Source organism: Moschus berezovskii, chromosome 12 (assembly GCF_049115385.1).
Source record: "Moschus berezovskii isolate FMDL1 chromosome 12, NW_MosBer_1.0, whole genome shotgun sequence".
In the NCBI taxonomy this organism is placed as follows: domain Eukaryota; kingdom Metazoa; phylum Chordata; class Mammalia; order Artiodactyla; family Moschidae; genus Moschus; species Moschus berezovskii.
Genome location: NC_142471.1, coordinates 60,046,090 through 60,334,447, shown reverse-complemented (window position 1 = coordinate 60,334,447; position 288,358 = coordinate 60,046,090). Strand labels below are relative to the sequence as shown.

General features: G+C 40.8%; 3 protein-coding genes across 7 annotated transcripts; all 3 read right to left on the bottom strand.

Annotated features, from left to right (window-relative positions):
• Window positions 1–72,625: 72,625 nt before the first annotated feature.
• Window positions 72,626–76,055, bottom strand: CYP26A1 (cytochrome P450 family 26 subfamily A member 1). The gene is made up of 7 exons (XM_055425939.2): window positions 75,778–76,055; window positions 75,377–75,601; window positions 74,840–75,130; window positions 74,593–74,751; window positions 73,978–74,112; window positions 73,219–73,371; window positions 72,626–72,967 (listed from the first exon to the last, which is right to left on the bottom strand). Exons 1-7 carry the CDS (start codon window positions 75,964–75,966, stop codon window positions 72,626–72,628), a joined length of 1,494 nt encoding a protein of 497 aa, XP_055281914.2. The 5' UTR covers window positions 75,967–76,055.
• Window positions 76,056–80,658: 4,603 nt separating this feature from the next.
• Window positions 80,659–88,738, bottom strand: CYP26C1 (cytochrome P450 family 26 subfamily C member 1). Its single transcript, XM_055424309.2, has 6 exons — window positions 88,535–88,738; window positions 87,786–88,010; window positions 87,023–87,298; window positions 85,500–85,658; window positions 83,356–83,685; window positions 80,659–81,036 (listed from the first exon to the last, which is right to left on the bottom strand). Exons 1-6 carry the CDS (start codon window positions 88,736–88,738, stop codon window positions 80,659–80,661), a joined length of 1,572 nt encoding a protein of 523 aa, XP_055280284.1.
• A 1,669-nt stretch (window positions 88,739–90,407) lies between these two features.
• EXOC6 (exocyst complex component 6) lies at window positions 90,408–284,259 on the bottom strand. 5 transcript variants are annotated; one of them, XM_055425069.2, is made up of 23 exons: window positions 284,103–284,256; window positions 231,509–231,680; window positions 230,203–230,250; window positions 230,024–230,114; window positions 227,346–227,391; window positions 219,351–219,555; window positions 216,186–216,338; window positions 214,098–214,166; window positions 212,464–212,547; window positions 207,245–207,291; window positions 207,004–207,124; window positions 205,463–205,534; window positions 200,263–200,360; window positions 197,629–197,734; window positions 192,355–192,464; window positions 183,565–183,676; window positions 182,904–183,038; window positions 170,124–170,303; window positions 155,212–155,241; window positions 143,728–143,869; window positions 125,995–126,068; window positions 92,687–92,799; window positions 90,408–91,668 (listed from the first exon to the last, which is right to left on the bottom strand). In XM_055425069.2, the coding sequence occupies exons 1-23, from the start codon at window positions 284,201–284,203 to the stop codon at window positions 91,536–91,538; spliced, it is 2,442 nt and encodes an 813-aa protein (XP_055281044.1). In that variant the 5' UTR covers window positions 284,204–284,256; the 3' UTR covers window positions 90,408–91,535. The 5 variants fall into 5 exon arrangements, 4 of the variants coding, with proteins under 4 accessions (XP_055281044.1, XP_055281045.1, XP_055281047.1 ...); XR_008685777.2 differs by having other exon boundaries at window positions 91,530–91,668; window positions 125,988–126,068; window positions 284,103–284,259; XM_055425070.2 differs by lacking the exon at window positions 155,212–155,241 and having other exon boundaries at window positions 284,103–284,253.
• Between the last annotated feature and the right edge of the window lie 4,099 nt (window positions 284,260–288,358).

Genomic DNA, 288,358 nt, shown 5'->3' with positions numbered 1-288,358 from the left:
AGTTTTTTCTTCCTTGTAACCCTGGCATAAATCTTATTTGATCATGACATATTATGCGTTTGATGTACTGCTAGATGGAGGAAGGAAAAGACAGAGAAGTAGATCAGAGAAACAGGAATCAAAATCACAGGCTCCATGACTGATAGGATGGGTGGAGTTAAAAATAAACAAGGATGATGCCTATATTTCTAGTTTGAATAACCATGTTGATAGCAGTACCACTTACTCATATGAGAGGGGATATATCTGAGAAGATAAGTTTTGTTGAGCACACACCGAGTTTGGATGTCTTTGGAACAACCAAGTGCACTGGAAGTATAAATGCCAGGGAGTTTAGAACACTGACCCAAGACTGAAATAATGGGAAATGAATTCTCACTTGGAAAACAAAGTGAAAATGGGTGTGGGTATAACACTGATAGTTGCTTATCCTGTCTCCATTATCCCCTTCTTTCTAATGCTGATTTCACTGGGGACACCAAGCTTAAAAAACAATCAAAACACCAACTTTATTTTTGCTGCTAGGGTTGGGCAGTCAGTCTATCCAAAGAGACAAAAGCAGCAGCAGCTGGGTGGAGCTCCCAGGAAAGCTCTTTTTAAAAGAGCTGGTATGGAGGGTCTAAGCCCCTCTTCCAGAAAAGTACAACTGAAATAAAGCTGGCTTGCATAGTGACTCACTTTAGGGTGATGGAGCCTGCTTTGGTGGCCAACACATCTGAAAGGGATTTGGAAGAGCCTATTTTCTATTTAATTCTTGGGTAGGGAATCTAATAAATGGGGTGACTAAGCACCACTGGAATTAAAAGTTCTGAAGAAACACTCTCATTTGCCAGACCTATCCACTCCTTTTCAAAGTTCTGAACTTTGAGAAGACTCCTTTCCCACCACGAAGTAAGGGGCAATATAGGGTGATAATTTTGAGCTTATGGACTCAGATAGACCTGCATTCAAGTTTCTGCTCTGCAAGCTCTGTGGCATTACTTAACCTCTCTGAGCCTCAACTTCCCACCAGTAAAATGATGATAATGACAGTTCCCACCTAGTAGGATTGTTGGTGCAGGGTTGGTAAAGAATGAAATGAAATGATGCATGTAAAGTATTACATGGCACAATATTCAAACATTAGCTGTTGTTATAATAACTATCATTACATATATATCAGTTTATGCTCAAGTAGCTAGTGCATTTTTAAAAACAATAATGTGATTTGTCAAAGTCCTCCATTCCGGTTACCTAAGTGGATAGCATCCTTTGTCAATACCCAAGGCACCTAAGCACTGTAGAGCCTTTGGGAAAAGAAGGTTGCAACTTTGGGCAAAACTGTCTACCTTGAATGCAGAACTGACCTCTGCTGTGTGGAAGGGAAGTCTAGACCAAGAGAGTAGGGTTGGGACTTCCCTGGTGGTCCAGGAGCTAAGACTCTGTGCTCCTAAGCTCAGGTTCAGTCTCTGGCTGAGGAACTAGAGCCCACGTGCTGCCCACATGCGGTGACAAAGACCTGATGCAGCCAAATAAATAAATGTTAAGAGAGAGAGCAGGGTCAAGAGGAACGTCACTCCAAGGACAGAGAAGGGAGGGAGAACCTCAAAGGAGACAAGGTGACCAGACAGGGACAGAGCAACCTCCTCCACTCTGGGTGCTCAGGAGACTAGCCAACAGTGACAGACACAAGGGAGAGCCTCCACAGCCCTTGGAGACAGTTATATCCACCATCCTCATTTTGGGGGGGGGTTGTTGGTTTTGGGGTGGTTTGTTTTTTTTTTTTCGGTAGAAATGGGCTTTTCCTGAGGTGACTAGAAAGTCAGCACAGGAAACTTTAGGGTTCTAAAAGTTAATAGGCATCTTCCTTTAAGATTCAAGGGGCTTCCCTGGTGGCTCAGATGGTAAAGAATCTGCCCGCAATGCAGGAGACCTGGGTTCAATCCCAGGGTCAGGAAGATTCCCCTGGAGAAAGGAATGGCTACCCACTCCAGTATTCTTGCCTGGAGAATTCCATGGACAGAAGAACCTGGTGGGTTACAGACCATGGGGTCGCAAAGAGTCGAAACCAACTGAGGAACCAACACTTCTAAGATTCCGAGCCCTGAACAAGCTAAGTAGAAGCATGGCGTGACCTGAAGCCTATTCAGGGCATCTGAGCTTGGAAAGGTCAGCTTTCTGCATGGGCAGCCCTGGAGTAAGCCCTGACTGGGAGTGGGGCTAAGAGTCACAGATTGGGAGTAGGGAAATGAAGCCACAAAGAAGAGGAAATTCTAGGACAGGGTCTCCCTGGGGTAGCAGAGGATGTCAGTGCTCCGCCCAGACCTGCTCAGATCTTGAACCACCTCTGAACAGACCGGTTCGCACTGGCCTTTCATTGTACCTCTGCTGACGGAGGGCCCCCCTCAGGGATCAGAACTGCCTTCCCTGGGTGCCCTGGCAGCCCTTAACCAGTGCCAACTGCCCCCAGTCAGGACAACCCAGGAGTGATCTCTGTGTCCAAGTGGCCCTGGAGGACTGATCCAAAATTACACTTGACAGGACTTTGCTGAGAGAGCAGCCTTGGTTGGCTTCTTCCCCTCCCTGTCCCATTCCTCTCCTCCTTCCGGTTTTCACTGGGAACTCTTGTGAACAAATCACTTTGACAAGGATCTTCTACTTCTCAGGGGCACTGTATGCCTCTGAGCAACGGTGCCCAGCACCACGCTGCTCACAGGTATACAACAAATACTTAAGAAAAAGACAGAGACAGAGGGACCTCCTGACCTGAGCTGAACAACTTCTGTCCATAGACCAGAACCCAGGCCTGGCCGGGACGGCATGTGGTCAGAAAAGAAGGCTCACTCTAGAAAAACCGCCATAACCTGGGGGCACATAAAGCCGTACTGTGTCCTGTGGGTAGACTTTCCTCTTCGTTTCCTTTAGTGAACGCCTCCACAAACCACGATGGGTTGGGTATAAAATCTCTTTGACTCAGACCTAAAGGAAGTTCAGCGTCAGGTCAAAAAACAGGAAAAGTAAAGTGAGAGAACAAGTCCAGGGAGCAGGTCCAGGAGAGGCGCGACCACAGCGCACCGCCATCAGGTTTCCCTGGACAGACCACGCCCTGGGGCTGCAAACACCCTGCCTCCTTCCAGTCTCTTTTTGTTTCTGCCCCAGTGGCCTTTCTGAAATGGAGTTAGGGAAGACCTTGCAGCAAAGGTGGCACATGTGCTGGGTCTCTGTAGTAGAAAAATAACGCCCCCCACCCACCCACCAAAGTGTCCATGTCCTAATACTCAGAACCTGTGCGTAGGTTATCTAACAAAGAGGCTTTGCAAACATGGTTCGGTTAAGGATCTGGAGAGGGGATCCTGCATTATCTGAGTGGACCCAATGCCCTCGTAAAGGTCCTTTTAGGAAGTAGGCGGGCAAGGGGCAGAATGGAGGGGGCAGGTTCAAGAGGGAGGGGATATATATAAAATAACAACTGATTCATGTTGATGTATGGCAGAGACCGCCTCAACACTATAAAGTAATCATCCTCCATTTTTTTTTAAAAAAAAAAGACAGGCAGATCAGAAAGAAAGATGTAATAGCAGAAGCAGAGGTGACAATGATGCAGATAGGAGCTAAGGAATTCTGGCAATCTCTAGGAAGACTATGGCTCTGTCAGCACCTCAATTTTAGCCCCGTAAGATCCATTTCAGACTGATGACCTCCATAACTATCAAGTAAGAAATCTGCAATGCTTGAAGCCACAAATCCTGTGATCATTTGTTACAGTGGCATTAAGAAACTAATGCAGTCACAAAGGATGAAGATGAGTTTTCCAGGGAAAAAAAAGTGGGAAAGCAAGACATATATATTTCTATTTGAGAAAAATACAAAGGCCATGATAGGTGTGGAGAACACAGTAGGCTGGGGACACAATAAACTCCTCGCTGTGTGCTAGAAACTGGTGGTGGAAACAGCATCTTGCCTACCCAGCATCGGTTTCCCTGATTCTTTCTTAACCAAATCTGTTTTGTTCAGGCCTCACCTCTTACCCCCATGAAGCCATGTGCCTCACTGGAAGGTGGTGGCGGCGGGAGCAGCAGCACTACCACCCCGCCCCCCATGTGGGGACTGGTTGGGAGGGGACTGGTTGGCCTGAGAGTGACATCAGCCCCTCACCAGTGGCTGACTGAGGACTGGGTATGAGACCAGTTTTGGCCAGTGAGAGATGAAAGGAGGTGTGTGGGAGGGGCTCCACTCCTTATCTGTACCCCATGAGGTCTGACTCTGAGGCTGGAACCTCTCCTGTATCACACTTGAGGGTGAAGACAAACACACAGAGAAGAGCAGAGCCGGGAGGTAGAAAGAACCTGGTGCTTTGCCAATAGCAAGTCCTTGCAGCAAATCGCCTGAAGTGGGTGGTACAAGCGGACCTCCTATATTGTAAGCGGATACATGTTCCCATCATTCAAGTCAGTTTCTGTTACTTGCAGCTAAAATGATCCTAACTGGGACTTCCCTGGTGGTTCAGTGGCTAAGACACCATGCTTCCAACACAGGGGGCTCAGGTTTGATCCATGGTCAGGGAATTAGATCCCACATGCTGCAGATAAAAGATCCTGCATGCTGCAACCAAGATCAAAGATCCTGCGTGATACAGCTAAGACCCGATGCATATAAATATTTTTAAGGTTATATACACTTTTTAAATAAACAAAAGCATCCTAAGACAGCTGACCTAAAAGGTTGAGACCAGATTACAAAAAGCCTTGAATCAGGACATGATAAGGAATGAGGAATGTAGCCACTTATCATCAAGGGATTAGACATTTGTAACAGAGGATGGTGATCTTCAAACTAGTGTTTGGGGAAAATGACTGTTGGTACCCAAAAGATAAACTGGGATTGGGAAGAGCCTAGATTGGAGAAGGATGGAGGGCTACCACCCCAGACCAGGATGGGGATTATGGAGGGCTGGGCTTCCCTCATAGCTCAGATGGTAAAGAATCCACATGTAATGCAGGAGACCCAGGATCAGTCCCTGGGTTGGGAAGATCCCCTGGAGAAGGGCATGGCAACCACTCCAGTATTCTTGCCTGGAGAATTCCATGGAGAGAGGAGCCTGGAGGGCTAGTCTCTGGAGTTGCAAGGAGCTGAACAAGACTGAGCAACTAACACTTTCACTATGGAGGGCTGAACAAGAGCAAAAGGCTGGGTTGGGGCATGGAGAAAAAGGAAAAAGGAGGAACCAGGCTCAGAGGCCATCAGGAAGCTGAGTGCATGTGAGGATGAGAAGTTGGAAGTGACTACAGGAGTTTTTAAATATTAGCACTCATGGCTGAAATCCTAAGAATTACACATCTTAAATGCCTCTCAATGTCTGTACCTGCATTAAAGGGATGCCTCAAGTCTCCTTCCCCTCTCCAGTTAGGCTGGAGCCTGTTATTGAGAGTACATGCAAAGAAAGTGATGGAAGTCAACACAGACATGATGAATAAGATTAACGCCCAGAAAAGCTACAGAGTCTGTAACCTTCCCTCAGAGAGGGAACGCTGCCCCCCGTTTTCCATTTTTCTCCTTTTCTCTTGGAAAATGTACAAAAACGTGTCCCAGCTTAAACCTCTGGAGGTACCCCAGGCCCTTTCCTCTTCTTTTGGTTTCCCTGTTGTCCATCAAGTGACGACCAGGCAGCATCCTTGGCGATGACATTCGCACTTCCAGAGCAGCCACACCAATGTCACTTGTCAATTAAAAACAACTCTTCAGATTTTTGCCCCAGGTCAGAGATTCCTTTCCCAGGTAAAAATATCATCATAGCCTCGGAAATGGAGCTATGAAAAGGAGACCCGGTGCCCACAGATTCCAAATGGCACCTGGCTCTCCATGGGTAAGAAGAAGCAGAAGCTGTTGAGAAACGACAAAAGTGGGCAAGTGAAGAGTGATCGACACCACCATGATGTGAAGTGTGAAGGCTGTCTGTGGCCAGTCTACACGTGCAGCACCATGAAAGATGTGCGGAGAAAGACTTCTACCCTTGAAGCAGCGAAGGGCTGGTCTTCTTCAGTATGACTCCCATTCAGCCCCTGACTTTCTATATTACAGTTTGATATTTTTGGGTTATATTTCACGGATGACATTTTTAATCTGCCTCAAAAATGTAAACATAGCAAGGGTGTTCTGCAGACATACTGCCTGGAGCAACTGTCAAGTGGAAAATTCAGTGGAAAGTTTAGCCTGTCTCCAGTTTAACCAAGTTGAAGAATGCTGCAAAAACAGGTGTTGTCTGACACAAGTAATAATTATCTTTCACCTTGATGGATGTTAGTTTAATCTGTTCCTTACATGGTAGCTTGGTCTCAGCTGACTGAACGCAGATGGAAAGGTGAGGGTGGCTGGTCTGTGACACTATTGACAAGACAAGGCTTTGAGGGGGTTTGAGGGGGGTGGAGGCAGTTTTGACTGATTTTTCATAAGGGGATTTCTTCATTTCTTCTGTTTGCCCAATAAATATTTAAATCTAGATGGATGTTGTGGTACAAACACACTAACATTTTCATTAATGGTTTTTTAAAAGAGTTTCATTGGGAGGATGATTCAGTGCAATGACTTTACCAGAAAAGAGAAAATGAGTTACTAGAACATTTTTCTAAGACATGAATAGACCCTACATATTAATGTTGCAGGATAAATTACTCAGCTAGAGGAACTGCAATGTTATCTGGGGGAAGAAAACAGAAGAAACACCTTGTAACGCTGATCATAAGGGGGCTTACTCAAAATCTTTCAGACTGGAGGGCTTATAATTTGCGATATGACTCGTTATCCACAGTGCCAGAGACAACTGTTTGTACCAAGGATGAAGCAGCATTGTCACTACATCTACATGACATTTTCTTTTCAATCTTCTGACAGCATTTTAAAAATCTAATTTTAGGGTTTTTCTGTTTTGCTTTGTTTTGGCAGTGACAGGCAACTGAAGATACAGAACATCTTCATAAGAAGTCCCATGAAGCTTCCCTGGTGGCTCAGTGGTAAAGAATCTGCCTGTCATGCAGGAGACACAGGTTCAATCCCTGATCAGGAAGGATCCCACATGCCACGGAGCATCTAAGCCCCTGACCATGCACCACAACTATTGAGCCTGTGCTCTGGAGCCCAGGAGTCGCAACTACTGAAGCCGCTGCACCTAGAGCCTGGCTCCACAACAAGAGAAGCCACTGCAATGGGAAGCTCGAGCACTGCAACTAGAGTAGACCCTGCCAGTCACAATGAGAGAAAAGCCTGCGCAGCAGTGAAGACCCAATGCAGCTAAAAATGAATAAAAATTCTCTTAAAAAAAAAAGTGGCCCAGGAAGCTGAACATATTTAATCCATGGACCATTTAAGTTACTCCCATAGAAGTCAGGAGAGTACAGTGAGTAAAGCTGGAATCCTGGCTTGCCTGGATTTTGACTCCTTCGCTCACTAGGTGGGTGGCCTTGAGCAAGGCACTTACCTTCTCTAAGCCTCAGTTTCTTTATCTGCAAAATCAGGATATTGCTTACTTCACAGGACTTCCTATTAGTTTTGGCAAATATTTCATGACCCCATGGGGGATAAAATGATGACCATGGCAGAAAGTGAAGAGGAACTAAAAAGCCTCTTGATGAAAGTGAAAGAGGAGAGTGAAAAGGTTGGCTTGAAGCTCAACATTCAGAAAACAAAGATCATGGCATTTGGTCCCATCACTTCATGGGAAACAGATGGGAAAACAGTGGAAACAGTGTCAGACTTTATTTTTTTGGGCTCCAAAATCACTGTGGATGCTGATTGCAGCCATGAAATTAAAAGACACTTACTCCTTGGAAGGAAAGTTATGACCAACCTAGATAGTATTTTAAAAAGCAGAGACATTCCTTTGCCAACAAAGGTCCATCTAGTCAAGGCTATGGTTTATCCAGTGGTCATGTATGGATGTGAGAGTTGGACTGTGAAGAAAGCTGATCAACAAAGAATTGATGCTTTTGAACTGTGGTGCTGGAGATGACTCTTGAGAGTCCCTTGGACTGCAAGGAGATCCAACCAGTCCATTCTAGAGGAGATCAATCCTGGGTGTTCATTGGAAGGACTGATGCTAAAGCTGAAACTTCAATACTTTGGCCACCTCATGCAACGAGTTGACTCACTGGAAAATACTCTGATGCTGGGAAGGGTTGGGGGCGGGAGGAGAAGGGGACGAGAGAATGAGATGGCTGGATGGCATCACCGACTCGATGGACATGAGTTTGAGTGAACTCCGGAAGTTGGTGATGGACAGGGAGGCCTGGCGTGCTGTGATTCATGAGGTCGCAGAGTCGGACACGACTGAGCGACTGAACTGAACTGAACTGAACTGAACTGAAGAGACACACACCTGCGCATGCATCCGCTCTTGAACTTACAACCTGATAAGGTAAGCAAAAGTCTGTGCATTATTTGCAGAACGTATGAACATGTAAATAAACAACTCTGGGAGCAAGGAATGATTTACCCAGACCTAAGCAGGGTCTTGAAAAATGAGTGGGATCTCAGCAGGAAAGGGGTTTCAGAAGTAGGGAGAGATGAGCCACCGTGATGGAGAAGTGATGAGAGTAATCTCCCTGCTGATATAACAACGTGAAGAAAACCCAGCAAGGTTGGTCCTGACATACACCCCTGTCCCAAAAGCCAGGCAGGGGGAATAGAGTGTTTTTGAACTACTGTTCCCATCACCCCAGATCAACAAGGGAACAGAGCCATCAGTCTGACATAGACAGATCAACCACGACGAGCTTTATACAAACTTGTGCCTCCTCAGGGCCCAGGAAACCTCAGAGCCAGTCCCCTACACACTGACCCCAGGGCCATCGTAACCCTTCAGTGAGCACAATGATCTCATTTAAAGCCATTCTCCAAATTGCCCCATCTTTTCCCAGGATTTCACTCCCAACTATTCCCTCCATAAGTTCACCTGGGAGACAATAAGACTCTCCAACAATAAGGCTAACACTTCCTGAGGCCCGACTGCTGCCTGGCGCTGTTACCAGACTACCACAGTCAAGGAGGCAGGTGCTTCAGAGGGAGCTAGAGATACATTACACAAGTCCAGTGATAATAAGTGTAGCCCGGCAGCCTTTCAGTCAAGGCTGCTCCACCCTGCAATGCTTTGGCTGCTGTTGTTCTGACCTCCATGGGCTGCTGCCTGGGTTGCAAGCAGGCCCCTCCTAACTGCCTACCTGCCAAGATCTTACCTTCCCTGGAGTTCCCTCAATGGAGGTGTTGGGCTGGGAGAGACAGTTCTTACCTTAGCACCCAGCCCTCTTCTAGAGCATCCTTTGGGGCAAGGGTCGGGGAGGGAGTGGGCACGGGAATAAGGTCAGTGCATCCCTGGAGCCCCCGATCTCTCTGAGCCCTGCTGCTTAATCTGTCTTTGCCAAACTTCTTCAGTTCAAGAGACTTTCTCTCCTGGGACTCTGTGATCCTTCCTCAAGCCTGTTCCCCTTAAGAGACGCCCCTCCCAGGCTGTCAGAACTCAACAGATCTGTTGAGGGAAATTGTGAGCCCAGTTCAAGTCTCCTGTCCAAGTCCCAAGTCTAGGATGAGGTTAGGCCTCTGGTTCAGTGTTCCTAAATGGTCCATGAAAGAGTAGTTTCCATAACACTCTATGATTAGAGACCATTGTGCCCAGAGCATATAGGCACCCTCTGACCCCAGTCCCAAACATCCTGTGGAAATAGCCACAGGCCTGTAATTCTGAAGTCTCCCTAGAGGCCTGGGTCTGTCCTGATGGCTCTGACAGCAGACAAAGGAAGCTCAGCTCGCTCCAGAGCCCCGCATATGCCTCCCTCCCTCACCTACCCAGGCACTCACAGGTTGCGACTCTTGCTTTCAAGCCAGGGGGAAATGGCCTGGGATGATCAGGAATGTTACGAACACACAGCAAGTAAGTCAGCCATGTCTGCTGATAAATGCAAATGACGACATCGGAACTTTACAACATCTACCATTTTGGGGGCAATTCTCATGCCAACAGTTTCTAGAGTCTTACCCACTAGTCTTCCCCCTAACAGTAAGTGAGTATTATTATTATGGATTTTCTCAACAGAAAATCAGGGCTGAGAGGAAAAAAATTCATTTATTCAAAGCTGCACAACCAAGGGGCAGAGCCGGTTGTGCAGTTAAACACACGTAGCCTAACCCAGAGCTGAGCTCTTGTTCTGCAAGTTCCAGATTCTTTCCTTTACAGGCATGAAATTTAATGACACGGGTTTGATAATGAGCTTCAGACCTTATTTGTAAATTCAGGGGCATGTATCCTAGCATAGGAACTACAGTTTTCGTTTGTGTTTTCCTGGGAAAAGCCTCCTTACCCACTCACCCCACATGAGTGATAACATGTGCTTTTCCTCCCTGTTCCACACCCTCCAACTCCCACGGTCTCTAGTCACCTCACACAGTACCTCTCGCAGTCATCCTTCCTTCCGGGCCACTTGGCACTGGCGGGCAATCTAGAAGACTCTCACTCTTGGCCATGAACAGCGAAGGGCCCCTAATTCCTTTTTACTATTTCATAAATTTTATAAATTTGATTTCTCTTGATTGATTCAGTCCCATTTGCTGTTTCCTCTTCCTCTTCCACCCTCAACTGGGTGGATGCCTCTTGCCTGCTCCATTCTCAGGCTCGGTCCTGAGATATCTATCCTTCCCTAAGCCAAAGGTTCCCAGCCATAAAGCCAAGAGTTGGCAAAACCTGAAGAAGAGCCCAGGGCTATCTACCTGTAAAGATAGATACCTGTAACCAAACAAAGTGACTTCTTCACCAGAAATGCCCCAGGAAAGATGGTGCTGCTCTCCCTTGATGGCTTCAGGAGGGAGAAGCCACAGGTCTGTGGCAGTCCCCTCAGACTCTCTGAAAGCAGGAAGCAGTCAATAGGGTCAGGAACACCGAGGGGCTGCATTTCAGGAACCGTCCGCTCAGGTCAGCAGCCCATTTGCAGACCCAAAATCCAGACGAGGAAGCTTAAAGAGTTTCACGGCCCTAACCCACATCAGCTCAACCAAAGCCATAGAACCAGCTGGAGTAAAGGGTTACTTCAGGGGAATCAAAGACTCTGGGAGTAACAATGTGATCAGACCTTAGCAAGGTGCTGTCCAAAGTCAGACAGTAGGAGTATATCCCATTCCTCTACTCTTTTGTCCCCCCACCCTCATGAACTCCTGGATCTTTTCTACCACCCTTGCCCTCCTTCTGGGTCTTGGTTCCATTTGAAGGGGTAAAGCAGATCCTTTAGGGCCTCCAGACCCCTAGGGGCACCAAAACTTTTGTGCTCTGTGCAATAAACATCTACAATACAATACAGACAAATGCATGTCTTGGTAATCATGGCCATAATCCCTATGCATTGTCCTCCTTACAAGTCTCCTCTTCTATACTGGAAAGAGTGGAAGGGAAAGGAAACAAGGAGATGCGAGGGGAAGAAAAACCTTAGCTACCATTCACTCATTACTCTAGTAACTACTTAAACGTTCCATTTTAACCCTTCCAGAAAAGGTGCTTGACACATTGTGAACACATATATTAAATTTCTACCTTTAAGCTCCCAGAACCTAAACAGTAACAACAAAGCAAGCATTCTGTATACCCATCTAGACACTACACTGGGAACTCATGTAGTGCATGAACCACACCGTGACAAGTCCAGTGGAATGGCCCAGAAATAAAGGTAGTAGATCTTCAAGAAAATGGCAGAGCTCATCAGTAATCTGCAGACTTAACGCATCTGCAGAGTGACCTCTTCCAGCTCACTCTGAAAACTGGATTACTGAAGATTTAACTCCAGGGCCCAATTCAGGTAGGTCTGATGCATATAGCTCTCCTTTCAGTAAGGTTCTTTTGGGCCTGGTTACAATCTAAGATTATATAGACCTATAACCCAAAAGTCTATGGTCAGACCCAAATCCAAAATGTCTAGGATAGGAAAAGAGGAAGAGGAGTACACCCGACGAAGACAGACTAGAAAAACAGTGAGAATTTAAATGTATGTGTGTATATTCACACATATAAACACTTTTTTTTTAAGAACAGGAAATGAGTGAATCCCAGCATTCTGAAAGTTCACTTTGACAATCATAAGGAACAGACAGGAATGAAGACTGACCACAGGTAATCACAATCAATTTTTTGGAACTCAACACTAAGGTGACTTAAACATATTTTTTGAATGCTAACTACACCCCTTTGCTAAGGCTGGGGATATAAAAATGAAAGTAATATCATCGTTGCCCTTGAAAAGTGTACAACCCAATAAGCTATCACTTCCATTTCTCTGGCTTCCATTTGCAATCTTTTGACCATCTTAAATGTTATACAGCCCTAGAGCAAATCTGGAATCACAGTCAGTCTTCCTCACTAATGGACAAGCTATAAAATGTTAAATAAAGCAAGAAGTGAAAGATAATTGCAATCATTTAGCAAACACTTTCTGGGTACCAGCCACTGTGCCAAGAGCTTTACCATGCATCATCGCCTTAGACTGCAGCAATCATGTGAAGGAGGTATGACTGTTACTCAGCTTTGTAGATAAGAGAACAGAGGGTAGGAGAGGCTAAAGAATTAGCCCAAACATGCGACTAGCAAATAGTAGAGCTGGGACTTAGACCAAGATTCATCTGACACCAGAGCTGCTGCTGCTGCTAAGTCACTTCAGTCGTGTCCGACTCTGTGCGACCCCATCGACTGCAGTCCACCAGGCTCCCCCGTCCCTGGGATTCTCCAGGGAAGAACACTGGAATGGGTTGCCATTTCCTTCTCCAATACATGACAGTGAAAAGTGAAAGTGAAGTTGCTCAGTCGTGTCCGACTCTTAGCAACCCCATGGACTGCAGCCCACCAGGCTCCTCCGCCCATGGGATTTTCCAGGCAAGAGTACTGGAGTGGGTTGCCATTGCCTTCTCCAGAGCAGCAGATTCTTAAAAACTAAACTGCATTATCTCCCAGGGTGTCACAGAGCCTACTGGGGCATCTCACAAGTCATGTCTGATTTGACTCTGGGATGGTAGGCCCGATGAAGAAATGCACATTGAAGGAAGTATTCAAATGTCAGAAAGGATTGTGGTTCCAACCAATTGATTAAGAAAGAGTCTAGGAGGACTCTTAGGCTGGTGGGTACTAAGAAGGAAGTGGGTAGGTGAGTAGATGAAAGAGCTTGGCTGGAGAAAGGAATGACAGGTTCAGGAAGTGGGTATATATGGCCAGAGCAGAGAAAGTGAGAGACCAAGTCAGAAATGGAAGGTGGGCACACTGAACTAAGGAATCTTTCTTGTAGATCACATGGAGTCTTTGAAGAATCATGAGCAGGAAAATGGTATAACAGAAAGCTGAGGAGGCAACTGATCTGGGGGGAAGGGGTAGACAACAGGGTAGATAGGAGAGTTTAATGCCAGCATCAGAGAAGACTCCAAATGTACAATCTGGGATGGGGTTCAGTTCAGTTGCTCAGTCGTGACCGCCTCTTTGCGACCCCATGAATCACAACACGCCAGGCCTCCCTGTCCATCACCAATTCCCAGAGTTCACTCAAACTCATGTCCACAGAGTCGGTGATGCCATCCAGCCATCTCATTCTCTGTCATCCCCTTCTCCTCCTGCCCCCAATCCCTCCCAGCATCAGACTCTTTTCCTAAATAGCCTCTGTGGTCACTTTCTATTGTACCTGAGCTGCTGGCTCTGAGACTGGCTTGAATAGAAAGAAGGGAGGATGGAAGAAGAGGGAAGAAGGAAGGTGGCTTCAGGTGGATCTGGAGGCTGATTGGATGGGATGAAAGTAAAAGAGAAGAGAGATAACTGATTCTAAGTTGAAGTCTGGGCATCCTGAACAATGGTGCTATCATTAACAGAAAAAGAAAAAGAAATACGAAAGGAAAACCAGGTTTGCTGGTTGGGGTTTCTGGGTGTTTGTCATGGGTCAGGTAACAGAAGCAGAGAAGAATTTTATTTTTGGATACTTTAACATGATAGAACTACCATTTGTAAACTTTCCACCCCAGCCTGAAGCCTGGAAGAGATATCAGGGCTGGAATGTAAATTTGGGAGCCATCTACTTCGTGAGGATCAAAGAGATCTCTGCCCCCAAAGGTAAAAGAACCTTCAGTCTTCTGAAACTGCAGCCCTTTTATTTTTTCAAAATGGGGTTGATTTCAAAGGGTAGAGATAGTGGGGACACTATCAGACAATGACTGTCCACTGGACAAGCTTTGAATGTGGTGCTTTACATAAATCATCTCATTTTATTCTCCTTCCCACAGCCTTGTAAGGACAGGGTTATTTCTCCATTTTACAAGTCTCAGAGAAGTTGATTCGATTCCACAAGATCATACAGCTTATACACAGCAGAGCTAGAAGTCAAATGGGATTCCCAAATCCAGAGTTGCTTGTTGTTGCAGTCATGGTGCTAGGTCTGTGGCCTTAGCTCAGTGGTTTACTTAAAGGCCAAGGTCAGAACAGTTCTTTAAACCATTAGTCTTCAAGCACAGACCCATTCTGAGACCCAGGAATGGGGCTGCCAATTTTCCAGCTTCTAATATCCCCAAAACGCCTGGAAAATTCTTCTGTCACAGGTATTTGGCCCTGGTAAGATGCTCATAACCCATTCAACCTCTCAGATCTGATTACAACAATGTTAGCAGAAACAGCTACCTTTGATAGCAATATTAAGAATTTTTTAATCCTAAGGAAGTTGAATACAAGTATCAAATACAAATTAGAAAAATCCATTTATGAAACCAACTGTCTGCAATTGGGTCATTGTCCAAGAAGATTCAGAGCAGCAAAGCAGCTCTGAAGTCATTTCCTGAGAAGTGTGTGAAGAATTCTTTTTCTGACACATGGACATGGCAGGTGAAAACTAAGATTCTTTTCTTAATTAAAAATGCCAAGTTTGATTCCACAACACATACTTCACTCAAAGACAGTCATTCTGCAAAGTAGAGCCACCAATAATTGGACCCTTCCACAGTCTGGCACTTTTCTTTCCCCTTGGGAAGGAGCCGGCTCCTAGAAATGCAGACAGCGCGTCCCCAGACACAGGGAGTCGTCACTAGGCTCTAATAACTGCTTGTCTTGCCAGGAAGGCTGGCAGGTCAGGGCAAGTCCATGGCCCGTAGCATCTGTGCCTGATTCATTCTCCTCAGTAAATGAACTTTCTTCTTACCCTCAGAGTAAGGCAGAGACCAGGCAGAACCATTTCATAGGCTTGGACCTAAAAAATGTCCATCTGGGATGCCACCCTCCTTATATGGGGCATAAGGGGTTTTCATTGCAAGAGAATCCTTTACCCAGCTCACTCACATTTCCCACAGCCCTTAGGTATGCAAACCCACTCCCCGACACATCCCTCCCAGGCAACCAACCCCGCCACCCAGCATCAGCCACTCAGCTCAGGCACAGACTGTTTTCAAGTAGACCTGTCCAGGAATTCCACTGTCATGGTGGGAACTGGAAGTGAGTTTAAAACCTAACTTTGAAGTCATGAAGAATTGCCCTTGATAGTTTTTGAATGAGCAGAGGTGTCTTTGGGAACAGAGTTAGCACCATTGGTTCAAACAATGAGCTTTTTCCTGGGGTGTCAAGATGTTTGTTCTGCTTATTGTTCTTGCTTATTTTTGTTGGCTTCTATACTCAAATTGGATTTAGTTCCAAAAAGCACACTCCCCAACTTCAAGATATTTTAAGATTTTTATGATTTCATTTTTAAATGCAGCCTTTTATGAATGACTCTGGCCCCCTAGTGGCTGGGTAATAGTAGCCCATGTGACAGTAGCTGTCATTTGAGGAATGAGAACTAAAGACAAAGCTTGGCAGGTGCCGTCCCTAAGGAAGAAGAGTGGTAGGCTCAAAGGAATGACTGCCCATTTTTGCCAGTGTAATTCAGGCTGTAGAAACATCCATCTGGCTAAATAGATACACAGAGACTTCTTGGCATTATGGACTAAGGGCGATTTTTTTTTTCTTGTTACTTAGGACATTGTGGAAATCCCTTTTCTCACCCATTTTTTAAAAGAAAAAGCTCTTAAAGGCAAGGACAGTGTCTCTTGATTGCTTAACACTCAGTAGTCGGAACTCCCACACTACAGAAGAGGAAACTGAAGCTCAGAGTCTAACAGGTAGTGTGTGGCAGTGTCAGACTCACATACATGCCGGTGGCCAGTTCTCACTGATTTCCCTCTGGAGGTCATGGTCCCAAGAGTAAAGGCTCTCAGCTCAGCCAATCCTACCCAAGTCCCATGGGCTCCATAACAGCACTTCCTGCTTGATCATTCTTCTCCTCACCAGATACAAACCTTCTCACCTATATGTGGAGTATGTAGCTCAGGGTTAGAGTGGGAGATATGGAGAGATTGAATAAAGAGACTTAGAAGCAACAGAGTGTCTATTCTGTATACAGACAGATATGTGTGCATATTACCCATTTACTGAGTACTTACTAGCTAAAGGGCATCCTGGGACTTGACAGAGAGAAGACAATTAATGTTCAGTGAACAAAAGTCTACCTGAATTCACAAGCAAACTTTAAAAAATAATAATGGGTTTCTGCATTCATATCTTTGAGAGAAGTCCCAACTCTGTGGCCCTGAACAGAACACTTCTCTGGCTACCAAGCCACTGATCTGCAAATGATAAACTAGTCTAATGGAGTTTTTTGGCCCTTCTCAACCAAACATTATGGGGATAATGCTGGTTTGCGAATCTTCTCCACAGGAGGAGCTGTCCTCTGTCTGTTAGATAGCTCCCCTATTCCTTAGCAGCCCTGGGAGCTCAGTAAATGTGTGTTGACTATAAGCTTTGTGAGCTGGCTAGACTGCAGAGTTAGCCAAGAGTCAAGTTTCCTAGAAAGTGAGTTTCCATTAAGTGATTTTCATTTTTCTTCTCGTTTCCATTGTCAGAAATTAATTTTGCTTGGGCTAGCAAGAAATAACAGCTGAAAGGTATAATAAAAGCACATTCAGAATGTCAGCAGTAAGAGAAAAGCACACAGATTTCCATTTCCTCAACACAATGGACTAGGTATACGGAAATATCATGGGTACAAAGAAAGTTTAAAAGTCTAGACAAAATAGAGAAAGCCCTCTTTAAATAGATTAGCTTCCAAGAAAATAACAGTTCTTTACATCCCTGAGGCCAAGATTGAATCAGGAGACTAGAGCTAAGTGACTGTTGCCACCACTGCCTATGCTGGGAGCATCTATGGATATTCAACTATCTCAACTAGGGTGAAGAGCCAGAGCCACCCTACAAAAAGCCACAACTCAAGTAGGCTATACCCTGGGGAAAAGGTGACCCAGAAGAAAACCCACTCAGCAGTGGCAGACAACAAACAAAATGGTCTGTGTTAGGCCTGGCTTGGGTGGAGCTAACAATAACAAAAATAACAATAAAATTTCTATGAGATTTTGTAACCACAAACTTGGCCACACACAGAGGTTTGGGAACACAAATGGTAGTACCTACAATGCTCACAAAAAGAGCAAGGGAATTTTTATTGCAAAATAATATTTTCAGCAAATGAGTTCACAATCAAAAATACATAAAACAAAGGAAACAAGCCACCACGAATGAAAGTCAGCAGAAACAACTAATAACAGAGGATGATTCATAAAGACTTTAGGTATTAGAATTACTGCATGCGAAATGTAATAAGAATATTTAAGATGTTTTTCCAAAATTTAAAAAAACAAATCTGAAAATGAACCTACTATCACTTCTAGAAATTAAAATAGAAAAAATTTTATTTAAAATTCAGTGGGTTAAACTACAGGGAAAACAATCACAACTAAAGAAATCAAATAGATCTGAGGAAAGTAAACAGAAAATAACACAAAGAAGACCAAAAAATATGAAACAGAGGGTAAGTAAGCATAAGGATAGTAAGAAGATCCCACATACACCTAATTGATATTCTGGAAGGAAGTAAAGATAACGCTGAGAATTTTCCCACACTAATATGACTTCAATCCTTTTATTCAGGAATTTCAATAAATTTGAAGCAGGATACATCCTAGACAAAGAAAAAAAGAAATAGCCAGAAAGCAAAGACGAAATTCTCCAAAACAATAAAAATTAAACTGACAGAAGAATTCTCAGCAACAAAGATAGAAGTCAGTAGACAGTGGAACAAAATCTTCAAAGTGAACTTTCAATCTAAAAGTTTGTACTTAGAGAAACTTTTTCAAGAATGCAAGTAAAATAGTTTTAGGTAAACAAAAAATGAGAAAATTTACTGACAGACTCCCACTAAAAATGTTCCTTAAAGGACAGACCTCAAAAAAGAAAACTACCCCAGAAGAATATCTGAGATGCAAGCAGGGGGATGAAGCACACAGTAAAGGTATAAGTAACTCTATATGATTCTGACTGTGCAAATCACCATGTCCAAAACATCAACAAGAAACACTTCAGTTTCTAAAAATACAGCAAAGCTCTGCTTTAAAATTTCTTTGAATTATCTTCATTCTTTCCTTTCCTTTCAGTTTTATTAAGATATAACTGACATACAGCACTGGATATGTTCAAGATGTATAGAATGATGATCTGACATATATATCATGAAATTATTATCACAATAAGTTTAGTGAATATCCATCATCTCACACAGATACAACATTGAAAAAACAGGGGAGAAAAAGGTGTTTCTTGTGATGAGAACTCTTAGAAAATTATATTCACTGAAGAGAAACACAGCTTTCACAGATATTCTTATTTCTCCTAGCTTCTTTCCTCAAGCCTCCTTGCATTTACTTTCTCCACCTTTGGGTACAGTTAAAAGCTAAATTGGCCAGACCTTACTTAAAGACAGAAGGAGTCATCAGAATATCAAATGCCATAAAAAGTTCAGCCAGAACACCTCTGGTGCCCTAAGTAAGAACACTTTTCATGGACTGTGGTTGGTTGGAAGTGAAACTGGGGTAAGGAGCAAGGGAGAGGTCAGTAGTGAGTGAGCTCTGACATGTGGTCAGTTCAGCAGGGGATGAGGGGCACAAAAGCAAACACAGAGGTCAAAGGGGACCTTGGGTGTCTGCAGAGACCTCAGATAAGCCTCCATTCTAAGCCCAGAGTAAACGAAACTCATTTAACAGAAATTCAAACTTCAGAAATACATGAATTGCTTGTAATTCCAAAGAATTAGTATCTTTCTCTTTTAAGATTTATTTCTTCAAGGTTTGTTTCAAGCTCATGTGTATTGAATGCTGACTCCACACCAGTCATAGAGTGCTTCACATACATTATTGTGTAATCTTCAAATCACCCTTATGAGGGGATTACCATTTTTATTCGCACAAGGAAACTAGAACTTGAAACAGTTGAGTAATCTGCCAAAGGTCATGGAGCTAGCAGGGAATCAGTCAGTACTTGAACCCAAGTTAGTCTGACCTCAAAGCTCATGCTTTTTTTTTGTTGTTAATTTTTTTGGCTCTACTGGGTCTTAGTTGCAGCATGTGGGATCTACCTGCCTGACCAGGGATCGAACACAGGCACCCTGCATTGACAGCACTGAGTCTTAACCGCTAGACCACCAGGGAAGTCCCAAAGCTCATGCTCTTAATCACTACACTTTTTTGTCTCCCTCAATTCTACTATAGAACCCTATTTACAGTTTTTAATGTGTAGACCACCACATGATAGTGAAGCAATTGTGTGTGTATACACTTTATTTATATTCCTGGTGGCTCAGACAGTAAAGAATCTGCCTGCAAGGCAGCAGCTGCTACTGCTGCTAAGTCACTTCAGTCATGTCCGACTCTGTGTGACCCCATAGACGGACGCCTACCAGGCTCCCCCTTCCCTGGGATTCTCCAGGCAAGAACACTGGAGTAGGTTGCCATTTCCTTTTCCAGTGTGTGAAAGTGAAAAGTGAAAGTGAAGTCGCTCAGTAGTGTCCGACCCTTAGTGACCCCATGGACTGCAGCCTACCAGGCTCCTCCATCCATGGGATTTTCTAGGCAAGAGTACTGGAGTGGCTTGCCATTGCCTTCTCCAAGACCCCAGTCCAATTCTTGGGTTGGGAAGATCTGCTGGAGAAGGAACAGGCTACCCACTCCAATATTCTTGCCTGGGGAATTCCATGGACAGAGAAGCCTATCTGTGGGGTCACAAACAGTCAGACACAACTGAGCAACTTTCACTTTACTTCATACTAAGTTGCTTCAGTCGTGTCCAACTCTTTGTGACCCTGTGGATCGTAGCCTGCCAGGCTCCTCGGTCCATGGGATTCTTTACGAAAGAATACTGGAGTGGGTTGCCATTTCCTCCTCCAGAGGATCTTCCCAACCCAGGGACTGAACCTGAGTCTCTTTCATCTCCTGGCATTGGCAGGTAGGTTCTTTACCACTAGCGCCACCTAGGAAGTCCAGCATGTACTCAATAAATGTCTGTTGAACATATAGTTCTATGACTTTTTCAATAGCCTGTATATAAACACTTTCATGCTTTGGGGTAAAGGTTGTTTAGAGACACTAGAGTAGGCCAATAAGGTAAGGACTGAGAAAACAACTTTTCAAAACATGATTCAGAAGCACTGATGGAGTCAGGAGAAATGGATTCCACTTACAGTTCTGACATTAGCAACTTCGCTATTTCACTTCTCTATTTCACTTCTCTAAACACACTACGGATGCTGATTGCAGCCATGAAATTAAAAGATGCTTACTCCTTGGAAGGAAGGTTATGACCAACCTGGATAGTGTATTAAAAAGCAGAGACATTACTTTGCCAACAAAGGTCTGTCTAGTCAAGGCTATGGTTTTTTCCGTGGTCATGTATGGATGTGAGAGTTGGACTATGAAGAAAGCTGATCGCCGAAGAATTGACGCTTTTGAACTGTGGTGCTGGAGAAGACTCTTGAGAGTCCCTTGGACTGCAAGGAGATCCAACCAGTCCATTCTAAAGGAGATCAATCCTGGGTGTTCATTGGAAGTACTGATGCTAAAGCTGAAGCTCCAGTCCTTTGGCCACCTCATGCGAAGAGTTGACTCACTGGAAAAGACTCTGATGCTGGGAAGGATTGGGGGCGAGAGGAAAAGGGGACGACAGAGAATGAGATAGCTGGATGGCATCACTGACTCTGTGGACATGAGTTTGAGTGAACTCCAGGAGTTGGTGATGGACAGAGAGGCCTGGCGTGCTGTGATGCATGGGGTCGCAGAGAGTCAGACACGACTGAACGACTGAACTGAACTGAAAACAAACAACAAGAGTAAAACATGGCCGTAATTTGTATCATTTGCCAATTTCCATGATGTAAACACTCCCACCATGGCTGATTTCTAGGAGGCATGCAGTAGCCCATCATTTTCCAGTATTTCCACCACATACAAACAATAGAAACAAATTACCTCAAAAGTTTCAGTAATGGTGAAGTGAAGTCGCTGAGCCGTGTCCAACTCTTTGTGACCCCATGGACTGTAGCCTACCAGGCTCCTCTGTCCATGGAATTTTCCAGGCAAGAATACTGGAGTTGGTTGCCATTTGCTTCTCCAGGGATGGTAAAACATAGTAAAATAATTAGGGAATGATTAAGTTTTGAGTGTTTATAACTTTTGTTTTGGAAGTTGGTAATGGACAGGCAAACCTGGCTTACTGCAGTCCACGGGGTCGCAAAGAGTCAGACCTGACTGAACTGAACTTTTGTTTACTTAATATATATTAGTTAAGGAAAGTTTGGGGTTCCCTGGTGGCTCAGAGGTAAAAAATCACCTGCCAATGCAGGAGATGCAGGTGCCATGGGTTCAATCCCTGGATTGGGAAGATCCCCTGGAGAAGGGCATGGCAACCACTCCAGTATTCTTGCCTGGAGAATCCCCATAGACAGAGGAGCCTGGCAGGCTACAGTCCATGGGATTGCAGACACAACTGAGCAACTTAACACACACAGCATCTCTAGGACAAGGCTGGGCCTCTTCCAGCCTGCAGTGAGGGGCTCCCTAAAAGGTGGCCTGAGCAGCTGACCCAGTGGGAGCCAGAGGTCCCTACCAAGTTCATGATGCTCTCGGATGCATGGGGACAGTGAAAAGGCTGGGGAGGCCTGGAAGACAGCCCTCATTGACAGTGTTTCCTAGGACTAGCCTAGGGCTTAACTAGGGCTGAGCAGTCAACCAAAACTGTCCGCGGAACTCCCTCCTGCTCCCCTGAGCCATGTCTCTTTATTGAGCAGTTCACCTCATACTTCCAAACCCGTTCCACATCCCCATTCCTGGACCGAACAATCCGTCTTCAGCTGCAAACGCAGTCATGTATATCCTTCAAATGAGTCCGAATTCCAGTTACAGGAAAAGGCTTCACCAGTCAATTCCACCCTGGAATGAGAGGTGAAACATTGTCTGAAGGCGCTAGAGCATTGCACAGAACACATGCGTGTGAACTCTCCCCTAGTCTTAGGCACCATCTATTTGGATGATGTATTTTGACCCTGCCCATGAAAGGTGGGGCTGCTGCTGCAGTGAGGAAATTGCCTACGGTTAAAGGGAGACAGGAAAGAATGGGAATGCCTCTTTGGAGCACCTCACCCACAGTAACAGCTATCATGAAAATGACCCCAAATTTGCCTCTTCTCACTTGGGAAGGAAGAATTTTCCTTCTCAAGCTTTTGAAAGGGTATCCTTGGAGCCAGTTTTAGATGTAGGGTATTTCTAACTTTCAGAAAAACTGAAGTTTATGAAAGGACACGAAGGCCCCAAACTGGAAACCACATCACAGGTTTGGGTGACTTGGGAGTTTAACAAGGGTGCTATTTGATAGTGGAAAAATTAGGAAGGGTCTGAAAGTCCATAAAAGGACTGCTAAAATAAATGAGGCACCTCATGGATAAAATTCTCTGTTGCCATTAAACATGATGTTGAAGACTATTAATGATGTGAAAGACAACTGATATACAATTAGGTGAAAATTTGCAAATCATGTGCAATAATAGTCTACCCAAATAGGAACAGTGGTAATCTCTGAATGGTAGAATTATCAATTATTCTCTTCTTCACGATACTCATTCACTTTTAAAAAATAAATCATTCACTTCTTAAAAATCAGTGAGTATGATTGATTTTGTAAAAAAAAAAAAAAAGTGCATCCATACATATTAAAAAATCTTTAAGCATACCAGAACATAGAATTGTGCTTTTAATTCAGGTAAAAAAACCAAGGAACCAAAGATCCATTTAAAACCAAACCAAGACTAGTCAGCAACACTTCAAACTATTCTCTACACGATAGAAACGGAAACTTACAGATTTATAGACTCTCCATGAAGCCAATGAAGTACGCATGAGCTACAAAGATCTCAGTGATGACACAGTGAACTGTTAGTTATCATTTCCAGAACTCTTCCTTACTCTGTGCCAGGAATCAGGCTAAGCACTGCATCATTTCATTCAATCTTTCAACAACCCTATGAAGTAGTAGATACTATCAATCATGATTCCCAGTTTTTAGCTGAGAAAACTGAAACTTGAAGATGTAAAGGGATTTGCCTAAGGACACACAGCTAACAAACAGATGACCCTGACCTCTGGCTCTGCACAGATGCAAATCCTTTCATTTGATTTTTTTCAGGTACCACACCCTATGGATGTTGCCAACAATGTCTGTTTGGCCCTATTAGGCCAGGGTCCTCACTTAACTATCAAAATCGAGATCCTTTTTTTTCTGTTTTAATTATCAGAAGATAAAAATTTTAAAAGCACAAAGAATCTGTGTACTTTCTTCAAACAGTTACTGGAGGAAAAAAGCTAGCCAGGTCCATAGTCCTGTGCAACAGAACCAATGCCAACAAGCATCAAAAGAAAAGATTGAGTTTCACCAACCAGCTGGTTATCTGTAGACAAGCCGCTGACTTAACAGGATTTGTTTTGTTATATTGCTCAACTTAAGTTCCCCTCTTCTACTCTGTTCCTGTCCCCGCCCTCCCAATCAAGGAGGAAGAAATATAACCCATATACTCTGCACAACAGGGCAGGGAATCTAGGCTAACAACCTGTATTTCCCTACATTTGAAACAATCTTTTAATGTTGGCTTTGTTTTTTGTAAGTTTTTCCCCCCTGAACTGATGATACTCTGTCGCACTGAATTAAGTGAAGCCTGTTTGAATATTTTGAAAAACACAGCAAATACACTGGCCTTTATATCTGAATCACCTTATTGTACAGTAGAAACCAACACAACATTGCAAAGCAGTTATCCTCCAATTAAAAAATAATAATAATAATAATGGCAACAAATTTTTTTTAAAAAAGGAAAGAAAGAAATACACTGGCCTGGCTACACCTGGGGTCTCCGAACTCCCCTCCCCAATACCTGGACAGAAGTACTGCAATTCTGACCTCTAAATCTGAATTTATTAACCAGCAAGACTCACACACGCTATATATGAGGCAACTCCTGAAACCACCCTAGCACAGACTGCCGGAGCAACATGGCAGGGAGGTCTATTTAGAAACAGCGTAAACAAGCCAAAGGTATGAGGAAACTGGTACCTTCCCCATGTAGGCCTCCTTCACATTAATCGTAAGGGTGTGTTTCAGAAGTCCAGCTTAAAGGGAGTGAGAAAATCCGAGGCTTCTTTCCATAATTCTCATTCGCTGCTAAAGCCGTGGGGCCAGGATGTGTGTTTAAAGCCTCCTTAATTCAAAGACCTGTTATCTTTACTTGACCTTATTTCCTGTCATTGGCGAGAATCAAGCTGCTCCCATTCCCCCTAATAGCCATATAGTATAACTCTTGCTGGGAACAACTGCTGTGTATACTTTCCTTTGTGGCAGGCCGCAATCTTGGGAAGTAATATGTCTGTTTTGAAAAGAGTCATTTACAGCCTGCTGTTTGTCCTAAGGGATCCAGGAGCCCACCCTCTTCTGGCCTCACACACTGTATTTCCTTCCTGGGTTTTTCGCAGGTTTTAATGCAGCACAGGTGGTGATGTGTTTCCAAACCAGGTGTCAGAAGCTAAAGACATTTGCTAAAAATATTTGGCTCAGAATTTCCTTTTTGGTTCAGAATTTAACACTGTGAACTGCGGGGACTTGGTGATGGCTCAACTTGATTTTTTAAATACATTTTTGACTGTCCTTTATGCAGTTTTTCCTCCCTGCAGTTTAACAATCCCCAGAGATGCTATAAAATCCTTGGAGTTTCCTTATCGACACTTCTCAGCGTAGTGTCCATGCTGCACACACAAACTGACAGCTCCCCCATTGACTGGATGAGGACTGGGGGTGCAAATACCTGATCAGGTCACAGAAGGGCTGACCACGGAGAAGGAACACCTGGGCAGGTGTGTGACTAGAGATGGAGCAGGTCACCATGCCTGCCATTGTCCAGTGGTCTTCCTACACCTATCACCAGGGAGCATCCAGAGTTCAGACTTTAACAGTGGCTGATAGGAGGCCAAGCCAGGGACCGCACAGGTTTCTATAGGCCTGCTCATAATAGAATTTAGAAAAATAGTCACATTTCTGGAGCCTGCACCTGTTCCATCGCTGCACTTGATAATGTCTTGATTTATCCTCACAATAAATTTCTGCAGTAAGTGCTATTGTTAGTTCCTGTTAAAAGATAAGGAAACAGACTCAGACTCAGGTTAATTTATCCAGTCACACAGCCAATGAGTGGTAGAGATGAGTTTAAACCCAGTTGATTCCAACGTCACAGTCTTTCACCACTGACTATGTCATACCAGAGGACATGGCAGCCCACTCCAGTATTCATGCCTGGAGAATCCCATGGTCAGAGGAGCCTGGCAGGCTACAGTCCATTGGATCACACAGAGTCAGATATGACTGAACAACTTAGCACATGCCATACCATCCCAGGGTGTTTTATGTCTATGCACCCAAATATTCAATGCAGGATATCTGAACATGTTAAAGATGGAAAGTTGTTGCCGCTGGTCACTGACAAGACACCATGAATGACTCAGCCTAATTTCCTCAGAGGTCCTATTTGTTTGAAAGTGAAAGTGTTAGTCGTTCAGTCTTGTCCAACTCTTTGGAATCCCATGGACTGTAACTCGCTAGGCTCTTCTGTCCATGAGATTCTCCAGGCAAGGATACTGGAGTAGGTAGCCATTCCTTTCTCCAGGGTATCTTCCCGACCCAGGGATCGAACCCAGGTCTCCCGCATCACAGGCAGATTCTTTATCATATGAGCCACCAGTAGAATACTAAGCCCTATTCCATTGAGACAATCGTACTCTAGACAAGTTCCTGGTGGCTGATAATGACGTTTTGGTGGAAAATACTGGAATGGGTTCTACAGCCAGTTCTCTCACTTCACCACCTTGGTGAAGTCATTTAGCTTCTCCAAGGGGTATAGTTAGTGTGACTATTTGTTTGAGTTGCCTAGAACAGTACTGTCTACATCTATGGCTCCACTGTAACTATGAATGGGGTCACCTTTTACTCTCTAAAGTATTTCAGTCGGGATCATAAGTTATACAGTCACTTCAGTGTTCCTCTCTTAGGGATATTTCTCTGTTGTTTTAGTAACAGCACCTTGATGTTTGAGGAATTCAAACTGTGAGTTAAATTCATTTCACCTGCCTTCATAATCAAAGTTGTTTCAAGACTTGCATGCCAAGCAGTAGATAGTCTTGGGGGTTCTGCCCTAGCTGTTTTCCAGGAACTTGGGGTCAGACTGGCTAGTTTGAGTTAAGCTGCTTAGGACTGGATGGGACCACAAACCCCCTCCCCGCACCTGGGTATGCATGAGAGTCCAACCCACCTTTCAACATCAAAGAACGGAAAACTCCACCCTCAGAAGGCATCGAAGCCTGCAGCCTAGTTATGTCTGCCAAGAAGGCCAATTACCACATCTTTTCTCCACACTCCCCGTGCTTTAGACCACCCTGCTTCTTTATTCTTTACCTTAAAGATACTCCAGCTCTTTGCCTTCAGGGAGCAGTATATGAGATTTGGTCTCCCGCCTTCTTGCTTGGCTGCCTTGCAAAGAACTGCTCTATCTGCTGCAAATATCGGCATTTCTGCTTGACTTGCAGTGTCTGTTCAGTTCAGTTCAGTCGCTCAGTCGCGTCCGACTCTCCGCGACCCCATGAATCATAGCACGCCAGGCCTCCCTGTCCATCACCAACTCCCGGAGTTCACTCAAACTCATGTCCAGCGAGTCGGTGACGCCATCCAGCCATCTCATTCTCTGTCGTCCCCTTCTCCTCCTGCCCCCAATCCCTCCCAGCATCAGAGTCTTTTCCAGCGAGTCAACTTGTCGCATGAGGTGGCCAAAGGACTGGAGCTTCAGCTTTAGCATCAGTCCTTCCAATGAACACCCAGGACTGATCTCCTTTAGAATGGACTGGTTGGATCTCCTTGCAGTCCAAGGGACTCTCAAGAGTCTTCTCCAACACCACAGTTCAAAAGCATCAATTCTTCGGTGATCAAAGGATAGTAAAATCTACCTGCCCTGTGTGGTTTCGATAACCCGAGCTGGCCAGTTAGCAATCTGCATCCCCCGGCCAAGGCGATTGGGTCAATGCTGAGCACGTGGCCCAAACCTGGCCAATGAGGGTGGGCATGAAGGATTTCCATAGAAACTAACAAGGGGGCGGTGCTCTTTTTCAGGGAGGTTGTTGGGTTGCTAGACTGTCAACCGAGAGGCGTTGGCAGCCTCATCATGAGGAACACCTGCCACAGAAGGAAACCGTGCAGTCTATAGAAGAGCTAAGAGGTGGAAGAGCTAAGAAGCCCGTATCCTGATGATACAGGCTTAAACCCCGGCCCTGAAGCCAGATCCATGTGAGGACTTTATATCTAGTTAAATGTCACAATGATTTCCCTGTTATGCACAAGCTAGTTTGACTTGGGTTCTGTCACTTGCAACTGAAGATGGGCTCCCTGAGAAGGAGAGGTTGGATTTAGAGCATTTCGGCTCTGGCATGTCATGTTCACCCACATACACATGCGTGCTCACACACACACACTAAGTAAGGGTGCACAGAGATCCAAGCCCACTGAGGAAACAGGCATTACTCATCCGGGCCTTTCCGGATTTGGTATTTACTTTACTTAATATTTTAAGTATTACCGGTTTGGTAATACTTAGAAGAACATCTAACCTTACCTAACCCAGTGGTTTTCTGACTTCTCCATGGAGACCTAAGTTCTAAGGACATGTCAGTGACCATCCTAGGGGATGGAGGGGAATAAGATTAAAAAAGATAGAGTGAGATGGAGCCAGGCTCAGCAGCCGCCCCTTGTTTCATTCAGTTCAGCTCCACTGTTACCTCTTTTATCAGGAATTGACTTGAAAGCTCTTGTAGGGGAGAAAAAGAATTCCTTTGCTCTAGGGAATTCTGAAAGCAAAGGAAACACTCTCTCGATCCAAACCCATCATTTTTAATGACGAAGACTCTAGAATCCAGACCTAGTACACCTCCTCACCAACTCCTCCTCCCCCCTCCCACCGACACCCCCATCACCACCACTTGGTCAGAGTTGATATAATAGAGACGACTTGAACTCTGGTTCTCTGAGGTCTCAGTGGCTTCTTTAGTATAATACAAAACCTTTTATTTCACACTATTATGTAAACCAAATAGAGTTATAGCATAAGCAATATATATTTATATATTATATAATAGAAATAAAATATCAGGCTAGTTTGCTTGCTTAGTGTCTGTATCCCTGGCTAGACCCTAAGCCCCATGTGAGAGGGGCTAGGTGGATGGAAACCCAGCACTTAAAATACAGTAGGAGTTCAAGAAAATTTTGTAGAAAAAGAAAAGAAAAACTACCAGTTTACAGATGCTAAACAGCACCATAGGGATGAAATCATGAAAATGCAAGTTGCAGAGAGTTCTGTAGGACATGCATCAGTTTCTTCAACAAATAAATCTCAAGGGGAAAAAATGGAGAAGAAATCTACAGATGAAGAGAGCTCTGAGGAATATATGGAACAGATGTGATGTGCAGATCTGATTCAACTAGCCAAATGTTAAATTTATGGGCTAATCAGGAAAATTTCACAGACCATGTGAATGTTGGTTAATATTACTACTTTTATTTAGGTGCAACAATGATATTGAGGTTGTGTTTGGCTAAGAGTCCCTATCTTTTAGAACTATACATGAAGTATTTACAGTGAAGATGATACAATGGCTGGAATTTTGTGCAAATAATCTGAGGGTAGGGGTGGAGGTTGGGGTACAGATAAGGGAATATTGGCCTCAAGTTGGTTATTGCAAAAACTGGGAAAAGCCTATGTGAGGGATGGGGGTGGGTTCTTGGTACTGTGTTGCTATTTTTGTGTATATCTAACGTTTTCTATAATAAAAATTTAGAAGAAGAGATGAGAGGGAGAGAAAGAAAGGAAAAGAAGGAAGATCCAAGTCTTTTCAGTCAAATTTGGATTCAAATCTTGGCTCTTCCACTTACCAGTCTGAGACTTAAGATACTGCTTGTCATCACTTTCCTTAACAGTGATGGAACTAAAAGTAGTGCCTGTCTCCTAGCATGGGTTGTAAGAATCAAATAAAATCATATATGTAAAGTGTGTCTAATGAATTGATTATAATAAACAGTAACAGCTACTAAGACCAACTATAAAGCATGCTGCCCTTGTTATCCAAGTGTAATTAGTGTTTTTAAAAATGACACTTTGAGAATTCCCTGGTGGTCCAATGCTCAGGATTCTGCACTCTCACTGCTGAGAGCTGGGGTTCTTAAGTCACATGGTGTTGCCACAAAATTAATAAAAATTACACCTTAATAACAATAATAACTGAAGTTATAGAATATTTACTTACTATGTATTTGTGGCTCAACCGGTAAAGAATCCATTATGCGGGAGACCGGGGTTTGAGCCCTGGGTTGGAAAGATCCCCTGGAGAAGGGAAAGGCTCCCCACTCCAGTATTCTGGCCTGGAGAATTCCATGGACTCTCCATGGGGTCACAAAGAGTTGGACACGACTGAGTGACTTTCACTTTCTCTCTTTCACTTTTTAGATGTCTTACATGTAAAAATTCACTTAATCCTCACTTAAAGTGAATCCTCTTTAAACAAGATTAGAAGGTTTGCAGTGAATAGTGACATAATAGTGATGAAAATGGATGGAAATTTGTTTGAAAAATGAAACTAAGCAAAATTAAGTTTATCTTATGTTAAACCACATATGGAAAATAATAATAAATGCACTCTAATACTTAGAACAAACAACAATGAATGTTCTTAGGGTTTCTTTGGTGAAGTTTTTCTGATATTACATGATGGCACAACAGTATTATTCTTCTCGTTTTATTTTTAGCATGATCATAAAAACAGTAATTCTCACCAAAATATTAGAGGACTTCATCCTTTTTATGAAGGCTTTCTTAATATTTCATATTCAAATGATTCTCTTTTGAAGCATCCTGTTGATTTTCTCTTCTTCCGTTGTTAAGTGGACTAGTTCTGCCAAATCCACATTTTTTAACAGCTTTGTCTGAAACCATAGGAATCCTCCAACATCACCCATCAGAATGCTTCATGAAATCCTGCATCTTTTTAAGATATTTTATAAATGCTGTTAGCTTGGATAGATGCTGACACTAGGTAGGGTGAAGGTATTCAAAAGTGCATTGATTTATTAGGGAATTCTTCTCTGTGCTACCTGCCAATTGTTAAGACTAGAATACTGGATCTCAGATGATCCTGTGTAAAGTAAAAGTTTCCTGTAAGTCATATTTAACCTCAGACTCCCGAAAAGCATTATTAGAATTGACATTTGGGTATATTAGCCTAAAAATGGTTTGGGGCCTAATTATGGATAATTCCCCGAAATCTCTATTTCTCTTTAATTTTATCAATGTAGATTAAACTGCTGCTGCTGCTGCTGCTGCTAAGTCGCTTCAGTCATGTCCGACTCTGTGAGACCCCATAGACGGCAGCCCACCAGGCTCCGCCATCCCTGGGATTCTCCAGGCAAGAACACTGGAGTGGGTTGCCATTTCCTGCTCCAAGTAGATTAAACTGCTGCTGCTAAGTCACTTCAGTTGTGTCCGACTCTGTGTGACCCCATAGATGGCAGCCCACCAGGCTCCGCCGTCCCTGGGATTCTCCAGGCAAGAACACTGGAGTGGGTTGCCATTTCCTTCTCCAATGTGTGAAAGTGAAGTCGCTCAGTCGTGTTTGACTAGTAGTGACCCCACAGACTGTAGCCTACCAGGCTCCTCTGTCCATGCGATTTTCTAGGCAAGAGTACTGGAGTGGCTTGCCATTGCCTTCTCCGGTAGATTAAACTACCTCCTCTTAAATCCATTCAGATGGACAAAGTTAGGAAGAGCAGCAAGTTTCACCAAAAGCAAGATTAAAAAGTTAAAGATGAGGGGATTCCCTGGTGACTCGGTGGTAAAGAATCCCCCTGCCAATGCAGGAAACTTGGGTTCGATCTCCGATCAGAGAAGATCCCACATGCCTCAGAGCAACTAAGCTCATGCACCACAACTATTTAGCCTGTGCTCTAAAGCCTGGGAACCACAATTAATGAGCCTGTGCACCACAGCTGCTGAAGCCCTCACACCCTGTGTATGCTCCTCAACAAGGGAAGCAACCACAGTGAGAAGCCTGTGAACTGCAGCAAAAGTCTGCTCAGCAATGAAGACCCAGCACAATCAAAAATAAGCAAATAAAATTATTAAAAGAAAAAAATTTTAAGTTAACGATGAACCTTGACCTTTCATGACTCAGTGTTAAACAGAATTCAAACTCCTGCTGCGTAACCAGAGAATGCCTTTCAATTCAATTCAGGCAGATAAATATTTCAGCTCTAATACACAAAGTAAAATGGGAAATGACATCACAGGGAGTGAAGCATTGCTATATTTCAGCCTTGCCACCAAAAGTAAACATCATCTTCATTGATCATTTCAGTGTCACAATGTAAAAAATCTCAGTGATCAGAGGAAAGCACATAAATATAACATGAGAGATTTTACTTCCTGAACCATATAAAGGCTTGCAAAGAGACACCATTTACAGCCAACTGAATTTATATTCATAGATGTGACAATCTGCCTCTACCAGTGTTGACCAAGCTGGCCGAGTACGTGGGAATCACATTTGGAGCATGTCAAAAATAGATTTTCGGGCTCCTCTCACAGACATTCTAATCAGTAGTTCTAGGAGTACAGCCCAGGAATTGATATATTTTAACAAATATCTCAGGAATCCTTAAGTTCACATAAGATCAAAAAAGAGGGACATTAAGAGTGAGGATGGTTAAACAGTAAACACAGTGCCTCCAGCTGGTCTTGGAAATCAACATGGAAAGTAAATCGAAACAGGCTTTGACAGCAGGCAGATAGAGTTGGATCTTGGCTTTGCATCCTCCTAGTGCTAAGCCCTCAGAGAAGGTAATGTCAACCCACTCCAGTACTCTTGCTTGGAAAATCCCATGGATGGAGGAACCTGGTGGGCTGCCGTCCATGGGGTCGCTAAGAGTCGGACATGACTGAGCGACTTCATTTTCACTTTTCACTTTCATTCATTGGAAAAGGAAATGGCAACCCACTCCAGTGTTCTTGCCTGGAGAATCCCAGGGATGGGGGAGCCTGGTGGGCTGCCGTCTATGGGGTCGCACAGAATCGGACACGACTGAAGCGACTTAGCTGCAGCAGCAACAGCAGTGCTAAGCCCTTGAAGAGTTAACTAACGTTTGGTTAGCTTCTTTTTCCTTGTGTGTGAAATGGGTATAGCAACAACCCACAGGAGAACAAAATAAGGCAAGTACACGAGAGAACTCAGCATGCTATTTGCAGCGTGCCATAACCATCATTGTGTGTGTGTGTGTGGTATTGGGGTATAGTTGCTTTACAATGCTAAGTTAGTTTCTGCTGTACAATGAAGTGAATCAGCTGTACGTATATATGTATATCCCGTCCCTCATATATGAGCCTCCCTCCCACCTCCCCCATCTGACCCATCCAGGTCATCAGAGTACCATGCTGAGCTCCCTGTGCTATACAGCAGCTTCCCACTAGCTATCTGATTTACACATAGCAGTGCACTTACACCAGTCCCAATCTCCCAGTTCACTCCACACATACCCTCTGTGTCCACACATCCATTTCCTATATCTGTGTCTCTATTGCTGCCCTGAAAATGGGTTCATCTGCACCTTTGTTCTAGGTTCCCCATACATGCATTAATATATGGTATTTGTTTTCTTCTTTATTCACGCTGTGTGACACTCTCTAGGTCAATCCACATCTCTACAAATGACCCAATTTCTATTAAATCACTTCACCTTGTGTATTGTTGGAAAATGGGCCCAGTGATGATGAATACAAGCCAAATACAAGCTATGAGTGCTATTCTTTATATCAGCCAGACCCACGCTGCCATTAGCCTTCTCTGCCAGCCCCCAAACTGCCATTTCCCATCACTCCCCACCCCACAGTCACAGAGACTTCTTCAAATAAAATTAGATAAAACCAAGCTGTATTGCGTCAGTGCTGCCACCTGTCGACAGGTATGAAGAATTGGTTCTCTCTTTCTTCCCTCAAGGGGCTCATACTCACACTGCACTTTCCCTTTTTTTCTGTCACCGTTTCTCCTTCTATCACTAGCCACTGGCATTGTCTCTCACATGAAGCTTCTAACTCTCTTCTTTCCCTTCATTTGTTCAGAAACCTCTGAAAACACTTCCTCCTACCTGCCCCCAACACTCTCCATCTGTGTTCAATTTGGGTGCCAAAAACCAACCTCAAAAGGAGCTGATGAGCATAAGGGGAGCTGTAGGGGCAATTCTATCTGGAGCACAGAACAAAAAAGCCATCTGTTCAAAAGTGAAATTGGAATAAAAAGCATTGCTGTCAACCTAGGAAGTCCTTGAAGGTGCCCAGAAGTTCTCTTCGGAATCAATCCAGAAACGTGTGCCTCTTTCTTAACCCTTAAGAAAAACTTCTCAAATACCAGACTCATGATTGGTCAAAAGCAATTTCTCTTTTAATCTTTCTATTGCTGCTCCTGAAGGAAAGAAACCCTGGTCCAGGTCACAGGGGTGGCCCTTGTGAGAGGTAGTGCTGGAATCATCGAGGTCCACATACGCGAAGGTAGCAATCTTTCTTCTACTCCAAACTGCTCTTGGCATCCCAATCTGGTGTTGCTTTCCAAAGTGGAGAGGACCCTGCAGTTACTGGCCTCCTGCTCATACCCAAGCTAGATTTCTCCTCTCTTTTGTCTTCTTCCTTTCCTCTCTAATTCGTTGTTTTTCCCACTCCTCAACTTTGTTATTTAGTCGCTAAGTTGTGTCTGACTCTTTGTGACCCTATGGACTACAGCATACCAGGCTTCCCTGTCCTTCACTATCTTCTGAAGTTTGCTCAAATTCTTGTCCATTAACTCAGTGATGCCATCCAACCATCTTATCCTCTTAAACCATCTTTTCCTCCTGCCTTTAATCTTTCCTAGCATAAGTGAGTTGGCCCTTCATATCAGGTGATCAAAGTATTGGAGCTTCAGCATCAGTCCTTCTAATGAATACTCAGGACTGATTCCCTTTTGGATTGACTGATTTGATCTCTTTGCCGTCCATGGGACTCTCAAGAGTCTTCTCCAGAACCACAGTTCAAAATTCTTCGGCGCTCAGCTTTCTTTATGGTCCAACTCTCACATCCATACATGACTACTAGAAAGACCATAGCTCTGACTAGACGGACCTTTGTTGGCAAAGTGATGTCTCTGCTGTTTAAAATTCTGTCTAGGTTTGTCATAGCTTCTCTTCCAAGGAGCAAGCATCTTTTAATTTCATGGCTTCAGTCACCATCCACAGTGATTTTGGAGCCCAAGAAAATAAAGTCTGTCACTATTTCCATTTTTCCCCCACCTTAGCACCATCAGATCTGGATTCAAATTCTGGCAGTACCAATTACTAGATGTGTGACATGGAGGACACTGTCCTTCTGGGCCTCAGCGTTCCTATCTTCAAAATGGGAGTAGTGGTAATACCAAAGTAACAAGGTCACCCTGAGGGCAATGCCTTCATAAGTTCAGAAGACAGTAGCGTTTGTGTCACACTAAACAGCTGATGCAGAGCAAGCACTAGACAACTGTTAGTTCTTGCTTTTAGCTCCTCTTTAACCTGTGCTAGCACAGGCTTGCCCGAAAACCAGAGGGAATACTACTTGGTGCCTCGTGTACCAGACTCACTCTCACTGCTGCCAGAGAATGCATTAAAGTGGCGGCAGAGAAGGGATTTGTGGGGTTAAAGAGCCTGCAGGACTTTTCCTGAGGGAGATTCACTTTCTCTTGTTTCTTTTCCAACCCTCAATAGCTCCTTCAGGTCAGAAACTAGCAGAAGCATTTTAACTTTTGAATACATGTTTATTTTTCACCTAATGTAAAGGAATAACAGACTGGTTCCAAATTGGGAAAGGAGTACGTCAAGGCTATATGTTGTCACCCTGCTTATTTAACTTATGTGCAGAGTACATCATGAGAAATGCTGGACTGGATGAAGCACAACCTGGAATCAAGAATGCTGGGAGAAATACCAATAACCTCAGATATGCAGATGACACCACAGTTATGGCAGAAAGTGAAGAGGAACTACAGAACCTCTTGATGAAAGTGAAAGAGGAGAGTGAAAAAGCTGGCTTAAAATTCAACATTCAGAAAACTAAGATCATGGCATCCATCCCATCACTTCATGGCAAATAGATGGGGAAACAATGGAAACAGTGAGAGACATTTTTGGACTCCAAAATCACTGGAGATGGTGACTGCAGCCATGAAATTAAAAGATGCTTACTCCTTGGGAAAAGTTATGACCAATCCAGACAGCATATTAAAAAGCAGAGACATTATTTTGCCAACAAAGTCCGTCTAGTCAAAGCTTTGGTTTGTCCAGTAGTCATGTATGGATGTGAGAGTTAGACTATAAAGAAAGCTGAGCTCTGAAGAATTAATGCTTTTGAACTGTGGTGTTGGAGAAGACTCTTGAAAGTCCCTTTGACTGCAAGGAGATCTAACCAGTCCATCCTAAAGGAAATCAGTCCTGAATATTCATTGGAAGGACTGATGCTGAAGCTCCAATCCTTTGGCCACATGATGTGAAGAACTGACTCACTTGAAAAGACCTGAGGCTGGGAAAGATTCAAGGCAGGAGGAGAAGGGGACAACAGACAATGAGATGGTTGGATGGCATCACTGACTCAACGGACATGAGTTTGAGTAAGCTCCAGGAGTTGGTGATGGACAGGGAAGCCTGGAGTGCTGCAGTCCATGGGGTCACAAAGAGTTGGACACAAATGAGTGACTGAACTGAACTGAATGTAAAGGTACATTTTTAAATGTCCTTCTCCTGATTATCAATGAGACATGGTTATTGAGGATTACTTGGAAAAACACAGAAAATTTCAAAGAAAATCAAATCCCCCCCAACCAGATCCCCTCCAGCCAGAGATAACCACTAATATCATCTTCCATCTTTTCCTTGTGCATACATCTCGATGTTTGTTAAACATAGAATCTTACCATTGTTGAATGTTTTTGTCATATTTTTATGTTTTGTTTTCATCACTTATACAGCGAACATCTCTCAGGATTAAATATTCATCAAAAATGACTGCCATAATTTCATGAAAATATACAATTATTTACATATTTTTCATAGTTTCCAATTTTACATAATTTCGACTACCCTGAAAAATACATAGTTATCAATCTCTTGTCCTCAATTCTGAATATATCTGTGGGATGAATTTCTGGATGGGAATGTAGTGCCCTTCTTAAGACTCTTGGTAGATATTGCAAAATCTCTGCAGAAAGGTTGAACTGCTTTACAATTCCAGCAGCAAAGTCAAGAGGGACCTAAAAGGTCCACTTTTAGCCTTGGGGTTCTGACAAAATAGCCCCTTTGATATCTGAGTAAGAGTTGTAAGGACTGCTCAACAAGCATTCAAGAGGGCGCCATCTTGCTTCCTCCTGCTTACTTTCTTCAAGAGAACCTTGAGTGTATTAAAGAGGTACCATGCTTCAAACAACTCCTATGGCCTGAAATCACCCTTAATTTTTCCACCATCCTTCTAGTAAGACCCCAAAGGTGTCTGAACTAAAATTGGCTTGTATGCCTCACATGCAACCCACCACAGCCACGTTCATGTTTGACTTCATAACACTAATTGCAAGTAGTAACTTTTTGTTCACTTGTTTCCCTTGTGTCTCTCTCACTATAATGTAAGCTCCATGAGGGGCCATCTGGATTCTCCATCCCTGTAAGCCCAGCCCCTGCCTTTGTCCAGCACAAAGCAAGTACTCAGTAAATATTATGGAATGAATGATTCATCTTTGTCCTTCCCATGCCATACCTCTCAAGCTTACAATAGATGGTTTGAGGTCCATAAAATGGATGTGAATTTTTAATATTGATATACAAATATAGCCAGTTTTTATATCACCAAGAAGCATGGAGTTTCTTGACTGGCAGTGTATTTTGTCAACAAAATCCACTGTTACCCACAAGCTGCTCAGTTTAGAAAGTAAGTTCATTTGTATCCTTTCCTTTCAGATTCCACATGTAAGGGATGTCATACAATATTTCTCCTCTGTCTGACATACTTCACTCAGTATAACACTCTCTGGGTTCATCCATGTTGCTGCCAATGGCATTATTTCATTCTTTTTAATGACTGAGTAATATTCTACTGTACATATGTACTACACAGAAAGAGACTCACAGACTTAGAAAACGAACTTATGGTTGCCAGGGGAAGGGATAGTTAGGGAGTTTGGGATGGTCATGTACACACTGCTATATTCAAAATGGATAGCCAATAAGGACCCACTGTATAGCACAGGAAACTCTGTTCAATGTTATGTGGCAACCTGGATAGGACAGGGCTTGGGGGAGAATGGATACATGTATATGCATGGCTGAGTCCCTTTGCTGTCCACCTGAAACTATCACAACTTTGTTAATCAGCTATACCCCAATACAAAATAAAAAGTTGAAGAAAAAAAAAAAAGGAAAGTCCCTTAAAGTAGTACCACCAGCACCAGACAAGAGCTTGACTACTGCTCCACTGGACCCTATCACTGGGTTGGAGTTCAGTGCTAGTTTAGAACTCTCCTATCATCCTAGGGGGCACCTAGAGAACTAGATAGGTACTTTAGCCTTTCCAGTTTGGACTGGCTGAGCTCTTCCCAACTCTATGAAGCTGGTGCAAACTCTTGAGAGAATGTACTGTCACTCAAAGCCTGAAATGCCCAAATTAAATGTGTCCTTGTAGTGTACAGAAAGTGTAGGGACTGAACTCCTTTGTTTGAACCCCAGCCCTCTCACTTACTAGTTGAATGACTCTGGATAAGTTACCTAACCTTTCTGTGCCTCAGTTTTCTCATCTGTAAAAGAGGAACACTAATGGTATCCCCCTCATATTGTTTTCAGGAGGATTAATGAGCATAAAGCACCCAGAATGGTACCTCGCACACAGTAAGGACCAGGGGATATTTAGCATCACTACTGCTGTTGTCCCATGGCCACCAGCCATTCCTGATGACGTCACCTCCAACTCTTCCTTCTCCAGCTCGACTCTCAGCCCCTACCCATTCTTCCTTCTCACATCTCAGATTTCCGTCCTTCAACTCTAAATCTATTAAGTACCAGCTACCTGCCAGGCACTATGCTAAGGGCTAAGGATACAAGTTTGCCCTCCTCTTGGAATTGAGTCCAGCACGCAGACAACAAACAAGGCAGTCACAGCTCAGCACAATAAGAGCTAGGATGGGGGTAGGCACACTGTCGCAGGGTCACCTGATCCAGTCTTGGTGAGACAGAAAGTCTTTCCTGAAAAGACCCAGAAGATGAATAGAAATGAGACCATTTAGGGCTCATGGGAGACACAACTTGAAGTGGAGAATTACAGAAAGAGGGAAGAGCCCACATAAAGGCCTGGAGACAAGCGAGAACAGAGCAGTTTCAAGGCAGCAAAAATAGCCTCTAGGACAGGAAAAAATGGGGGAGGTAAGAGGTGGCCAAGGAGCGCCGAGAGGTGATGATATTGAACCCAGCAACTATGCTAAAGCCTTTGACTGTGTGGATCACAATAAACTGTGGAAAATTCTTAAAGAGATGGGAATACCAGATCACCTTACTTGTCTCCTGAGAAACATGTATGCAGGCCAAGAAGCAACAGTTAGAACCAGACACAGAACAATGGACTGGTTCAAAATTGGGGAAAAAGTACATCAAGGTTACATATTGTCACCCTGCTTATTTAACTTATATGCCGAGTACATTATGCAAAATGCTGGGCTGGATGAAGCTCAAGCTGGAATCAAGATTGTGGGAGAATATCAACAACCTCAGATATGCACATGACACAATCCTAATGGCAGAAAATGAAGAGGAACTGAAGAGCCTCTTGATCAAGGTGAAAGAGGAGAGTGAAAGAGCTGGCTTGAAACTCAACATTCAAAAAACTAAGATCATGGCATCCTGTCCCATCACTTCATGGCAAATAGCTGGGGAAAAAATGGAAACAGTGACAGACTTTATTTTCTTGGGCTCCAAAATCACTGCAGATGGTGACTAAAATCACTGCAGATGGTGACCATAAACTAAAAGACACTTGCTCCTTAGAAGCAAAACTATGACAAACCTAGACAGTGTTATTAAAAAACAGAGACATCACTTTGCCAACAAAGGTACATATAGTCCAAGCTATGGTTTTTCCAGTAGTTATGTATGGATGTGAGAGTTGGACCATAAAGAAGGCTGAGTGCTGAAGAACTGGTGCTTTTGAACTGTTGTGCTTGAGAAAACTCTTGAGAGACCTTGGACAGCGAGGAGATTCAACCAGTGAATCCTAAAGAAACCAACCCTGAATATTCATTAAAAGGACTGATGATGAAGCTGAAGCTCCAATACTTTGTCTACCTGATTCAAAGAGGCAACTCATTGGAAAAGACCCTGATGCTGGAAAAGACTGAAGGTAGGAGGAGAAGGGACTGACAGAGGATGAGATGGTTGGATGGCATCACATGAGTTTGAGCAAGCTCCAGGAGATAGTGAAGGACAGGGAAGCCTGGCATGCTGCAGTCCATGGGGTCACAAAGAGTCAACTATGACCGAGCAACTGAACAACAACAAAGGCCAGGTCATCTTAAGGAGCTTGAAGGCGACAGGGAGGGAACATCTGAAGGGTTTTGAGCAGGGTGGTGATGTGATCATATTTCCATTTGAAAACATCACCCTGGCTGCTGAGTGCAAACTGGGTTGTATGAAGTTAAAATGGAGCTGTGGAGACCAATGAAGTACACCAGATCCAGATGGGATGGTGCCTGATCCAGGATGTCAGTGGGACTTGGCGATAGAAAGGGATGGATGGACTTGTGAGACCAAGGAGGAGCAGTGAGCTGGATGGGATGATGGACTGGCTAGTGGTGGAGCGGGAGAGGGGAGGCGGTGGTAGTTACCCTCCCCTCCCCCAGGACCTGACCACTTGCCTCGGTGTCTTCGAGCACCTCCACTCCTAATGCACACTCTCACTTGGCAGCCAAATTCTGCTTCTCCAAGTCCCATCTTAAACTGGTTCCCTCCAGTCCCTACAAAATTACTGGGATTCCAAACTGTTGGCTTGGTCATTTCTGCTCACCTGGGAACATTGTAGCTCCCATCTCCACTCCTCATTCACACAGCTGACCCGCCCACTGTCCCGCTCCTTGGACATGTCTTCCAGATTTTTCCCATCCTTCAGGTCTCAGCTTCAATATCACCTCCTCAGAGAGGGCTCCCCAAGCACCCCATCATTCTCCTCACAACACGGGTGATGAGCATGCATTTGCTGTTTGTTGTCCATCCACTCTCCCCTCACGCACACACCTCGAGTGTCAATCCATGAGGAAGAGGACCCTGACACCTGTCTTTCATCACTGCCCAGACATCTGGCCCTCTGTCTGGCACACGCTGGTGCCCAATATTTGTGGAATGAGTAACAAGTGAAGGAAGCACACTTTGCTCCTAACCATCAGTCAAGGCAATTCCCTTCCTGACCCAGACCTTGCATGCCTCTCAAACTCCATCTCTAACCTCACCCCTGCACACACACACACACACCTCCATGTACTTCTCTGTGTGCATGCTCATGCACACCACACACATGTGCACACATACACATTTTGGGCTCCACAATGTCAGCCTGGTTGCAATTCCCCAAACACCAAACTTTTGACACATGGCTTCCCCTGTAGCCTTCTAGCTGCCCAGTCAACTTCTATTGATCCTTCAAAGCCCAGCTCAGACATTACTGCTTTCAGGAAGCCTTTCTTCACCATTTCATCCCAACCAGGTTACTCTCCCCTTTCCTCTTTGTTCCCTCTGCACTGTCTTTATTGCACCTGAATGTCACCATTGCACTGCATTTGAATTCTTTGCACATCTCCCCTGCTAGACTTGATTGAGGATAAGTGCTACCTTTCAACTCTGGAACCCCAGACCCCTCAGGTTTTCTGAAAGAACAATGCACTGGTACACTGTTTCCCTCTTCTCTCTTTTCCCTCCTGAAAGACCTGCCTTAGTCTCCCAAGGCCTTGGCACAAAAGTAGCTCTTCTGCTTTGAGACTTGGCCTTCTTTGAGACTTGAGACTTCTGCTTTGTGGACTTGGTCAGCCTTGCCCTTGCCCTTCAGCAGCCAAGGGCCAGCAGCGAATCACGGTTCCTCCCTCCCCTTCCTCCCCGACATTTTCATATATAAGTAAAAGTAAGTACAAAAATGGACATTCCAAACCAGGCACCAGTAGTGATGGCTTCCTCTGGGGTGAGCAGAGGGAACCTGGGGTCTAGGAGCGAAGGAGGCTTCTTTTCACTAAATGCTCTTTGGTGAGTTCTTTACTGTGGGAACGTATGTGTTTTTCAGTTGTAATGTAATAATAAAGTACTTACGAATCAGCACTTGCATCAAGAGCAGGAAGCCTTAAGAAGGAAAAGTCACCCCAGGTAAGACCCTCAGAGAATGTGTGAGGGGACGGGGCCACCTAGATGGTAAGAGGTGCTGGGGCCCTTTTCAGCACCACCTGCTTCACCATCTTCTCTCCCTCTGCAGCCTTTATCACTGGATGGACAAGCAGAGGCATCACCGCGTCTGACGCCAGCAAGAAAAGGAAAAGCTTTGACAATAGTATATACCTGTTAACCAGCCCTGCTACCAAGGGGTAGATCTCCTCCATCATCCCTGAGAAGCTCCTCACACATCCTCCTGTCAGGCTAACTCTCACCCAGTGAGCAAACAGGCAAACAGTGTTCTGATTTTTATCGCTATAGATTCACTCTGCCTATTCTAGAACTGAATAGAGACGAACACAGACAGCGTATGACTTCTTTCAGTTAGCATACTCTCTGGGGGTATATCCATGTCGTTGGGTGCTTGAAGCGTTTATTCCTTTTTTATCACTGAGCGTGATTCTGTTGTATGAAAAGTTGTTTTGGTCCATTCTGAATATTTGGGTTCTTTCCTATTTGGGACTCTTATGAATTAAGTTATTAAGAATTTTTTTAACACGCTTTTCTTTTTTTACTGTATTTTTTTTCATTGATGGATAATTGCTTTACAATATTGCATTGGTTTCTGCCATACACCAACGTGAATCAGCCATAGGTATACATAGGTCCCCTCCCTCTTGAACCTCCCTCCAAAGAATATTTTTTAAAAAAAGAAAGGGGAATTGGACCATCACTGATCCTATCTGCCCTAAGGGGGACAGGTATCATCCTAAGCAGCAGAAGAGAAATTTCCCACACTCGTGCATCTCGGGGCCTGGTTGTTCCCGAGGCTGGGTCCCTGGGCTCTGTCCTTTAAGAGGGCAGCATGCTTTCCAAGGCCCTCTGGGGCTGCAGATGTATAAACAGCTGCCCCCATGCAATGCAACAACTCATCATAAATATGAGCACTCAGTACAAATGTGAGTGGAGAAGAGATTGAGGATCTTTATTCCAACAACAACTTCAATTGGCAAGTGTCTCTGGGACCCGTCACCTCCTCCCCATCACCCCCTCTGCACACGAAGGACCCAGAGCCAGGCAGGCCCAGCTCCCAGCCACCTGAGGGGCCTGGAACACACACTCTTTTCATCAGCATCGAGTCTGGTGACCACTTGGTGACCTGCACCACCTCTTTTCCCAGGAAAATGTGACATTTTTGTCCACAGTGTTAGAAAAAGGAGACCCCTTCACGGGCCAGAAAACAGTTGCCGTGTTTTCTCCCTCTCCTTCATGAACCTAGCTTTTGAAAGTCCTGCGTTGAACCCACCTTGGATACTTCTATCTCTTCATAATTATGCACAAGGCGACAGTTTTTTGTAACCGTAACTCGACACTTGGCAAAGCAGTTTGGCTCCCTAAATAACTGCCAGTATGGGTATAAAACCTCGCGCAACAATGCCGGCCCGGTGGCTATTAGGGTGATTTACTCTGGACCACATCAAGTTCAGCGGCCGGGAAAGAGGGCAGAGCCTGAAATGGTCTTTCACGCTCATGTCGTAAATTCAGATCATGGCTTCAAAGGTGGTGCCAAAGTGTGGTAACCCAAAGTCGAGGGGCCCTGGTTTTGTTTTCTGGGGCAAAGGGACACCATCAATGATGGGAGAGTTCTGTGGAGTGACCCAGGCGTGGGTTCCCGGCCACCTCTCCCCTCACCAAGTTCCTTTGGCCTCAAGTAGGGAGCATAAAAGGTGTCAGTGGCCCCCATGCTCGGTAAATCACTGGGTGTGAACCCAGCCAGGCTGGGTGATGGCCTTCAGGGGCCCCTTATCCTGGAGGCTAAGCCCAGCAGGCCCTGTACTCAGTGACCTCACAGATGGGTCACCAGGAGTGTGAGACCAGTCAGCTTGCTCAGTCCCCAGAAAGGACCTTTAACAGGATTAGGAAGAGGTGGCGGGAGAAGCGTCCTCAATTCCCCCAAAGACATGGCCTTGGCTGTCTCTCTGGGTAGGAATTTTGCTTCACAGAGCTCTTAGGAAAACACCACATGCTGATACTGACAACTTAATCATCTCCAGCATTTACTGAGATTAGGCTGATGCCAAGAATAGTGCTACTGGAAGAAAAAAAAAGTTTGTTTCAGAACCAAAAAGACCAATAGGAAAAAGAAGGGGATAAATTGCATTAGAAGCAAGTATCAGAGTCATTCATCAACAACAGGTCCCACCTATTAAAGGAATGCTTTGCCCCAGTATTGACCTTGAGAGGTAAATATGATTAGAACTGCCATTTTACAGGAAACAGCAGTCAAGGAATTCTCCCATAGTCTCACCACTAGCTGCATGATGTAGGTGGGGGCAAGCTTTCACATTACTTTGCCACATTTAAAAATATAGCATTAGGGTGGTGCCTTTATGCTTAGTGAACAGGTTATTTTTTTTTAATGCATAAAGAACAAGTATTTTATAATGCCATTTGCAGCAATATGGATGCAACTAGAGGTTAGCATACTAAGTGAATTAAATCAGAAAGACAAACACCATATGATATCACTTATATGTGGAATCTAAAATATGACACAAATAAACCTATCTATGAAACAGAAACAAAATCAGGGACATAGAGAATAGACTGGTAGTTGCCAAAGGGAAGAGGGGTGGGAGAAGGTAGGATATGAAAAAGAATGTACAGATAAGTATAACTGAGTCACTTTGCTGTACTGCAGTAAATAATACAACATTGTAACACAATTACACATCAATAAAAAATAAATTTTGTAAAAAAGAAAAAATATTTTAATCATTTGTATTCAATTTTAGGGAAAAAATGTTTATTTTTATTCAACATAGTAGAGAAACAAGTTGGTAGAATCTCTACCTTAAGCCTAGATATTTACGGAGTGGGGAGAGTTACGACCCAGTTGATGATCCAAGGAAGTTCAGTGCCTCAGGAGACCTGGGATCTAATCACACCTTATCATTCACCTCCTGTGTGACCTTAGTCAACTCCCTTCCCATTTTATTGTCTCGGGTTTATCTTGTAAGATATTGTTGTTCAGTCGCTAAATTGTGTCTGACTCTTCAGTTCAGTTCAGTTCAGTTCATTTCAGTCGCTCAGTCGTGTCCGACTCTCCGCGACCCCATGAATCACAGCACGCCAGGCCTCCCTGTCCATCACCAACTCCCAGAGTACACTCAAACTCATGTCCACAGAGTCGGTGATGCCATCCAGCCATCTCATTCTCCGTCGTCCCCTTCTCCTCCCGCCCCCAACCTTTCCCAGCATCAGAGTCTTTTCCAGTGAGTCAACTCATCGCATGAGGTGGCCAAAGTATTGCAGTTTCAGCTTTAGCATCAGTCCCTCCAATGAACATCCAGGATTGATCTCCTTTAGAATGGACTGGTTGGATCTCCTTGCAGTATAAGGGACTCTCAAGAGTCTTCTCCAACACCACAGTTCAAAAGCGTCGATTCTTCAGCGATCAGCCTTCTTCACAGTCCAACTCTCACATCCATACATGACCACGGGAAAAACCATTGCCTTGACTAGACGGACCTTGGTTGGCAAAGTAATGTCTCTGCTTTTTAATATACTATCAAGGTTGGTCATAACTTTCCTTCCAAGGAGCAAGCGTCTTTTAATTTCATGGCTGCAAACAGCATCTGCAGTGATTTTGGAGCCCAAAAAAACAAAGTCTGACACTGTTTCCACTGTTTTTCCATCTATTTCCCATGAAGTGATGGGACCAGATGCCATGATCTTTGTTTTCTGAATGTTGAGCTTCAAGCCAACCTTTTCACTCTCTTCTTTCACGTTCATCAAGAGGCTTTTGAGTTCCTCTTCACTTTCTGCCATAAGGGTAGTGTCATCTGCATATCTGAGGTTATTGATATTTCTCCCAGCAATCTTGATTCCAGCTTGTGCTTCTTCCAGCCCAGCGTTCCTCATGATGTACTCTGCATATAAGTTAAATAAGCAAGGTGACAATATACAACCTTGACGTCTGACTCTTAGCAACCCCATGAACTGCAGCATGCCAGACTTCCCTGTCCTTCACTATCTCCTGGAGTTTCCTCAGATTCATGTCCATTGAGTCAGTGATGCCATACAACCATCTCATCCTCCTTCACTCCCTTCTCCTTTTGCCTTCAATCTTCCCCAGCATCAGGATCTTTTCCAATGAGTTGGCTCTTCGCATCAGGTGGCCAAAGTATTGGCGCTTTAGCTTCAGCATCAGTCCTTCTAATGAATATTCAGAGGTGATTTCCTTTAGGATTGACTGTTGGATCTCCTTGCTTCTAAAACAAGGAGGTGTATTTCTCAGGTTCCCTCACACCGACTCAGCTCTAAAGTTGGAATTTTAGTATATGCACTGGGAGGAGAGCCTGCCACCCGGACATCTAGCCCAATAGAATAAAGGCATTAAGGGCCCTTTCTACTTTACCATGCCTCATTGTGCTTGTTGAGTTAGGTTTGCACTATATTGGAACCATAGAAAAGCCTCAAGTTTTACGAAGCAGAAGCTTCTACCATTAATACCACCATAGTGGGCTAGTATATTGTCACCCTGCTTACTTAACTTATATGCAGAGTACATCATGAGGAACGCTGGGCTGAAGGAAGCACAAGCTGGAATCAAGATTCCCAGGAGAAATATCAGTAACCTCAGATATGCAGATCACACCACCCTTATGGCAGAAAGTGAAGAAGAACTGAAGAGCCTCTTGATGAAAGTGAAAGAGGAGAGTGAAAAAGTTGGCTTAAAGCTCAACATTCAGAAAACTAAGATCGTGGCATCTGGTCCCATCACTTCATGGCAAATAGATGGGGAAACAGTGGAAACAGTGGCTGAATTTATTTTGGGGGGCTCCAAAATCACTGGAGATGGTGACTGCAGCCATGAAATTAAAAGACGCTTACTCCTTGGGAGGAAAGTTATGACCAACCTAGACAGCATACTAAAAAGCAGAGACATTACTTTGCCAACAAAGGTCGGTCTAGTCAAGGGTATGGTTTTTCCAGTAGTCATGTATGGATGTGAGAGTTGGACTGTAAAGAAAGCTGAGCACCAAAGAATTGATGCTTTTGAACTGTGGTGTTGGAGAAGACTCTTGAGAGTCCCTTGGACTGCAAGGAGATCCAACCACTCCATCCTAAAGGAGATCAGTTCTGGGTATTCATTGGAAGGACTGATGTTGAAGCTGAAACTCTAATACTTTGGCCACCTCATGCGAAGAACTGACTCATTGGAAAAGACCCTGATGCTGGGAAAGATTGAGGGCAGGAGGAGAAGGGGACAGCAGAGGATGAGATGGTTGGATGGTATCACTGACTCAATGAACATGAGTTTGGGTAAACTTAGGGAGTTGGTGATGGACAGGGAGGCCTGGTATGCTGCAGTTCATGGGGTCGCAAAGAGTCGAACACAACTAAGTGACTGAACTGAACTGAGAGGCCTAGATCAGGGGTAGCAAATCGGTTTTATTTCATTTGCATTGTATCGATCAGGGTCCAATCAGTGGACAGAAATCACACCAGGTATTTTAATAGGCAGAATTTAATATAAAGAATTGCTAACTATGTATGCAAAAGGTTAAGAGAGAACTTCAGGGTATCACAGAGGTTGCAACTGCAGAAGCAGCTACACTCTTATAACCAGGACTCGTAGGAAATTATTAAAACATTGGAGATTGCAGGAGAGGGCCTCAGAGACAAGACTCAGACCCCCAATGAAGCCGTGGACAGGCTGGTGCCCAAGTCTCTGAAGGAGCACAAGGAGGCTGCTCTGACAGGTGTGTTGGAAAAACTACAAAATGTGTTCCGAATTACTACAAAGAGAAACTACCCCTGCCGGAGAAGAGTGTTGCCCAGGAGATATGCAGGGGAACACAGGAAGACCACAAGGAGTCAGTCCCTTCCAGGCAGCTTCCCTCTGGCTCCCCCTGGTGGGCAGAGTCCCAGCCCCAGCATCCCAAAGCAGGTATGGAAGGGTGAGATTGGAGTTGAGACAGGCATTTGGGTCTGCAGAGTACATCATGAGGAACGCTGGGCTGGAAGAAGCACAGGCTGGAATCAAGATTGCCGGGAGAAATAACAATAACCTCAGATATGCAGATGACACCACCCTTATGGCAGAAAGGGAAGAGGAACTCAAAAGCCTCTTGATGAAAGTGAAAGAGGAGAGTGAAAAAGTTGGCTTAAAGCTCAACATTCAGAAAACTAAGATCATGGCATCTGGTCCCATCACTTCATAGGAAATAGATAGGGAAACAGTGGAAACAGTGTCAGACTTTATTTTTTTGGGCTCCAAAATCACTGCAGATGCTGATTGCAGCCATGAAATTAAAAGACGCTTGCTCCTCGGAAGGAAAGTTATGACCAACCTAGATAGCATATTAAAAAGCAGAGACATTCCTTTGCCAACAAAGGTCCATCTAGTCAAGGCTATGGTTTTTCCAGTGGTCATGTATGGATGTGAGAGGACTGTGAAGAAAGCTGATTGCCGAAGAATTGATGCTTTTGAACTGTGGTGCTGGAGAAGACTCTTGAGAGTCCCTTGGACTTCAAGGAGATCCAACCAGTCCATTCTAAAGGAGATCAATCTTGGGTGTTCATTGGAAGGACTGATGCTAAAGCTGAAGCTCCAATACTTTGGCCACCTCATGCGAAGAGTTGACTCACTGGAAAAGACTCTGATGCTGGGAGGGATTGGGGGCAGGAGGAGAAGGGGACGACAGAGAATGAGATGGCTGGATGGCATCACCAACTTGATGAGGGTGAGTTTGAGTGAACTCCGGGAGTTGGTGATGGACAGGGAGGCCTGGCGTGCTGTGATTCATGGGGTCGCAAAGAGTCGGACGTGACTGAGCGACTGAACTGAACTGAAGTGAAAATCACCATGGATGGTGACTGCAGTCATGAAATTAAAAGACGCTTGCTCCATGGAAGAAAATCTATAACAAATCTAGACAGCATATTAAAAAGCAGAGACATTACTTTGCCAACAAATGTCCAAACAGTCAAAGCTATGGTTTCTCCAGTAGTCATGTATGCATGTGAGAGCTGGACCATAAAGAAAGTTGAGCACCAAAGAATTGACACTTTTGAACTGTGGTGCTGGAAACACTCTTGAGAGTCCCTTGGACAGCAAGGAGATTAAACCAGTCAATCCTAAAGGAAATCAACCCTGAATATTCATTAGAAGGTCTGATGTTGAAGCTGAAGCTCCAATACTTTGGCTACCTGATGGGAAGAGCAGACTCATTGGAAAAGACCCTATGCTGGGAAAGATTGAAGGCAGGAGGGGAAGGAGGCAACAGGAGGGGAAGGAGGTGGTTGGATGACATCACCAATTCAGTGGACATGAATTTGAGTAAACTCTGGGTGACAGTGAAGGACAGGGAAGCCCAGCATGCTGCAGTCCATGAGGTCACAGTCAGACATGACTGAGTGACTGAAAAACAACCTGGCTCAGCTACCTGGTAATTGCTTCCTGGAATGCAGTATTGAGGCTTATGAAGTCTAGGCTCAGAAGAAAAAAACAACAACTTTGTGATAAATTGGTGATGTGGACCATAAGCCTAGAAAAGAGAAATGGTGGCTTGAAACCTGCATATTTGACCTTCCTCTGGTGACCAAATGACCTACCACAGTGAGCATGAGAAGTGAGTGCAACCTCCCAACTTCTAAGAGCATAGATAGCTGGACAGGCAAAGTGAGCCACAGAGCCACATGATGACCTATAGGACCCCTTCGTGTCCCTGCCGTAGCCAGCAGACATGATTAGGTTGTTGTGTCCAGGATCTGAAAGTAAAGTTTAGACCTGCTGCTCAGTGCTTTCCAGGGAACTGTGGGTTACAGCAGGAGAGGGATGGTTTAAAGGATACCCCTGACCACTTCTCATAGGACCGTGGAAGGGCAAGAGTGGAGGATGATGGCAGAATCTAAGACAGTACCACAGGTCAAACACCCCCACAGGGCCTCGGCCTAGAGAACAGAGTCCATCACAAGGTTGGCAAGTCCTTGGAGTCACGTAGCCCTGGTTCATATCCCAGGTTGGCCACTTCCTCAGTGTTTAGATAAAGCAACAGATACAATCTCTGTTCAGAAATCAGGTAGACAGGAAAGATCAATTTGTATGTTTTGAAAGCACAGCTTCCTTTCTATTTTGCTGATAAGAAATGATGATTCTAGACTGGGGGAGGCAGCTTGCACCAGCTCAGGAGAGTAGACTGCACATGGTTTTCTCCAACTCTGCATACAGTGCCTCGTGTTGGAAGCTTGAAATCAGCCATGGTGCAGCAGTTACACCACACAATCCGCAAGCGCTACAACTCAGGGCTTCTTTCTTTTCTTTGAATGCTGCCCTCTTCCGCATTCTGTACCACCTCTGCAGAAGGGACCCTCTGGAGGCTGTCCCTTATTCCCTCACTTGAGACTTACCTTCCCTGCAGTCCTGGTGGAGAAGAGGGTTCTTCACCCTCCTTACGCCCTGCTCCCAACCCCAGGAAGCTTTGTGTGTGTGCATGTGTGAATAAAATCCTCCCCTTCTCAAATATTATCCTTAAAATTTTTAAGCTTTAAAAAACAAAAAAACCAAGAAGTTCTGTCTCAAATCTCCCTTGAGCTCAGGAGTATAGGTGGACTTTCCATTTGAATGCAGAGAAACAGGAAGACAGAAACACTAGAAAGGCAAAAAAGGTTAACATGGCAAAGAATTCAAGCCACTAGTACATTCCAGAATTCTGAGCCTTTGGGGCTTTTTCTACCAATAGGATGAACTAATCACTTTCTCACACTCCTCTGTTGGGGTTGGAAGGACAAATAGTAAATGGCCTCTACAGTGCTTCGCATATAAGGTCCTCATTAAAGGGTGCCTTGTTTTATCTCCATCAAGGTTGTGCCCAACAAGACAAAACAGTGGGGAGAGAGAGCTGGCATGGGCATTTCATCCTTCCCTACCTTGCCCAGCAGTAGAGGTTGGGATCCATTGAAAATGTCATATGACCCACCCTCCTGGGCTTTGAGAAGCAGGTACTGCTACATTAATACAGAATAAAACCATGCATGCTCAGTTAATGTGCAGTGTTCTCTTAGGTTAAGCAAAAAGGCAAATGGATTATTTAACAAGTTAATAAAGCCAGTAATTCTCCTCCAGAGCATAGAATCTTGGCCAAGTACTCTCTTCTTGGATGGTTTCCCTTCATTCCTTTTCCAAGCCTCCTTTCTTGCCTGTTATACTGACTCTACATGTTTCATCTGGTCAGTTTCATCCATAACCACAGCTGCCACGCTCCCCACCCACCCACTGCCATCCATTGATGAATCCCGATTCCATTCTTCTCTTCCCTGAACACCAGACCACATTTGCAGCTGTCTCATGGCCATCTCCAAACACTCCCACATTTAACACGTCCCATCCTGAACTCTTTCTCTTCCCCTGTCTCCTGTCATTGACCACGGTCTGCCGTCTCTACCCTAGTGAATGTTACTTCCACCTCTGGTCATCCCAGACACCTCCTTCACTGGCATTCCTCGCATCCAGTTGATTATAGGGCCTGTGGTTCAACTCCCTGTAATGCCTACCTCTGTAGCCTTTCTTTCCAGGTGCCTTGAAGCAGCCATTGTTTCTCACAGGGACAACCAAATTCTCCTCCTGCAAACTCCTTTCTCTGCTCTCCTGCCTTTTTTTTTTTTTTTTGGTGGCTTTAGTGCATTTTATTGGTTTTCTTTCAGAATCCTTCCACAAAAGACCAAAGTTAGAAATCAAGTTCCGGGCTTCTCTGGTGTCTCAGTGGTAAAGAATTCACCTGCCAATGCAGGAGACACAGGTTCCATCCCTGATCCAGGAAGATCCCACATACTGCAGAGCAACTAAGCCCATGCACCCCAACTATCGAGCTTGTGCTCCAGAGCCTGGGAGCCACAACTATTAAACCCACGTGCCACAACTACTGAAACCCACATGCCCTAGACCCCATGGTCTGCAACAAGAGAAGCCACCCCAATGAGAAGCCCACACACTGCAAATAGAGAGCAGTCCCCAGTCACCACAACTAAAGAAAAGCCCATGTTGCAATGAAGAACCAACACTGCCAACTATAAAGAAAGAAACCAAGTCCCTGGCAAGAGGTGAGAACTCTTCCTCTGTCCCAAGAGCCCTCCTGCCTCCCCATGTTTCCCATTGTGTCACTGCTGTAGCTTATATGGGTGGAGAGCTTGCTACTTTCATCCCTTACCAAGCCCTAAAAGGGAAAACACCTACCACCTGATACCATGCTTCCCGTTTACCACATCCCCCACACTTTGATCCTGATTACAGGAAGCTGTGGTAAGAAATGTTGAGATCCAGGAGAAGTTCAGAACCCCAGAAGGCCAGGGCCAGGGCACAGTCCAGTCTTTGCTGCCTGAAACAGTGGCTCCGTTTCTGGAACTGGAATTGCACTGCAATTGGAACTTTCACTCTCCATGAAGCAGATATAATGCCCTAGACATCAGCCTCATCTGTTCACTATCTCCACTGTTGCCTACTGCCTGCTCCAGACACACTAAATTACTTGTACTTTCTAGTTCCTTCTGCCCATGGAACCATATTTCTCTTTTTACTCCTGGTAAGTCATACCTATTTTTACAACTCCATTTTTAGCACCTCCTCTGTGAGATCTTCCTGGATTCCCAATCTCTTTGGTTAAATTGGATAAGTTTCTCTTTGAGGCCACATATGCCTCTTTTTAAGGCTTCCTTCTCTTTTTACCTCCCCACAATGCAATTCTTCCTTTACACATTCATCTTCTCCCCTGTACTGGGCTCATTGAGGGAAGGCAACTTGGCTTAATCATTTAACCTGTTCTGTGAAATAAGAGGTCTCTTGTAAATGGGAGTGGGCAAACAGAATCATACTGTTAAAAGGTTTTGCATTTGTGAAGTAGGAAGTCTAAGTATGAAGTGTGATATGTAAAGTCTGAAGTGGTAAAATCGACTCTAAACAGACTTTAGTAAGTTAATAACGCATATTCTTAGTCGTAGAGAAACTACTTAAAAATATTCTTCAGATGTATAACTAAGAAACAGAGAAAGTAAAATGAAATATCAAAAAATATTTTATTAGTCCAAAAGAAGGCAGACAAGTGGAATGGAGAATCAAAAACTGAATGGGAAGCAAGTAGCAAAATAACAGATTTAAACACAGCCGTATCTGTCATTACTGTAAGGGTAAAAACCCCAATCAAAACTCAGAGGTGATTCAACTGGACGAAAAATAAGACTCAAATACATGCTATCTATATGAGATACATGTTAATTATGAAGACACAAATACACTGAAAATAAAAGGATCATTAAAGATATCATGGTACCAGGGCAATTCTTCAAGAAGGTAAAACAAATCTAAATTTGTCGGCATCTAAGAACAGAGTTTCAAAACTCATGAAGAAAAAATAAAATAAATCAAGGAGGAAATAGACAAATCTCTAATTGTGGTTAGATATTTTAATACTCCTCTCGCAAAATTTGACACAAGGAAGCAAAAACTGTCATTAAGGAGCCACATCAACCAACTTGATAATCACTTCGAAAACATTTTGACAGTTTCTTTAAAAATTAAACCCACCTCTACTCTTTGATCCAGCATGTCCACTCTGAGGTATTTACTCAAGGGAAACAAAAACATATGATCACAAAAAGACTTGTTTACAAATGCTTATAGTGATTAACACTTTTTTCAGCCCCACATTGGAAACAACCCAAAAGTACATCAACAGATGAATGAATGAAAGAATTGGGGTATATCAATAAACTAGATTTTTACTCAGCAATAAAGAAGGACAAGGGCATTCCTGGTGGCCCCACAGTAAAGAATTCACCTGCAATGCAAGAGACAGGTGTCCAGTCCCTGGGTCAGGAAGATTCCCCTGGAGAAGGAAATGCCAACCCACTCCAGTATTCTTGCCTGGGAAATCCCATGGACAGAAGAGCCTGGTGGGCTACAATCCGTGGGGTTGCAAAGAGCTGGACCCAACTGAGCAGCTAAAACAACAACACAGAGGGACAAACTATGACAAACACATCCACATGGATGAGTCTTGAAACACTTTATACTGAGCAAAAGAAGTCAGGTCCAGAAGAGTACATGCTGCCTGATTCCATTTGTATGAAGTTCTAAAATAAACAACACTAATTTACAGGGACAGAAAATATATTAGTGGTTGACTGGAGGACATGTTGACGCCATAGACATGAGAAAGCTTTCGAAGGTGATGGATATGCTTTATTTCTTGACTGTGATGGTAATTATGCAAATGTATCCATTTGACAAACTAGTTGAGCTGTACACTTTAAAATGTGTGCAATTCAAGATATGTAAATTATGCCACCAAAAGATTGACTATTTAAAAAAAGAGTCTGAGAATGTAAAATGGTCCAGCTACTGTGGAAAACAGTTTGACAGCTCCTCAGAAAGTTAAGCATAAAGTTACATTATGACCTAGCAATTCCACTCCTAGGTATATACCCAAAAGAACTGGAAAGAGATACTGAAACCAACACATGTTCAGAAGGTGGAACCAGCCCAAATGTCCATCAATGGATGAATAGATAGACAAAACACGGCATACACACACACACACACACACACACACACACACACACACACACAATGGGATATTATTGGCCATTAAAAGAAATGAAGTATTAATACATACTACAAGGTGATGAGCCTCAAAAACATTATGCTAAGTGGAAGAAGTCAGACACAAAAAGTCACACACTGTAGGATCTCATTTATATGAAATATTCAGAATAGGTAAATCTGTAGAGATATAATGCAGATAGTGGTTGTCAGGGGCTGAAGGAAGTGGGGAAATGGGGAAAAACTGCTTAATAGTTTTTCCTATTGGGGTGATGGAAATACTTTGGAATAAAGTAGAGGTGGTGGTTGTACAACACTGTGAATATGCTAAATGTCTCTGAATTGTTCACTTAAAAGTGGTTAATTTTGTGTTATTTGAATTTTACGTCCATAGAAAACAGGAGTTCCTTCCATTTCCAATTAAAAAAGAAACAGAAACCAAATTTGCCTCCATGCCCAAAACAACCAAAAAGAATGGACAAAATACATGAAACAACGATTTTCAGGACACTTAAATCCTTCAGAATCCTGAAGCCGCTGTTTTCCTGGTCACTTCCCCTCCTTGCTACACAGAGACTGGGACAGAGGCTGGAGTGGCTGTGGTCAGCTGGACACCAGGTTCCGCTCCATCCGCATGTCTCCCCGCCTCCATGTCCCCTCACCCTCTATGTCTTTCCCAATCCCCCATGCCCAATACCAGCTCCAGAGCTTTTTCAACTCCCTCAAAGCCTGCCAAAGCTTCACTGGAAAGGAAGATCGGCCCCAATTCCTACTTGTGCCCCGCACTTCTGCTTTCCATGGACAGAGGAACCTGGTAGGCTACGGTCCAAAGGGTCTCAAAGAGTCAGACATGACCAAGCACACACAGGCACGCACTGTACCCTTCTCCGTGTGCGGCTCCAAACACCGTCCCCAGCTCATCAGTTGTCCCCAGCCAACAGCTGAGTGTCTCCTGCTCCAGGCTCTTCTCTCCCCTTCCTACACTGAGGACAGCAATTCCAGGACTCTCCCTGACCCCTCAAAGGCACAACCCAGCCCCCACTGTCAGGCACTTCTGGGGAAATCCCCTGCTGTCACTCCAAGGAAATTGAAACAGTTTGGTTCTGCTTAAAGCTTCTGTTGAAGGAGTTTGTCACATATGCTAATGAACAGCTAGGCTGACAACAGACACAGGGGCCGAAGGGGTGGGAGTGGATTCTAATGAATTCTTCCCGGCTGCTGGGCTTGATATGATACAGAGATGACTGGGGCCTCTCCAATATCCTGGACCTCCTCAGGGAGGTCACTTCACCTCCCTGAGCAGCTAAGCTCTCAGGCTGTGCTCCTGGGGCCCTCCTGGGTTGGGCGAGGCAGGAAGGATGCGTGGGCAGAGCAAGTGTGGTCAGTGGGCAGGTGTGGAGGGCTGGAGGACCCAAGTTCTGTCCATTCTCCCCACTGTGCCCAACCTCAGTGGCTTCTAAGCCAAGACAGAGGAGTCACTGAGCAACTTATCTGAGGGTTTCAACAAATCAAGACAGCACTCTTCTCCCCACTTTGTTCTTAATGACCCTTTTTCTTTGTACATGAGGGGCTCTTATGGATCATACAGCATTCTGAAAATACAGAAGAAAATTAAACTACATGTGATCACATCACCTAGAAACAACCATTTTCATTCTGTTTTCATTTCTTCCTTATTTTCCTTCTGTTCTTAATGTATTTATGATTTTGAAAGCAAAAGTAGGTTCATGAAAATAATAGTGATGATTATTGAGCAAGTACTTACCTGGCCTAGGTAGTTTATGCTAAGCACTTCACCTGGATTGTCTCAATTTTTGCAATAACTTTGAGTGATGATATAATTATTATTCTACTTATGGAGTAACTGAAGCTTAAAGAAGTTAAGTAGTTTGTCTAATGTCATCCAGCAATGAAATAGTGGGGCTCAGATTTCAACCCAGGAGATCTGATTCCAGAACTGGCCCTCTCATTCCTAAGTGTTTCAAAACCAACTAAATATCCTTAAATGTCTCCGAGTCCTTAGCCTCCAGGGTCATTTTTAATGACTACACAATAGTCTATTGTTAGAGGTACCATAATTTCCCCAAACCCCTATCAGAGGACATCACGTTGTTTTGAATAACACATTCTCCAGTGAGCATCCTTATAGTTAAATATTTGCTCAAAAACTAAAATCAGACTCCTTGGGTCAAAGAACATGTATAATTTGAAGGGTTTTGATACACACTGCCAAGACTGTCCTCCAAAAATAATGGACCAAATTATGCTTCCTACATCCCCATCCACACCAGACTACAAAGCATTCTTCATTCAAGTGATTAGAGGCAGCTCAAATTCTGCTGCATGAATAATAAAATTTAGATTAATTAGGGGCTCAGGGTAGACCAACCTTTTCCAGGGGGAATTCCATCCCCTTAGAGCAGGAGAAGTAGAGCCAGACATAGGACAGCAAGGAGCCTGGAGCAGAGAGCAAGATCCAGTTTCTGCTTGATTGAATCAGCTCAGTAATTCTAAATTTCTCAGAAATGCCTTGTTTCAACCATTGTCACAGAACAGTCACTGTCAGTGATCACAAGGGAGAACAGTGTGTCAAATGTCATAAGTCCCTTGGCTGCTGAGTCCAGCTGGCGGCAGCCTGGAGCAGGGCAAGGACAGAGACCTGGGGCCCAGAACTCGTGGGCTCTCATCCCAGCCCTGGCCCTGCTTACAAGCCCGAGCAAGACGAGCCTTGTTTCCTGCATGGGCCAATGCTGAGGGCCTGTGGTTCCTGCCTGCTCCAATCATCTATGTCCCAGAAGGAGACACTAACAAATACCAACAATTATTATGCTCCTACGAAATATCAGACACACACCGAGCCCTTGGCTTATGTCACCACATTGAATCTCCCCAAATCTAGGTTGTCTGCTTTGCGGTACTACTTTGGTCTCGTTTGACAGATGAGAAGCCCAAGGCACAGGAATCTTGAGCAATCTGCTTGAGGTTTGACTGATGGCAAATGGCAGAACCAGACACTGAACCCTGGATGACCTGACTCACTTCTGGAGGGACGGCACTTGTCAACACAGGGCCACGGCCACGCTCCTGTGATTCCGAAATAAGCTCCCTGAGGGAAGAACCATGTCTGAAGAAAGGTAAGGACCTCAGCCCCAATTACCCCATCTCCTCTGTCTAGTCCATAAAATAACCCTAATCCATGACTACATTCCTCCCGAGTATCAGAACAGGCCCATAGATTTGGACAGGAGCTAAGCCACCATCAAGAATATTCCCCAGAGGGAGAAACTAAGACAGCCTCCCATAATCAGTTGCCTTTCAGCCTGAAATGATGACCCCTTAGTCCTCCATGAGCGTGGTGGTGACCATCTCAGATTCTTGGGTGTAACTTAGGAGACTTTACTGTCTGAGGGAGAAGGGGAATAATCATCCCGGCCTGTATCTGAGGAAAACGCCCCCTCACTCAACCTTGAGCAACTGATCACCTTCAGACATATGGGTTCCCCCCACCCCCGTGCCCTATGGGATATCCTGACTGAAATGTGTCCTCATCCCTTCAACAGTGATTTTGGAAGACCTGTAACGGGTCAGGAACTTTGTTCTAGGTGCTGGGGGTACAATGATGTCAAAATAAAAACTCTTGCCTTCAAGGACTTTTGATGTAGTAAGGAATACAGACTGTAAACAAGACAAGGAAATTATGTGACATGTGAGATGGGGCTTTCCTGATAGCTCAGTTGGGAAAAGAATTTTCCAGCAATGCAGAAGACCCTGGTTCGATCCCTGGGTCAGGAAGATCCGCTGGAGAAGGGATAGGCTACCCACTCCAGTATTGTTGGTCTTCCCTTGTGGCTCAGCTGGTAAAGAATCTGCCTGCAATACGGGAGACCTGGGTTCGATCCCTGGGTTGGGAAGATCCCCTGAAGATGGGAAAGGCTAACCACTCCAGTATTCTGGCCTGGAGAATTCCACAATATAGTCCTTGGGGTCACAAAGAGTCAGACACAACTGAGTGACTTTCACTTTACTTGTGAAATGGTGACTTGTAGGCTCTGGAGAAACACAGAGCCAGGAAAGGGGAGAGGGAAGGTGCAGGGAGGAAGAAAGCAATGTTAAATAGGGTGGGAGGGAAGGATGTCTGAGAAGGCGATGTGTAAACCTAGTTAGGACTTAGAGGAGATTAAGGGGCCGGTGAGCTGGGAATGTAAGTCGTTGCAAGTGCAAAAGCCCCGAGACAGTAGTGTGGCTTTCACACATGTATGAAACACCAAGGAAGCCAGACACAGATGAAGCAGGAGGGAAAGAAACAGAAGACAAGCCAGACAGGCGAGGAGGGCAGGGGCTCCAGAGCACACAGGACCTCCTTGGCACCGTCACAGCTTTCTTTTGCTTTTACTCAGAACACAGGGAGCCCTTGCAGGGTTTTGAGGAGAGGGCTATCGTGACCCTGCTTGTATTTCTAAGGGGTCATTCTGGCCCATGCGTGGAGATATATAGGGGTAGGGCTGCCTCACTGGGCCAGGAACACCAGGTCAGGATCTGAAATATTGACCCTCAGTAAGCATTTCTTAAAAGATGTGAGTTGAATGCCTGGGTGTAAGGCCAGTTGAGAGTCCGTGAAAAGAGTAAGACAGAAGGGGGACCAGGGGACATGGTTACCAGGGGATCAGGAAGCTGGGACCATGGCTAATAGACCTGCTAGGTGGAAGGAAGAAGCTAGTGAGACTGTTAACTAGCTGGCCAGCAAGTGGCAAAGCCCATGGTAGCAGCTGGTCCTGCAGGCAGATGGAGTTTGTCCTCTCCCAAGCATTTGGTTTTTTCCACTCACCTAATACTTCCTAAACTCCCGCTATGTAGCTGGTGCCTTAAACAGAGAGCTCTAAACAAGACAATCAAGAACCTGCTGATTTCATGGGGAAGATGGCTAAGTGATCATATAAATAAGAAATAAAATAATTACAGGTTGTAGCAAGTGCTCTGAAGGATACAGCATTAATATGAAATTAACTGGGATCTAAGCAAAGATCCAACTAACCAACCAGTGAAGGGGAAAGAGTATTCCAGACATAGAATACAGCATGTGCAAAGGGCCTGAGGAGGGAAAATCCAGTCACTCTAGGAAATAAAAGGAAAACTCCATGGGTTAGAAAGTTAAGCAGGGGGCCTTTATACTCCCCACTTAGGTGGTCCAGGACTGTGAAGGGCTCTGCAGGAGGAATGGGACTGGGAGAACAGATGCTAGGAATACCAGCTGCAGCTAAGACCTGGGCTCCAGGGATGCTCACTCCAAGAGACCCCAGGAAAAAGCCGTCAGCACCAGCAGTTCCAGGACTCACTCAGAACTTCAAAGGGCACCAATAACTGTTGCTATTAATAAGTGATCCAAGCATTTTAATAGGTTTACACCTATCCCATGAGAATCATATTTCTGCTTAAAAACAGAAAGGAAGACATAAAAACACAGTCATCCCTTAGCAACCGCAGGGAGTTGTTCCAGGTATCTGGTATTCGTGTACATCAAAATCCATGGATGCTCAAGTCCCTGATATCCACAAATTTCACATTCACAGTTAAATCTGCAGATGCAAAACCCATAGATAGGAAGGTCCTGACTGTACTGTACTCCTTCTGGATGGCACCCCAAAACAAAGGAACTCTATACTAACATTTTTAGCTCAATTTTTTGGTTAAAATGGAAAAAGGAAAACAAAATCCATGGGAATGCTAATTAAAATTTGCCTTCACCATACATTTTTAAAAATCACAAAATATGCCATTTCTATTCCAGCTAATATGAAAATGTATATTAAATTTATGATATCCCACTAAAGGAAAGATCCTACTCCTCAAGAGCGAGAAAGAGCGAGCGAGCTTGTATCCCTTCCTCTTCTCATAAGGATGCCAGTCCCATAGGGTTAAGGCCTCACCCCTAGTATCTCCTTTAACCTATCACCTCCTCACAGGCCTTATCTCCAAATACAGTCATTTTGGAGGTGTGACTCTCTCACAATGAGAAGGCAGCCACCTGCAAGTCAGGAAGAGAGCTCTTACAAGGAATTGAATCGGCTGGCACCTTGATCTTGGACTTCCCAACCTCCCAAACTGTGAGAAAATAAATTTCCTTTGTTTATGCCACGTAGTCTGTGGTATTTTGTTATGACAGTCTGGGCTGACTAAGAAGTCACCTCTTCTCAAAACTGGGCATAGGAGGCTCTCCTGTGGTGACAGTTGCCCAGCAGCACCGCCTGAAAGCCCTCTTGAATGCACACCGCCTGCTGCAGACAGCAGGCACCAGCTTCCCAAGAGGCATGAGTAGGAAGGTTCCTTGGCAAGCCCCCAAATCTGCCCTGGCCTTGGCCCCTGGCCACCCCACTACCAGGATCCAGGAGCAGACACAATTCTGCCAGCTCCCCTGGGTGTCCATCCTCTGGTCCATTCCAGCGGATTCCTCATGGGCAGAGGCAGCCCCACTGGGTAAATGAGCAGCCTTGAATACAGGAGGCACAGCCCAGGACTGGCTGGCCAAGGAGAGCTGGTCCCTCCTGACACGTTTCCCAGGCTTTCCTGCTGGGACAAGTGGAAAGTGTCAGACGGGCAGGGGCGGGGTTGAGGGGGGGCCATGGAGCACTGGGGACTGCATGGCCCTGAGCCCTTCCTGCAATGAGGCTGCAGTCACCCCAGATGTATAGAGAAGCTCCCCATCCCTCCCCTTCCATCATCTCAGTTGACCCAGGGTCTCCCCTAAAGTTCACAAAATGCCATTTTCATTCCACTGTGTTTTCACTCATGTACGAAGACCTTAACATTCATTAAGATGGAAGACAGGGAGGCTTCCCAGGTAGCTCTAGTGGTGGTCTCCGTCCGCCAATGCAGGAGACTCAAGAGACATGGGTTCGATCCTTGGATCAGGAAGATTCCCTGGAGTAGGAAAGGCAACCTGTTCCAGTATTCTTGTCTGGAAAATTCCATGGACAGAAAAGATCCAAAGATGGAAGAGAGGGATGACAAAGCAGATCTTTGTCCTATTTAATAGTGAAAGCTTGGCTCCTCAAAATTCAATTTTTATGTCTTTTTAAAAAATGTTTCATCCTCCCTTTACAGTTTTCTCTCTCTCTTAGGCTTACATCTTGCTCTGTGCCCTTTGCTATTACCTCCTGAAGAGACCTGAAAAAACAGAACCATAAAAGCCTCTCTCCGTCCTCCCTTGGCTTACCTCCCATCCCCCTTTCTACACACCATGCCTGCTGACGTCATTCTCTCCCTCCAAACCTGTGTCCACAAGCCAAGCTCTCCTGAGAAGCAGACCTGCTTGGGACACGTCCACCAGCGTTCTGTGGGTCTCCAGTCCACAGATTCACCGATCTCTTCCCAAACCAGCTTCTGCTCCTCTCAACCCTCTCAGGGTCTCCAACCCTCTCAGGGACCTCACCTGTGCCAAAGCACCTTGGCTCTCAAGCTTGGGCTCTCTGGCTCCTCATTCCCTGATCTAGAGCATCACAGGGCCCCCACTGCCTACTTGTCTCTGGCTTCTGTCTCCTCCTTAACACACCCAAATGTGCCCTTGCTTGCTCTCCTCTGAACTTCTCCGATAAACTCAAACTGATTACCAGCTGGGGAACTTGGGAAAAGCCAGTTTACTTCCCCGAGCTTCAGTTATCCTCTCTGCAAAATGGGTATAATGACCTCACTGCAAGGCTGTGGTGAGGATAACTCTGGTACCGTATGTAAACTTTGGTACCTAGCACCATGCTCAGTAAGTGCCAAACAAATGTTAATGTATCTCTCCTTCCCCCCACTTCTCTATGATGTGGTTTATCCTCTAGGGGCAAATACGATTTTGAGAGCCACAGTTTGCCAAAGACATCCTGCAATTTTCTGCTTCCAGTCACCAGCTGCAAGGGTATTGAGTGTCATTTCTTTCCCATCTTAAACCAAGTTAAAATTGTATAAAATAATCCGGTTATTTTGATTATTTACCTAAAATTTAAGATCAGCTATTTAAAAAAATACCTGAATTTTAAAAAATAATTATGATATTTTAAAGCTTGTCTCAGGAAGTTTTTATAAAACAAAGTAGAAAGAACTCATTCCCGTTAGGCACTATTCTTCCTTTCCACTCTGCTTTTGAAAGGATTTGCAATTCAAATTGAGGATAAACTATATTTTCACTTAGAAAAGCACATTCCCTCTAGCAATAAAAATCTCTTTTGAATAAATTCCCCACAAAAAGCCATATCTTTATATGTGTAACAATTTAACAAGAAAACGCTATTGATCTCTTTTCTCTTATTTTTTCCCATCATCTCTTTAATGATGAAATTTTAGAACTGTACAATCATACACATTCACACACACCTCCTTTGTCTTTTTATATTTCTCCCAACAAATCCTCACAAATGAAAGTGATCAGATTTACTTTAAATTATTTTCACTGACATCAGCTTAGGGTCAGATTCTCAGTATCAAAACGAAATGGAAAATTGAAATAAAATCCAAAGCTCCCATTGAATTATTCTGACAATTGCCCAAACTTCAATATCGCTCAAGAGAACTGCTTTCAGATCAACGGAGAAGAAAAGGTGGGTTGATGTATTGAGAAGTAAAGGACAGATGGCTCTGGAGGGTGCAGCTCTGCACTTGAGCTCTGGGGACAGACCCTCTGGGTTGGGCCCCTGACTGTGCCACTTAAAAGCTAAGGGGCCCCGTTTGAGCTGCTAACATCTCCGAGTTTCAGTTTTCTCATTTGGGTTGTTGTGAGGATTAAATTAATTCATGTATAACAGGACAGTGCCCAGCATACACTAAGCATTCAGTGACAATAGGAATTACTATTATTCCAACTGAAAATCAGTGCCCATTCCAACTATAAATGTATAATGTAACGATCAGAACCTTTTCCTCAGACAGCCTGGGTTCAAATCTTGTCTCTACTACTTACTAGCTGTGTGACTCCGGGCAAGTTACATAACCATTCTGTGCCTCAGCGGCTCCATTTGTAAAAGGGGTATTAAAAATTGCACCTGCATCACGGAAATGTTGTGAGAATGTGAGATAATGTGAAATACTTAACACATACAGCAAATGCTCAATGAAGCCTGTTATTTTTACTTGCACTCTCTGAAAATATGGTTAATTAACTCAAAACTGCTTCCCCAATCACAGCGAGATTTTCAAAAGGCTAATGCTCTAAGGCTTTCCACTTCAGTTTCTGCTTAGGAGTCAGGCTGTATCACTACACACCTCCTGTTTGCAGGTAACACCTAGATAGCTGGGCAGGGAAGATAGCTGGATCAGTTCAGTTCAGTCGCTCAGTCGCGTCCCACTCTTTGAGACCCTATGGACTGCAGCACGCCAGGCTGGATCAAACGAAGTCAAATAACCCCTTCCTCCACAATTAGCAGCTAGAGCGAAGGCACGTGACTTGGGCTCAGCCAATCAGATGCTCCCACCTGGGATGCAGTTTCTGAAAGCAAAGAGCTGGGGGAGGTTGGAAATGGGCAGGGGAGACTGAGGGCAGATCTGTAGAATATCTGTTCACTTCAACCACAGCACCTTCGCTTTTCCTCTCTCCTAAAATTCTTAATTACAAAGTCAACACATATTCTTTACAACCATAAGGAGCATCCATAAATGTACTCAGAAAGTGTAATTAATCCCTTTGTATAATATCCCCCTCAATTTTTCCTGCCAATTGCCTGAGTCCCTCTGCAACTTTTCCTCCCTATTTAACAGTACTTGGTAATTATCCCTCAAGGTCCGTGGACATCTATCATGTATGACCCTTATTATGGCTCTATAATTTTCCATGACATAAATGCACCACTATTTTTTCATCTTCTTTGGACACACACCTTTTTGTCTATTCATTATGATTTTAAAAGCATATTCTCATTCACCCAGCAGGACTTTTAGGACTCAATCCTATAGAAATAAAGCAACTGATTGTACATAAGCCCACACATACAAGGTTACTTATTGATTGCCAGTTGCTTGGAGTATCAGAAACTGGAAATAACCTAAATTCCCTGACATCTCCCCTAAATTATGTTTTAATGGCATTTTGTTTGGGGAGGGGAGAAAATTTCAAATGTGAAAAGTGATTCATGAAAATCACTACACAAACCCAGGTGAGAATTGGGAACTTTTAGTTCCTTCCAACAATGAAACTTTAGCTGCCTTTTATTTGGGGGAATCTGGGAGGCAGGAAGTAAAAGATGCTCATGTCAAGGTCAGATTACCGTAGCACAAGTAGGTCATTGTTAGATCTAGTTCACCCACATGGACTGCAAATCTGAATCCTCAGAGAGCCCAAACTAAGGTTTTGCTCCTATTCAGAAAGTCCTAGACCACCATGTGCATAAGAATCACCTGTGAAAATCACTCAGTCGTGTCCGACTCTGCGACCGCATGGACTATACAGTCCATGGAATTCTCCAGGCCAGAATACTGGAGTGGGTAGCCTTTCCTTTCTCCAAGGGATCTTCCCAACCCAGGGATCAAACCCAGATCTCCCACATTGTAGGCAGATTCTTTACCAGCTGAGCCATCAGGGAAGCCCAAGAATGCTAGAGTGGGTAGCCTAGCCCTTCTCCAGCAAATTTTCCTAACCCAGGAATCGAATTGGGGTCTCCTGCATTGCCGGCCGGAGAAGGCAATGGCAAGCCACTCCAGTACTCTTGCCTAGAAAATCCCATGGATGGAGCAGCCTGGTAGGCTGCAGTCCGTGAGGTCGCTAAGGGTCGGACACGACTGAGCAACTTCACTTTCACACATTGGAGAAGGAAATGGCAACCCAATCCAGTGTTCTTGCTTGGAGAATCCCAGGGACGGGGGAGCCTGGTGGGCTTCCATCTATGGGGTCACACAGAGTCGGACACGACTGAAGTGACTTAGCAGCTGAGCTACCAGGGAAGCCCCTAAGAATCACCTGGGACTCTTGTTAAACTTCAAATTGACTCAGCAGGTCTAGGGTGGGGTCTGAGATGTTGTATCTCTAACAATCAACAAAGTTATGCACATACTGCTGGTCCATGGACTATACTTTGAGTTGTAAGGATCTAATCAATTCATATCTGCTGTCTGAGCTGAATTTTGCTCATTTTGCAAATAATGTGGTTGATTAGGGTGATCGACCATCTGACTTTTCCCAGGGCTATTGAGTTTTTGCATGGAAAATCCCAAGATCAGGAAGCAGGACAGTTGGATTAGAGCAGAGTCAGAGGTCTGGAAAGTAATATAAGTGAATGCAGCAATATGGTTGGAGGCACTGGCAAACACAAGAGTCTACCACAACAGTCCACCAGTAGGCTCTACCCAAGAGTCTCCAGTTTGTAGCCTTGGCACATGTAACCCCTCAATCTCCATCCAGCTGAGAAATTCTGTAACAGAGCTTTTTTTCTGGTAGCAGTTTTAAGTTTCCATAGGTGATAAGTCACTACGAAATGTTAGAAATCGAGGACTGCCCAGAAAAAGAGATGAAAATGCTTCTAAAAGAGATCAGGAAAAGAGTCTACCCACTCACTCAAAAATCAAGTAGGGTAGCCAAGATGGCCCCCAATGGTCCTCACCTCCTTGTATTCACATCCTTATGTGGCTCTCTTCTACAATGGATAAGGTTAAACCCTGTCACCAATAAGATATTGTGGAAATGGAGTGTGACTGTCAAGGCCAGGTCATGAAAAAACAGAGGCTTCAGCATTGTCTCACTGCTTTTCTTGACCACTTGCTCTAAAGGAGGTCTGCTGCTTGGATACCCAAGCAGTCCTAAGAGAGAGACTCAATGCAAGATATGGAGACCTCCTGCCTTGTGAGGGAGCCATCTTGGAAGTGAATCTTCCCGCTTCAGCCAAGCCTTCAGGTGATGCAGCCACAGCCAACATCTTAACCACAACCTTATGAGAGACTGTGACAGAACCACACAGCTGAGCCATTCTCAAACAAGCATTCTGAAAACTTCAAGGATCAAAGACCCAAGATGAAAAAAAAAAAAAAAGACCTAAGATGTTGCAAACTGGCAGCCATCAGGGCCACAAATAGGCTTTATTTTGCCTGCACAATGTCTTAATGCTAATTAGTTGCCAACATCTAAACAGAGTGCATGTATGCGTGCTAAGTCACTTCAGTCGTTAGAGTATTCCCATGCAAATCTGGATTTCCATCACCTCCTGAAAAATTGGAAGAGTTTTCATTCTTACAGGTCAGCAGGCCAGACTGAGCAGCTCCTGCCACTTTAAAGGGGATTGGTATGTCTTGTATCAGCACACGCACCAACCTCAGCTGTTTGTCTCCCTCATTCATATCACTTGTTAAATTACCTCCTGGCCCTCCTGATTTTGTGGTCCTTGGCTTAGAGATCAGAAAACTTTTTGTCGGTTGTTCTCTAAGTGTGGTCCTGGGACCAGCAGTATGAGCATCACCTAGTAATGCAGATTCTTGCATCAGTCTAGAAACTCCAGAGTGAAGCCCAGTAATTTGTATTTCAACAAGTCCTCCAGGGGATTCCAAAGCACACTAACTTTGAGAACTAGTGTTTTTTCCAAATAAGAGACAGGTTTCTAGTCTTGACAAATAAGGTTTCTTGCCTTTGGAAACTGTGTTGGTTTCCCAGGGCTTCAGTTTTAAAAAGTACTACAACTTGGTGACTTAGAACAACAAAAATTGATTGTCTTGGGACTCCCCTGGTGGTCCAGTGGCTAAGACTCTGCTCTCCCAATGCAGGGGGCCTGGATTTGATCCCCTGGACAGAGAACTAGATTCCACGTGCCATAACTAAGAGTTTGCTGCCACAGCAAAGACTGAAGAGCCCGTGTGCTGCTACTAAGACCCAGCGCAGACAAATATTCTTTAAAAATTGAGGCACTTCTTGTCTAGAAGTCTGAAGTGGGCTGCCTCTGAAAGTTGCAGGTGAATCTTTCCTAGACTTTCCGTAGCTTCTGGAGGTTTGTCGGGAATCTTTGGCATTCCTTAGGTTGCAGATTCATCACTTCAGTCCTCCATCACTACACAGAGTTCTCCATGCATGTCTGCACCTCATCTTCCTTCTGTGTGCGTCTCCCTGTGTCCCAATTTCCCCTTCTTATAAAGACTCCAGTCAAATTGGATGAGGGCCACACCAAAGATCTCATTTGAACTTGATTACTTCTGTAAGGAACCTATTTCCAACTAAAGTCACATTCCTGTGTACTGAGGGTTAGACATGTAACTTTTTTTTTTCTTCCGGGAAGAGAGATGCAATTTAACCCAGAACAGAATCCGTTTTCAGCTGTTCAGAAGAAGGCACTTGAAATGCTGAGGGTCCAGTTCTAATAATATGCAGCGCCAGCCCTCAGCTCCACAAGAAATGCCAGCAGTCTGTACCCAGCATGATCTGAAAGTCATAGTAGAAGAAAGAACCTGTAAGCAATTTAGTCTCAAATAATGTGCTCACCTGCCCTTGATTCCTGACACCTGTGTGAGTGTGTGTGTGTGTGTGTGTGTGTGTGTGTGTGTGTGTGTATACACATATACACTTATATAAATACAATAGTTTTTTTCAATTGAGGACTATGCCTCAATGTACCAGACACCTGACAGACTAACAGACACTGAACAGCCAATCCTAATTCTCTTACATTTCTGTGAGCCTCAGATTTCTCAGCTGCAAACTGAGGGACCTGGATGATCTATCCATAATCTCCCTTCCAGCCCGAAAAACCTGTGACTAATTGACAAATGAACTTTCCATTTCAAAATACAAAATCCCCTACTCTATCATTGAATAAATCACTGTTATGTTGGACAGTATGACTGCACTTAGTGAATCAACATGGTTTTGTCAAATATCTGTTGTAAGCAAAGCACCTTGTCCTCTTTTCACAAAGCATTTGAGTTAAATGAGTCTGAGTTGCTCAGATAAAATTCTTGAAGCATCTATGGTCAGATATGAGTGAGTAGATTTCTATGGTTGGAAATAAGTGAGTAGATTTCTGACCCCTGGATAGTCTAGGGAGGGGTTTGGCAGTGGTTAAAAACTATAAGGTGTGGGTCAGCTTCTGTGCTGTGGTGCACGGTTATGAATATTGCAACATGATAACTCTCACCCAGAAAACCCACCACATAATCCAGGGCTAAATTTCCACCCTGTCCCAGGGTTCTAACTCAAGTTGACTTTACTTCAAAAGAAGGAAAGCTTGTTTGGCCAAAAACCCATGAAGCATCAGTTTCAGGAATGTGACATGCTGTTAAACCACAGCCATGTAAGCTTGTGGCTGCTGAGATTTTCCAAAGATGAAAGTTTCACTTTTCAAAGGAAAACATGGCACCGTGAAGCTGGAGACACATAAGGTGAATGGCGTCGATTGGCCCCAGGAAACGTTTTCTCCCAAAGAACACCTCTTATGCGTGAGTGTGTTCCAGAAGAGGGCAGGGAAATACACAAAAATGGGCTGAATAAAGATTCCAATGATGACACACAGTGCCTACTTGTGAGTAACTTTTCAGGAGATGGAGAGAGAGGACAGTTGGGCAGAGTCCAATGTCAGCGTGGAGCATCGTAGAGACCAGGGAGCACTGAGGAACATCTCAGAGCCTTTCCCCAGAAGCCAGGTCAAGTGTACGGTCAGCATGGCACAGCTGTGAGAGGTCTGGGGATGCGAGAGCAGACGCAGGGCTAGGGAACCACGAGCACCAGGTCACAGGGCAGGAGACAGGTCTTCCAGCATCAGCATAGGTTTTCAGTGTCTCTCTGAGGACATGTGTCAGACTCTCCAGGTCCCACCTCATTTGACTCAGAGCTTCGGCGGAATGATCACCAAGGACTGCTGAATGCCTCTGAAAGAAGCTGTCAGGATGTCTCATCTCCCTAGATTGGAGTTCATCTGCATTTCAAAGTAAAATAAGAATCTGAGCAAATTGAACTGATACGGAATCAAGTCTTGGGCTCTCATTGTCTCACGTTTTCCTTACGTGGTACTAACATTTCCTTTCTTCTCGCTTCCCCTCCTCTGTCCTTCAGAGCAGGTCTGAACCTGCATTTACTATAGCAGTCCTTTCACCATTGGAAGGAAGGTGGGGCCCCCACAACCTCTCTATAAACATTCCTGGTTCCTCACACAGTGCTTTTGTGGGGTGGCTTCTAGGCTTGGTGAGGGTCATCTGAACACTGACTAGTATGCCCACATATGTTGAAAAGCATAGGCCCCACTCCCAGAAAACTGAGAGCCATTTTTCAGGGATGGTGAAAGCAACATACGCAGTACATGCACAACGCTCAAAACCAGAGCCAGCTGACCTTAGATTCACAGCGGATGGTGGCTGCTTCTGAAACTAAAAGATGGTACAGATCAAAGATCAACCCAGCCAGGGGAACCCTCCCGGAGGGGCCTAACAGCTGTGACCAAGCCTGAGACTGAGGCTAAGCCACGGGTGATTGTGGCCTCTTGCTGTCTGGGGTAAAAGGAGGCCCTGGGCCAGAGTCTGTGGACACTGGATTTCATGGACACTGGTGGGGAAACCATTGGGTGCTGAGCTTGGCATAGCAGGGAGAAGCCCGCCCCCTTGTGGACCTCTGGGGGGTGGCAGGATGCAAAAGCACCCTGAAACCTCCAAGAAGATGTGGGTTCTGGGAGGAGCAGCCACTTCCTGTCTCTGCTCCCATTTCCCCAGTTGCCTGCAGTCTCCTGATCTGGACTGTCACAGGACAGAGAGTGGTGGTGGGGAACCCAAAGGGAAGTTAGGAGGTGGACACTCCTGGACCTAGCCATCTGTAAAAGAGAGAGAGAAATCAGGCAGGTGTTATTAGATGTTGGGAGAAAAAGAAAGAAGGAAAAGGCAGCAGGAGGTCCTTCCTTGCCACTTCCTGGGTGGCCCCGGGCAAGTTACAGTCCGTTTCTGGGCCTCCTAGGGCTACACTGGTGAAGGCTACAATCCTGATGCATGTCCTGCTTTATGGACTAAGCTGGAAGTCTTCACATGCCGGTCCTGACAGTAATCTGTCCTTGGTGGCACCATACCCCTGACTGAAGAGAGAATGGGAAGCTGCCAGGGCAGGAGGTTCGTGAGGAAGGGGAAACAGAGGGTCAGTTGGCAGGTTCACCGAAGGCCCAGGAGGGCACAGCACTGTGCCAGGCCCCTGGGGAGTCCTGAAGAGTCCTTTCTTACAGTGGTCTCCCTGCCTCCCCCAACACACTGACCTCCTCCTCCTGAAACGCTTCTCCACCGGGTGACACATGGATGCTGATCCATAGGAGCCTGGGCTGTAAAACACACTTGACCAGACCATGTGACCTGGGCCCATCTAAAGCCACATGGCAGCCCACAAACATCGATCCTGCCTCACACTCACACACATGGAAGCCGCCTTTACTCAGCACTAAGCGCATTATCAAAGATTGTGTTTTTAACATATTTTTGAGACAAATTTCTGTACTACTCTGTAATTGATGAGTATAATTAGGCTAATTGTTCTAGGAAATACAAGCCAGAAGCACTTTCCTCCAAGCTCTCAGGATAAAAAATAAAGGCAGATTTTAAAAATTAAATTATATGATAAAATGGCTCAAATTTCTTTCTGCACTATGCTCATAGAGACACACGGTCACGGAGTCACCTAAGGCGGTGTTTTGAAACACTGACTGTCCTCTGGCAAAAAGAGAAGTATTGAAACTCTTAAAAAATGACCTTGGATAAATTATCTGAAATAATGTCCTCAGGCTAGTGTGTTCCTAACTGGAATGATCCAGGGTGAATTTTATGGGGGGAAGGGTCAGCTTTGCACACCAAGGGACACTAAAGCTTTGACTGGGAAAAAAACAACAAAACTGTATTTTCTCATTTAAAAAAAGAAGGCATTATAAGGTCATTATAATGTATTATAAATTATTCTGTAAATACCTCTTAAAATATCAGAGGATCTCAACTGAAGTTACAATCCAAGTTTCACCTAAAAAACTAAAGTCAGGTAGAATATGTAACTCTCATTGTAGTCAGAATTCTTTTCAAACACCTATTTAGACCACCCAGTTTTTCTGCAGTGTTGCCAGATTCTAAAATTGTAATGAAAAATTTAAAGTCCAAAACCTACAAGCCATCAGAGGTTCAGTAAGCAGATTGTGCCATTTCAAAACTGAAAATGTGCTTGCATAAGCAAGTCACCAGGCTAACCTTTCTGGATTGAGAGTCTGGCCTTCAGTTCAGAACATGGCTATGCCAGGGTCAGAAATGTGACAAAATTGCGCTTTCGCGGAGGTTAGCCAAGGTTCACAGGGTCATGACTGGGCCATTTTATCAGTCATGTCAGGCTCACACCCTATTGCCTGGCATAGATAAAAACTTTATCTGTCAGTTTGCTAAATCTACTCTTCCTGCTTTATTTTCAATAAAGAAAACCTGGATTCGCTTATCAAAACCAAAGATTGGCCTTTTCCAATACTGTTTTCATATGCAACTTCAGAGTAAAGGAAACAGGCCAGTGATTTGGGGTCTTAGTCAATAACTTTCTCTTACCTGAAACTTTAATTTCAGAAAACAGTTCTAGCACTATGCAATACCATAGATTTATGTGTATTAAATGTACTAATTATGGTTGAAGGTGTTATATTAGAAGAGGATCAACGCAAAGTGTTCTCTTTTCAAATTCAACTTTCTCTAGAGTAAAGCAAACCCCTTCTCATTTTTTAAATTAACTTTGATAGCTTTTCCAATAGAGAATATAAACTGTCATGGAAAAATTTACTAAATTACCTTTGGACTAACTCACACACACATATATAATATATATTTTCTAATAACTATTAAGAGAAAAAAACAGGTAAGGTCTCTTCTTCCCAGAAAATAGATAGGCACAGATGACAAAGTCATGCCTGTGGACATTAGAAATCTAGTTAAATATATGAATATAAAACCAGTGAGTTTTTTCCCACAGGAATATTAAATACAAGACGAGCACCTTCAGATTTTATTTGGAAACTATCCAAATTCATTATTTTAATATTTAAAGACTGTGGTACTGTAGAAGAGACACATAAATATTATAATATACATTTAGAAATTAAATATAATCAAATCAACACGACAGTAGGTAAAAATGCTTATGTACACTTCAAATAAGTCTGAGGTCTGGGCTTTCCGGCCCATCAGATTTCCCCCTGGAAATGGGTGAACCTGGCCGGGAGATCGTCCACAGGATACACAGTGGGACTCGTTTTCATTGTAGGAGGTCCATTTAGAAGCTGCCAGTCACAATGCCTGGCCAGCTCCACTGTAAATATTTTGAGAAGAATTTTTGCAAACTCTTTCCCTACACAGCTCCTAAGGCCTCCTCCAAATGGAATGAAGCTGAACCTGGATGCATCCTCTGGGTGAGGCAGCAGAAAGCGGTCAGGATTAAACTCCTCCTTGTTGGTGAAGATATCGGCAACATCATGAGTATCGCAGATACTATAGATTACATTCCAGCCTTTGGGAATCTGGTATCCCTGCAAAAGATTATGATGTCCAAAGGGCTGACAAACTGAAATTCGACTGTCAACAGGAAAAAAAACTCTAACACTTATATCCTTGGCGGAATTATGAGTTGAAAGAAAAGGAGGAAAGAGAGAAAAAAACAGACATTCAGGGGCAGGGCAATGTTATCAAAAGAAATGTAAGTCAAAGCACAGGAAACAAACAGAGATTTAAAACTACTACACAAAAGGTAGGGGCGGATGAGAGAGAACTTTTAACTTACATTTAATTCAAAAGTCTTAAGGGCAACCCGAAACCCTCCTGGAACTGGGGGGTTCAGTCGAAGGGTCTCTTTAATAACACACCCAATGTACTTAAGCTGTTCCAAAATTTCCACGTCCAACTTGTTGTCTTGATTGCCTTTGCAAAGTAAACCCTATCAAAACAGTCACACAGAGTGAACGGTTATTCTGCGCTCCAATAAAATCAGCCCAGCAGACGTAAACAGGGCTTAAGTGGCAGCTGGACCCAAAGAGCCTCATGATCCCAGAGTGTGGGGGGAAACAAGGAGCAGCTAGTGACCATTTGCCTCCACCCCTGGGCCCAAACCATTATTTACAATTCCAAGATAATGCAGCTCACCAGTTAGAACCACCAAGTTTCTCCCCCTCCCCCAGTCCCCACCAAGGCTGCTGGCTGCCACCGCAACCCCCCAGGGGTTCCCCATTCATGCCCTTGAACACACAGACCCAAGAAAGTCTGAAAATCTCCAAGGATCCACCAAAAGTGGAGAAGAAACACAAGATTGAACCCCGCCAGAGTGGGATCACAGCTCAAGATTCCTTCCTTCTTATTCACACAGTTAATTCTCTTTCCCACCATCCAACCCACCCACCCTTGGCCCTGTACTTTCCAGATACTCAAGAAAGGCAGCACATAACTATTGGGAACTTGGCTAGAGAGCTGCTGAGGTTTTTAAGCTAATAGACACCCCCCACCCCAACTCATGCCAATACCCCACCCCCACTGCCAGTTCCCCTACCTTATTCTTCAGCTCCTCTCGAACTTTCTGGAGAACATGTGGGTAGAGCCCCAAGTAAGTGATCAGAGATGTAGCTGCACTAGCAGTGGTTTCATGCCCTCCAAAGAGGAGCTCTGTTGAAGATTGCTTTAATGCCTATAAGTGGATTAAGACCAACGTTTTGACAAGTCTGCATGCAATTTTACAGAGCAACTACTCAGAACAGAACTGAGGATTCAGGAGGGAAGATGAGAAGGGCTGAAATTCGACTGACAGAAAATCCATTTAAACAAAATGCTAAGACCCTTTAGTTCAGCTAGAGCCGGGAAGGCCAGTTAAGTTCCCACTCTCTTTGGAACTCTTAAAGCGTTAGTTGTATTAAAGTCACCCAACATTACTCACATCTTGCAAATTCCAACTTTTCCTTTAAAACCTGAAAGGGATGGGCGACGAGGCCTCTCCCCAGAGCTCTGTAGACCCGGTATCTCAACCTCTGGGTCCAGTCCCTGGGGTCTGGGAGGGCTTCTCACTCTGGGAACCTGGGCCCCTCTGCGTGCACTTTGGAGACCCTAAGACCTGCTTTTGGGAAGCCAGGGAATCAAACTCCGCCGTGCCGCTCCTGAAGCTGCGGCTCACCTGCATGTCCAGCCTCTCTCCTCTTTCCCACGAGTGCTCGATCAACAACTGCAAGGCATCTTTGCAGCCCCCGCCCGCCTCCGCCGCCCTCAGCCTGCGGATCTTGGCGCGAATGTTCTCCTCGATGCGCGCGTGGATGAGGTCGCGCGCCTTCAGGCCCTGAGCGCAGAGAGCGCACAGCGGTGAGCAGAAGTCCGGATCCCGCGCCCCCGGAGCCCTAGCTGCGAACCCTACAAGGCGCCCTTACCCGGTACAGTCCGCTGAAGGGCACGTCTATGGGCAACGAGAAGAGATTGCGGGTCATTTCCTCGAAGGCCTCTACCAGCTGCTGCTCGTCTTCCCCGCCGCTCGCCACCCGGGACTCGCAGCCCAGCAGGATGCGCATGGCGATGCGGAACATAAGGCGTTTCACCTGGGGGTAGACCAGGAGGCCGCGCTCGCCGCAGCTCAACCACTGCTCCAAGTAGTTGCCCACTTCTTCGGTGATCACTGGCACGTAGCACTGAAGCGCCTCGCGGCTGAAGGCCTGCATAATCACCTGAACTCCGAGGAGGGAAGAGTGTTAAAGCCGGGCCCCACCCGCCCCTCTTGCCTTCCAGGGTCTCCTTCCAGACATCAACCCCACCAGACCCAAGGCACTTCCGGGCTGGGAAAGCTACACTGGGTTTGAGAGGGTCCCAGCCGATGCCTTATGCAGCTGGCGCTCGCCCAGCACCTATCTGCCCGAATCCCTAACTCGAATCGGGTCCCACTTCCTGTCCAGGCGCCGCCACCCCTCCCTCACCTTCTTGCGCTGCTTGTGCGAGGAATCGTGCAGGTTAGAGAGGCACCCAGAACCCAGGATGGTGCGCACTGACGCGGGCCAGTGGACCGACACCAGCCGGTGCTCTCCAAGCAAAATGCGCCGCACATTGTCTGCTCCCATCACCCGCACCGTGGGCCGCCCGAACAGATGCGTTTTGTAGATGAAGCCGTATTTCCTGCGCTTCATCTGCAGGAACTTCCTTCGCTGCGAGAGGAAAGCGGAGGAGAGAGGCGGGCGTGAGGGGGCGCCGGGGAGCGCCGAGCCTCCCGCCAGTCCTGATCCTAGCCCCAGTCACCTCCCTCCCGGGGGGCGCTTCAGTGGAAGTCTGGAGCCGAGTCGGGCTCGGGAGAATCGTCCAATCCCACCCCAAGCTCCCTTACCTGTAGCACCATCTGCAGAGTTTCCCCAAAGAAGGGGAAGCCCATCGTTCCGGGAGGCAAAGGGAGGACACAGCTGCGGTCCCGGCTGCTCACGCAGTACAAGTCCCAGAGCTTGATCGCAGCCAGGAAGAGCAGCAGCGGTAGCACGAAGGTGCAGAGCGCACTGGCCAGCAGTGCCGGGAGCCCCATGGCGCGCCGCGACCTCCCGCGCCACCTGCCGCCACCCTCAGCGCTCTGAATCCCGCCGCGCGCCCGCTTTATAGGCGGCCCAGGTTGCTGCCCACGTTACCTTAGACAAATTAGTTCACCCAAAGTTCATCTTTAATTGCGGATTGGGCCCCTGGCTCCTCCCCCCGCGAGGCGCTGCCCAAATCTTTAACCGTTTGTTCCGCGCCGAGGCAGAGGCGGCGCCGTGGCGGCTTCTCTCGGAGCGCGCCTCCTGGGGCGCGGGGCTAGAAGCAGCCTGCTGCCCCCATACAAAGTGTGCGAGGCTCCCGGACGGGGGCAGGGGCTCCGGCGAGCGGAAACTCCACGCCCCGGGCTCCCTGGCGGTCTCTTCGGAATCCCTCTCGCCGGGTCCGACGGGCGGTCCCAGCCCAGAACTGCCTGCACCCGCTTTCTGTTTTACAGGGCCCCCTTCCACCTGCAGAGGAAGTAAAGGGGAGTGCGTTCAGGGATCTTCAGCTGCCTTGTCCCGCAGGTGGGGAAATTGAGGTCCAGAACGTAGAGCAAAACGCAGGCCTCCTGACTCTTCCAGAGACCCCACAGAAGAGCCCAGAGCCAGGACCCAAGTGAGAGTTGCGGGGAGTCACGACCGGCTGACCACTAATTCCCAGCTCCCGAAACCCCTCTAGGCTCACATCATGAAGTCTTGGAAGGTCCTACTTAAAGGTACAAGAGGGCCTCCAGATCCTCAGGACTCCAGGTGCAACCCTGCTCAAGTCTGAGCCCTGACTCTGACTCCCTAGCCCGGGACCGCAGGGGCAATTCATCTGCGGCTCGGCGGCAAACAGCGCTCTGCAATCCGGCCAAAGCCGGATTCCGAGGGCCCTGGGGTTAGCAGCTTCAGCTAGGCAGAAGGGAAGAGGGTCCTTAATCCCGGCAGGATAAAGACACTGAGATGCAGGAAGATGGATGGAAAGCCCAGAGTTTGGGCTCTGAGTCCCGGATCCATCTCTACTTGAATGATCTTGGGCAAGTCATCACACATCCTTGGGCCCGTTTCCTCCTCCTTGATGTGGGGGTGATCTTTCCTCACCAGTCGACATCTCCGGGTAGTTGTGAGTTTCCAAAAGGGGCTTAGGTTGCACATACTCTTCCCAGTCCCAGGCACGCTAGGCTACCTTACCAGGGTGACCTGGGCTCTCCAGCTCCCACCCGGCAGAAATCCACCCAGAGGAGAGGGGGTGCTGGGTCCTAAACCCAGGCCTCTGCCGGCCGCTGATTAAGAGTGTTGAGAGAATCCTCCCTGGGAAGTTGGTCTTCTGGCCATTGCCTACCTATACGATTGGCCGCTCCTGCAGCCACAGCCTGGAGCTCGGACACCGCGGGAAGCGCACGTGCGCTCCCCGTTTCCAACCCTGTCGAGCCAGTGGGACAGGGTCCAAACTGCCTCGGACCAGTCAGGGCCACTCGCTCCCTCGGTTTCAACGTTGAACCCACCAGCCGCGCCGAAAACGAAACAATAAAGTGTAAGTTTGTTTAAAACCGCAAGACTGACTCTCACAGGAGCGAGCCTCACGCCTTGGAAAGCGTCCCTTGGAGATGGAAAACACTTTGATCCTGAGAGCTGTTAAGTTAAATACGCGACCTTCCCGCCGTGGCCCCCCAACCCGGCGGGTCCGGCAATGTCTGCGGAGTCGCCGGGACCTCAAGCTCGCAGAAACGTTCCACGCCTGGCTAGCCCCAGGATGTCTTTCGGAGAATCGGCGGTTCACCATAACCCTACACTGGTGTTTCAGAGGCTCCAGGGAAGGGTGGCTCCCACAATCGTTTCTTCAAGTGAACTGACAACTGTAAACAGTGACAGACCACTTGGGGGCACCGGCTGGAACCGGGGAGAGACGCGCTGGAGGTAACTCTCAGAAACCCCAGGCCCGCCCCTTTCTGGACGGTGCCTCCGGCCGGTGAGCAAAGCAGGCCAGCGGGGGCGTGACCTGGGGCCCAGTCCCAGCCCTCCGGCCTGACCCGCCTGTGACCCCTGCGGGCCGGACCGTGACATCTGAGTGAACTCTGCAGGGCCATCTCGCCAAGTTCAGCGCGCGCCGGGTCACAAGATGAGCAGGGCCTGCCGGCTGGAAATCGCCACAAAGGGGAAAAATGTTTTTACCCTATCTGCCATCGAGACTCGCGCGGGCGACCGGGGGAAAGGATTAAATGGGATAGTGAAGAGCACTAAAGAGCATCTTGAAGAGGGGAAGGGTCAGTAAATGCCCAGCCCAAGAAGAACTTTGAGCTAGAAACCTTGCCAGGCTTTCTTGGGTACTGGTGGGTGGGGAGAGGGCTTCGTTCGCTGGAAAACAAAATAATGTTTCTAAGATGTTTACAAAACAGACTGGTGCTAAGGCTTGGCAGGGGTGGGGAGTAGTTTTTTGCTGGTCGGGGAGGTGAGCTCCCGACTGGGGTCATCTGAAGCACCCCTCCCCCACTTTTCTCCCTTCAACACTTTCTTCCCTTGTCTTGAGCACTGATTCCCACCCCTTCGGTTCTAAACCTGCTGTACTCTCCGCTTGGGGCCCTTCTATCCCCGGACACCCCTGGCTGGTTCCTTCCAAAGTCGAATGCTACTCATTCCAGGCCCCAGCTGGCCCAGCAGAGCCGCCAGGCACTCTGGATGACACGCCTGTTTTATTCTTTCGAAACAGCTCTACCATCATCAGAATTATTCTTGCTCGTTTGTTAGTTTATTTACTCTCTTTCCTTTGAGAGCATACCAAGTCCAAGAGATTAAGAATCACATCTGCCCCTTCCTCAGAGAATCAGGAGAAGCAAGAGCTCTGATTTTCCTTGAAATGATGGGTTGATGTATCACTGGGAAGTCACAGTAAAACTGAAGCTGCCCTTTCAGAGGCTTATAGTTTACAGCAGATAAATCAGGTCTCTTGGAACCTGGGAAGTCCAGGCTTCTAAGAGCCCCGCCCCATCTATCTCTCCTCAAATCAGAATCAACCCCAAGCCCTGGTCTTCCCACCACCTCACCCTAGTGGAGCTTCTGGGCTAAGATGTTGTCTCTGCAGTGTCAGGAGCGCCCTGCGGGCAGGCCTCAGATCTACTTTCACCGGCTCTGTGGCCCTGGCGCCTGCCTGCAGATCCCATGGCGCCAGGGCCTGTGGTCAGCGGTGGGTGATGAATTGTTGCAGATGGGGGTAATGACTGTGTCAGTTGAGCTCAGAAGGGCCTGCTGCGTTCCTGAGCTAGGGCCCTGCCTAAGCCTGCTGCTTCCCCTTCCCTTCTGGCTCCAGGATCCACCTTAAGCCTAAGGTCAGGAGGGCACTTTCTGGTTCCTTCCGGTTCACTAAGGGGTCAGTTCAGGACTTGGCGGCAACTTCTCTGGCTCACCCATCATGTTCAACTGTCCCCAGCCTGTCCGAAGGTGGGCAGCAGGTTACAGTGTGTTTTTAGGAAAAAAGGAGGCTCTTGGTTTAGATTTAAGCATGTTGGGAACTTTTGTGTTGGAAAGGTCCAGAGCTTCCTTAGGCCAACCTAGGGATCACTATGAAAGGATAAAAGGCCAAGAGCTACATGGTGGCCACAGGCCAGAGACTGGAGCAGGGGGTAAGGGATGGGGTGGAGGCGAGCACTGGCTGAGTGGTCTAGTCTCTGGCCTCAGTCTCTCCTTGTAATGAAGGAGGTTGAAGCAGTAAACCAGGGTGTCCCTGCAGTCAGCTATCATCTTGGAGGTAATCTGTAGCTCAGTTCCCTGGGGCTAGGCTCAAAAGAGGTTCCAGCAGCCTGGGCCCCAGGCTGTCCAGTTCCTTGCCCCTCTCTGGGTATATGAAGGGCAGGCCCTTCCGGGGACGGGGTCTTTCTTGAGTCTCTGCCACCTCCATCCCACTTTCCCACCAAGGAGCAGCTGCCCAGATAAGCTGCAGCCTTCTCACTCAACTACTGCCAGGAAACGATTTCTCGGCCTTCCTGTTTTGGGTACAAATACCCCAAACCTCTCTGATTATGTCTCAACCTCCCATGAAAATAATCCAGCCTTAGAATCCTCTCGGTGTACCTATTCTCTCCTGTATAAATAGAGAGATTATATGCGTTCTTGAACTGGGAATTTTTCTTTTAAGAAATCGCCAGTAGAATCCGGTGCTGTTGATCCTGTTTAGAGCCCTGAAAGCGCCCGCAATTCTGGGTTTCTGCCGAGACAGGCAGAGTGGCCAGGGCGCACATAGCGGAGGCCAGCTGCCGGAGGGCCTTCCGTTGGGCGCCTTCTCAGTGTCTTCCGATGGCCCAAGGCCAGGCCAGAGATGCGCTCCTGGCGTCCCCGCTTCCTCGCGACAGTTACAGATCCTCCCTCATTCGACGGCCCAATCCACCCCATCTCCCCACGACCCGTGCCTCCTCCCCAGCTTGAATCCTAGGGAAAATGTTCCCACCATCCCTACTTTGAAATCCTGGGACGGGCATAAGAGACTTGGCCCACCACTTTTCCTCCCTAAGGGTGCGAAGTGCTGGAGGCACCGTCCCCACCAGCCAGGACTCTTCTCCAAGTGCGGTGGCGGTGGCTCACGAGTCTCCTCCCTCAGAGTCGGACACAGAGCCGCGTTCAGTAACCTTTTGGTGAATGAGAGCGCGCCGGACCCGGCACTGGAGAACGGCAGATGGGCGGCGCCGCAAGCGCGCCACAGCCGCTGGCCAAGCCAGGTTCCACAGCGCAGCAGGTCAGAGGCGTTGCCCATCCTGCGCCGCTGGAGACGCAAGAGGGTGGAAAAAGAGCCTTAGCCCGTCCACCGGGTGCACGATGGGCACGGTCTGCATGGCGGGGAAAGCAGGCGTGGCCAGTTCCCAGCGCGCCGTGCGCACCAGTTCCACCGCGAGCAGCTGGAGCACGGTCTGCGCCAGCTCCTGGCCAAGACAGCTGCGCGCACCGCCGCCGAACGGGATATAATGAAAGCGGCCGGCGGCGCCGCGCGCATCGTCGCCCGCAGTGCCGAAGCGCTCTGGGTCGAAGCCCTCCGGCGGGCTGCGGTACACCGCGGCCGTCTCGTGCGTGTCTCGAATGCTGTACATCACGTTCCACCCCTTGGGGATCTGGTAGCCCTGCGGGGAGGTGAGGAGACCCGGCTGACCACCAGGCACCCGGAAACCCAGCCCTAACCGATCCTTCACCCGCGGTTCATCAAACAGGCTTCCAAACAGGCAGGGACTTGCGTCTTAACCGGAAGCTAGGAGACCGCTTTGCATTCCCGTCTGTTTCAGCTCCTTCTCTGGTGAGCTGTGTGACGTTGGCTACATAATCTCTGAGTCTCAGTTTCTTAAGTGATCAAGTGAACAAAAATGCCCGCTTTGTTGTGAGGATTCGAATAACGGGTCTGGCATATGTATTGGTGGTAAGTGTGTTCACTATTTTGTCTGTCTTCTTCTCACATTGCTGCTGCTGCTGCTAAGTCGCTTCAGTCGTGTCCGACTCTGTGCGACCCCACAGACAGAAGCCCACCAGGCTCCCCCGTCCCTGGGATTCTCCAGGCAAGAACAGTGGAGTGGGTTGCCATTTCCTTATTCGAGTCCTTCATGTACCAGCTGCCTGCGTCAGAGCAACGCAAAGGACAGCTCCTTTAGGGTCATCTCAATTTTTCAACTCTTTACACTCAACTGAAAACTGCCTCTCTATACTCACTAGCCAAGAGCTGTACCTAACCTTCAGCTCCAGTAGCCACACTCTGAGAAGGTGCATGTAAGGATTAAACTGTTGGAAGGAAGCTTAAAATGATGAAGGCAGCTTTCATGTTCCCTTAGCTCACCTCTTCTTCAACTATTTCAACTATTCCATTTTTGAGAGGTCTTCCAGTCCCGACTATCCGGCTTCCTCTCTTGAACAGGCTTCAGGACAGCCTTGCTCTCAACAGGCAAATACTAAATCTTGGAATCACCAAGGTGTGCCCTCTCCTCTCTAGGCCTCAGTTTTCCCATCTGGAACCTGAAGGATGGCTAAGACCCCTGCCCCTATTCACTCTGGTGGTCCAGTGCTCTTCTACCTTGGTTTCCTTAAGTCTTGCACCCCAGCGCCACTCAATGATGTCTGAACTCCAAAATTCAGCATCCCAGACACTACTAATCACCTCACTAATCCACCTACCTTTGTCTGGACCATGCCGTTTGGTGATGTGTGGTCCCCATCTTAACTTTTCACTGCTCCAGTTCAAATGCCAGTTCCCAAAATGCTTTGGTATCATTCTGCTAGAGGTCACTCTCTTCTTCACACCAGTTTGTGATGAAGTTGCTGGCTCTGCCCCCTTTTCTCTCCACAACAGCACCTCAAGGGCAGAATCTCTTTCTCTTGTCCAGTTGCTAAGTCATGTCCAGCTCTTTGCCACCCTGTGGACTGCGGCATGCTAGACTTCCCTGTCCTTCACTATCTCCAGCAGTTTGCTCAAATTCATGTCCTTTAAGTCTGTGATGCCATCCAGTCATCTCATTCTCTCAAACTTTAGCATGCAATGGGGACACTGGCTGTTTAAGGTGGAGGGGAGAAGGTGCCCACTCTGCCTGGAGCTGCCCAGGGATAGGGCTGGGGTGGGGGGTGGTGCAGAGGCAAACACCCTCAGTTTGGCAGCGTTAGCGTTCCCCTCCCCCGAGTTAAAGCTGGAAGGTACCAAGGCAGCTTCCTTCCAGAGAGCAAACTGAGGCCCAGAGTGAGAAGGGAATTACCCAAGGTCATACAGAGATGGAGCCGGACCTAAACCTTAACTTTCTTGCACAGCTCACGCCAACCTGATCACTACCCATATATTAATAATCCCGCTTTCCTGGAACCTGGCCTCAGCCAGAACCCTGGACAGGTAGCAATGATTGGTCCCTTTATCTTGTGAGAGAGTCAGAGAAATGGACTACAGGACAGAGTGGGCGGTTCTTTGTGCCCTACCCAGCCTCACTGGCTGCAAGGGGGGTGCTGGGCGGAGAAAAGGATGATTTTATTCTAAAACTGGACTCTAATTGAGTTGACTACCCAGACCGCAGTCAAAATCTTCGCAGGTGGCGTTAGTGGTAAAGAACCCACCTGCCAATGCAGGAGACGCGAGACGTGGGTTCCATCCCTGGATTGGGAAGATCCCCTAGAGAAGGAAATGCAACCCACTCCACTATTCTTGCCTGGAGAACTCCATGAACAGAGGAGCCTGGAGGGCTACAGTCCATGGGATCGCGAAGAGTCGGACACGACTGAGGCGATTCAGCACACAGCCTGGGTTCCCTAACCTTGCTTTGCATCCCCAACCGCGGTTCCCGGGACATGTGATAAGATTCATTCAGCCCATTTTCCAGGAGGTCCGGAGAAGGGAAAAGGAGACAGCGCGGTCCTAACCCCTACCCCCACCTCCCAGCGGCCGGCTGCAAGGCGGGGCGGCCGGGCGGCGCACTTACGTCGAGCTCGAAGGTGCGCAGGGCTGTCCGATAGCCCCCGGACACCGGCGGCAGGAGGCGCAGCACCTCCTTGACCACGCAGCCGACATAGCGCAGGTGGCCCAGCGCCGCCAGGCTGAGGTCGGGCTCGCAACCGCAGTCGGGCGGGGGCCCCGCGCCGCCCCCCGAGGCCGCCGGCGCGCAGCCGCACGCGTGCCCCAGCCCCTGCGCCGCCAGCTCCTGCTGGATCTTGGCGATGGCTGCGGGGTGCTGCAGGAGTAGCAGGACGAGGGACGTGCTGGCACTGGCCGTGGTGAAGAAGGCGGCAAAGAGGAGCTCCACAGCTGACTCCTGCAAGACAGCCCAGGGGCGCTGTCTCCATAAGCCGGTTCCCGGGCTGTGGTGCAGGGGCCCCCACATTTGCCATTGCGCAAAGGCCAGAGCGCGGAGTGCTCGGCGGCACGATTACCTGGGCGGATCCAGGAGTAGACTGAATCCCAAGTCCGTCACTTGGGGAAACCACAGATAGCCTTGGGAGGTTCCCATAGATAATGCCAGAACTTTTTTGGTGTAGTGTTCTTAGTGCTTTAAGTGAATTAATTCATTGGATTCTCACCCGCATTGTGTGTGGCACAGTTTCTGCCCGTTTTACTGAGGCTCTGAGAGGTGCCCGAGGTCCCTACGGTCACCAGGCCCAGTAGTCGTGCCAGAAGTCCAGCGCTCTTAACCATGCAGTGTTGCCAACAATGCAGCTGGCCGTCCTGACCGTGACTGCTGTGGAATTGACCAAGGCACCTGCCGCAGAAGCAGCAGCAGCCTGGCACCAAAGTGAGCATCGTGGTCCTCCTCCAGCTTAGTGGCGGTCCCAGTGAGTGACTGCACCTCTTCCCCGTCTGCACTGTCTGGAAGCTTCATCATCCAGGCCCCAGCCCTCACTGCCTGCCTGTGCCCTCCCAACTCCTGGTATGGTGTCTTCCTTCCTGGCAGCACCAGGTGTGTGTTTACACACTGATGGATATGATCACAGGGTGAATGTGGACCCCTCCTCTCCAGCAGAGGCTATGTTTGCTCGTTGTATAGAGTCTGGAACTGAATAGGTAGAATCTGCTTGTGGAATGAATGAGCTGATCCAAGGCTAACTGCCTCTTCTGGAGAAGATGGGGAGCTGGGACAGAGACCCTGGGGCTCCAAGGTCCTTCCTGACCAGCCAGAATTGAAGATTTCTGGCTAGTGGATCCCTTCCTGACAACCTGGACAGTGTTGTCATACTCTCCCCAGCTCTGCCAAGGCAGAGGGACTGTCCACCTCTTTCCGTACCACTCCCCTTCCCCCAGGACTCACCAGAGCCCTGCTCATCTACTTCTAACCCCTTGAGTCTTCCAGACTTCATAACCACCCAGAAGTCAGGAAAGAGATTGTTAGTCCCATTTTCAGAGAAGATACTCAGGCTGAGGCCCCACCCTTCAGTGGCTCGCCAGTGGGAAACTGAGTGCCAGAGAAAGGATGGGAGTTGCTTATGGAAGGGATGAAGTGCTTCCATTTCTAACTCTCCTGCCCCCTCCCCAGCCTCTCCATTCCTTTTTGGGTTCTCAAGCAGGTGGGCCCAGGGGTCATTCCAAAGCTTCCCCCCTTACTTTCACTGCAAGTGTTCTATGCATACATGGGGGAGGGGGTGGCAGTTTCTAATTCTCCAGTAGATTCTCAGTGGCAAAACAGACCAGTACCCAAGGTACCAGGTGCCAAGGTAGCTCATGGATGCGTAGATTTGGGGAGGAGAGGGGGCACTTCAAGGAACTGTGGACTTTGACCCTGATCCCTTAGGGTTTGTAGAGAAAAGGGGTGAAGACAGCGTCATAGGCCGGTAGACAGCAGAGGCAAAAGCATGAAGTGACAGAGAAGTGGGGAAGAGGAGAGCTGTTTGCTGCCAGAAGCTGTAAGGGAGGACCTAGGATTCATGCCTTCGATTGGCCCAAAGCCACAGAGGTAAGGGGTGCAGCTGAGCCATGACTGGCCCCAAGTCTCCTCTTTCCCTCACCCTGAGGAGTGTCTGTGGCTCCAAGTGGGGCCAAACAGGATGTTGCTCCGTTGTTCCAGGGATTCAGCCTGTGTGTAGAGAGAGACCTTCTATAAATGCAAAAGAGAGGAGGAGAAATCCGGCCACATACCTTCAGTTCCTGCACTGAGAGCTCATGGCCCAGTTCCCTAGTGCTGTGGATGATCCCATCGAGGGCATCGCCTGGCTCCACAGCAGCCTTGTCTTCAAGAAGCTTCTGTGCAATGGCCTCCTCCAGGTGCCGATGGAGCTGGTCCCGGGCCCGAATGCCCTGATGTGTGGGGAGAGAAGGGAGTTGGGGTAGGAAGGCAAGAGGGGGCTAGCCCTGGACACCTACCCCCCACATCTTCCCAGTGCTGGTCTGGCTCTGCTGAAAGCCAGCGTTAACAGATTCCCAGCTTAGCTCCACACTGTAGAAGGGACTCAATAAAGGCTCAGGAATTTGTCCATTACCCTCATACACCATTCTCTCTTGATGATCACAAGCCCCTCTTTGGAGCAAGGCAAACAGTTTACTGTCCTCCTAAGGGGAGGATGCTGAGGCTCAGAGACGTCAAGCAATTGCCCAGGGTCACGCAGCTTCAAGTGTCTGTGCTTGGCAGAGAAGCCAGCCTGGGAGTTAGCCCACGGCCCTTCCCCTGCATGCAGGGGCAGTGGGCACCAGTTCAGACAGGAAGGGACACCTCGATGTACTCAGGAAAGCTCTGGCTTAAAGGACACTACTGGATGTTCTAAACATTAGCCTTTGTAAAGGGATAGGCAGGAGGCTGGGGTGGTCCCCCAGAATTCAGGGAGCAAGCACAGTGAGAAAGCATCTGCCAGGGGAAGCATTTTGAGCACATCAGCTTCTTGTCGGGGGAGACGGGGATGGGGAGGGGTTGCGGGGGGGTGTTAAATCTTGCCTCTGCCCCTACTAGCTGTGTGATCTTGGGCAAGTCATTTAGCCTCTTGAAGCTTCAGTTTCTTCATCAATTAAATGAGAATAATATTTTGCAACTAAGATGATTAAATCAGAAAAATGTATCCAAGGCAATCGGTCCATATACCAGGTCCCTTTACACATAACTATTAATTGGGTGAATGAAAACCAGGACATTGGCACAGTAAGAAGCCCCGGATCAGTTGCTCTCTAAGTCCGGCCCATTGCTCTGAAGTTTGAAGAGGCCCTGGTTCTCTAATCCGGAAACTAGCGGGCCTGGGGCCGCGGGCGGTGAGCCGACACCCACCCCTCTCCAACCCGGGATGGCGCCGGCCTGGGCCGGGGGCGTGTCTGCGGCCCTTCTGCTCCCATCCGTTGCCCAGCCACGGGGCTTCCAAAGGCGCTGCAGGCCGGGCCTGGAGGCGCCGCTCTGGGGAGGGGCCGGGGGACTGGCGGGGCTCCCGCCACCGAGACCCAACGTTGGGAAGCCCGCGGCTGCTGGGGCTGGAGCTCGTCCCGCCAGGCGTGGTCCAGAGAGGGTGTGTGGACCGCCCCGGCTCACACAGCGAGTCAGGACCGAGACCAGCCCCGAGGCCCACCGCCACCATGCCGCCTCCCCACACTGGGCAGAGCCTCCATCTCCCAGCAGAGGTGATGCCTATGGCGCACCAAGGGAGCCCCAAAGAGAAGGCCTGGGGCGGGCGGGGCGGCAGTACCTTACGCAGGCCGCTGAAAGGCACATCGAGGGGCAGCGAGAAGAGGTTCTCCACGAACTGCTCGAAGGTCCGGGCCAGCTCAGAGCACTGCGCCTCGTCTAGCCGCAGCCCCAGCAGGATGCGCGCGGCCATGCGGAAGGTGAGCGCTTTCGCGGCCTCATAGACAGCGACCGGCCCGCGGGCCGCGCACCAGGAGCGCACCTCCCGCCGCAGCGCCCCCTGCAGGCGAGGCACGTAGCGCTCCAGTGCCGCACGGCTGAACGCTCGAGCCAGGATCTGAGGGGAACGCACAGGGTCAGCCCTGGCAGCCGTCAGGTTTCCTCTGCTCCACGACTCCAGCGGAGCCAAGAGGCCAATTTCGGCCCCTTCTTCTTCTTCTAAGCGACCCGGACCCAAATGTGTTGGATTTTGCTCTCGCCTTTCCCTCTAGTTCTTGTCTGATGTACACAGTGCCTCCTCTCCATCCAGGCTCCAGGGGCCACCTACTCCAGGAAGTCGTCCTGGAAACACTGAGTTTGAATTTCCATCGCTTCTGGTATCAGAGTCGCAGAAGATCGAAGATGAAAGGATCCTTAAGCCCCAGTCCTGGCCTTATATACCGAACCGGAGAAGGTAAGGGACTACCAACCCAATGCCACCCACTTATCAGGGGCCCTGGTCAGGTTCACAGTGTATCCCTAACACCTCGCCCTGGCCTGGCCCACGGCAGCAGCTCAGAAACCGCGGGTCCGACATCCCGACGCCGCTTCTGTTTTGGGCTCACCTTGCGCCGCTGCCGGTGCGGCTCTCCAACCGCGCCGAGCAGTGTGTGCGAGCCCAGAAGGATGTGCGCACTCTGCGGCCACTGGCTGCGCACAAGGCGGTGCTCGCCGAGCAGGACTGTGCGCACGTTCTCGGCGCCGCTCACGCGGATCACTGGCCTGCCCAGCAGGTGCGTCTTGAACACAGTCCCGTAGCGCTCCCTGCGGGAGCTGTGGAAGCGCGAGCCCTGCGAGCCAGGAGCGAAGAGGGATGGGGCTGCTGGGCCTCGGCTGCGAAACTAGCCCAGGCATCCCAACTGCCTCTTGATAAAAACCTCCTGCTCCAGGCTGGCATCTTATTCTTTACAAAACATTCTCAAAGGGGCCTCGCGACTGACTACCCCACGGGGATATACATGCTCCCGTTCCCATTGGTGAGATGAGGAAACAGAAGCTTGGAATGCGGACCTGAGTGCCAAAGAGCTCAGGGCTGAGACGCGCCCCTGACTCCCGATTCAATGGTGGCAGGACGTAGGGCTCTAGAACCCCCTGTTCATCCCTGCGTGGCGTCGGGTCTTAGGTTAAGCTGGAGAGAACGCCAGTGACACATGGTCCCTTCGAGGGTGAAGCTGGGTAGAGGGGAGGGCTGTATATGCTCCCTGGAGCCCTGGGCGACAGGAAGAGAATGGCTACGAGCCCTGGGAACCTTCAGAGGTAGTGGGGGACAGAGAAGAAGGGCCATATCGGGGTGCGGCAACGACGGACTGCTCACCTGAACTAACCAGTGCAGCGTTTCCCCGAAGAAGGGCCAGCCCATGGAGCCTTTGGGCAGGGGCAGGGCAGAGGCTCGGTCCCGACTCAGCGTCCAGCGGAGGGTCCAGAGGTGCTGCGCCAGGCTGAGGAGCAGGCCCGCGCCCAGGAGCGCGGTGCCCACCGCCCCCAGCACAGACAGGCAGCTCAGCCCCCAGGGTAACATGGTGAGCCTGCGGGGGCTGGGCCGCTCCAAGCGCAGGAAGCGCCGGAGCTGCGGCGCGCAGTGCTCACCTGTTCTGTCCGGAAAGGGCCCGGGGCCTGGGGACCAAAACTGAGATTTACCAGGGGCTTCGCTCTACAAGCAGAGGGGCAGCGGAGGATCGCAGTGACCACGCGCCCTTAGGGAACGTGCCTCCATAGAGACCCGCCAGCTCAGGACTTTCTCCGGAGTCCGATGGCTCCCGGGACAAAATGCCACCTCCTTGCCGGGGTGCGGGCTGCCTCAGGAGCGCTCGCGCCGAGCACCTCCCACCTCCCTAGGTCAGCACTTCTTCGATAGAAGCAGCGAGGGAGGGCAAAGAAAGGAGCAACTCACCGGTTTGCCAACCAGGGCTGCGCTCACCCGGGTTGTGTAGACCCCCGCCCACCTCTCTCTTCTCCAGCCTTTTAACCCTTCTCGGCCTACCCAGGCAACATTTATATAGACACTGGATTGCTCCCTGCGGATTGATCCCGATCCACACGACGTGACGCGCCTCTGCATATTTAAGGCGCTCCACGCAGGGTAATGATTGGAGGCGGTGGGCAGCGGCGTGCTCTCCGGGGGGCTAGTGTGGGGAGTGGCAGCTGCTGCTGCGCTACCGCTCAGCCGGTGCTGTGCCCGAGGCAGATCCTCGGGCGGGGCCTGCGGTTTCGCGCCAAGAACTTCCCGACTCCAAGCAGGAGCTCGGCAAGTGGACTGACCTAGCGCAGGGAGCTAACGGGGGTCTTACTAAACTTCCAGGTGCCAGTTCCCACGGCACTCCAAGGCTAAAAGGGATAGGGGTTCTCCCTTTTGCTCTGCTTTTATTTCAGGGAAATTGCGGTCTTCGATGCCTGCCTTGGCATCGCAAGCGCCTACAAAGGATGGCCCGGGTTGCGATTCTTCGACATCCCCTCCCTTCCGAGGTCTCCGGTCCACCACTTCCAGAATCCTTCAAAAGGGGGTAGTGTCACTGCTGCCCAAAGCTTCACGGAGACCACCCCTCCCCCATCCCCACGAGGAGCAGATAACCCCGGGCGCCCTTCGGGTCTCGAGGACTAAATTCACCGATCCCTCCCGCTTCGTATCCTTCCATCTCATCAGGCTAGATAGTTGCTTTTCGGGATTTTTGTGGGGCCCTAAATGCCCAGGACTCGGGCGTCCTAGTCACTACGGCTCAACCCGAGGGGTGTGCGTGTTATGGGGCGGGGTGGTGGTGGGGATTGCCGGGTGCTTGTTTCCCTGAGAAAATTAAACTCCTCAAGACCATCGCCGCTGCGAACCCACAGTGGTCTGCTCCAAACAGTGCAAAGGCGGCGTCTTTCTCTCTGAATCCGGGACGCCTCAGCCCAAGCCGGGGAGATGTCCCAAGTGCCCTGGAGGGCTGGGTAAGGCACTCGAGGGCCACCGCTTTCCAGTCCTCAAAGAGAACTAGCAGCTCGCCGTCTCTAGTAACTTCCAGATTGTATTGTATTGTACCTAGAAGTAACCATGTTTTCCATACAATATTTTTTAAAACGTTAAGTACTTTAGGATTAGAGACGGTCAAGAGAATGCTTGTTTTCTTCGTTTTGGCGATACTCCCATTCCAGTAACTAAGAAAGCAGTTGTTTTAAATCAGGAAACTCTAAACAGATGCAACAGCAATGAATTTTCAGCAACTTGCTCAACCTTTTTAATATTTAATCACAAAATCAAGAAATGCACATAAATTCTTTACACTTATTTTACAGAGTCAAATATAAGTTTCTTACAGGCATAAATTCTGAAAATGCAAAAGGATTATTCAGCATAAATACAATGAAGACAAAGTAAGGATCAGATTGATATTACCATTTGGACCACAGTAATTTACACAGAGTAAAATGTACATTCGTTTTAGGTTTTCCAGAGTTCATTTTGGTTTGGCTTGTTTCCACAATAAGGATCCAGCACTGAGGTCTGCTCCTTGAAGACAGTAACCTGACCCTTGTGGTAACTTCTATGTGCAGGAGTATGTCTTTCCCAGCACAAGTGGTACCTGAAGTGGTTAGCCCCACTGAATCTCTGTCCTCCTAACTTGAACCAAACCAAACCAAATAAATGGGGTCAGCTACAAACAATATAGTTAGAAATATTAACCCTGCTGAAGAGGAACAACATTGCATCTTCAGAAAATCCAAATACCTTTTCTTCATATTCAGATTAAATTAAACCACCCAAGTAGAACAAGTAATTCACATTCTTACTGGGTTAAATTAAGTTCGATTTCAGGTTCCTTTAAATATTTGTCTATTTCCTCCCTCAGCATCAGCAGGATTAGACAATTTAATCTACTTAAGTACTAGTGAGGTGAAAATTAAAGCTAAAAGTCAGAAAATGTCAGGGAAATGTCATACATGATTGCATTCCAAAACCAGATACTGGGAAGAAAAAAAATAACCAGAACAACCATTGAATTCTAAATAAAAAAACACCTGTAGAGGCCTAAGTTCTTCTAATGTATTTACATAGTTTCATGTACAATTTTTATCTGATTTATATATTACAGTTTTGCCTTTTTTCCCTCGAAGTGAAAAAAATTAATGTCACATTTTCCATATATAAAATAGTATTCAATTATTTAAAAATCCATACAAATGATATTTATAATTCTTTCTTGTTTCTAAGCTCTCATCAGTGTCTTTTCTCTATTGTATTTTTTAATTCTGCAAACAGTTTTTTGTATCATGACCAGTGCCCGTTAGAGATCAATGCTGAGTCACGGACTTGGTGTCACTGAGTGGAAGCGATGTGAAGGCTACGTGTGTTGGGACATACCGTTCACCAGACTTCTCAGCTGTTTCACGACTGTCTCTATCAACTTCTGTTTGTCTCGGTCATTCTTCCTGAATTGAGCAAATATATTGTTCTTTTTGCTAGTATCCTTCATCCTAGGAATGTATGTGAATGAAGAAGCTTAATAAAAGGAATTTAAAAGGTATACTGTAACAACTAAAATAACCTGGCATGCTCTGGCTTATCTCACAGTAAATCTATGCTTGAAAAATATACTTCAAAGAAAACAGGTATTACTAATAGAGTTACAGAGATAAAATAGCAACCACAGAAAATATTGGCAGCTTTATTTTGCATTCTATATGAAATGGTGTTTTTCATGAGTATATAAATCTAAAAGCATGTTTTCTTACATGATACTATTTTCTAATATCATTCCATAAAGTATGATAAAATACGCACCCTCTACGGACTCTGAAAATCACACTCATAGCAACAAGGTGAAAGGAAAAATAACAATAGAAAATTTAAAGCAGTAATTTTTTTTTGCCTCAGTGGTGTTTCATGGCACTGTAAAACAATTTATTTAAAAAAGTTCCTTGTGTCCTTCTCAAATAAAATACACCACAGATATTTTGAAATGTGGGAAAATAAGACACTTTCAACACAAAAATTGAAATTTTTAATAGTGATATCTGAAATATGATACAGAGAAAAGAAAACATGCTGCATAATGAGAAGGAAAAGTAACACCAACACTTGTGTTTTGGACAAGATGCACCAGTAAGTGTTCTGTTACTTCAGATTTTATAATATTATTTTTTCAAAAGGCATACTTCTCTACCTGTAAGGAATCCAAGCCCATCATGGTAGGCTTTAGATAGCCCTGATGGCAAACTGATTCTAGTCCCTTTCTAAAGCTAATTAAGTCAGATATTGAGGACACAATAGGAAACATGTTTAGTTCATATCAACACAAACAGAAATCTCATAAAAATCTATACCAATACTGAAAGCAAGGAAGAAGGAGGCTTATATTTTGGTCATTAAAATGAACTGAACTTTTAAGCTCCACATAGACATTTCTCTTTTGATTAAAAATCTCCAGTTCTTCAATTATCACTGAATTACAAGTTGCTAAAATGATATGCGAAGCTTTCAGAATATACTCACTTCTCCAAAAGAGTAAGGGCTGTGTTTGGATTCACCCGAAGGTACTTAGATGCTGGCTGACCATAATCAGCTAGATAAGTAGACCAATCCCAAACCATAAACAGGTCGAGGAGCTGAGGAAGATGGGAAAAATGTTACAGCAATTTTTGACTATTTATCCACAGCTAATACATAAAGTATATGCTACTCTTGATCCATTTGAATATAACCTGCTTCTTAGATGGAACAGAATAACCAATCTTATTTTTAAAACTTCATTAACTACATTTTATAACCAACATAATGTATAGTGTATCTTTTCACTTTTGAAATAACTAAAATTGTCAGGGGTTGCCTTTCTAATAAAGTACTTCATTGCATTTTCAAATAATTACAAAATAATGAAAACCCTATTATATAATTACTTTAACACTTGTTCTGATGTATAGAGATTTAATCTTTACACATTATTTGGTTCATACTCAGATTTAATTAGTAAAGGTTGCTGCTAACTGAAGAATTTTAAAGAATTTAAATTGAACCTTTTTTTTTTAAGAGGTTAAGTATGTTTACCTTTCAAAGAAGTCGTTTACACCTTGACTTTCCCAAAGTAATTTAAACCAAAAAGCTCAGATAATCTCAATGAAGTGCATTAAACAACCTCTGCTGGATTCTCCCTGGTGATAGATCCTCAGTAGTGTTATGAAATGAGGCCTTCAGGACTCAGCTTGTTAACTCTAGGCAATCATTTTGTATAAACAAACAATAACAAAAAGGAAACCTTCTTGTTTTCCATAGTGTTTTAAAATTGACTATTTGCTTTATAATCTCCATTTAGAATTGTTGTCAAATATAGAAGTAATCTTTTAAAAGCAATGCCATGCCTAAACCAAAGCACCAAACTCCTTATCCAACTTTAAAACCCTAATCCCCTTTAAGCCATTTAAGACCAACTTCCTATCCCCATCTGAACTGTTTCAGAAAGCTAAATGCTTTACTTACTACCTTCCTTCAGTTTTTATATTATTCTTTCTTTTTGTTTTAGCTCACTTTACAAATAAGGGGTGTGCTGGTTTTGCTTTCAAATGAAGTATTTGTATTTACTCATAGAATACATGAGCCAATTCACTGACTCTGAGAGAAAACTTCCGGGCTGGTTAAAAACTAGAGAAAAGTTACAAGAAACTAGATCTTCCTTAGGAAGACAGTGGATTTGTTTGACTCTTTCCCTCTCTACTAATTAGAGACTTTCTTGTACAAAGAAGAAAATTCTATAATGAAAATGTTTGCTACTAGTATGAAAAGGCACGCTATTTTTTCTTTCAGACAACATTCTAGGCCATACCAAACGTTAAGAAAGACACTGGTACAGAAACTTCACTGAGGCAGTGTTAAAAGAATACACTGAAAAAGAAAAGGGAAGTACTCCAAGTTCTGTGTAATTTTTTACTCTTGCTAAAGCAACATTTCCCCTTCTTTCACAAGGAGGAATAGGTACCTTCTACACTCTGCAATGAAAATATAAATTAATATAACTTCTCTAGAATGTGAATTTGCATTATGTATTTAAGAACTTTATAAAAAATGGCCATTCCCTTTGACTCCGTAATCCGACTTCTAGGAATCTAACTTCAGTGAACAATAATAAAGGTAGATAAAATTTTATCAACAAATATATTAATCTCAAAAATGTTATTTGTGTTATCAAAAATTGAAGAAGAAAAAAAACCACTGAAAACAGGTTAAATCTCAATGTTAACAGAAGGGCTAAATAGTGAGGTATATCTATCTATGTATAGAGTGGTTATTCAAAGCAATGCTTACACAGAATTTTTAATAACTTGGGAAGAAGCTTATGATAAACATTACTAATAAAATCACATAAAAACCCATCAAAAGAGATTGGAATAAAATTTGAGAAAATGTTAAGAATAGTATGGTGAAATTATGGGTAACTGTGATTGTCTTTATTTTCATAAGGTTTACATACATACTTTATTTTCCCCCAATAAATTCCAATAATGAATTCCCCTCACACAGTTGTTAAAAGCCTCATTTTGAAGGAATCCTCTTTCAGGTATGCATTTGTGTTTGCTCAAGTGTGTGTGGGCATGCGCACAGTCAGCAGAAAGTAACCACTTCATGTACTGGCTGCAGATTCTCTTTCTTTCAGAAAAGCAACAGCAACATGACCTTTGGGATTTGGAAGAGGAAAAGGCCTTAAAATAAGGGCTGATCTACCCCCAGGTGAGAAAGGAGGAGCCCATTTAATGAATTTAAAACCTACACCAACTCCAACTGTGAGTACAGAAGTGGTTCTTTTACAGCACAAAAACAGACTTTCCTAGATAAAGAAATACTATGCTCTTTTCTCACAAGGTGAGATACGCATATGCAAAGTTTTTATCGCTAGAAATTTCTTTAGAAATTACAGGAACCACAAAATTTAACCTAACTGCCTGTTGTTGTTCAGTCACTAAGTTGTGTCTGACTCTGTGACCCCATGGACTGCAGTAAGCAGGTTTCCCTGTGCACCATCTCCCAGAATTTGCTCAAACTCAAGTCCATTGAGTCGGTGATGCCATCCAACCATCTCATCCTCTGTCATCCCCTTCTCCTCCTGCCTTCAATCTTTGCCAGCATCAGGGTCTTTTCCAATGAGTTGGCTCTTGACATCAGAGGCTTGATACAGAGGACAGACTTCCTCATTAGAAGGTATTGGGTCTAATGTTAATTCAGGTAAATGAACTTTGAGAAAAAAGCACTGCTTTTTCTGAATGGACTACGGGTGTCCTTCCATCCATAACAATTATAAGGTCCCTTTTCACTTTTTAAAGTACAGTTCTTTTGAGATGAAAGATGTAACACAAAACTAGGGCATTATTCTTGGGTCCTACCTAACACTATGCTGGGTCAGGTTCATGGACTGAGTCCATTTCTACAAGCTGCTACCTGTGCCTATTTTGACCAAGAAGCAGGATCCCAGGTTTCTGGGATGGTTTAAAAACATGACTGCTCTGGAGCCAGAGTGTGACAGGAAGGGATGAGGAAACTGAAGTGTTGCCACCGACTTCTTCACTCTACACAGTCACTGCTTTGGGAATGCCTCTCACATTCGTTGTGGTTTCACAGGATGTACTCGGTCCTTAAGGAAAACTTCACTTCTCTGTCTCAAGTTTTGCTTCCTTCAGATGGCAGTACACAAATAATACATCTGTTATTAATCACAAAAAATCTCCCTCAGTCTTGTAAATAAACTGTGAGACATGGTCTCAACAGGTGAATTTATTAGTTAACACATATAACTGAAATTCAAAGATGTAGATCAAACATGAACAAAAACAAAAATCTCCCCTAGATTATCCACAAGCAGTTTTACAATTACTTATTAAAGGATAAAGTCAGGCATATTATAACAAAAATTGGTATTAGGTTCTAAAAATGGGTTTGTTCCAATAGTCAAGTAAAGTAATTCCATCTTAAATCCTTTGGGGAAGTAAGCAAAGTATGGATCATACAAAAATGAATAGCAAAATAACGTGCCTCAGTTCTATTTCATCATGATTTATAAGATTACCTAAAATTAGTAACCTAACTTTTTTATTTTTACCAAGGATTCAAAAACGCCCTTCATAACTAATCTGATAATATAAGGTGGATTTATGCCAACTTTTTAAAGTGAGTTATACATTTCACTTCCTCAGTGATTCCTACGTATGTCCAGCAAACAAAAAGATTCGGCTTAAGAAAAGAAATGGTTGCATGGGTGGTCCATTTATATGCTCAAAATAGTTGAGAATCACTTCAGAATCACTGAAGAGTTAGTCTGTGTCGAAGCATTTAGCCTGCTGACAGTTTCCCATCCTAAATTGCACTCCAAATCTACACCCAAGAAACTTGGGGTCTCAGACCTGTTGAGATCACTTTGTGCAAAGGACACAATGAATCTAGGCCGACTTAAAACCATTCTATGGAACTCTTGAAGTGACTTTTTGCCTTTGTAAAAGTGAACCCAGAGTGCTAGGTCATTTTCTCCTTGAATCTGGTTTAGCTTTCTTTGTTTTGGGTCTTTGGGTTTTGCTTTTGAAGCACCTCAGGGGCAGTGACCCAAGGCAGAAGATAAATAAAGTTAAGCCAACCTCAAGAGAAAAGCAATTGGGGATACCAGGTTTGCTTTTGTAAATGTGAACAGTGATCTGGGGGCTCAGGGTCAACCTTAGTCCCCCAAATTCCCCTTTCCAAACACTAAACCCACCTGGGACCTCAAAGTTGCTTTGCAGATTCCAAAAGTAAACCAGGAGATCATTTTTCCTTTGCTTCCAAAAAACAAAGCCAAAGCAAGGGTTCCTAGAGTGCTTCAGAGACTTAAACGACAACAAAAATCCTAAACCAGAATGTAGCTTTAAGGAAGAAATATGAGTAATTGGGCACTGGGGATTCAAGAAAAATGGGTTTTATTAAATTGGCCACAATTGGGGAGGGGGAATACAGGTACTTTTTCTAAATAGATGTTGAAATCAAATGATGAGCTCCATATGCTTTTTAAAACATGTGGCTTTTACCCCTTTCCAGCTATCTGAAAACACATTTGGAAAATTCCACACGCCACACAGAAAAGAATTTTCAGTAGCAGACAGAGGGGGCTTGGGCAAAAACTAAAGAAGCAGTGTTGAGCTTCTATCCACTTCATTTTTTGCCTCCAGGTGTTCACTGCTCTCGAGCTGCCTTTTGACTCTCTGATACACCTGACCCCTAACCCATGCCTGCCCTCTTCAAATAGTCCATCTGCCAAACCCACTCTCAGCCAGCCTTTCCACTCCTAACTATGTGAGGATCAGGAGCAAGGTCTGAGCACATTGTGGCTTAAAGGCATTCTTCTCTTCAAGTCACTTAACTCCAGTGAACTGCACACAGAAGAAGCAGAATGTTCCTAAAGTATTTCTGATGATAAGCCAAGTAGTAGTCCTAGATAACTACTAGTTTGGTTTGGAATTTGGGGAAAAAAGAGGCAAAAGGAATTTACATCATCAGATTTATACACATCTGTATTTACTTTATCTTGAATTTCTTGGTCACTACCATGGCTAAAAGACCATGCAGATACATATATGTGTTTGATTTTATGTGGTAGATCATGGCATCTGGTCCCATCACTTCATGGGAAATAGATGGGGTAACAGTGGAAACAGTGTCAGACTTTATTTTTTTTGGCTCCAAAATCACTGCAGATGCTGATTGCAGCCAGGAAATTAAAAGACGCTTGCTCCTTGGAAGGAAAGTTATGACCAACCTAGATAGTATATTAAAAAGCAGAGACATTACTTTGCCAACAAAGGTCCATCTTGTCAGGGCTATGGTTTTTCCAGTGGTCATGTATGGATGTGAGAGTTGGACTGTGAAGAAAGCTGATCGCCGAAGAATTGATGCTTTTGAACTGTGGTGTTGGAGAAGACTCTTGAGAGTCCCTTGGACTGCAAGGAGATCCAACCAGTCCATTCTAAAGGAGATCAGTCCTGGGTGTTCATTGGAAGGACTGATGCTAAAGCTGAAACTCCAGTATTTTGGTCACCTCATGCAACGAGTTGACTCACTAGAAAAGACTGTGATGCTGGGAGGGATTGGGAGCAGGAGGAGAAGGGGACGACAGAGAATGAGATGGCTGGATGGCATCACCAACTCGATGGACATGAGTTTGGGTGAACTCCAGGAATTGGTGATGGACAGGGAGGTCTGGTGTGCTGTGATTCATGGGGTCGCAAAGAGTTGGACACGACTGAGCGACTGAACTGAAGATTAATTTTATCAAGTAATACATGGTTAATAATCAAATGGGGCAGATCATAAAACCAACAGTGCACTATCCTACACTTTCCATTCTCAGACACAGTCATGTTAACTCCTGTTTTAATACTGGTGATTACCTCAATATTTTTAAATATACTTATTTTTCTTGTTTTTATTTATCATCATACAGTTAGCATATATGAGGATTTATCTTACTTATACTACCTTCCTATTTTTGATAGTTATAACAATTTTTCTCTATTTTTGCTTTTATAATTTTAATACAATTAAACTCCTGTTTCTTCTTGTATCACCTTAAAAATTTTTTTAACAGTTTTGAGATGTATTTCATATATGGTCCAATTTATCCATTTGAAATATACAAACCAGTGGTCTTGAGTACAGTCACAGAATTCTCCAACCACCTCAATCAATTTGAGGACATTTTTAAAACCCCATACCCATTAGCAGTCAGTCTCCAAAGTAGAGTCACATAACATGTGTTTTTTGTGTGTCCAGTTTCTTTTACTTCACATAATATTTTTAAGGTTTATCCATGTTGTAGCAGGTATCAGTAATTCATTCCTCTTTACTGCCAAATAACATTCTGTTATATGTTTATACCACGTTTGTTTATCCATTTATCAGTTACTGAACATCTGGCTCATTCCCATTCAGGGGCTATTATGAATAATACTGCTATGAACACGTTTTTGGGTGGACGTGCGTTTTACTCTTGGGTATATATCTGGGAGTAGAATTGGTTACAGAAACTTTTAAGAGGATCTTTTGACTTTCCGTTTAGTAATATAAGAATATCAGCACCTTATATAGTTGAGTTTTAAATAATTCTTTTGGCAATTGGGGTTTAAAATATTTATATTTAAACTCACATAGCAAACGATATTTAACTGAAGTTTCCTAAAAAGTTCTTTATGAATCCACAGATATTAGTAAATTATTATGAAGAATTTTTCTGGACTTTCCTGGCAGTCCAGTAGTTAAGACTTTGTGCTTCCACTGCAGGGAGCATGAGTTCTATCCCTGGTTGGGGAACTAAGCTCTTGCATGACATGAGGCACAGGTCCCTCCCCCCAAATAACTTTGTTATCTTCTACTTCTAAAATACAAAAAAACCTAGTAACTAGCCAAATAGAAAAGAAGATTTCAGATATTTTGCTCAAGCAGTTGAGTGTGGTTTTGGTTTGTATGCTGCCTTCACATATATACGTGGCTTGTTTTTCCTCATGAGTACGTTGTTCAGTTGCCTCATGTTGTGAGGTGAGTCACACCGAGTGCTAGCACTTACCCAATTACCCAAACCAGAAATCTGGATTCACTCTGCTTTGAATCTTCTCTCTCACAACTCCTGCACCTTATTTATTGCCAAATTAGGTCAACTTGATGTCCTAACTATTTTTTTCCTAAATATTTCTTGAATTCACTTGCTATCTACTTTCCACCACTGCTATTACTACTGTCCTCGATTTAGATATCAGATTCTGTCCCCTGGGGCCTTTGGTCTTGCTTATTCCCTCTGCCTGCTCCGCAGGCTCCATCAACCTCCACACTGCTGCCAGAGAGAAGCAGCTAAAATACATATCTGATCATACCATTCACTTGCCTAAAACTTTCAATGACTTCCCGGCTCCTACAAGATAAAGTTCCAGTTCCTTAACATGACATGCAAAGTGATCTTTTGGCTTCTTCTCCTGCCTTGGAATTTAGGCTCCTAAACAAGGAACTACTCAGAGTTCTCTTAAAAACCATGATGATCCCCCACAAAATTGTCATTTTCTTCTCTGAGTCCCTTTCTCCTCCTTCTTCACCCAGGGAACTCTCACTTACTCCATACAATTTAAGTCTGGATTCACTTCTCTCAGGAAGCCTTCCCAGACCACCGTGGGTTAGCTGTTCTCTTTCATGTGTCCTCACATCCCCCTTCACAAAATCTCTATCACACTGTTTTTCACACTATGCTGATATCACAGTTACTATGTCTGTCTACCCACTAAAGAATCAAATATCAATAATTCCTTCTGTAGTCTGGATGATGCATGGCTAATTCAGCCCGACTTTTTCTTATACGCTAGTAGTGAAGCCTTTTCTCCTTCCTATCAATGTACTTTGTAAGTGCCTCAAAGCCGGTGACTTGTTTTCCTTAACATCTGTACCTTCACATTTGGCCCAATACCTGGTATATAACAGGAACCAAGCAAATGTTACCTTTTGACACAGAGTTTATGTCTATGCAGAGCCCACATCATATATACTAATAAGATAGCTATTTTATCATTTACTTTACTATTTATAATCAAGACAACTCTGAATTTTTAGTAATGCCTTATATTATTCTGAAAGCCAGATGTCCTTTGATTTAATCTGTGCTATAGAATATAGTAAAATATTTCATAACCAAAGTTCTGCTCCTGAGATTACCTTTTGTAATCAGTGATGCCACAATCAAACATGCTAAATAAACATTCCTGGGTCATACCTTTAATTTTCTATCCGGATTCAGTACATCATCTGCCACACTTATATAACAGGGAGTTATGTAATGACTTTACCAATGAAGCTCAGACTTCCAATACTAAGGAAATCAAAGCTTGAAACTCATGATGTGAGGTGTTCACTAAACTTTTAGTTCTCTATGATGAGTCATTCTGTCATTGCAGCTCTGAAGAAATAAGATCTGCTAATATGAACTAAGAGTCAGACACGACTGAGCGACTGAACTGACCTGAATATGAACTGACTTTGGAAGAACTCAAACAACAAAGGAAAACAATATGGATCAGCCAATGAAGAAGAATTATATGCCAATGTGTCTTCACTCCAGGATATAGTAGTTGCTCAAATGAGAGAAGCTGGACTGGGCTGGGATTTCTTTAAGTACTCCTGTAGAGTACACATTAAGAAGAACAAGAGGGAGAGGATAACCATTTTTAAAATTTTTAAGAGTCTAAGTGGCTACTCCTCTCCTCTCCTCCCCATGGTTGTGTTTTAAAATAATGCAAATGAAAACTTGGAGACACTAATAGCAGGGTTAATTTAGCCTTAAACGTAATTAGTGACGTATGTTTTACTATAAAATTTTAGCAACTCAAATAATATATATTATTTATAATTTGTCACTAGTTATAAACACTGACTTTTGGCTTTTGAAAAAACAAAGCTAAACTAAAATTAAAACTAAATACTTCAGGCCCCAATACATATTATCATTCTATGCTTTGAAATGGAACTCAGGCCATTTGAGACAAATGAAACACAACATGACCATTATATCCTAAACTGCCTCAAGAGAAAAGGGGGAAAGTTTCTATGGTAATAACTTAGCAGGCACTGACAAAGCAAATACCCCAGTTCTATTCCTTGCAAGAAATTTTTGGTGAAGTGGGGAAGTGAATATCAGATGTATGTCTCATTTGTTCAGCTTTCTGGAGATAAAGGTCTCTGTTTTATGTCCTAGAAAATATTAATAAATACAGAGCCTTTGCCAATTTGCCTTACATTCCCAAAGAATACAGAGTCTACTGTACTTAGCATGATGGAATGAGGAAAATACGGACCTTTGTGGTCTATATTAAAGACAAAGAATACTATAATATCTTGGTGAATATTTGTATGAATATTTAATGGAGCTTGCATCCTCATTCATTTTTTTCTTTCAAATCTTATAATAGATTTTGTAATTTTTACTCAACTTAAAAATATATGTATTTTTAGTTTTTATAAATCTAAAAGGCACTTACTTATGTTAAATAATTTATTAACCTCTAATTATCCAGGGGCTTCCCAGAAGGTTCAGACAGTTAAAAAAAAAACAAAACTGCCTGCAATGTAGGAGACCCAGGTTCAATTTGTATGACATGAGAGTTGGGACATGAGAGTTGGACCACAAAGAAGGCTGAGTACCAAACTTGATGCTTTCAAACTTGAGTCCTTTTCAGACTCTTGAGGGTCCCTTGGATAGCAAGGAGATCAAACCAGTCAATCCTAAAGGAAATTAACCCTCAATATTCACTGGAAGCACTGATGCTGAAGCTCCAATACTCTGGCTACCTGATGCAAAGAGCCAACTCACTGGAAAAGACCCTGTTGCTAGGAAAGATTGAGGGCAGGAGAAAGGGGTGACAAAAGGATGAGCTGCATCACTGACTCGATGGACATGAGTTTGAGCAAATTCTGGGAGATGTTGAAGGACAGGGAAGCCTGGCATGCTGCAGTCCATGGGGTTGCAAAGAGTAGGACATGACTTGGGGACTAAAAAATTATCCAGACCAAACTGTACGTAATTACCTTTTATCAGATATGATAATTTGCTCAATAAATGCATCGGAACACTTGCTGCTTAGTCTGTTTTCACAGATAAATTTGGTTTTTCCATAGCCCCAAGGCATAACTAAATATGAAAAAAAGAGGGGGCAGTTACAAAACTACAGGCAGAAGCTAATTCACGAAGGTAGTGGTATGTAGAAGGTTCCATAGTTTACTTTGGGACTGGCAATGCCTGAGTGCTTAGTTAGTTACAGCTCTCTGGTCACTCTCTAGGTAACTGGTAACTCTCTGGATAGGGTAACAGTAATAGCACTGTGATGTGAACTTCAAAGGGGCAACAATGCAAACTTTAAGATGCCCCTTAGTTAAGAAACAGCTATTGATAAATAGCTATTGGCATCATTTTCACTACAGGTTTTAGAGGTAAAATACCAAAGGAGAAACTAAATAAAAACAACAGGGGAAGGACTTACTTTCTTGGGGAGATAAATGCAGCCAGTGGAATTAAAGGGCTTGTGATCCAAGTCCTACAAGGCTTGCAGGATGCGAATCTGCACTATGGGGGTACAAAAAGAAATCCTTACCTGACCTCTGGATAACCTAAACAGGAAATTAGGATATTTCAAGCAAAATAGGCTGTGTCATCCTGTTAAGATAATTGTGTTTCCATTGACACTCTGCATAAACATCTTTACACTAGGCCATCGGAAAAAATTCGAGCCACAGCATCTCTTCTTTGTAATACATAAAACGGGCCTGGCCCAGTGCCCTCAACAGAGCTGAGGAGGTAAAAGTTTGCTGATAATTAGGAAGACAAAAACGGGGAAAGAGTGTTAACTAACAGGTAAGAAAGTTGGAAGCATTCTTTGAGTATTTACAGAGAAGTTGAAAATAAGTTAGTATTCTTTTTAAAAAGGAATTTAATTCTAAAGCAGAAGCTGGGTTAATTAAGAGAATAGTCAATGATTTTAAAGAATGATTCAACAAACACTACAACTTAAAAAGAATCAGCATTGCCCCCCCACAATAATTAAAAAATATCTGACATTAGGTTTCAGTGCTTAGGATGTTAGAAATCAGGTACCATTTGGTTTGGAAAACTCAAGCTCCTCCAATGTCTCACATAATCAATACTCTATGGATATGACTTGGTTTATTTGATCATATTTCACTTGGATAAGAAGTGCTGTTTTGGGATTTCTCTGGCAGTCCAGTGGTTAAGACTCTGAGCTTCCACTGCAAGGGGTATGGGAATTCAATCCCGAGTTGGGAAACTAAGATCCCACATGTCTCACAGCGTGGTCAAAAAAAAATTTTTTTTAATGCTTTTTCTTTTGACACCAACAGAATATTTATATCTATACCTTATTAAATTATCTTCCAAGTAAGTTTTTTAAAATCAGCTTTCACTTTGAATTAATTATTTAAGGTAGTAATAAACTCTAGATCTCAACTTCCTCTTTCATAAAATGAAGGGACTGTGTTTATACATGACACGTACTCTATTTGACACTAGCAATTAAAAGATGATGACCCAGTGTTTGGATTCAAGGAGTTCCTAAGTGTAATGGAAGAGATAATACAAACATAATTATGAACATGTGAATTACATTGACAGAGTTATGTGTAAGTTATTATTATTAGAGCCTTCTCTTGCTTAGGAGAGTGAGATGCAAACCCAAGAAATTATCTTAGATGGTACCCAAACTGGGTTTAATAAAGGAGTTAATCAAAAGAAGAGTGGTGGTTTTTCCAAACAGATGGGACAGCATGAAAAAAGGTACAAAGATAAGAAATAGTTTTGCTTATGGGGAATATAATGCACTTTACAGTGTTGCTGAACTGCAATACATGTAGGAAGTAGGTAGCACAAGATAGACTGGAGAAGGAGACAAGGGCTAGGTCATAAAAAGACATGCATGTCTTGTTTAGGAACTCTGGGTAGCCACTGAAAGATTTTACCCATGGGACAGAGAGAAGATAATGGATAGGTAGTAGGCAGATAGTTAGGATGGAAAGAAGAGGATGGGTTTGAGAAATATTTAGGAGGAAAAATCCCCAGGGCATGATGAATGACTAGGTGTGGGATACAGCAGTGGTGCCATCAATCAAAACAGAGAAAATGGAAAGAAGATCTGATCCAGAATGAGGGAAGATGATGTGTTGAGAGCTTTAACCACACAAGAGGAAAGACACACATCTCAGTGGAAATGTCCACCAAGCAACTGGATACAGCATTTCTGTCAGAGATAAGATGAGAATGGATGAGTTCACCCTGGTAAAGTATATACTGGAAGATGTCCTAAGAACAAAACCTCAGAGATACCAACAATCAGGGAGTAGTTGAAAAGAAAGTCACAAAAGAGACAGAAAAACAATGTTAAGAGAGTACAGTCTTTGAAGAAGAGAAAATTTGAGAGGATATGATCAACATTATCAAATGCAGTAGGAAGAACCAGTAAGATAATGGCTAAAAATGTCCACTGGCCTTCCCTGGTGAACACTGTTTTAGTTAGCAGTGTAGCAAAGCAGGTAAGATTGAAGAATCAATGAAAAATGAGGAAATAAGGATATAAACCCTTCTAACTCATTCTCTTAAGGAATCTGGGTGCAAAGCAGAGAAAAATGGGATCAGAAATAGCCAGAATGAGACTACAGAAGATACTGTCAGATTTCCCTGACAGTCCAGTGGTTACGACTCCATGCTCCCAAAGCAGGGGGCATGGGTTTGATCCCTAGTCAGGGGAGGTCCTGCATGCTCCTGGGGAAGCCAAACAAGATTCTCTTTCTTTCCTCCTCTCAGATAGGAAAGATCTGAACATGTTTTTAGGCTAAGGTAGTTCGGAAAAGGATAAAGCAGAGGAAAGGTACAGGAGTAATGAAACAAAGTCCCATAAAAAAGGAAGACAAGAGAGCCTTGAATAAAATGGCTACCTATCATCTGATTCTGAAGGAAGGAAAGGAAGATAAGTGCAAATACAGATAAACTGTGACTGCAAAAGCAACAGGGAGAGATGGACAGTGACGGTGAGGAATGAAGGAGGTCTAAGAGGCTGGAGCTTTCACTCAAGAGTGGAAGAACAATGATCTATAAACAGAAATGAGGACCTAGGAAAACATCAATTTCTCTTTCACATTGTGCAGCCCGTGGAAGAATACGTGGCCACCACTAGTGAACTACTACAGGGTTAGCATTCCCCTTAGAATTCCATAATTAGGTAGCAGAGAAGACATTCTGCCCCAGAATGAAAGCCGTAGGGCTGTTAACATTGGAATGAAGGTATAAACAAAGGGCTAGAAGAAGCGAGAGGGTACAGAGTAAACGAAACAACAGGGAATGAAACAGGAAACAGGCTGGGAGGTGGGAAGGCGTGGATAAAGAAAGCAGAAAGAGTAGGGAGAAAGTACTTAAATTTATTGAGCAATCAAATATTTAATCTTCTAGAAAGAAAGATGCATGCCTGGGAAGTGCCAGAAATGATAACGACCAAGACTCAGGAAGACTGCCATGAGGTTTTCAAAGGGCAGAGAGGCCTCTGAATGTGGATGTCTCAGGACTCTGAAGAGCAGCAAGGGCCCTGGCTAAGGCGAGAACTTCAAGGGGGTTTGGTTAGACTTTCTGAAATCTCTTTTAATTCTCAAATCTCAGGATTTCATGACCATGAAAATCACTGACTCACAGACTGAAGGTAACTGGAAGATGATCTGACATTTAAGAAAAGAGAAAAGAGTCAAAGAAAAAGAACTATACATTGTAAAACACTTTAGGGACTAAACTATCACTTAACATTTAGAACTAAGCATTGTAATGTATACCTAAGAAGGAAGTTCAGGCAAAAATACTATAATGATTAATTCTCAAATCAATTAATCCCTTCAGCAAATCACATCCTTTCCATATATATTAGCAAAAATTTTCATCATGACTGTATTATACATTTGGCTTTTAAGTCACTACTGACTTAAAAGACACTAACCTAAATTTATTTTAATATATGGTTTTATAAATATATGAGTGGAATGCATTCCTTCCAAGTGCTAGCTTAATGTTAGCAGTGTTGAGCTCCCTGAGCCATCTAAATTTGAGGATGGATGGCTCTACAGGCAACTGAGAACTTCCTAAAGTTTGGAATATGTACATATACCTAACCTGGGGGCTATGTCTGTTCTCACTTTCCAACCAAATTACAAGACCTTCAAGGGCAGCATGCTGCTGCTGCTGCTGCTAAGTCGTTTCAGTTTTGTCCGACTCTGTGCGACCCCATAGATAGCAGCCCACCAGGCTCCCCCATCCCTGGGATTTTCCAGGCAAGAACACTGGAGTGAGCTGCCATTTCCTTCTCCAATGCGTGAAAGTGAAAAGTGAAGTTGCTCAGTCGCTCAGTCGGGTCTGACTCTTAGCGACCCCATGAACTGCAGCCTACCAAGCTCCTCCGTCCATGGGATTTTCCAGAAAGAGTACTGGAGTGGGTTGCCATTGCCTTCTCCCCAAGGGCAGCATATTAATTAAGAGATATTCTCTTAATTCTCTTTTAGGGTACTCTATAAAAGCCGGTTGAACTGAACTAAATTACATTTCCTAGAACACTTTGAGAAGCAAAAGTTTAAGGACTGTTTTTTCTCTGAAAAAACACAGCCACAAAAGAAAAGCAGAGAAATTTATATACAAGTAAAAGCTTCTAATTAGGCCACTAAAAAAGATTTGCACAAACACAGCCTGACTCTCGGACGCCTTCACACATAGATTACCTAGAAGATTCTGATAGTCTTTACACAAAGTTCACTAATCACCAGTTCATTTTTATCTCTATTTCAGACCATTCATCATATTTGTGTATAACTTTCACTTGACCATATTCCAGTGAAGTGGAGACTTTTCTATACTTTATAAAAGAAGAAACTGAATTTCAGGGAGATTGTCTAGTTCAAATTTATATAAAGTAGGATTAGAATCTAATTTCCTAAATTTACAAATTAAGTACTTAAGTAACTTATTTAGGATGGTTTAATTTATACAAGATTTCCTTTTATTTGTATGTGTAACCTATCTGCTTTCAATAAAAAATGCTTGGTAAGGTTTCTCAGAACACTTCTGTAAGATTTCACATTAGATATAACAAATACAGTAGGGGCAACCTAGGTAATTTTGTTTTATGCTGCAAAAAGATCGTAACAGTGGCTATGGTGTTTCTGGTTATAGTATTCATTAGTATGTGAAACAAATAGTACATTATTATTTCTGACAAAACATTTAAATATTTAAACTCATAAATTATCCTCACAACTCAAAGAAATTGATAATTAAAAAGAAAAAGATTTCTGTTTAATAAAAGAAAAATTATTAGAGAAAATAATTTTTCCTTATAAATGAATAATTGGAATTTAGACAAAAATGTGAATTAATTTTGAGAGGAAGGATAAGGTTCCCTTTTGGAAAGCATCAAATACTGATTTTATATCTAATATTACTGGACATACAATATTTTTCAAGAGCCAGAATATCACTATTTTTTATTGATAGCAGACTATTCTAAAAATTTTAACCTATCCCTCCCTGTCAGTGAAAAAAACAGCAAGAATATCAATGATTTAAAAATTTAAATTTATGACTCTCTCTCCTTACATTATGCACTGGCTTATAATTCCCAGTCCAGGGGGACAAAGCCTTACTCAAGTAACACATTGAAAATGTACATCAAAATTAATCACACTATAATACTTACAGATAAGGAATATTCCATATTTGCCCAAATGCACACTTCCACAAACAATGAAAAAGAGTAAAGCAGATTCATATTTACCCATATGAAATAACATAGTATTGCATGAAAAATGCAAATTATAGCATATATGATCCATTCCCCCCAAAGAATTCTACATGCGTGCACAAAGTGGGTGCATGTGTGTGTGTTTAATGTGCGTTTTAAAAGGTCTACAGGGAAACACAGCAATGATTCTGAGAGACTGAAGAGGAGGAAAAACATGAGGCCCTTCTTCTTATACATTTCTGCTAAGTCACTTCAGTCGTGTCCGACTCTGTGTGACCCCACAGATGGAAGCCCACCAGTCTCCCCCGTCCCTGGGATTCTCCAGGCAAGAACACTGGAGTGGGTTGCCATTTCCTTCTCCAATGTGTGAAAGGGAAAAGTGAAAGTGAAGTCGCTCAGTCGTGTCCGACCCTTAGCGACCCCACGGACTGCAGCCTACCAGGCTGCTCCATCCATGGGATTTTCTAGGCAAGAGTACTGGAGTGGCTTGCCATTGTGTTCTCCGATACATTTCTACATGTTTGATTTTTTGTGTTTTAAACAGGGAGCATGTAATGTTCCTTTTCTGATTTTAATAACAGTAGATAACTATCAGTTCAGTTCAGTCGCTCAGACATGTTTAACTCTTTGCAACCCCATGAACCGCAGCATGCCAAGCTTCCCTGTCCATCACCAACTCCTGGAGCTTGCTCAAACTCATGTCCATCGAGTCGGTGATGCCATCCAACCATCTCATCCTCTGTCGTCCCTTCTCCTCCTGCCTTCAATCTTTCCCAGCATCAGGGCCTTTTTCCAATGAGTCAGTTATTTGCATCAGATGGACAAAGTACTGGAGTTTCAGCTTCAGCATCAGTCCTTCCAATGAATAGTCAGGACTGATTTTTTTTTAGGATTGACTGGTTTGATCTCCTTGAGAGACCCAAAGGACTCTCAAGAGTCTTTTCCAACACCACAGCTCAAAAGCATCAATTCTTTGGTGCTCAGCTTTCTTTACGGTCCAACTCTCATATCCATTAATGACTACTGAAAAAAACCACAGCTTTGACTAGACAGACTTTTGTTGGCAAAGTAATGTCTCTGCTTTTTAATATGCTGTCTAGGTTGGTCATAGTTTTTCTTTCAAGGAGCAAGCGTCTTTTAATTTCATGGCTGCAGTTGCCATCTGCAGTGATTTTGGAGCCCAAGAAAATAAAGTCTGTCACTGTTTCCATTGTTTCCCCATTTATTTGCCATGAAGTGATAGGACCAGATGCCATCATCTTAGTTTTCTGAATGTTGAGCTTTAAGCCAGCTTTTTCACTCTCCTCTTTCACTTTCATCAGGAGGCTCTTTAATTCCTCTTCACTTTCTTCCATAAGGTTGGTAGCAGCAGCGTATCTGAGGTTATTGATATTTCTCTCAGCAAGCTTGAATCCAGCCTGGGCTTCAATCTGGATCTAGCCCGGCATTTCGCATGATGTACTCTGCACATAAGTTAAATAAGCAGGGTGACAATATACAGCCTTGACGCCCTCCTTTCCCAATTTGGAACCAGTCTGTTGTTCCATGTCTGTTTCTAACTGTTGCTTCTTGACCTGCATACATAATTCTCAGGAGGCAGATAAGGTGGTTTGCTATTTCCATCTCTTTAAGAAGTTTCCAGTTTGTTGTGATCTACACAGTCAAAGCCTTTGGCATAATCAATAAAGCAGAAGTAGATGCTTTTCTGGAATTCCCTTGCTTTTTCGATGATCCAACGGATGTCGGCAATTTGATCTCTGGTTCCTCTGCCTTTTCTAAATCCAGCTTGAACATCTTAAGTTCACAGTTCATGCACTGTTGAAGCCTGGCTTGGAAAATTATGAGCATCACTTTGCTAGTGTGTAAGATGAGTGCAATTGTGCAGTAGTTTGAACATTTTTTGGCATTGCCCTTCTTTGGGATTGTAATGAAAACAGACCTTTTCCAGTCTGGTGGCCACTGCGGAGTTTTCCAAATTTGCTGGCATATTGACTGCAGCACTTTCACAGCATCATCTTTTAGGATTTGAAATAGTTCAACTAGAATTTCATCACCTCCACTAGCTTTGGTCATAGCGATGCTTCCTAAGGCCCACCTGACTTCCCGTTTCAGATAACTATACAAAACATTAATTACCATTGGGGAAGCAGGGTGAAATATACATAGGACCTCTCTCAACTGTATTTGTAACTTCTTGTAAATTTGTAATTACTTAAACCAAAAAGAACCATGAACATGTATCATTTTTGTAATTATTAGGCTATTTGCTTTTTTCCCCTTGCTTTCAAAAAATCATTTAGAGAGCAACTTTCCAAAACTACAAAATAGCGCCAAACCTTTACCTTTAAATATGTCACAAAAATCTATTAGCTTAAAATCTGTATCAATAACTGAAGAAGGTATGCGCATAAAACTCCATAACTAGTTAAGTGCGTAAGCTGTAAGGCACCAGAATTACAACACTGAAAGGCAAAAGCCATTCAGGTACAGTCTAATCCTTCCTAATCTAAGCTCTCCCAAAGGGCAGCATACTTTTCTAATATCTGGACCTTAGAGGTAAACTTTGCGAGATGTCTGATCTTGTTATATTCAGAAGTAAACCCCCAAAATGTCTTCCTTTAATTCTCTGGCACTTCAAATGAATTTAGGATTGTCTAAGGGAAAAATGCTTGCTGGAGGAGCTGTGTGAACAAGCTTGTTGTCCTGCTACTATATCTAGTCAAGCATTTGGATACTACAACTTTGGCAAATCCCATTAATACTTTAAGAAGTCAAAGACTTTAAAACTTCTAAAGAAAGTTCCTGTGAAGTAGTCAGAGGGGCATGTTTAAGCAAGCAGAATGTGTATACAATATAGTAACAAATATAATGCAAACAAAAAAAGATTTGTTTAATTATAGTGGAAATAATTGTTATTTAAAAGTGCCTTCTTCCTCATCATAAAAGAATAAACTGGACTAGTGGCAAAAGAATTGTATGTTATGATGCCTCAAGATTAGTAACAGAAGACAGAAATTTCAAAGTAAAGTCTTGGCAGACACCCAGTCTCCAAGGCAAGAATTATGGCCTAACAATTCCTTCATAACTTCCAAGTCTCCTTCATGTCCCTTTAGGTAGAAGCCAAAGTTGTTCACTTTGAGTCAAACATAAGTATATATTTATCACGTTTCTCCTGTCTTTCTCTGGTGAAGCACACTTGACCTTCTTTCCTAAATTTTATAACCATTTGAGGGCATGTTAGGGAGAGATTGTCAGACTATGTAGAAAAGGTTAGAAGAAATTAGGTGAGAATGGTAATGAGAACAGAGAGGTGGGTTCCCAGGGTACTTCCCTTATTAAACAATATTATTAGAAGGAACTACACTCATAGTTTAACATGATACAGAGCTGGCACATCAGTCTTGTCATCACCCTGATGAAGTATAGTATACTCAAAGAGATGGTAACTGCTGACTCAATGAACTAATGATCCCTACAATGCAAGTTTCACACAATCCACTAATTTTAGCCACAAAGATTAAGCATGCCATGAAAAAGATCTCTCCCATAAGTAAATTATACACCATTTTCCCACACAGATTTCACTAAATCATTGAAATAGTTCAGGAAACAGTTTCGTAACAGCACACGGTAGTTATTAAGAGCAGGAGGAATCCATCATATTAGACGATTTCCTCTATGATAATGTCCTCCTCAGCACACCATTTGGATTCTTCGCTTTCTTTCTACACTCCTTAATTTCCATCCTATTAGCCAAGATACCTTTCTGAATCGAACAGTCTTTATCTTCATCTTCTGTGATACTAGCTAACTCATCTCTCAGATTGTGGAGCTCTTTTATTGCCTGCTGTTCAATTGTTTACCCAGTAGCTGGCTATAGAAAGCACTCAATAAACACTTGTTGAATAAATGAATTAGTAAATAAATAAATGACAATCCATACATACATAATGCCTTTTACTATAAATACTTCTAGGATTTCACTAACAAATGTTTACTTTACTTATACACTTCCTGTTCCAAAGGTGTCTTAAGGTGTGTGTGCATGCTCAGTTTTCAGTTTCCCAGGAGCAGTGGTGGCGAGATAACTGTTGTTAGGTCACATATAATGCCTTTGTCAATCTATTGAAAATACTGGACCCTCTTCTTAGAAATATGCACATATAGAAAAGGTTTTGCATAAATCTAAACCAACCTGTGATCCCCAGGTTAGAATCCCTGATCTAAAGGCACATAAGGACCTTTATGCAATGCAATCTATGTTATAACCAATCCCTGCTCATGGAGTTGAATGCTTAGGGAAACAATAATAATAAAAAGCTGCAAATCATTCCCAACAGATCTGCCTATAAAGTGGTAGAATATAAGAACAGTCAAATCAGTCAAATCAGTAATAGTCATGGCTAATGGGCTGTTGAGTTACCTCATGCAGCTTATTGTATTGAGAAGTCCAGATTTGGAATTTATCATGAAAGAAAATGGCATGTGTGTTGATGACATATGTAAGTAAGAAAACAGATCTGCAAAGGGAAGAGGGGTTTTATAGGCTGCCTCTTTAAAAAACGACATGTACTATACTACTGTTCCAAGTATATGAAGTCACACTGGCTCAGGATACGGATAGTCAAGTTCTAGAAATTGGTATGTTAAAAAAAAATAACTAAAAGGAATCGGCTTATATTCAGAATGTCCACTGACTCTTCTGGGAGGCAGAGAATCTTCCCTGGGTACCATTAATAAAAGATGCATATGCAGGGTCACAAAATGACTTTTAAAAAACATATTCTTTAAATTAAGGCTGATCAAAGAAGTAATGGAAGGTAAAAGTTCTTTTAGGTGTACAAGTCCTCCTTTGCTGCCAGAGAGGACTTGGTGATACGTAAAAGAGACAAACTGAATAAAGCAGCTTTTGTTTCCCTAACTCTTCTCTTTTTTGTATCTGAAGGTGCTTATAGCTAAGTTAATGTGGCTACAGTCCATGGGGTTGCACAGTACAACTGAGGACACAAACCCACACACACAACGTGTAAACTGTCTGAACAAAAAATTTCTGTGAGTCCTTTTCCTAAAGGACTCACAGAAGTTTTTTCATCACATTATTAGTACCACTAAGTAGTAATACTATTTTCTTTGTGACATTTTGGCTTTAAGATTCTTAATTTGGAAGGTATTAGGGTTTTCTGTCTTAAGGAAAGGTACAATTATCTTGAAAAGTCACTTCAAATGTATTTGCTTCCCAGGTGGCACCATGGTAAAGAATCTGCCTGCCAATGCAGGAGATGCAAGCAATGTGGGTTCAATCCCTCGGTTGGGAAGATTCCCTGGAGAAGGAAACGGCAACCCAGGAGATGTTCTTCACAACAAACAAAATATAGAACTTGATTATTTTATCAAAATACCTCTCTTTCAACATTTTCTCATCTCATTTACAGTGCATTAGTAATGGAGAAAAAAAAAGTAGCAAATATATTCTTTATTTCTCTCCAAGTATGCATACAGTGGCTCAATAACAATAGCCTCGATGATTCACTAAGGAATGTGACAACTGTTAGGATCTGAACTCCATATGAGCTGGTATTTTAATTTCCCTCTTAAATCTCTTCATTCTTCACAAGCAATCCTGTATTACCGTTTCATTCTTCTTAAAAAACAAGTTATTCTGTATGACTGACTGACTGGTTTACTAAAGCTAAGCAGCATTAATCCTCTAGTAATTACCATCCTTCATAAAATCATCTGAATGTTTTTTTAAAAAAGGAAGTTCAACAAATTATTTTTGAAAGCTTTCTAATATTTTTCATCATTTTTCTATTATCTGTGCTTTAATATTTAACTTTCATCTATCTACTAAGAGGCTTATCTATTTGCTTTCATAAGCTTCTGTTTTAACCAGAACATAGTTCTAGAAATCCATAGATTAACGCATTGCAGCAGTCCAGGTAATTCAGTGTTTTCACACTGTGCTATAGAGCACTGATTTGCAGGACAGTAAGATATTTTTTTTTTTAATACTATATTTGTGTGGATTCATACTTGGACTCTCTGTTCCCTTTAAAAATTTTTTTTCATTTATTTATTTGGCTGCACAAGGTATTAGCTGCGGCATGCGAGATCTTTCAGTTTTGGCATGCAAATTCTTAGTTGTGGCATATGGGACCTAGTTCCTTGAACAGCAATCGAACCTGAGTCCTCTGCATTAGGAGCTAGGAGTCTTAGACATGTGATCGCCAGGGAAGTCCCAAGAGATTTTTTTTTAAAGCATTTTGTACTCAAACAAGCCTGGTGGTAGTGGTGGGAGGGAGGGATATACCTTAACTATAGGACTCTCAAAGCCTTCAATGTGCTAATAAAATTGTGAATTTACAAGAAAGGAACACAGTATTCAGGATTTCCTAAAATTAACTGACTATAATCTACTTTATTCATGACTCACTGTTCCAAATAAGAGAAGTTTAGGAAATGTTGCTTTATTTAAGTTCTAGTTTATATTCAGTCATTATTGGTCGCTCAATTAAGGCATATACTGCCTTTGTCTAAATTCCTATAATTCCCCTACTAAAAATATTTCTTTATCTGTAAAAGAGCAGTTGGTTTTGGAGCAATGACAACATTTCTTTTAGTATCCCTAAATGACCAAGAGAAATCAAGAAATGTTTGTAATGCTTATGCTTTTACATGAGAAGGTAGAGAAATGTGTCATGTATTTTTTAGAACTATTCCCATAAAAAATAACTGAAATAGTAAAGAAAATTTTACTTCTTTTAAAGTATGTTTTTTAATAGGGAACATTAACTTACATGGAATATCCCAATTCCTAATACCAAATTAGGAATATTTGGTAATACCTACTGCAAGGAGATCCAACCAGTCCATTCTAAAGATCAGTCCTGGGTGTTCACTGGAAGGACTGATGCTAAAGCTGAAGCTCCAATACTTTGGCCACCTCATGCAAAGAGTTGACTCACTGGAAAAGATTCTGATGCTGGGAGGGATTGGGGGCGGGAGGAGACGGGGACGACAGAGAATGAGATGGCTGGATGGCATCGACTCGATGGAGGTGAGTTTGCGTGAACTCCAGGAGTTGGTCATGGACAGGGAGGCCTGGCGTGCTGTAATTCATGGGGTCGCAAAGAGTCGGACACGACTGAGTGACTGAACTGAACTCATCAAAAATATTTTTTAATATAGCTGAATAATTTGCATTCACTTATTCAACATTTACTGATTGTTTACTATGTGCCAGGAATAGCGTTAAGCAATAGATGTACAGGAGTGAACAAAAAAGGCATGATTCTTGCCTTCATGGGCTTATCGCTTTGCTTTTTTCTGTTATGTAACCTGTATTGTTATGAATACTTGCTCCAGAACTGCTTTATTTTTAAAAATACCTTTGATGTGGTAGGGATATAGTCAGGCTGCTATTTTAAAACCTCAGCCCTATAACTAATTTGCTAATGAGGAATGGCATGAATCACGAAGTATAAGCATACAGTTAACTGGGGGACAACAGAAACCATGTTACTTATATATTAGAAATACATGTCATTTTTGTTTCAAAGTCTTGTGTTTTATAATTATTTTACATTGAAATGCTATGAGAGCCAATTCTTTTCAATAAATGGTGCTGGGTCAACTGGATAACATATGGAACATAATGAATCTTGAACCTTACACTCTATACCATGCACAAAAATCAATTCCAGATGCACTGTAAACCTAAATATGAATGGTAAAACAATAAAACTTTTAGAAGAAAACATTTACAATTTCAGGGGTAGGTAAAGACTTCTTAAATTGAACAATGAAAAGAACTGATTCTTCATGAAGGAAAAAAATGATAAATTAGATTTCATTAAAATTATGAACTTTTATTTATCAAAGCCATCAGTAAGAGTTAACAGACAACTCACAGAGCAGAAGATACCTGCAATACACAAACTTGAGAAAGGACTCATAGTCAGAATATACAAAGAACTTCTAGACATCAGTAAGAAGTAGACAATGCAATTGAAAAGTAAATGGCAAAAACTTGAAAAGGTATTCACAAAAGAGGATATTCAAATAGACAACAGATAAATGAAAAGGAGCTCAATTTTATAAGTTATCAAGGAAATGCAGATTAAAGCCACAATGTAAAAGTATTTAATACCCACTAGAAAGCCTGAAAAGGAAAAGACAACTAATATTAAGTGATAGCAAGGATGCAGAGCAAAAAGAACTCTTCTACACTGCTGGCTGAAGTATGAACTAGTACTCCTGCTTTGGAAAACTGCTTCACGGTATCTATTACAACTGATTATAAACCTATTCCCCTGACTTAGCAATTCTACTCCTAGGTAAAATACCTCAACAAAACTGTGAGCACATTCATCAAAAGACATGCAATAGCATGTCATGTTAGCACAATTAATAACAGTAAAACTGGAATCAATTCATATCCCCATCAATGTATAAATTATAGCATATTTATATAATGGTAGACTACACAGCAAAGAGAATGAATGAACCATAGCTACATGTAACAGCATGGATAAATTTCACAAACATAATACTGAGAGAAAGAAGACAGAACCAAAAAGTTAGAAGTGCAAGATTCCACATATATACGCCTATATGCTTAGACACTCAGTTGTACCTGACCCTTTGCGACCCCATGGACTATAAGCCATCAGGCTCCTCTGTCCATGGGATTTTTCAGGCAATATTGGAATGGGTTGCCACTTCCTTCTCCAAGGGATCTTTCCCACCCAGGGATCGAACTTGCATTGCAGTCAGATTCTTAACCAACTGAGCCACTGGGGAAGTCCTGATTCCATGTACACAAAGTTCAAAATCAGACAAAATGTATCTGTGGTGTTAGAAATCCTTTGAGAGGGAGAACTACAGTGAGGGGTGGTGGTCTCTTTCGAGGTACTTCCTAGTTAAGCTGTTCTTTTTGATCTGGGTGTTACAGAGATGTATTCACTTTGTCAAAAATTAGCAATAGTACACCTATGAGTTGTTTGAATGTATATTTCAATAAAACATTTATCTGAAAAGTGCTGTGAGTTCCAAATATATCTTATTCAATATGAATTCTCTCTCAAATTCTCTACACACAGCTTACAGGAATGATCACTCCTCTTTTCCCTATTTTGCCAGAAATAAAATACTTGAAAATGGAATCTAATCCTATATAGGAAAAGAAAAATTGGCATAGGGTTATTGCTCCTTGGAATAAAGCTATGACCAACCTAGATGGCATATTTAAAAGCAGAGACAAAGGTCTGTCTAGTCAAAGCTATAGTTTTTCCAGTAGTCACGTATGGATGTGAGAGTTGGACTATAAAGAAAGCTGAGTGCCAAAGAATTGATGCTTTTGAACTGTGATGTTAGAGAAGACTCTTGAGAGTCCTTGGACTGCAAGAAGATCAAACCAGTCAATCCTAAAAGAAATTAGTATTGAATATTCATTGGAAGGACTGATGCTGAAGCTAAAGCTCCAATACTTTGCCTACCTGATGCGAAGAGCTGACTCACTGGCAAAGACCCTGATGCTGGGAAAGGCTGAAGGCAGGAGAAGAGGATGACAAAGGATGAGACGGTTGGATGGCATCACCAACTCGATGGACATGAGTTTGAGTAAGCTCCAGGAGTTGGTGATGGATGAGGAAGCTTGGAGTGCTGCAGTTCATGCTACACAACTGAGTAGTTGAACTGAGCTGAACTGTAATAGGCAGCAGAAAATGGTATAGAAAATGATTCAAATATAGGCTAATAAGAACCACGTATTTGATTTTCACTACAAAGGATACCTCTCTAAGGGTTTAGACTATATATTTCCAGATTTTTTTTTCTTTTAGCCACGCACCATGGGATCTTAGTTCCCCAATCAGAGATCAAACCTATGGCCCCTGCAGTGGAAGCAGAGAGTCTTAGCCATTGGACTACTGGAAGTCCCCTAGTATCACATCTTTAAAGGCTCTTCATATGACAAGGTATCCGATCTCTAACTACCTTTATAATTCTGTCTTATGTGTTCTCAAATCATGCAATACTTAAAGCACAGTCTTAACAGCCTCAAATCACAGTTCAGTTCAGTTCAGTCGCTCAGTCGTGTCCGACTCTTTGCAATCCCATTAAACGCAGCACGCCAGGCTTCCCTGTCCATCACCAACTCCCGGAGTTCACTCTAACCCAAATATCACACATTCATTAATGCAGTCAAGAATTCCCAGCACACTGATGGTTCATTTGGAGGTTAACTAAAACAACCAGATCTTTTTCATAATAAAAGTCAAGATTTACCACATTCTGTATTTTTAAAAATTTAATTTTAAAAAAGTTAAATAGAACACTCAATATTTTTCTTGCTAAATGTAATTTTGTTGGCTTTGGCTTATCACTGTAGTCTATGGAGAGCACTTTGATTCTGTCTTCTGTCATTTTAGGTAAGTCTTCTAGCTTTGTGTAATCTATATATATAATTCATATTTCCTCTATGTATTTATCCAAGTCATCACTTAAAAAATATGTTCATCCCAAACTGTCAAAGACAGACATCAAGAGGGTGTTGCTAGAATCTTGACTTGAAGCAGCATTTCCCAAAGTATGTTCATGTAATACAACTCCAAATTAGCAAGGGATGTATTCTGTGAGTTTAGGTAATGTTGTGTTACCAAACCATTTCTCAGTCCTTACAATTCTAATGCACGTGGTAAGTCTTTAAGAGGGGATTAGAGTATAAAGTGTTTCCTAAACTTAGCTGATTTAGAATCTTTTTAAAAGAAATCTTCTCATCCTGAGAAATCAATGTTCCTGGAAAGACACTTCAGGACATACTGCTTAAGGGTGATAATGATACATTAGCCAATATTCTCTGGGGAAGAGATTGTTTTATTAGCTTCAAACCTATCTAACTGCATTATCATCTAACCTACCTCAAGCTCTCCCTATTATCTGAAGGATTATCAAGATATTGTCAGATGCAGCAATAATATCTTGCCAGTCTAATTTATCACAAAGTGAAATAGGACCAAGTAAAGAGGATTTGGTATTAGGATTATTAGTGAGCCATGAGTGCTCAGTCTACTGTGAGAATTATGCTCAATAAGAAGCTATGAAGGTGAGAGATATATTTTTAAAGTTTCCCACTAACTTGGCTACATTTTAAAAGTTTTAGTGATTAAATACTAATTTTTAGTTTCCTGGGAAATTCAGTTATATGGTACACCTCTTTTTTCAGTGACATTTAGTGAAATTTTGCTATGTGTTAAGAATGAGTTATTTTAAAATGTATTATGGAATACGATATATAAAGAATCTTATTATAAAAATATTAAAAATTTTTAATGTTTTCATTTTACATATTTTGAAATTCTTTTGAAATCCATTTGAAAGATTATATTTAACAAAAGAGATGGTCTTTGTAAAAGAAAACAGATACACATAAGTGTATCAAAGTCTGTCATCATTTAGTGACTTCATTTCAGAACTGGGGGTAGAAGATGGTAGGCTTTACTTACTAAAAAAGTATACACAGACAAATCATGTTCAAACAGCACATTTAAAATTGAGTGAGGAAGGATACTCACATAAGACAGTACCAGTACTGCTAATCCTCCACACTGTCTACTGGGTCAGTAGGTCTTAAAATGTTGTTGAGATAACTGGCTTCCATTAGCAAGCATGTGATTGGCAGGATGATAAAGTCTTTTCACTCACAGGTCAGCTATTTCCTTTTCTTTAGAAGAGGGCAATTCTGATGATCCATCTTTTAGCTACAGTCTCTCATTGAGTCCCAATTCTCTTGCCTTCAGCTTTGATACGGTTCTAACTTTCCTCTTGTATCAGCTCATACTTGTCATCAACTACTCTATTCAGAACAGCAAGTATCAGGAGTTTGACCTCAGGGCAAAGTCCGGGTGGGCAGGTAAAATCTGACCACTGGACCTACTTCCTAATCTTTCATACCCAGCAATTCATGAAGCAGTATCAGATTCAAACTGAAAAACAGAAGCATGACCTCTTATAAGTACTATGAAAAGGGCTCTTTTGCCTTTCTAAGTACACTTGAAAAGAACTGTCAGCTGCCCTATTAAGACAGAAATGGATCACAGACCAGGAAAAAAAGAAGGAAAAGTGCAGAAATTCAACTGAAATGTAAATAAAAGTGTTAGCACCCTCTTTATGTTTGGTGATATACTACTTTACATAAAAATGTTAAAATAATATGCTGCTATGAAATATCTTTATGAAGGCAGGAACATAACACTACTGAAACTTTAAGGCATCCTTATTTAAATAATCACTGACACTGATATAAAAATTATATCACCTTGTATGAGATTAAAGTTTTCAAAACAAATTTTATTTTTGGCCTATTTCCATACTTAGAATTTTACCACTAAACTATTTGTAAGTTAATCTGAAAAACAGAGGTGAAAAATAACTATCGTTATCAAGTTATTATTAAATCCATCCCTCTGATATCATAAAATTCATGTTATATCACCATGGTCCAGTACTTAAAAGAATTAGCTGCATCCTGTTTTAGAATAGATAAGTACAAGAAGAAAGTATGATTAAATGTTAACATTAATAATCAGGGAAAATAATTTTAAGCCTCTTTTAAGACTAGAAAAATTAATACATAAAAAGCTAGCTCATCAAAATCTTCTATCCACTACTCACTTTCACTGCATACTATCATACTTTAAAATTGTGTTTTATATTAACTGGTTATTTCTACATTAATCTTTTAACAGTTCTATGTACTTGTCATAATTCTAAATGTTTCAGAATTCTAGTGTCAGAATTCTAAATGTTTAGAACAGACTTTTTTTATTCACTTAAAACTCTTCAAGAAATTACCTTGATGAGGAGATGTCAATCTGGACTTAATGCCTCTAAGTGCACATGCCTGATAAGTAAATCAACCAAAAAGACTTGAAATGTTTATTAATACTTATAACTATGCTTTCATAACAATTCCCTAGTGGGCTATATGCTTGTAAAGAGAATTTTTTTGCTGTCAAATGATGATTGTTTGAAGGAAGAAAGTACCTAGGATCAGTTTTAAACTGCAGTGAACCAACCACCTATTTGGACAAACCAAGGAACAGAATCTTTGCCAAAAGCATTATAAACTATGCGATCCTACAGCAACATGGATGGATCTAGGGATGGATGGACTTACCATACTAAGTACATCAGACAGAAAAAGACAAATACCATGTGATATCACTCATATGTAGAATCTAATTTTAAAAAATGATACAAATGAACTTATTTACAAAACAAAAACAGACTTACAGACATTGAAAACAAAATTATGGTTACCAAAGGGGAAGCATGAAGAAGACAAATAAATCAGGAGTTTGGGATTAACATATTCACACTAGTATATAGTAGTAGGCTGTGTGTTGTGCTTAGTCGCTCAGTCGTGTCTGACTTTGCAACCCCATCACCAGCCTCCTCTGGTGGAGATTCTCCAGGTAAGAATACTGGAGTGGGTTGCCATACTCTCCTCCAGGGGATCTTCCCAACCCAGGGATCAAACCCAGGTCTCCGGCTTTGCAGGCGGTTACTTTACCGTCTGAGCCACCCAGGAAGCTGCATAGTAGTATAGCACAGGGATCTCTACTCAATATTCCGTGATAACCTATATGAGAAAAGAATCTGAAAAAGAATGAATATATGCATGTGTATAACTGAAACAATTTGCTGTACATCTGAAACTCACACAATATTATAAATCAACTATACTCCAATAAAAAAATTTTTTAAATTATGTGATCCTAACTACAATCTTCCGGAGAAGGCAATGGCAAGCCACTCCAGTACTATTGCCTAGAAAATCCCATGGATGGAGGAGCCTGGTAGGCTGCAGTCCGTGGGGTCGCTAAGGGTCGGACACGACTGAAGTGACTTAGCAGCAGCAGCAGCAGCAACTACAATCTTCAGTTCAGTTGCTCAGTCATGTCCGACTCTTTGCAACCCCATGAACTGCAGCACGCCAGGCCTCCCTGTCCATCACCAATTCCTAGAGTCCACCCAAACCCACTTCCATTGAGCTGGTGATGCCATCCAACCACCTCATCCTCTGCCATCCCCTTCTCCTCCTTCCCTCAATCTTTCCCAGCATCAGGGTCTTTTCAAATGAGTCAGCTCTTCGTATCAGGTGGTCAAAGTATTGGAGTTTCAGCTTCAACATCAGTCCTTCCAATGAACACCCAGGACTGATCTCCTTTAGGATGGACTGGTTGGATCTCCTTGCAGTCCAGGGACTCTCAAGAGTCTTCTCCAACACTACAGTTCAAAACCATCAATTCTTCTGTGCTCAGCTTTCTTTATAGTCCAACTCTCACATAAATACATGACTGCTAGAAAAACCATAGCCTTGACTAGATGGACCTTTGTTGACAAAGTAATGTCTCTGCTTTTTAATATGCTGTCTAGGTTGGTCATAACCTTCCTTCTAAGGAGTAAGCATCTTTTAATTTCATGGCTGCAGTCACCATCTGCAGTGATTTTAGAGCCCAAAAAAATAAAGTCAGCCACTGTTTCCACTGTTTCCCCATCTATTTGCCATGAAGTGATGGGACCGGATGCCATGATCTTGGTTTTCTGAATGTTAAGCTTTAAGCCAACTTTTTCACTCTCCTCTTTCACTTTCATCAAGAGGCTCTTTAGTTCTTCTTCACTTTCTGCCATAAGGGTGGTGTCATCTGCATATCTGAGGTTATTGATATTTCTCCCAGCAATCTCGATTCCAGCTTGTGCTTCTTCCAGCCCGCGTTTTTCATGATGTACTCTGCATATAAGTTAAATAAGCAGGGTGATAATATACAGCCTTGACATACTCCTTTTCCTATTTGCAACCAGTCTGTTGTTCAATGTCCAGTTCTAACTGTTGCTTCCTGACCTGCATGCAGGTTTCTCAAGAGGCAGGTCAGGTGGTCTGATATTCCCATCTCTTTCAGAATTTTCCACAGTTTATTGTGATCCACACAGTCAAAGGCTTTAGCATAGTCAATAAAGCAGAAATAGATGTTTTTCTGGAACTCTCTTGCTTTTGTGATGATCCAGCGGATGTTGGCAATTTGATTAAGAAGAGGTGGCAAGAATACACAGAAGAACTGTACAAAAAAGATCTTCATGACCCAGATAATCACGATGGTGTGATCACTCACCTAGAGCTAGACATCCTGGAATGTGAAGTCAAGTGGGCCTTAGGATGCATCACTACAAACAAAGCTAGTGGAGGCGATGGAATTCCAGTTGAGCTATTTCAAATCCTGAAAGATGACGCTGTGAAAGTGCTGCACTCAATATGCCAGCACGTTTGGAAAATTCAGCAGTGGCCACAGGACTGGAAAAGGTCAGTTTTCATTCCAATGCCAAAGAAAGGCAATGCCAAAGAATGCTCAAACTACTGCACAATTGTACTCATCTCACACGCTAGTAAAGTGATGCTTAAAATTCTCCAAGCCAGGCTTCAGCAATACATGAACCGTGAACTTCCAGATGTTCAAGCTGGTTTAAGAAAAGGCAGTGGAACTAGGGATCAAACTGCCAACATCCACTGAATCATCTACAATCCTACATGAGATTGTAAACTAGAATAGGATAAAATTCATATACAACTGAAAAAGTAGTAAAGAATAAATATCAAAGGACTCAGTTTTCTATGTAATCTTACTAGGGGCAAGAGGACAGCAACAAAGATAACTACTTGTGAAGAAAACAGATCTACCATCAATAGTAAGACTATCTTCTGGTAAACTGAAATGGAAGTTCAGAATCCACTTTTTTTCATTTTCTGTTATCTTCCCCAACTTAGTAAAGCTAATCATCTATAGATCTAGGTAGCTAACCATCTATAGATCTAGGTCACTCATAACAGTGTTCCTTGTTTGGCATAATACACGAGTGCTGACTGTAAACAGAAATAAATGTGACTATATTTTATATGTTCAGTGCTTTACAGATTATAATTGGGCAACAGGAATGGTTTTTCTAATTTCCTTCTAAACCTGACTTGAAATATGAGTTATTCCCACATGACTCACTGTCATATAAGTATTCCTAGCCAGTTTGTGGATACTGTGATTCTCTAAAGGATTGTTAAGTTCCATAAGGATGGAACTATCTCTAGTAATACTTTTGTGCAATTTTAACCACATCTCCCCTTTCCAAATAATTAGTACCTGCTGCTGCTAAGTCGCTTCACTCGTGTCCAACTCTGTGCGACCCCATAGACGGCAGCCCACCAGGCTCCCCCGTCCCTGGAATTCTCCAGGCAAGAACACTGGAGTGGGTTGCCATTTCCTTTTCCAGTGCATGAAAGTGAAAAGTGAAAGTGAAGGCGCTCAGTCACATCCGACTCTTAGCGACCCCATGGATTGCAGCCCACCAGGCTCCTCCATCCATGGGGTTTTCCAGGCAAGAGGACTGGAGTGGGGTGCCATTGCCTTCTCCAATTAGTACCTAGTAGTTTATAAATACTTATTGAACATTGGCTTGGAATGAGCAAAAGCAGCTCTATGTTGAAACATTTATTGAAATCAGAGCTCTTCAACATCACTTTGGAAGAGTTTACTCATACCAATCGTGGAGCCCCATCTCCAGTTATCTCTACCCTTCAAAGGGGATGGGAGCATTAATAGACTGATATTTAATTCTATCTTCATCTGGTTCTTCTTGCCAAAGGCAGCAGTCACTCCTGTTGTCAATCCTAACACTCCTGAGCCCTCTTACTTGGATTTACCCCTCCTCCACACTCTTGCTTGATGAAACACCTTAATCCTGGGATTAAGAAAGAAAAAGAAGGGGTAAAAAGAAGAGCATAAGAAGAAAAATTATGAGGGAGATGGGACAAAGTAATATGGAGAAAATAAAATGACAATATAGTAGAGAAGTTAAAGAGTAGTAAAATGAATAGAAGAGATTTAAAAATCATCACATTTGTCATTATATTTAGAGTTATATGACTGGAAAAAAATTATGTAAACATCACCACCACCACCATAATTAATTACCTTTAAAAATTAGTTTTATCCTTCTTTCTGGAGGCATACAGAAAAACCATAAAAATAGCATTCTTTACACTGACAACATTTTAACCAAGGGATTCCTTTTTAGGTTGTAATAATTTATACTTAACTTGGGTCCTAACACTAATATTATACTACCAAATTTTCATATATGATCATGAAATCATTAAGAACTTAAAGTATCAATAAACCAAAGTATAAAGTTAGTATTTAGTCATGTGCTTTGCTAATAACAACTAAATTAAATATTCACCAACAAGAATGCCCTAAGAGATGGAGACACTGAATAGATACAGGTTCAGAGAGAAGGACCAAACACCTAGTTATCAAAGAAGCACTTCTCTAAAGAAAAGTTGTTTCAAGGCAAAAACAAGCATTTCTAAAGCATTATAAAAAAAGAAAAGAAAAAGGCAAGAGGTAGAAAGCAATAAATGAAAAGTACATTATTACATCTTACTTGTCTGAGGTCAATAAATGCAAGTTGCAGGGTATCCCCTTGGAATCCTGGCACTGGCTCAGAGCTGGCAAACACTATTAAAAAATATACATATATATTATATATATAAACAAAATAGCAAAATATACAAGGGTTTAAGCACTAAATTAATTTCTACTGATTAAAAATATAATATTTACAAGTAATCATTTCAAATAAAGACTTTATAACCATCAATTTCACCACTGAGAATGTTCTCCACACCCATTACCACAAATATTTTAATCATTTTAAACTTCTAATCTGCCATTTAATTACTCTAAATCATTAATTACAATAAATGTTAAATGGTTATCCCACAGAAGTTCAAGGGTAGTAATATACTTTAATCAAGAAACATTTTTTGACTCTTTTCAGCCTTAGGTGAATAGAAGCATTTTGAAACTATACCAATGGCATGGTCATCAAAATATTTGAAAACATCTGCTTTGTTACAGAATATGCTCCATAAAATCCTACTTCTAGCTAACAGCAATAACAGGCAGCCAAGTAAGAAAGCAACATACAGGCAAAATGTTCGAATTAGCAAAATGAGGATGATGCAGGAATGTCTTTCTTTCAAATAATTTTTTTCCATAAGGGAATCCCACTTCTTTAAAAACTCCAGGTCAGTTCAGTTCAGTCGCTCAGTCGTGTCCGACTCTTCGCGACCCCATGAATCACGGCATGCCAGGCCTCCCTGTCCATCACCAACTCCCGGAATTCACTCAAACTCATGTCCACAGAGTCGGTGATGCCATCCAGCCATCTCATTCTCGGTCGTCCCCTTCTCCTCCCACCCCCAACCTTTCCCAGCATCAGAGTCTTTTCCAGTGAGTCAACTCGTCGCATGAGGTGGCCAAAGTATTGGAGTTTCAGCTTTAGCATCAGTCCTTCCAATGAACACCCAGGATTGATCTCCTTTAGAATGGACTGGTTGGATCTCCTTACAGTACAAGGGACTCTCAAGAGTCTTCGCCAACTCCACAGTTCAAAAGCATCAATTCTTTGGCGATCAGCTTTCTTAAAAACTAGGGATATCTTAAAAATTAGGTTTCAAAAGACAGATTTCTTAATATCTTTAGACAAAAAATATTTTGAAAGAGCCAAGCCACACAGTTAGAGATCATAATCCCCAGACAAGAGATTAAACCCAGGCCACTGCAGTGAAAGTGCTAAGTCCTACCCACTGGACCACCAGGGAATCTCTTTCAAAAATTTTTTATACTTACAAAAATTTAATACTAGTAACACAGCTTTGTTTAGTTCATTGAAGACAATCTCAATACTAGTTATTCTGAAAACAAAAGCCTTGTGACTCATTAAAAAGACCCTATCATTTTACACACATGCTTCTCTGATAAGAATACGAATGTCTGCCACCATTTGCCCTCCCCACTAATACCTGACTTTTCTTACAAAGTATTGTAAATTTTCCATTTGTGAATTTTTCTGAGCCAATATTTCAGAAACCACAAAAATTTTTATATAGATTTTGGAATAACAAAAATAATTCTTAAGTATTTTCTATGTGAAATATAGTTTAGAAAGGCTCAAAATCAACAATTAAAAACCATAAATATAGGAAAGTCTAGAACAGCTTAATTTATTTGGCATTTTTGGAGAATGAAGAATTCAAATTAAGTTTTTTTTGTGCATGTTGTAAAGTTAATGATCATTTTTACTTTAAGCATCAAAACTTTTTTTCATCATAAGCATTTTTTCCTAAAATTTTAAACTGCATCATAATTCTTTCTATGTCTTCTTAAAAAATAACACTAAATACTACTTAAACTTTTCTTAATTCTCCTCATTGATAGCCATTAAGAACAATCTTTATTCTACACAATAAATTCCCAGGGCTGCTATGGTACTAACAGCTGTTTTCTGTTACATTTAATAGCTCAGAATGCTGTGTTAAGTTCTTGTGTCTATATTTTATAATTTTTCTGCCTTCTCTCTTACAGTTTTAACATAAATTCTTACTCCCTGCTCTCTCACTCATCTCTTATTATGTCATCTATAATCTTCTTGAGCAGGTAAGTCAGCTAATTGTACTAGAATAGTATATCTAAAGGAAGAGAAAATACAGCCTGAACAGAATCCTCTCCCACAAGTAATGTAAATGAGTTTACATATGCCTTTGAGTATATGCACCTTTTAGTTACTCAGAGTTACACCATTTTCCTCCCCACTTCCTGGTACTCTGCTGGGTAGTTATGCCCATTACGTAGTTATGCCCATTACGGAGGTGACTATATTCACCTTTCTCAGGCCCCCTATTTCTGGAAAACTAACATTCATTCAGCAAATCTAAGCATACTTTTCACTGTTTAGTATAATTTACTCACATCACTGTCTTTTCATACAATGGAAAGTAGAAAACTTTGGGATTTCCCTGGTGGTCTAGTTGGCTAAGACTCTGAGCTCCCAATGCAGGGGGCCTGGGTTCCATCACTGGTCAGCGAACTAGATCCTACATGCCACAATTAAGAGTTTGCATGCTGCAACTAAAGACCACATGCTGGAACAAAGCTCAAATTTCCCATGTGCCATAACTAAAACCTGGCCCAGCCAAAAAAGAAAAAGAAGTAGAATAGTTTCATACTGGTCAACTCCATCACCCTCAACCATGGCCCAGATAACTGGGTTACCTCTCTTTAATTACATGAGATCTTAACTGAAAAATAACAAAGTAAAATTCTAATACCTTTAAAGTAAAGATTTGTTTTTAATCTAAAAAGTTATTTTCTTCAGACCATCCAGCATATTGTTGGCTTTTTTGGCAAGTCTCAGGCTACTCTTTCTAAGTAACAATTAACTATTAATCCCTAGTGGTCTCTAACCAAGACTATAAATGTTAGCTCAGCTTCTACCATCACCATATATACATACACACACACACATAGACTTCCTATAACACAAAGAGACTTACTTTATATATCAGACACAAAAATCAGCTCAATTTCAATTATACTTTGATTATTATCTACTTAATCTTCCAGAATTTTTCTACACAGAAAATAATCTGTCAATTTTCTTCTCTCTCAATTCCTATTTGAGATACTATAGTTTAATAAGCCCCAATGCTTGGCATTAAACCAAAGAGCTTAGTGTTAAAATTATAATAGTACCATAAATTTATATAGTACTTTATAGCTTACAAACCACTTTCTCACATACCATCGTCTTTGATCAGATAATAACTTATCTTAGTAAACCTGGCATGCAGATGATGGATCACAAAGTCTTGCAGCTAGAAAAGACACTCTCTTTGAAATATCTCTAAGAGTCCCCTGAAAGCTCGGTTTAAAGGCACCATATTCTTAATTTTAAAGGGCAGGAACGTTTAAATTGATTTGTCCAGGATCACACAGCTAATTCAGATTTCCTGATATTCATTGATCCATAATCTGATTAAATATTCAGCCTTATCTTATACACCATCTCTCCTAATTATGTAACCAATATGGAAGTGAAATTCACTACTTTATAGCTCTCAGGTCTTTTCCACAAATGATTCTTAGGGATAAGAGGCTTCATATCTTTTTCTTTACTTCTTTAAAACTCTGATGCAGTCAATCCTGTTGTTTTCAACCTTCTATAGTATCTTGAGTCTGAATCTGTATCTACCTTAATTCAAGCTATCATCATTTCTTGCTTGATTTACGAAAATACACTCCCTATTTGGTCTCTCTGCTTCTTGTGCGCTATCTTTCCATCTACTTTCACCAGTATGATTTATATCAGATGTAAATATGATTTGTGACACTTCATAGTTTAAAACTTTTCACTGGTTCCCCATCACCTTCCCAATAAAGTAGACAAGTAAGGTCTTTTATAACCTATCTCTCTAAACTGATCTCTTACCACTTCTGTAGGGGCACCTTAAACTTCTTCCATTCCAAACCACCTGCACTTCCTTCCTTGTATGCGCCACAACCTCTTTTCACAGTACCTCTGCTCCCTCTGCCTGGAGCATCCTTACTATTCTTCTTCAGTGGGTTTCTCTTACTTATCCTACCTACCATTCCATACATCTTCTATGGAAGATGTCCATTACCCTAAAGGTTGGGTTAGGCCCCTCCTCTGTGATCTCACTGCAACTCCTAACACAGTCTAACTACAGTACCTATTTGGCTATCTTACAATTCATTGTTTACCTGTCTGCGTTTTCCCACCAGACCATACGACTACTGGACAGTGTAAATCTAGAACATTCTATGCATATTTAGTGCATTTATTTCAAAATAATTAAGGGTGGGTAAGAATACTCCAAATGTTTCCTTCAGCCAAAACTAAATCGTGAGTTCATCCACCAAATAAGAAGCTCACAGAAATAGAGATTTGGGGTTTTTTTTTAATCCTTCACATACTCTGTGCCGAGTGTACAAGAGATATTCAGCAAATGTGTTGAATGAATGAATAATACAAATAATTCATTTATTCAAATGTTGTCCTAATAATTCTAGAGATAGATTTCAAGCTATGAACTTATTAAAGAACTGATGACTAATTTTGTTTAGGGATCCCTTTAGTTTGTCTTCAGATCCCTCCTTGGCTCATCCAGATTCTCATTTTGTATATGCTTTGTTATTTTCTTTGTTCTTTCTTGGGCCAGCTTTTTATTATTTTTATTTAAAAATACCTACTTCCCAATACGATTTCTTTGTCTTTGTCATTTAGTCAGACCATTAAGAGTATGTTTTAAAAACACATGTTGATTTTTGTCTTTCAATGAGATATTTAAAAATAGGTTCCCAGCTTTCTAAAGTTTTTTGTTGCTTTTTTTTAAAGAAAGTCAAAATCTTTGGGGTTTTTATTTTCTCTTAGTGCCTCCAATTTGATTATTTCTTCTTAAAAACAAAATAACTTCATGATATATTCATTTCCTCTTATTTTTTGCTATAACATGGAACTTAATACTGATTCTGAGTTTAAAAATTCTCTAAGATTAGAGAGGAAGGTATCATCTTATTGGGAAGGTAAAACTTTGCTGTATTATTCTAACTGGGAAGAAGATAAGACTGCATTAATTTAGATGAAACTAAAAGCAAAAAAATAACATCTGCTAGAGAAGCTGTGGTAATAATGACAAAAAAAAAACAACCAACAACACAAACTTCCAAATTGTAAATCTATGAAGTTTTAAGAGAATAAACTATCTATGGGGGAAAAAAAAGAGCTTCCCTGGTAGCTCGCATGGTAAAGAATCTGCCTGCAATGCTGGAGACCTGGGTTCAACCCCTGGGTCGGGAAGATCCCCTGGAGAAGGAAATGGCAACCCACTCCAGTACTCTTGCCTGGAGAATCCCATGGACAGAGGAGCCTGGAAGACTACAGTCCATAAGGTCGCAAACAGTCCGACATGACTGAAGCAACTTAGCACACACACACATAGGGGAAAAAAAAGCACTAATTATTTGTAAATATAACAACACTTTAAGTAGGAAAATATTCCCTTCCTGCCCTTAGGATCTATGCACAGATGTACAGGGTTTGTATGGAGGGAGGAAAGATGGCTAAGAAGTCAGGCTGTAAGTATATATCTTTGGTGTGAAAATATAAATCCTTAAACAATCTGGTCCTAGGCAGACAGTTATCTTTATCATAAGATGCAGATTATTTGGAAATAATCTACACAGTGTAGGAAAAGTTGTTAGGGGTTAGGTGGAAATAATAGAAAGAATTTCCACGGAATCAGAAGAGTAAACAGATCAAAAGACAAAAAGAAGATGAGGAGGCTAAGCTAAATAAAGTCTCAAAACTTTGCTTGTGGATAACAAGGCAAGGGCATATGAAATGAATAATTTTGTAACTAAATAAATGACTGAATATAAATACAAACAGTCTGCATATTGAGATTTCTCATAATTCCATTTCTTATGCTGAAGATTTAAGGTAGCTAGTTAGAACCCAATCTTTGGCTAGGCAAAGTATTCTACGTGGAACAGATGTGTTATTAGAAGGGATGACGAAGAGCACCATCTAGTGGTTTTCCTAATGGTGAAGAAATTCCTGGGAGTCTGAAGTCTTGTGAGATTTCTGGACTGTTATATTCCGTTATATGTGGCTGGTAGCGGTAGAGGGCAAGTCTTTGGAACCAACTGCCCCTGTACTTTCATCACCCCACTCATATAAGGTAGTGTCTATTCCTCTCCCTCTCTTGGAAAAGGAGAAAATTTGATAAATTTGATACCCTAAAATGCCATTAAAACCAGGAACAAATTCAAGTAAGCAAATAATATAATAGCATCCAGCTCACTTAAAGAAAAAGAAAGATACTGAAATATCCCCTCATACCATCAACATAATTTTCCCAGAATCCTTTTATTTTGGGGTGTAGACCTTTTTCAAGGCTAGAAGAGAGGCCCTGAGATCATAGCCACATACATACAAAAAAGTCTTTATAGGGTTTTTTTTTTCTCTGAGGTGGGCTAAGTCTTTATCCAAATGAAAAACAAAACAAGGCCTTCAAATGTAGAGATTCACCTATTTCTCAATAACTCATCATTGAAAAAGATACCAGTGCTCTTTAACTTGGAGCTTTTCTAGTGTTTATGAATTTAGGATGTTAAACTCTTAGGAGTTGATGACCTCAACTAGATTTTTGTGTAGAATATATTATATGAAAAAGTATATTCTCAAAAAGTATATGAAAAAGTATAGTCTTATTCTGGGTATTTCAAATCCTTTGGAAATGTCTGGTTAATATTTTTAGAGTTGTGAAGGATTTCTCAGATATCATTACAGGAACTTAAGAGGGTATTTTTATTTTTTCCTCTATACAGTTGATATCTTATATTGGAACCCAATATATAAGAGATGTTTAATAAAACAAAAGTATATACACAGACTTAGAACATAAGCTTCATGCCAAGCTTGGCAAATGCTTCTCCAATTAAGAAGTGATTTCTCTGGAACTTATATAAAATCTGTAACAGGATCAAAGGCTCAGTGTAGTTCAGAAGGGGGCTACATTTGCAGTTCCAAATGGATGCCTTCCTTACTTCTCCAATCATACAGTTACACTAATAATATTGGTTATGGTCAAGTTAACAAAAAATACATATTTTATTCATGCATAAACACTACCTAATACTCTCAATCCATCCACCTTTTAACTAAATTACGTCTGCTTCTTATACTCTCTCACAGTGCCATCTACTTCTCTAAAATTTAAAAACTTGTAATCATATTTATTTGTGCAATCATAAAATGAATGTCTTCCCACTGGGCCTAAAACCCAAGAGGGTTAGGACCTTTTCTGTTTTTTTTACCACTGTATCCCCTAAATGCCAAGTACTTTGTAGATGTGAAGAAATTTATTAATATACGACTTTGACATTCATACTCTTCTTTGTCTTAAATTTTACTACCTCTGAATCCTAGGATATATTTTGGAAATTATGAATTCCAAATCCAGTATTTCACAGGAAAAACTGAGGCTTCTCAACTCTTAAATATCAAAGCTACTTGTTCAAATCCAGGCAGAGCCAGAACTAGAATGATGGTCTTAACTTCCTGATGTGTTCAAACCATCTTAAGACTAGATCAGTGCAAAGAAATAGAGGGAAACAATAGAATGGGAAAGATAAGAGATCTCTTCAAGAAAATGAGAGATACCAAGGGAACATTTCATGCAAAGATGGGCTCAATAAAGGACAGAAATGGTGTGGGCCTAACAGAAGCAGAAGATATTAAGAAGAGGTGGCAAGAATACACTGAAGAACTGTACAAAAAAGATCTTCATGACCCAGATAATCAAGATGGTATGATTACTCACCTAGAGCCAGACATCCTGGAATGTGAAGTCAAGTGGGCCTTAGGAAGCATCACTACGAACAAAGCTAGTGATGCAATTCCAGTTGAGCTATTTCAAATCCTGAAAGATGACGCTGTAAAAGTGCTGCACTCAATATGCCAGCACATTTGGAAAATTCAGCAGTGGCCACAGGACTGGAAAAGGTCAGTTTTCATTCCAGTCCCAAAGAAAGGCAATGCCAAAGAATGCTCAAACTACCACACAACTGTACTTATCTCACATGCTAGTAAAGTAATGCTCAAAATTCTCCAAGACAGGCTTCAGCAATACATGAATCATGAACATTCAGATGTTCAAGCTGATTTTAGAAAAGGCAGAGGAACCAGAGATCAAATTGCCAACATCCGCTGGATCATTGAAAAAGCAAGAGAGTTCCAGAAAAACATCTATTTCTGCTTTATTGACTATGCCAAAGCCTTTGACTTTGTGGATCACAATAAACTGGAAAATTCTGAAGGAGATGGGAATACCAGAGCACCTAACCTGCCTCTTGAGAAACCTGTCTCTTGAGAAACCTGTATGCAGGTCAGAAAGCAACAGTTAGAACTGGACATGGAACAACAGACTGGTTCCAAATAGGAAAAGGAGTATGTCAAGGCTGTATATTGTCACCCTGCTTATTTAACTTATATGCAGAGTACATCACGAGAAATGCTGGGCTGGATGAAGCACAAGATGGATCAAGATTGCTGGGAGAAATATCAATAACCTCAGATATGCAGATGACAACACACTTATGGCAGGAAGTGAAGAAGAACTAAAGAGCCTCTTGATGAAAGTGAAAGAGGAGAGTGAAAAAGTTGGCTTAAAGCTCAACATTCAGAAAACTAAGATCACGGCATCCGGTCCCATCACTTCATGGCAAATAGATGGGGAAACAGTGGAAACAGTGGCTGACTTTATTTTTTTGGGCACCAAATTCACTGCAGATGGTGACTGCAGCCATGAAATTAAAAGACGCTCACTCCTTGGAAGGAAAGTTATGACCTACCTAGACAGCATATTAAAAAGCAGAGACATTATTTGGTCAATAAAGGTCCGTCTAGTCAAAGCTATGGTTTTTCTAGCAGTCATGTATGAATGTGACAGTTGGCCTATAAAGAAAGCTAAGCGCAGAATTGATGCCTTTGAAATGTGGTGTTGGAGAAGACTCTTGAGAGTCTCTTGGACTGCAAGGAGATCCAACCAGTCCATCCTAAAGGAGATCAGTCCTGGGTGTTCATTGGAAGGACTGATGTTGAAGCTGAAACTCCAATACTTTGGCCAACTGATATGAAGAGTTGACTCATTTGAAAAGACCCTGATGCTGGGAAAGATTGAGGGTGGGAGGAGAAGGGGATGACAGAGGATGAGATGGTTGGATGGCATCACTGACTCAATGGTCATGAGTTTGGGTAAACTCTGGGAGTTGGTGATGGACAGGGAGGCCTGGCGTGCTGCGGTTCACGGGGTTGCAAAGAGTCGGACACGACCGAGCGACTGAACAGAACTTAACTGAACTGAAGGGAAAAAAAAGTTATATATAAGTTCATATGATTTCATCCCTAACTCAGACATTTTATCAAGTCTGACCTGTGTGAGTGTGTGTGTGCGTGTGTGTACAGGCACACTCAGTTATGTCTGACTCTTTGTGACCCTACGAACTTTACCCCACCAGGCTCCCCTGTCCATGGAATTTTCAAGAACAACAACAGAAAAAAGACCTGAAGATAAATGACTGAAAGGGGAATGAAAATATTTCTACAAGAAAATACTAAAGAAATTATGACTGCTCGATTCAGGACAGATGAAGTTAAACGGTCATTTAAACATAGTCATCAAATATGTGAAGAATTTCATAAATGATCAGTTATGTATATACCAAGAAGTTGAACGGTCCTGAAATACAAAGGATCATAAGAGACTACTATCAGCAATTATATGCCAATAAAATGGACAACTTGGAAGAAATGGACAAATTCTTAGAAAAGTAAGGTAAGGTGAAGTCGCTCAGTTGTGTCCCGACTCTTTGCGACCCCATGGACTGTATGTAGCCTATGAGGCTTTCCCATCCATGGGATTTTCCAGGCAAAAGTACTGGAGTGGGTTGCCATTTCCTTCTCCAGAGGATCTTCCCAACCCAGGGATCGAATCCAGGTCTCCCTCATTGTAGGCAGACGCTTTACAGTCTGAGCCACTAGGGAAAAGTACAACTTTCCAAAACTGAACCAGGAAGAGATAGAAAATCTTAACAGACCCATCACAAGCATGGAAATTGAAACTGTAATCAGAAATCTTCCAGCAAACAAAAGCCCAACTCCAGACAGCTTCACAGCTGAATTCTACCACAAATTTAGAGAAGAGCTAACACCTACCCTACTCAAAGTCTTCCAGAAAATTGGAGAGGAAGGTAAACTTCCAAACTCATTCTATGAGAACACCATCACCCTAATACCAAAACCTGACAAAGATGCCACAAAAAAAGAGAACTACAGGCCAATATCACTGATGAACATAGATGCAAAAATCCTCAACAAAATTCTAGCAAACAGAATCCAACAACACATTAAAAAGATCACACATCATGACCAAGTGGGCTTTATCCCAGGGATGCAAGGATTCTTCAATATCCCCAAATCAATCATTGTAATACACCATATTAACAAATTGAAAAATAAAAGTCATATCATTATCTCAATAGATGCAGAGAAAGCCTTTGACAAAATTCAACACCCATTTATGATAAAAACCCTCCAGAAAGCAGGAATAGAAGGAACATACCTCAGCATAATAAAAGCTATATATGACAAACCCACAGCAAACATTATCCTCAATGGTGAAAAATTTTGAAAGCATTTCCCCTAAAGTCAGGAACAAGACAAGGGTGTCCACTCTCACCACTACTATTCACATAGTTTTGGAAGTTTTGGCCACAGCGATCAGAGCTTTATAAAGACATAAAAGGAATCCAAATTGGAAAAGAAGAAGTAAAACTCTCACTGTTTGCAGATGACATGATCCTCTACATAGAAAACCCTAAAGACTCCACCAGAAAATTACTAGAGCTAATCAATGAATACAGTAAAGTTGCAGGATATAAAGTCAACACAAAGAAATCCCTTGCATTCCTATACACTAATAATGAGAAGACAGAAAGAGAAATTAAGGAAACAATTCCATTCACCATTGCAACAAAAAGAATAAAATACTTAGGAATATATCTACCTAAAGAAACAAAAGACCTGTATATAAAAAACTATAAAATACTGGTGAAAGAAATCAAAGAGGACACTAACAGATGGAGAAATATACCATGTTCATGGATTGGAAGAATCAATATAGTGAAAATGAGTATACTACCCAAAGCAATCTATAGATTCAATGCAATCCCTATCAAGCTACCAATGGTATTTTTCACAGAGCTAGAACAAATAATTCCACAATTTGAAAGGAAATACAAAAAACCTCAAATAGCCAAAGCAATCTTGAGAAAGAAGAATGGAACTGGAGGAATCAACCTGCCTGACTTCCGGCTCTACTACAAAGCCACAGTCATTAAGACAGTATGGTACTGGCACAAAGACAGAAATATAGATCAATGGAACAAAACAGAAAGCCCAGAGATAAATCCACGCACCTATGGACACCTTATCTTTGACAAAGGAGGCAAGAATATTCAATGGAGAAAAGAAAATCTCTTCAACAAGTGGTGCTGGGAAAACTGGTCAACCACTTGTAAAAGAATGAAACTAGAACACTTTCTAACACCATACACAAAAATAAACTCAAAATGGATTAAAGATCTAAACATAAGACCAGAAACAATAAAACTCCTGGAGGAGAACATAGGTAAAACCTTCTCCGACATAAATCACAGCAGGATCCTCCATGACCCACCTCCTAGAATATTGGAAATAAAAGCAAAAATAAACAAATGGGACCTAATTAAAATTAAAAGCTTCTATAAGCAAGGTGAAAAGACAGCCACCAGAATGGGAGAAAATAACAGCAAATGAAGCAAATGACAAAGAATTAATCTCAAAAATATACAAGCAACTCCTGCAGCTCAATTCCAGAAAAATAAACGACCCAATCAAAAAAATGGGCAAAAGAACTAAACAGACCTTTCTCCAAAGAAGACATACAGATAGCTAACAAACACATGAAAAGATGCTCAACATCCCTCATAATCAGAGAAATGCAAATCAAAACCACAATGAGGTACTATTTCACACCAATCAGAATGGCTGCTATCCAAAAGTCTACAAGCAATAAATGCTGGAGAGGGTGTGGAGAAAAGGGAACCCTCTTACACTGCTGGTGGGAATGCAAACTAGTACAGCCACTATGGAGAACAGTGCAGAGATTCCTTAAAAAACTGGAAATAGAACTCCCATATGACCCAGCAATTGCACTCCTGGGCATACACACTGAGGAAACCAGAATTGAAAGAGACACATGTACTCCAATATTCATTGCTGCACTGTTTATAATAGCCAGGACATGGAAGCAACCTAGATGTCCATCAGCAGATGAATGGATAAGAAAGCTGTAGTATACATACACAATGGAGTATTACTCAGCTGATTCATGGGGTCACGGAGAGTCGGACACGACTGAGCGACTGAACTGAACTGAACTGAAAAAGAATATATTTGAATCAGTTCTAATGAGGTGGATGAAACTGGGGCCTATTATACAGAGTGAAGTAAGCCAGAAAGAAAAACACCAATACAGTATACTATGGAATTTAGAAAGATGGAAATGATAACCCTGTATGCGAGACAGCAAGAGACACAGATGTATAGAACAGTCTTTTGGACTCTGTGGGAGAGGGCGAGGGTGGGATGATTTGGGAGAATGCCATTCAAACATGTATATTATCATATGTGAAACGAATCACCAGTCCAGGTTCGAGGCATGATACAGGATGATCAGGGCTGGTGCTCTGGGATGACCCAGAGGGATGGTATGGTGAGGGAGGTGGAAGGGGATTCAGGATGGGGAACACGTGTACACCCGTGGCGGATTCATGTCAATGTATGCAAAACCAATACAATATTGTAAATTAAGTAGCCTCCAATTAAAATAAATACATTTATATTAAAAAAAATAAGTACAGCAGCATCAACTGGCCTTAACTTTTTCCGCCAAAGAAGCAGCATTTTATTTATTCATTTATTTATTTTTGACTGTGCCGAGAGGCATACAGGATATTGGTTCCACCTGACCAAGGATCAAACCCATGCCATCTTCAGTGGAAGTGCGGAGTCTTAACCACTGGATCTCCAGGGAAGTCCTTGTCCTTAATTTTTTGATAACAAAGTTAGGAGACTCTAGAAAAGTAAATGTAGACTATAGAGACTTCTTGTTAATTTGTTCATTTATGCAACGGATACTCTGTGAGCACAGCATTCTGCAAGGTGCTGACAATTATAAATTCTGTATTGAATTTAACTTCTATCCTAGATGATTATATCTCTTCTCTTTCCCCTCTCTTCTTACCCTTCCTCATCTTTTCTTTTTTTCCCCTCTTCATACCACCCACCCCAAACATGGGATGCATTCTCAGGTCTCTTCCATGAGGAGAGTCTCTGATTCTAACCACCTAATTCATATCAAATTTATTTATTTACTATCTTTATGTATTCCCGCCTTCAAAATGTTTGGAATCCATTTTTCCTCTTCATTCCCACTGCCCAAAGTCAAGTTCTTTCTATCCTTCATAGGAAAATGTTCAATAGTCTTTTAAAAGGTCTTCCTACGTGCAGTACCTCTCTCATTTCAGTTTAATTTCCACACGATAGAGTTAACTTCTTACAATATAAATTTTACCATGTCCTGGTCTTTATTAAAAGGTTTCAATGTATCGCTATTGCTTATTAACTAAAATCCAAGCGTTCAAAAGTCTAAGTTTTTTCAGCCATATCTTTCAGTACTTTCAATCATGCATCTTATAGTCTAGCTACAAAAGACTGTATGAAGATTCCATAAGCATTCTCTCATCACAGTGCTCTGTAGAAAACTGTTTTAATTTTTACCTATTTATTTATGGCTGTGCTGGGTTTTTGTTGCTGCACACGGGCTTTCTCTTGGAGAAGGCAATGGCAAGCCACTCCAGTACTCTTGCCTAGAAAATCCCATGGATGGAGGAGCCTGGTAGGCTGCAGTCCATGGGGTCGCTAAGGGTCGGGGACACGACTGAGCGACTTCACTTTCACTTTTCACTTTCCACTTTCACACATTGGAGAAGGAAATGGCAACCCACTCCAGTGTTCTTGCCTGGAGAATCCCAGGGAAGGGGGAGCCTGGTGGGCTTCCGTCTATGGGGTCACACAGAGTCGGACACGACTGAAGTGACTTAGCAGCAGCAGCAGCAGCAAGGGGTACTCTTCGTTGATGTGCACAGGCTTCTCACTGCAGTGGCTTTTCTTGTTGTAAAGCACAGGCTCTATGTGCACGGGCTTCAGTGGTTATAGCACTTGGGCTCAGAAGCTGCAACTCATGGGCTCTAGAGCACACAGGCTTTAGTTGCTCCATGGAATGTGGAATCTTCCTGGATCAAACCCATGGATCACACCCATGTCCCCTGCATTACCAGCTGGATTCTTATCCACTGTACCACCAGGGAAATCCCAACACAGTGCTTTTGCCCATGCCATTCCCTCTGTTCAGAATGCCCTTCCTTAAAGGATCATACTCATCCTTTAAGACTCTCAAATTTCACTTCCACAATAGTCAATCTTTCAATCCCATGGCATGTATAATTAATTGCTCCCTCTCTTCAAGTAATATTTACTTCTATAAAGAATTTATGTTCTAATCACTGCGGATGCTGATTGCAGCCATGAAATTAAAAGACGCTTACTCCTTGGAAGGAAAGTTATGACCAACCTAGATAGTATATTAAAAAGCAGAGACATTACTTTGCCAACCAAGGTCCATCTAGTCAAGATTATGGTTTTTCCAGTGGTCATGTATGGATGTGAGAGTTGGACTGTGAAGAAAGCTGATCGCCGAAGAATTGATGCTTTTGAACTGTGGTGTTGGAGAAGACTCTTGAGAGTTCCTTGGACAGCAAAGAGATCAAACCAGTCAATCCTAAAGGAAATCAACCCAAAATAGTCACTGGAAGGACTGATGCTGAAGCTGAAGCTCCAATACTTTGGCCACCTGATGCAAAGAGCCAACTCACTGGAAAAGACCCTGATGCTGGGAAAGATAGAAGGCAGGAGAAGAGGACGACAGAGGATGAGATGGTTGGGTGGCATCACTGATTCAATGGGCATGAGTCTGAGCAAGCTCCAGGAGATGGTGAAGGACAGGGAAGCCTGGCGTGCTGCAGTCCATAGAGTTGTGACAAGTCGGACACAAATGAGGGACTGAACAACAACAAATACTTGGTAAGTATTAAGGAGCAGAGCCAACCACAGACATAATCTCATAGGAAGCTGAGTTATCCTCTGTGATTTAAGTCCTGGTTTCTCCCTTTCCGTAACTATAGTACCAGAACCATGGCCCTCATCAGGCTAGGGTTTATCCCTTTTGTACCTGATCCCGGACATCTTTAACTGAGTTATACCTTACAGTGTTGTAAAATTTCTTCTAAGAGATTAGTCTTTTAAGAAAATATTAGTGTTGTAAAAGAAGCCTTCAGTAACTCCATCCAAATAAGTAACAAATGGGAGAAAGTGTCCTGTGATGGGACAAAGAGGCAAAGCTCTGTGTTTATGTGCTTTTTCTAAGTAGAGTTAGGCTTGCTCTTCAAGGAGAGGTAAGACAACAGAGAAAAAAATCTAGGTACCTGAAGCTGCCTAACCAAACAGTAATTTCCATTTTTGAACAAATATCTAATTAAGAAGACACAACCGAACGCCAATAAAGGGTTCAATGACCCAATTATCAATATTCTGAAATGCCTCAAGCAATACTTACATAAAAAGTTTACATGAGTATTATACTGAGATGATCTCATAAGACAGCTTTTTTTTTCTTCTGGCATGCAGCATGGCTTGCGGGACCTTAGGTCCCTATCAGGGATTGAACCAGAGCCCTCCATAGTGAAAACGAAGAGTCCCAACCACTGAACCACCTGGCAATTCCCCTATAAGATAGCTTTTAAAGACTTCTAAGAAATCAGTTTCAAACTATTTGTAGAATGAATGAACAATTGCTTTGAGTTAGAAACTTTTAAAATTTTATTTATTTATGCATTTATTTTTGGCTGGGTCTTGCTGTACTTGGGCTTTCTCCAGTTGCAGTGAGCAGGGGCTACTCTCTAGTTGTGGTGCTCCAGCTTCTCACTGAGATGCTTCTTTGTTGCAGAGCACTGGCTCTAGAGTGTGTAGGCTACAGTAGCTTTTGCACACAGGCATAGTTGCTCCACAGAATGTAGGATCTTCCTAGATCAGGGATCAAACCTGTGGCCCCTGCACTGGCAGGCAGATTCTTAACTACTGGACCACCAGGGAAGTTCCTGAAACAATTTCTTTCTTTTTACATATCTATTTATTTGGCTGTGCCAACTCTTAGTTGCTGTATGTAGGATCTTTAGTTGTGGTATGTGGGATCTAGTTCCCTGATCAGGGATCAAACCTGTGACCCCTGTATTGGGAGTGCAGAATCTTGGCCATTGGACCACCAGGGAAATCCCTAGAAACATTTTAAAAAGTGCTTTTTGGTAAATATTTTAGTAAATACAATAAATATCATCTTGTAAATGACAGTTTTACTTTGAGAAAGAAATATAATAAAGGCTTTCTAATTTGAGAAAATTAGAAATGCTTTCTAGGAAAAGAAAATGGATTCTTCGCTTCTGTAGGGAAAAACTATCTTTCTTTTGCTTTGTAGATTAGTATTTCTCTTTTTTGTAAGGAAATCGGTGAGTCTTTAAAAACGCTGTATTTTTTTGTGTAATAAATGATTGATAAATGTAATGAATAATTGAGCCTATATACTTATTCTTTTTAATGTTAATTATGTTTTTCCTAGCAGAATGCCTTCTATAGAAGCAGACAAATATTTATTACTCATTGAAAAAACTGTCACTCCTGCTTCAGCTGTAAGCCACTGACATTTAATTTTCTAATGTCTTTTACACAGAATATATTATAGCAAAATCTGCCCCAAACAAGTATTTTATAATCCTTCTTGTGCCCCACTGTTTTTCAATTTATCAACAGTGGTGCCTGCCTAAACTGTCAACCAGGGATTTTCATCATTTAATCAATATACCATATATTTGAAAGGAGTGCTTAAAAATTATTCCATAAACTCATGTCTTATATAAGGGTAATAAAACCTACAGCTAGAAGCATTTATAGCAAAGCTAATAACTAAACAGCACAACCAATTTTGAAGGTGACTGGCTAATGTCAACATTAGATTATGGAATCTGCTAACCCTGTCACCTAAAGAAAATAAAGCGAAAAATAAGGGCAAAGGTAAAGACTTCAGAAATTCTTTGGGAGAGAGAACCAAAATGTCAGACTATAAAGAAACTGCACTTGGAATGCAGGGTCCTAAGATCATTCTTTAGCAAGTATCTGAAAGTTTATGTATGGAAAATAAGAATGACAAACAATAATTTCATTCATTTACTACAAACCTCAGGAGAGTTCTGGCAAGAAGACAAGAATGACCAGAAGGAATAAAGAAAAAAAATTATTATAAATAAATCACCTTTTTAATTATCCATCTGGATTGCCACTTTAGTGCCACTCTAGAGGTCCTAAATGTGAAACTGAAATATTTTTCTCTTCTTGGAAGGAAGTTGCTTCTAAGGCTGCCAAAAGTTTAGCTGGATCAGGCCTCCTCTCTCTTTAATGAACTATGCTACTCTATACCATTTTCCCATATAATTTACATATTGATTCCTAGAAATGCATCATTTTAACCAACAAGGTACTTACATTCACACTGTATGACATCTAGGTTAAACTGCTGAACGGCTCCCATGCTTATCTGTTTTAACTCACTGTCCAGTAGCATCTGCATTAAGGATGTTGACAGATGCTGGCAGGCTGACATGCAAGCAGTCTGGGCAACTTTTCCCTGTTTAAAACAAATATCCAAACCAAAAAATAAACAAACATAGAAATGTATCATATGATAAAGTATCACAAAAATTTTTCATGGCATCTTTTTTAGTGATGGCCTTTCTCTTTCTGTATTCTGAGTGGCTGTCTTTTAGCATAGGAACTGAAAGTAACATTCTGTTGACTTGCCATTCTCATGATATAAACATCATTAAAGTTATAATTTTATGTAGAAAAATTAAAGTTTGGGTTTTAAATCTATTGATTATTTCATATCTTTTTAAATATCTCAAGTATGTTTAAAAATGCACATTAAAATATGCCATTTGTGACATAAAATAACTATCATGTTGATAGAACATTTATTCATATAATGCTCTTTAAACTTTCCTTTATGTAATTAACCAAGCCAAGAATTAAGTTAATAGTGTAATTTATTATAATTTAACTATACCTAATATACTTCATAACATATACTTTCATATGTATGCAATAAGTAAAATGTCTTTATAAAATATACTTTGAGTCATTAAGTTCTTACTTCTAATAGGAAGCTGAGTTTGGAGCATAGCTTCAATTAGGAGGGTAAAAAAGAAGCTTGCATACCAATATGATTTCACAATCATCTACAGATCTTTTCATTTAGTTTTAAAAATTAAGTTTTAAAATCATCTGATAATTTAGAAATATAAAGTTAAGTGAGCTACAAATATTTGTGGCTGTCTTTTAGTATAATATCATTATATTTTCTACTATAATAAGCTCCTAAATCTCCACATGAATTTTGACAGCCTTGATTCAGGCTATATTTTCTATAAAAACAATTTAAAATGTCTAGCTTCTAGATTATATAGCTGAATCACAATATAATATTGCCTTTAGTATAAACTGTTCTTTCAAGCAGGCTTTTTATTTTAACTACAGTTGAAAAGAAAATATTACAAAAACTTTCAGGTAAAGCTTTCCAGTGTAATACCACTGCTAGTATGGCTATCTCCAACCCACAATTATGTGATTTAGTGATGGACTGACACCCATATGATTCAAAGATCTACGATTAAGGTTAGAAATAAGAACTTTTGGAAGATGTGCCATGTTTTGCCTTATTAGCATTAACAAATATTTACCCAGTGATATGTGATCATTATGCTTTTCCTACTTATCACAAAGGCCAATAAAGCTACAAAATCATGAAAATCTTCCAAACATAAATGCTATAATATATTGATGCAAAAATGTTTACATAGGATTGATCTGTTAGAAAGCAAGGAACACAAATATATTTTAAAGATGTTTACTTGAACAATTGTTCATTCGATTACACATTTAAAGTCAGACTAGAAACAAGCAACTTTTATGAGTCCATATGAATCTTTAGCATTTAGACACTATGCACAGTAAAAAAAAACTGCATCTGAAATGGAATGTCAATATCTAAATCAGAAACTTTAGAGATAAAAGCTGATGCAAACAATATATTTGACAAATACTGATGAACTGCCAAAAAGGAATGTAACAAACAATGCAAAACCCAGCATGCTTCAAGATCCCCAAACTAAGAAGAATTAGTCTAGGAGACATGCAGCTCCATTTCCCAAGCAGAATAATATCAATATGAATGAGAAGCAGGAGGGGAGAGACAGAGAAAGAAGAAATCAATGGCATGTAATTTAATTACAATGTAATAGGCTTGAAAAAACTTAATGGAAATGTCATTTTGACCTAATGGAACAACTAGCACATTTTAGTTTTAATGTACTTCTCCATCAAATCAGCTCCACATCCTACTTATGTTGCCACTATAATGTACTAACTGCAAAAGCAGATTAATAAACAGCCAAAAACAGTTACTACTACATTCATTTCATAAACACACTGTGTAAAATTTTAACATGGGTTCAGATGCTACAAATGACTATGCAGCAATAGTACTGGAGCCAAAATAATTGTACTAGTACAAAAATACAGGCTATTTCACAAATTTGGTGGATATGGGTAATGAAAACATACAAGTGTGCATGAGCGTGCATACACACACACACATGTTTCTGTTTAACACATGCAATTTCCTTTGATTATGCATATTAAATACAGGCTTATTGTTCTCAAAGATAGAAGTTTAAAATGTTTATAAAATATTGAAATGAAAAATTCCTTTTTATAGCTCAAAAATTGATATCAAAGGTTCAAATCCTTTAAACACTTAAAAGTTATATTCTATAAGATCAATTTTTTTAATGTGTACTTTTTGACTATAAAATGTGACCAAATATTCTTACATTTTATCTATTACTTATTTTGAGATAGAAAATTTTAATATTCCAGAAACTTGCACATCCCCCAAACATTTTTGATACAATTTTGGTACACTTTTGTATAACCAAAACACTCCTTTCTGAACACTATTTTGCTATTATTGTTGATGCTTTTAATACTGTATCACCTTCTAGAACAAAAATAATCTAAGTACTTTTACAACTATCTTTATAAAACTGGCTGTTTTCATTATAGATGTTCTGGTTTTTAACAATACAACAAACAAAGCCAAAATAATTAAATGAAGTAACTGAGAAAATACAGCACATTTAGTATCAAGCACCTAGAAATTTCTGCTCCTCTCATCTGAAAAGTTAATTGCAACTATTGCTAACATTCTTTTTCTTTAACATAAATTTCAATAAGTAAGTAAAACCACCTGCCAAGCTTTTAAAGGTAACTACTTTTTTACCCTGCTCTCACATTTTGCTGAAAAAAACTTGCAAAGAGAGAAAACCCCTGGACAAACTTCTTGTATTTCAAAGGAACTTGTAAAAGAGAATCTGCTGACATATTAGATCCTTTTCGCATTACCCAAAAGCTTTTCTTCTAAGAACAATTGTGGTAAAGAGACATTTGGCTCCTAGGAAATTCCCAAAGGGTCAACCATATGCATCCTTCCATGGCACCTTCACAGTGCTGCTTTCTAGATTCATGTCTCAAAAGCAGCTTTCATCATTTACTTGTGTGTCAGTCAATATGATTTATGGACTGCATTCAACAAAGTCAAAGCATATAGAATGAGAAATATGACTACAATCTGCTAATTTGTTTTGTATTGAGCCACTTAAGAGTCAAAGACTTGATGTCAGACTGAGACCAGCAACACAATTAACCAGTCGGTGACAGATTCATCCATCCTCCCTGCCAGGCTGTGCCAATCAAAGACAGCATGAGGCGACATTTGGTGAAATCAGTAAGAAAACTCATTCTCTAAGTAACCTATGTGAGACCTTGATTGACACTTTTTGAATTTAGTTTGTGGAACACAGACAGTCTTTACCCTATAGTCCCCCACTGCAAGCTGTGAAATAAGGCTTTTAATGCCAATCACAGGAACAATAAACCACAAACCACCAACCCTCAGTTTAAAAGGAATCAAGAAAACACATCTGTTTGTATGTCAAGCCAAATTTCCAGAATAATTTACTATTATAGATTAGGTAAAGATACTCTGTTTCCTTTGAAACATCATAAAATGACATGGTAACAAAAATACAACACATTTTATTAGATTATAACTCAAAACAGTTTTGGTTTCAAAGTAACACTTTGATAGATCTACTCTAATATAATAGTAGGAGAAATGTAGAATACTTAAAAACTAATTTGACACATTTAAATTTTCATTTGAAGTTTTCATTTCTGTCTCACCATTCTCTTATTTCAAAGATCTAATAAAATAGGAAGGCTTGATTTCAATAATAATTATTTGAAAGCATTTTTCAATGCTGCTTTCATTCTCTCAAATACACTTTACATAAAAATGTGCTCTTGAAATCACAATCATTCTTTCTGTGTTGGTCTATTTTCCTTAAAGATCCCAGGAGAATCCATTTTCTTTTATTTATACCCTCACAAAAGATCAACTTTGCACAATAAGCTACTTTTTATTTAAGTTAAAAAAATATATAGACTCAGAAATATTATGCACTATATTTATTATTCTTTGAATTGATAACAGGTTTTGTTTTGAAAAGTTATGTAACTCTTGTCAGGAAAAACTTAAAAACTTGAATAAAATCATGGTCAATTTGAATATTAAATCTAACAGCGGTAAGCAAATTTATTAATTATGATTCTATGTGACTTTTAAAGTTATTTAAATAAAAACAGCAAAATACTGCTATAGTATTCAAATTTATTGCCGCTCAATTTGAAATGTGAATTTCAGTTATGAGACAGGAAATAGCCTTTTCAGAGGGAAGACCAAAGAAGAAAGGAAATATTTTGATGAATTGGTTATTCTCCTAAAGTACCACAATTTTTAGCCTTTTAAAACACATGGTCCAAAAGATTGAGGTCTTTCATCAAATATGGAGTATCCAACACTAAAACCAGAAATGAATTCTTATTGAAAAATGATGCCAAGTTGAAAAATAGACATTTTAATCTAAGAAATCGATTATAATTCTATTTTACAAAAGAATCACTAATTTAAATGTCACTATATAAAACCACTTAAATGTACTGCTACTCAAACATAAAAAATGTTATTCAATCTGGCAAAAAGCATACCTAAAGCATGAAAATTTCCCCAAGGTGACTTCACAAATACACAAAGATTCCATTAAGGTTTTAATCTATATTCTGGCTGAACACATGGTATAATACTGAAATATCTCTGATTCCCAATAATATAGAATGTATGTTTAAAGGTTTAAATATCAAGATGAATTTCTTTAGCAAGTTTTAAAAATAACTTTAATACAATCTTGAAAACAGTTTTGAGATTATGCCCCCAAAATTCATAGGTCTACCAAAATATACTTACTCTAATGTCCCTAACATTTTTCAAAATACCTCCTTTACATTTCTATATTCCTCTCATACTCTTCCTGTCTGCATCTAAGTAGCTCTAGTCCCCAAAGAACATTATCACATCAGTTAACCACAATTCCCACAGTCAATTATGAATTCCCTTTCTCCTCTCTTAGGCTTTTCTTCTTTAAACAATTCTCAACCATACCGATATGAGACATAACATAAAGTATTGCTCTTGGGACACACAAACATGCACATTCACACGCACACACACACGCACAGATTAAAAAGAACAGCAGTATCTTAAAGTTGGGAAAAAAATTCTCCAAACTGGGGAAACTTCAGGACACTTGTAATATATGGCACATTTCTATTTCACGCCTTATCCTAACTTCCTTATCCCAACTGTGTGTGTGTGTGTGCTGTCACTTCAGTCGTGTCCGGCTCTTTGCGACCCCATGGACTGTAGCCTGCTTGGCTCCTCTGTCCATGGGATTTTCCAGGCCAGAGTATTGGAGTGGGTTGCCATGCCCTCCTCCAGGGGATCTTCCTGACCCAGGGATCAAACGCACATCTCTTAAGTCTTCTGCACTCGCAGGTGGGTTCTTTACCACTGAGCCACTAGGGGAGCCCCATTCCAACCACAGATCTCATTAAACTTTGGTGGCCTTTTCCTTCTTCTTAAACAATCTTTTGAACATGGCCTTAGATGACATATAGCACTCAGATTTTTAGCTTCCTGCAAATATCATTGCTGCTGTCATGGTAATCCCATGATATCTTCAAACTTCTCTTAACTTTAATAAGCAGAAAGAGAATGCAAGGACAAACAAGACAGTGAAGTCTAGAAGAGGTCAAGGTTTTGAAGCTACTGATTATACCAGAAATCTAGATTAAACACACTTTTGTCCAAGGTAGCATGAAGAGGAAGCGGGTCTGTGCTGTGTAGGAACTGACAGAGATATTTCCTACCTCCTAAATTCACTTGATAACAGCAATTTGGGCAATTAGGTACATGTTTAAATAGGGAAGCAATAAAATATGAAGGCCCTATAACCTTCTCCCTTGGCAAATGTAAGAAATGCAAGAGAAGCTTAAGGCAAGCTGTAAACTTCCACATGTGACTGAATACTATGGTCAAGCCACAGGAATTAAGACTGAAAAACTGAAACATCCAAGAACTGTTATTAAAGCAACAACTCTGTCATAGCAGAGTCAGAGCCTCATTTTTTTTTACATAAGCACCCAGATCAGAGTATTAGGACTATACAAACATTAAAAACTACTATTTCACAACCCCAGTACAACTTAAAATTTGCAAAGAAGTTGTCAGAATCACTAACAAGTTAGAAGAGTATAGACTGTTTCCACATGATCATTAGTAAAATGGACAAATGTCACCCAAGCTGACTCTCTCTTATTAATATATATAGGTAGGAGGCTAAGTAAGTGTTAGTCACTCATAATGTCCGACTGTTTGCAACCCTATGGACTGCAGCCTACCAGGCTTCTCGGTTAATGGAATTCTCCAGGCAAAAATACTGGAGTGAGGAGTCATTCCCTTCTCCAGGGGATCTTCTCTAACCAGAGATCAAACTCAGGTCCCCTGGATTGCAGGCAGATTCTTTACTATCTGAGCCACTGGGGAAGCTCAATATATTATAAACATAGCCATACACATGTAAACATAATACAGGGTAGGCCTTTGTTGTTCAAGGCATTTATATCTAGATTTCGACCTTTTAAGGATGACTCCAAGAGTCCAGTACAAGTAGGGCTTCATTTGCTGAGACTCACATTTAAGTTAGGTACTCTGTGAAATGGGTTGTGAGCAGGGAGGAACTAGTCAGAGACCGAATACAGTCAAAGTCCCAACCTCTCCAAGTCAATCTGGCTTAGCTGTCTTCTGTTAGTTGACATGGATAAAGTAACTCTCGTTAAGATCTATAGTTTTCAACTGTATCTTACAGTGTTTTCTGAAAGAAATTACATGGCACAGCCATATTCTCAAATTCGGGAATTCTCAAAGGTTTGGGGTATACTCATCTAGAATGTTAAGGATTTTTGAACAGGTAATTTCACTGGGCTAAATCCTAGATTGTGGGAATGCAGTTGGGGTAAATACTATTAGTCACTTTCAGTGGAGGGAGTACCTGGAAGAGGAGTTTAAACTATTCAGGGAAATGTATCCTATGAGGGAAGGATACATATTAAAACAGAAACAAAACTCATTATGGGAGGAGGGAGCAAACAAGGTAAGTCATCTACTAAGCACTTTTTTCCTAAAAACAATCTTGCAAATGACATTCAACAATATTCTGAGAGTGAAAAATAAGTCCTTATAGACATCTACCGTAGGTCTTTGTCAACTGCCTCCTCCTTGTTTCCAAACAGACAGGCTTTACATCTCAATGCTATTACCAGCTACCAGACCAATTTTCATTAAAGGCAGAAAGTTTTAGAACAGGACAGCTTCCTTACAATGCCTAGTCTCCTGAATGAAAGAAAAGGAAGTGATTAAACCTTGTTGCATATATATATAATATTCATCTAAACTTGCACTTTTGTTGGGGCTTCACTCTGCAAAGTATAATCTCTTTTATCCTCACCCTTATCCATTCCTGTCTCTTCTATACAGGGAAGAAAAAAAATACAGGTTCTTGAGCATCACCAGATCGTGGCTTGCACAGGAAACTTCTGACTCCAACATCTTTCCCTACCATCTCCTTTCTTTCACTTCAGGGGATCTGACCTCTTTTTCATTTTCTTTATCTGCTCATAATAAACATAATTCCAACTCAAACAATCTCTTATCCACATATTTTAGACTCTTTTCTCCCCCCTTCCTTGGCCTACTTAACTCTGGTGGGGGGGGTGGTATGGGGAGACAACTATCTTCTATTTTTTTCTTTCTATTGTGTAATACAGGTTAAAAGGAAAGATACTATTTGCATTCCTAGAACTTACCCCTATTTGCAAAAACTCAAGTACCCTTACAAACACAAATTCTCTGTTGCCATCTGGTAGTGAAACTGCTAGATGGTATGTTCCAATTTTAGTATATGTGCTGCCGAAGCGAGCACTAGATGGTATGTTTTCATCTGTTTTTGATACTGAATCTTCCTGTTAAAAACGATCCTTTGCTCATAAAGCTTACATCAATTATATAGTCTGTTTCATCTATAGCCATAAGAGAGTGAAGTAAAAGGTTATTTGTAAGTGTGCATATACATGTATGTACTAATACTCTGTGTGTGTATATAGAGTCCACTTTATTTCCATTTATATCTCCTTAATCTGTTACTTACAAGTTAGTCTTGTACTTCTCCCCTAATCCACTGATTTCCTATCAAAATTCTCATGCTAAAAGCCCTTTATTACTAATGCCACTACTTCTTCCAACTATGCCCCCATTAAAACAAAGTCAAAATACTGTTTCCTACAACTTTTGACAGCAGGGAAATATTTAAGTATGCTATGCTATATATACACACATAAGGCTTACAAACTTATGAAATCAAATTTCTCACCAAGATTAGTCAGTATTTAGCAATAGAGACATCAACTTAATACCCAAAAGGATTAAAGTTATAAAATTCAAGTATGTTCACTTTCAACTAAAAAGCAAGATTTTTTGCAATTAACTTCCAACAGTGAAAATCACTTAACTGTTTTATTACATTATGAAAAAGCTTAAGAAAAAACAGAAATTCTATTACTAACGCTGGACCTTGATTGCTTTCAACTTTTCATTTATGTTTTCTGTCAAAGTTCTCTAACTTTCTCCATTGCACTGATATACTGTCAATGGTTTGCTCTTGTTGATTTTTGTGTACTTGTAAGTATCTTATTATAAAGTATGGAAATAAGTATCAAAATGTGTCACAGAAATACCTCGCTTATCACCATAGAAAGAACTATTTCAAATAAGTAACTTCTTTAAAACACTGGACATTCAAGTGCTAAATCTTTCTAAATTATTCACTCACATTTATCTAAAACTGATCTCCAAATCCATCTGTCCTTCTTAAATACAGGACAAGAAACAATCTGAGGTTTTTTTTTTTTGGATAGCAAGGTTAGTATCACTTCTGTATTCTGAATATGCATATGGTCTATCTGCAGGAAATCTGTAAGTAAGCTTAATAGGTACTTAACAACTATTGCATTTATTGAAGTGAATTAAATGAGCAAAAAGGTCAAGTGAAAGCTTGAGGGTCTGTCTCTTCAATAAGTCAAAGTGTTAGTCCTCAGTGTTGGGAATTTGCAAGTGATTTTTGTACTATAGGTTCATTTTAATCACCATTCAACATTTATAGCTGTATCTAGAGAGTGGTGATCTGAGTTATTATATTATCCTTTCAAGAAGGTGTATAAGGAATGAGTAACCATGCAAATATTTCTACTCATCTGACGGTACTGATACCATCTTCAATATATCACATTCACATAGACATTTTCTAAATTACAGTCTGCAAATAACAGACTGTAAACTTTCTCTACAAAACTAGAAAGTATTCTATATTTGACAAATAAACTTCTTGATTCAAAACTTCTGATTTTTACAGTATACTTTTTTTTCTTGGTCACACCACACAGCTTGCAGGATTCTCAGTTCCCCAACCAGAGACTGAACCCAGGGCCTGGCAGTGAAAGCCTGGAATCCTAACCCGTAGGCCACCAGGGAACTCCCTGCAGTATACATTTCATATATACTTTTTAAACATATAAGAAAAATATCTTTATAATAGTCTAGTTAGTCACTATTCCTCTCATATTAACTTTAAAAGTACTTATAAAGCACTTCCTCTATGTAAGACATTGTTTAGGTACTATAAAAGACACCATGATGAGTAGATATAGTTCCTATCAAAATGAGATTAAATTCTGAGTAGAAATAAGGAAAGTCTAAAACCATAGTTTAAGACAAAATATAAATAAGTACCATAAAAGTGGGATAAAGTATCAATGTAAGGTTAAGCAGAATCAGTAAAAGCTTCATGAAAGAATAGCATTAAAGATGGCTCTTGGAAGAGATTTAAAATTTTTACAGTTATAAATGAAGACAAGGTAGAAAACTCAAGCTAGATGCAGGGCAGAGTGAATTTTCCACTTTAAATGCCCAGGTTAAATCATGGTCAGAAATGTATCAGAAAGAGATTGAGGTCATTTATTTGTTAGCCTGTGGAATTTTCACTTAATTCAGTAGATAAGTGAGAGACCTTGAAATTTTTGAATAGAGAAAATGAAATTAAAATGTGCTTTGGAAAGGATTATCTGGCTTTGATATGTAGGATGAATAGAAGTAATGAGAGACTATTGGCAGAGACGAATTAGAAAACAATTACGATAATCAAAATTTGAACTTTGATAACAGAAGTAAGAACAGAAAGGACAAAATGAAGGTTCAGTTCAGTTCAGTCGCTCAGTTGTGTCCGACTCTTTGTGACCCCATGAATCACAGCACGCCAGGCCTCCCTGTCCATCACCAACTCCCGGAGTTCACTCAAACTCATGTCCATAGAGTCGGTGATGCCATCCAGCCATCTCATTCTCTGTCGTCCCCTTCTCCTCCTGCCCCCAATCCAGCATCAGAGTCTTTTAAAGTGAGTCAACTCTTCGCATGAGGTGGCCAAAGTATTGGAGTTTCAGCCTCAGCATCAGTCCTTCCAATGAACACCCAGGACTGATCTCCTTTAGAATGGACTGGTTGGATCTCCTTGCAGTCCAAGGGACTCTCAAGAGTCTTCTCCAACACCACAGTTAGGAACATTTAAATTTCAAATGCTAGATGATATTTTTTCAAAAATAAGAATATTTTTCAATATATATACTCAGACAGCATTTGAGTTCTTATTTCGGCTCTTAAGAGCTTGTAACTGGAGGTGAAAAGGAAGAACAAATACAATAAAAAGCAAAATATGACAAAGCCACTAAAAGAGAGTAGATGCTGAGGAAGGCAATGAATATTGGGCTTGGTGAAAAAGAAACATTTGAATTGGGTCATGAGCTATACTGTGTTATGCACTGAGATTTCTACAAGTAGAGTCTGGGATAAGTGTTGTAGAGAAAAAGTATTCAGGAAAAGCACAAGTAATCTTACAAACAAACATAACAACTAATATGTTTTGAGTGTTCATTTTATGCCAGGCATTTTTCTGAACATTTCAAGTATACTACCTAATTTAACCCTCACAAAAATCTCTATAGCATATATTCTTATTGAACTATTGAACTCATTTGCAGATAAGGAAAGTATCTCAAGCATGGCCTGTCATGCCTGAGATGACCACAGAGAGATATCCCCAAAGCACTGTGCTCACCTCAGATGCACCATAATGTTCACTTTCACAATCAAGTCCCAGAGAATCTTGATTGCTTCACCAAAACAACTAGTTATTATCTTCAAACTTTGGCTTCCACAAAAACTACAAGTGTATCAAGAACACTGCCAAAACAATTAAAATTTTCCATAAGCACCTAAGCAGAGAAAAATAAGCCTGCAGGAAGTTCATTATTTTCTAATTCGCATGCTAGCTTGAGCTTGTATCTACTTACCGACATGGCTGCATGATCACTGCTGTTAGTCTGAGAAGGAAGTCAAACAGGCAATCATAAAAAAGGAAAATGTATTCCAATATCAACAGAAGTGGTGTTTAAAGCAGTAAAAAACTACACCATACACAAGCCAGTTGACTCTCAGTTGTTGTTACAATTTGAAACTCAAAATCTATTTATTAGTGACATCTGAATATTTGATCTAGCCTGAACTGAAGGTGGCCCTGCATATGGGAAGTTACCCTTTTTACCAAACACACAAGGAGTAAAGGAAAAAACACAAGCAGAAATGGAAGAAGACATTTAACTAGCCAGGTAGATTACTGTAATTACCCACAGTAAGTAGTGGGTTGGCAGCTGTGTTATCCAGACAATTCATTCTTCTGGAAGACTGGACTAGACTCTAGGTAACCTCTAGGTCCTTTCTAGATTTAACTTCCAAAAAAATTTTTGTTTGGATTAGCAAAATCCCATCACAACAGTTATTTTATTCAACTATTTTTTCCCCAAATCTTTCAAATTGTGTAAGAGGTATATAATTGTATGTGAGATATAAAAGTCATAAGCCAAGATGAAATTTAGCTAAAATTCTGTAATGTAGTCAATAAAGGTCAGTCAACAACATTTAACATATGAACATGAACACCATGTAAGTCATAGGACTTGTGACGCTTCCATCACTGTTCATATTATACAATTTTTATGTTACAGTCAATAAGTCATCAGATCAACATTATTCATTATTATTATATATTTAAAGATTAATATTGAAATAAGAAAAAGTAATTTGTTAGCATATATGTATACAATAAATATATGGTCATGTTTTCACTTGATAAGAAAAGTACTAAAATGTATTCAAAGCTGCTTATGTAACAATTTAAAAACTATAATTTTTGTATTTTTAATATAATTCTTTCCAGTATCACATAAAAGAAAGGATGATTAAAGCCTGTGATTGTACTGCTGCTGCTGCTGCTAAGTCACTTCAGTCGTGTCCGACTCAAAGTTCTCCTCTGTAGTTTCCAGTGAAGTCAAAGGACATGTACATCTCTATATTTAATTCAGGGAAAAAGTATGAACCAAAGGACCAAGAACATAAAAGAGCAACACTAAAAAAGAAAATAAGGTGCCAAAATGAACAAATCTAAGTTTAAGTTAAGACTTTACACCTGTGTGACACTTAATAATAAATTTTATATATGGGGACCTTAGAGGTGATCTCATCCAATCATTTTATTTCAAAGAGAAGGAAAGAAGTTGTTCAAAATCAAGACAGTAGACTAAGTCAATGTGTTTGTTTCCCACTGATCCTGAGACACAATTGATACAAGAGGCACAGAATTACAAAACAGGAATAGAATGTTTAACAACACAGAAAACGAAGGCATGTGGAGGAATTCATTAAGGGATAACTTCTAGAAGAAAGAAAACAGATTTTTTTTTTAATGTTTATTTATTTATTTTGGCCATGTCACAAGACATGTGGGATCTTAATTCCCCAATCAGGGATCAAACGTGTGCCCCCTGCATTGGAAGTGCAGAGTCTTAACACCTTGACCACCAGGGAAGTCACCGAGAAAACAGACTAAACAGAGAAGAGAAAGCAACTGCCCATTACATGCTACCAGAGGAACTACAGTGGAGTTGGGAGCCAGCTGTGTATTAGAGGTCCAGTTGTGCATATGAGAGAGCACAGATACCAGAAATGCAACGGGAAACAGGGTAGGTAACTAAAGATGTCTACAACAACAGTGCCAGTGATCCCCTAACTACAGAGCACAAGCATTTTTCCATAGTGAGAGAAACTTTAGAGGGAGAGGTGAGACTCCTGCTGTAGGTAGGAAAAAAAAGAAAGAGAGCAGGAGGGAGGAAGGGGGTGTTGTGACAATGGAAAGAGGGGCAGTGATGGCTACACAATTTGTGGAGCTCAGTGCAAAATGAAAATGTGGGGTCCCTTGTCTAAAAATCGGTAAGAATTTCAAGATGCCAGCAAAGCACCAAAGCACATGCAGAACCCTTCTAAACTCAGCACCATGTGCCATAGCACATGTTACACATCCATCAAGTCAGCCCGTAAGCAAGGAAACCACAATCGCACGGACAGCTCTATACATGCTCACTCTAAGTTTAAGAATCCTAGGCAAAGTGCCTCCCAAATTAAAAAAATTTCCAGTCAGATTCCTAACTAAGAGGGGAAAAAAAAATCTATCAAAAAATAGGGTATTTATACAGTAGCAGAGTAAATGCAAATCAGTGTTTCAGGCATTCTTTGTTAAAAGAGAATGAGAAAAACAAAGAAAGAAAAAACCTATTCGACGGTAATATAGATAATTCAAGAAACAGAAAATATCTTTTAAAAAAAGCCTCCAGGGACTTCCCTGGTGGTCCAGTGGCTAAGGCACTGTGTTCCCAATTCAGGGGGTTCAGTCCCTGGTCAGGGAACCAGAGCCCACATGCCGCAACTAAAGAGGCCGCAACAGCCAATTAAATTAATTAATTAAAAAAAAACAACCTCTAATACCTCAGGGAAATTTGAAAGATAATATATACATTTTTTAAAAAGAGAGAACAGTATTCTATGAGAAAAGAACAATTTTAAAACACAGTGACTCCTTAAAAATTAAAATACAACTAATAAAATATTCTCTAGATGGACTGAAATAAAATTGAGAAATCCTCCCAAAACAGAGAGCAAAAAAAGAGATAGGAAATGAAGGAAAAGATAAACGATAAAGAAGATCAGTCCAGGAACTCTAACATCTAGTTAATGAGAGTCCAAGAAAGAGAGAACAGAAAAGTGGAGGGGAAAAAATTATCTAAAAAATAATAAAAGAGAAGTTTCCTGTGCTGAACTTCCCCTTTGACAGAAAGGGGTCATTGAATAAAGAGCTAAGTAAATGAAATAATAGCTTACATCTCCACACATTATCATGATATTTTAGAATATTAAAGAATAAAAAATAGATCCTAAAACCTGGATGCCAAAAGACAATGGAGGAATGCAACAAAAATTGTCAGAGAAAAACTATTCAACCTAGAATTACTAAACTATCAATCAAACACAAGGACAGAGAAGGTATTTCATGATATGCAAGGACTTAAATAGGATAAAGTTACTGTGGCAGTTTAGCAAAACCAACCAGTAAAGCACTAAAAACATGTGAAATCCATGAAACAGTTTCCAACTCTGGAGATCAGAGAAAGAAAGTCCCAGGTAAACAGCTATACAGCAATTCTAGACAGCAACTGGTACAAAGCAGAGACAGAGGCCTCTGTAGCAGTCAGAAAACATCAGACGAAGAACTGACAGAGTGAAGGGTAGGGAGGCTAATGTCTTTATCTTACGAAGTGAATTAAGATACTGACTGAAGAAAAGGAACAAAAAAGAGGAGTGTAACTATTTTATATAAAGAAACGATAAACATAAGAAATAAAACATCACACTGAAGAAAAAGGACGAAGTGAGAAGTTGCTATTGAATACACATGCCTTATCTTTCATAGCAGGGACTCACAAGACATTCTCTTCTTAAGATAATTACCAGAAGAAATGAAGACATATGGTGAAATGGTAGTCTGGGACTGGGGGAGATGGGAAGGCTATTTTCCATCCCAAAGTCTCCTGGGATACCTGACTTAATACTATGTGTACATATTAACTGAAGCAAATTTTAAAAATAACCTTTATTTTTAAAATATTTTTTAAAAAACAACCTTCATTTTTAGTTCTGTGAAATGAAACATATTAATTAGCAAATTAATTCAGAGTCTGAATGATTTGTCAACTTACATAAGGTTGGTTAATTGGAATAATCAGGCCTAGACTGTGAATCTCACGATTTTCAATATAGTACTGCACCTCCAGAAAAAAATTCATAAGAAGAGTATGGTTTTAAAAGTTAGATACTATCCATTTCTATCTAAATCATGCACCTTCATTCACCGTATATATATATATACATACATATATATATATATATACTTATTTCTCACTTACAGAAAGCATAATGTTTTTTTAACTATTTATGGAAATTAAAAGTGCAAATTAAAAAGTTAATGGCACCAGGTTCGTCATTTACACATATCCCTTAGTGGTTGTAAATCAATAAAACATCTTTATTTTAACAAACACATCACTAGCATATATGAAAGAAAGAAATGGTAATTATTGTTTCCAGCAGATCACTGCTGCGTCTTTAGGTGGTACTGTATTCACAGTAAAAGATTACTGAGTTCCACTTGGCAGTCATGAATTACTAAATAACTGCAAGCTGCTCAACAATATCTTGTATTTATAGACTTGTAAGTGGTGAATGAATGCTGAATGCTTTTAAAAATTTAACACTGAATGGTTTTAAAATTCAAAATTGAATGGTTTTCAAATTTTCTAGCTAATATAAAATCTTATTTAAAAAACACAAAGCTTGTTTATAAGTTAGGCTTAAAAATAAGCGTTACAAATGCATTAGAAAAACTTGCCTTGTAGAACACATGTCAAAATGTTAACAGTAATTTTTCTTTTAAAAGATAACAGAAGATAACTTTTTTAAAATTTTTTCTATACTGAGCAATAGTTTTCAACTGTCAGGAAAAAATTATCAGAAACAAGAAAGTTCACTTACACATTTGAAACAGTAAACATTGCTGATTTCAAAAGTACTGATTTGGGGATAAAGTAATAATTATATCATACAATAATCACACTTCACTGACATTAGCCAGCATCTGACCATCAGCCACTGTAAGCACTGCAGTCAAGCTGTAACAACTATTCAAATAAATATAATTTATAATGAGTATCTTTATTAATGAAGAAGTTTTTAAAATGGCTATATAATGCAAAAGACAGAACTCAAAACTATAATACAAGCCAAAAATACAGGCAAAAGTACAAGAAAAAAAACTGTAATGATATTGAAATAAAACTAATACTATAAGGCCTTAAAACAACAGAGGAAGAAAGGAAAAGGAAAGATAAAATATTTATTAATAGGGGCTACTTTATGTCAAGCACCCTGCCAGCCAACTATTCTACACATGATTTTTTTTATTTCACCCTCTGATAGTGCTACGGGTGACTGTGTTGAAACTGAACCAATACTTTGGCCACCTGATGCGAAGAGCTGACTCATTTGAAAAGACCCTGATGCTGCGAGAGATTGAGGGCAGGAGGAGAAGGGGACGACAGAGGATGAAATGGTTGGACTGTAACACCAACTCAATGGACATGAGTTTGGGTGGGTTCCTGGAGTTGGTGATGGACAGGGAAGCTGCGGTTCATGGGGTCGCAAAGAGTCGAACACGACTGAGCAACTGAACTCAATGGAACTGAACTGAAGTCCTATGGGGAAAAAGGATTATGTCTATTTTGCAGAAGTAAAGGCTGTCTGAGGAGGCCTTACAAATAGCTGTGAAAAGAAGAGAAGCGAAGAGCAAAGGAGAAAAGGAAAGATATAAGCATCTGAATGCAGAGTTCCCAAGAATAGCAAGGAGAGATAAGAAAGCCTTCCTCAGTGATCAATGCAAAGAAATAGAGGAAAACAACAGAATAGGAAAAACAAGAGATCTCTTCAAGAAAATTAGAGATTCAAGGGAACTTTTCATGCAAAGATGGGCTCGATAAAGGACAGAAATGGTATGGACCTAACAGAAACAGAAGATATTAAGAAGAGGTGGCAAAAATACACAGAAGAACTGTACAAAAAAGATCTTCACGACCAAGATAATGACGATAACGTGATCAATGACCTAGAGCCAGACATCTTGGAATGTGAAGTCAAATGGGCCTTAAAAAGCATCACTACGAACAAAGCTAGTGGAGGTGATAGAATTCCAGTTGAGCTATTTCAAATCTTGAAAGATGATGCTGTGAAAGTGCTGCACTCAATATGCCAGAAAATTTGGAAAACTCAGCAGTGGCCATAGGACTGGAAAAGGTCAGTCTTCATTCCAATCCCAAAGAAAGGGAATGCCAAAGAATGCTCAAACTACCGCACAATTGCACTCATCTCACACGCTAGTGAAGTCATGCTCAAAATTCTCCAAGCCAGGCTTCAGCAATATGTGAACTGTGAACTCCCAGATGTTCAAGCACGTTTTAGAAAAGGCAGAGGCACCAGAGAATAAATTGCCAACATCCGCTGGATCATGGAGAAAGCGAGAGAGTTCCAGAAAAACATCTATTTCTGCTTGATTGACTATGCCAAAGCCTTTGACTGTGTGGATCACAATAAACTGTGGAAAATTCTGAAAGAGATGGGCATACCAGACCACCTGACCTGCCTCTTGAGAAACCTGTATGCAGGTCAGGAAGCAACAGTCAGAACTGTACATGGAACAACAGACTGGTTCCAGATAGGAAAAGGAGTACGTCAAGGTTGTATATTGTCACCTTGCTTATTAAACTTATATGCAGAGTACATCATGAGGAATGCTGGGCTGGAAGAAGCACGAGCTGGAATCAAGATTGCTGGGAGAAATATCAATAACCTCAGATATGCAGATGACACCACCCTATGGCAGAAAGGGAAGAGGAACTAAAAAGCCTCTTGATGAAAGTAAAAGAGGAGAGTGAAAAGGTTGGCTTGAAGCTCAACATTCAGAAAACAAAGATCATGGCCTCTGGTCCCATCACTTCATGGGAAATAGATGGGGTAACAGTGGAAAGTGTCAGACTTTATTTTTTGGGGCTCCAAAATCACTGCGGATGCTGACTTCAGCCATGAAATTAAAAGACACTTACTCCTTGGAAGGAAAGTTATGACCAACCTAGACAGCATATTAAAAAGCAGAGACATTCCTTTGCCAACAAAGTCCCATCTAGTCAAGGCTATGGTTTTTCCAGTGGTCATGTATGGATGTGAGAGTTAGACTGTGAAGAAAGCTGAGCACCGAAGAATTGATGCTTTTGAACTGTGGTGTTGGAGAAGACTCTTGAGAGTCCCTTGGACTGCAAGGAGATCCAACCAGTCCATTCTAAAGGAGATCGATCCTGGGTGTTCATTGGAAGGACTGATGCTAAAGCTGAAACTCCAATACTTCGGCCACCTCATGCGAAGAGCTGACTCACTGGAAAAGAGTCTGATGCTAGGAAGGATTGGGGGCAGGAGGAGAAGGGGACGACAGAGAATGAGATGGCTGGATGGCATCACCAACTTGATGGACATGAGTTTGAGTGAACTCCGGGATTTAGTGACGGACAGGTAGGCCTGGCATGCTGTGATTCACGGGGTCGCAAAGAGTCGGACACGACTGAGCGACTGAACTGAACTGAAAGAAGTTAAGAGAAGTTAAGCAACTTGTCAGGATTCCACAGCCAGGAAGTTAAAAATCTCAGGTTCAAACATAAGTCCTTCTAATTCTAAAGACCACCCTGTGCTCTCTTCCCTTCATCACTCTGGTCCCTAAGAACAGTAACATATAAGTGGGCTTAACTCTGAGTCATTAAATGGTAAGTTTCCTGAAGACAGGTAATATATTTAGCAGGGTAGTTTAACATTCTGGGTATGGGGAAATACCTGTCATTATTATTAATACTGCTTTTTAAGTTACTGTTAATTCCTGTGGCCAGCAGAGAGCCTGGCTTCTCTGCTACAGCACAGGGAAATGCAGATGAGGAGATAATCTAACATGGAAGCAAGGCAACTCTTTACTTTTCATCCTCTGCATGGACTTGCTGGCTGACTCTTAAGAGAAACAGGTGAGCAAAGTAATATACCAGTTCTCTCACCCATTCAATCATAGAGACTGGAGGCATTTAAAGTAGACATTATTGGTGACCTTCCAAATTCTACAGCTTCCTACCACAACCACAGTGTAGTAGAAAAGAGAAAAACAATAAAGTTCTTTCTCTGGGCTCCATCAAAAACCATTATCACCCATTAAGTTCTATTGTTCTCATACCCTGTGAGAAGAGAACAAAATCCTATCAGGTGGATTATAACTTCTCTACAATCAATGAAACCTTTACTAGGCAATGTGGTCAGCAACTACAAGTCATGACTCTCTTTGATGGGGAAAATAATTTTTTGCAATAATCATAGGGACTGACAAAAAGTAAATATGCAGTGAAGTTAAGAATGGAGCTTTTAAACTGACAATCTTAGGTACATTTTAGGGATGGGGCGAGACAGTTATCTTTATCCTACAGGATCTACTTGTCTGTCCAATTATTTGTAATACTGGCCAATACTTGCACTATTTGAAAGAGTGACCCTCGGTTTCACAGCTCACGTTGACTCTAACTCATGGCACTGTTTATTAACCCTGTCAAAATTAAGAATCATGGAGCCAGAGCCAGCTCCCCCACATAATTTTTCATGGATAACTAATTCTACCTAAGCTGGTTGACTTGGGACTGACTGATTGTGATGAACAAATACCTTCTGAAGATTCTTTTAGTTTGAAAGAGTCCAAAACTGGGCCCTCTCTCTATCTGGGTCCAAAGGTAACCTGAAGATGAGGAATTATTTTTAGCTTAAAACATTTAAAGTAAAATGGTGGCTTATACATTGCCATATATTGCTTAGAAAAATAATGCATTTAATAACATTGTTCTTTGCTTGAAAGAACACAAACTAACTGAATATTTTATACAATTTCAGAGTTTCAGAGAATTAATACACTCAGCCATAATAATCAATCTTGCTAAAATTTACCGTAGTCAACAATTTAATATTTTGGCTTGGGAATTATGCTTTCAGTTCATCCCTTGAATAAGAATATACTGTTATTAGTACCATTTTTTCTTTTCCTAACTGTAAACCATAATTTTATTTAGTCATGTCCTATATATTGCTGTTGTTGAATCTGTTGGTCTACATTTTATAAAAGTGAACTTTCCTTGCAGAAAAATCCATGTTAGATTACATAAAAATCCAAAATGGCACACACTCACCTAAAACTATACAAAATATTGTAATAGAACAGGTTAGTGATAGGAGTCTGTCATTCTCAATATCAGCAGAGTATGTCCTATGAAAAAGCAGGATTTTCCCTCTAGATGTCAGCCACCTGAGGTAAGGCATTTACCTCAAACATTTCTAATATATAATCTCTCTTAATCTTACCTGAGCTAGGCACAAAATCCTTACCCATCTCATGTCAACCTGTGAAGAAACATGATGTGTATCTGTGTATATATGCACACATGAGCAATGTGTTCACTTCTGAGAACTGGTTTTGGCTGGAAGCACAGAGATATATACTGACAAGGTGAATTCAAATTAATTCAATAATTATTTAATGCATACTTTTTTGAAATTGCTGTAATAAGGTTGAGTTGCTCAGTCCTGTCAGATTCTTTGTGACCTCATGGACTGTAGCCCACCAGCTTCTCTGTCTATGGGATTTGCCAGGCAAGAATACTGGAGTGGGTTGCCATTCCCTTTCCCAGGGGATCTTCCTAACCCAGTGATTGAACCCAAGTCTTCCACATTGCAGGCAGATCCTTTACCAACTGAGCTACTAGGGAGGTGGTATTAAAATTATATATATAGTTTCCTTTGCTGTGCAGAAGCTTTTGATTTTAATTAGGTCCCATTTGTTTATTTTTGCTTTTATTTCCAATATTCTGGGAGGTGGGTCATGGAGGATCCTGCTGTGATTTATGTCGGAGAGTGTTTTGCCTACGTTCTCCTCTAGGAGTTTTATAGTTTCTGGTCTTACATTTAGCTCTCTAATCCATTTTGAATTTATTTTTGTGTATGGTGTTAGGAAGTGTTCTAGTTTCATTCTTTTATAGGTGGCTGACCAGTTTTCCCAGCACCACTTGTTAAAGAGACTGTCTTTTCTCCATTTTATATTCTTGCCTAAACTATAAGTAAGGTGAAAAGACAGCCTTCAGAATGGGAGAAAATAATAGCGAATGAAGCAATGGATAAAGGATTAATCTCCAAAATATACAAGCAGCTCCTACAGCTCAATTCCAGAAAAATAAATGACCCCATCAAAAAATGGGCCAAAGAACTAAACAGACATTTCTCCAAAGAAGACATAAAGATGGCTAACAAATACATGAAAAAATGCTCAACATCCCTCATAATCAGAGAGATGCAAATCAAAACCACAATGAGATACCATTTCACACCAGTCAGAATGGCAGCTATCCAAAAGTCTACATGCAATAAATGCTGGAGAGGATGTGGAGAGAAAGGAACCCTCTTACACTGTTGGTGGGAATGCAAACTAGTACAGCCACTATGGAGAACAGTGTGGAGATTCCTCAAAAAACTGGAAATAGAACTGCCATATGATCCAGCAATCGCACTCCTGGGCATACACACTGAGGAAACCAGAATTGAAAGAGACACATGTACTCCAATGTTCACTGCAGCACTGTTTATAATAGCCAGGACATGGAAGCAACCTAGATGTCCATCTGCAGACGAATGGATAAGAAAGCTTTGGTACATATACACAATGGAGTATTATTCAGCCATTAAAAAGAATACATTTGAATCAGTTCTAATGAGGTGGATGAAACTGGAGCCTATTATACAGAGTGAAGTAAGCCAGAAAGAGAAACACCAATACAGTATACTAACGCATATATATGGAATTTAGATGCAAATGATAACCCTGTATACGAGACAGCAAAAGAGACACAGATGTATAGAAAAGTCTTTGGGACTCTATGGGAGAGGGCGAGGGTGGGATGATTTGGGAGAATGGCATTGAAACACGTATGTTGTCATATGTGAAACGAATCACTAGTTCAGGGTCAATGCATGTTATAGGATGCTTGGGGCTGGCATGCGGGGATGACCCAGAGGGAGGATAAAGGGAGGAGGGAGGTGGGAGGGGGGTTCAGGAGGGGGAACTTATGTAAACCCGGGGCGAATTCATGTCAATGTATGGCAAAACCAACCAATATAATATTGTAAAATAATTTGCCTCCAATAAAAAATAAATTAATTACCAAAAAAAAACCTCAATATTCAGAAAGCTAAAAATAAAATAAAATAAAATAATATATATAATACACAGGTTCCCTTTTTCAACTCAAGAACAATAGTGAGGAATATAGTATCAACCCTGGGTAAGCTTCTAAAAGCTCTTTGGCACAGATCCACTATAAAAATCTCTTTAAGAAATTCTTCTATTTTTAAGAAATATCTTCCTTCAAATATTCTAACTGGCCCTTTGATAGAGAAAGAAATGGGGAGAATAACATCTTTTTTTCTTTTCATTTTAAACAAGGAGATGGTTAGAGGAAGCTGGGTAGGCTTCAGATTTAACTTTTTTGTGTCCACCTATATCTTATTATGATATTAAAAAGGTCAAAATTTCTTCCTACTTTTTTTGTACAAAACTATTCCATTCACATTTTAACAGTAGTTCTGTTAGTTTAGAGTATACCTAATAAGAAAATGTAGATCACAATAAACTGTGGAAACTTCTGAAAGAGATGGGAATACCAGACCACCTGACCTGCCTCTTGAGAAACCTATATGCAGGTCAGAAAGCAACAGTTAGAACTGGACACAGAACAACAGATTGGTTCCAAATAGGAAAAGGAGTACATCAAGGCTGTATATTGTCATCCTGCTTATTTACCTTATATGCAGAGTACATCATGAGAAACGCTGGGCTGGAAGAAGCACAAGCTGGAATCAAGATAGCCAGGAGAAATATCAATAACCTCAGATATGCAGATGACACCACCCTATGGGAGACAGTGAAGAGGCACTAAAAAGCCTCTTGATGAAAGTGAAAGAGGAGAGTGAAAAAGTTGGCTTAAAGCTCAACATTCAGAAAACTAAGATCATGGCATCCAATCCTATCACTTCATGGCCAATAGATGGGGAAACATTGGAAACAGTGACAGACTTTATTTTGGGGGACTCCAAAATCACTGCAGATGGTGACTGCAGCCATGAAATTAAAAGATGCTTACTCCTTGGAAGGAAAGTTATGACCAACCTAGATAGCATACTAAAAAGCAGAGCTATTACTTTGACAACAAAGGTACGTCTAGTCAAGGCTATTCAAGGCTAGTCAAGGTTTTTCCAGTGGTCATGTATGGATGTGAGAGTTGGACTGTGAAGAAAGCTGATCGCCGAAGAATGGATGCTTTTGAATCGTGGTGCTGGAGAAGACTCTTGAGAGTCCCTTGGACTGCAAGAAGATCCAATCAGTCCATCCTAAAGGAGATCAATCCTGGGTATTCATTGGAAGGACTGGTGCTGAGGCTGAAACTCCAATACTTTGGCCACCTCCTGTGAAGAGTTGACTCACTGGAAAAACCCTGATGCTGGGAGGGATTGAGGGCAGGAGGAGAAGGGGACGACAGAGACTGAGATGGCTGGATGGCATCACCAACTCGATGCATATGAGTTTGAGTGAACTCCGGGAGTTGGTTATGGACAGGGAGGCCTGGCGTGTTGTGGTTCATGGGGTCGCAAAGAGTCAGACACGACTGAGCGACTGAACTGAACTGAATGAGAAAATGTGCACCCCACCATCATCTGTTTGGTCTTGCCTTTCTTTTTTTTTCTTTAGTAGTTCCACTAGTCTTGTGGGATCTTAGTTCCTCAACCAGTGATTGAACCAGGCCCCTGGCAGCAAAAGCATGGACTCTTAACCACTGGATTGCCAGGGAATTCCCTTTGCATCCCTCATAGGAAGAATCCAGTATTTCAGCCTACTCACACTCAAATGTCCCTGTCATATCTTCTTAAGAAACATTTCATCAACAGATTATTCAAGACGTAAATGTACTATGACTACATAATAGGATGGAGCAATGCTCCTATTTTACTTTTAGTCTCTGGTCTACAAATATCCAATAATTTCTTGGCCTTTTCTAAAAGAAAAGTCACGGATCATATTGAAGTAGTTTCATGAAAACTACTTCTATCAGAGTTTATTTCCAGTTAAGAATATGTTGTCAGTTTCAGGGCTTTGTTTTGGCTTTGGTGGGGAGTGAGTTGTAAGTTATCTGGCTTAAAAAGTAAAACAAATTAACATTTCAAACAATTCACTAAAGAGGTATCATGACTCCTGATTTCAAACTATACTACAAAGCCACAGTAATCAAAACATGGCATTGGTATAAAAACAGACACACAGAACAGTGGAGCAAAATAGAGAGTCCAGAAATAAACCCACACATACATGGACAACTAATTTACAGTAAAGAAGCCAAGAACATACAATGGGGAAAGGAGAATCTCTTCAATAAATGGAGCTGGGGAAACTGGGCAGCCACATGCAAAAATATGAAACTAGACCACTATCATATACTATACATAAAAATTAACTCAAATCGATTAAAAACTTGAAATTGGACTTCCCTGGTGATACAGTGGATGGAAGTCTGTCTGCCAATGCCGGGGACACAAGTTTGATCTCTAGCGGGAAGATTCCATATGCCACAGAGCAACTACAGCCTGTACACCACAACTACTGAGCCCACACCTAGATCCCATGAGCCACAACTACTGAGCCCGTGTGTTGCAACTACTAAAGTCCGAGTGCCTAGAGCCTATGCTCCACAACAAGAGAAGCCACCTCAATGAGAAGCCTGCATACCACAAGGAAGAGTAGCCCCCACTCATGGCCACTAGAGAAAGCCCATGAGTAGCAACAAAGACCCAGCACAACAAAAAATATATAAATAAAAAAGCTTAAAAATACTTGAAATTATAAATTTCCTATAAGAAAACATAGGAGGTAACCTCCCTGACATTGGTCTTAGCCATGTTTTTTTAGATCTGACTCCAAAGGTAAGAGAAATGAAAGCAAAAATAAACAAATGGGACTCCATGAAACTAAAAAACGTTTTCTGCATGGTGAAGGAAACCATCAACAAATGAAAAGGCAACCCACCAAATAGGAAGAGATTTTTGCAAATCATATACAATAGCAGTTAATATCCAAGGTGTATAATGAACTCACATAATTCAACAACAAAAAACCAAACAACTCAAAAACTGGGGAGAAGATCTGAAGAGCCATTTTTCTAAAGCCATTTTGCTGGCCACACAGATGGCCAGCAGGTACATGAAAAGATGTTCAACATCACTAACCATGAGGAAAATGCAAATCAAAACTTCAATGAGATATCACCTCACATCTGTTAGAATGGCTATTAGTTAAAAAAAAAAAAACAGAAATAATAAGTATTGGAGAGAATGTGGAGAAAAGGGAACCCTCATATGCTGTTGGTAAGAATGTAAACTGGTATGGAAAACAATATGAAGATTCCTCAAAAAATTAAGAGTAGAACTGCCATATGATCTAGCTGTTTCAGTTGTGTATATTTATTTGAAAAAAAGGAAAAATATTAATTTGAAAGTATATGCACCACTATGATCACTGAAGCATAATTTACAATAGCCAAGATATGAGAACAATGTAAGTGTCCATGAATGGATAATGAAAATGTGCCATATATATATATACACACACAACAGAATGCTACATAGCTATAAAAAAAGGAAGGAAATCTTGCCATTTGTGACAACATGGATGGGCCAGAAGGGTATTATGCTAAGTGAAATAAGTCAGATTGAGAAAGACAAACACCATAGAATTTCACTTTTATGTAGACTCAAACAAAACAAAACAAACTCATAGATACATAGAACAGATTGATGGCTACCAGAGGGTTAGGAGCTGGGGGAGGGTGAAGTAAATGGTAACTAGATTAATGACAGTGGTCACTGTAGTGGTTCACAAATACCAATTTATAATGTTATACACCTGAAACTTATATGATGTTATATACCAATTTTTACTCAATAAAAAACATAGCTAAATTAACATTTTTCACAAACTGATTTACAGAAAAGGAAATATTCAAGCTAGGAAATGGTTTAAACAAGTAAGCCTCCAACTAAAACTGAATTCTAAAATATATTTTAGTAAGCAAAATTATAACATTTTTTTGAAATTTTTTATACTTACAGGCAAATGAGTAAACACTTGAAAGATGCTTCTCAAAAAATTAATAAGATCCATTAAATAACCACTAGCTCTTCCATCTGGCTCAGACATTGTCCAGTCATAATCAGCAAGCTGAACAAATTCATCAATTTTTTGATTAAGCTTGGTATATATTTCTCCCTCTGCTGCATGTCGGGCATCCTGACAAGATACAACAAAACAAAAAGTAAAAAACAAGTTACAGAATCAGGTAAAAAAAACAAGTTTTCTTAAAATTCCAAATTTTATTTTTTATATTTCTTTGGTTTAATATTTTAAACGTTTATTCAAAATCCAACAAAACTGTTGGATTTCTGGTTGAAAGTACTCTATTTGACATCACTTTCCCCCCCCAACCTCACTTTAACCTTTTTTGTCATTATTTGGTAGTATAACTTATTTAGTTATCAATTCTGAACTGTTCTCACAGCTCTACGACCCTTGTTAGAAACAGAAACGGAAAACAAAAGTTGTCAAGAATGCAGATGACTTCTATCCACTGACTCACTGAGGGAAATTAAGCTGGACTATCATATAAGAAATGAAATCATTACTGGTGTTTTGAGTAGAAGAGAGCCCCCCCAACAATGCTCTCAAAACAGTTAACTTCTCAAAAGAAAAGAAATGGAGTGACAAAAAAATAAAAGCTGAGTAAGAATACTCAAACATTTTTTGATCCATTAAAGCAACAGGAAAACTAGCAAAAATTGTCAAAAATCAATTTTTCCAGAGGTCTGGAAATTAATTCAAAACCTGCAGCAATTCAAGCAGCATCTACTCATGAAAAACTGCTGAATTGGTATGGAAACAAGCTCTGTGATGTTTTCATGTGCCCTTTTTCACTTTTCCTCCTTAGCTCCAGGTTCACAGTACCCTTGAAATCAATATCCCACAGTCAGTCGGTCAGTTCAGTCGCTCAGTCATATCCGACTCTTTGCGACCTCATGAACTGCAGCACGCCAGGCCTCCCTGTTCATCACCAGCTCCCGGAGTTCACTCAAACTCATGTCCATTGAGTCAGTGACACCATCCAACCATCTCATCCTCTGTTGTCTCCTTCTCCTCCTGCCCTCAATCTTTCCCACCATCAGGGTCTTTTCAAATAGGTCAGCTCTTCGCATCATGTGGCCAAAGTATTGGAGTCTCAGCTTCAACATCAGTCCTTCCAATGAACACCCAGGACGGATCTCCTTTAGGATGGACTGGTTGGATCTCCTTGCACTCCAAGGGACTCTCAAGAGTCTTCTCCAACACCACAGTTCAAAAGCATCAATTCTTCGGCGATCAGCTTTCTTCACAGTCCAACTCTCAGATCCATACATGACCACTGGAAAAACCATAGCCTTGACTAGACGGACCTTTGTTGGCAAAGTAATGTCTCTGCTTTTTAATATGCTGTCTAGGTAGGTCATAACTTTCCTCCCAAGGAGTAAGAGTCTTTTAATTTCATGGCTGCAATCACCATCTGCAGTGATTTTGGAGCCCAGAAAAATACAGTCTGACACTGTTTCCACTGTTTCCCTGTCTATTTGCCATGAAGTGATGGGACCAGATGCTATGATCTTAGTTTTCTGAATGTTGAGCTTTAAGCCAACTTTTTCACTCTCCTCTTTTACTTTCATCAAGACGTCCTTTAGTTCTTCTTCACTTCCTGCCATAAGGGTGTTGTCATCTGCATATCTGAGGTTACTGATATTTCTCCCGGCAATCTTGATTCCAGCTTGTGCTTCTTCCAGCCCAGAGTTTCTCATGATGTACTCTGCATATAAGTAGGGTGACAATATACAGCCTTGACGTACTCTTTTTCCTATTTGGAACCAGTCTGTTGTTCCATGTCCAGTTCTAACTGTTGCTTCCTGACCTGCATACAGGTTTCTCAAGAGGCTGGTCAGGTGGTCTGGTATTCCCATCTCTTTCAGAATTTTCCACAGTTTATTGTGATCCACAAAGTCAAAGGCTTTGGCATAGTCAATAAAGCAGAAATAGATGTTTTTCTGGAATTCTCTTGCTTTTTCGATGATCCAGCGGATGTTGGCAATTTGATCTCTGGTTCCTCTGCTTTTTCTAAAACCAGCTTGAACATCTGGAAGTTCACAGTTCACGGATTGCTGAAGCCTGGCTTGGAGAATTTTAAACATTACTTTACTACCGTGTGAGATGAGTGCAATTGTGCAGCAGTTTGAACATTCCTTGGCATTGCCTTTCTTTGGGATTGGAATGAAAACTGACCTTTTCTAGTCCTGTGGCCACTGCTGAGTTTTCCAAATTTGCTGGCATATTGAGTGCAGCACTTTCACAGCATCGTCTTTCAGGATTTGAAATAGCTCAACTGGAATTCCATCACCTCCACTAGCTTTGTTCATACTGATGCATCCTAAGGCCCACTTTACTTCACATTCCAAGATGTCTGGCTCTAAGGGAGTGATCACACCATCAAGATTATCTGGGTCATGAAGATCTTTTTTGTACAGTTCTTCTGTGTATTCTTGCCACCTCTTAATATCTTCTGTTTCTGTTAGGTCCATACCATTTCTGTCTTTTATTGAGCCCATCTTTGCATGAAATGTTCCCTTGGTATCTCTCATTTTCTTGAAGAGGTCTCTAGTCTTTCCCATTCTATTGTTTTCCTCTATTTGTTTGCACTGATCACCGAGGAAGGCTTTCTTACCTCTCCTTGTTATTCTTTGGAACTCTTTCCTTTTCTCCTTTGCTTTTCGCTTCTCTTCTCTTCACAGCTATTTTTAAGGCCTCCTCAGACAGCCATTTTGCTTTTAGGCATTTCTTTTTCTTGGGGATGGTCTTGATTCCTGTCTCCTATACAATGTCACAAACCTCCATCCATAGTTCATCAGACACTCTATCAGATCTAATCCCTTAAATCTATTTCTCATTTCCACTGTATAGTCATAAGGGATTTGATTTAGTTCATAACTGAAAAGTCTAGTGGTTTTCTCCACTTTCTTCAATTTCACTCTGAATTTGGCAATAAGGAGTTCATGATCTGAGCCACAGTCAGCTCTCAGTCTTGTTTTTGCTGACTGTATAGAGCTTCTCCATCTTTGGCTTCAAGGAATATAATCAATCTCATTTCGGTGTCGACCATCTGGTGATGTCCATGTGTAGAGTCTTCTCTTGTGTTGTTGGAAGAGGGTGTTTGCTATGACCAGTGCATTCTCTTGGCAGAACTCTGCTAGCCTTTGCCCTGCTTCATTCTATACTCCAAGGCCAAATTTGCCTGTTACTCCAGGTGTTTCTTGACTTCCTACTTCTGCATTCCAGTCCCCTATAATTAAAAGGACATCTTTTTGAGGTGTTAGTTCTAAAAGGTCTTGGAGGTCTTCATAGAACTGTTCAACTTCAGCTTCTTCAGCATTCCTGGTCGGGGCATAGGCTTCGATTACCATGATATTGAATGGTTTGCCTTGGAAACGAACAGAGATCATTCTGTTTTTGAGATTGCATCCAAGTACTGCATTTCGGACTCTTGTTGACTATGATGGCTACTCCATTTCTTCTAAGGGATTACTGCCTAAAGTAGTAGATATAATGGTCATCTGAATTAAATTCACCCATTCAAGTCCATCTTAGTTCACTGATTCCTAGAATGTCGACGTTCAGTCTTTTTATCTCCTTTTCACCCACAACTGTGGTACAAACCTGTGTTGGCCTCTCAGCCAACACAGCAGGGGCAGATTGAGTTGGCACTCCTTTAAAGCCATATTCCCAGAGAATTATAATTATTTGATCTATCCGGTAATTCCCTGGAAGACCCCATTTGCAGAGATGTCTTTACATGACCTAAAAACAGGATTGTCAGGAGCAAAAAGCCTTTTCCCTGGGGGCATTTGTTAAAAACAATTAGAGGCAATTGTGTAACATCAGACACTTTAGGTGAAAGATAACAACTGCTGCTGCTAAGTCACTTCAGTTGTGTCCGACTCTGTGTGACCCCATAGACGGAAGCCACCAGGCTCCCCCATCCCTGGAATTCTCCAGGCAAGAACACTGGAGTGGGTTGCCATTTCCTTCTCCAATGTGTGAAAGTGAAAAGTGAAAGTGAAGTCGCTCAGTCGTGTCCGACCCATAGCGACCCCACGGACTGCAGCCTACCAGGCTCCTCCATCCATGGGATTTTCTAGGCAAGAGTACTGGAGTGGCTTGCCATTGCCTTCTCCGAGATAACAACTAGGGTACACAATAAGCTAATCAAAAAGCTTAAAAGGAAAAACTGGGGAATGAAATGTCCATAGATGGCTTTGAAAAGCTCTGACATATTCCTGGGAATCTAAAAGACTGTGTACATGTGCAGGGCTGTGAACATACTCCGGAAAGACCTGAGAAAGCTCTAAGCTCTCATTTACAGCTGACCCTGAAGTTCTGTGCAAGAAGGATGTGAAGGTTAATGCGGAGGTGTCAAATGCCTGATTGCTGAAGGCATGCCCCAATAAATATAGAGTCCCTCAAAAAGACTGGGAGACTGATTGGTTCCAGATTTTTATGGAAATCTGTGTCCAATCATTAGCTGGTCACTAAGCTAGCTAAGCAGAGACTTCAGTGGCCACAGATGACAAAAAATACAGACTTTACAGAATTAATTCAGAAAAGTCATGAAACAACCAACCACCTACCAGGAAGAAACAACAAACCTTGGGGAGAAAGGAGAATCTGATTATCAGAATTGCCACATTACAATACGATTTTATTTTTAATTTTCATTGGCATATAACTGATTTACAATGTTGTGTTAGTTTCAGATATACAGCAAAGTGAATGAGTTATATACACATATCCACTCTTTTTTGAGATTCTTTTCCCATATAGGCCATTACAGAGTACTGAGTAAAGTTCCCCATGCTATAGAGTAGGTTCTAATTAGTTATCTATTGTAGTGTACATATGTCAATCTCAAACAATATGTCAATCTCAATCTCCCAGTTTCTCTCTCCCCCACTTATCCCCTGGTAACCATAAGTTTGTTTTCCACATCTGTGATTCTACTTCTGTTTTGTAAATAAATTCATTTGTACCCACTTCTAAGGTTTCACATATAAGCGATATCATATGGTATTTATCTGTGTCTGACTTACTTCACTCAGTGTGACAATCTCTAGATCCATCCATGTTACATTATTTTAAATGCCCCGTTTTCAATAAAATTTGCAAGTTGCACAAAGAAACAAGAAAGTATGAGACACTGGACTTATAAGACAAAGGTTTTAAATCAGCTCTTTAAAATAATCAAAGAACAAAAGGAAACTATGAGAATAATACCTGATAAAATTAACTATAAAGAAATAGAAACTACTTGAAAATAAAGAACCTAACAGAAATTCTGTAGCTGAAAAATACAATAAATGTCACTACAGGAGATCAACAGCAAAACTGAGCAGGCAGAAGACAAAGATGATTTGATCAACAATATAAACCAACTAGGCCTAACAGACATCGATTGAACATTCAATATTAGCAGACCATGCATTAGTCTCAAATGAACATGGGACACTACCCAGAACAGAGCAAATGTTAGGTCAAAAAACAAATCTTTAAAGCAAGGTTCCCCAACCAGGCCATCTAGCAGGAAGTGAACGGCTGTGAACCTAAAATCATCCACCTCCCACTTCACACCATCCCCACCTGTGGAAAAGCTGTCTTCCATGAAAACAGTCCCTGGTGCCAAAAAGCTGGGACTGGGGCTTTAAAAGACTGATATCATACAAAGTATGTTCTCTGACTACAATGGAATGGATATTTCTGGCAAAACTAATACTTATTGGAAATCCCCCAGTGGTCCAATGGTTGGGACTCCATGCTTTCACTGCTGAGGATGCAAATTCAATTTCTGTTCGGGGAACTAATATCCCACGAGCCATGCATCCTGACCAAAAAGCAAAACACACACACACAAAAACCTAATACTATTTAAATTCATATCTTGACTAAGAAGAGACCTAAGTATCACTCACCATTATCAGTCACATACATCTGAACACAACTTAACCTAATATATCATTTATATCATGTCCTATGAATTAAAGCAGTATAAAGACATTGAGACATCTTTCACCTTCAAAGATCTCACAATTCAGAAAGAGAATCAATATTACAAAACATGATTAGTGCTACCGAGGTTCAATCCCTGGGTTGGGAAGATCCCCTGAAGAAGGGAATGGCTACCCACTCCAGTATTCTTGCGTGGAGAACTCCATAGACAGAGGAGCTTGGCAGGCTACAGTCCACGGGGTTGTGAAGAGTTGGACACAACTGAGTGAAAAACATTTTACTTTTATCAGAGGAATAAAACAAAGCAAGTGAAGGACTTCCCTGATGGTCCAGTCGTTAAGACTCTGAGCTCCCCAAGCAGAGGCCTGGGTTCAATACATGGTTGGGGAACTAAGATCACACATGCCTCTGGCCAAAAAACCAAAACATAAAACAGAAGCAGTATTGTTACAAATTCAGTAAAGGTTTTTTGTTTTTTTTTTTTTAATAAAGGTCTGCATCAAAAAAAAATCTTAAACAAAAAGAATAGAAGGAAAGAAGCACACATTATATCTTTTTTGTGAATTTATACACTAGAATACACTGAATTATTTGGTAAGATATTTCTAAAAAAATGATCACTAATTATCACTTACAAGATTGTCAGGAAAATCAGTTTGGACTTCCTAGAGAGTAGTACTACAGTTGAAAACAAAACACTCTCAATCCTTATGATCTGATTAGAAAGTCAAGAACACATCAACTAACTCCTAAATTAAATTTTAAATGAATCAGCTTATAAACAAAGCAACTAATTTCTTCTTTGCTTCTTAAGGGGCTTCCCAGGTAGCACAGTAGTAAAGAATCTGCCTGCCAATGCAGGAGGTTTTAAGAGATGCAGGTATGATCCCTGGGTCAGGAAGATTCCCTGGAGTAGGAAATGACAACCTACTCCAGTATTCTTGCCTGGGGAATTTCATGGACAGAGAAGCCTGGCGGGGGTCCCAAAGAGTTGGACATGAATGAGCACATGCACGCACATGTGTGTATGCACACACACACACACACACACACACATACACACAGACTGCTTGTTAAAGAAATAGTGCCCTCTGGAGGCAGAAACATCTCACATAACTTAAGAACTTTATTTCAACATACAAAAATTAAGTGATATCATACTATCAGCGGTTCTTGACCACAGATGTGCAACAAAATCACTCAAAGAACTATTTTAAACAGATACATGCACAAACTCCATGCTAGTCCTCATAGACCATAAGCATATGTGTTTTAAATAAAAGATAAGTAGTAATATCACTGATGACCCTGATGCTGGGAGGGATTGGGGGCAAGAGGAGAAGGGGATGACAGAGGATGAGATGGCTGGATGGCATCACAGACTCGATGGACATGAGTTTGAGTAAACTCCGGGAGTTGGTGATGGACAGGGAGGCCTGGTGTGCTGTGATTCATGGGGTTGCAAAGAGTCGGACACGACTGAGTGACTGAACTGAACTGAATATCACTGAAAATTTTAGTAAACATCTATGACTTATCATCTACTATCTTTTCTCCCTTCTTGGAAAAGTCTGCAAATACATTTTGGAAAAATCACTCTGCCCCCATTCACAGCTCTATTTGGTCTGGATAGAACTGAATCTCTATCTAGTGCCAAAGATGGATCCTGATGAGTTGATCATCCTCTTAACTCACAGGGAGTTCCACAGCAGCTAGCTATCTGCTCTTAGATGGACAGAGCATGAGGATATAAGGTTTAAAATTGTGACCTTGCAGCCATTTTGCTACTAGAGAAGAAAACCTACAGCTGCCATTATAGTCTGAACACGAGGCCCAAACTACATAAAGTGGAGTTAAAAATTAAAAGATGGAGGGACTCTGGACACTCAATTTACTTTAGGTTTTCCTAAGTTGTCATTCTCTGTATTTTCCTATTACTCCAATTTTGGTGGCAGCAGTGTGGTCTGTGATTTCACTTCTCTGAAAGATCAAGGAAGAGTTCTTGATATTTTCACAACCTTCTCAGCTTTTTACTTGTCGGGACAGAATTACAATTTCCTAGCTCTTTACATGCCAGACTGGAAAATAATAATAACTGAGCTATATCTATTTATAATTAGTGCCTGTATAAATTGCGTATGTTTATATATGAATGTTACATTTTTTTTAAGTGTTTTTTAGAGTCCATGTACCATGCCTTTGCTCCACAGGAGGAAAATTTCAAGTCCTTAATCAAAGATAATTTACCACTATCACTTTAGCCATAATCCAAAAAAAAAAAAATTTGCTACATACTCATCAACAGATTAAAAAAAGCAAATTGATGAAGAATCACAAGTATACACTTTCTAGGCACTTACACATGCAATTACTGCCAGGACTCAAAAGGAAAGGACTCTTCAGGGTGGCAGGCTGGAAATACTTCATGCAGCAAAGTTAAAGAGCTCTGAGGCCAAAGCAAAAGAACTGGGCCATTCCTCTACTACACAGATTAAAAGGGGAATGTTATTCCCACTTTCCCCTCGGTTCTGATGCAAATCTTTCTAGTTAGAAGTCTCATATTAGCTTCAAGTAACTTTCAGTGTGGTTCTACGTTAATTTCAAAAAACTGTAATACTGCTGAAGGGCAGGAACCATTTATCACTCACAGATTTAGTACAATGAAAGGCAAGCTAACAAGACAGTCTATACAGTATTTCATAAAGTAAACAAATATATAAAATCAAGCACTTTGTATATGCAGATGTGGGGTTTTGGAGAGGAAGCAAATGGATGTATGGGTAAAAGGATCATGCATACAAATGCTTATTTCTATAATCATTAAGTAACTTAATAGGAATATGCTTGATCAGGCCATTGGACTGAAAAGAATTAGGCTAAGAGGTTAACTAAGCAATTCATGCTAATGTCTGTAATCAAAACTGTACTTTAATCATCTACAGACTACTCACTATGAATGGAAATTCCCCCAATCTCCCTCAGGAATTCACTTTAACAATTCTCCCTGTTGAATTGCTTTCTTGTATCACAGTTTAAGATAAATAATTCCTCTTGAAACAGATCAAAGCCAGAACTGAAGAACACTTAATCTTCAAATATTGAGCTTGAAATAGCTCTTGTTTTTATATCATCAAACAGAAAGGGTTTCCTAAGTTCTGTGTGAAAATAAAAAATAAACAATAAAAAATAAGGATGCTCTACTATTTGTAAAAGTTGAACTTGATTTCCTGATTTCCCAGAAAAGTCAAGGAGTGTATCTTATGACAGTTGTACCTTTAGCTAAATATCTACAACTTAAGGACCACTGGCAATATGGACCAGAGCTAACATTTCTAAATGTTTCCTCCCAACAGGAAGATTTTGAGAAGTATATGTAGTTCCAGGATTCCTCAATCTAAAGCATCATGTTCGAGTATCTGTGGCACTCTGACTTACAACTGGTAAGAAAAATTGACGATCCCTTGATCAATGCAATTCATTTTTTAATCAGAGTATAGAGTTAGCCTATTAAATATAATGACAATCGTTAATATGCTTACATTTCCAGTCCCCAGTAAATCCCTTCTAGACAGCATATGAGTAACACATGGACGTAAGGACGGAAAACAATAAAGAAAAAGGATTGTATAAAATCTAACATTGAAGCAAAGAATCAATCAGTCTGTGGATAAATAAATGTTCATAAACTTGTGGAATCTCCTTCTATATTATGGTACTTATTATATCATATTTTCAAGTGTATTTTTACAGTTTTCCCTTCTGAGCTCCTTGAGGGCATGGATTTATTTCTCTATTTTCAGCACCTAACAGAGCTCTCAGAGCACAGATTATGTACAACAAATGGCACTGCACTAAGTATCCGCTTTAATCCTCATAATAACTGTATGACACAGATAATATATTACTACTCTAATTTTATAGATAATAAACCCAGGAGTCATTAAAATGAAAGAATGTGACAAAGTTACACAGTAGTCTAACTCCAGAGTATATGCTCGCAATTACTGTACTATTTGCTGCTGTTCACTCAGTCATGTCCAACTCTTTGTGACCCCATGGACTGCAGCACGCCAGGCTTCCCTGTCCTTCACCTTCTTCTGGAGCTTGCTCAAACTCATGTCCATTGAGTCGGTGATGCCATCCAATCATCTCATCTTCTGTCATCCCCTTCTCCTCCTACCTTCAACCTTTCCCAGCATCAGAGGCTTTTCCAATGAGTCAGTTCTCTGTATCACATAGCCAAAGTATTGGAGTTTCAGCTTCAGCATTAGTCCCTCCAATGGATTGATTTCCTTTAGGATTGACTGGTTTGCTCTCCTTGCAGTCCAAGGGACTCTCAAGAATCTTCTCCAACACCATAGTTCAAAACTGAATAAATGAATGCCTGTTTTGTCCAGCTTCTATCTCAGTTGTAATAAATAATTTTATTAATTTGTACACTCAGATATCATCTGCATTTGTGTCTTATAGATCAGGATGACTACATGTGCTTAAGAATCATCAGAGGGGCAGAAGATTTGGGGCTAAGGCTGCTAATTTTAGGAAACTAAGGGTCTTCTCTTGACTTCACACTTTCAAAGTCTGATTACTGTTAACATTCAGTTCAGTTCAGTTCAGTCGCTCCGTCGTGTCCGACTCTTTGCGACACATGATCACAGCACACCAGGCCTCCCTGTCCATCACCAATTCCCGGAGTTCACTCAAACTCATGTCCGTCGAGTCGGTGATGCCATCCAGCCATCTCATTCTCTGTCGTCCCATTCTCCTCCCGCCCCCAATCCTTCCCAGCATCAGAGTCTTTTCCAGTGAGTCAACTCGTCGCATGAGGTGGCCAAAGTACTGGAGTTTCAGCCTCAGCATCAGTCCTTCCAATGAACACCCAGGATTGATCTCCTTTAGAATGGACTGGCTGGATCTCTTTGCACTCCAAGGGACTCTCAAGAGTCTTCTCCAACACCACATTTCAAAAGCATCAATTCTTCGGCGATCAGCTTTCTTCACAGTCCAACTCTCACATCCATACATGACCACGGGAAAGACCATAGCCTTGACTAGACGGACCTTTGTTGGCAAACTAATGTCTCTGCTTTTTAATATGCTATCTAGCTTGGTCATAACTTTCCTTCCAAGGAGTATGCGTCTTTTAATTTCATGGCTGCAATCAGCATCTGCAGTGATTTTGGAGCCCAAAAAAATAAAGTCTGACACTGTTTCCACCATTTCCCCATCTATTTCCTATGAAGTGATGGGACCAGATGCCATGATCTTCGTTTTCTGAATGTTGAGCTTCAAGTCAACCTTTTCACTCTCCTCTTTCTCTTTCATCAAGAGGCTTTTTAGTTCCTCTTCACTTTCTGCCATAAGGGTGGTGTCATCTGCATATCTGAGGTTATTGATATTTCTCCCTGCAAACTTGATTCCAGCTTGTGCTTCATCCAGCCCAGAGATCCTCACGATGTACTCTGCATAGAAGTTAAATAAGCAGGGTGACAATATACAACCTTGACATACTCCTTTTCCTATTTGAAACCAGTCTGTTGTTCCATGTTCAGTTCTAACTGTTGCTTCCTGACCTGCATAGTTATATCTAAATACAAGATTCTGAATTTCTAAAATATAAATGATTATACTATGATCTTAAGGGATAAACTGGGTAATTTATCATGACTTCCCAGGTGGCACAGTGGTAAAGAATCCACATGCCAATGAAGGAGATGCAAGGGTTTGATTCCTGGGTCTGGAAGATTCCCTGGAGAAGGAAATGGCAACCCACTCTAGAATTCCTGCATGGAAAATTCCAGAGACAGAGGAGCCTAGCAGGCTACCCTGCAGTCCATGGGGTTGCAAAGAGTTGGACACAACTGAGCACACACACACAACATCAAGTAGTAAGAGTAGGAAGATGAGAATTCTTTTTAATAGAAAACTTAGAAGGGGTTATGAGGTTAAACTAGAAAGCCTACTGTACAGATAAGGAATCAGTAAGTGGTTTTATATTAGTTTAACAAAATATTCAATGCAAAGGATTTATTTTGTTAAGACTATGCCAGTGTCTCATCTACATGATCCCAAATTAATAACAAAATAGCTTAAAAAACAAATTTAGAAATTTAATCTTCCACTCTGCTTAAAACAATCATTAATTTACCTTTTGGTATATTCCACAGTATTACACAAACAAAAATCTTTCCATTGAGAAAAGGGTAGGACTTGGATAATAATGTAATAAAATAGTATTTATTTTTCTTCAGATCAAACCCAATAAAGGATGTAAAGCAAATCTTATACTTATCTAATTCTTCTTACATTTGAAATTTCCAAACATATACACACACATATATTACATATACAATTAATTAGTAAACTGTGAAACATGAAAGAAAATTCAATTAGACTGATTCAGCACTATTCTTAAGTTTTCAAAACATGAAGAATATGTAATATAGCTGTAGAAAATCAATTTTCTTTTTCTTTTAACAAGATCTTTAAAATGCCCAAAAGGAAATGACATTTATTTGCTCACTGTTGACAAAGATTACCTCTTATTTTCAATTATTAGGAATATAATGGTATATAACAATTATACGTATAACAAAATATATATACATGATTATATATATATATACATGTATACAAATATATATATACACACACACATGTATACAAATATATATACATGTATAAATATTTTGTTTGTCTTTACTCTTTAAAAGTTTGCTTACAGTGATCGAAATAAAAACTTTTGGTCAGATTTTTACATACCTTAAAAGTAGAAAGCCCATAAAGTCTTGTAGTATGGACAGTTTCTTGAGAAATATTTGTAATGTTAGTTATAAAGTCCTCAAGGTATTTGCAGGCTTGTTCTAGGTGCGTGGTATTTATGATGATTTGCACTAGCTAGAAAATAGAAAATATCTCCGGTAAAATGAAGGTTACATGTATACAAAGTCATTACATTTTAAAAAATAGGATTATTACTTTAAGCAACTGCACCATTTCTGCATAATTATAGCAGAATAGGATACAACTGATAATCTGATCAAAAGCCTGCTACAAATACTGCTTACAAATGCTATCATTTAAAAAAAAGTCTATCAATTAATTTAAAATAACTTTTCAAGATACTTTTTCAAATTTTATACATTCACAAAGTTAAAAAAGAGTATTTTCACTTCATGTAAAGTCTGACAAACATAAATCTCCATATATCTTCTAACATCTTCAACTATCCACTGTTCTCCATGTAAACCCTTTTCCCTCGTATCACTTGAATTTACAATGAGACTTTTGTTTTAAAACAAACCCACTTCTGTCAATAAATTTAAAATGAAAAGTTAGTTTTATAGGATGATGTTCAACAATAAATTTATAATAATTGTTTCGTACAATGAAACATTTAGCTATAAATATCTTTTTAACCTACCTCTGTCAGACCTATATGAGGTTTTTTAATAAGATTCAGTAAACAGCTACTCAAAGTTCTGGTCAGCAGCAGATTTGTAGATTTTCTAAGCATATCATCTATTTCTGTTGAGCTAAAAACAAAGGTTGATATCATTAAGCTTTCCACAAGGGTTAAAGTTAGTTAACTTCCTAAATAATTTAATGCAATTTACTAAAGTAACTTGCTTCAATTTTTTAATGTTGTTATATAAATTATAATCATTCATATTTATCAACTCACATATTTCAATTCGATTTAGTTTCATAAAATGATATTTGCCATAAATGAAAATATTAATTTATAGAAAAATTTAACTGTATTTAATTAACTGTTACAGTAAAACCATAGGGTACTTAGTACAAGGAAATAAAACTACTCTTAAATCATGACTCCACTGTGTGACAGCCAATGACACTTTATATATGTGTATATAAAGACACTTTATATACACTATAGTTAAAATTATTTTTAAAATACAAATTGATGTGAACCCTCTGGATATAATTAATTGCTAGATTCAATTTTAATATAATGAAGCTATCCATTTCCACTGAGTTTTTTTTTTAAAGATTCAAAGAAATTAACTGCCTTATACTAGTTTTAATTTGGGAGAGGGAGGAACTAACCTTATGTTTCTTAGCCTCCTAAACATTGCTAAAATAGGACTAAAAAGACTATTTTCTTCTAACCACTAGGCCTTCAATTTAAGTAAATAATGATATATATTTTTGGTATACAGTCTCATAACCAAAATAATTAAGCTGTGTCCTAGATCAAGTTTTTACAGTCTTAGCACTACTAACATACATACAGGCTAGATAGTTCTTTGTTGTAGGGCTGTCTTGTACCACTGCAAGATGTGTAGCAGCATCCCTGGCCTCCATCCGCCTGATGCAAGTAGCATTCTTTCCCCTAGTCATGACAACCCAAAATGTCTCTGCTGCTGCTGCTGCTAAGTCGTTTCAGTCGTGTCCAACTCTGTGCGACTCCATAGACGGCAGCCCACCAGGCTCCCCCGTCCCTGGGATTCTCCAGGCAAGAATACTGGAGTGGGTTGCCATTTCCTTCTCCAATGTGTGAAAGTGAAAAGTGAAAGGGAAGTCGCTCAGTCGTGTCCGACTAGTAGCGACCCCATGGACTGCAGCCCACCAGGCTCCTCTGTCCATGCGATTTTCTAGGCAAGAGTACTGGAGTGGCTTGCCATTGCCTTCTCCAAATGTCTCTAGATGGTGTCAAATATACCTTGGGGGAAAAAAACGTCCCAATTGAGACTCAATGCCTCAAACACAGTCTAACATTTTAATTTTAGCTCCCTTTTACTTTTTATTAAAATATTATTCTTACAAATCTATGAAGCACAAATATTTAATAGTTTATATTAATATTTATTTTAAATATGCAAATAGAGCACGATTTGATAAATCACAGGTAATTTTCACTACTATCCTAATGTTCTCCATTTTAATGCAGGTACTCTTCAATTTCTGCCAACCCGAATTCTGGCAGACCTGAGGAGACTATGTCTCTCTGATTCTTTGCATCTAAAGTCAAGACTGCCCAGGCAATGTATATAATTTCAGTAGGGTTTCAGGGTTACACAGCAGCAAACTAACAGAAAACTCTAATCTATCAATAGTGTCCCTAGAACAAGCAACGTACTCACGCTGATAAAAAGGAGGTGGTTGCCAACTCCTCTGGTTTCTTTTCTGACACACTCAAAATTATGCTTAAAGACACCCTGTATAGCATCCTTTTCAGATGAAAAGTTATCCATGACAGATAATGTCTTTTAATTCCCCTGAACTTCCTTGAATGCTGAATCAAGGCGTCTTTTTTCTTCCATAAGTAAAAGCAGAGAAAGAAAACCTATCAGCACCTATGTCCTATTGGTACTGGTAAGATTTACCCAACAATCACCAGGATTTCCCCCACAAGGCTTTTATTCTAACTGAGCAATTTTTTCCCTTAACTCCTTGTCTTTTGAGATTATAACTTGTACTCTTCCTAATTTTTAAATATCATTTCACAGTAATTAAATATTAATATACAATAAATCTCCTAAATTATGTTACAGCTTAATCTTTTATGAAAGCTGAAAATTTCTTAAAGGTCATATTAGATCCAGATGTTTCCTCTGCAACCAAATAACGAAGACTTTGGAGTTTCTTCATGAAGTAATTTCATTCATGGCCCTGCTTTTATTCACATATAAAAAGAAACCCAAACATTTTTACAATAAGAGCTCTAAAGCATCTTCTTATTCTAAAAATTTAACTGCAAAATATGCTTAAACATAATAAAAGAGCTTTAAACACACAAAGTTATTTTCCATAACTCTTTTACTGACAAATTAAAAAAAAAAAACCAGCAACTCCAGTAGCTCAATTTGAGGTCACAGATATAAATTTTTTAAATAAAAATACATGTCAGAAAGCTGATAATTGAGAATAAATTTATATACTTTCATAAAAACTATGCTGTTTCTGTATTCTGAGGTAGTAATTACTTCATTAACAAAGTGAAAATAGACAATGTACTTAGTAAAGCTAATTTTTAAAAAACAAGCATAAATGCCTTGCAGTATCAGAGTTAATGAGAACTGAATACTGAAGTAACAAAATGGCAATATTTTCATGGAAAAACTAGACAATCTTTCCTGCTGTAGCATTAATATACAACATTTACCTTTTTGAATGGTAGGAGTTCATACATAAAAAGAATCAGAACTGAGGGGGAAGTAGGGAAGCTTTTGGGAAAATTACACATACTATTGTGACTAATGGCTTTTATCTTTGGTATTATAAATGCTGTAAAAAAATAAAATAACAATAGAGATCCACTGCCTATCCTCTGTAAAGAAACAAAATAAAAGTTAATTCTAAAATGCTAAATTTCTATACTTCCTACCAATTAACAATATCTTAACTAAGTATCAGTCCTGTATTTCCGGAATCAACAGATTAGATAATAAGAAATACTTGTCAGGATATACATATTATACATGATACCCAGTGTTAAAGTAATCTATATTTAAAGGAAAAATGAGGGGGACCAGTTTATAGATTCAGGATTGCAGCTTCAAGAATAATTCTACAATATAACATTTGAGCCAAGTTATAGGATGACTGGTAAGATAAACAAAGTTAAGTCCACCCAAGTGTAAGTCAAATTCTTTTTCGTCCCTTAACTTCTTCATGTAATTATTCATAAATCCTCTAATTTTAGGGCTCCAAAACACTTTTTTGAGTGTGTATGTGTATGTGCAATGCCTTTTTATTAATTATACTGAATGAGTTTTACTAGGTAATTCTTATATGGACAATTTCATATATGCATTTAAGATAAAGACAAATATGATATGCACAGATTTATCATAAATACCACAAAAGTGCCATCCACCAAGAGCACAATTAAAATAACAAAAAAACCAAAGAATATTAAAAAGCCCAAAGAATATCTAAAATCATGATATTAAATTTATAAAAATTCACTTTATACATGGAAAATTATTCATATGAAACAATTCAGGTGAATCAAAGACAGTTATAAATTGGTGCAAACTCAGGAGTGCAATAAAAATAACTTCTGAATCAAATAATGTAGCTGATGGTATTCAGTTAATGAATATAAAAAAATGCTAAACAGTCAATCTGGAATCATGATCTGTTTTTATGGTATCAGTGAAAATGAAAGTGAAAAGTCACTCAGTCATGTCTGACTCTTTGTGACCTCATGTACTATACAGTCCGTGGAATTCTCCAGGCCAGAAGACTGGAATGGGTAGCCTTTCCCTTCTCCAGGAGATCTTCCCAACCCAGGGATTGAATCCAGGTCTCCCACATTGCAGGCAGTTTCTTTAACAGTTGAGCCACAAGGGAAGCCCAATGGTATCAGAATCACTACCAAATTGACTATATATTTCTAAAAATAGCTTGTTAACTACACTGATTCATAAAATGTGTGACTTGTGATACTGACAACAAGAGAAATTTGCATAGATAACTATCTTTTATAGCAAGAAACATTTCTCATTGACATCCTGAATCTCTACTACAAAGTGATGTGGGGGGAAAAAAGACATATCACCAAATGATATGAAGAAAACAAGGAAATCACTAGATATGAAAGAATTGTTTGATCTGAGCAATCAAAATATATATTTTGTAATACACTTTGTGTTTTGAGTTAAAATAGTAAATGCAAACATTTAATTGTGTTTATATTCTCTGTGTTAGCATTTTGTTATATGAAGTTCTTTCTATCCCCAAATAGTAAATTGGGGATAAATGCAAGTTTTTTATAGTCTTCATTCTGGAACAAATTCACATGACAGACAGTAAAGCTAATAGGTAATTTAGTTATTATAATTTAGGTTTTCAAGTTCAAAAGACAGCACAAAAAAACCTGAGAATGTAATACTGTATTGTTTTAGTCGCAAAGTCATGTCCACCTCTTTGTGACCCTATGGACTGTAGCCCACCAGGCTTCTCTGTTCATGGAATTTCCCAGGCAAGAATACTAGAGTGGGCTGCCATTTCCTTTTCCAGGGGATCTTCCTGACCCAGGGATTGAACCCGCATCTCCTGCGGCTCCTGCACTGGTAGGCACATTCTTTACGACTGATATACCAGGGAAACCCAGTGCTCTTTTTAGATATTTTATATACAGTGTATATAAGTCAGATGGTTCAGTGTAAACAATCTGCCTGCCAATGCAGGAGCCGCAGGAGATGTGGGTTCGACCCCTGGGTCGGGAAGATCCCCTGGAAAAGGAAATGGCAACCCACTCCAGCATTCTTGCTGGGATAATCCCATGGACAGAGGAGCCTGGCAGGCTACAGTCCATGTGGCAGGTAGCAAGAGTCAGACACGACTGAGTGACTGAGCATGCGTGCAGGTATATATGTCAATCCCAATCTCCCAATTCATTCCACCCCCTGCCTGCCCGTGGTAACCATAACTTTGTTTTGTAATATGTGCCTCTATTTCGGCTTTGCAAGTAAGCTCATCTGAATTATTTTTCTAGATTCCATATATAAGCAGTATTGTATGGTATTTGTCTTTCTTTTTCTGACTTACTTCCCTCTGTATGACAATTTCTAGGTCCATCCATGTTGCTGCAAATGCCACTGGTTTCTTCCTTTTATGGCTAAGTAATATTTCATTATATATATGCAACACATCTTCTTCATCCATTCCTCTACTGATGGACATTTAGGTTGCTTCCATGTCCTGACTATTGTAAATAATATTCCTAAACACTTTTTATATGTTTGTTCCTTTCTATCACTACTGATTCTGACTACTTCAAGTCTTTCTTCATCTGTCTTTAGCCACTGCCTTTATCAATTCAACATGACTATTTCTTCATCCATTCCGATCTACCATCCACATTGAGGCCAGAGTAAACTTTCTAAAATATTCTTCCAGTCATGTAATTTTTTAGTTTAAAATACTTCAACAGTTCCCCAAAGCCTGCAAATAAAATATAAACACTCCCAGCTCTAGTCCCACATCTAAAACTGTAGTAATCCATCCTGTTTTATGCCTTTTGTGCCTACCATGTGCCAAGCCACACTGAGTACTCTATATACATACATCACTTCATTTAATTCTTAAAATAACCTATGAGTTATTTCTCTCATTTTATAGATGAGGAAACCTCAATTTGATTGCCCAAGGTCCTACTACAGTGTGAGTGTCAGCATCAAGACTCAAACTAAGGTGTAAGTGAAGCTTATATTCTTAACTACTGCATTATACTGCCTCTGTTTTAGATCAGAACTTTTAAATGAAAAAAAAAAAGAAAAAAATAGGTTTAAATTTTGGCAGCTCTCAGACCATTCAGTTCAGTTCAGTCACTCAATCGTGTCCGACTCTTTGCAACCCCATGAATCGCAGCACGCCAGTCTTCCCTGTCCGTTACCAACTGCCGGAGTTTACCCAAACTCATGTCCTTTGAGTCAATGATGCCATCCAGCCATCTCATCCTCTGTCATCTCCTTCTCCTCTTGCCCCCAATCCCTCCCAGCATCAGAGTCTTTTCCAATGAGTCAACTCTTTGCATGAGGTGGCCAAAGTATTGGAGTTGCAGCTTCAGCATCAGTCCTTCCAATGAACACCCAGGACTGATCTCTTTAGGATGGACTGGCTGGATCTCCTTGCAGTCCAAGGGACTCTCAAGAATCTTCTCCAACACCACATTTCAAAAGCATCAATTCTTCGGCGCTCAGCTTTCTTCATAGTCCAACTCTCACATCCATACATGACCACTGGAAAAACCATAGCCTTGACTAGATGGACCTTTGTTGGCAAAGTAATGTCTCTGCTTTTTAATATGCTGTCTAGGTTGGTCGTAACTTTCCTTCCAAGGAGTAAGCGTCTTTTAATTTCATGGCTGCAATCTCAGACCATTAGAGCTCCACTACTGAAAACTACCATTGTAAAAGTCTGTCATTCTGTTTCAATGAATACTCATTTGTAACCATTGTTTTTCCAATGTTGAATGATAACAGTGTGCTATGTTATACAGTTCAGAGAATACGTCACTTCTAGTTAGTTTTATGATTGTGGTTATATGCTAATGTCTTTAAAATATATCTTTAGAAACTACAGTTTAAGAGGCTAGTAGAGTATGATGAGGCAGTGGTTCTTTGAGTACATCAGAATCACCCAGAGAACTTGAGTAAAGCCAAGGGTCCCATCCTCAGTTTCTAATTCAGTAGGTCTAAGGTTGCATTTCCAGCATTTTCCCATGTGATGCTAAGGCTGCTGGTCTGGGGACTACACTTTGAGAGTCACTGGCTTGTGAGAAACACACACTACAGAATGCTATGTATTAGGTATTTGTATTCCTTTCCTTTCCTTTGCTCTCTAACTCATATTCTCTCAGAACAAAAATTAAGAAATCGTTTAAAAGAATCCCTATGCACAAACAAAAAGCAGTATAAGACCTAAAATCAGGTAACTCTTTTACCCTGGCAGAACACACATTTCATTTACTGTTTATTTACACATTGTTTAAATCCAAAATAGTGGCAGCTTACCATAAGAGACACACATACAACAAGAAAAAAACAACTGCCATTGACCTCACTGTTTTGGCCTGAAAAATACCTATTTATTTGGCTTCATGCTTTTTATGACTTAAAATTCAGAAGAGGTCCATACTGAAAATGATTATTGCTATTAAGTATATGAATTCAGAAAAATGGATTTCAAAAAGGAAGACAGGAAAGCTAGCATCATCACTCTGTCCTCCAGAGCATTCCCAATTACAAATATATGACTATAATGCAGGGTCCATCTAGGTAGCCAGATACTTTCATTGATATGGGAGTCAGAAGAACTGCTCCTTTATGACAGATCTCATACTAGCTGGGTCATTCTGGATGAATGATATAGCCTCCCTAAGTCTCAGTTTCCTTATGTGCAAAACAAGGATATCATAAGTCCCATATCTATAAATGCTGGGTATTGCCTTCATCACACCAGTTAAATGGTATTCTCTTTCCTATATAATTAATTTGGCTATAGGAACCAATAGATGCTCGTTGCTCTCCATTACTGAGCATGATACCAATTTGCTATTGCATTCTTTAGGTGGATATAGTGGCTCAGATGGTAAAGAATCTGCCTACAATGCAGGAGAACAGGTTTGATCTCTGGGTCAGGAAGATCCTCTGGAGAAGGGAATAGCAACCCACTTCAGTATTCTCACCTAGAGAACCCCATGGACAGAGGAGCCTGGTGGGCTACAGTACATGGGGTCGCAAAGATTTGGACACGACTGAGTAACACTTTCATAGCATTCTTTATTAAATCTCACTGATTTTGTTTGAATCTTCACTTTAAGCCTACTCAAGTAAAAACTATTAAGAATATTAGCTTTTTGACAAGTCAGTGAAATAAAGGAATATCATTTAGCCATTGGTAACCTGAGCAATAGAGAAACTAAAATAAATTAGATCTAAACAACTAGAGAAAAAATAAAAGAGATACTGGTAAAACAGATTTAACAACAAACATAAGGTGTGAACTTTATTTAGTCCCTGATTCAAACATACCAACTATAAACAGACATTTGGGGGACAATTTAGAAAATACTGATATGGGCTAGAGAACAGATACTATAGAATAGTGTTAATTTTGTTAAGTGTGTTAAACAATGAAATGTCCTTATTGTTTTTAAAAACACTTAAGTAGTGAGGGGAAAAATGCCATTATTTCTGGGGTTTGATTTAAAATAATTCAGCAAATGAAACAGCTTATTATGGTAAAAACATTTATTATGGTTAAATCAAAATGCTGAAAACATAGGAGTTTCTTTTCCTATTACCTCTACTTTCATATATATTTTAAGATTTACATAATGAAATGTCAAAAAATATGTAACATCAAATTTATATCAACCTAACCCTAAATGCCACTAAAATGGGCTTGCCTGGTGGCTTAGATGATTAAAAATCTGCATGCAATGTGGGAGACCTGGGTTCAATCCCTGGGTTGGGAACATCCCTTGGAGAAGGGAATGGCAACCCATTCCAGTATTCTTGCCTGGAGAATTCCATGGACAGAGGAGCCTGGCAGGCTACAGTCCATGGGGTCGCAAAAGGTCAGACACAACTGAGCAACTAAAACTTTCACTTCTACTAAAATATGTAAGCCTTCCAACAAGTTTCTAGTCCAATAAAGAGTTATGGCCTATAAACCAAATAATGTTTCACAAAAATAGCTTTGATAAGGATACATTTCTCATTAGTAAACTTACCTCCGGTGTAGTGACTCTGAAAATTTAAGGCTGGCATAAATAAATTCTTTGACTTGAATATAAATATGAGGCACTGACTGAGACATAGGCAATTTCTTTGGGAAAGGTTGCTGTTGAAAGAAAAAAGAAGTTGATGTTATTTCTGAAATTTTAGAAAAGATATCCTAAACACCTCAAAAATGTAAAAATTAAATTTACTTCACATCTGAGTTAATAGCTAATACCTGCATTTTACAGTCTACTGTTGTATTTCAACATTATTTTTGAGATTTTAAGGAGAACCAAAATATTTCTGAAGAAAAAAATATGGCAATTTATCTATTTCTTAAATCATATTATCAGACTTCTAACAAGCACAGAAACAATACCTCTATGTATTCTGATGGTAAATATCCTACAGAAGATACATAACTGTCTGTTTCTTTGCAGCCATAATACAAGAGTCAAGCTTGTTGTGAAAGTTATGGGCCAGGTTCCTGGCTTAGTGTCATCAAATAATTCTAAGACTCCCTTCATTTTCTTGAATTGATGTCAATTCAAGAAGGTACCCATTTCATTCCATATCTCTTAGAATACCTTACAGCAGCTTTCTGACCTGTATACCATCAAACCACCAGAATGCAGCTAATGGTTTACACTGTGCTTCTTGGTTAAAATGCTTTACCAGCCAACATACACTAGCAAATTCTCAAGTCTAATAGATAAACTCTTGAGGATTTTTACCAAGAGCCCTCTATTTACACTTTATGAAATCTAATCTTTACTTTTATCTTCACATGCATTGCAGCTTAGTTTATATCATTCCAAGTGCTCTCACCAAGTTCACCAATGACCTGATAAATGTTAAATCCATGTGAAATGCTGAGCTGGATGAAGCACAAGCTGGAATCAAGATTGCCGGGAGAAATATCAATAACCTCAGATATGCAGACAACACCACCCTTATGGCAGAAGGTGAAGAAGAACTAATGAGCTTCTTGATGAAAGTGAAAGAGGAGAGTGAAAAAGTTGGCTTAAAACTCAACATTCAAAAATGAAGATCATGGCATCTGGTCCCATCACTTCATGGCAAATAGATGGGGAAACAATGGAAACAGTGAGAGACTTTATTTTGGGGGGCTCCAAAATCACTGCAGGTGGCAATTGCATCCATGAAATTAAAAGATGCTTGCTCCTTGGAGGGAAAGCTATGATCAACCTAGATAGCATACTAAAAAGCAGAGACATTACTTTGCCAACAAAGGTCCATTGAGTCAAGGCTATGGTTTTCCAGTAGTCATGTGCGGATGTGAGATCTGAACTATAAAGAAGGCTGAGCGCTGAAGAATCAATGCTTTTGAACTGTGGTGTTGGAGAAGACTCTTGAGAGTCCCTTGGACTGTAAGGAGATCCAACCAGTCCATCCTAAAGGGAATCAGTCCTGAATATTCACTGGAAGGACTGATGTTGAAGCTGAAACTCCTAACACTTTGGCCTTGGAAAAGCCCCTGATGCTGGAAAAGACTGAAAGCAGGAGGAGAAGGGGACAACACAGGATGAGATGGTTGGATGGCATCACCAGCTTGATGGACATGAGTTTGAGCAAGCTTCAGGAGTTGGTGATGGACAGGGAGGCCTGGCATGCTGCAGTCCATGGGGTCGCAAAGAGTTGGACATGACTGAGTGAGTGAACTTAACTGAACTGAATGAAACTTTCGTGTTTCCTGATTTATCTGAAGAGTCTGACACAATGGGCCTCCTGCTTCTTAAATGACCTTTCCTTCTTTGGTATCTGTGACCTATATTGGCTTTCCTTTTATTTCTCTACCTTCTCTATATCTCCTCCTCTTGATATGGCTCTATCCTACACCTTCTTCTCTTCTTACCATACATACTGTCTTTGGATAATCTCACCTACTCTCATCATGCAAGAGCCAATATCTCCCAAATCCACAATCTCGGCCCAATCTTTCTTCTGAAGTCCAAATGTGTGTACTAAGATACCACTGAACACGTCCATTTAGCTGTAACATTTGAGACATTCTCAACAGATCCCAAAGTGAAATGATCATCCCTTCTTTCTAAATCTGCTACTCTTGTATTTCCTATATTAGTGAATGCTTCCACCATCCAATGCAGAACCCTGGTTAGCATACTTGCCCCTCTATCTTCATCATCCCAAATAACAAATGATAATTAACTCCTGTCATTCTTATCTCCTAAATATCTCAAATCAAATTCCACAGCTATAACTCCCACTCAGGTCACCAATTTCTCTTGCCAAAATTACCACAACAATCCCCAAGCTAGTCTCCCTACTTTACTCTTCTCCTATCCATTCTCCACACATTAGCCAGAGATCTCTCTAAAACACAAATCTGATTAGTATTTATTACTTGAAAACTGGTGGTGACTTACTCTTGCTGTCAGAGTAAAGGCTAAACTTCCTAACACTGTATATAAGGTCTATTTATAGTCTGGCTGTTTCTACTTCATCTTTTGATCTTCATCTCTTGCACTTTATTAACCTTGCCACTGATACTTTATACTACAGAATTACAGCTTTTTTTTCTCATTCTACTTCTATCCTTTGCATGGTCAACTTCTGTGAATTGTAATTTCCCATTTATTTTATCTATTCCTCACTTGGCTACAAGTTCCTTGACAGCAGAGATGGAAAAGCTAGCAAATGGCGTGGTGTCTATTAAATAGTAGGGAACTGAACTGAACTGAAATGATAAATCTATGAATGAACATATGTATTCTTAGGTACCTCCAGCAGAAAGAAGCTTACAAAAAGTTGGTAGTAAAGACATTTGCAGAGAGCAGTCTCTCTCTAAAACTGGTAGGTTCAACCTTTCCAAATGTAGGGACTGAATTAGGGGTACTACAAAATCAACTAAAGAGCTGCCATTCTTTAAAATCACTTTATAAACATGGAAGAGATAACTCACTTTCAATTTATGCTTTGCAGAATAATGAACAATATTAACTATTTCAAAGACATTTCAACAAGAATTTATTTTAATGACATTAAAGATAAAATGAATATGTTCTTATTTTAGCCAAAGGGTACTAGTTAAATTAGCACAGCTATCTGCAAAAATACATATTTTTGCATGTATGTTCAGTCTTACTTTTCTCACTTGGTATTTCCACTGTAAATAGTAACCCAAGTTATTTGAAAGATAATTTTATATCTTTTAAAACCATTTTAATTGAAAATTATACTTGTTAGGAAAAATTAAGTATATACACAAACAGCCAAGAGACTACTACAAAATAAGTTATGGGATTTCTAAGTTATCACATTTAAATTTTCCATGTGGCTTCTACCTTAGTGATAGTTCTTTTAATGACAAATAATACACAAACCAATGAATACAATTGCTAACAAATTTAATCCTAAAATACTGTGGGATGTACCCTGCAAGCAAAGCCAAATATCCTTTTAACTATGAATCCATTAAGAATAGTTTAGTGTAATTAGTAGAGATATTAGAGATTATTTAATTCAAAATTCTCATTAGACAGATAAGGCACAAATGCCCAAACAGGGTAAGTCACTCGCCGATAGTAAGCCACAGACAGATCCAGCACATGAATCCAAACCAAATCCAGTGCTATTTTTGCTGTTGTTTAGTCACTAAGCCATGGCCGACTCTTTTGTGACCCCATGGGCTGCAGCCTGCCATGCTCCCCTGTCCATTGGATTTCCCAGGCAAGAATCCTGGAGTAGATTTCATTTTCCTTCTCCATAGGATCTTCCTAACCCAGGGAACAAACCTGTGTCTCTTGCATTGGCAGGTGGATTCTTTATCACTGCACCACCAGAGAAGCCTAGTGCTCTCTTTACAGATGCTATATCCTGAACATATTTATTACCAATAACTGAAACAAAACCAAGCCATGAGATAGAGAATATTCTTATAATATTTCCTGACAAGGATCTTTGATTGGGGCTTCAAAAATACAGAAATATAATAATTAATCTGGTCTTTTGTGTGTATTTAGAATACACTTAGATATATGCAATGGCAGCATTAGCTATAATCTAAAAGTTATGCATTTAATTAATTGGTCCTATATTTAGTGACTATTACACATAATCTGAAGCTGGAGCTCCAATACTCTGGCCACCTGATGCAAAGAACTGACTCACTGGAAAAGACCCTGATGCTGGGAAAGACTGAAGGCAGGAGGAGAAGAGGATGAGATGCTTGGATGGCATCGCTGACTCAAGGGACATGAGTTTGAGCAAGCTCCAGGAGCTGGTGATGGACAGGGAAGCCTGATGTGCTGCAGTCCCTGGGGGTCACAAAGAGTCAGACACAACTGAGCAACTGAACTGAACTGACACATAATTTACTTTGTCTATGTATAAATGAATATAATGTACAATTTTAATAAAAATTTATTATATTTAAATAAAAGTTTACAGTCACAATTCACACAACTCGCTGAGAACTCATTCTTGTTCATTATGAAGCGATAAAAATACAGACAAGAACTAAATTATAAAGTGTTGGAAAAATAATAAAAAAGATTAAGGGAAAACATCAAGAATGAAGAGAACTAAAAAGGTGATATTAGCAGGAAATATGATATCCTTTTCTCATAAGATCTAATTCTACCCAGAGATACTGGATTGGTACAAGCACGTGTGTTTCTGTGTGCATGCACACACACGGGCAATCAGGTGTATTTACAGAACATTCTAATGCTAGAAGAAATTTCAGTATTTCAGCATTTCAGCAAAAGAAATTTCCTTTCTCTATCCTATCTTTTGTTCACATCCTGATTCCAAAAATATACATTCTTACTTCAGAAATAAAAATCCAGATGACTATTACCTTCATACACCTCTTACTGAATCAAGACAAACTTTTTTATATGAGTACATTTCTAGAAAAAAAAAGTAAAAATTAAGATCTTTCACAGTAATGCAAATTTCAAAGAAATTCTCTTTCCCTACAATATTCTCTTATTCCTATAATCAACTCAACATGTTTAATTTGGAACCCACCCAACATTACTAACACCTGCTCTGGGAATCCACCTAATATTTGGGACAACTGCTCCTAGTAGCGCCAGGAAAGTCCCTTCTTAACCTCACCAAAATAATAGCAGTAGTAGTAACATAATCTTTAAAAGTTAACAAAAACATAATTAATTTTCTCAAATAACACAACAATAACAAAAGCCTCAAAAGAAGCTATTCCCACAATGTCAGGTTAATATAATATATTACTGATTAATTTAAAGAAAATTCTTGAAGTAAGAACGAAGTTGTACCTTTTCAAGGTCTGGATCTTGAAAGGGAAATTTACTTATGATTGCTCTATATTCTTCTTCACTAACAATAGGGATGGGGCTATAATTATCTTCTTCAAAAATGTCCCTGTTAAGAAAGAACACAGAATTGAAAATTTAATATTAGAAAACACCAATAGAGTGCTGTAGGACAACACTTTAAGAAAACCCAATAATTACAAAATAATTTTCTGTTTGTCAGTTAAGGGTATAAATAGGAAAACAGTGCCTAATCACTCAGAATTCTAAAATCCAGTAGCAAATAAGTCTCTCTCAAAATTCATATGTGATCCTCTTTCCACTTATTTTACATCCTTCAGTACTTCAGTTCCTTAGAATAGTTCCCAAGATGATATAGTCTGAATGAACTAATTACAACTAAAAATGAGATGAAGAGTATCCCAGTCATATTTATTTGACTCTCAAGTCAACAACTCTCAAGTTGTATGTCTTTTGTGTTCTCTTTCCAACTAGATCGTAAGCTCCTTGAAGATGAAAACAATGTCTTCCATTTGTCTGTCTCTCATAATGTTGTACTTAGAAAAGGAGCTTTTACACTTAGTAAGGCAGACACATTTACTACTCACCAAACATCCATGTGCTTTCCTTGCAAACAGGCAGTCATATGGCTAGTTTCAGCCACTGGACTGTGAACACAAGTTACATGTGTTGCTTTAAGTCTAACACATTTATGAGCTAATTGTGTGATCCTCTGTCCCATGGTCACAGGAGAGACCCCCATGTTGAGAAAGTAGAATCACAAATGGCAAAAGCCTGAGTCATGGACTACTAAACCCACTATAAACTTCTGTGTAAGTGAGAAATAAGATGCCTATGTTAATCCGATGAGATTTTGTGCACTTTTGTTAGTAGCATAACTCAGACTGTACTAATATACCTGCTGTCCAATCAACTTCTTTATAATCAATAATTCAGTCTGAGTAGTATTTCTTGAGCACCTAGTATGTGCTAGTCTCTGGGCTAACAACTATAATGAAAACTGTATACCCCCATGAAGATAAAAGCAAGATCTTTGTTCTCAAGCCTAATAGGAGTGAGAGATATGCAAACAGATTATGTTTATAATGATGTTATTAAGACAATAAATGAGGTACAAGTTTCAGATATAGGACAAAGGAAAAAAGCAACTAACTTTAACAGACTAGGTGGGAGATATCTCATGAAAAGTTTTACAGAGAAGCTATGGGCTGTGTAGGGGTTTTACAGATAAAAAGAAACACTTCTAATGGGATTATGGGAGAATAGCATTTCTGAAGGAGAGACCATAACATGCAAAAACATAAGGGATGAAAAAGTACAACTGTGGGGAGGAGTTGAATAAAACCACAAGTATGCAGTATTACTGGAGTATAAAGTATGCAAGGGACATGGTTTAAAATGAAGCTGGGCAGGTGGACAAACTGAGACCCAGATCTTATTGTATAGGCAATGGAATATCATCTGAGGTTTTAGGCAGAGGAATATCATAGGAAGAATTTCACACAGTGGAGGAAAAACAAAGAAAAAGACAATAATGAACAGAGAGAGGCCAGGTAGAAAGATTGAATGATCCAAATAAAGAGCGATGAGGATATGAATTAAAGCTGTATTTGTGGAGGCAGAAAGGGAGTGGCAGAAACAGTTTTTAAGAAGTAGAATATATGGGACTTACAAACTAAACGAGGATTATGAGGGAAAGTATAATCAAAATAAATCTGTGGTTTCTAGACAAGGGAAACAGACAAATGATATATATCTCACCTCATCACAGACATCTGCAGAGGTAAGGAACACAAGAGAAGGATATGGTTTGGGCAGTAGATAATGAATATCTAATTGATAAATGGCTCTGGCATCTTAATTAGAGGCTGGAAATAAGTCATGTACCTGTGGTGCAGCCATTGTGGAAAACAGAATAGAGGTTCCTCAAAATTATTTACCATATAATCCAGCAATTCCACTTCTGGGTATATGCCCAAAAGAACTGAAACAGGGACCCAAACAGATAACTGTTTGTCAGTGTTCATAGTGGCATTATTCGTAATTGTCAAAAGGTGAAAACAACCCAAATATCCATAAGTAGATGAATGGATAAATAAAACATGATACACACAATGGAATATTATTTAGCCTTAAAAAAGGAATGATATTCTGACACATACTACTACAACATGGATGAACCTTGAAGACATTATGCTTAGTGAAATAAACCAGACCAAAAAAACCAAACAAATTCAGACACAAAACCCAAACAATGTGCAAACTACTTATGTGAAGTAACCATAGTAGTCAAATTCAAAGACAAAGTAGGATAGTGATTTCTGGGGACGGACTAGAAGAAAAAGAGATTGGGAGGTACTGTTTAATTGGTACAGAGTTTCAATTTAGGAAGATAAGAAAGTTCTGGACATGAACAGTAGTGATGGCTTCAACAGTGTGAATATACTTAATGTCACTGACATATACATTCATAAAAGGTTAAAATGGTAAATTTTACACATATTTTACCACAATAAAAATATAATTATAAGCAATTTTATTGCTAAATGCAAAAACAATTACTTCATCATTTGGCAATTGTTTTCATTACATTAAGGTACCATGGCTTAGACTAACCTGAAAACTCCAGCCCATTTCTTAAGCAATGTTTCATTGTATTGATCTCTTATTTCAAATAAAAGGTCAAAAAGTCGATTTACTGGAAAACCATAACCCTAGAACATACACACAAAAAGCAGATAAACAAGTAAAATAAATAAAGATATTCATTTTTAAAAGTTCAGAATACTAGAGAACTGTTTGAAGTGATCACTATATCAAATCGTACGCCATCTCAACAGTATGAAAAAAAGACTTTCCACTAAGTTGCAACAGTTTAAAAAACGGTCTAGAAAGTTTTATGAAGCTGGAATTATTTTTCCATTTCTTCTTTCTCTTTTCAGTCTGGATTACATTGTTAACCTTAAAAAGTATTACAAGTCAGAACTGGAGGAAAAGTTCAAGATTACTGATCCCTATAACTGCATCTTGGGAATCAGTCTCTAAATAAGATAGAAGAAAAAAAGAGAATATATTCTGTCTGAAACACTGTACTTTCAATTCAACGCTGACTTTGTAGTACAGGGAAAAGTTATCAAATAGACACTCCAAAATTTTATTCCTTTGCAACTCCAAATCCACTGAAATCATACCCATATTAGGACCAAACATTTCTGCTCACATCAGAGTTATCCCTCTTCCACTTCAAGGCTCACCTCGTCGTCTTTGGGTCTTGATCCTATCTCCTCCTGCAGGAACTGCTCCATGGATCAGCTCCTCACTCTTGCATTTTTAACTTCCACCACCTCCTTCCTCTTCACTAAATAAATTTGCTAAACTGCCTCCCATCTTTAAAACAAGAACAACTAAAGGAAACAAAAAAGCCGTCCTACAATTTTCTGTGCCCTGCAGCTGCCTCCTCTGTCTTTCCATAGCCAAACCTACTACAATCTAACTCCCACTCCTATTCCTTTGTTGAAACTGCTGTCAATAATATCACAGAGTATCTCCTAAATAAAAAATTCCATGATTTCTCATTCTATCTTACTTCTGTTTCTTCTGCTTTGAATTCTGTAACACCACTCTTTCTCCTTGTTCTTTTATCTATGAGTAATCCTTCTGGATTCGTTTTTCTTCTATCTCCATCCTTCAATGTTTTCTTCCAGCTCTCTAGGGCAATTTCAAGTCAACTGACTTCAAACACTACGTTCACTGACTATTCTCAATCTGTATCTCTAGCTGCTGCTGCTAAGTCGCTTCAGTCGTGTCCGATTCTGTGCAACCCCATTGACGGCAGCCCACCAGACTTTCCCATCCCTGGGGTTCTCCAGGCAAGAACACTGGAGTGGGTTGCCATTTCCTTCTCCAACGCGTGAAAGTGAAAGTGAAGTCACTCAGTCGTGTCCGACCCGTAGCGACCCCATGGACTGCAGCCTACCAGGCTTCTTCGTCCATGGGATTTTCTAGGCAAGAGTACTGGAGTGGCTTGCTATTGCCTTCTCCGGTATCTCTAAATATTTAATTCCAACAGCTATTAGACATCTCCTGTCCATCAACAAGCACATTAAACTCATATCTTCCTACTAAACCAAGTGTTCTTCCTACTTCCTATTCTTTTAATAGTTCTATCATCAATCCAATTTATCAGGAAAGAAAACTAATGTCATCTAAATGCCCCCAAAACAAACATCGAATCACTCATCAGATTCTTTTGATTTTACCTCCTTTACAAATTTCATTCAAACCTATCATTTTTCTCCATCATCTACTACCTTTCTTTCTTCAGAAATCTTTCCAGTACCACTGTTTTATTTTAGGTCCTTAACATCCCCTGCCTAGATCACTGTAAAAGCTTTCTAAACTGAAACTCCAACCATCTGTCTCTCTCAACTCACTCTATTGCCAACTCATAAAATTATCATCTAAAAGTGCAAAGCTGATCATACCATTCCCCTAGAGGTGGCATACTAAAGTCTCACAAGACATGCCACAATCTGGCCAAAACTACCTAGTCAGTTTCATTACCACTCTCTACCCTTCTTTGCTTACATTTAAACATTACAATTTCTAACACCACCAAGCTGGTCAGCCAGTCTCATGCCCACCACACTATTTGTTGTTGTCATTCAGTCGCCAAGTCGTGTCCAACTCTTTGCGACACTATGGACTACAGCACGCCACGCTTCCCTGTCCTTCACCGTCTCTCGGAGTTTGCCCAAGTTCATGTCCACTGAATCAGTGATGTCATCCAGCCATCTCATTCCCTGTCACCCTCTTCGCCTTCTGCCTTCAATCCTTCCCAGCATCAGGGTCTTTTTCAATGAGTCAGCTGTTTGCATCAGGTGGCCAAAGTACACCATACTATACTATGGTGACATAGTAGTCAGTTACCTATAACTGACACATGCTGTTTGCCTGTCAAATGCCTCTTCCTTCATATCTACTTGCTGAACTCACATTTAATTCAAAATCCAGCTCACATGTCAACTTTCTATATAACCCTTCCCAACTCCTGGAATCAAAGTTATCATTCTATCTTCCAAGAGCCCAAAGTTCTTTAATATATTACTAAATTAGTATGCCTTATTATACATCTTATTTGTTTACAACTAAACTTAATTTCTTAAACCAAAGAATCTTTATGTCCCTATTGTTTTACTGATTTTTATATATATCATATTATCTAGCTGTTAGCACATAGCGGGTGCTCAAAAAAGGTTAATGAATGAATCAATAAATGCTTGCTTTTCATTTGCTTAATAGGCAGTAAGCAGAACTATGAACATGCTATGTTGCGTTTTGATTTTTCACTTTATTGTTTAGTTAGCTTTGTTTCAGGTGATGAAATAGTAAGATTTTAAAAAGAAAAATTCCCTTAGGGTGGTAAAGTGCCAATTTTTAAAATGAAATATTGTGCAACATGCTTTAATTAAAGATTAATTAGAAAAGATCATCTTTAATTCTCTCAACTTTTCAATTACTAAGTACAACTTAAAAAGCCAGTATTTATTTAATTCAGTGTAAGATCTACCTAATAATCAGCTTGTCAATTTTCAGTGAAATGAAAATACTGCATGATTTCTAAATAAGCAAGAACTGATTTGTTTTTCTCAACTTTATTTCAAAGCAGTAAGATTACAAAGGTGTATTTACAAGGGTTTATACATCCATCAATGTTGCTTTTTTAACGCCTCTGTAACACTGGAGAAGGAAATGGCAACCCACTCCAGTGTTCTTGCCTGGAGAATCCCAGGGACAGGGGAGCCTGGTGGGCTTCCGTCTATGGGGTCACACAGAGTCAGACACGACTGAAGTGACTTAGCAGCAGCAGCAGCAGCAACCTGAATATTGCCTACTACTCTTTGACTCTCTGCAGAGTTCCTTGGAACCATACCAATTACTTAATCTAAAACTGAATCTACAGTTGTACTCAAAATGCCAATTTAAGGACAGTCTGTATGGTTTTTAAAAGAGAGATAAAAAAAAATAAAAAAAGATAAAGAATTTACACCAGAATATAAATCAATGCTCCTACTGATATCAATCAATGCTGCTATCGTTACCAAAAACAAAAAACCAACTGAGCTAAATTTTGTACTTTAGTGACGTTGTTGATCTACATTCTGATAGAAATTTCTTTTCATTACGGATCCATAACAAACAATTTGTTGACCTGGGGTTCCCAGACCATATTTTGAGTAGCAATGCTTTGAGTCATTAAGGACAGCAAAACTCCAAGTTACTTAAAAATAGGCCCCAAATATTAAGGCAGTCTTTAATAAAACTTACTAAAGTTTTCTTGCAGAGAGATCAGTATTACAGGTACATTAGTCACAAAATTTATGAAAGAAAAAAAATCCCAAATTATTCTGGTTTTATAATATAAGCCATACAAACTAATGAAGATATAAGGCAATAAAATAATTTACTAAAGGAGCTTGTGGTATCTTCTCCTTAGGTTTAAGAATAAAATAGATAACTATTATTCTAGGATGGACTCCTGTGATAAAACAAACAGTTTAGTATTTCCTAAAAGTAAAGGTCACTCAGTTGTGTCCAACTCTTTGCGACCCCAGAATACTGGAATGGGTAGCCTTTCCCTTCTCCAGGGGGATCTTCTTAACCCAGGGATCGAACCCAGGTCTCCCACATTACAGGCAACTGAGTCACAAGAGAAGCCCCAGCATTTCCTAAAGCACTTTATATGAAGCTCTAGATCGAAAAGATACTCTAAGGGAAAAAAAAAGATTTAAGAGCCAGATATGTTGGGAAAATGCCACATAATCACCTTACCTTTGGAAATGTATGCTATAAACTTGCTTATAGTAGAAAAATCTCTTTTACTTCACTCTGCATTTTCCAAACATTTTTGACCATACAACTAGTAACATGCTTTGGAAAATGCTGGTCTATATTTCATAAAAAGTTATTCCAGCCATAACAATCCCATAAATTTAAGCACGGTTGAAAACTTATCAATCAAACATCAATCAATCAATCAAATTTATCAAAAATCCCATAAGTTTAAGCATGAAAACTTAATCAATTCTTTATTATCTGTGATCAAAGATGAGGGACAAGTTCAAAACTTTGATACTGATAACCACAAAGACAATGAGTTTTCAGACAATTCAGTTTTAATCTTATTTTAAAAAGAAAAAAACTCCAAAATGCAAAGTAAAGTGATCTGCTTACAGTCATAGCACACTTGAAATTAGGAAGGAAATGAGCACATACAGCTTTCAAACTAGCATTTATTTTCATATACAGTATCACATTTAAAACTCAAAACAATTCTGAAAACTAGTAATTAATAAATCCACTTTCACAAATGAAGATCTGAAGTTCAGAAAACTTGTAAACATACAATTAGTCAACAGCAAAAGTTGAACATAAACTCAGGTCTCTGTGATTCCACAGCTCATGTTCATTATCCTCAGGCAGAACTTTAACATTCTAATTTCTAGTTCAGGGTTTTTTCCACTACATTGCATACTTTTTTTTTAACTGCAAAAATACTATATCTACTCCAACAGAATGACCAATATTTTAAAAGATGATACTATTCCCTGATCTCTGTCCAAGCTTCATAATCAGGAAGGCGGTAGTATGAAAAGTTCTGCGTGATAGGAGAATATCAATACATAAGTAAACATTTGATTATTACTAATTTACTACCATTAAGCCACAATACAAGAAATGAGTATGGTATACACTATATTTTGAATAGTTTTATGTGCTCAAATAGCCATTAACTGACTATCAGATTATTACCCACCTGTAGAGTATCTGCAAATATTACAATGAGATTCTTCAGCTCCAGAACAAGATCAGGATCAGTGCAATAAGACTAGGAGAATGAAGGGTAAGTGGGGGTAGAAACACAAACAAACAAACACACACCAGAGTCACTTGGTTAAAAATTAAGAAATAAAACTTGAAAAATTTTCCTTAAATTTGCTTGACTTACAATAAATTTAAAGTCTTGATTATCAGATTCACAGCTGACTTCCTCTATTCATTAAAAAATTCTTAGGGAAAGATCATGACATGACAAACCACTTTAGGTACTATAAAAAAAAAATTTTCCTGAAATTTGCACACACTTACTTTGGTCAAAGCAACACTGCTTATATTTCCAAAAAAGTCTTTAGATTTTAAGGAACTAGTTATTTCAAATTGAAAAGATGGTTTATATTTCTACTTTTCAATTATTTATTTCTTCTATTATAAAAGAGATATAATCAATATATTTTTCTAAGTGACAATTTAAGTATTTTCTTAGTAATCCATCAAAGGAAAATAATTAATTTCAAAAGGATAGTGAAATTCACTTATTCCCTTAATAGCATTTAGTAAGATTTTAAATGTGATATATTGCATTTAATATAATATGATTCCATACATGATGTCATGGAATTAATAGGGAGCATACTACAATATTGCATATTCATAGCTTGTCTGAATATAAACCATGATAAAATATATTGTTCTTTATTATATATGACAGAAAAAGTTGTAGTTCATTGGACAGTGTACCCAGAATCTATGTCCCTGATTAGTAAAAATATAATGTATTTATAATCTAAGTATCACTTAAACTAATAATCTTTCTTCAAAATATTTTCAATCTCTATTCTCAATAATAAAATTCTAAATAATAGATTATAAAATTTTAAGCTTGGGAGATTTTACTGAAGGCAAACTTCCAAAATTATCTTAAGAAAAAGTCCACTCTAAGAAATTATTAATTTCACTAGTCCTTATAACATAATTTTTACTTCCGCAAAAGGCATATTATAAAAACATTTTATCATTTTACTTTTCTTCATAAAAAGTTTTCATTACTTAAAGATTCCCTATTCCAAATGAGTTTAAATTTTGACAACTGCATATTATTTTTAGGACATTTATAAGTGTACTACTGCAAATAAGCTATAAACATTGAAGAACAAGTTCTATTGAGTTTTAATGGTGGAGTTTATTTTGAAAACAAAGAATGTGGAATGATAATTAAAAACCCTTTTTTCATGGTGCTTTTCAGTGATCTAATGAAGAGGTCAGTTGAGACTAATGAGAACAGCATAATTCTCCATCTTCTATAATGCTGGACTGAAAGTGTCTTCAGAAGCCCCAGTCAGTTGCAAAATCACAGCTCAATATTACCACACAAAGGCCTAACATTACTACCTCCAAATCTGATAATTATCAAAAAAATGTAGAACTAATCAAGGTACAACTTTCTTTTGACACTATCCAATTCATAAGTTCTTGAAGTGACTGAATTAAAAATTTAGTAACATAAATTATCTAACTTACTGAATGAGCTCTAAGGACAGCAATTATCTTTGAGAGGGCCATGTTCCAAAGTTCATCAGTGTATGCCCTGGTTACTAATCCTTGGGTCACATGTAAAATGTGATCTTCCACCACAAAGAACCTAAAAACAGCAATTGCAAAATAACAAGTTGAAATAAAATTCAAACCTAAATAGAAAATAATTAGTTCTGACATTTAACACAATATCAAAATAATATTTGTTGCCAAATTAGATACATACCCTACAATTTGAGTGAAATATCTTCTATAGCCATCAACTGTTTCATGCTTTAAATGAAAAATAAAAATCAATTTAAAACAATAGATATCAGTAACATAAAAGTAGTTTCAAATCAGTACAACCTTTGTTAACAAATATTTATTGAGAGTCTACTATAAGAAGCATATATTTTAACGCACGAGGGATACACTGGTAAATAACAAAAAGTCCTTACCCCTCATGGAATTTGCATTCGAAAAGAGACAAAATAAGCAAATTAAAAAGTAAGAACCTTCGTCTTAGCAGGCTAATTCAATCCACTATCATCTCTCACTTGGCCTATTACATCATTCTCCTACCTAGCCTTCCAAGCTTTCAGGCTTGTTTCCTCAGTCTATTCTCCAGACAGCTGCCAGAACAATACTTTTCAAAAATAACTAAATAAATATATCGTTTGCTAAAAATCTTCTAATGATTTCTTATCTGATTCATAAAGTCAAATTCCTCTGAAATGATCTACAATTTCCTATTATTCATAATTTAAACAAAAAGAAAATATTTGATTATTTGAATTTCATAAGAGCTTATTACATGAAATATTTCAATTAAGTTCAAATATTGTATTTTATTTCATGAAAGTGACCAAATTTTCAAACATCTGGATTTTTTTCAGGGAGGAGGTTGTTATTACACTTTTGGCTTAAAAATACTATGATCAGAGAATAGAGTCTACATGACATAAAAGTTTGATGTCTTGATACCTGCTTTATAACATAGTATGTTGCCACATTTTACAGTGTTCAAACTGTACTTTTAAAAAGTGTTTTTACAGGTGCTGAAACAGAATTTTTTTTTTTTGGCCATGCTGCCTGGCTTGGGGGATCTTAGTTCCTCAATCAGGGATCAAACTGGGCCCATGTCAGTGAAAGTGCTGAGTCTTAACCACTGGACCACCAGTCTATTCAGTTCAGTTCAGTTCAGTCGCTCAGTCATGTCCAACTCCTTGCAACCCCATGAACCGCAGAACATCAGGCCTCCCTGTCCATCACCAACTCCCAGAGTCTACCCAAACCCATGTCCATTGAGTCTGGGATGTCATCCAACTATCTCATCCTCTGTCGTCCCCTTGTCCTCCCACCCTCAATCTTGCCCAACATCAGGGTCTTTTCAAATGAGTCACCTCTTCACATCAGGTGGCCAAAGTATTGGAGTTCCAGCTTCAACATCAGTCCTTCCAATGAACACCCAGGACTGATCTCCTTTAGGATGGACTGGTTGGATCTCCTTGTAGTCCAAGGGACTCTCAAGAATCTTCTCCAACACCACAGTTCAAAACCATCAATTCTTCTGCGCTCAGCTTTCTTTACAGTCCAACTCTCACATCCATACATGACTGCTAGAAAAACCATAGCCTTGACAAGACAGACCTTTGCTGACAAAGTAATGTCTCTGCTTTTTAATATGCTGTCTAGATTGGTCATAACTTTCCTTCCAAGGAATAAGCATCTTTTAATTTCATGGCTGCAATCACCACCTGCAGTGATTTTGGAGCCCAGAAAAATAAAGTCAGCAACTCTTTCCCCATCTATTTCCCACGAAGTGATGGGACCGGATACCATGATCTTAGTTTCCTGAATGTTGAGCTTTAAGTCTATTAGATAAGCCTATTATTAAACATTTTCTGTATTCTTACTGCTTTCTTTCTAATGGTTTATAAGATACTAAAGCATCCACAATGCCTATGGATTTTTTAATTTACCCTTTTAGTTGCAGCAATTTTGCTTTAAATACTTTGAGTCAATGTTATCAAGTACTTATAGATTCAAATTAACATTTTTTATCAGCTCTAAGATGAATTTTTTATAACTTAAGCTTTTAAAATTATATTTAACTATATACTGTTTCTATTCTTCTAATGGTTACAGAAATTATATTATGCATACTTAAATAATCAAACTCTAAAATTAATTAATAATTTTATTCTTTTCTGGATAATTCCAAAACAGTTCAGTTTCAATAACTTCCTAATATTTATTCTATTCACCTTAATATTTATGCTATTGTTATTGTGCATTTTGTTTCTATCTTGTTTTAAATTCTATTCATAATACTGTATTAATATTATTTTCTATAGTCAATACAGATTTATCCATATATTTATACTTTCTTCGCTATTCATTTCTTTTAGCATCTCATTTTTTCTATTTGGCATCACTTTCTTTGTGACTACAGTCTCTTCTTTCCTTCTAAGGGCGTCTCGGTAACAAACTCTCTTTCTCTTTGTCTGAAAATGTCTATCTTTGTTCTTGTTCCACTGAATAGAGAATCCAGGTAGACAGTTCTTTCCCTTCAGCATTGAAAATACTCCACTGTCTTGTTTATTTGAAAATAACCTCTTCTCTCCAGGTATTTTTAAGGTCTTCTCTTATTTTTGTTTTTAAAGTCAAATTTATTGTTATAATTTACATAAAGCAAAGTTAACCTTTTTTACAAATGAGAATCCAATGAGTTTCGACAAATGTAGACATTTGTGAAACCACACCAGAATCAAGATAGAGAATATTTCTATCTTATAACAAAGTTCCCCTTATGCCCCTTTGTAGTGAATCACTCTGCCCAATCCCTAACCCTTCACCACTGATCCCATTCTATCTTATAGTTTTGCCTTTTCAAAAATGTCATATAACACAAATTATACTATATGTAATTTTGTTGTATCTGAATGGCATCACCGACTCTGTGGATATGAGTTTGAGTGAACTCCGGGTGTTGGTGATGGACAGGGAGGCCTGGCATGCTGTGATTCATGGGGTCGCGGAGAGTCGGACATGACTGAGCGACTGAACTGAACTGAACTGAATGCTTTTAAGATTTATCCATGTCAAGAGGATCCTGAGATACACCAAATATGGACTGTGAACCAGGCAAATCAAAATGACTGGCCAAAGGAAACCCAGAAGAAATGCCCTATATAAGTGATTTCAATTGCTACAAGAGAGCGACTCAGGGACCCTCTCTGTGAGCTCACCTGTGTATCTATCCACACATACTATACTTCTTTTCCTCCTAATAAACACTTTACTTGTTTCAAAAAAAAAAAGATTTATCCATGTCATTGCATGTATCAGTTCCCTTTCTACTGGTGAGTACATAACATTCTATTATGTAGAGGTACAACTAACTATTCACTACCTCATAGACACTTGGAATGTTTCTAGTTTTTCGCATTTATGGATAAAGTTACTAAAATATTCATATATAAGCCACTATGTAGATACATTTTCAATTCTTATGGGTAAAAACAGGAGTGGGATTTCCGGGTGATATGATAAGTGTTTGCTTAACATTATAACAAATTGTCTAACTATTTTCCAAATAGTTATAATAGATACAATATTCATACCCATCAGAAGTGGATGAGAGTTCAAGTAGCTCTCTGTGATATTGCCTAGATAATTTGTTCAGGTCAACTAATTCATCAACTGTTAAAAGTTGTTCACAAAATTTTTCATTTTGGCTAATATATCTTTATTAGGTGTTCTTCTTGATTTTTTTCACATTTTTTGGGTAATTCCTTTATCGTTTATGGCTCCCTATTGAGAAGGGCAAACTTTTCTTTCTTTAAATATAATAAATACTGTTATTTTATATAAAATACTGTTATTTTATATTCTATGCCTAATATCTCAAATATTGAAAGTCTTTTACAATTTATTTCTCTTGTCAATATTTCTAAAGATTCTCACTTGTTCAATAATTAGTTCTAAGTATGAGTTGTTAATTTTCCTATTGAAACTTTAACTGTGGATATTGTTTAACTTGGTATGAAGGTTCAGAGAAGATCTGCATTTGCTTCTAGTAGACACCTGGAGACAACATCAAAACGGAACAACTTTAAATTTTCAGCCTGAGATTTTTTTTGACAATCCAAGTAGAATGAAATTGGATTGCAAACACATGTTAAGAACTGCTTCTTATGAATTACTAGGGATTTTTTCCCTTTGTTCACTCAGCACCAGGATTTGGGATAGGCAATTTTCTTTAGTGTGTTTGGCAGAAAGACCTGAGAGGTTTTGCAAGATGGCTTTCTCTCTAGGTCATCCCAATAATGAGCTATAATTCTTTGGAGTCTCAGCCTTGCAAAGGAGAGAATCTCTCATCACCCTCTTAGGGTGACTCTGGGCTTACCCCTCTATACTTCTACGTCCTTAAAACTCATACTTTCCCATTTAGCAGATCCCCCTGAGGGAAAAAGCTACATTTAGTGCTTCATTGGGGCTTTACCCCAGGGTTCAGTGGTAAAGAATCCGCCTGCAATACAGGAGCCACAGGAAACGTAGGTTCAGTCTCTGGGTCTGGAAGATCCCCTGGAGGAGGGCATGGCAACCCACTCCAGTATTCTTGCCTGGAGAATCCCATGGACAGAGGAGCCTGGCAGGCTAGAGTCCTGAGGGTCGCAAAGAGTCAGACATGACTGAAATGACTTAGAACCCATGCATAGTGTTTCATTATGCCTGTCTGGATTTGTCTTCATTTAAGTTTTCCTGTTTTGTTTATCTTATATTTAGGTGTACTGAGGTATAAGTTACATCAATAAAACTCTTTTTCATGTGCTGCTTCTATGAGCTTTCACAGATATATCTAGTCACATATGTATCACCATAACCAACATATAGAACAGTTTCACATTGACTTAGTAGTTTTTTCACATTATGGATTATTTTATTTCATTTTTTCCTTATTTTTCTACAGCAAATATGTCAACAATTTTATAGCCAAAAAATACATGTATTCTTAAGAATGACTGATAAAAATCCCACAAACATAGCCCCTTCAGATTACTTATTTAGTCTTTGTCAGGACTATACTTTCCTATGTGATCCTCAGTGCATGTAAAAAGAATTTAAGATTTTAAAAAATGTTTTATCCAGCATCTTTAGTTGTTTTTTTCAGTAGAATACTTAATTAAGGTACTCAGTCTATCATACTGTCAGAAACTAATTACCACTCCCTGACATTTCATATATTTACTTGTCTTATTTATTTCTGTCTTCCCTAATAGAATGTAAGCTCATGAGAGATGGGACTCATCCATTTGAACTACTGTAACCTTCACACCTAAACCAATTACTGCAAATGGTAGGTATTCAATAAATATTTGCAGTGGAATGCATGTTCTGAAGAAATTAAAGGGGTTAAAAACTGACAACATAATCAGTTCAAAATTTCTACATACTTACCATATTTGACTGGGTTTGCAATACTAGTCTTGCCTGTTTCTTTCTTTGTTTTCGGTAATAATTTTCAAATGTTTCCTCATCACCCTAAAATAAAACCAGTAGACTAATAAAAACACATATAACACAAACACATTGCTAAACAGATAACTTCTTTATCCCATAAGGGTCATTTTTCAGTTTCTAACAACTAGAATTAAATGTGGAATGGTATTTCATATTGAATACCAAGAACAAGCTTTTGGCATTATAGTTCATAGACAGTTACCTTGTTTGGAGTCATGACAATTAAGAAAACTAAAGGGAAGTTCAAATAATTTGATAGTTGCCCAACTTATCACTTAGGCTTTATACATTTTTGACTGACCAAAGAAAATACGGCTATCAGTGAAGGAAACTAAGTAAGAAAATTAGCTATCAATCCTCAACTTCTGAACATGTTATATAAGAACTACGCATATCTCACCACAGGACAATATATAGTGTTTCTAACACGGTATACCATTAATCTGCATCCAACAACAGCCAGGTATACATGATTCTTCAGTTTACATGGAACATTCTCCAGGATAAAGCATTTGTGATGTCGTAAGACAAGCCTCAATAAATTTAAAAGGACTAGAATCATACAAAATATGACCTCTGATTTAATCAATGGGATTAAATTAGGAATCAATAACAGAAGAACTTTAGTGAAACTGACCAACATGGAGATTAAACTCCATCTTGGTGTTTAGTTATTTAAACTAAATTAGTTATTTAATTCCATTAAATAACTAGTGGGTTAAAGAAGAAATCACAGGAAATTAGGAAATACTTTGAGATAAATGGAAACAAAAACACAATACATCAAAACTCAGAGACTGCAGCTAAATCAGAGGTTAGGAGGAAATTTACAGCTTTAAATGTCTACGTTAAAAAAGAAGAGAAATTTCAATTAATATCTTAAACTTCTACCTACATGAAAGAAGTTGAACGCACAAGGCCACATATATGATGATTCCATTTATATGAAATACCCAGAATAGGCAAATTCACAGAGACAAAAAGTAAATTAGTGCTTGTTAGGGACTGAGGTGAGGGGAGAGTAAGGAGTGACTGCTAACACATAAGAGGTTTCTTTTGTACTAATAAAATGTTCAGAAACTATTTGTAATGGTTGCACATCCATGTGAATATACTAAAATCACTAAACTATATATCTTAGAAAGGTAAATGTTTGGGTATATGAATTATATCAGAATAGTGCTATTTTTAAAAGGATAATTGTTCAACCAAAAATGAAAACAATGTAGTCTGGCATAACAAATATAGAAGGAACATATTTAAAAGTAACTGTGATACAACAGTACAGAGCTAAGAAGGAAGAAATGCAAAGTTCTTTTAAATACACATGAAAAGTATACTTCAAAGTACATCATAAGTTAAAGAAAGAAGTAAATGCCTCACACACAGTGGATACTTTCCAAATAAATACTGCATGTAGATTTACAGCTCAATGAACTTGTAGTCAGCCTTCAGAAAAGCAGGCCTAAAATGCATACATGTCTTTTCAATAATATAAGTATATGCACCCATATGTGCACACACACATATATGTATACATACACATATACACGTATACAAAAGATACTTACCAGAACAGAATAAATGTGCAAACATTGGTAAACAGGGGAAAAATCAACAAGATCTTGTACAGTTAAGACCTGAAAAAATAGAACAATTTTTTCAAATTATAGGTCAAACTACTAGTCTGCTATTGAATAATATAAAGTTAAAATTAGACAAGAAGATTTCATAGATTCATAAAAAGCATATAATAGAAGCACAATGCCTTTTTATTATGTTTTGGAACCTGTTCATACCTTATTCTTTATATATATCATCATTGTTGATTATTTTAGGTTATAGGTCAAAATGCAGGGAGACTATATATCTTTAACATGCTTCATAGATTATCAGAAAACTGCTATGGATAACTAGACATATAATTACTGCTTCTGAAAAAGACAGTGCTCAAATGTATGACTTAGTTACAGATGAAGTTCCTTCCCTTATGTATCACTTATCAATATTTCATCAAATTTAAGATATTATCACTATTATTTTATGGAACACTAAAAAAGAAAAAAACACTACCACTTGAAACTATTATATCATCAACTTTAAGATGTATCGTGATTCTGAGACGTTAATAGTATTTTTAAAGTACACTTTACAATGAAAGAAACAAAGTAATATAAAGTTTCCCACACTTGTGAAATAAACTCTTTTTAAAGGAACACATTTCCATTCTTACAAATCCTCTGAGTGAACTTAAATTATTTTTATTATAGAGTTACTTATTTGTGAAAATGAAAGAAATAAAATGTAGTAATAATTAAATAGATCTGAAAGAACAGGGAAACAACAAAGTTTCTCTTAGAGTATGGATTTAGGGGAAGGGGAAGATGGCAATGCTTCCAACAGTTGAAAGATACACAAAACAGATTCAGGAAAATTGAGATACAAAAACTAGATGGTTCATTTTCACCATTCTGAATTTCAAGGAAGAAAAGACAGAGATTCTCTGAATATTGATTAAGAAGAACAAAAAAGCAGATTTAAAAAATGTTTATTTTATTCCAAGGGACCATTCAGGTCACATTAATTCCACAATTAGAAAGACATTAAACCCTTTAAGGCAGTTTATTTGTCTGTATATCAGACGTCCACTGTATATGTAAATATATGTATATACATACATACAAATATTAACATATATATATACACACACACTCATAAATACATATTCACTTATCCTCAAAGCATATAATGCAAATGTACACACTGAACACTCAGTGGTTCCCACAACCACAGAGAAGCCATGGACACATACATTTATATGGTTCCTTTTTAATCAATCAATTAAAAGTTCTTACTATACCCTAACAGTGTCCTTAAAAAAAGAATTTAAAATCTCACTGACAAACTTATAAACAATTGGGAATACTAGACTTCTTATGGTATTAACTAATTCAAAAGGAATTCAACGGAAAAGATAAAAAGTAGGCTCAACAGATGACTTTGTAGAAAGAATAAAAGAAGCACTAGGACAAGGAATGAATTTGAACATACAGAATAAAAGAAAGAAAATATTTAAGGACAATTGCAAGGTTTCTAGACTTAATAAAACTTTTAAGAAATTAAAATTTTAACTTTAATCTTACTAAAATTACTTTGTACTATCTCAGCACCAACCAAAGAAAAAAAGAATTAGTCTAAATGTCAAGGTTAAGCCATCATGCAATTAAATGTTTGCCACAGGTAATTAAATTATGAGTGATCACTACAAAAAAATTAAATTTATACTTTTACTGTTAATTATTGCAGAACACCTAGGTTAAATTATTTGTGGCTTACAAATATAATCTATATCTTATCTATGTTATATATGACATCATCTATATTTCATTATCCATATCTTATATAGATCATCTATATCTGTCCATTATGCAATCTCACAATTTAGATGATTCTTTTGTTCTAATATCATTACAAACTGATCTACTTAAGTTCACTTTACACATGGCAAGACTCACAGAGACATTACAACTTAAGCAGAAAAAACTACCCAATAATAGATGAGGGAGGGAAGAAAGAAAGAAAGGAAAAAGGGAAGAAAAGAAAGGAATGAAGGACCAGATAAAAACAAAAAAATAGAAAAAGAAACAAATTCCCATCACCTCCTCTTCATTCTCATCCTCTTCCTCAAATGCATGTTTCAATACAATTTCATTCCTTTCTTCTGGAATTCTATCATTTATATACATAGTCTTCCCAAATTTTAGATTATTTTGCTTCTGTGGAGTAACAGTGAAGATTTTCTGCTGCTGTGCCTATTTGGGGAAAAGAAAAGTTCAGATTATTTGAAAAAATATTGTGGTCAAAACTGGTTTAAGAATTTCTTCATACTTTTTCATCTTTTTAATGTCTGGAGGTGCAGGCTCTGGAATGATGTTCCATTTTTTATTCATAATTTATTTGTACCCTCCTTCTTTTTTCAAGAGTCTTGCAGGGGGTTATCAATTTTATTTGAAAAGATTAAGAATCAATCTTCATCTTTGTTGATCCTCCCTACTGTATTTTGCTTTCTATTATACTGATTTCTTCTCTTGATTATTTCCTTTCACTTTCTTTTCTTCAATTCTATTTTATTATGGTAAGCACATTTAACATGAGATCTACTCTCTTAAATTTTTAAGTGTACATATTCAATGTGTATATCAATAATTTAATACATTATGCTGATAGGTATAATAGTTACAGAAGACCTCTACAGCTTGTTCATCTTTTTTTTTTTAATGGGCACACCAAGCATTTTGTGGGATCTCAGTTCCCTGACCACGGATAGAGGCCAGGCCCACAGCAGTGAAAGCCCAGAGTCCTAACCACTGGACCACCAGGGAATTCCCTAGACCTTGTTCATTTCATTCTGAAATTTTATGTCTGTAGATGAGCAACTCATTTCCCTCTGGCAACCACCATCCCACTCTTTGATTCAATGAATTTGACTAATGTATGTGTATGCATGCTCAGTCTTGTCTGACTCTTTGCAACCCCATGGACTGTAGCCCGCCAGGCTCTCTGTCCATGAAATTTTCCATGCACAAATGCTGGAGTGGGTTGCTATTTCCTACTCCAGGAGGTCTTCTCAACCCAGGGATCAAACCTGTGTCTCTTGCATCTCCTGCATTGGCAGGGGATACTTTACCACCTAGGAAGCCACTTAGGAGCCACTTAGGAAGCCTCAGGTCAACAAGTGATTCAATTATTTTAATGACCTTTGGTTTGGAGCACTGTCAAGATTTTATAAAAACTGCTGCTGCTAAGTCGCTTCAGTCGTGTCTGACTCTGTGCGACCCCATGGACTGTAGCCCACCAGGCTCCGCCGTCCCTGGGATTCTCCAGGCAAGAACACTGGAGTGGGTTGCTATTTCCTACTCCAGGAGGTCTTCTCAACCCAGGGATCAAACCTGTGTCTCTTGCATCTCCTGCAATGGCAGGCGGATACTTTACCACCTAGGAAGCCACTTAGGAAGCCTCAGGTCAACTAGTGATTCAATTATTTTAATGACCTTTGGTTTGGAGCACTGTCAAGATTTTATAAAAGAATTACCACTAATTCTTTTTTAAGAGGAAAACTAAAGACATAAACTTAAAAACACTAGAAAAATTTTAAAGATATGATACCATTCTGGAACATACATAAAATATGCTGCCTTAACTCCAATGGATTATTTGTATTAAAAAAATGTCTACTAACCTCACAGAAAATTATGATATCAAGTTGCAAGCTTATTTCGTTTTCCACAGAAAGCGTCCACAGTTTATGAACACTTGAAAAGCAGAAACTGTTATCCCACAACTGACTTAATTATTGACAAAAATGAGTATTTATACAGATCAATCGAGAAACTTTATATTTTCTTTTATGCATTTTAGTGATACTTCATTGTCAGAGATTGAAAAAACTATAGGATTAATTCCAGCATTTTAATCTCACTATATAATGCCTAATTAATGCTTTGGTAGCTCTGACTATAAAGAATCCAGCTGCAATGCAGGAGACCCAGGTTTGATGCCTGGGTCAGGAAGATCCCCTGAGGAAGGAAATGGTACTTGATGCATATTAGTGGAACATTCTCTATGTTAGGAGAGGTCAGATTGTAGCTGCTCTGTTCTGTTAGCATGTAGAAAGTTTACCCACTACTGTTATTCAGACCTTTCTACTCCCAGATAATCAGACCATGTACATCACAGAAATCTAGCTCTCAGTTCAGTTCAGTTCAGTCGCTCAGTCGTGTCTGACTCTTTGCAACCCCATGAATCACAGCACGCCAGGCCTCCCTGTCCATCACCAACTCCCAGAGTTCACTCAAACTCATGTCCATCGAGTCGGTGATGCCATCCAGCCATCTCATTCTCTGTTGTCCCCTTCTCCTCCCGCCCCCAATCCCTCCCAGCATCAGAGTCTTACCTGGTTTAGACCTAATTCTCATTCAGTTCAGCTAATACTCCTTCACGTTAGGACACTGTTCAGTTCAGTTCAGTCGCTCAGTCGTGTCTGACTCTTTGCGACCCCATGAATCACAGCACGCCAGGCCTCCCTGTCCATCACCAACTCCTGGAGTTCACTCAAACTCATGTCCATCGAGTCGGTGATGCCATCCAGCCCTACCCTCACCTAAATCTTGATGCTGGCTCTAGAGGCTTGTACTTAAAATCATTGTCCCTTCTCACCCATTAACATCATTAACCTATCACTGGAAAAAGAAAAATCAGAATTCTCTTTCTCCCTCTGTGCCCAGACTTATTTGATATTCAATTTCTGTAGTAAAAAATAATTTATTTAGAATATTGCTTCCAAACTCTGGTGGCTCAGATGGTAAAAGCATCTGCCTACAATGCTGGAAGCCCGGGTTCGATCCCTGGGCTGGGAAGATCCCCTGGAGAGGGAAATGGCAACCCACTCCAGCATTCTTGCCTGGAAAATTCCATGGACGGAGGAGCCTGGTAGGCCACAGTCCATGGGGTCGCAAAGAGTTGGACATGACAGAGGAGCCTGGTGGGCTATAGTCCATGGGGTCATAAGAGGCTCGGACACAACTTAGCGACTAAACAAAGTAAAGGATAAAATTGAAACAAGCATTTTATGTAACTAAAAAAAAAGTAAACTTTGGATATATTCTATAACCTAGATTATTAAATACCATCAAATTAAAATTTTCCTTTTAAAAAATGTGCATATCTCCATAACTGAGTTACTCTGTTGTACAGCAGAGATTGACACAACATTGTAAATCAATTATATTTCAGTAAATAAATAAAATTCTCCTCTGTATTCTCACCTGTTTCATTGCTGTTTCACCTATTTTGTCAGAATGTTTTCGAATGCTTTCCAAGAAGTCTTTGAGATCAGACATGGAGATTTCTTTAATATCTTCACGGAGCTTAGGAAGATTTTCTATCATTAGCTGACAAAACCGGTACTGACTAACCCGGGGAAAATACACATTCTCTAATTGTTCCATAGTTTTTAGAGCTGAATAATACCTGTGAGAAGTTAAAAAAGAACACTCTGTAAAAGTTCTTATTATATTTATTTTACAAGTAAGACCAAATAATCATTCCATCACTTCCATCAAAAATGATATTGTTATAGCTAAGGTAAAAAAAATTAACATTTACTTCTATATACTAATGACAAACTATAAGCCACATGAAAAAGCTGCAGGAAGAAAATTCACTAACAAACAATTTTTTACTTCATTTCATCTAAATCTACAACATCACAAGCATTATCATAGTCATAATATATATATCATATTAAATCATATCATATACATACATTAAATATATATGGATAGTAGCTCCAAATTTTTAATTAAATTATTAGATATATGATTTCATTATATCTGTCTTATCCACATCTCCTACCATCAAAAAAGTACCTAGTACAGACTTAAAGTAAAATACATGTAAGGAAATTAGAGGTATCACCTCACACTGTCAGAATGACCCACCTCACACTGTCAGAATGACCATCATCAACAACTCTACAAACAATAAATGCTGTAAAGGGTGTGGATAAAAGGGAACCGTCTTACATTGTTGGTGGGTTTGTAAACTTGTACAGACACTATGGAGAACAGTACAGAGGTTCCCTTAAAAACTAAATATAGAGCTACCATATGATCCTGCAATCCCACTCCTGGGCATATATCCAGAGAAAACCATAACTTGAAAAGATACATGCACCCCAGTGTTCACAGTGGCACTATTCACAACAGCCAAGACGTGAAAGCAACCTAAATACTCATCAACAGAGGAATGGATACACAAAGTGGAATATTACTCAGCTATTAAAAAGAATGAAATAATGCCATTTGCAGCAACATGGATGGACCTAGAGCGTGTCACACTGAGTGAAGAATGTCAGACAGAGCAGAGAAATATTGTAGGACATCCCTTATATGTAGAACCTAAAAAGAAATGATACAAATGAACTTATTTACAAAATGGAACAGATTATCCACAGACTTAGATAACAAACTTACAGTTGCCAGGGGAAAAGGGTGGGGGTAAGGGATAGTTAGGGAGTTTGGGATTGACATGTATACACTGCTATATTTAAAATGGATAACCAACAAGGTCCTACTATACATAGCACAAGGAACTCTGCTCAACATTATAAGGCAGGAAGGATGGGAGGGGAGTTTGGGGGAGAATGGATACATGTGTACATATGGCTAAGTCCCTTTGCTGAAACTATCACATCGGCTGTATTCCAATATGGCAAACAGATGGGGAAACAATGGAAACAGTGACAGACTTTATTTTCTTGGGCTCCAAAATCATTGCAGATGGTGATTGCAGCCGTGAAATTAAAAGATGCTTGCTCCTTGGAAGAAAAGCTATGACCAACCTAGAGAGCATATTAAAAAGCAGAGACATTGCCACCAAAGGTCCATCTACTCAAAGCTATGGTTTTTCCAGTAGTCATGTATGGATGTGAAAGTTGAACCATAAAGAAAGCTGAGTGCCAAAGAATTGATGCTTTTGAACTGTGGTGCTGGAGAAGACTCTTGAGAGTCCCTTGGACTGCAAGGAGACCAAACCATTCAATCCTAAAGAAAAGTGAAAGTGAAGTCACTCAGTCGTGTCCGACCCTTAGCGACCCCACAGACTGCAGCCTACCAGGCACCTCCATCCATGGGATTTTCCAGGCAAGAGTACTGGAGTGGCTTGCCATTGCCTTCTCCGGCAATCAATCCTGAATATTCATTGGAAGAACTGATACTGAAGCTGAAGTTCTAATACTTTGGCCATCTGATGAGAAGAAATGACTCATTAGAAAAGACCCTGATGCTGTGAAAGATTGAAGGTAGAAGGAGAAAGGAACGACAGAGGATGAGATGGCTGGATGGCATCACCGATTTGAAGGATATGAGTTTGAACAAGCTCTGGGAGTTGATGATGGGCAGGGACTGCATGCTGCAGTCCATGGGGTCACAAAGAGTTGGACACAACTGAGCGACTGAACTGAACTGAACTGATATCCCAATATAAAATAAAAAACTTTAAAAAAAGAAAAGAATCGGGGATATTACACTAGAGCTTAAGATTTGAGATTAAATTTAGGAGTCATCCAAATATAAATCCAGGTACTTTTTAAACAAATGTGAAGTGACAGTAACTAATAAAAAACAATTTTCGTCAAACCAAATACAACTGTGTGCTAGCTCGATTCTGTAGGTCACTTAATTTGCAACCTCCAGTTGATCAGTAGGAATAACATCTGCCTGTACCCAGTGTTTCATTATCCCATGTGGACACCCATACTTACAAAAACATATGGCAGGGCACCATAAGCCCAAAAAAAGAGAAGTAGAGACTAAATTGGAGAAGGCAATGGCACCCCACTCCAGTGTTCTTGCCTGGAAAATCCCATGGACAGAGGAGCCTGGTAGGCTGCAGTCCATGGGGTCGCTAGGAGTCAGACACGACTGAGCGACTTCACTTTCACTTTTCACTTTCATGCACTGGAGAAGGAAATGGCAACCCATTCCAGTGTTCTTGCCTGGAGAATCCCAGGGACGGGGGAGCCTGGTGGGCTGCCATCTATGGGGTCGCACAGAGTCGGACACAACTGAAGCGACTTAGCAGCAGCAGCAGCAGCAGAGACTAAATATCTAGTGAGATGGCAGACTGAATACATGTTTTCCACTTTACTCCTTTTTGAAACACCAATAATAAGATAATGAAGGGATTTTTTAAAAAGCATAAACCCACACAGATGAAGAGAAAAGAAAAAGAGTACAATGAAATTTTAGAATCTGGAAAGTTGATAGACAAGTGGTAAAAAAAAAAAATAACTCAGCAAACCTGAGAAAATGAATTCTAACAGGGGAAAACCAAGAACAAACTAATTTATTCTACAAAAACTCCAAAAAATATAAGTGACAGGAATCTCTTTGGCATTGCCTTTCTTTGGGATTGGAATGAAGACTGACCTCTTCCAGTCCTGTGGCCACTGCTGAGTTTTCCAAATCTGCTGGCATATTGAGTGCAGCACTTTCACAGCATCATCTTTCAAGACTTGAAATAGCTCAACTGGAATTCCATCACCTCCACTAGCTTTGTTCGTAGTGATGCTTTCTAAGGCCCACTTGACATCACATTCCAAGATGTCTGGCTCTAGGTCAGTGATCACGTTATCGTGACTATCTTGGTCGTGAAGATCTTTTTTGTACAGTTCTTCTGTGTATTCCTGCCACCTCTTCTTAATATCTTCTGCTTCTGTTAGGTCCATACCATTTCTGTCCTTTATCGAGCCCATCTTTGCATGAAATGTTCCCTTGGAATCTCTAATTTTCTTGAAGAGGTCTCTTGTCTTTCCCATTTTGTTGTTTTTCTCTATTTCTTTGCATTGATCACTGAGGAAGTCTTTCTTATCTCTCCTTGCTACTCTTTGGAACTGCATTCAGATGCCTATATCTTTCCTTTTCTCCTTTGCTTTTCGCCTCTCTTCTTTTCACAGCTATTTGTAAGGCCTCCTCAGACAGCCATTTCGCTCTTTTGCATTTCTTTTCCATGGGGATGGTCTTGGTCCCTGTCTCCTGTACAATGTCACGAACCTCCGTCCAGAGTTCATCAGGCACTCTATCTATCAGATCTAGTCCCTTAAATCTATTTCTCACTTCCACTGTATAATCATAAGGGATTTGATTTAGGTCATATCTGAATGGTCTAGTGGTTTTCCCTACTTTCTTCAATTTAAGTCTGAATTTCGCAATAAGGAGTTCATGACCTGAGCCACAGTCAGCTCCTGGTCTTGTTTTCGCTAACTGTATACAGCTTCTCCATCTTTGGTTGCAAAGAATATAATCAATCTGATTTCGGTGTTGACCATCTGGTGATGTCCATGTGTAGAGTCTTCTCTTGTGTTGTTGGAAGAGGGTGCACTCATCTCACACGCTAGTAAAGTCATGTTCAAAATTCTCCAAGCCAGGCTTCAGCAGTATGTAAACCGTGAACTCCCAGATGTTCAAGCAGGTTTTAGAAAAGGCAGAGGCACCAGAGATCAAATTGCCAACATCCGCTGGATCATGGAGAAAGCAAGAGAGTTCCAGAAAAACATCTATTTCTGCTTCATTGACTATGCCAAAGCCTTTGACTGTGTGGATCACAACAAACTGTGGAACATTCTGAAAGAGATGGGAATCCCAGACCACCTGACCTGCCTCTTGAGAAACTTGTTGCAGGTTAGGAAGCAACAGTTAGAACTGGACATGGAACAACAGACTGGTTCCAAATAGGAAAAGGTGTACGTCAAGGTTGTATATTGTCACCCTGCTTATTTAACTTATATGCAGAGTACATCATGAGGAACGCTGGGCTGGAAGAAGCACAAGCTGGAATCAAGATTGCTGGGAGAAATATCAATAATCTCAGATATGCAGATGACACTACCCTTATGGCAGAAAGTGAAGAGGAACTAAAAAGCCTCTTGATGAAAGTGAAAGAGGAGAGTGAAAAGGTTGGCTTGAAGCTCAACATTCAGAAAACGAAGATCATGGCATCTGGTCCCATCACTTCATGGGAAATAGATGGAAAAACAGTGGAAACAGTGTCAGACTTTGTTTTTTTGGGCTCCAAAATCACTGCAGATGCTGATTGCAGCTATGAAATTAAAAGACGCTTGCTCCTTGGAAGGAAAGTTATGACCAACCTTGATAGTATATTAAAAAGCAGAGACATTACTTTGCCAAGCAAGGTCCGTCTAGTCAAGGCAATGGTTTTTCCTGTGGTCATGTATGGATGTGAGAGTTGGACTGTGAGGAAGGCTGATCGCCGAAGAATCGATGCTTTTGAACTGTGGTGTTGGAGAAGACTCTTGAGAGTCCCTTATACTGCAAGGAGATCCAACCAGTCCATTCTAGAGGAGATCAATCCTGGATGTTCATTGGAGGGACTGACGCTAAACCTGAAGCTGCAATACTTTGGCCACCTCATGCGACGAGTTGACTCACTGGAAAAGACTCTGATGCTGGGAAAGGTTGGGGGCAGGAGGAGAAGGGGACGACGGAGAATGAGATGGCTGGATGGCATCACCGACTCTGTGGACATGAGTTTGAGTGTACTCCGGGAGTTGGTGATGGACAGGGAGGCCTGGCGTGCTGTGATTCATGGGGTCGCGGAGAGTCGGACACGACTGAGCGACTGATCTGATCTGATCTGATCTGACAGGAATCTCACTATTTATGGATGCAGAAGTGTCCAATAGGAGGGCTATTGAAAGGAATAGCCCTTACAAAACCCCAAAAGGAAGGGTAAAGTAAGGAATACTGATTAAAATGTGTTTAAGAAGCAGACCCTAGATTCTCTTCCTGACAAGCATCTAAACAACTGCCTTTTTCCATCGTGGTAAAATGCTAAACAGACCAAACCAAATAATTTCTCAAATGGGGACACTACTCAAGGTTGAAGGCAATAATATGTTGCTGGTTAGTCTCTTAAGTCTTATCTGACTCTTTTGCAACCTCATATACTGTAGCCCACCAGGTTCCTCTGTCCACTGGATTTCCCAGGCAAGAATACGGGAGCAGGTCACCATTTCCTTCTCCAGGGGATCATCTTGACCCAGGGATTGAACCTGTGTCTCCTGCATTGCAGATTCTCTACCACTGAGCCACCTGGGAAAAGGATTAGTTGAGCCCATATACAGTAGATGCCCTCTTCTCCAACTCACATCCCAGAATACCAGAAGTCAGATCTTTACCCTCCAGAGAGGAGACAGGAGAAGTCTCCTCTAGAAAATCTAACCAGACCCAGAAGAAACAACTCCAGATTCTAACATCACAAACTCCCCAACTAAAAAGGCCCACTCGGATAACCTTATGGTAAAACTCACAATAAACCAGACCCACCCATATACCCAGAGCTTGCAATCAGTTTTTTAATGTCCACTGCACTAGGCTCAGCTGTAAAGAATCTGCCTGCAATGCAGGAGACTCAGGAGTTGCAGGTTCAATCCCTGGGTCAGGGAGATTCCCTGGAGGATGAAATATCAACCCACTCAAGTATTCTTGCCTAGAAAATCCCATGGACACAGGAACCTGGCAGGCTACAGTCTATAGGGTCGCACAGAGTTGGACATGACTGAGCACTCACACACACCATGCACTAAATATGAGCATTCACCAGGGAATCACCAGACATCTACTTATTAGCTGCAAAGAGAAAAACATACCTTTTCTTAAGCCATCCCCTTAAGCACATGATCAAATTTAGGATAATCTAGAGATAATCTGATCGGAGAAGGCAATGGCAAGCCACTCCAGTACTCTTGCCTAGAAAATCCCACGGATGGAGGAGCCTGGTAGGCTGCAGTCCGTGGGGTCGCTAAGGGTCAGACACGACTGAGCAACTTCACTTTCACTTTTCACTTTCACACATTGGAGAAGGAAATGGCAACCCACTCCAGTGTTCTTGCCTGGAGAATCCCAGGGACGGGGGAGCCTGGTGGGCTGCCATCTATGGGGTCACACAGAGTTGGACACGACTGAAGTGACTTAGCAGTAGCAGCAGAGATAATCTGACAGCACATGACTTTTGCTGTCATACACAATATCATTTATGTTGTACTCTTACCGAAAACATTTAATCTGAATCTAAACATGACGAAATAAACAAATCCAAAATGCCCTGGTCTAAAACTAATCTGAACTCTTTCATGAAAAACAAAGCAAAGTGGGAAGGCTGTTCTAGATTACAGGGACAAAAAATACATAAAAGACATTTGGGGGACAACTGGGGAAATTTACATATAAGTACTAGATTATGAAATATCTGAAGAAATACATAATGCCCCAACCTTGAAAATAGTGAAGCAACAGTAAATTTAGCTATTTAAAGACATAAATGTAAACACCAAAAATAATTTCTTAAAAAAGGGAAGTTTTTGACCCTAGAAGAAGGAGTAGTGAATGGCAAGAAGGGAAGGTGATGTCTGGTCTTTCTTTTTTTGCAACAAACACACAGAACTATTAACTATTATTTAAAATAGGAGGATGTACAACTTTGATAGATAATATACAATATATTAATAATATATACATAAAAGACTGTTTTAGAATAGTTTGTGGGTCATGTATTAGGAAGGAACAAAATCATTCTACTAATTAGTACCAATTGATAAAGTCCAGTAAAATTCAATGCAAAGCATTACACAAAGCAGTACATATACAAATCTCCTGAATATATATTTGCATATAATGTGCTATGATAATTAAGCAGCTATTAATAAACAAGAAGAAGGGATTATCTCGCTGTTTCAATCATGTCTGATTCTGATTTTTCTACACAATTTAAAATTGTTCATTATTAAAACATTTTAAACATAATTATATCTAATGCTCCTATGGCAATCCATAAACTATCTTTCATCTGTCATGTATTCATGTGTATTATAAAATAGAACATGAACTACACAGTCCAGATTGTCAACATGTAACTACCCACACTTTGCTTTCACAAAATGCATACTTAGCCTTTGACTGTATGCAACATTAACATGTTAAGTTAATCAATATTTTTTCATTCCTGTTCAGCTATCTGTCTTTCATCGATATTATCAATCTTTGATATGTAAGGGCAAGGATCCAAAAATAAATGGCTAAGGATTGCTGTATTGAAAGACCCTAATTGGTAAATTGCATTAACAAAGAACAGTTAAACATAGAAAGCAAAACTTCAGATGATTCACTATAATTTATAGTAATTTTATTTATGCTTTCAGTAATAGGAAAAAACCTCTTATTAAAAACAGGAAAGAAACTCACCTTTTTGTACTCATCTGTTCTTTTAGCTTACTGTACATTTCCAGCACTGCATTAAAAAAAGAAAACTTCTTTTAGCTTTCCAAATTAAAAAAATTTGAAAGATGAAAATAAAGCAGGGAAGAGCATATTGTAAATTCAGTAATTTTCTCTGTACTTTGATTTAGGCTTATATTTTCAAATAAAATTTTATACTTCAAGTAAATGAAAGCATTTTAATTTCTGCATATATTGAACACTCCATTACATAAATTAATACATTATATCGAACTGGCAACACTTGCATAGGCTGACACCTAAAACTGAGACATCAACCTAGTAACAAATTATTTCTTGCTGCAGTGGAAGGAGAAGTGTGGTCTTAGTTATTTAAGAGAGAAAGTTGAGCAACAGTGAGATTAACTGATTTTGATTCAATATACTACATATATAAGGTAACTGTGCTATAGCTCATGAAACAAAATTTTACACCAAATTCACAAAGAAAAATCTCAAAAGTTTACAGAACAGAGTAAATTATAATAAAGGCATAAAGAAACATAACAAAGTATCTTTATCATTTTCATCAAAGGCTCAGAAATGTAATTATTCAATAAAATTGTTATTAAGCTTCAGCAAGAAGGCACACTGCCACCAAAAAGGTTTCAATGCAACTATGTAGATTACCACTCATCCTTAGTAGAATTTTGAAGTATAAAGCAGGTGAATTACTGTGAGATCATTAAGCTAGCTCACATTTTCCTAGACAAGAGAGACAGACACATTTTTTTCCAGATTTTTTACACTCTTATGGCTACTCCCTAGGGGGTTTCAAGTTCACAAAAGATATTGTTTAATTGTCTGAAAAACCATAAAAACTGCAGTGGTGGCTATAATGAACCAGCCCTAACTCTGCAGACCCCATGTATATCTCTATCAAAGTCCGTTTATTGCAATGCAATATATCTCACATTTTCCATCCAAAGCATTAGAGTGAACACATAACCTAGGAAAGAGCCTAAAACTGCTGCTACAACTATAAACTTGTTTTGAAGTCTCCTGTTTTATCTCAACAATTCATGTAAATTTCACATCTACCTTATATTATTTCCATACTGTTTTCATATTTAAATAATACCTTCCCAAAAATAACTAACTACAACACCAGGAAAATTAATTGTTTACCCCAACCTCGTGACTTCTTATACCCCTCTTAATCTAAGGAGGAAGTTAGGCAATTATACAGTAATGACTTGTTTGTCTTTATTCATATTAGATTGTAGGATCCTTCAGAGCTGGGACTACATCATTTTCAACTTTATATTTCTAATATCTACCATAATGCCTGACACAGAAAAGTATGTATGAGTGAATAATTAGATAGAAGGATGGACGGAGGGAAAGAGGTGGTTCTAGATGTAGCTATTAAGAATACAATGTTTACATGAACTCAGATTTCCTGTTCAGCCTTGAGAGCAAAGACAGTAACAATAAAAAACTCTTAACTTCTACTTCCCTTTATTTCTCTATTTCAAACAGCTCATTAGGGTTGAATAAGCTGAATTTACTCTTCCTCATTCCACGAGAACCCAATTTTTTTTAGGCTTACTACTTACAGTTCAAGGACAAAGCATTCAAACTTATGAGGCTGTGTTCATGACTATTTCAGTGTATATGATGGTGGCAAAGAGGTATTATTAAGCATTATTATATGGAACTAAGTTTCCAACCCTAAAATCTAACACAATAAGTAGATATTTTATTTAGTCAAAGTTAATGTGCACATATCCCTTTGTTAAGATGAGCAGAACTTCAGTGACCATAAAAAAATGAAATTTTATTCTTACAAGTCAGCAAACAATTTTTCTTTAACTAATACAATATGCTAACAAATTATGTGACTTGTAGTCTAAGCTAAATTTACATTATGTGAATATTATACAAAGCACCTTATTCTATCTCCCTGAATATGGAGGTTCAGGTTCCTTCCTTACAAAAAAAAGTTAAAAAATAGGACACTGAGATGGACTTAGCTTACTATATTAAGAAAAAGAAGTCATATACCTGATTCCTTTTTTTGAACAGGGTATATCCAGGTGAAGAAAATACTGGCTAGTTTATTCAGAATTTATTTGAAATGTCCCAGTAATATATGAGTCTTAACAGAGAGACCAGAAAACTCAGAAACCTAATAAGTCAGTCTTCCCAAAACATAGGCTGAAAGGCAAGACTGAAAAAGGGAGAATATCTGGCACTTCTGTATGTTATCTTAATAGTCAAATGAAATTGTGAGCAAAGACCAACTGCTTAAGTGACAAAAAGAAAACAATGGAAAACTAGAGGTTTAAAAAGATAGGCAAATTAGGAAAATGAAAGAAATGGAATCAAAAGACACTCTCCATGGGAAAGTATTCTGGTGGGGGGGAAGGAGGGGTTGGGGAGGGACAAAGGGCAAACGAGGCTGAAAGGGAATGGAAAGGTAGAGGTTGTTCTAGGAGACTGATGTGACAGATCATCAAATAGGGGCCTTATAATAAGGAAAAAGATGAAAATTCAGGGAATAAAGTAGATAGGAAAGAAAACCATGGGCACTGGGGGAACAATCACCAAGTAATCTATAATTCCCATAATGAATAATGATTAAACACCATTAAATTATAATTTCACCAAACTGAATGTTACATTACAGATGCTTAACTCACCTGGAAGGCATAACTGTAATTTTTCTACTACAGTTGTAATATTTCTCTGCTGAATTCTACATCGAATAATATCTTCTGTTTGGACTATCACCTTAAAGAGAAGAAATGCCCGTATTTCAAATGAACAGTTAAATTGCATCCACATATTGAATACACAAAAAAATAAATCATTTTCTCACCTCCTTTCCAGCATCTTGAAATCTTCGATTGGTATCAGTAACTTGCACCTTAAAAATAATTTCACCTTAGTTAGACAAATATGCATAAAACTGCCCTGATGTAACTGCTCACCCTTGTAATCAGATCATGCTTCATGAGAAACTTAGAACAAAGAAATGCAAATTCAAATTAACTCTACAGCTTGAACTTGAACTTTTGATTGAAAAGGGCTTTTGTTAACTTCAATTACTTATGACAGTTCTTTTTAACAGATTCTGTGGCAAACTTCTCAAATTTAATCTAGATTTTTGAACTTTACTTGCTTCTCTAAGTCTGTCAAACAATTCAAATCACTGACCCAATTGACCACTGGTCCCTTTTTGATAACTTCAATGAGGTCTATGTGCCATTCATTGTCTGTAGGAAATGGTGATTGCATTTTATGGTAATTAAACATTCATACTTTGCTGAATGCAAACACTGGGTGGTTGATTAACATCAAACACGGAAATCTCAATCCACAGCAACATTTTAATGCTGCAGGTGCAGGCAAAGCTCAACCTCAAATTTTCCCACATATTAAGTGACTCATTAGGTCATCATAGTAAGGAAGCACATTCTGGTTTATTAAAAATCTCATTAATTTCTGAACAAAGATGCTCAGTGACCTCATTGATGCCGTATTTGGTCTCTTGTTATCTGAATATCCTTTATATAATGGTTTTCTAATCATAACCTTTGGTGAACCAGGGTCGTTCTGTCTGCTAAGCTCTCCAAATGTGAAGAAAGATAAATAGGACAATTCTTATTACTAAATACTTTATATTCTGACAGAACAAATCCAGGTCTTATTTCATAAATAATGTTTTAGCTGTGTGGCAGAAAATGTAGACCAACTTGCTTTAAGAAAATTACACATTGCTATTAAGCGAAGAAAAACAAAGTTTCACTATTATTAAATAATTTTGAAAACACAATCACTTATAAGTTTTTACAAGTTTTCAGAAAATAATTTTTTATCAAAAAATTGTACTAATTGTCACTTGAGAACTCTAAAACTCCAAATGAGGTCTTTCACTGTGCAAATTTTTTTAGTTCATTTCTTGTAAGGACAGAAATCCTGTTAAGTCAATGCATTACCAAAAAAAAAAGAGAGAGAGAGAATTCCTGTAATCAGCATGACAAATGTATTAATAAAGCATTCCCAAATATGTACACTAATCCACTTCTTAAAACAGTACATTTAATAATAATTTGTAAATATGCACTATAAATATGTAAGTGATTTGATAGCAAAGGTAAATAGAATCTTAACATATTTCTTACCTTAAGTTTCTCTGCATCAGTCCTTACTTTAAGGAGTTCTGTTATAGCATCCACAAAACCCTGATGATGAAAATTACACATCTTTTCAATTTCCTTGTCATGATTACGGATACAAGCATCTAACTTTTCCATAAACTTCTTGTGTGCATTTGGTTGGTCATCATACACAGACCTGTACAGACACAAAAAGAAAGCTATCATTAACTTCCCAGTTCACCAAAATTTCTTCTTTATTAAGCTCAATCTCTACAAGAGCTGATATTTTAAAATGAAATCTCTGAACAAACAAACTAGGTTGTTAGTAATAACATCAGTAGAAACAGTTTGGTTGAAAAATACTTAATTTCTTTTGAACACATTAGTATTTAAAGAGCCACAAGTCCTCTAGATATATTACTAAGTATCTGGAATTAAAGGTCTGAAACTTAAGAGATGAGCCTTCAACACACTAGTGCTCAAAAAAGAATCACTAACTGAATGATTAAGGAATGAATAAACAAACTTCTGATTTCTACAGCATTTATTATGTGTCAGGACATATTCTGAGTGCTTTATATATTAACTCTTTCATCTTCATAACAAGCCTAAAACATAAATACTGTTATTACCCTCACTAACTTACAGATAAGTTACAGATTATGTAAACTGTCATAAATTCCACAACTAGCAAGTGACAGCTAGTTGCTAGTTGTGGAATGAACATGAATATGGGGTCTGAATCCTGGTAATGTGGCTCCAGAGTTCATATTCTTTTTTTTCTATTTTTTGGCCATGCCTCATGACTTGTGGGCTTCCCTGATAGCTCAGTTGGTAAAGAATCTGCCTGCAATGCAGGAGACCTCTGTTCCATTCCTGGGTCGGGAAGATCCCCTGGAGAAGGGATAAGCTACCCACTCCAGTATTGCTGGGCTTTCCTTGTGGCTCAGCTGGTAAAATATTCGCCTGCAATGCAGGAGACCTGGGTTCAATCCCTGGGTTGGAAATATACTCTGGAGAAGGGAAAGGCTACCCACTTCAATATTCTAACCTGGAGAATTCCATGGACTATCCATGGGGTCTCAAAAAGTCAGACACAACTAAGTAACTTTCACATGACTTGTGGGATCTTAGCTCTCCAACCAGGGATCAAACTGGTGTCCCCTGCCATGGAAGTATGGTGTTTTAACCACTGGACCCCCAGGAAGTCTCCAGAGTCCATACTCTTAAGTACAAGGCCATAATGCAGTTACCACAATGTTCTCTAAACACTGCATTTTCACTCCTACTGTATCTCAGGTCCTGCGGTCTCGACACGAAGTGACTTCCCCATCCACTATGCAGAAAAGGATTAACCTTGCCCAAAGAAACATTTGGGTCTTGCTCCCAGCTCCTAGGCAGTTTTGTCCAGCCTGATAGATGCCTTTGTTTACTTGGACAATGTAAAATAGTCTAAGTACTGGGAAAGATCGAAGGCAAAAGGATAATGGGATGGCAGAGGATGAGATGATTAGACAGTATCACCAACCAATGGACATGAATTTGAGCAAACTCCAGGAGACAGTGGAGGACAGAGGAGGCTGGCATGCTACAGTCCATGGGGTTGCAAAGTCGGATAATGGTTTAGCAACTGAACAACAACAATATGACTGACAATGTGATTCACAGTTAATGGGGGCAAGGGGCCACATGGAATCAGTTCTGGAGGGGCTGAAGACTAAGGTCAGCAACTCAAGCAGTCGGCCATGTCTATGGAATCAACCCCCAGGAAAAACCCTGGACACCATGGCTTGGGAGAGCCTCTCTGGTTAATAATACTCCATATGTATTACCATGCATCATCACTGGGGGAAATAAGTGCTGTCCACACAACTCCCAGAGGAAAAGACAACTGGAAGCTCCCCACTGGAACTCTCCTAGACCCCGCCTTACCTGCCTTTGCTTGTTGTTAATTTTAATCTATATCCTTTTGTCGTAGGAAATAGTAACCGTGAGTGTAACAGTTTTGCTAAATTCTGTGAGTCCTCCTAGAAAATTAATGAACCTGAAAGCAATCTTGGGGACATTCCAAAAATGTGCCCCCCGATCTGTTGCCCATTGATGAGGTTCAGTTCAAGTCCCATTTCCTCCAGCCGGTCTTTTGCAATTATTTCCATGCCAAGTGAAGAACTGAGCTAGAACTAGGCTCTGATCTTGGATATCTTCTCTTTTCTACCTATACCAGTCTAAATCTCTTCTAGGCTTAGAGCATTAAATTCTATAAACATGGAAAATGAAGGTGAAAGTCGTTCAGTCCTGTCTGACTCTTTGTGACCCCATGGACTATACAGTCCATGGAATTCTCTAGGCCAGGATACTGGAATGGGTAGCCTTTCCCTTCTCCAGAGCATCTTCCCAACCCAGGGATTGAACCCAGGTCTCCCGGATTGCAAGTGGATTCTTTACCAGCTGAGCCACAAGGGAAGCCCAAACACTATATAAACACTGACACCTCCCAAATTTGTATTTCTGGTCCCGACCTCTCCTTTGACCTTCATACTCATGCATCTCTCCAACTGGATGTATGATAAGCATCTCAGGTATGGCCAAAATGAATTCCTATCTTCTTTCCCAAACCCTGGTCCTCCCATGGCCTTCCCTCATCTTAGTAAACTCCATTCTTCCAGTTGTTGAGGCAAAAAACCTTGAAATCACTCTTGACTATTCTTTCTCTCACCTCCCCACTAAAACAATCCAACCACATCTCACTGCTTCCCCACTGGTATCACCCTGGACTAAGCCATCAATTTGTGTTCCCTAGATTATTCCGGACAGCTTCCTAAGCAGTCTCCTTGATTCCACCGTTATCTCCCTTCAGTCTGTACTCAACAAAGTAGACAAAATAATCCCACTAAAAATAAAGTCAAACCCCATATCTTTCTTCTGCTCAAAACCCTTTTTCTTAAAACAGCCTATAGAGCCCTATGTAATCCTGCCCCATATTATCACAGTGACCTCATTTCCTAATACTTATTCCATGCCAGCAGCACTGGCCTCCTTGTGGTTCCTGAAACGCACCAAGCACACTCCTGTCCTATCCTTTGCACATGTTGTTTCCTCTTCTGACCACATTTATCATACATGGCTGCCTCCCTCAGGTTTTCTGGTCTCCTTGATGAAGCCCTTTCTGGCCACAATATCCACATTATAAACACACACACACACACACACACACACACACACACTATTCCCTTTCCTGCTTTATTTTTTTTCTAAAATAAATGAATTCACTTTGTTACTGCATCACTCTTAGCACTATTTAATATACTCTCTACTTCACACTTCTAGTTTTTATTTTTGCTCACTGGAATGTAAGCTGCAGGAAGGCGGACAGTTTTGTCTGTTTTGTTCCCTGCTGTACAACCAGCCCTAGAATAGAGTCCCTAATATAAAGAACTGATAGACAGACAGATGGACGAATGGATAAGATGGAATTAAAAACATCACTTAGTAGCTGTTCAACCTCAGATAAACCACACAAATTCTCTGAATCCAAATTCTCTCAAAAATAAAACAGGGATTTAAAAAGTATCTACATCAGAGAGTTATAAGGATTAAATTAGCAAACATATGAAAAATTCTTAGCACAATAACTGACACATAGCAAGTACTCAAAATACACTGGCTACTATCACAGAATGCACATATGAGTCAAACAAATCCTTGTTAAAGAAGTGAACCATCTGCCGAACAGTTAAGTATGGATAGCAAATATCAAATACCTAACACTCAATTACGGAGAAGGCAATGGCAAGCCACTCCAGTGCTCTTGCCTAGAAAATCCCATGGATGGAGGAGCCTGGTAGGCTGCAGTCCGTGGGGTCGCTAAGGGTCGGACACGACTGAGCGACTTCACTTTCACTTTTTACTTTCACGCATTGGAGAAGGAAATGGCAACCCACTCCAGTGTTCTTGCTTGGAGAATCCCAGAGACGGGGGAGCCTGGTGGGCTGCCGTCTGTGGGGTCACACAGAGTCGGACACGACTGAAGTGACTTAGCAGCAGCAGCAACACTCAATTATCCTTGCTGTAGGGGCTGACTAAAAGTAACACCTGGCAATCGTATAGGGACTTTTGTAATTTTTACGTCTAATGTTTCATTTGTTTCTTACACCGTACCACAGAAAATATCATTGCCTCCTTTTCACAAATGAGGAAGTAGGCCCAGAAATACTAAATGACTTGCTCAATGTCACTCCCATCTCATGCTTCTCCTATAATTAACACACATAGCTAACTAACAACATTATCTTAATTAAACTAACAACATTATCCCAAAGAAAAATTCGCATTAGCTGACCTGCGTGCATGCTAAGTTGCTTCAGTATTGTCCAACTCTTTGCAACCCTATGGACTGTGGCTCACCAGCCTCCTCTGTCCATGGGATTCTCCAGGCAAGAATACTGGAGGGGGCTGCTGTGCCCTCCTCCAAGGGACCTTCCCCACCCAGAAATCAAATCCAAGCCCAAGTCTCTTACGTCTCCTGCATTGGCAGGTGGGTTCTTTACCACAAGGGCCACCTGAGAAGCCCCCAACTGACCTAGTTATGCTATAAACAAATTTTTATTTTGTAATTGTGAACATGTGTAAAGTTACATTTCGTTAAGTTATATATTATATATATATATATATATATAAGCTTTTCTAAGATAATTTTTACATATTTTAATAAAAGCTTGATATTTATCTGACTCAAAATAGCAGCTAATAAACAGAAAATACAGACAAAAGTGGCCCCTTTTTTCCCCCTATTACTGGTGTAGCATTGAAGCAAAAAAGTAGCAAGAGACATTTCAGGACTGCCCTGCTACAATGTCCCTCCAAAGGAAAGTTTGTGAGGGCAAAGGTGATACTGTTATCTCTTTTAAAAAATGACAATAATATATAAACAGAAGGAAGAGAAACAATGGTTATTCCAGAAGTCTATTTTAGAAAGTTCTTTAAATGTACCCTTCAGTGTATCTTTCCAATTTAACCTCTAGACTTTTAAAAACAAAACTACTCTCATTTTATAGTAATTCAGGACACTACCTGTGCATCTATTATAGCATCTATACACACACATACACATAAATGGGTATATATGCTGATATATGATATTTATATACATATATATGGATATATATGGGTATGCTGAAGCCGAAGCTCCAATACTTTGGCCACCTGACGAGAAGAGCCGACTCATTAGAAAAGACCCTGATGCTGGGCGGAGAAGGGGTCGACAGAGGACAAGATGGCTGGATGGCATCACCCACTCAATGGAGCAAGCTCCAGGAGTGAAGGACAGAGAAGCCTTGAATGCTGCAGTCCATGGGGTCGCAAAGAGTTCGACAGGACTGACAGGACTGAGCGACTTAACAACAATGGGTATAATACATGTATTATAGCATATATAAAAATATATTTAATAGCAGTATAATTATTATAGCAGGTGAACACTCTTTTTCCTATTGATGTTAGAATGTAGAAAAACAGTATCAGGACATATGTATTTACCTATTCTCCATTAACAGAAAACCAAAGCCTGAAATGGGTGCACTATTCACATTCCATGCCTTTTGCTATTAAAAAAGAACTGTAAGTCCCAATACAGGAAATAAAAAAAAATTAAAGAATTAGTATTGTGAATGAGAAGAGTAGGTCTTGATCTGCCTACTGATAAGTCTTAATTTTTCCTGATCCTAGGTAACTATCTACCATTCCACTCCCGAGGATAAACTGTACCCCAAGCTGATACAACCACTTATATCAACCACAATCCATATCAATGAGATCATTCTGAGGAGAGTACACAAAATGGAAAGTCAAGATAAAGAAATGTTCTAAATCACAGAAATATGTTACATTTAAAGAAAGTATTGACGGATCAAGCAAGTGCCAGAATGCAAACTTCATCAAAGTTCTCAGGTCTTTGATATTCTCAGGTCCTGAAAAGAACCCTAGAAAGTTCATAATTCTGTCTTTCTCAATTTAATAGCTGCAGCACAAATCTAAAAGCCAAACACAAGTACTCACAAAGGCATTAATCAAAACATGTAGTTGATCTAACTCTCTATCCACTGTGATGAAAAGTAAGAAATAACTACTCTGAAAGTAAAAAAGTGAAAGTGAAGTCACTCAGTCGTGTCTGACTCTTTGCGACTCCGTGCACTGTAGCCTACCAGGCTCCTCCGTCCATGGGATTTTCCAGGCAAGAGTACTGGAGTGGGTTGCCATTTCCTTCTCCAGGGGATCGTCCCAACCCAGGGACTGAACCCAGGTCTCCCACATTGTAGGCAGATGCTTTACCATCTGAGCCACCAGGGAACTACTCTAAACATGTGCTAATAAAGCCAATAACAAATAGCTAAATGAATAGAGACAGGAAGGAGGAAAGGGTGGATATGTATAAGAACACTGGAAAAAGGAAGAAAAGAAAAGCAATTTTTACTTTAAGAATTTTCACACAGCAAGAATTACCACTCTTTTCCCTGAAGGAATCTGTGCTTCAGTTCAGTTCAGTTCAGTCGCTCAGTCATGTCCGATTCTCTGCGACCCCATGAATCACAGCACGCCAGGCCTCCCTGTCCATCACCAACTCCCGGAGTTCACTCAGACTCATGTCCATCGAGTTAGTGATGCCATCCAGCCATCTCATTCTCTGTCGTCCCTGTCTCCTCCCACCCCCAATCCCTCCCAGCATCAGACTCTTTTCCAGTGAGTCAACTCGTCGCATGAGGTGGCCAAAATATTGCAGTTTCAGCTTTAGCATCAGTCCTCCCAATGAACACCCAGGATTGATCTCCTTTAGAATGGACTGGTTGGATCTCCTTGCACTTCAAGGGACTCTCAAGAGTCTTCTCCAGCACCACACTTCAAAAGCATCAATTCTTCGGCGATCAGCTTTCTTCACAGTCCAACTCTCACATCCATACATGACCACTGGAAAAACCATAGCCTTGACTAGATGGACCTTGGTTGGCAAAGTAATGTCTCTGCTTTTTAATATGCTATCTAGGCTGGTCATAACTTTCCTTCCAAGGAGTAAGCGTCTTTTAATTTCCTGTCTGCAATCAGCATCTGCAGTGATTTTGGAGCCCCAAAAAATAAAGTCTGACACTGTTTCCCCTGTATCCCCATCTATTTCCCAGGAATCTGTGCTTAATTACAGATAATCTGGAAAGAAGGTGTAGGAGACAGATATGGAGAGAAGCAGCAGGAATTTCTCCCAGAGACTTAAGGTGCTGCTTCTGGCTTAAGGTGGTAAAGATTGCCAAAAAAAAAAAAATGTTACACACGACGATGTACTATTAAGTGATTTACATGTACTACCTCATTAGTGTTCACTACAGCTTAATGATGCTGTAGATACTGTCAGCATCCCAATTTACACATGTAGTTTGGGAAGATTAAGATTTTAAATCCAAAATCACAGAGTTAGTGGAATCAAGTTTTAACCTTAGGTCTACCTGGCTCCAAAGCCCAGTGCTCTTAACCATTGTTTTAGACAGCCTCTCCAATCAGAAATGGTGATAAGCATCATGAGAATGCAAAGTCAGCAGCAGAGAAACTAACCAGATCACCTTTGAAGATCAACAATTGAGAATGACTCAGTAGGGAATCCCTCATGTGCACTGTTGCACCCATCAGGTAAAATCATCCGATGAGAAGAAAAAGCTGATGAGAAGTGAGGCATAGCTAATTGTTAGGCAGTATTAAATTACAAATGCATGAAAATAAGGAGGAACAAAGTATGAAGAGAAAACTGAGGGCCCGGTACTTGGCTGACCTCAGCTGAAGGGACTCTGAAAAATATATTTTTCTTTTTCCTTTTTATGTCTTTGAATGATAGTTATCATTCTTTGAAATTTTCACTTGCAGGGCAAGAAGGAAATACCATTCAGCATTATTCATTCTCTGAATCCTAAACTGGTTAAGCAGTTGCATCCATCTAATTAGTGTGCTAGATATACTGCTGTTCTAAATTTTCAAGCAGTATACAATGTTAATGAAAATAAGCTTTTCTTCTTTCAAAATGTCCCCAGGATTTTATAATGTCTCTTGGCAAACCTAATCAAGTTCCTATAAATAAATACAGATATGACAAAAACAGAAAGAGTGAACATGAAAAAGTCAGTAAATTTTCCACTACCCTCACCCACTACGGTTGCAACTTAATGCTCCATAAGATAATGACTTCAGTATAAGAGTCCTGTCATCACTTCCAAAAGCTTAGCACAATAAAAACTAACTTCTGACAAAATGTAATGCTAATCAGACAAAAATGCAGATGCAAAATCAATTTAAAAGAGACAACTTTAAAACTTTGTGAAGAAAAACAAAGATAGACTATGCTATACTATGATTTTATTTACATGTTTTAACTAGCAACTAAGAATGCATACAAGCATTCCTATATATGTCTTTTTTAAATGTATATGTTTTAAAAACATAACTAAAAAACAATTTTTTGGTACACACTTTCCATCTTCATTATATCTAACCTATATCAAAGTGTGGAATATGAATTATCTCTTAGTATTTGATCATCCAATTTATTAGACTTATCGAATTTAAACAAGTAAATAAATGATACTTCTGAAATGCCTTCTTGAATTGTATGTATAGAGCTCCACCTAGTGGTAATCAAATAAATATAAGAAAACATGTCATTTAAATGTTAAAACTAGTTCTTTGAAAATTAATATTTGTATCATCAAATCAAATGTCCCAACAGAGGCATTCAAGCTACTTTGATTTTTGACAGATGTTACATTCTGTGAATACTGTCCGTTCACTAACCTTATTCCAATTTTTTTAGGAAAACATCTGAAGAAAAACAACATTCACAAGCTACGGTGTGAAAAAGAACTCTTCTTATTACTAGTAACACTTGGAATTATTTGTCAAAAAGCATAAAAAAATACCCTTTTACTGTTCTCAGTATCTTTTTTCTTTCATTGTATCTTCACTGAAAAAAAGATTCTATCACTAACTGTAAAAGAAATGTTTCCTGAGAAATGTTTTTTTTAATTTCTAGTAATAAAAAATTGCTTTTGCATCCTTTTGACCATTCTATATTTTTCCAGTCCACAGGCATTTTTCTATTCTCACACCAGTGTTTCAAATGGCATATCAAGCTTAATTTCTAAAATATGAGTCAATTTTGTATTTTGAGTAATTAGTATTCAGGACTTGGTATTGCATATTAATGAGATTTATGATACTTTTTCAGCAATTTCATATTTACATTGAATGTTTTTCATGTTCTAAGTACCAATCAAACTGAAGTACTGAAATTTTGGTTACTATCAATAACCATAAAATATATTTTTCTAATATTAAACATATTTATGATAATTAACCACCTTATGATTATCAGCTTTGGAAAAATTAAGCATTTCTAAAAACACTGCTATGAAGACAATGGTAAACATAATACAGAAAAACTGAACAGAAATTTTCAAAAGCTATTAAAACCATCCTATCCAATTCCTATCCAATACAAGTAACTTGCTATCAATCTCAAAAATGGTTTTAAAAACAGGTTTTTGGTATATCAGCAAATTTGGTAAATTCAGCAATTGGTCATGCAACACACCAATCATCTGGCAATTAATTTCAGGCTGAGATTCGAAAATATTTCTTTTATAGAAGCACATGATGACTTACTAGTTTAAGTTCTTTCAGAATGGGGTATATGTAAGTCCCGAGTATAAAAGGGCAGTTAAACACCAGTGAGACTTGACTTTGTCTAGTTCTCTGTGCCCACTGTATGGATCCTGGAAACTAGGAGAAGATACTCTGAAGTACTCTTACCCTAAGGGCATGGTTTTGGTATTCCTGCTGCTGCTGATAGGCTATGTAAATTGGAAATGTAATCTTATTTTTCAGTGGAGCAGTCTCTTCAATGCCAGCTTATGACCCACTTGAAAAACCTGCAGCCAGAGTCAGAAATGGGGACCTGAAACACTGCAACTCTCTTCAACAGCTTTTAGAAACATTTAAGGTACCCAAAATTTCAGTAATATCCATATGAGAAACAATGAGCTAAAATATTCCACGATAGCAAGTGAGTTATCATTGAGGAGAAAAGCCTCTTTTACATAAAGTCACATGATCTGGAATTCTTTTTTCAAAAAAACAATGAATAGCAAAGACACCATGCCCCTATCTTAAATACAAAAAAGGATTGCGCAAAGTACCACTCTATCTTGGGGGGAAAAAATTTATACTACAGTTACTTGGCAATTTAGAACTGCAAGAAAGAATATTCAACATAAGGTACTATGTTAAATTTTCAGTTCAGTTCAGTCACTCAGTCGTGTCCGACTCTTTGCGACCCCATGCATCGCAGCACACCAGGCCACCCTGTCCATCACCAACTCCCGGAGTTCACCCAACTCATGTGCATCGAGTCGGTTATGCCATCCAGCCATCTCATCCTCTGTTGTCCCCTTCTCCTCCTGCCCCCAATCCCTCCCAGCATAAGGCACTCAACATTTTCCCAACCATTTCATCAAATATATATAACATGAATAACAACTTTCCCATAACTTTCCCTGATTCTTTGTAATCCAGGTGGAATTAAGTGAAACAGCTAAAAAAACATTAACAGCAGGATAAAGATAAAGGAGAATTCTAACAATATTCATCAAACACCAACTATGTACAATAAAAACTGAAAACTAAGTGCAGGAAACAGTTATTGCACAGGTAACATGAACACAGAGGACAGCTGCTCCCTAAATCATTAAAATTTATTTGCACTGAGCCTAACTCTTCAAGGGGGCAGGAAAGGAAATGTAGTTTTATAACACGGTTCCAAAATTCTCTAACACATCTTCCATTGAGAGGTAGGGTCTATATCCCCTTCCTTTGAATTTGGACAGGTTTATGATAACTTCAACCAATGGAACATAACTCAGGTAATAATATGTGACTCCAGAAGCTAGAAAGAAGCCATGCAACTTTCACAAACACTCTGGAGAAAACTATCCATCATGTAAGAAAGCTAACAATAGATTTCTAAATATATGTCATCTTCTAAAAAATGACATGCTGAAGGGGCCACATGTGGGCACTCCCAAATGACAGCCACTCCAACTGCCAGCAGTGTGAGTGAGCCACCATGGCTGTCTAGTCCAGCTGGGCCTCAGCTGATTTTGGCCCAACCAGCAACCAATATCTGACTGCAGCCACATGAAAGACCCCAAGACACAACTGTAGAGGAATCTGTCTTCAATCTTTTACAAAAGTTTTCAAGTACAAGAACAATTTGTTTGGACATCTGTATAAAGTATCTAAAACACAATTAAATTAAAATATTTTCTAGAATAATTCCTTTTTTCACTATTTCTTTTTTCCTTTTGGCACTAATCCTTTTTGGCACTGTCCTTAACTTCTTTTTCCAACCCAGGATGCTCCTCCCTACAACATGCCTCAATCTTAAACTTTCTTCAAAATTCACCTCAAGGTAATTTCTCTGGGATACTTTCATGAATACTGAATAATAACTGTCCCATGACCTCCTGCTTCCCTGGTGGCTCATATGGTAAAGTGTCTGCATGCAATGCAGGAGACTGGGTTTGATCCCCGGGTTGGGAAGATCCCCTGGAGAAGGAAAAGGCAACCCACTCCAGTACTCTTGCCTGGAAAATCGCATGGACAGAGGAGCCTGGTAGGTTACGGTCCATTGGGTAGCAAAGAGTCAGACACAACGGAGCGACTGCACTTTCCATGACCTAGAATTTTCCCAGCGCTATTATATACAGTCTATAATACATTTTTATTTATTTGTATAATATATCAAATTTATTCTCCAATAACTTATTCCATGTTTTATTTTCTAAATTCCTTGAGAACTGAAGGTGTCTTCCACTTCCATACTCAGTTCATAAGTGCTGTGAGGATGCAAAGAACTGCATCTTAATCAACAGAAAGGTTCACTAGAGGGCACTCTTCACCAAAAAGTAATCTCTAGAAATCCAATATATTTCTTTTCACTGTTGCATCAAAATATGGTGTGAATCTCACACTCATCTTAATTAACAACTAAGTACTATGAAATCAAAATAAAAATATTTCCTCCTTTTCTGAATCTACTTTATCCTGTTATCTACTGCTTTAATATAATGATTAAAAACAGAAGAACAAAAACAGACAGAGAGGCAAGAAATAAACCCACACACCTACAATCAATTAATCTATGATAAAGGAGGCAAGAATATACAATGAGAAAAGCAGTCTCTTTAGCAAATAGGTTGGGAAAGCAAATAGTGTTCACTTCACACTAACCGAAGACAGAGAAAGACAAATAGTATATATAACTTATATGTGCAATCTAAAAAAACTACAAATGAATCTATATACAAAACAAATAAAGTCACAGACATAGAAAACAAACTTAAGTTTGCTAAAAGGGAAAGGAAAGGGGAGAAAGATAAATTAGGAGTATGGAATTAAAGATACAAACTATTATATATAAAACAGGTAAGAAACAAGGATTTACTGTATAACAAAGAACTATATTAAATATCTGATAATAACATATAATGGAAAATAATGTGAAAAATATATATATATATAACTAATCACTTTATTATATACCTGAAACTTAACACAATATTGGAAATCAATTATACTTGAATTTTAAAACTGTTTAATTTTTAAAATAACAGAACAGAACCATAAACACCATAAAAATTTTCTGGCAACTCCAAGTTCCTATGGGGAAGTATGGACAATCTGCTGCTGCTGCTGCTGCTAAGTCACTTCAGTCGTGTCCGACTCTGTGTGACCCCATAGACAGAAGCCCACCAGGCTCCCCCCGTCCCTGGGATTCTCCAGGCAAGAACACTGGAGTGGGTTGCCATTTCCTTCTCCAATGTGTGAAAGTGAAAGTGAAGTCGCTCAGTCGTGTCCGACCCCTAGCGACCCCACGGACTGCAGCCTACCAGGCTCCTCCATCCATGGGATTTTCTAGGCAATAGTACTGGAGTGGCTTGCCACTGCCTTCTCCGATGGACAATCTAGCGTAGGATAAACTTTTATAGATTACATGGTGCCTGATATATCATAGGTACTTGGATATTAAAAGAACACACAGAAATTAAACGTCACCTTAAAGTCACTGTTTGAATTTGTAGTAAATATGTAAGAATTTATACATTATATTGAAAACTGATGAGAAATTAGCACTGATTCATAAGTTAAGATCTAAAAAAACTAAGTATCAGTCAAATATAAATGAAAATTTATTTCACTTATCTTCTCCACCAGATTCAGAAAAATCCACAAATAGACAATTTTTATGATTTTTTTCATGTTAAGTGTCTTATATATGAAGATAATGCTAAAATTACTGGATGAAAAATAATCTAAAACTTCTAACAGATTTGAGTTTTTAAAACTACCTCTGAACTATACAACATAAGCATTTTATGGGAAAAAAACATGTCAAGTAAAGTTAGTGTTTAAAAAAATAAGTTTTGGAGGTCCTGGAAAAGATGTAAGTATATCCTGAAGTAAAAAAAAGAACTTTACCAAACAGAAAATATTAAAAATGAAAGTCTGATGCAAATGAATTTCATGTGAACTCTGGAAGAAAGGATTCCAAAATAATGCATTTTAAAAATAAATATATTAACACATATTTAATTTTTATAATGCATTTTTCAAAAGACACTGTGCCAAATAAATGTAATTGAGAAATAATGTGGCAGAAAAGAGAAAGATGGTAATCCTGATACAAGGCTGATCTTAACTACTATTTATCCTGACCACAAAGTCCACTTCTGCTGGTCATTTCACAGCTTAGAAGAAAAAATGGAAAGAAGTTGAGAAGAGCAATTCTGTGTCCACTCAAAAGCAGAATATAAATTAACAAAATTAAAAATAAAAATAATCTTTTACATTTGTACTGGTGCTTTGCAATCCACAAAGCAATTTTGCATACATCATTGCATTTGATCCCAAGAACCCTAGGGAAGCAGACAGGGCAACTGGTTTTATCTCTGCCTCACAGATGAAGGAAATGAGGCTCAAAGAAACTAAAGCATTTGCTCAACAGCACGTGCCTACAACAGACCAGAGCCAAGTATACAATCCAAGTCTTGAACTCACAAGGAGTGTTAGAGGATATTGCACAAAAAAGTAAAAGGAGCTCACTGCAAAAAAAATCACCATTCAGTAGATTAAATTCTTTATCTTAAATATGTCAGTAACACATTCATTACACATTTCCAGACTTTCTTTATTACTATGGCAATGCCTCTACTAAATGAATTCTCTTGAAATAAGCTCCTTTAAAATGAAGTTGGCAATACTCAAACAACAACAACACATACACACACTCTCTTCACAAACCACACAAAGAATAGCTGCCTGGTTCACATCCAGGCATGCAAAAACAGAAAACAAAACAACAAACCAACCATTATGCATGGATTCTATTAGGCCTGATCTACCAAACTGAAAAGAACTAGCCCTTCTACTAAGAAAGGCTAAAAACAAACCTGATTTATGCTCTTTTTACTACAGGAATGAATGAACGAGGATAGAAATGATGAAAAAAGAGAAGGCTGAGAAAGATGGTGTCTTGTATTTTCATCATTCAGAACTGAAAAAGGGCCTGACAAGGGTAAAAAGGTCAGTTATCTTTCTTGCATCAAGCAGTTTCCAGTCCTGGAGAGAACAAATCAGAAACTGGTCTTACTAAAGCTACTGGAGGCCTGTATTTTGGAACACAGAGGAATAAGGAACCTATATCTGACCCAGTACAAGTTAAAGATAGAGGACCCTCCCTCCCTGAGTATAGTTCTGGTCACATTCCTTACTGTTTCCAATCTTAATGTAAACCTTCTTCCCTTTTTTTCCCCTTCTTCCCTTCTAATCTTTTTGTAGTTAAAATTTGTTTTTATATTGCAGCTTTCATTATTTGATATCTAAGTCAGAAGGCAAAGGCTCAGAAGCCAAACAGCCTATGTTCTATATCTAGCTCACCACTTACCGAGTGAAGTGAAATGAAGGCGCTCAGTCGTGTCTGACTCTTTGCTACCCCATGGACTGTAGCCTACCACACTGCTCTGCCCATGGGATTTTCCAGGCAAGAGTACTGGAGTGGGTTGCCATTTCCTTCTCCAGAGGAAAAGCTCACCACTTACCGAGTACCTAGGGCAAATGACCTAATCTATCTCAACTCAGTTTCTTCATCTGCAAAATGGGTACCTCATTTGCTTCTTACAAAGATTAAATGAAAAAACAGAAACAAATATTTTAAACAGTGGCATACAGTAAATATTCAAAAATGTTAGCTGTTACCTATTATTTGTGCGTGTCTGTGTGCTTAGTCATTCAGTTGTGTGCTCAGTCATTCAGTCGTGATTTCCAGGCAAGAATACTGGAACAGGCTGCCACTGCCTACTCCAGAGGATCTTCCTGACCCAGAGATCGAATCTGAGTCCCCTGCATCTCCTTTACTGGCAGGTGGATTCTTTACCACTGAGCCATCTGGGAAGCCATTATTTACCTACTTGATTATTTTCACTTCCAGGAATAAAGATCCTAAGAAATTATTTTATTTCACAAAAAAATAAGAACCACCTAAATGTGCAACAATTAGAAGACAATCAAACAGAGAAAACAGGATGAAACTTCATTATCAAACATTTAACAAAATTCAACATTTAAAATGTTGAATATCATAACCAACAAATATTCAACAAGTAGCATGTTGTTTCTAATATTAAAAATAACTAGAGTTTTGATTATCCTTCAGTTCAGTTCAGTTCAGTCGCTCAGTCGTGTCCGACTCTCCGCGACCCCATGAATCACAGCACGCCAGGCCTCCCTGTCCATCACCAACTCCCGGAGTACACTCAAACTCATGTCCACAGAGTCGGTGATGCCATCCAGCCATCTCATTCTCCGTCGTCCCCTTCTCCTCCCGCCCCCAACCTTTCCCAGCATCAGAGTCTTTTCCAGTGAGTCAACTCGTCGCATGAGGTGGCCAAAGTATTGCAGTTTCAGCTTTAGCATCAGTCCCTCCAATGAACATCCAGGATTGATCTCCTTTAGAATGGACTGGTTGGATCTCCTTGCAGTATAAGGGACTCTCAAGAGTCTTCTCCAACACCACAGTTCAAAAGCATCGATTCTTCGGCGATCAGCCTTCTTCACAGTCCAACTCTCACAACCATACATGACCACGGGAAAAACCATTGCCTTGACTAGACGGACCTTGGTTGGCAAAGTAATGTCTCTGCTTTTTAATATACTATCAAGGTTGGTCATAACTTTCCTTCCAAGGAGCAAGCGTCTTTTAATTTCATGGCTGCAATCAGCATCTGCAGTGATTTTGGAGCCCAAAAAAACAAAGTCTGACACTGTTTCCACTGTTTTTCCATCTATTTCCCATGAAGTGATGGGACCAGATGCCATGATCTTTGTTTTCTGAATGTTGAGCTTCAAACCAACCTTTTCACTCTCCTCTTTCACTTTCATCAAGAGGCTTTTGAGTTCCTCTTCACTGATTATCCTTAAGCAGTAGGAAAAAAGTTATTTTTTTCTCCTATTCTATATATTCAAGTTTTCTATAATGAAGGTTCTTGTTTTTCATTAATTCAATTCAAAAAGTATTTACTGAGAGTCTATTGTACCCATGGCATTATGCTATATAACAGTTGGAACTAATCAGGGATGCACGACAATAGGCCTCATGGACTATAAGATTAGGCCTACATTTAAGACATTTATTTAAAGTATACAGGGAATTCCCTATGGTCCAGCGGTTAGGGCTCAGTACTTTTGACTAGATGGCCCAGATTCAATCCCTGGTTGAAGAACTAAGATCCTGAAAGCTGTGCAACACAGCCATACAAGAAAGAAACTAAATATACACATTAAGACATATAACTAAATAACACTGTGTAGCATTTTTAAAAATCCATGCTATAAGAATTCAGACACAGAAAATATACACATATGTGTGTGTGTGTATATATATATATATATATAATTATATACCTCCACATAGAATGCACTGCTCTGAGATGCCAAGATTTCATAAAGGAAATATGACCTAAGAAGGGAATTCAATGATAGGTAGGAAATTGAGTAAGTGGAGAAATAAGGAGGAAGGAATTCAATCATGACAGACACAGCCAGGAAAAAAACAGAGCCTTGTGAAAAAGACAAACAGTTTAACTGATACAAAGGATACCTGATGAACATGGTGGGAATTCTATTCTAACTGTTAAGAGTAGTTATTAATTTTTATCTAGGCAAGGGTCTGGAAATAGCAAGACTCTTCTATGATTTTAATAAAAGTTACAGATCTTCTCCCTAGAAAAGTGCACAAACACAACTGCATATATTCTTTGTCTCTGAAAACTACCGACCATTCACAAGGTGGGACAAGCAGTACAACCTCTTTTCATCGTACTGCACTGCACCAGAGGTGAACAACTGATCTGAGTTAGTTCAATCAGACACATTCTTTCAGGAATTCTGAAGCAGAATTCAGAAACAGTCAGCTTATGACATACGGAAGCTGTATGTGGTCATCCTCCTCAAAGGCAAAGAGAAGCAGAGAAGGCCAGACCTCAGAGAATAAAGAAGAGAGAATGAAGCATGAAGAAACAGAAAGAAATGTCTTCTACTTCTTTGTTCCAGTCTTTTGAGAAATATTTCTGTGGGATACCCACTAACTTTCTATTTTTTTTTTCATTTTTTTTCTTAAGTTAACTCAAGTTGGTTTGGTACTTAAAACTAAAACAAAAAATCCTTAACTAGGACATACATGCACGCACACACCTACACACACAACTTCTTAAAATTATGAGGAGTTGACAAACTATCTGACTAACATATTAGAGCATGTCTTCCCAAATGAATAGGCATAACACAGTAACAGTCATCTCTTGGAGAAGGCAATGGCAAGCCACTCCAGTACTATTGCCTAGAAAATCCCATGGATGGTGGAGCCTGGTAGGCTGCAGTCCGTGGGGTCGCTAAGGGTCGGACACGACTGAGCGACTTCACTTTCACTTTTCACTTTCATGCATTGGAGAAGGAAATGGCAACCGACTCCAGTGTTCTTGCCTGGAGAATCCCAGGGACGGGGGAGCCTGGTGGGCTTCCGTCTATGGGGTCACGCAGAGTCGGACACGACTGAAGTGACTTAGCAGCAGCAGCAGCAGCAACCTTCATTCTAACTTTCTATTTGTGCCATGATATATAAAATGCTGAGAAGCATCAGTTCAGTTCAGTTCAATTCAGTCACTCAGTCGTGTTCGACTCTTTGTGACCCCATGAATCACAGCACGCCAGGACTCCCTGTCCATCACCAACTCCCGGAGTTCACTCAAACTCATGTCCATCGAGTTAGTGATGCCATCCAGCCATCTCATTCTCGGTCGTCCCCATCTCCTCCCGCCCCCCAATCCCTCCCAGCATTAGACTCTTCAGTGAGTCAACTCGTCGCATGAGGTGGCCTAAGTATTGCAGTTTCAGCTTTAGCATAAGTCCTTCCAATGAACACCCAGGATTGATCTCCTTTAGAATGGACTGGTTGGATCTCCTTGCAGTCCAAGGGACTCTCAAGAGTCTTCTCCAACACCACAGTTCAAAAGCATCAATTCTTTGGCGATCAGCTTTCTTCACAGTCCAACTCTCACTTCCATACATGAGCACTGGAAAAACCATAGCCTTGACTAGACGGACCTTGGTTGGCAAAGTAATGTCTCTGCTTTTTAATATGCTATCTAGGCTGGTCATAACTTTCCTTCCAAGGAGGAAGCGTCTTTTAATTTCCTGGCTGCAATCAGCATCTGAAGTGATTTTGGAGCCCAAAAAAATAAAGTCTGACACTGTTTCCACTGTTTCCCCATCTATTTCCCATGAAGTGATGGGATCAGATGCCATGTTTTTCTGAATGTTGAGCTTCAAGCCAAACTTTTCACTCTCCTCTTTCACTTTCATCAAGAGGCCTTTGAGTTCCTCTTCACTTTCTACCAGAAGCATACTTATTTCCAAATAATTCAGAAATAAAGGCGCAGTTTAAGTAAACAGATGTTTGAGGAAAAGAAAATGTCAAACAGGCCTCTAGAGTAATAATAAAAAACAATAATAATATAATGCCATCTAGCTTTTATACAACACTCTTATTCTTTAAAACATCCACAATATTGCATGGCCAAGTAAAGAACTCAGGATAAGTTAAATATCCTAAAATACCACTGTTGGGTATCTAAATCAAGGTATCTTGTAGTTACAGAGTAACAGAACTTCTAGCAACTCCAGGAGTGTATAAACAAAGAAATGTGTAAGCACAGAATTCAACTTCTTTCACCAAAGAATGCTAAAAAAGATTTCCTGTTCACAAAATATTCACTCTTTTCCCACTAAATATTTTATCTAGTTTGCTACATGCGCTCTTAGAACACTTTAGTAAATAATGTCCAGGTGCTTCCTTTAATTCAGTTGAAAGTATTCTGCCAAACAATATTTTAAATGACAGAGTTGACATACCCTAATTTTTTTTTTAAAAAAGGATACACTCATATCTTAAAGGATCATACAACCAATCAAAGCAACAAGATCAAGCACAGGCAAAAAATAAAGATAATTTTCTCTATATTTTTGATGTTATATTTTACTTGCCTTGTTTTCCTCTATGTGCAATTTCTCGAACTTGCTCTAATAGTATCCTGTTTCCATGCTTAGGAAAGGGCCTAGTGCAGTCTGTTCGTTAACATTACTTCCTATAACTAGGATTGACATTCTGTAATACTGACATTAACACTCATTGAACTTCTGGTTAACAACACAGCACAACGATGATCGTTAATGGACATCCTCTATGGTGAAATCTGAATTGATAATCAGCTAACACAGATTTGCAATAGACTTCCTCCTTCCTGTTTTTACACTCCTGACCAAGATGTCTCTTCCTGTTGACTTTTGTGCTACTTGGTAAAGAACTGAAGATGAGAAATGAAAAATACCTGATACAAATAAATTAAATTTCTCCTCTAGGGTAACAAATTGAATTGCTAAGTAATTTAATTCAAAAAGCTTAAACAAGTAAGCAGATTAATGTGTGCAGAGGTGGACTATTTCCCTAGAAAAATTTAGAAAATTCAACAAAAATATCAAACTGTCTATAGCAGATCTAAAGTGCCGTTTGCCTAATAACCTAAGATCTCTCATCTACATAAGCTACCAAAGTCCTTTACAGCAGTTTTCATAGATAATTAAGGAGAAATTCACTTAAGATTGACTTCTCAGCAAAACAGCCAAAAACAAAATAACAAAAACCACCATTCATCATGGAAAACAAAACAGAAAATAAATTGAGCTTTATACTTATATCCTGTATACTCTATGCTAAAAACCACAGTTCAAAATATAGATATATATTATACCCAATACATAATACCCAAAACTTTAGCAACAAATGTTCATAAAACAGAAACTCTAAGAGATGTAAGAAGTGAGAGTAACAAATTAATAAAATGGGACAGTAACACACCTCTCTCAGTTCAAGAAAGAAAGAAGATATAACTGACCTATTTAATAGTCTGCAAAACTGAGAACTTAAACATAAAAAAGAATATGCTTTATTTTTAAGAGTACATGAAACACTCATGAAAACTAACCATATATTAAGCCACAAATAGTAAAACCTCTAGAGAAGGAAATGGCAACCCACTCCAGTGTTCTTGCCTGGAGAATCCCAGGGACGGGGGAGCCTGGTGGGCTTCTGTCTATGGGGTCACACAGAGTCGGACACGACTGAAGTGACTTAGCAGCAGCAGCAGCAGCAGTAAAACCTCAATGAATTCCAAAGAACAGGATTAGTGAAAATAGATTTACCTAACTGTAGTGAAATAAAATTAAAAACTAAAAGCCATTTTTTTAAAATAAAAAAGACTTCACATCTGGAAATATTTTAAAAACATACTATTAAAACAGTTGTTGGATCAAACTGAAAATACAAAAATAAAAGAGAATTTCTTTAAAATAGCAATGAGGAAAAAATATCAAAATATATGAAATACAGGTAGATCAGTCACCAGAGAAAAATTAACAGCATTAAATAATTATCTCAATAAAACAAATGAATCAAGTACAAAACACAAAAGCTAGACAAAGAATAAAATAAATCATTACATATAAAGGCAGAAAGGAATGAGTTAGAAAATAAACTACTGGACTGAATAAACCCTGAGACAGATTTTTTTTTTTTTAAGTAAACAAAATAGATCAACTACTAACAAACCTAATCAAGGAAAAAAATGAGTAAAATCACAAATACTGTATTCTAAATCAGAACTGACAAGGGGGATAAAACAAGCCATCAAAAACTGAAGGAAATTTTAACATGAGACTACATTACACAACTCTACTTAAATAAATTTGAAGAGATGGATAATTCAAAAGAATACAACTTATAGACTCTCTAGACAAAGTGTAACACAAAACCAACTGTAACAGAAAAAACAGAGAAATGAGTTAAGATGCTCATACAAGGGAAAAAAAGAGGCACCAGACCCAGTTGATTTCATCAGGTAATTCTAACAAACCTTTAAAGATTAAATAATAATCAATGCTAATTATACTATTCTAAAGCACAGAAAAAGAAAAAAAACTTCTAATTTTATTTAATGAGATGAGCACAACAACGATTCAATGATGTGAGGAAAAGTGAAAGTCAAGTTGCTCAGTCGTGTCCGAATCTTTGCGACCCCATGGACTGTAGCCCACCAGGCTTCTCCATCCATGGGATTTTCCAGGCAAGAGTACCGGAGTGGGGAAACCGCACCAAAAAAAAATAGACCATCTCACTTATGAATATCAGTGCAAAAAAAAAAAAAAATCTTGAAAAGCATACGCACAAACAGAATTCAATGGCACACTAAAAGAGCAATTCGCTATGACACAAATGTGATTTATTCTATGAAGACAGGACTATTTCAAAAACAATGCATTAATAAATTCAAGCATATTAATGTTACAGTGGTATACAGCACATGAATAAACATGTAGACAATGTACAGGATAAAAAAAATCTGAGATAGACCCACCACATATAAAAATTTAGTAAATGATAGCAGCATCTGAAATCAATGTGAAAAAGATATACTTTTTAATAAGAAGTGTTAAGATAGCTAGCTAGTTTGCCATATAAAAAAAAGACAAAACACATCATACTCCAGGAAAATTCAAAAAGGATCAGAAATGTTAAAGTAAAAAATAAAATCATACAATTACCAAAAGAAAACATGAGTGGATTTCCCTATAACCTAGTAGCACAGGAAACTTTCAAGCTAAAAGAAAAGATTGATGAATTTTATTTTCATAAAAACTTTTGCATGGCAAAAAAAAGACATCAGCGTAGTAAAAGAGAAAATTTAAAAATATTTCCAACTAGTGGCAAGAATTGCAAAATATTTTGAATAATTTTGAAATATTTTGAATAATAGAAAACAATCACTAAATGTTCCATCCAGCACACCCTCCTAGATTATCTGTGGCTTTCACTGTCTTTGAACTATTTTACATTTCTGTAAATTGCTGGAAACTGATAGTGATGCAAGTTACTCTTGCCCATAGAAATGTAACACACTTTTATCAGTGGAACGCAACTGATTATTGCCCTGTAGATACTGACCAATTATATGCCTATTGATAAATCTATTTCAGCATTCTCATAGGCCAATATCATTTTTTTGCCATTGCTTTTGAAACAGCTGTAACATATTACTGGTTCCCTCATTATTTAATAAGTTAAGTAAAATCTTTGGAATGCATTAATTCACTACCTGTATGACTTCCCTGGTGGCTCAGACAGTAAAGCGTCTGCCTACAATGCAAGAGACCCAGGTTCAATCCCTGGATTGGGAAGATCTCCTGGAGAAAGAAATGGCAACCCACTCCAGTATTCTTGCCTGGAAAATCACATAGATGGAGGAGCCTGGCAGGCTACAGTCCATGGGGTTGCAAAGAGTCAGACATGACTGAACAACTTCACTTTCTTTCTTTCTTTCTTTCACTATCTGCATGTGGGGCATAATTTTATCATTTTTTAAAATTATCTTATAATAGTTTTGGAGGGTTCATCAAAATTCCCAGTGGACTCACCTGCCAGAAACAGGAAACTGCATTGCCAGAGATCTTCACCTCTGCTTGAGGGTTTTTTTTTTTTTGGTTCCGCAACCAGGGATCGATTTTGCAGTGAAAGTGCAGAATTCTAACTACTAGGCCACCAGGGAACTCTTCCTTTTTCTTTTTAGATATTTATTTATTTTGGCCACACTGGGTCTTGGTTGCAGAACTCAGGCTCTTTGTTGCCCCATGGCATAAGGGATCATTGAACTGGCATCCCCTGCATTGCAAAGCAGATTTTTAACCACTGGACTTCCAGGGAAGTCCCCCTGCTTTAGTTTTTAAAGGTCTCCTAGGAGGAAAACCCAAGTGGCAACATACATTTAACTTGACTGACTCCCCATTTCTCTGAGTTTGGTCTCATTTTCCTCTCTACAGACCATGGCATTGGGTCCCATCAATTCATGGCAAAGAGAAGAGGAAAAAATATGAGGCATTGACAGATTATTTTCTTGGCTCCAAAATCACTGCAGACAGAAACTACAGCCACGAAATTAAAAGACGCTTGCTACTTGGAAGGAAAGCTATGACAAATCTATGTTTTTGTTTAGTCGCTAAGTCATGTCCAACTCTTCATGTTCCCATAGAACATGTAGTCTGCCAGGTCCCTCTGTCCATGGGATTTCCCAGGCTCAAACCCACATCTCTTGCTTGGCAGGTGGAGTTTTTCCACTGAGTCACCAGGGAAGGCCATGACAAACCTAGACAGCATATATTAAAAAGCAGAGACATCACTTTGCCAACAAAGGTCTGTACCATGAGTCAAAGCTGCTATTTTTCCAGTAGTTATGTACAGATACGAGAGTTGGACTATAAAGAAGGCTGAGTGCCAAAGAATTGATGCTTTTGAACTGTGGTGCTGGTGAAGACTCTTGAGAGACCCTGGGACTGCAAGTTTATCCAACCAGTCCATCCTAAAGGAAATCAACTCTGAATATTCATTGTGTTAGGTAGTTAAAATAGGGAAAAGGACTCCAAAATGGCGGTGGCTAAAAGACAAGGAAGGGAAAAGCCAGCGAAAATAGAACAAAGGAAGGTCAAAGAAAGGTCCGAGGACCGGACTGAGGACTTCAGGTAGAACAGCACTCCTGGCAGAGCCCAATTTGCATAGGGCAGGCCCAGGGGGATGAAACATATAAAAGGAGGAGCCAAGCCTCTCTTGCTCTCTCCTTCCCCCGCGTGCGTACATGCTTTCTCTCTCTCTCTCTCACACCCCCACCCCCGCCCCCCATGCCCTGGTGCGCTCCTCCACTCTCTTCTCTTCTTCAAGGATGGATTCGCCTGCTATCTTCTAAATAAAATAGAGCTAACGCTGATTTTGACTCACTGGAAAAGACTCTGATGCTGGGAAAGGCTGGGGGCAGGAGGAGAAGGGGACGACGGAGAGTGAGATGGCTGGATGGCATCACCGACTCTGTGGACATGAGTTTGAGTGAACTCTGGGAGTTGGTGATGGACAGGGAGGCCTGGCGTGCTGTGATTCATGGGGTCGCGGAGAGTCAGACACGACTGAGCGACTGAACTGAACTGAACGCTGATTTTTCTAAGAGCTATGACACGGTTTGTTCAAGACCCAAGAGCTATGATGCGCCGAGGGCTTTAATGTCCGTCACCCCAAATCATTGTGATGAGACAGGAACCGAGAAACATACACTTGCCTGCCGTCTATGGTGCCGTGACTCGGGTTTAACCTGGCTGAAACAACCCCCGCAAAGAAGAGACCAAGCACAGAAGCCCAACTCAGCGAAAGCTCCCACGGTAGAAGCGGAACATGAAGAAAACCCAGAGCAAGGGAACCGACAAGAGGCCCATCGTGCTGGAGACCAGGACAGCGAAAAACGAATTCAGCAGAAAGCTCACGCGGCTCAGCCTCAGATTACAGAAGACCTCCGGTTAAGGTAGGAGGTCCTCGCTCCTATGGCTGGAGGAACATGCCTAACAAAATCTTAATTCCTTTCCAGTCTCTCATTTCTTATTTCCTTGAACCCCCTGCAAACAGGCGGGTGGCAGTGGGTGCGACTGAGGGACTCTGGAGAGGCTACTCTTCGGTATGTCCCAAAGGCACTGTCTGCTGGGCCCCGGTAGCTGTTCCCCAAGTCTTTGGGGGTTCTTCTGTCCTTACTCTTCTCTGTGTCAAGAATCAGGCCAATGAAAACTGTGAGAACCAGTCAGATATTTAGCAGATCTTCCAGCAGGCTATGAAGGGGCTCCCTTGGCACGTTTTTCCCACTGCTTTTTCCTCCTGTCCCTCAGCTCTCTCCCAGGACTCAGGCCTGGCCAAAACTAATGAAGCTCAGGCTCTGACGTCTCATAGCAAAAATTCATTGAGAGACAAAGCGATAAGTAAGAGGTGGATGTGTTAGGATTCAGAGAGAAGCCACTCTTCTTCACACTCTTCAGGGTGTGAACCATTGCCAGGGCAAGGGCTGCTGCTGCTGCTGCTAAGTCACTTCAGTCGTGTCCGACTCTGTGTGACCCCATAGACGGAAGCCCACCAGGCTCCCCCGTCCCTGGGATTCTCCAGGCAAGAACACTGGAGTGGGTTGCCATTTCCTTCTCCAATGTGTGAAAGTGAAAAGTGAAAGTAAAGTCGCTCAGTCGTGTCCGACCCTTAGCGACCCCACGGACTGCAGCCTACCATGGAATTAGGCCTGGCAAGCGGGGTGAATTCATATGCTAATGAGTGGGAGGATCATCCCAGCAACTGGGGAACCTCCCACTCCTCTGTCTTTTGACAGTGCCTTAGAGCTGTCCTGCCACCTCTGGGTGTGTCTTTTGGCTTATAGATTGGGGATTAAGGTTTACTGGAATTTAAGTTGTCATCTTTGACCCAATTGATTTTAATTGGTTTAGACCAGTCCATTCTAGAGGAGATCAATCCCTAGGTGTTCATTGGAAGGACTGATGCTATTGAAACTCCAATACTTTGGCCACCTCATGCGACAAGTTGACTCACTGGAAAAGAGTCTGATGCTAGGAGGGATTAGGGGTGGGAGAAGATGGGGATGACAGAGAATGAGATGGCTGAATGGCATCACCAACTCAATGGACATGAGTATGAGTGAACTCCGGGAGTTGGTGATGGACAGGGAGGCTTGGCATGCTGTGATTCATGGGGTCGCAAAGAGTCGGACACAACTAAGCAACTGAACTGAACTGAACTGATACCCTTGTGCTATGTCATTCTTTCAAAGGTTGTGCCCTGCCTCCTTCCCTTCTGTTTCATGCTCCTTTCCTGAGCCCCATCCAGGCCCACAATGTTGCCTCTACAATCTTCTGGAGGGACAACCAGAAAATAGTTGGACCTTGGGAGGGAAATACTGGATAATATACAACCTGTTAGATATTCAGCCCTTCATCTTCCATGTTTCCTACAACATGGACAACATCAGTATCTCTCAGTGAACCCGCTAGGGTGGACGACAGGCACACAATGCCTGCTAGAAATCCATCAGTTGGCATCCCTTCAAAGGCAATTGGGCTTTCAGGGATAATGTTTGCCACTTTGGGAGTTAGCCCTGCAGGCCGTTTGGGTCCGAACCCCTACCACCCTTCTCCTAAAGTTACAAACATACCCCTGGATCAAATCTCCACTCCACTTTTATGGAACACTTGGTCTGTTGCCTCTAAACAAATTGGTTCTTAAGCCAATTACTAACTCCTACAATCAAGACCCTGCCCTCTGCTCCACCCAGCCTATTACTAAAATACTTTAATGCCCCTAACAGGGTCAGATAACCCACTCCTTTGTCACTGCTGCTGCTGCTAAGTCACTTCAGTCGTTTCCGACTCTGTGTGACCCCATAGACAGAAGCCCACCAGGCTCCCCCGTCCCTGGGATTCTCCAGGCAAGAACACTGTACTTCTTTTATTACCTAAAGTGAGTCTATGCTTACCAGGGGAGACACCCTAACCTGCTCTTAAGGAGGACTAGGGGAAGAAAGCAGTGACTTACAATCCCTTAGAGTAAGAGGACAAGGCTTATGACTGTTTCACTGTTTCCCAGACTCAAGGCACAGGCTTGGATTGTTTTACATCATGATATCTATTCCCATCTGCAGTGAACAAACTAGTAATGAGTTACAAACGCTTAATCCTACCAAGCACTAGTCACGCTGGAGATCTTGGGGATGCTCAATTCCAGTCCAGGGGTCCCAGGAGGTCATCATGCCTTGACCTGCCTAGGGATCTGGTCCTCAAAAGGTTGTCATGCCTCAACCTGCTCAGGGATCTGCCAGTCCCAGGAGGTCGTCACGCCTCGACCTGCCCAGGGATTCGATCACTAGGAGGCTGTCATGCCTCAGCCTGCCTGGAGTTCTGCACCCTGACCTGGGGACACCTGGCTCTCAGGTTGCAATAGTACTAGGTAGGATGAGCTTACATCATGATATCTATTCCAGTCCACGGTGGGCAAACTAGCAATGAGCTACAAACCCCTTAATTCTACCCAACACTGGTTACGCTGGAGACCTTGGGGATGCCCAACTGGGGACGCCTGGCTCTCAGGTTGCAACAGTTTTGGGTAGGATAAGCTTCAGAAAGACTCACCCCTAAGAAAGTCCACCCATGGAAATAAAAGGCCTATTACTTGTGGGACTATGCCCAGGTCTCAGCAATAACTCAGGAGCCCAATGAGAACCCCATTGCCTTTCTGGAAAGGCTAAAAGAGGCCCTCCAAAAGTTTACCAATCTGGACTTAAACTCTTATGAGGGACAGGTGATTTTAAAAGACAAATTCCTATCCCAATGTGCATCGGATATCAGAATTGTTACAACGGCTACAGCAGCAGGACCCTGCTGCCTCTTTAGATGAGATGATCTAGACAGTCACCAATACCTTTTATAACAGAGAACAGAAAGAGGCCAAGGCCCAGGAGAGGTAGAGAAGGAAAGAGACAAGGTACGCCCAGATGTTGGCTGCCCTCCAGAGAAGCCCTATGGCACAACCCAATTCCTTGAAGGACAAGGCACAAGGCAAATGCCTAATCTGTAGACAGGCGGGGCATTGGGCCAAAGAGTGTCCAAATCTTGACAAGTCTCCAAGAAGGCTTACCACAAATGCCATCAACTGGGACACTGGGCGGCAATCTGCCCTCAAGACCCAAGAGCCTCAAGGTCAAGTGACAAGTCTTCCCTCAGGATGGTTCAAGAGGAATGAAGCAGCCCCCCCCTCCAGCCAGTCCGCCTGTCACAGATAACCATCATGGAGCTGGAGCCAAGGGTGCAACTGGATGTGGCAGGTAGGTCCTGGAATTTCTTGGTTAACACAGGGACTACCTACTCTGTCTTGATCTCCTACTCCAGAGCCTTCTACTCCCAAACCCGAACCATTTTGAATGCTACAGGAAAAGCAACTACTAAAAGATACACCCAAGCAGTTCTTTGTTGCTGGGATGGACAAATATTTTCCCACCAGTTTCTGGTGGTCCCTGAGTGTCCCACTCCCTTATTGGGAAGACATATACTCACTAAATTGGGGACCACCCTTGTGATGGGAAGCTTTTTAGCCCCTAGAGCTCGACAGCTCCTGGTTACAACTGAAGAACCCATTACACCTTCTCCAATAGAGAGGAATCAAAAACTATAGGAAGACAAAATTAACCCCCAGGTGTGGGACCAGGGAATTCCTGGACGAGCCCACCAAGCTGAACTGGTCATCATTGTCCTCCAAGATCCCACTCAGTTTCCTAACTGGAAACAATATCCCCTCAAAAGAGAGGCTCGGGAGGGACTACAGCCTTTAATAAATAAATAAAATTCCTTGCTTGTGGGCTGCTGGTCCCCACCAGTTCACCATGTAACACCCCAATCCTCTCAGTAAAGAAAAAGGATGGAACCTGGTGAATGGTTCAAGATCTCTGGATCATAAATGAAGCTGTAGTCCCCCTCCATCCCACACTACCCAATCCCTATGTAATCTTGGGAGAAATCCCACCCAGTGCCAAGTGGTTTACAGTCTTGGATCTCAAAGATGCATTTTTTTGCTTACCATTGGCTAAAAAAATCTTTTTGCCTTTGAGTGGGAGGTCCCAGGAGAAAACCACCAACAGATGACTTGAACAGTATTACTTCAGGGGTTCAGAGATAGCCCCCACTTGTTTGGACAGGCCCTTAGCCGGGATCTCCTAGATCTGGACCTGGACCTAATGGGAAAATATTACAATACATAGATGACCTACTAATCTTCTCTCCAGATGAGAAATATGCCTAACATGCAATTCAGTTTCTAAACTTTTTGGCAGAAAAAAGATATAAAGTCTCCCGAGCTAAGACACAGATGGTCGAGACAAAGGTTACTTACCTGGGAGTTCAGATTACACATGGGTCTAGGAGGCTGTCCTCTGATCGGGTACAAGGAATCCTCTAGTTGCCCTCCCACATGACTCGAAAACAATCGCGAGCTTTCCTGAGGCTAACTGGGTATTGTAGAATCTGGATATCCAACTATGGTCTAATTGCCCAGCCTTTATATAAAAGCTTAAAGGGATGAGATGATTCAATCCCACTAATGTGAAGAACTCCTCAAAAGAAGGCAGAGGCTACATGAAAACAAGCCTTAACTCAGGCACCTGCCTTGAGGTTGTCAGACCCAGAGAAAGCATTCCAACTTTATGTCCATGAAAGAGAGGGAATAGCCTTGGGAGTGTTAACTCAAAGGTTGGGACCTGAGCCCCAGCCTGTAGCTTACTTATCCAAGAGACTTGATCCAACTGCCTGAGGCTGGACCCCCTGCCTTCGAAATCTTGCAGCTATTGCAATCATGATAGAAGATGCTTTAAAACTCTCCTTTGGAGGCAAACTATTTTTACCAGCCACCAAGTAAAAACAACTCCTAAATGGGAGAGGCCATTTATGGATGTCTGATCAAAGAATCCTCAGATATCAGGTAATGCTGATGGAAAATCCAGGCCTCGCTATATCCCTTTGTGAGGTTCTTAACCCAACCACCCACCTGCCTACCCCCGAGGGCTCTCTCCCATTTCACTCTTGTCTAAAAACCTTGGACCACTGGACAAAACCCCGAGAGGGACTTGTCAGAAGATCCTCTGACCAATCCTGAGGAAATCTGGTACACTGATGGAAGCAGCTTTGTCTTAGATGGAAAAAGAAGAGCCAGATATGCAGTAGTCTCCAATTTTGAGATCACAGAGGCTAAGTCTCTGCCACCAGGTACTTCAGCCCAATTAGCTGAGCTCATAGCCCTGACTCGAGCTTTAGAGCTGGGAAAAGGCAAAAGAATAGCCACTGACACTGACTCCAAGTATGCCTTTCTGGTGCTACATGCACATGTTGCTATTTGGAAAGAAAGGGGCCACTTAACCAGCCGAGGGTCCCCAATCAAATATGCTAATCAAATTCTTAGACTCTTGGAGGCAGTCCATCTGCCCACTGAGGTTTCAGTCTCCCACTGTAAAAGACACCAAAAAGGGAGCACGGAAGTGGCACGAAGGAACCAAGCAGCCGATCAGGCAGCTAAGAGACCAGCATTACAGAACCATGACCTAATAGGGGTTGCCATCTTAGTTCCACAGACTAATTTGCCCAAAACTCCTTCATATACTGAAGGTGAGACCCTTAGAGCTAAGAGTGAGGGCTTTCAAGAAGGTCATATGGGGTGGTTCCAAAAGAAGGGACTCCTTTTTATGCCTGGGAACCTCCAATGGATGTTGGTTAACACCTTACATGTCACCACTCATTGAGGAGAAAAGGCCCTCCAAAACTTACTAGAAAGGTCCTTCAGAGGAACAGGCCTCCAAACAACTATAAGGCAAGTGGTCTCCTCTTGCCCCACTTGCCAATTAAACAACCCCCAAGGAGCTCGAAGACCCCAGCTGGCCCAGCCCATCCAACAATATGGGACCTATCCAGGAGAGGACTGGCAGATGGATTTCACCCAGATGCCAGTTTCTCAAGGGTATAAATACCTATTAGTCATGATAGATACATTCACAGGATGGATTGAAGGTTTTCCCACCTGGACTGAGAAGGCTGAGGAGGTGGTAAAGAAACTGCTCCACGAAATAATGCCAAGATTTGGTCTGCCCAGGTCATTACAAAGTGACAATGGGACATCATTTACTTCTAAGGTCACCCAAGGGGTCTCTAAAGCATTGGGCATTACATATTATCTCCATTGTGCCTGGAGGCCTCAGTCTTCAGGAAAAGTAGAAAGAGCCAACCAATTCTTAAAATCAGCGATAAAAAAGATAACCCAGGAGACCTCCCTGGGATGGAAGGAGGCTTTACCAATAGTCCTCCTCCGCACCCAAATCTCCCCTAAGGAACAGGTTGGTCTTAGTCCTTATGAGATGCTATATGGGAGACCTTTTGTTTATGTCAATGACCTCTTCCTAGATCCAGAGGTTCAGACCCTCCAGTCTTATACCATGGCCATTGGACAATTCCAAAAGGATATACGCTTGTGGGGTATGAACCAGGACCCAAAAGATTCTAAGGAGTCACCACTATATGCTCCAGGGACTCAAGTCCTAATTAAAGTCTGGAAAGATGGGTCCCCAAAGGCCATCCCACTCCAGCCCACATGGAAGGGCCCCTACCCTGTAATACTTTCTACCCCCAGAGCAGTCAAGGTACCAGGACATGACTCCTGGATCCACTACTCACAAGTCAAGCCATGGAAGAAAACAGAAGAGGACACTCAATACACCTGTGAACTCCTGGGAGCTCTCAGATACCTATTCAGGACTACAAATGAGTGCCATTCTAATGAACACCCCCAAAATCTGGTTTCTGGGGATAAGATTTCTTAGGATAGCTCTAAAGAGCCAACACAGCCTGACAGAGATTATACTCCAAAACAGACAGGAGATAGATCTTCTGATCCCTGAACAAGGAGTGACTTGAGCCATCCTGGCAATGCAAATCTGGAATTGGCTAATGCCCCTACTAGTCCTTGTTATGCCATATTGATGCTGCTTATGATTGTTTCATGTATTGTCAATTGTCTAATCTGTTTTATCTCTGCCCAGGTCAACAAGCTACAACATGCAGTGCCAGTTCAACAAAGATACAAAACTACATCTGACCATGGAAAATACCACCCACCCTAAGATGAACACTGCTATGAGGACTCTGAGGCCTGAGACTAGCAAGAAGGGGAGGCCCAATACCCCTCGCCGTCCCAACTCAGCAGGAAGTAGCCAGAAAGACCTCAATGCCCCTATTCCCAAAGAACTGGGCCTCCCATCTCTTGAGGGGGGAACGTTAGGTAGTTAGAATAGGGAAAAGGAGTCCAAAATGGCGGTGGCTAAAAGACAGGAAGGGAAAAGCCCGCAAATATAGAACAAAGGAAGGTCAAAGAAAGGTCTGAGGACCGGAGTGAAGACGTCAGGTAGAACAGCACTCCTGGCTGAGCCCAATTTGCACAGGGCAGGCCCAGGGGGAAGAAAACATAAAAGGAGAAGCCAAGGGCTCTCTCGCTTCCGCGTGGTGTGCGTCTGCTCTTTCTCTCTCTCTCCCCCCCCACCCCACTGTGCATACACTCTTTTTTCTCTCTCGCTCACCCCCTCCACGTGTGCTGGTGCGCTCCTCCATTCTCTTCTCCAAGGATGGATTCACCTGCTATCTTATAAATAAAATAGAGCTGTAACACTGATTTGTCTAAGAGCTATGACACGGTTTGTTCACAACCCGAGAGCTGTGACACGCCAAGGGCTTTAATGTCCATCACACCAAATCATTGTTGTGACAAGACAAGAACCAAGAAACATACTCGCCTGACAAGTGGAAGGACTGATGCTAAAGCTCCAATACTTTGGCCACCTGATGCAAAGAGCCAACTCGTTAGAAAAGACCCTGATGCTGGGGAAAATTGAAGGCAGGAGAAGAAGGGGTACGACAGAGGATGAGATGGTTGGATGGTATCACTGACTCAATGGACAGGAGTTTGAGCAACCTCTGGGAGACGGTGAAGGACAGGGAAACCTGGTGTGCTGCAGTTAACGACTGAGCAAATGAACAACAACACTGAGTGGGAGGATTAGTCAAACTATTTTAGGGAAGGGGTGGAGATTTCCAGGAGCTGGGCCACCACCCACCTTCTGGTCTTTTCATGGTGCCTTAGAACTGTCATGGCGCCTCTGGGTGTGTCATTTAGCTTGCTAATTGAGGATCAAGGTCTAGTCAAAGTGACTTGTCTGCCATCTTGGACCCCTTTGATTCTAATCAGCTTATGTTGTATCATTGGGCTATGTCATGCTTTCAAAAGCTGTGTCCCACCTCCTTCCCTCCTACTTCAAAACTATGACCAAAGAAAACAAAAAGCGACTTTTGACTGTATGGCCACAATATTCTTTAGACTCCAAAGAAAATAAGCTAAAACTTTTTGGAAACCATCCGACTAAGAGAAAATGCTTTTCTCCCCCTATGCCTCGAGACCATGGCTCTCGGGGTTACTTATTTAGACCATCTCTAATCCCTGAAATTGAGGAGGGAAAGACAAAAAAACAGGAAAAGATGCCTTTAAAATTTTTTACTTATTCCAACTGTTATTATAAACTAGTGAGTTTTATACTGTGATTACTGATTCATGACTAAGTCTGGGAAACGAAGCTATGAGATTTCATGATGTGTCTGTTTGGGTGATAGTAGTTTAGTCTCTAAGTTGTGTCCAACTCTTGTGACCCCATGTAGGTAGACCGCTGGGTTCTTCTGTCCATGGGATTTTCCAGGCAAGAATACTGGAGTGGGTTGCCATTTTCTTCTCAGAGGGATCTTCCCAACCCAGCGATCAAACCCAGGTCTCCTGCATTGCAGGCGGATTCTTTACAGACTGAGCCACCAGGGAAGCCTTGTGTCTGTTTGGATATATGTATGTCTCAGAATGTGTCTTTGCCTTTGGACATTATTGCATTTACATTAATTTGTAAAACAGCTCTATTTAATTGACTTAAAGAAAAGCAGGCACTTAAAAATCAAATAATTCTAAATGCAAGAGACACTGAGCTATATGGTTTAATGTTTGCTTGTTGATATATGTGTATCAGTACTTTTGACCAGTTGTGCTAAGTCACTTCAGTTGTATCTGACTCTTTGTGACCCTCTGGACTAGAGCCCACCAGGCTCCTCTGTCCATGGAATTCTCCAAGCAAGAATACTGACATGGGTTGCAATGCCCTCCTCCAGGGAATCTTCCCAACCCAGGGATAAAGTCTTGGCAGGCAGGTTCTTTAACACTACAGAGCTCACATGAACAAAACCAGGGAATCCTTCCCTATTGCCTCAGGCTCTGCCTGTGGCACAATGTTAATTGAGATTCTGCCTTTTGGACCAGCCTTGTTACTGGGTCTGTTTCATCTTGTGGGCTTCACTGGTGGCTCAGCTGGTAAAGAATCCACCTGCAATGCGGGAGAACTGGGTTCAATCCCTGGGTTGGGAAGATCCTGTGAAGGGAAAGGGTACCCACTCCAGTATTCTGGCCTGGAGAATTCCATGGACTCTACAGTCCATGGGGTTGCAGAGATTCAGACACAGTGAGCAACTTTCACTTTCATCTTGTAGCCAGGAAAAAGAATGGCTTTATTACTTTGCCACGCAAAGGGGGAATACAGCACTTCAAGAACTGTGCCCTCCTCCCTGGTGAATAGGGAGAGGTTATATAATCAGTCAGTTTACCAAGAAGAACCACAGAAAATGTGAAGAGTCCTCCTGTGATCAGAAGAAACCTCAGAGACTGGCCTGAAAAACTAACACTGCACTCAAACACATATTTGTACATCATGTTCACAGCAGCATTCACAAGAGTCAAAAGTTGGAAGCAATCTGAGCAAACAAATAACGGATGAACAAAAAGTAGTATATTTATACAGTGAAACATTATCCAGGCTCGAAAAGGAAGGAAATTCTGACACAGCTACAACATGCATGCATGGACCTTGATGACATAATGTTAAGTGAGACAAGCCAGTCACAGAAGGACAATTATATGATTCCACTTATATGAGGTATTTAAAGCAATCATATTATAGAAAGTATGATGGTAGTTACAAGGGGCTGGTAGGAAGGGACAATGGGGAGATACCATTTAAACGTGTACAGTTTCAGTTTGGAAAGATGAAAAAGTTCTGGAGACGGATGGTGGTGATGGTTGCAGAGCAATGTGAATGTACTTTATGACATGAATTGTACATTTAAAAAGATAAATTTAATGTTACATATATTTTACCACAATTTTTAAGTAACATTTAAAATCAAGACTGGGGAGATCAAGGGATTTAATACACTAAAAAAATCATTAAGAAACTCTCCAGGCCAGAATACTGGAGTGGGTAGCCTTTCCCTTCTCCAGGGGATCTTCCCTACCCAGCAATTAAACCCAGGTCTCCCGCATTGCAAGTGGATTCTTTACCAGCTGAGCCACAAGGGAAGCTCATGAAATAGATAAATGAAAATTTTGTCCATTTATTCCTTCAAATTTACTAAGTGTGATCTAATGTGTTCTAGCTGCTGGGGTGTATAGTAGATCCCTGGTGGTGTTATTCATCTCCCATCAGCTAAGGGCTCATAGCTATCCTCTTCTCTGGAGACCTGCAAGCGGGAGGCACTCAGCCCAATAATGCCTGGGAAGGTATGTCCCCCATGACAGCACACACACTCTTGGGGCAGCCTGCAGCCATTGAAAGATTGCTGGAGGTGGAAGGAAAAGTTCAGCTTCAGTGCCTCAAAGTGCAACAACTTTGTGATATCACTCTAGCTCCAGAGCTTCTCCTGGAATCAGGCTGAGGCTACACTTAAGCTGAACCCACAGATTTCCTGATCTCTTCACTATCCTACTTTCCTGCAAGTTTCATCTGAACATACTGCCTCAACAAATCACTTGCATAAGGAGGGAAAAAAATCTACCACTGGAAAAGGGACCAAATTTAACTAAATCAACTGAAACAACTTCAGTTCAGTTCAGTTCAGTCGCTCAGTCGTGTCCGACTCTCCGCGACCCCATGAATCACAGCACGCCAGGCCTCCCTGTCCATCACCAACTCCCGGAGTACACTCAAACTCATGTCCACAGAGTCGGTGATGCCATCCAGCCATCTCATTCTCCGTCGTCCCCTTCTCCTCCTGCCCCCAACCTTTCCCAGCATCAGAGTCTTTTCCAGTGAGTCAACTCGTCGCATGAGGTGGCCAAAGTACTGCAGTTTCAGCTTTAGCATCAGTCCCTCCAATGACTTATGCCTCTGGATATTGTTGAAAACAATAAAGCAACCAGTTAGCAATTACTGGAGTCTAATATCTGAGTGTGATACCAAGATAGGCAGACAACTTAACAGAGAAATCAAGGAAAGAGACAAACAGAATTTTGCTAAAAACACTGTCATTCCAGAATGTGCCAAGACTGTGCCCTCTGAGAAGCCACAGCAGAGACTTCACATTGTGAGGAAAATAAATACACTTGATTAAAATAGTACAGCCAAGTCATTAATAAACAAACACAAAAATAAGCCCGAGGGTGGTGGGGTGGTAGTGGGTTTAAGTATCCAGAGTCGATACAATATACTGTCTACACTGTCTGAATTTTCCAGTTTTCAACCACAACAACAAATTATGAGATACGCAAAGAAATAGGAGACTCTGACACACACACAGGAAAAGAAACAGGCCCTGTGAGAGGGCTTAGCTGATGAAGTTAACAAAGACTTCAAAGTACTACGTTCACAGAACTAAAGAACAAAATGCTTAAAGTAGTGAAAGAAGGTATGATGACAGTGTCTAATAAAATATTTGTGACACAGAGAGAGAAATTATAAAAACAACCAAGATGGAATTCTGGAGTTGAAAAGTCAACAACAAAAATGAAAACTCATCAAAGGATCTCAGCAGCAAATATAAATTGACAGAGGACAGACTACTTAAACACAGACCAACAGAAAAATGTAATCCAAACAACAGAGAGAAAAAAGAATGAAGGAAATGTACAGAGCTTCAGAAAAATGTGAACACCATTAAGCATACCAACATATACATGATGGGAGTACCAAAGTAAAGAAGAGAAAGAAGAAAGAATTTTTTTTTTTTAAATGGCTAAAATTTCCCTAATTTGATGAAAAACATTAATTTAAACATCCAAGATAATCAATAAACTAAAAGAAGAATAAACACAAAGAAATCCATTCCTAGACACAACACAGTAAAATAATGAAAGACAAAAGGAAAATCTTGAAAGCAACAAGGGGTGGGGTGGGGGGAACCCAAATACAAGGGGATCCCACTGAGATTAACAGCTGACTTATCATCAGCAAAAACGCAGGCCAAAAGGCAATGGGATGATATATTCAAAGTGCCAAAAGAAAAAACTGCCAACCAAGAATCTTATAACTAACAAAGCTCTCTCTTGAAAAATGATGGTAAAATAAGGACACTGGGAGATAAACAAAAGCTGACAGAATTGTTAACAGCAGACCAGTCCTAGAAGAAATACGAATGGAAGCCCTTCATAATTAAGAGTGTGCCCAATAGCAATATGAACACACATACACAAACACCAGTAAAGATAACTATGTAACTATAAAAGACACTATAGTGACTTCCCTTGTGGTCCAGTGGCTAAGACTCCACTTTTCACAATGGAGGGTGCCCAGGTTCAATCCCTAATCAGGAAACTAGATCCTACATGCCACAATTAAAGATTTCACATGTCAGGGCAAGTAAGACCTGACACAGTTAAATACAAGATTTTTTTTTAAGACAGAATAAATGCATCTTTCTTCTTTTACTGATTTAAAAAGCAACTGCAGAAGACAACATGTACATTAACTGTACTGACAACAATATATATTTCAACTATAGAAACATATTTGAAAATAACAGCACAAATGTGGGAGCAAAGCTGTACTGGAATAAGAAAACAACCAAAAACTCAGCATCAAATGAAGAGATTTATAACTGTTAAATAAGGCTAACATAACAAACTCTATTGAGTGCAGCACTTTCCGTGGTCATGTATGGATGTGAGAGTTGGACTGTGAAGAAGGCTGACCGCCGAAGAATCGATGCTTTTGAACTGTGGTGTTGGAGAAGACTCTTGAGAGTCCCTTATACTGCAAGGAGATCCAACCAGTCCATTCTAGAGGAGATCAATCCTAGATGTTCATTGGAGGGACTGATGCTAAAGCTGAAACTCCAATACTTTGGCCACCTCATGCAACGAGTTGACTCACTGGAAAAGAATCTGATGCTGGGAAAGGTTGGGGGCGGGAGGAGAAGGGGACGACCAAGAATGAGATGGCTGGATGGCATCACCGACTCTGTGGACATGAGTTTGAGTGAACTCCGGGAGTTGGTGATGGACAGGGAGGCCTGGCGTGCTGTGATTCATGGGGTCGCGGAGAGTCGGACACGACTGAGCGACTGAACTGAACTGAACAAACTCTATAAAGACTTGCTCTCCTTCCCTCAGCTTCTTTGGAAAATAAAAAACTATATGTAGTAAGAATTATAACAATGTATTGTTGGATTTGTAGCATATATAGATGTAAGATATAACAATAATAGCACAAAAGAAGGAAAGAGGGACTAAAGCTATATTGTTATTGCTCAGTCACCCAGTTGCGTCTGACTCTGTGACTCCACGGACTGCAGCAGGCCAGGCTTCCCTGTCCCTCACCATCTCCTGGAATTTGCCCAAGTTCATGTCCATTGCATCGGTGACGCCATCCAGTCACATCTCTTCCTCTGATGCGCTCTTCTTCTGCGCTCAATCTTTCCCAGCATCAGGGACTTTTCCAATGAGTCAGCTGTCCGCATCAGGTGACCAAAATACTGGAGTTTCAGCTTCAGTATCAGTCCTTCCAATGAGTATTCAGGGTTGATTTTTTTTAAGACTGACTGATTGGTTTGATCTTCCTGCTGTCCAAGGGACTCTCAGGAGTCTTCTCCAGGACCATAGTTCAAAGGCATCAATTCTTTACAATCCAGCTCTCACACCTGCATGTGTCTACTGAGAAGACCATAGCCTTGACTATATGGACCTTTGTCAGCAGAGTGATGTCTCTGCTTTTCAACACACTGTCTAGGTGTGTCACAGCTTTCCTGCCAAGAAGCAATCATCTTCTGATTTCATGGCTGCAGTCACCATCTGCAGTGGTTTTAGACCCCCAGTAGAGGAAATCTGTCACTGCTTCCACCTTTTCCCCTTCTATTTGCCATGAAGTAATGGGGCCAGATGCCATGATCTTAGTTTTTTAATATTTAGTTTTAAGTTGGCTTTTTCACTCTCCTCCTTCATTCTCATCAAGAGGTTCTTTAGTTCCTCTTCACTTTCTGCCAATAGAGTGTTATCATCCACATATCTGAGGTTGCTGATGCTTCTCCCACATAAACCCAGATGGGCCATCTCAAAGTTTTTGGTTCATGTAATGCTGAAGCCTAGCATGCAAGATTTTAAGCATGACCTTACTAGCATGGGAGATAAGTGCAATTGTCTGATGGTTTGACCATCCTTTAGTAATGCCCTTCTTGAGAAGTGGGATGAGAACTGATTTTTTCCAGTCCTGTGGCCACTGCTGGGTCTTCCAGATTTGCTGACATATTGAGTGTAACACTTTGATAGCATCATCTTTTAGAGTTTTGAATAGCTCCACCGAAATTTCGTCACATCCACTAGTTTTATCATCAGTAATGCTTCCTAAGGCCCACTTAACTCCACACTTCAGAATGTCTGGCTCTGGGTGACTGACCATACCATCACAGTTATCTGGTTCATTAAGATCTTTTTTGTACAGTTCCTCTGTGTATTCTTTCCATCTCTTCTTGATCGCTTCTGTTTCTACTAGGTCTCTACCATTTCTGTCCTTTACTGCGCCCATCTTTACATGAAATGTTCCCTTGGTATTTCCAATTTTCCTGAAAGGATCTCTGGTCTTTCCCCTTCTATTGTTTTCCTCTATTTTCACTCACTGTTCACTGAAGAAGGCCTTCTATATAGAATATTTCTGAATCTCACTGAAATTAATTTAGAATTAATCAGAAACTGATTCTGAGAGCAACCACTAAGAAATCAATTTTTTAAATACTGGAAAAAATAATTAAAGTAACTAAAATATTACACTATATTCACTTAACAAAAAACAGAAAAAAAGGAACAGAGGAGCAAAAAGAAATAAGACGTACAGAAAACAAAAAGTAAAATGACAGATACAAATCCAACTATATAAATATTAACATTCAACATGAATAGATGAAATAATACAGACAAAAGTTAGAGATTATGGGCTTCCTTGGTAATTCAGTGATAAAGAATCCACCTGCCAATGCAGGAGGAGACATGGGTTCAATCCCTAATCCAGGAAGATCCTACATGCTGTGGAGCAACTACACCCATGTGCCACAACCACTGAGCCTGTGCTCTAGAGCCCAGGAACTGCAACTACTGAGCCCACACACACCCTAGAACTATGCTCTGCAACAAGAGAAGCCACCACAATGAGAAGCCTGCACACTTACAACTAGAGAGGAGCCCTCACTTGCCATAACTAGAGAAAAGCCCGTGGAGCAACAAAGATCTGGACAGTCAAAAATAATAAAATAAATAAAATTATATTTTAAAAAAGTCAGGTTATGAAACTGGATGAACAACATGCTCCAACAATATGCTATCTACAGGAGATACACTTTGGATTCAAGGATAAAAATAGGTTGAAAGTAAAAAGATAAAAAGAGACACACCATACAAAGAGCAACCAAAAGAAAGGTAGAGTAGATTTACTAATATCAGACAAAACAAACTTAGAAACAAGTCTAGAAGACTTTCCTGGTTGTCCAGTGGTTAAGACTTCACCTTCCAATGCAGGGGGTGATGGTTCAATCCTTGGTAAGGTAGATAAGATCCCTCATGCTTCAGGGCCAAAACAACAAAACATAAAAAAACCAGAAGTAACAGTATAACAAATTCAATACAGACAGAAATATATAACAAGTATCACTACGAACAAAGCTACAGGAGGTGATGGAATTCCAGCTGAGCTATTTCAAATCCTAAAAGATGATGCTGTGAAAGTGATGCACTCAGTATGCCAGCAAATTTGGAAAACTCAGCAGCGGCCACAGGACTGGAAAAGATCTGTTTTCATTCCAATCCCAAAATGTTCAAATTACAGCACAATTGCACTCATTTCACATGTTAGTAAAGTAATGCTCAAAATTCTCCAAACTAGGCTTTAACAGTACGTGAACAAAGACCTTCCAGATGTTCACTGGATTTAGAAAAGGCAGAGGAACCAGAGATCAAATTGCCAACATCCGCTGGATCACAGAAAAAGCAAGGGAATTTCAGAAAAACATCTATTTCTACTTCATTGACTACACTAAATCCTTTGACTGTGTGAATCACAACAAACTGTATAAAATTCTTAAAGAGATGGGAATACTAGAGCACCTTACCTGCCTCCTGAGTAACCTGTATGCAGGTCAAAAAGTAACAATTAGAATCAGACATGGAACAATGGACTGGTTCCAAGCTGGGAAAGGAGTACATCAAGAGTGTATATTGTTACCCTGCTTATTTAACTTATATGCAGAATACATCATGTGAAATGCAGGGCTGGAGGAGCACAAGCTGAATCAAGATTGCAGATGACACCAACCCATGGCAGAAAGCAAAGAGGAGCTAAAGAGCCTCTTGATGAAAGAGGAGAGTGAAAAAGTTGGATTAAAACTAAACATTAAAAAAACTAAGATCATGGCATCCAGTCACATCACTACATGGCAAATAGATGGGGAAATAATGGAAACAGTGACACACTTTATTTTCTTGGGCTCCAAAATCACTCTGAACGGTGACTGCAGCCACAAAATTTAAGACAAAAATTTAATTTGCTCCTTGAAAGAAAAGTTATGACAAACCTAGACAGCATATTAAAAAGCAGAGACATTGCTTTGTCAACAAAGGTCTGCCTAGTCAAGGCTATGGTTTTTCCAGTAGTCACGATTGGATGTGACAGCTGGACCATAAGGAAGACTGAGCACTGAAGAATTGATGCCTTTGAACTGTGGTGTTGAAGAAGACCCTTGTGAGTCCTCTGGAATGTAAGGAGATCAAACCAGTCAATCCTGAAGGAAACCAACCCTGAATATTCACTGGAAGGACTGATGCTGAAACTGAAGATCCAATACTGATCTTCACACCTGATGTGAAGAACTGACTCACTGGAAAAGACCCTGGTGCTGGAAAAGACTGAAGGCAGGAGAAGGGGGCAACAGAGTACAAGATGGTTGGATGGTATCACTGACTCAATGGATACGAGTTTGAGCAAGCTCAGGGAGATGGTGAAGGACAGGGAAGCCTGGCATGCTGCAGTCCACGGGGTCACAAAGCATCAGACACAACTGAGGGACTGAAGAACAACAACAAATACACATTTATGGGCTTCCCCAATGCCTCAGCAGTAAAGAATCTACCTGTAATGCAGGAGATTCAAGAGATGCAGGTATGATCCCGGGGTAGGGAAGTTCCCCGGAGAAAGGAAATGGCAACTTACTCCAATATTCTTGTGTGAAAATCCCCATGGACAGAGGAGCCTGGTGGGCTACGGTCCAAAGGAGCACAGAGTCAGACACACTGAGCAAACACACGCACCTAAAAACAGAGCCCAAAATACATGAAGCAAAAACTACTCATTACCTAATAATGGACAGAACAACAAGTAGAAGATCAAAAGGAACAACTATAATCTAATGAGACCTAAGAGACATCTATAGCATCTTCCACCCAATAACATTAGTATACACATTCTTCTGAAGTGAACATGTAACATTCTCCAGGACAGACCACATGTTAGGCCATAAAACAAGCCTCAGTGAATTTAAAAGGACTGAAATCATAAAAAATATGATCTCTGACCAAATACAATGAAATTACGCATTAGTAACAGGCATTTGAGAAATTCACAAATATGTTGAAATTTAACAACATACTTCTAAATAACTCAAAGAGAAAATCACAAAGGAAATTTAAAAAATATTTTTAAATGAATAAAAACACACAATACCAAAACTTATGAGATGATGTTAAAGTTGATAAAATCGACAAACTTTTAGCTGGACTAAGAAAAAGAGAAACACAAATTACTAAAATCAAGAGTAAAAGAGGGACTTTCCTGATAGTCCAGTGGTTAAGACTCCAATTCCCAATGCAAGAGGCCCAGGTCCAATCCCTAGTCAGGGAACTAGATTCTATATGCCACAATTTAATCCCTCACAGCCAAAGAAAAAAGATAGAAAACAGTAAAATGAAAGTCAGTACCACCAGCCTTACAGAAATAAAAAAAGGTTATAAGGGAATGCTATGAACAATTCTGTGATTCCCAGGTGGCTCAGTGTTAAAGAATTTTCCTGGCAAGCAAGAGATATGGATTTGACCCGAGTCAGGAAGATCTCCTGGAGAAGGAAATGGCAACCCACTTCAGTATTCTTGCCTGGGAAATCCCATGGACAGAGGAGACTGGTGGGCTACAGACCAGGGGGTCACAAAAGAGTCAGACTGAGCACACACACACCTGAACCATTTTATACTAACAACCTGATAACCTAGAAAAAATGAACAAATTTCTAAAATGACACAAACTACCAAAACTGATGCAGTAAAAATAGAAAATCAAAACAGACTTCTTATAACAAGAGACTGATCAATAATCAGAAACCTTCCAAGAAAGAAAAGCTAGATGGTTTTAGTGACAAATGCTACCATCTATTTAAAGAAAAATTAACACCATTCCTACACAAACTCTTCCAAAAAGTGGGAGAACAGGGACACTCCTCACTCATTCTATTAGGCCAGCATTCAGTTCAGTTCAGTCGCTCAGTCGTGTCCGACTCTCCGCGACCCCATGAACCACAGCACACCAGGCCTCCCTGTCCATCACCAACTCCTGGAGTTCACTCAAACTCATGTCCACAGAGTCAGTGATGCCATCCAGCCATCTCATTCTCGGTCGTCCCCTTCTCCTCCCGCCCCCAACCTTTCCCAGCATCAGAGTCTTTTCCAGTGAGTCAACTCATCGCATGAGGTGGCCAAAGTATTGGAGTTTCAGCTTCAGCATCAGTCCTTCCAATGAACACCCAGGACTGATCTCCTTTAGAATGGACTGGTTGGATCTCCTTGCAGTCCAAGGGACTCTCAAGAGTCTTCTCCAACACCACAGTTCTAAAGCATCAATTCTTCGGCCATCAGCTTTCTTTACAGTCCAACTCTCACATCCATACATGACCACTGGAAAAACCATAGCCTTGACTAGACGGACCTTGGTTGGCAAAGTAATGTCTCTGCTTTTTAATATACTATCAAGGTTGGTCATAACTTTCCTTCCAAGGAGTAAGGGTCTTTTAATTTCCTGGCTGCAATCAGCATCTGCAGTGAATTTGGAGCCCAAAAAAATAAAGTCTGACACTGTTTCCACTGTTTTTCCATCTATTTCCCATGAAGTGATGGGACCAGATGCCACGATCTTTGTTTTCTGAATGTTGAGCTTCAAGCCAACCTTTTCACTCTCCTCTTTCACTTTCATCAAGAAGCTTTTGAGTTCCTCTTCACTTTCTGCCATAAGGGTAGTGTCATCTGCATATCGGAGGTTATTGATATTTCTCCCGGCAATCTTGATTCCAGCTTGTGCTTCTTCCAGCCCAGCGTTCCTCATGATGTACTCTGCATATAAGTTAAATAAGCAAGGTGACACTATACAGCCTTGACGTACTCCTTTTCCTATTTGGAACCAGTCTGTTGTTCCATGTACAGTTCTGTTCCTTCCTGACCTGCATACAGGTTTCTCCAAAGCCAGCTGAAGACATCACCAAAAAAGAAAACTAGGTACCAATATCCCCTATGAATACAGATGTAAAAACACTCAATAAAATATTAGCAAGCTGAATCCAACATGTTAAAAAGGTTATACTCTATGACCATATGGGATTTATTCCAAGAATGTAAGAGTGATTCAACATTACACATATATATACATAAATATGGTACACCACATAAATAAAGGGAAAAATAAAATCTCAATTGAGGAACAGGTGCCGACGCCGGCCCCGGCGGCGCAGACGCGAGAGACGCCGGCCCCGGCGGCGCAGACGCGAGAGACGCCGGCCCCGGCGGCGCAGACGCGAGAGACGCCGGCCCCGGCGGCGCAGACGCGAGAGACGCCGGCCCCGGCGGCGCAGACGCGAGAGACGCCGGCCCCGGCGGCGCAGACGCGAGAGACGCCGGCCCCGGCGGCGCAGACGCGAGAGACCCCGGCCCCGGCGGCGCAGACGCGAGAGACCCCGGCCCCGGCGGCGCAGACGCGAGAGACCCCGGCCCCGGCGGCGCAGACGCGAGAGACCCCGGCCCCGGTGCAACCGACCAGGCAAAGAGGTGCGGCCAAGAGGAGCTACCCCACGCCTGAGGCCAGGGCCAAGGCCGAGAGGATCTGCCTCACGTCCAATAGGCGGTGGCAGCGCGGGCGCAGGAGGGCTGAGAGGAGCTACTCCACGTTCAAGGTCAGGAGGGGCGGCCTTGAGGAGATAACCCTCGTCCAAGGTAAGGTACAGCGGCTGCACTTTGCTGGAGCGGCTGTGAAGAGATTTTCCACGACCAAGGTAAGAGAAACTCAAATAAGACGGTAGGTATTGCGAGGGGGCATCAGAGGGCAGACACACTGAAATCATAATCATAGGAAACTAGTTGATCTGATCACATGGACCACAGCCGAATGTGGTCCACTGGAGAAGGGAATGGCAAACCACTTCAGTATACTTGCCTTGAAAACCCCATGAACAGTATCAAAGGGCAAAATGATAGGATACTGAATGAGGAATTCCCCAGGTCAGTAGGTGCCCAGTATGCTACTGGAGATCAGTGGAGAAGTAACTCTAGAAGGAATAAAGGGATGGAGCAAAACCAATACCCAGTTGTGGATGTGACCGATGATAGAAGCAAGGTCCGGTGCTGTAAAGAGCAATACTGCATAGGAACCTGGAATGTTAGGTCCATGAATCAAGGCAAATTGGAAGTGGTCAAACAGGAGATGGCAAGAGTGAACATAGACATTCTAGGAATCAGTGAATTAAAATGGACTGGAATGGGTAAATTTAACTCAGATGACCATTATATCTACTACTGTGGGCAGGAATCCCTTAGAAGAAATGGAGTAGCCATCATGGTCAACAAAAGAGTCCGAAATGCAGTACTTGGGTGCAATCTTAAAAACGACATAATGATTTCTGTTCATTTCCAAGGCAAACCATTCAATATTACAGTAATCCAGGCCTATGCCCCAACCAGAAATGCTGAAGAAGCCGAAGTTGAACAGTTCTATGAAGACCTACAAGACCTTTTAGAACTAACACCCAAAAAAGATGTCCTTGAAAAGGACTGGAATGCAAAAGTAGGAAATCAGGAAACACCTGGAGTAATAGGCAAATTTGGCCTTGGAGCATGGAATGAAGCAGGGCAAAGGCTAATAGAGTTTTGTCAAGAGAACGCACTGGTCATAGCAAACACCCTCTTCCAACAACACAAGAGAAAACTCTACACATGGACATCACCAGATGGTCAACACCGAAATCAGATTGATTATATTCTTTGCAGCCAAAGATGGAGAAGCTGTATACAGTTAGCAAAAACAAGACCAGAAGCTGACTGTGGCTCAGATCATGAACTCCTTATTGCCAAATTCAGACTGAAATTGAAGAAAGTACGGAAAACCACTAGACCATTCAGATATGACCTAAATCAAATCCCTTATGATTATACAGTGGAAGTGAGAAATAGATTTAAGGGACTAGATCTGATAGATAGAGTGCCTGATGAACTCTGGACGGAGGTTCATGACATTGTACAGGAGACAGGGACCGAGACCATCCCCATGGAAAAGAAATGCAAAAAAGCAAAATGGCTATCTGAGGAGGCCTTACAAATAGCTGTGAAAAGAAGAGAAGGGAAAAGCAAAGGAGAAAAGGAAAGATATAAGCATCTGAATGCAGAGTTCCAAAGAATAGCAAGGAGAGATAAGAAAGCCTTCCTCAGTGATCAAGATAATCACGATAACGTGATCACAGACCTAGAGCCAGACATCTTGGAATGTGAAGTCAAGTGGGCCTTAGAAAGCATCACTACGAACAAAGCTAGTGGTGGTGATGGAATTCCAGTTGAGCTATTTCAAATCTTGAAAGATGATGCTGTGAAAGTGCTTCACTCAATATGCCAGCAAATTTGGAAAACTCAGCAGTGGCCACAGGACTGGAAAAGGTCAGTCTTCATTCCAATCCCAAAGAAAGGCAATGCCAAAGAATGCTCAAACTACCGCACAATTGCACTCATCTCACACACTAGTGAAGTCATGCTCAAAATTCTCCAAGCCAGGCTTCAGCAATATGTGAACCGTGAACTCCCAGATGTTCAAGCAGGTTTTAGAAAAGGCAGAGGAACCAGAGATCAAATTGCCAACATCCGCTGGATCATGGAGAAAGCAAGAGAGTTCCAGAAAAACATCTATTTCTGCTTCATTGACTATGCCAAAGCCTTTGACTGTGTGGATCACAATAAACTGTGGAACATTCTGAAAGAGATGGGAATACCAGACCACCTGACCTGCCTCTTGAGAAACCTGTATGCAGGTCAGGAAGCAACAGTCAGAACTGCACATGGAACAACCGACTGGCTCCAAATAGGAAAAGGAGTGCGTCAAGGCTGTATATTGTCACCTTGCTTATTTAACTTATATGCAGAGTACATCATGAGGAACGCTGGGCTGGAAGAAGCACAAGCTGGAATCAAGATTGCTGGGAAAAATATCAATAATCTCAGATATGCAGATGACACTACCCTTATGGCAGAAAGTGAAGAGGAACTCAAAAGCCTCTTGATGAAAGTGAAAGAGGAGAGTGAAAAGGTTGGCTTGAAGCTCAACATTCAGAAAACAAAGATCATGGCATCTGGTCCCATCACTTCATGGGAAATAGATGGAAAAACAGTGGAAACAGTGTCAGACTTTATTTTTTGGGGCTCCAAAATCACTGCAGATGCTGATTGCAGCCAGGAAATTAAAAGACGCTTACTCCTTGGAAGGAAAGTTATGACCAACCTTGATAATATATTAAAAAGCAGAGACATTACTTTGCCAACCAAGGTCCGTCTAGTCAAGGCTATGGTTTTTCCCGTGGTCATGTATGGATGTGAGAGTTGGACTGTGAAGAAAGCTGATCGCCGAAGAATTGATGCTTTAGAACTGTGGTGTTGGAGAAGACTCTTGAGAGTCCCTTGTACCGCAAGGAGATCCAACCAGTCCATTCTAAGGGAGATCAATCCTGGGTGTTCATTGGAAGGACTGATGCTAAAGCTGAAACTCCAATACTTTGGCCACCTCATGCGACGAGTTGACTCACTGGAAAAGACTCTGATGCTGGGAAAGGTTGGGGGCGGGAGGAGAAGGGGACAACCGAGAATGAGATGGCTGGATGGCATCACTGACTCTGTGGACATGAGTTTGGGTGAACTCCGGGAGTTGGTGATGGACAGGGAGGCCTGGTGTGCTGTGGTTCATGGGGTCGCGGAGAGTCGGACACGACTGAGCGACTGAACTGAACTGAACCAATAATAAGGTATTACTCTCATACCAAAACCAAAGACATCACCAGAAAATAAAAGACAAATAGTTCTTATGAATATACATGCAAAAGTCCTAAACAAGATAATAACAAATGGAATCGGGTAACATATAAAAAATGATTATACACTATGACCAAGTGGGATTAATTTCAAAAATGCAAGGTTGATTTATATCTGAAAATCAATTAATATAAAACACCATTTTGATACGAAAAGGGACAAAATCCACATGATCATCTCAATAGATGCAGAAAAAGCATCTGAAAAATTCAACACTCCTTCATAGTAAGAACACTTGACAAACTAGAAGGGAATAACCTCAACCTGAAAAACAGTATCTATGAAATTGCCACTGCAGTATACACAGAATGTGAGTTGTTTCACAACTTCACCAACACGTGGTATGGCCAGTCTTTTTAATCTTTACTTTCTACTTTTATTTTTATTTTTGGCTGCATTTAGAGGCTTACACGGAGAAGGCAATGGCACCCCACTCCAGTACTCTTGCCTGGAAAATCCCATGGATGGAGGAGCCTGTTGGGCTGCAATCCATGGGGTCTCCAAGAGCCAGACATGACTGAGCGACTTCACTTTCACTTTTCACTTTCATGCATTGGAGAAGGAAATGGCAACCCACTCCAGTACTCTTGCCTGGAAAATCCCAGGGACGGAGGAGCCTGGTGGGCTGCCGTCTATGGGGTTGCACAGAGTCGGACACGACTGAAGTGACTTAGCAGCAGCAGCAGAGACTTGCAGAGTCTAAGTTCCCTGACCAGGGACTGAACCTGACCCAGCAGTGAAAGCACACAGTCCTAACAACCAGGGAATTCCTTGCTTTTTTTTTTTTAACTTATTGAAACATTTAAATTTTCCCATAATATATATTTTTTAATTTTAGTGTTAGCATTTCACTCAGTGAAACCTCAGGAATAAAGCAGCATTGGCTTAAACTCTGTTCAAGAGAAGGGACTGCTAGCAGTGCCTTCCACGTGTGTGTGCAGGGCCTGCTTGCAAATGAAAGATGACAAGTGTATATATAGAGTAAGTATGAGTCAGTGTAGTTCACTAAAGAAAAGAGTGTGGGTTTCAACAAAGTGAGTAGGTGATACAAATGTCACCAGCAAAACAGAATGATAACACCACCAATACATACATTCTATTTGTGTTACAAAAATCTCTCAGTGTACTGCTGACCCTGAAACAATGAGGGGATCAGGGCCGAGGACCTTTCATGCAGTGAAAAATCCACATATAACTTATTGTCCATACAATGAGTTCTTCTATACCCCAGGTTCCGCATTTCCAGACGGAACCAACTGCAGATCGTGTAGTATCACAAAAATAAGTATGTATGTATCTTTTCTATTTCCGAGCCACAAGGCTTTCTGGATCTTAGTTCCCCCCACCAGGGGTCAACTGGGCCCCCAATTCCTACCCCAGCAGTGAAAGTACAGAAGTTCCCACAGTTGTTGCTGTTTAGTCGCTAAGTTTTATCTGACTTTTTTGTGACCCGGTAGATTGCTGATTGCAGCCATGAAATTAAAAGACGCTTACTCCTTGGAAGGAAAGTTATGACCAACCTAGATAGTATATTAAAAAGCAGAGACATTACTTTGCCAACCAAGATCCGCCTAGTCAAGGCTATGCTTTTTCCCGTGGTCATGTATGGATGTGAGAGTTGGACTGTGAAGAAAGCTGATTGCCGAAGAATTGGTGCTTTTGAACTGTGGTGCTGGAGAAGACTCTCGAGAGTCCCTTGGACTGCAAGGAGATCCAACCAGTCCATTCTAAAGGAGATTAGTCCTGTATGTTCATTGGAAGGACTGATGCTGAAGCTGAAACTCCAATACTTTGGCCACCTCATGCGACGAGTTGACTCACTGGACGAGTCTGATGCTGGGAGGGATTGGGGGCCGGAGGAGAAGGGGACGACGGAGAATGAGATGGCTGGATGGCATCACCGACTCGATGGACATGAGTTTGAGTGAACTCTGGGAGTTGGTGATGGACTGGGAGGCCTGGCATGCTGTGATTCATGGGGCTGCAAAGAGTCGGACATGTCTGAGTGACTGAACTGAACTGAGACTGTAGCCCACCAGGTTCCTCTGTCCATGGGACTTCCCAAGCAAGAATACTGGCGTGTGCTGCTGTCATTTCCTTCTCGGGGATCATTTAGACCCAGGATCTTCCTCAACCCGAGTCTCTTGCGTCTCCTGCATTGGCAGGCAGATTCTTTACCACTGTATTTACTATTAAAAAATTACAGGTGTAAGGGAATCCACACAGTTCAAATCCATATTGTTCTAGTCAGCTGTAGTACAAATTTTTCTTCTAAGTTAATTTCACCTGCTTTCAAGGATCCTGCCTAGTACATTTTCTCAAGAAGCACCTCCTTCCTAATCAATACTATTTTCAAAAATGGACTGTTTTAATAACTATACCACATACTATACTCTTTCAGTTTCACCATGCAGTGAGGAAAACAAATCTTCCTTTAAATGTATGAGTTCAACTTTCATTAGCAAGTGCAGTTTTATGAAAACCGTTATACTGAAAAATTAAGGAAATGCACTAATCATATTTCCATCACAGAGGGACCTTCACGTGACAAAAATGTATCATGTGCCTACCACACTCTTATGCATACAGCAGTGAACAAATAGGCAAAGTCTCTAAATCCCTGGGCTTTCTGGGTATCTAAATACATACCCCTCCCCTGTCTACAAATAAACAATCGAGGTCCAGAAAAGTTAAATGATTTTTGCCCACGACCGCACACTTCATCAGTGGTAAGACTGATTCTTAGTAAACCAAGAATCCAGTTCTCTGTACTCTCAGGGCAAGGTGGATTTACATCATAACTGGTTTCATTTTGTACTACAACCACAGGTCCAAATAATGACAAAAGCACAATGAGTCCCAAGATCCCTAAGTGAATAATAATTTCATTATCATCACACCGAAAAATGAAGCCTTATATTTAAAGGGCACTCATTCTTGAAGAAAGTGGCTAACATTCTAATGGATCATTAGAGTGCCCGGGTTTACTAGGGCAATAGATAGTCTGGAATATTCATTGTTCTTGTACTATTTTTAAACGGTGGCGATTCTTTTTAAAATAAACGGGGAAATGCATGCAAAATTAAACATTCGCAAATAAATAAAAGCTTCCCAGACTCCAGGGAGGCTTGCCGGGCGAGCGCACGGTCACGATCAGTCACATCAGCGCGTTCCTGAGCGTCAGCTCCTCCCCTCCCGCCCACGCTCCCGCCTCGCCCACTCTGGCGGCGCGGGAGTATAGAGAATGGTGCCGGCGACTCCCGCTCAATTTCAATTCTCCCACGCCCGCAGCAGCCCAGCGCGCCAGGGTTTCCACCTGCGCGCGAGTCGGCACCTCTGTCCCGCCGTCTGCCGGCACTTCACCTTCGTCCCGGGCACGCCCGGGGCGGAGCCGCCCTCAGCCCCGGAGCGCTGCGCGAGCAGGGAAGCCCCAGGCGCGTTCCCGAGACCCCAGGCCCGGGGCGGGGCGTCGAAAACGGGGCGGTGCCTCGACTCCCGGGGTCACAGGCACCTAGGCAGCCACACCCTCCAGCTGCGCAGTGACAGCTCCCGCGGCTGAGGCGGGCCGCGCCGACAGGTGCGGTCGCCCGTGCCTCCCCGCCCCTGTCCCAGCTCAGGTCCTGGCCCGCTGCGCCTCGGCCCCCGCCCGGCCGCCCGCCTCCCCGCGCACCACCTGTCGGGCTGCTTCGCGCGCGGCCGACGGCGGAAGACCCGCCCGCTTCCTGAAGAGCGGCCCGGAGGGGGCAGCCAGAGATCCCGAGAGGATAAGAGCTTTACCGGAGGGTGGGCCCCACGCAGGCGGTGTCTGTGCTCTGGATCTCCTGCAAGATCCGCTCGTGCTCTGGGACGGTGCCCGGACCTTCGCCGCTCTCCGCCATCTTGGCTGGAAACTGAGGAGCCGGCGAGGCGCGGCGCCGCGCGGACCGCGGGGGCGAGCAACCTGTGGCGCGAGCGCGAGGAGGCGGGGGAAGGGGCGGGGCGGGCGGCGCGGGGGCGCGGGGAAGGCCGCCCACGGGCGCGCGACCGGGTCTCTGTCCCCACACCTGGGGAGGCCCAGGTGCTGCCGGGCGGTGTGCGGACTGGAAACGGATCACCTCCAACTCTCGCCCGGCACTGGCCCCTAGTTGCTGTCTAGTAATTGACCCTGCTTTAAAAGCATAGATCCCTGTAGTCTGTGTGCAGACCCTGTGCTAGCACTTGGGATTTTTTTCGTAATGAGGAAGGTCGACAACAAAGGCTAAGGGAATGTTGAACGAGGAGGCATGGGTGGTGGAGAGTCAGAGAAAGGAAAACTCAAGAAGAGCAAAATGGTGTGTGGGAGTAAGATTTGTTTTAGGAATGAACCAAGAAGAACCCAGCTGGCGAACGGGGACCACCGCTCTGAGTGGATTCCTGTTCCCGCCCGCGGGAAGTTCACAGAGGCCAGTCTACTTGGAAATAAATGATAAGCGCCAGAAAAAGTAAGTGACGTAAAACGAAGACATTTTATGGCAAAGATACAAGAAAGACCCAGTGCAGTGTGTGATTTCATGCCAAAGTCCTTGAACCCAAGTGCCCCCAAGTTGCTGTGGCTGGGATGAGGTGGGGAAACCCTTGAGAGAAGTGGGCTTCAGAGAGATGGGAACGACAGGCAGGTGTTTGGAAGAGTCTTGTTTACGGGATTGCTGAGTAAACCAGTTTGTCATGATCAAATCAGCGAGTGAGGAAGATTAATCAGAAAGAGTACATAACCTAGCCCTGAGGGACAACTATTTTCTGGTCTCCATTAATCCAAGACTCAGCATGTCCCTTTGAGTCAACCAAGCTCTTACTCTTGAGAGTCCCTTGGACTGCAAGGAGATCCAACCAGTCCATTCTAAAGGAGATCAGTCCTGGGTGTTCATTGGAAGGACTGATGCTGAAGCTGAAACTCCAATACTTTGGCCACCTCATGCGACGAGTTGACTCACTGGACGAGTCTGATGCTGGGAGGGATTGGGGGCCAGAGGAGAAGGGGACGACGGAGAATGAGATGGCTGGATGGCATCACCGACTCGATGGACATGAGTTTGAGTGAACTCCAGGAGTTGGTGATGGACAGGGAGGCCTGGCGTGCTGTGATTCATGGGGTCGCAAAGAGTCGGACACGACTGAGCGACTGAACTGAACTGAACTCACTCCAGTGAGCTTTTTCTAGAAGCTCTGACTACTTCCATCCTCCTCCCACGAAAATCCCTCCTAACAGTTAAAAGCATGACTTCGGAAGACAGATGTGCTCAATTTAATCCCCTAGTCTTTCACTCTACAGCTGGGTGACATTGTGTCAGAACCTAGTCCCTTTATAGTTGAGTTTCCCCATCTGAAAATGACCTTGGTAGTGTCTACCTCATTTTGCTGTCTCATGTGTTAGCTTTCTATGACTGCTGTAACAAATTATCACAAACTTAGCTTAAAACAATTCAAATTTATTATGGTTCTGTAGGCTAGAAGTCCAATACGGGTCTCACTGGGCTAAAAATAAGGTATCAGCACAACAGTGTTCTTTCCAGAGGCACTAGGGGAGAATTTATTTGCTTATGTATTTCAGCTTCCAGAGGCCACCCACATTCTTTGGCTTATGGCCCCCTTCCTCAGTCTTTCAAGTCAGAAATTTTGCATCTCTCTGACCATTTTTCTATAGTCATATTTCCCTCTGACTCTGACCTAGGCTAGAAAAGATTTTCTGCTTTCAAGGACCCATGGCATTAGGTTTGACACAAATATAATTCTGGAGAATCTTCTATCTCAAGGTCTTAACATTAGTCATACCTGCAATATCCCTTTCGTCGTGTAAGGTAATATATTTATAGATTCCAAGGATTAGATTGTGGACATTTAGGGGGAATCATTATTCTGCCTACCTCTTAGTAAGGTCCCAGTAAACTTTACTAACATATAAAAATGTCCTCTTCCTATTAATCTGAAACTTCTGTCCACCTTGGAAATTTCAACTCAAATTTAATCTCCTTCATAAAGATTTCCCTAAGGAATCAGGTGGCTCAGGGGAAAGAATCCACCTGTCAATACAGGAGATGCAGGTCCGATCCCTGGGTCAGGAAGATCCCCTGGAAACTGAAATGGCTACCCACTCCAGTGTTCTTGCCTAGAGAATTCCATGGACAGAGGAGCCTGGCGGGCTATAGCCCATGGGGTCACAAAGAGCCAGATACAACTTAGCTACTAAGCAACAGCAACAAGAAGGAGTCACGAAACCTTCTCTACAGACTTCGTTTAAGTTAGTCCATTTACCCACTCTACAAACAACTGTTTTAATAGTGAGCACTTGCTTTGATTAGTTCTTTCTTATAATTTGAATTTTGTTTGTTGTTGTACAGTTGACACTCACAGGACAGAAACACATGGCTGACTTCAGTGCGGGCTAGCTTGAAAGACCAAGAAAGCTCTGCTACATCCACATGCTTATTCTACCAAAAACCCCTATCACAAGCCTGTTTCCACTGGTTTTTTTTTTTTTTTTTTGACCATACTGGGCGGCATGTAGGATCTTAGTTCCCTAATCAGAGATCTAACCGACACCCCCGGCAGAGTCTCTTAACCACTGGACCGCCAGGGAAGTCCCTGTTTCCACAGTCTTGATAGTACAAGAGAACCCAGATCTTCCCTGGGAAATCTCACTTCCTCAAGCTGTGAAAATATACAGGAAAAAAAAAAAAATCTCTTCCCAAGTCCACCAGCACTTTCATATCATGTTAAGGTCCTTAAGTTCAGAGATGCCCCCCTTTTGTTTTAGCTTTCCAATTTCTTATAGTTCCTCCCAGAGTTCTGCACGTGACGGAGAGAAAGCTGGAGGGGTCTTAAAACCAGACAATGCTGAAGTTCTGAAGCCACTGAAAAGAGTTCAGGATGACTTAGAAAGGGGTTCCAAACAGATCTGAGCATAAGGCCAGAGTTTAATTAATCCATTATTGGTAACAATTAGAACAATATCAAATTGTAAAAAGTTCGTTTCTTCAAACTTGATCTTTATATAGTTGACATTAAATATCACATCTTATAATGTGGTGTATTCAGTTGCCTTGATAGAAATCTGCAACACAAACAGAAAAGGTTACCTCAAATTCCCTGATGTTCACCATCAGAGTTTCACTGCAAGAAATGATACTTATGGGCTTTTGTTAGAGGGTATATAGTTTATATATATATAAACTTCATCCATTCCTCTGGTTATTTAAAATTTTACTCTTGGGTCAAGTCAAATACCTGTACCCAGGCCCCAGCATTTTGGCCCTTCCCCCAGTTGCTTTTTATTGATTAGTAAGAAAAAAGAAACAAATTTTTTTCTTGGTAGACTGAGTCCTCAATTTCTGAGGTACCACCACCTGCTGTTAGCACATCTGAGATTCAGGTTCAGTTCTTGAGAAGGAAAAATAAACCTTTTGAAAACTGAACCTGAAACCAAAACATAAGATCTGAAGACAGATTTTATGGTGTCCTACAAAGAGAACAGAGAGTCAGTTCTCTCTGCAGGAAAAGGCAGGCTATCTTAGCTCAGATGATGAACAGGACCAGAATTCATTGTTCTAAAGAGTAAAGCAAGGTGAGGAGAGTAGGACATATGACAGAAGCAAGCTTCTTATTCGGCAATCAGTTTCTAATGGGGCGTTTTTTTTCAGTGTTCATTATCCAGACCTTTCCCTCTTCTCTTCTCCAGCCCTGATGCAATCTATCCAAACCCATCTCTAAATGCCCCTGCCCTGGGAAGCCAACCCTACTTACATACGCCTCACTCCTGACCTGTTTCAACACCTGCCCATAGGGATTACCTCAGCACTAAGTCGCGGTCTCTTCCCCTTAATTCAAGTTAAGATGGAAGGAAGTCCATTTACCACATCTTCTAAAACAGCTCTAGCTGGTTCCCTTTGTGACTTCTGGTAGATCCGTTAGTACTTGAAGTTTTTTGGTAAGAATTTAATGTCCTAAATAGCTCACTATGTAAATTTTAATTATAGACATAGATATAACATGCACATTAATGTGAAAAAAGGCCTAAAGTC

What these genes read in the sequence shown, in the direction of transcription:
- CYP26A1 (XM_055425939.2), bottom strand. Translation starts at nt 75,966, where the DNA reads ATGGGGCTCCCGGCACTGCTGGCCAGTGCGCTCTGCACCTTCGTGCTA. An exon ending in CCTTCAGCGGACTGTACCGG is followed by an intron (nt 74,752 to 74,839) that starts GTAAGGGCGCCT and finishes CTCTGCGCTCAG; the next exon opens with GGCCTGAAGGCGCGCGACCT. An exon ending in GAGAGAGGCTGGACATGCAG is followed by an intron (nt 74,113 to 74,592) that starts GTGAGCCGCAGC and finishes ATCCACTTATAG; the next exon opens with GCATTAAAGCAATCTTCAAC.
- CYP26C1 (XM_055424309.2), bottom strand. Translation starts at nt 88,738, where the DNA reads ATGTTACCCTGGGGGCTGAGCTGCCTGTCTGTGCTGGGGGCGGTGGGC. An exon ending in CGCACCGGCAGCGGCGCAAG is followed by an intron (nt 87,299 to 87,785) that starts GTGAGCCCAAAA and finishes CGTTCCCCTCAG; the next exon opens with ATCCTGGCTCGAGCGTTCAG. An exon ending in TGCGCACCTTCGAGCTCGAC is followed by an intron (nt 81,037 to 83,355) that starts GTAAGTGCGCCG and finishes ACCTCCCCGCAG; the next exon opens with GGCTACCAGATCCCCAAGGG.
- EXOC6 (XM_055425069.2), bottom strand. Translation starts at nt 284,203, where the DNA reads ATGGCGGAGAGCGGCGAAGGTCCGGGCACCGTCCCAGAGCACGAGCGG. An exon ending in TGCAAACCCAGTCAAATATG is followed by an intron (nt 207,292 to 212,463) that starts GTAAGTATGTAG and finishes TTTCATTTAAAG; the next exon opens with CATGAAACAGTTGATGGCTA. An exon ending in CTCATATAGGTCTGACAGAG is followed by an intron (nt 183,039 to 183,564) that starts GTAGGTTAAAAA and finishes TCTATTTTCTAG; the next exon opens with CTAGTGCAAATCATCATAAA.